The 286420-nt window shown below is 50.2% G+C and overlaps 3 protein-coding genes across 14 annotated transcripts; 1 reads left to right on the forward strand and 2 right to left on the reverse strand.

The window, feature by feature from the left end:
- Window positions 1-536: 536 nt before the first annotated feature.
- ZHX3 (zinc fingers and homeoboxes 3) lies at window positions 537-43350 on the forward strand. 5 transcript variants are annotated; one of them, XM_061441436.1, is made up of 4 exons: window positions 537-651; window positions 16927-17032; window positions 37301-40206; window positions 41580-43350. In XM_061441436.1, exons 3-4 carry the CDS (start codon window positions 37461-37463, stop codon window positions 41588-41590), a joined length of 2757 nt encoding a protein of 918 aa, XP_061297420.1. In that variant the 5' UTR covers window positions 537-651; window positions 16927-17032; window positions 37301-37460; the 3' UTR covers window positions 41591-43350. The 5 variants fall into 5 exon arrangements, with proteins under 5 accessions (XP_061297420.1, XP_061297424.1, XP_061297421.1 ...); XM_061441440.1 differs by having other exon boundaries at window positions 37301-39844; XM_061441437.1 differs by lacking the exon at window positions 537-651 and adding an exon at window positions 15968-16636.
- A 3143-nt stretch (window positions 43351-46493) lies between these two features.
- Window positions 46494-88853, reverse strand: PLCG1 (phospholipase C gamma 1). Of its 7 annotated transcripts, none has more exons than XM_061441435.1 (32): window positions 88516-88853; window positions 70935-71087; window positions 69786-69879; window positions 69585-69632; window positions 65848-65932; window positions 65014-65097; window positions 64750-64772; window positions 63603-63675; window positions 62510-62611; window positions 61981-62099; window positions 61186-61271; window positions 60781-60901; window positions 60304-60472; window positions 59765-59887; window positions 58780-58881; window positions 57895-58082; window positions 57424-57624; window positions 56878-56997; window positions 56407-56587; window positions 56034-56111; window positions 55521-55624; window positions 55187-55283; window positions 55012-55081; window positions 54146-54303; window positions 53559-53655; window positions 52928-53152; window positions 52094-52242; window positions 50207-50321; window positions 49913-50074; window positions 49558-49646; window positions 48474-48658; window positions 46494-48126 (listed from the first exon to the last, which is right to left on the reverse strand). In XM_061441435.1, exons 1-32 carry the CDS (start codon window positions 88715-88717, stop codon window positions 48084-48086), a joined length of 3846 nt encoding a protein of 1281 aa, XP_061297419.1. In that variant the 5' UTR covers window positions 88718-88853; the 3' UTR covers window positions 46494-48083. The 7 variants fall into 7 exon arrangements, with proteins under 7 accessions (XP_061297419.1, XP_061297417.1, XP_061297416.1 ...); XM_061441433.1 differs by having other exon boundaries at window positions 46494-48129; XM_061441432.1 differs by having other exon boundaries at window positions 48474-48661.
- Window positions 88854-92055: 3202 nt separating this feature from the next.
- On the reverse strand, window positions 92056-159119 carry TOP1 (DNA topoisomerase I). 2 transcript variants are annotated; one of them, XM_061441774.1, is made up of 21 exons: window positions 158846-159119; window positions 158316-158340; window positions 132050-132152; window positions 118757-118883; window positions 118119-118177; window positions 115419-115514; window positions 114327-114402; window positions 113237-113334; window positions 108905-109020; window positions 104772-104893; window positions 103999-104121; window positions 102435-102622; window positions 101668-101812; window positions 100515-100658; window positions 98989-99174; window positions 97380-97448; window positions 96674-96788; window positions 95843-95970; window positions 94685-94779; window positions 93802-93951; window positions 92056-93466 (listed from the first exon to the last, which is right to left on the reverse strand). In XM_061441774.1, exons 1-21 carry the CDS (start codon window positions 158876-158878, stop codon window positions 93364-93366), a joined length of 2301 nt encoding a protein of 766 aa, XP_061297758.1. In that variant the 5' UTR covers window positions 158879-159119; the 3' UTR covers window positions 92056-93363. The 2 variants fall into 2 exon arrangements, with proteins under 2 accessions (XP_061297758.1, XP_061297759.1); XM_061441775.1 differs by lacking the exons at window positions 118119-118177; window positions 118757-118883 and having other exon boundaries at window positions 158846-159022.
- Window positions 159120-286420: the final 127301 nt, after the last annotated feature.

Consider the following 286420-nt stretch of genomic DNA (forward strand, 5'->3'; position numbering starts at 1 on the left):
CACTGCCAGGGATGGGGCAGCCACAGCTGCTCTGGGCACCCTGTGCCAGCGCCTCAGCACCTGCACCCTGCCAGATCTGCTCCTCGCGTCCCGCTCGAGGCCCCGACGGACCTGGCAGGCCCCGCGCTCCCCGCGCCCGCCCGCCCCCGCCTCGCCCTCCCCGCGCTAACTGCGCGCTCCCGAAGCCCGCGCTCCCGAAGCCCGCGCTCCCGAAGCCCGCGCTCCCGAAGCCCGCGCTCCCGAAGCCCGCGCTCCCGAAGCCCGCGCTCCCGAAGCCCGCGCTCCCGAAGCCCGCGCTCCCGAAGCCCGCGCTCCCGAAGCCCGCGCTCCCGAAGCCCGCGCTCCCGAAGCCCGCGCTCCCGAAGCCCGCGCTCCCGAAGCCCGCGCTCCCGAAGCCCGCCCCGGCTGACTGGCGCGCAAGCGCGCGGCCCGCCCCGCCTCAGTGAGGTGACGTCAGGCCCCGCCTTTCCCCGCCCGGCGATGGGTCCCGGCTGATGCCGGTGTGTGTCGCGCCCGCCCGCCCCCCTCCCGATGCCTGTGCTCGGCGGCGCCCGCCCGCCGGCCCCACAGCGCCGCCCGCCCCGCCCGCCCCGAGCTCGCCGCCGGGGCCGGGGCCTCCGCCGCACCGAGCCAGCCGGGGACCTGTCGCGGGTGAGTGCGCCGAGCCGCCGCGGTCCCTATCCCGCCGGACCTGCCCCGGCACCGCGGACCCGGGCGGGTGCGAGGCGATCCCGCACCCCGCAGCTCCGGGCGCCCGCCGGGGGTCGGGACACGCGTGTCGCCCTGCGCCGCGCCGCGATCGGGTCCGCCGCTATTCACCAGTTTACACTGAAAGAGAATGAGCAGAGCCCGGGCGGCCCCTCCGCTGGGCGAGCTGTGCCCGAGCGCCGGCACCCGCCGGCCGCTCCCTCGGCGCCGTCTGCGCTGGGTTCTCCTTTAGTCTGGGTCTTCAGAGGGAGAAAATTCCCTTTCCCAGCCCTGCGTGCTGCGGGGACCCGGCTCGGTGGCGGTCGGGGCTGTCACGGGTGTGGGTCTGTGGGTGCTGCCGTCGGGTTTAACGCGCCCGGCCTCAGGACGCACCGGGACGGGCGCGGGCGGCATCGTCCCCTTCGCTCAGCCGGTGGGGGAGCGGCGCTGCTGCCGGGTGCCGCGGCCGGGGCTGCCCTGGGGACGGGGGTCGGAGCTGGGGCTCGACGCCAGATCCGGGAAGGAGCCTGGGATCGATCTGTCCCGGCTTCCCTCCGGTGCCCCCCTCGCCTGGCCGGGGCCGGTGGTTTCATCTCGCACCTCTCTGGCCTGATAAAGTCCTGCCCTGGCCGTGCCAGCCGCTGCGGTAGCAGCCGGGCCTGTGCCGGGCGCCGGGGAGCCGGGACCTGCTGGTAACGGGGGCATGGGTCCGGTGTGGGGAGCGGGGACGCGCCTGGGGCACAGCCTGGGTTAGACGGACAGCGGCTCCGAGGAGGGGGGACTTCAGCTCATGGCCAGGGCTCTGAACTCCATCCCCGCGTTCGGGACGTGCTTCGTCTGTGTCCTCAGAACTGGAGCCGTGAGGGGTTTTCCCAAGAGACCTCCTCCATGCTGGTTACGAGATGGGAAACTTCTGGGGAGAAGCAGGTGATGGGTGATGTGGTGATGGGGCTCCTTGTGTACCTGGGACAAACCTGCACGCAAGCCCTGCCTGAGCTGTTTTCCCATTTCTGCTCCCTGAGGAGCAGCTCTGCCTGGCCACTGTTGGCTTTCACCTCTCCTGGCATGGGAAGGTGGCTCTGGCCTGCGCAGGGGTTCTCGCTGCTCTTCTCCCTGACCACCACCCAGCTGCAGTCCCCAGCCCAGTCACAGAGTCCTGAGGAACGATCCTCCACGGATAGGGAGCCAGAAGTCTACTCCGTTACGTGCAACAGCTTATTCTAAACTGATTTCTCTTTAAAAGATGAGTAGGGAAAAAAAAAACCCACCCAGAAGATGAGAAGCATTTTATTTGCCGTAGAAGAAAACAGCAATTTAATGATCACTTCTATTAACTAGGTTGGGGCCGTGACCTTGATGTATTTTACAGCTCGGGTGGTGTAACTGTGAAGAGGGAGCAGACTGTTCCAGTCTGTTCATTGTTTCCTCTTGGCTAATCCCAGTAACTCGCAGCACAGGGATGCCCACACACTTCTGGAGTCCTGACCCACCTGTGGGGGTGGGAAGGAGGAGGCTGTTGGTTGCGTTTTGCTTCAGATGCAGCCGAATCTGTAGCTTGTGTTCATTGTGTTGTAGCTGGGTTGGGGCATGGCACTGGGCTCTGAGGCGGCTCAGCCCCCACAGTTCCTGCCATGGTGAGAAAGTCATAGTAGGTGTGTTTGAGGCCCTAGAGCACATCTCCATCAATAAGACCCCCATAGGGCTGCTGGCTTTCACTGGGGACATGCAGGGATGAATGTGGCAGCCCAGAGTAGGGAAGCCTGCAGAAGGCAAGCCAGGTGGGAATTGCTGTCCGAGATTTAAATGAGAGCATGGCTCTTGTTCTCCTGTGTGTCCCCTCTCCCCACAGGAAGGTTTTCCTTCTATTTAGACCACCTCTTCTCCCCTTCCAAAACTGTGGTGCCCTTGTGTATGCAACTTTACCATCCCCCTTGGTTACTATGGTGTTACTGTGTAAAAGCAGCTTGTCTCGTAGCTCCTGGAATCATCCACAGTTTGGGATTATGGTCCAACCCGGGATGTGGGTCTGTGTCTATCCCTTGTCAAGCCTTTCCCTGTTTGTGTGGTGGGATGGATATGGAGGCAGCATCATTGGCAGGGCACGGCCCTGGCTCGCTCCCATGGGAGCCTTCTCTGGGATGCCAGGTGTGAGGGAGCTGCTGCTCCATGTGAGGCCATCTTATCCATGTGTCACTTGCTAGTTCCAGACGTGGGGCAGCATCTTGAGCACTGATGAACCCTGCAGGAGATTCAGTGGCCTTTGGTTTGCTCATGGTTCGTGTACGTTATTGCCACCCTTGTTCCTGTAGGGAGCTGGCATGGCCCAGAATGGAGGCATTGGCTTGGGAGAGCAGGAGCCCAGAGCCGAGTCCAGATCCCCCCACCCTGCTCATCCATCTGGAGCGTGATTTGTCCCATGCAGACTCTCAGTCACTCTGAGGTGCCTCTCTCTTTGCATTAACTAAACAGGAGCCCAGGATGACGATGCTTGTCACTTGGGCACGTGTTCCCAGTGGCATGAGTGTAGTCCTTCCACGGAGGCTACTTTGGAGAAGATCTTGCTTGATGGTGTTTGTGCTGAAGGCTTGCAGCATCTCTCCCTCTTGCTGCTGTGATGGCTTTTCTGCTTTGTTGAGTAGGAGAGGGGTGATGGTTCCAATTAAAAAGCAAACAAAAAAGTGTCTTGTACTTCCCCCCTTCTTTGTTTGTTTGTTTTCTCTCTTTTTTTCCTGACAAATGTGCTAAATAACAGTGTTTGAAATGGGAAAGGAGCGAGTTTGTGTGAAGGGCAGTGGCTGGAGGAGCCGTGGTGGGCTGCAGTGGGGCTGGAGAGGCTGGTGATGACACATGGCACAGGAGTAGGGCAGGAGAGGTTGGGTTGTCCCCAGGCCATGGCTCATCTCCGTGTGCAGGATGTTCTTAGGCCTTCAGAGACTTGGTGGTTTCTCCTTCCCCTTCCTGAGGGACACTGTGAGGATGCCCTCTCCTTTTCCTATGCAGACATTTAACTGAGGTCCCTGCTTATCTGTGTGCTCTCCACTCCTTATTCCTGTTGTTTCCTTTTTAGTTTTATATTGGAGCAGAAAGCTTCTAAACTGGGCATCCAGTTGCAGTGATGGCTTTCATAATGTTCCTCCTACTGAAGGCGAGCCTGCTCTCCCTGCTCCAGCCAGTCCCCACCATATGTTTTAGCACTTGCTTGGGGAAAATAAACCCAAATCAAATACATGATGTTAAGGTTGCAAAAGTTTCCATTCTCGCTCCACCCAAGCGCTCCTGCCCAGTAATGCTCAGCCAATCCAGTCTGGGTGATGGGACTCCCCTGCTTGTTGCTCAGGGCAAGGGGAAGAGCTCTGGGGGTTTTTCTCTTTCAATAGAGATGCTTGAGAGGGCCATGCCAGCAGCAGGGTGGGGAATGAGCTCTGGCATTTGGCTGGCAGAGCATCCGTGCTGAAGAGCTGGGTGGGACAGGTTTGAACAGCAAGCAAGAGGCAGATGAATCAGCTGAAAGGGGCTTCCAGCAAGGCAAGGGGCTCTCTGCTCTCTGTGTCGGTCCCTTTAACTCTTCCTCTCCTGAACAGGTCTCTTGATGGTGGTTTTGGGCTGACTTTTTGTGTCCCAGAGGTATAAAGGGGATGGGTTTGTTCCCATGAGAAGGGAGCTGGCTGTTCCTGGAGTCCTGCTCAGTGTGGGATGCTTGCGCATGCTCTGCTCCTGCTTCGATAAATAAAGAGGGTTTCATGGAACTTAGAGCAACTTCTCCTTTGGAAACAGGTCAGGCAAATATTTATTCCCCTAAGGTGTCAGGCCAGTATTGCACAAATACTTGAGCGGGTCATCATTTCGTTTTTCCCTCCTTTGTTTCTTTTTAAGCATATTTGTATGTTTGTCCTCAAAGGGGGATTGAAGCTTCTTGTCTACTCTTAAAATGGTAAAAATCAGGAGTTTCATTTTAGAGGTCCAAAATTAGACTTGAGGGCTTGGATCCTTGATCCTGAGACTCTTCATCTCCAGATCTCCTCTGTGTAGGAGTAGCAAGGGTTGTAGCTGTAGCACATTGGGGTACTTGGAATGTACTTTAAGAGGATGTTTGAAATGAAGTTGTCTTTCATGCTTAGTGATGTGTAGCATGTTTAATGAACTGGGGTCTTGGACTTCTGCATTAAGGATCCAACCACATGGCTGGTACCTCGTGCTTGTGCTCAGGGCAGGCTTCAAAGGCTGGACACCTTCTTGACGGTGCCCCCAGGTCCTGTCTTGGGGTACCAGCAGCACAAAGGACCATTTCATCCTCCTGTGTTAGTGGGTTTTCTCTTGCAGCCTCTGTTGTGCCTTCTGGCTCTGGTTCAGAAGATCCTCTCCTGAAACGTATGCCGCTTGCTCTTTCTTTGCTGGGAATCATTTCCATGTCAGAAGAGATTTAAGACAAGTGTCTCTGTTTTATAGAGGCAGAGCTCATTTAACACCCCAAATGTGAGCACAAACCCCATCAGCCATACTAGCAGAGGGGAAGCAGGCCTGTGGTCTGGACTTGGAGCAATGGGATGAGTGTGGATATTTCATTAAGACCATAACCTGCCTGTTGGGCTCCAGTCCTGTGTGCACTGGGAAGTGCAGCAGATGTTTAAACAGCAGCTTGAGCTCCCTGCTCCAGTGTCTAGCATTGCCATGCTGCTTTGCAGGCAGGAGGATGGAGACCGAGAGTGATGTAGCAACCACTGCAGGTCTGTGGTCCTTTGCTTTCTGCTTGGTGCCCCTCCATCGTCGATACTTGTCGTGGTGGTGTGCTGCTCCCCCAGCACTGACTCGTGGTGCTGAGCAGTGTTTTCCAAAATGGAGATTTGGGAATCTGGTGCTGGCCATCGTGGGAGTGCTTATAAAAGCTCTAGAAATGAAGGTGCTTTGGAAGAGATCCTTTGTGTGCTGGGGATTAATTGTGCAAAACCTGTCAATAGTCCCTGCTGTGCCCACCTGGACCTACCCTTCCCAAGCTCCATCCATGCCACTGCTTCATCAGGCATGTCCTTTAGATGGGGTTTTAAATCCTATTCCCTGCTCTGGGGATACCCGCATGTTTTCTGGGTGGTTTTGGCTCTCTTTGGTGCTGCAGGAGGTTCCCTTTTCTTGTCACCTGGGGAGGCCTCGGGGCGGCTGTGGGTGCCCAGCAGCGGGTGGGGAGCGGGACACTGGGCTGTTCAAAGGGACTTTAAAGCTTTCATGCTTCTCCTTTGATCCTCTCTGGCAGCCAGGAGCGGGTTTGGTTGGGATTTTTGTTTGTTTGCTTGGTTTTAATTGTAGTTTTCAAGGGGATGATTGGAGCTGAGCGGGTGGGGGAGAAGGAGCCTTTGCATTCAGGGTAACCACAAAATAAATCATGCTGCAAGGTGAGCACCGTGTCCCTTGTGTGCTCAAAGCCCTGCTCTTGGCAGTACTGGCCCATGGGCTCACCCGGGTGACGTGAGGTGGTGATAGTGTTTGAGTTCCATGGAGGAGCCTCTCTGATGGGGACCTTCAGAAGAGGGGGTCCATGGGGGGACCTGTGCTCAGCGGGTAGACCTGATAGCCGGAGAGAGTGGTCCCTTGTGAGGCGTTGTGAGCTGGTGTTGCTGTCCCTCTCGCTCTTATGGGGCAAGGATGAAGCCACCCAAGTCCATCAGAGCTGCATCTGCCGTTGCCACCTCTGCTCACTGCTCGGGCAAACCCCAGTTCCTGTCCCAGCATAGGTGTTCTGGCATTGCTGGAGTGCTGGGCTTGGGAATGGGGGCTTGTTTCCCCCACGTGGGGAGGTTTTCCTTCTTGATTACAGATGCCAGTGAATGGAAAAGGGAGTGAGGTGGTTGGTGAGAGGCAGCGAAGGATGGGATAAACAGCAGAGGTACTGCTGAACATGGACGGGTTGCACTGTGTGCCCAAAATGTCTGCTCTAGAGATGCCATCACTGCTCTGCCCATAAGCACTCAGGAATGCTTCCATATCTGTGCTGCTGGGGTCAAGTTTGTCACGTCTTTGTAGAAGTGAGACTCAGAAAAGGAAGCAAAAGATGTTGAATTAAAAATGTCACTGGTTGATTTCTTTATGGTTTTGGTCTGTTTTCTTCTAATTTAATCAATTCCCGACTGCATTGTGAATTCCAAATGTGAATGGGAAATAATCCCACCAGTACAATAATTAGCATGTAACCAGCAAATGAAGAAACCCCGAACTGCTGAGCTGATTGGTGAATGCTGCCTGCTTCCCGAATTCATTTCAATAATCACAGCTCCCATTAAACAGAGGACGGGGTGGGGAGGAACTCTTCAATTTCCCTCCAGCTCAGTGTAGTGAGAAATGGTGTGTGCAGGGAAGCTGTTCTCCATGGATTAGAAAACAGAGAGGAGGGATGTGCTTGAAACTGAACTGCACACACAAAGTATTGCTAATTTTGCAACTGAGAAGCTCCATTTCACTTGTTTGGGTTTTTTTTTGGGGGGGGGGGGGGATAGAAATGGTAAGTCAGATATCCATAATTTTCTGTAGGTGTGTGACAGTAAATAGTGTGCTGGGAGAATAAAACATTCCCCTGCAGTGGTGCTTTGCTGCAGGATGCAAAAATAAGTCCACTGGAAGCCGTTAATAGTGAAATTAGTTTCTGTGTTTATTGTGCATCCATCCAGCTCCCAAATGCTGTGCTGTGCTTTGAAGGGATGGGTGGAAAGCAGCATGGGGGAAGGGGTGATTTAGGAACATCCAGGAGCTGGGTACTGTTTTGCCACAGGGATCCGGGGCCGTTTCTGCCCTGCCTTCGTCTGCTGCTGTTTTGTGGCTCCGAGGTGGGTGGTCAGAGAAATCCTCTCTCTGCCTTGGTACCTCCTTGGGGTCCTGTCCAACAGCACCAGGAGGGTCCCCCTGCAGAGCTCCACCTGGCAGTGGTGTCATTACACACCCGTGTTCACATTCAGCATTAGCAGAGGTGATTTACCTCCCAGTGGTGGTCTTCCCCTCCTAGAGCAGCCCTGGGTCATCTCCTGGCTGTGGCCACCTCACCCTCAGGACTCCCTTTCCAGCAGCGGGGCAGAGCTGATGCTGCTGCCGGGTGTTGAACCACTTCAGAGATGCTTTTTCATTCCAGTTTAAACTTAATTCCAGCAGCATTTGCTAAGGTGTGCTACGGCTCAGTGCTTGGAGGCCTAAAACTGCTGCCTTTACAAAAACAGGGAATGGGCTGCTCAAACCTTGGCCCTACAAGCGTTCCTATGAGCATATCATGCTGTGTTGTAAAGGTGAGAGATCCCGGTGTGTTTGATGGAGCAGTGTTTCAGTTGAGGTATTGGCAAGACTCGGGCAATCAGAGGTGCCTGTGATGGGCTCTGGCATGAAGCTGGTGATCCCCATTTCAGCACCCCATGGTGTGGGAGCCAGGAGGGAGCCAGGTCCCAGGAGCATCATCCCTGGTGGGGGCTCCTGGGTCCTCCCCTCCCAAAGGCTCAGCACACAGTGATGTTTTCAGAGGTTATGATGAATACAAGAAGTCAGGCCAGCCCTGGGGCTTCAGTGATCACTGGCAGGGTTTATGATGTGTTCTCTTTGAATATTTCTCCATGTTAGAGATGGGCTCAAAGACGCATGGTATTGTTTTGTTTCCCCTCCACACTTCATGTTCAGCTAAAAATGAAAGCTAATGTCAACAGTGCTGCAATAACCAGGCGGTGGATGCGCACGTCCTGCGCCCAATCCAGTTTTGTTGCCATTTGGGAAAAGCAAGATTCGGCTGGTAATCGCATCACGAGCTTTGGATCAGGATCTCAGTGAAACCATCTCACTGGGGGCCTTGTCTCCTTTGCTTTCTTCCAATGCCATTAAAATGGATTCTCTTGCAAAGAAGCAGAGACGGAGGAAAGTCACTCGAGGTGAGTAAACAAGGTGGCTGGCTTTTGATGAAAGCCAAGAAACAGCCTGTGGCTGCTACGTGTGCTGAGGGCACCTTAAATACAGAGTGTCCTTCTGTGCTGACAGGCGTCCCAAACACCCTTTATAATGAACCTCTAATTATAGCTCAGTGGCTCCATAGGTTCTGGGGATCAGCTTGGGAATAGCGCACTGAAAACCAGAGAATAGTTCTATTTTCTGTGGCTGATGAGTGAACCAGACTTAGAGCTGGGCCTGGTGCGCGTGGTGCATAGTGATGTATTTATAGAGTACTGTAGAGCTGTGCTTGCTGCTGCTGCTTCATACAGCTGTGCGGATGAGCTCTGCCTTTTGGGAAACCCCTCCCAGATGCATTGGTGAGAATTCCCAAATCCAGAGCCCAGATGAGCTGGTTGCAAAGGGTTTGGCTGGTGGCAGCTCATCACCTCCTGGTGTCTGACCAGGGCCCAGCGCTCAGAACCGGGGACTTCAGTGAAAATCTTGGCTTGTTAAAGTGAAACAGACCTCCAGAGCTTTGTGGTTACAGGGAGAGCCTGGAAAACAGGAATTCTTGGGCACAGAGGGGTATGTGGGCACCCTCCCCCTACCACCCTGTGTTAGGTTATCTCCCGGTATCCAGACCGGGAGCCGCTGCAGTGTGTTCGAGGCTGATACCAGCAACTTGATCCTTTTCTCCTCCGTTTATTTATTTCTCCCCCCTTCATTTTAATCCTGTCTCCTGGGAGATTCCAGCTGAAATCTATTCATTGCTGAGATGCTTCTTTTCCCTTGTGCCGTGGCTGCTGGATCCAGTTTGGCTGCGGTTTGTTCCTGGCACAGAGGAAAGCAGAAGGAGAGAAGAGCTGTGTTCAGTGTTGGGGCGGGTAGAGGTACCCTATAGGTGTTACGCACTTGTGGGCTCAGCCCTTCTTCCAGAGACTTAGCTGATGCTGTGGGATAACAGGGACAGCTTTCTGCTGTTGCAGAGGCTCTTCCGGAGCTCTGGCACGTGCTAAGGGGTGAGGAGAGACCTCAGGGGCAAGGGCAGGGGTATGCTTATTCCTCTTCCAAGGAACAAGGGATGGGACAAGAGGAAACGGCCTCAAGCTGCACCAGGGCAGGTTTAGATGGAGCTGAGGAACAATTCCTTCCCCAAGGGTGCTCAGGCATTGGAACAGGCTGCCCAGGGCATGGCTGCAGTCACCGTCCCTGCAAGTGTTCACGCACTGTGGAGATGAGGTCTCAGTGCCATGGGTTAGTGGTGGCCTTGGCAGTGCTGGGAATGGTTGGACTGGATGAGCTTAAAGGGCTTTTCCAGCCTGGTTGATTCTATGTGGGGATGAGGGGGAGCAGAGTGAGACCTCCTGCTTCCTTCTGGTCCGAGTTACGTGGCTGGATCACGGACACAACCCCTGTCCGTGGGGGGACAGGTTCCCTGCTCAGCCCAGCTCCAGAGCCCTGCTTCCAGCCCCACAGGACGCCCATGGCCCTGCTCCCACACGTGTCCGTGAGGACTGGCTCAACCCTGGTGCTTCTGAAGCTGGACCAGATCAAGTGATAACCCATGGGAGGGTTCTCCTGCTGGGCCACTGATCCTTGACAGCCTGGATCACGCTGCACTGGGCTGCAGAGATTTACTCCAGAATTGTGTCTTTTTCCCCCCTTTTCCCCGTGATGAGAAGTGAGGGTCTCACACCCCAGGAGCTGACACTTCTCCTACCTGATGGCCCCAGCAAGAGCATCTTTTGCTTTCTCCAGACAATCAAAGCTGATGATGAAGTGGTGAGGTTTTGGCAGTACTGGTTTGGGTGCTGTTTGTGTGCCAAACCCTGCTTGAATACAGCTTTTATCACCATTTGTAACAGTAGCTGGTGGGGGGAGCAGGGCTTTCAGAAGAATGCTGTATAAAGGAGCACTGTCCTGCAGTAAAAGTGGCTTGGAGGTGGACTAGAAAAACCCAAACCCAGTGTTTTTCTTGTGCTCATGCTGTAAAACTTGCCGTTAATTTGGGCGAGTAAGTTTTTACTTTCATTTGTAGGCAGGTTTGTTGTTGTGTCTGTGCGAAAGGGCAGTGCTGTGCTCCGGGCAGGGGTTCTGGGGGGGGAAGGCATTGACGTCCTGACTAAGAAATGCTAAGATCCTTGTTCTGTGCCACTGTCCCCAGCCAGGCCCTGCAGGTGCCGCCGTGGGACCCAGCTGGCAGCTTGTGCAGACACGGCTCATCTGCGGTGGGATGAGCAGAGACGGGTCCGTGTGTCTGATCCACCTCATGTAGGAGGGCTTGGGAGGAGACCAGGCTGCTGCAGGTCTGTGAGCAGCAGAGGAGAGGGACCGGATGCTGGGGAGGGACTCTGCATCAGGGACTGGAGCGATAGGACAAGGGGTGATGGGTTCAAACTGAAACAGGGGAGACTGAGGGGCTTGGAGCAAGCTGCTCTAGTGGAAGGTGTCCCTGCCCGTGGCAGGGGGTGGAGCTGGATGAGCTTTAAGGTCCTTTCCAACACAAACCAATCTGTGACTCTATGAATCTATGTTGCTTGACACCAAGAAGCTCTTGCTGAGCATCCCCTCACCAAGGAGGGCAGGTGCAGCACTTTGCTCTATTTTCAGGTTTGGTTTGGTTCATTACACACTGTTCTTAAATACCCATTTACTCTGTCTCCCATCTCTTTGGCCCAGACGCAAGAGAATGAAACATTAAAAGAGGAGTGTGATTATAATCCTGTAAAAACTGACAGGGGAATTTGGCAGCCGGTGAATGTCACACATAATATTTTATTCATTTTTTATGATGATTAGATTTCAAGCTGACAGTTTAAATGGCAAAGCACCTTAAAGAGATCTTGCGGACAGTGTGAGAAACCTGTCAGTGTGGGTTTTCTTTGCTAAGTGTGGAGTTTGCAAGGTCCTGGCCCTGACAAAACCCAGGATCCTTTGACTTTAGCTGAGCTGTGTAAGTGCAGGAGGTGTAAGCGATGAGTCCCTCCTATTAATAACTTGTATTACAGCATTGTCACTGGTGGCTCACAGGCTCCTTTATACGTGAGTGAAGAGCAGTGCTGCCTGTTCCAGGGGCACTTCTTGGCCAAAAGGGGATATTCTTGGAACAAAACCACTGTATTTTTGCTTTTGTTGTCCCCTTGCTCCCATAACTGGGAGCAGTAATGGAATGAGGCTGGAGATCTTGGCAGAGAACCTGCTCAGATCTGTTACTGAACGTATTGACTGTTCACATAGGTTACTCGGCATGGAGAGCAGATCCAGGGGCTGACAGAGTTCCCCATCCCAGAATATCCCCGCTCACAGCAGGAGCTGCAGCCAGCGATGCAGAACCCTCCCGGCAGTGCAGGAGCTTCCCACGTCCTGCTGTCGGGTTGGGGTTCTGGGGTGCAAGGGAAGTGGTGCTCCGGGTAATCACCCGCATGGTCAACGCGCCCCAGCATGCACCAAGGGATGGTTCCTGCTCTCAAGGAGCAGTGAAATGTAGATGTCTGTGTTCCCATGGTCCTCAGAGCATCCTTGTGGGCAGCGGAATAAAAATGAGAGGAGTGGGAGTCTGCTCCCATGTTCCCGTTTCCTGGAGCGAGAAGCTGGCTGTGGTTTGCCTGTGGGAGCTGTAATGCTGGGTGCTGTGTGTGCCTCGTTCAACGTGCAGCTGAATACGATTGAAAGTGCATAAAACTGCAATGGGAATTTGCAGCTTCATGAAAATATTCCAGAATTCCTTTTCATTTGGATGGGAAAAAAATGACTGAAGGTAGATGTGACTTGGACCATGGCTCCATCTGCTTGCAAGTTCTTGGAGACTGGGCATAAACTTCATCTCTCCTTAGCTGAAAATAAGGATCCTGGAGTAGGATAGGGGTGTAGTGCAGCAGGCTGGGAAGGTGTCCTCTTCTGGAGGAGGTCCAAGGAGTTGTAACGAGTTTGCTGAAGGTCCAGAAACCACTCAGCAAACCTGAGTTGTTGGCTCTCGATGAGAGGAGAGAAAATTATCTATCTGTCTATCTATCTATCTGTCTATCTATCTATCTGTCTATCTATCTGTCTGTCTATCTATCTGTCTATCTATCTGTCTATCTATCTATCTATCTATCTATGTCTGTCTTGGGGTGCATAAAAGGGTGGGGGGTGGTTGCTTTCTGCATTCTCAGGGGATAGGGCAGGAGGTGTGGTTCCTAAAATTGTAGGGAAAAAAGTTCAGATTCAATATTGGGCAATAGTTTCCTTCAAAGTAACAATGGGATGTGATAGTCTGAGGAGCTTGTGGAGCTGCTGGAAGGTGAAAATGGCTTGGAAATGTCTTTAGAATATTTCTTGGTGGTGATTTTCGCATGATGAAGGTGCAGTTTATCCTCCTGCAAGTGGGAATTGTCTCGGTGCTTTCCTGTGCTCCCTTCCTACAGCACTGGCATGGAGTGGTGAGGCTCGGAAGGGTTGTTTCAGTCTGGAATAAGCAAGAGATGACAAATGATGTTCTAGGGCTTCAATTTTCAGTCACTTAAAAAGACTGTAGGGATTAAAGATGCTATGAGCTTGCTTGCCCCTCTGCAAAGGCAGATGTTGGCTAGAACTGTTTTAGGCTCTTTAATTCTAAAATGGAATGCTGTGGATGTTAAATTGCATGACTTGCCTCTTGATGGTACAGCCTTTCCAGAACACTGGAGCTTGAGTTGGAAGAGATAGAGAAAGGGGAGTGAGCGTTGCCTTTAGTCCAGCCACTGCTCTTTAAAGAAGTATCAGTAAAGGCAAGTTCCTGGCTCTTTGTAAGCACTGGAGAAACAGAAACAGCCATTTTAGAGATCCTAAATGGCCACTTGTCCATCCTTTAATTGTACCTTGGGAATGGGAACTATTTTAACTCGCTTCCCACACCCAGCGGAGCCGCGGGGCAGGACGGTCTCTGCTGTGCTCTCGGGAGATCCCATGGGGCTCCACACACACCCTTGGTGCACCACCTAAGGCCAGATAAAGGGGTGAGTTCTTCGTTCTGCACATCAGTGTTCACTGCATGTCACCTCTTCTGTTAAGTCCACAGAAATCAACTCGGGTCTCAAGGTTTAAATCAGCTTTTAGTTCCTTGCTTGATATAATAAACCTCTTTAATCATAGAATCCCAGCCTGGTTTGTGTTAGAAGGGACCTCAAAGCTCATCCAGCTCCAACCCCTGCCAGAGGCAGGGACCCCTTCCACTAGAGCAGCTTGCTCCAAGCCCCTGTGTCCAACCTGGCCTTGAACACTGCCAGGGATGGGGCAGCCACAGCTTCTCTGGGCACCCTGTGCCAGCGCCTCAGCACCCTCACAATAAAGAACTTGTACCTTATCTCCGGCCTGAACTTCCCCTGCTTCAGTTTGAACCCATCACTCCTTGTCCTATCACTACAGTCCCTGATGAAGAGTCCCTCTCCAGCATCCTTGTAGCCTCCTTCAGACACTGGAAGCTGCTCTGAGGTCTCCACGCAGCTTCTCTTCTCCCGGCTGAGCAGCCCCAGTGTTCTCAGCCTGTCTCCAGAGCATGCTGCTCTAGCCCCTGATCATGCTTGTGGCCTCCTCTGGACCTGCTCCAACTTCAAGCCCATCCATGAGAGCTGCTGGATCAGAGCTGTTGTAAACTGGACTGATTCTGACTGAAGGGAAGGACCAGACTTGTTCTGTTGTGGGTGTTGAGACACAGAGCACGGTGAGGAACCCTTGCCGTGTTCTTGGCTTTTGGTGCAGAAGGTCCCATGGATGACAGGAAGGTCCAGGTGGGCTCCACAGGAAGGTGCTCATCACTGCCAAAGCTGGTGTCTGGCAGAGCACCTCCATGGCTGAGCTATTTCCCAGTCCTGGGAACAGCAAGAAAAGGTGAAGCAGCTCCAAGAGCATCCCCTTTGGGGACCAGCGGGCAGGGCAGTGCTTTTTGTCTTTTCCGTATCACTTGGCTCTCCCTCAGCCCAGCCTCCACAGGGCAGGGTGCCGAGAGCCAGGATGGGGCTGCCTTGTCTGCTTCTGGGAGTATCAGGTTGAACCAGGCTTTGCTCTGCGAGGAGGCTTTGTTCTGGGGCAGCCTTGTTCCCTTTCCAGACATGTCATAAAAACAAACCCAAAAGAGCGCAAGAAGAGAACAAACAGCCATGAAAACAGAAATCAATCTGAGCTGGGGCTGCCAGGTGAAAGGGAAACAGAATAATCTCTGTTCTTGAGGCCTTGCAGTGGTTTTGACTTTCAAATGCCCAGGCCCTCAGTGTGTCCCTGCACAGGGATGCTGCTGGCAGGACGGCATTCCTCCTGCCGAGCCTGCTGTCCCAGCTGGATCAGGCATCAAGGCTTTAACCTGAGGATGCCTTTTCTCTGCGTCAAGTCTGATACTTGGGGAATGTATTCTCTGGTCTGGAACTGTTTGCAGGCTCGAGCCTGAGGAAACCCTAAGATGTGGGGAGGATGGCAGAGGGATGGTAAAGACGATGGGTGGCCTGGCAGGCAGTGGGAATGGGGAGACGGGACCTGAGTGTATCGTGGCTCTCAGATGCTGGGATTTTAATACCTGAAGGAAGTTTAGGTACTCCAAGAATCACAGTCTTGTTTGGTAAAGCCTCCTTAAAAGATGATCTTAAGGTCCTTTCCAACCCTAACTATTCTATGATTCGACCTTTAAGGTCTAAGGTTGAACCTTAAAGGATTCAATCCTTAAAGGATTCAACCATATCAATGATGTTAAACCTACCATAGCAGAGAGAGCTCATACAATGCAGGGAGAGGTGGTGGAGGGAGAATGGCAGACAAGCAGCTGGGGCCGTGCTGTTAGCACTGCTTGGTGCTGGTGTTGTGTAAGTCATTGCAGGACATTTACACAAACTGCTGGAATAAAAACCCACTCCATCAGCAGTCTGATATTTGTTTCTTATTATATGTTAAACTTTTTTTGGCACAGGAAGCGTTGTCACCTGTTATGTCAAGGTCCAGGCATTCATCACTGGGATCTTTCCAAGTGTGTTGAAACCCCATTGGTTCAGAATAAGCCTTTCCTTCAGTTCAGGGGAGGAAAAAAAGCAAAGCAAGGAAAACGGACAAGCTGTGGCATCGAGCAGGCATTGGAAGCTTTTCTTCTTGGGATTTGCCACACTCGGGTCTGAGTTCTCCCCAGCTTTGTGCTCGCTGTGTTTCCCGTCAGTTAAACTGGGAAGATACCGTGCAGCAGTCAGGATGCAGCACACGCCATGCAGCAGCCGGTGCTGTGGGTCTGGGGGAGCTTTGCCCAAGTGGCTCTGCAGCAGGGAGCGTGGGGGCACCTGAGTGAGGGAAAACCTTTGCACATCCTTCAACGCTCCCCCGGTTCCTTTGCCTTTTCTCCCCCCTCTATTCTTTCTCATCCCCTGGGGTTTGGTCTGTGTGGGTACAGGCAGAGTGGGAGCCTCGTGCCTGCAGGGGTTTGGAGGGGCTGAGCGGTGCTGGTGATTCTGTGAGCTCTCCCATCTCTTAAGTTACTTACTTGAACCGAATGGACTCGCTGGTTGTGTGCAGGGTATGGCGAGCAGGATCCAGCCTCAGCAGCACAGCAGCAGGAGGGAACCTTAGGGGACAAGAGCACTTGTGCTGGCTGCAGCACAGACACTTGGGACGTGCTGCTGGGGGAGCAGAACCTGTCGCTGCCCATGCTTGCAGCAAACAAGTGCAAGTTTTCCTTTCCTGAGGAATCACGACCCTGTTTTCCTGTTTTTCACTCTCTGGCTCACCTTTTCCCAGGGTGACTTTGTTTTCCAGTGGGCTGTTTTCTCCCCTGCTCTGAACTTCATCCCAGAAATCCACTTGGCTGGTTATTCATTTCGGTGGTTAAGGTTAGCATTATGAAATGCCTCGGGGCTGGCTCTGCTGCTTCTCCGGGATGAGGGAATGGGGACTGGATGGCAGCAGAGGAAAATGAAGGGCAGAGAAGCAGCCCCCAGCTCCAAGCAGAGCTGCAGGTTATGTATAGCTCCCGGCTGCAGCGGTGTCGCTCAGGGGCTGTGATTGCTGCTCTGAATACTTCCTTGGCCAGTGGAGGTTTCCATTCGTGGGACCAGGAGCTGGGAGGTGTATCCAGGAGGTTTGTCCTTTTATACCAGGTGGGGAGCAATTCAGTGGGTAATTCGGCCAGCTTGGTTAGCTTCTGATAAATGATGTCTTTGCTTAATGAGTGGGCAAAAAGAATATTCAAGGTGTGTGGTTTGGGATGCTCCAGGGAGGATGCACTGTGGGAGCATGGCGGGGTGAATAGTATGAGCTGAGAGACACGTAGAGCTGATCAGTGGTTTGGGTTTACTTCTGTCCTTTCCTAAGCAAGGGTCTCGTCCTTTGGAGGCACAGCAGTGATTTGTGGTGTGTCCTTTCTTCCAGCCCTGAATCCCGGCGCAGCTGCGGTAACTGACGCACTTTAAAGATGCCTGGGAGTGTGGAAGAGGAGCTGGAGAAGGACAGGCCGAGGATGTGGTCCCTAGTGCAGGTAGGTCACTGCCGCCACCGCAGGCTCCGGGTGCTCCATGGACCATGTTCCTTCCTTCCTTGTGCACCCTGGGCAGAGATTGCAGGATTAAGGCTGTTCTAGCCCCATGCCTGAAATCAGTGCTAATACAGTGGTTTGCTGCATTAACCTTTGAGCCCTGCTCTGCCCCATGGTGAGTACAGGTCTGGGGTTCTACTCTAGGTGTCCCTAAGAAGGAAGCAATTTATGCAACATCCCTGGAGACATTCCAGGCCAGGCTGGATGTGACAGGGGGTTGGAACTGGATGAGTTTTAAGGTCCCTTCCAGCCCAAACCATGCTATGATTGTATGTTTGCTCTAGGCTTCCTGACACATTTCCAGTTGTGCAGGCTACATCCAGGCTGTTAAATTGGTAGGAATAAACTGATGGACCCTAGTGTAGCACATGATGTGCTGGGATCCATGTGCACCCTCGGCCTCCTGAGAGCTGGCCTCAATTAATGGCATAGTAGGTGGGTCCTCAAACCCCTCATGGCAGTGATCTTGCAAAGGCAGTGAGTGTTGCTGCTCCTGGGTTGTGTTACCATGGCAGGGAATTCAGTAGGAAGAAGAGGGTAAAGCTGTTGTAGCTTCACTCTGCCTTGGTGAACAGGGTCAGGCTCTGTTGGGAGGGAGAGAAGGGAGAAGGAAATTCAGTTTCATATCCTTTGGTATTTGCCATGGAAAGATGGTGATGATGCATTAGGATGCTCTGTGTGGAGGGTCACTGGGTGAGTGGGAAGGATTCCTGTGAATTGCATCTGCAGAAATCATGTCCTTTATTACTCAAGGGCTTGCACCAGAGACCACTCATGGCTCTGTAGCAGCGTGTGTCATAGTCCTGTGTGGCACATGGAGGCTTTCCAGTGTCTTCTTAGGACCTCGGCCGCTTTCTCTCCCCATCACCCTCCTCTGATGCCCTCTCCCTCCCGGTTCATTTGCTTTAAACTGATGGTGCTGTTGTGTGCATCAGCAGGCACATCTCCTGCCTTGCTCTCCTCTTGGGCTGAAAATGCAAAGCAAACCTGTTCATGGTCTTGGTGAGCTAATTCTTCCCCACCTTAGATTTTTAAAAGACTCTTTCCTGCTTGCTGAAATAAAGAATAAATAAGGAATAATATGTAAGAAATAGTAAACAATTCATTAACAATAAATAGTAAATCATAAATAAATAATAATAAATTCTGTGTTTAAATAGACTTCCTGCTTGCCAAGCTTGCAGGATGTATTGAAGCAATGGGGAAAATATGCTGTGTGTTAACCTTCCTTGTTGTAAAACTGTTTACAGCACCCCATTCCTGCAGTGCATTTGGGAAGCGCAGTTTTGGATGCTGAAGCATGTAGAAAGCTTTGAAATAGGAAAATAGGAATTTAGTGCATTTGGGGAGGAAATGTTTTCAGTTTTCAACTTTCAGCGCTTGAATTTTGGACCAAAACCCAGTGAGCTGGGCTCAGTTTTCTCTTCAGAGATTTAACTTCTCCTCCTGCAGTCCCAGTTCTTGGGCTCGGCTGCTCCTTGGGCTGCTGTTGCCTTCAGACAGGCTCCTCCAAAGCACCCACTGACTCAGATGAAGGTAAGAGCAGTGAGGAATGCTCCTGGCCTGTAAATAGAGTGTTGTATTGAGGGCTCGGGGTGTCACTGGTGTGTTAGAGGTGTTATTTTTACCTCTTGATTTCATCCTTCCTATGAATCAATCTCAGACCTGAATTCTGTTCAGGTTAACAGCTGTTCCTGCAGGGGTTTAGAGGTCCTGCTCCATGCACAGCACTGTGACCAGGGTGTTTGGGCTGCTGGGAGGCCGAGCTCAGCACCCAGGGACAGCAGTGTCTGTGGTGCCTGGCTGGTGGCTTGGCTCCAGCCCTGGTGCAGGAGCTCCCCGTAGCCCTCCCGCCCCACTGCTGCGCCTCCTCTCCACAAACCTGACCATTACTTATTCCTAAACTAAATATATTATAATATGAATTAATAAAAATAATATAATGTAAATAATGTAATAAATATACTATAAATAATTATTCATTTTGTAAAGGCGTGAGCTGCTGGTGACAGGCTCTACAGAGAGATGGCCGCGCATGTGCAAATGCACTTCTCCAGCCTGAGCTTTACAGGGCAGATGCTGGCTTGGCTGAGGCCCCTGGGCACTCCCACAACGTGAGGAAGCAGGAATAAGATGTCAAGGCAAGCAAATTTTTGCTATAGTTGATATCACGCCCCTGCAGCCCCCGTGTGTAGGGCTCTTGTTATCAGCTGTGGTTGCTGGTAACCTGCTGGAGGTGGTTCTGCAGAGGCTGAGGGGTACATCCCCATCAGTGGTGTGTTGTTAGTGAAGGCAGGAGCCGGGCTGTGGAAAGCACGTGAGGCTTTCACAACACTGGGTGCTTTGCATGTAACCTTGGGTCCCAGCTGCAGCACTGAGCCTTCTCCTCACCAGGGTTTATGTGCATTGGGTGTTCAGGAGTGGCAGAAAGGTCTTCTAGTGAGCAGCTTTAGAACCAGCTGGGCTGGGGCAGGGTTGTCATCCTCACTGCTGCCACCAACCATTCCACCAAATAGCTGCGCAGCCAGTAGGGAAGAGATGGGGACAAGGTGTATTTCATTTCCCCACCTGAAGAAAAATGTTTCTTGGGAGCAAATGTTTACCTGCAAATCTGCAGCAGAGCACAAAGTACAGCGTTCCCTGCTCAGAGGCTTTGACAGCAGAACTGTGCTTATCCATGTAATTCAGAGGTGCTTGGGCTTTCTTAGGGTTTGGGTTTTTTTGGTGGTAGTGGGTTTTTTTCCTCTTATTGGAGGTGAAGTTCTCCCTTTTGGTTGTTTTTATTGTTTGCTTGTTGATGCCCTCTTTTCTGTCCTTTTTTCTCTGCCCCTATGGAGCCAGTGGCTTCTGATGCTCCCTCGGAAGGTGATGGTTGGGCTGAGCACTGAGCAGTGCTCACCATGCCCCAGGCAGGCAGCCACAGTCCTGAGCATGGAGCAGTGGAGCTGTTCTGGGGTCTCACCACAGGGCTCTACCCCCATTTTCATTCTCCTATCTTCCCAATCAGTATGTGTAACTCTCCCCAGCTTTCACCTCAGACACTGTTCTGTTGATGCCCTTCCATCCCTTCCCCTCATCCCTCCCTTTGCACTCTTCTGACTGACCTGGCTGCCTGGGGCACTCATGCAATATCATGTGTGTGACAAATTAAATTGCTTGTACTCAGGAAGATGAGGCCCCCAGATGCTTAAACACTGCATAAACTTCTTGGCTAGACCTACACTGACTGCACTGACTCCCCCCCAGTTCAGCCCACACTACACTGTATTGCGTGAAAGGCAAATTCTATCCTGCATGGCCCTTTCCACACCTATTGCCCAACACTTTCACTGTTTGTCATCAGCTGGAAGTGATCTGAGTGCTGTCGATAGCCATGCATGTGGTCTGATTGACTCTGCATGAAGAATTGCATCTGTCTATAGAAGGGTTTGGGTTTGCTGTTCCTGTTTGCCAGTTGCAAGAGCTTCTCCCCTTTCTGGAGTCACTCTGGGGCATGGGGGGATGCTGCAGCCTGGGCTCTGCTGTTCCTCTGTGAGTGAGGTGAGGCCCCCCAGGGAGGCACTGGGGTACATGGGGGATGTCACTGCTGACAGTGTCCCCACACTGCAGGCACACAGGAGCACCCAGCCAGGATGCTACTGAGATGCCTTCAGCCTGCTGTGCGTGGTGAGGGTACCCTGAGGTATGGAAGGCTCCAGTGCTGAGGGATGCTGCAGGCAGGTTTTCATTAGGAAGGAAAGGAACTGTGCCTATGGCCCATGAAAGCTGGATAAAGGCCATTTGGTTGTTTTTGTAGCAACACAAACTGATGAACACCATGCTCAAGGAGAGGCCTTATGCGAAGGGAAAGGCTTTTTGGTGCATGGCCCAGTGCTAAGGCTGCAGTATTCTGTTCCATGCAGAGGTATTTATGAATGAAGATGCAAATGGAACGTGAAACTTGGGAACTGGTGAACTTTGATTCACTGCAGGCCACCCTTCAACTCAAAGCCATTAACTGCAGAGGAGAAACAACTTCTTATGTCCCTGCTTGACCTGGAGCCTTACAAGCCCTTGGCAGTTGAGCTCTGTGCATCACTGGGGAGGTGTCTGCTCAGCAACACCAACCGTGGAGCAAGCCTCATGTCATTTTATTTCCAAAATAACCCTTTGAGTTTGGGCAGGAAACTTGTAATAATTCTGTGCCAATGTAGTTCAGCAGAACCTCTTGGCAGTGCTTTAGAATGCAAACTGGGCGGGTTTCTGGCTAACGGTGACCCATTAAAAGGATGTTCTCTGATAAAGATGCTGCGAGGGCTGGAGCAGCTCTGCTCTGGAGCCAGGCTGAGAGAGCTGGGCTGGGGCAGCCTGGACAAGAGAGGGCTCCTGAAGGGGAGACCTGAGAGCAGCTCCAGTGCCTGAAGGGGCTGCAGGAAACCTGGAGAGGGGCTTGGGACAAGGGATGTAGGGACAGGCCAAGGGGAATGGCTTTAACCTGCCAGAGGGAGACTGAGCTGAGCTCTTAGGCAGAAGCTCTTCCCTGTGAGGGTGCTGAGGCGCTGGCACAGGGTGCCCAGAGAAGCTGTGGCTGCCCCATCCCTGGCAGTGTTCAAGGGCAGGTTGGACACAGGGGCCTGGAGCAAGCTGCTCTAGTGGAAGGGGTCCCTGCCCGTGGCAGGGGTTGGAGCTGGATGAGCCTTAGGGTCCCTCCAGCCCAAACCATTCTATGAAGTACCGTGACTGGGGCTCAGTCTGGGTTCAGTTACTTGCTTTGCTGTGAGCTTCCTGTAACCTTGGGCAAGTTATTTAAAATTGCTCTGTGCCTCATTTCCCTTTCTGGAGCACACCAGAGAGCATTTCCCTTCCAACCAGGAGTCTGGCAGTGGGAAGGCAGTCCGTGCCCTTTTCCATAGCGGGGGTGTGATGCACTTTGGGCAGATGGTTTCACTTCTCACCCTTTTGGTTCTTCCTTCCCAGTGAGGGTAGCAGTGCTGACCACCCCTTTGACCACTTCCTAGATGTCAAGAGACGCTTCCCAGCATCCCTGAAACATGCTGAAACCTCCCAGTTGTAAAGGCAGACAGCTGGGGGTCATGAGGCTTTCTGGCTTCCACAGTGTGCTGTGGAGACTCCTTGCTATTCCCATGGGATAAGCCTTTGGATCAGGGAGAACCTGAGACCCCTGCCCCATGTCAGTGACAGAGCTCCAGTCAGTGTGGAGTGCTGTGGTTGAGCAGGTGGAAATGAGCATCTTTGAGATGGGGCAGAAGATGGGGCTGTGATGTGTTTGTGCGTTGGTGAAAGTGCTCCTGGGGAATGTCTGGCTTCCCAGGACTAATGAGAATACAGATGCCTGTGTCTGCCCCTGATCCTGCAGCTGGGTTCAGTGACTTGTGCAGCCTGTTGAGGAGGAGCTCACCAACGCAGCAGAGTGTAACCTGGGGGCAGCGCTGTCAGCTTTGCTCTGAATATCTCTTGTATGATGTTTGTATCCCCTGTGCAAGGGGCATGGCCCAGCAGCTGAGGAATGCATCCCTCTTGGACAGCAGCTTTGCTTTCATCCCTGTCCTGCCCTTCCCAAGCACCAAAGCCCCAGTCTCTAAGCTGTGGGGCTTTTAATCATTCAAGGCACTCTGTATGCTGGGGCAGGCATGTATATGGTCACATCCTATGTATGATCACGCATGTGTATCACACAGCGTGCAGCTTCCAAGCGCCTTCTGAGTTGTCTCTTGCAGGATCACAGAGCTCTGGGGGGAGGCTCAGCAAGTGTCTCCCAGGGATAATCTAGAATAACATGGGAATAACTGCTGGCAGGGGAGGGAGGGATGAGGAGAAGATGCCAGGCAGCGAGGAGGAGGCTGGCAGCCATCTCCTAACACAGATATCCCTGGTGAGCGGTTTCAGAACACGTGGATGCTCTCCGGGGCGGCGAGTGGTGCATTGCTCGCTGTAACCTGAATATCCTCCTACGAGCAGCACTTGGCTGGTGGGGAGCTGCAGTGCCAGGGGACCTTGCCCAGGGTGGCAGCATGAGTAATCCCATGGGTGAGGGTGTCTTCTTCACTAGCAGCTTTTCACCACTCACCAGCACTTGCCAGTGATGAGGCTTGTGCCCTGTTTTAGGATAGAGCATGAAGGGTACGGATGGGAGCAGCTGCCCATGAATTTTGGGTGTTGCCCACAGCGACTGCTGAGTCCTTTCCGTGTGGAAGCAGATGATTGAGGAGAACCCCAAAAGCAGCAGCACGGAGCTCTGCGGTGCTTTGGGCAGTGCTGGAAACCACCTCCCCAGCTCACACTGCAAGGTACAGAGCATTTTATGTTAACCCATGGAGAGCTCCCTTAATCATAGAGTCAGCCAGGTTGGAGAATAGCTTTAAGCTCATCCAGTCCAACCGCTCCCCAGCACTGCCGAGGCCGCCACTAACCCATGGCACTGAGAGCCTCGTCTGTGCGGTGTGTGAACACTTCAGGGACCTTTAATGAACCCTCTTGCTCGGCTGCTCTGCCTGGTGCCAGCCCCCTGGGGAGCAGCTTCACCCAAGGACTGGTGGGATTGATCTGCAGAGCATTGCCCTTGTTTGTGTCACTGTGAAGCTGCCTTGTCTGCAAGTGGCTTGATCAGGGATGAGTCTGCAGACTGAGAACACATCTCCCCCGTGCTGCAGACATCGCTTCACCTCATCCTCTGCTGCAGGTGATGATGAGCTTGTGTTTGGAGGGAGTTCTGCTGCCCTGAGCCTTATCCACTGTGACACGCTGTCGTTTCAGTGCAGTAGTGTTAAAATGCTTCCAAGCCTGCTCTCTCCCAGCCCCAGGAAGGAAGCAGGTGCCTGGAGGACCACATTCTGCTACTGTGACTGTGGTCTGGCCTGCTGCTCTAGGAATGAAAGGCTCATCGTGCCATTCCCAAGCCCCCGAGCCAGCCGGTCCTCCCACTCCTGTGTTTGCAGCCTGCCTGCTGACACAGGATAAATGTTAGTTTTGCATTATCATCCTCTTGCAGTTGAGTTTATCCTGCTGTTTTCTGAGTTATCTCAGAGTTGATGATACGGACTCGTCCTGATGATGAGGAGGAATGATTTAGGCTGGTGTCATGAGACCACCCTTCACTTCTGTCTGAAAAAGGAGGAGGAGCTCTTGCTTCTGTTTCTCTGAGGTTATAACATAGGCTCTGCTGCTTTTGGTGGTGGAAGTCAGGAATATTTGTTATCCATGGTACACTCTGCAATGACAAATTTTCCATGTTCAGTTAAAGGGATGGGAAATTCTAGATTCCTGAGGACAGCTTTTCTCCAAAGGCTCCAAGTGAAGTCAGCTCCAGTGAAATGAGCCTTCAAATGGGCAAACTGATATTTTAGTATTTTTTTTATTGATTCTTAGTTCATTCCTGGATTGTTCCCTTATTCCCATGGGAAAATGGTGTTCCCACCCAGCTCATCCTGCACCCTGCCTTGTCTGTCTCTCACAGAGGTTTGTGAAAGGTGGGGTGATTTCAAGAGGGTGAAATGCAGCACTGGGCTCTCCAGATGACAGCAAACCTGGCACAGATCCTTTTCCCCGTTCCTCCCCTTTATGCCACCTGCTGCATGTCTGATTTGGGCAAAGCAAGCAGCTGTCAGTGAGCTCTATTTACTGTTAGGGGGGACAGAAAGCCCTGGGACCTGTCTGCAGTCATGGATTGGGTTCTTCTTCTGGAGCTGCTCTCCTCTGCGGGACTGTCCTTCACAGGCAAGGAGCTGGGGTGGTGAGGTGCTGACAGCCCTCTTTGCACTTGTGTGAATATATGAGGTATTTAGAAACCAGCTGATGGAGCTGTTGGGGATGTGTGGGTAACTTCACACCTGGTTGCACATGCAGAAAGTGGAGCTTTCCTTGGGTTGTAGTTGCTATGGGTGTGTGTTTGAAGCCTATGGCCAAGACCTGGAGATAGGCTCAGTATGGCTTGGCAGTAATTGGGCATTAGTTGCGTAATGATAGTAATTTCCTAGTTCTTATTTCCTAAATTTGGTTTACCAGACTGTGCTGCAATGTGACTTAAAGCTGTAAGTATTTGTCTCTGTTGGCAATTGGAAATGTGGCATTAGCTGTGACTCTTTACAGAAATAAGTGTTCAGTGTTGGAGTTAAATTGAATAATATGGTGGTGTTTGTATCTTAATCTTCCAAATAGCTCTCTTAAGTTCACTACATTGATGTCTGAAAGGCTTAAAAATAATAAACTCCATTGTATAGAGCTTTGAATACAGAGTGGAGGCTTAGTAATTGCTGGCAGTGCATGGGTTGAGTAACACATGGCAAGGGAGCCATTCCCCAGCACTCTTGGAGTCTTTAAAAGAATCTCCTCGTATCAGGGCCTTGTGATCCACAAATTCCTGAGTCCATCAGTATTGTCCTGTACCCAGCTCTGGGGCAGCAACGTGAGAGGGACATGGAGCTGCTGGAGCGAGTCCAGAGGAGGCCATGGAGATGCTGCGAGGGCTGGAGCAGCTCTGCTCTGGAGCCAGGCTGAGAGAGCTGGGCTGGGTCAGCCTGGACAAGAGAAGGCTCCTGAAGGGGAGACCTGAGAGCAGCTCCAGTGCCTAAAGGGGCTGCAGGAAAGCTGGAGAGGGGCTTGGGACAAGGGATGTAGGGACAGGCCAAGGGGAATGGCTTGAACCTGCCAGAGGGGAGACTGAGATGAGCTCTTAGGCAGAAGCTCTTCCCTGGGAGGGTGCTGAGGCGCTGGCACAGGGTGCCCAGAGAAGCTGTGGCTGCCCCATCCCTGGCAGTGTTCAAGGGCAGGTTGGACACAGGGGCTTGGAGCAAGCTGCTCTAGTGGAAGGGGTCCCTGCCCGTGGCAGGGGTTGGAACTGGATGAGCTTTAAGGTCCCTTCCCACCCCAAACCAGGCTGGGATTCTGTGATTTTGCACAAAGACTTGCTGGAGACCTCAGTCCAAAACCCCAAACCCTGTATGTGGGCCATCAGACAGCCTCTTGCATTCTTCATCAGTCTGCTGGAAGCTGTTTTGGTCCCAGCTGTTGATGAGGGCTGGTGGACTGGGCTGGTGAGCTCGTCTTCCTGCCACCAAGGACTGTGCTGGGTGGCTGTTGGCAGGGGGCTGAAGTCCTGCTCCCCTGTCCCTTGTAGGAAGCGGACAGCCCAACTCCCAGCCTTCTGCCCTGCACAGGAAGGGGGGAAAAGCCAAATACTTGGTGGTCTGGGGGGGGTTAAATGGTGTTCAAAGAATCAGGTCCCTGGGGATTGAGTGTCAAAGGGGGAGAGCTCTGGAGGCAGGGATCTGGCTTTGCTGGGTTTCCTCAGTTCCCCTTGTGAATGAATTCAGCTGAGGGATAGGCTGGTTGGACCAGCAGGCATGGTTTCCCAACCACCCAGAAAACCAGGAGAGGAAAGGAGAACATGATTTGTTTATCACAACTGTGCTTGAAACTGATTTTAAATGTCTGACTTGTGAGAGTAAGGAAATTCCTTTAGCTTCCAGCAGAAAATAACTGGGATTCTTTCAGCTCACAGCTGACCCACGGAGCTTGGTGAGTTTTCCACTGAAAACATCATGACTCTGCAGCAAGGACAGCCCATTCCAAGTGTCACTGAGCAGCTGGGGGAAGAGCCGAGTCCTGACGAGCACAGTGCATGTCACAAATAACCCTTGATCTTTGCTCTGTATCCCTGCACTCTGCTGGGCAGGGTGCCTTGACAAACGGCTCTGAACAAATACAGTTTTCAAAGCAAAGAGCAAATGGCAAGGGCTGTGCGTGGCTGGCAGGTGCCGGATTTGGATGCCTGGATCTTGCCCATGGAGAATGAAATCCCAAATCTGTTCTTCTCTCCCTATCAGTCCTAAAAGAAATGGTGAGTATTTTGGAGAAAGGAAGGAGGAGCGATGTAGTTCTCCATGCTCACTCTTCTTGGCAGCTCTCAAATATCATCCTACTGCTGGTGTGGTGAGGAGGACTTCTGAGGCTCGGCTTCTCAGCAGGCATATCTCAGCAAAGGGTTAGCTGTTGGGATTCTGAGCTCTCTTAATGGTCTGCCCTACTCTATGCCAGCAGGACCTGTCGGGAAGTGGGGACTTCTGGAAGTCTATCACTTATGTAGGTTCTGCAAAGGAGCTGGACTGCGTTGGAAGGTGGTGCTCCAGCCAAAGGAGCTGAGCGCTTGCCAGTCTGACCTTATGCTTCTGAAGTTCTTGTGGTTTCAATGCTTTAGGCCATGGTATTGCCTATTTAAGGCAATGGAAGAAAACCCTGTGCCACTCTTGCAGTGTAGGTATGTGAACTGTAAGCATCAGGACCAAATGGTAGTTCTAGAATTAGGTGGTGTCCCTAATTTCCCTCTTCAGTTTTAAGTGGATGCAGCATTCGTTGCTCACAGTCTCAAGTGTTGTGCTGCATTGTTGTAAGGGGTTGAACATCTGCCCCTTCCAGCCACAAAAGTGGCTCTGTTCCAGTGGTGGGTGGTTTCTTTCTATTCAGGGATCTTCAGAGGCCTGGAAAAGCTTGAGTATTGGGCATGACTGTCAGCTGGTGCAGATCCCCTTGACTCCCCTCCTTCCAACATCTGCAAGGCCAGAGCTGGACATCTTGGTTTGCCTGTGCACCGTGCATAGCGCAGAAAGACCCTGACCCTACCTGGTGCTGAACAGGGAGTGTGGCCTCACCAGGAACCTGTCCATCCAATGCTGAAAGCATCTGTGGTCCCAGCCTCTAGAAGGGGAGAGGGAAGATCTCTCCTCAGGTCCTGGGGAGGGCTGGGACCCTGGCTGGTGGATGCTCATCCTCCATTTGCAGCTCAGCTCCAGCAGTACTGTCCCGCTGCATGGATGGGAAAGGCGCAGATGTGGCACCCAGCAGCCCCCTTCCCAAGCACCCTACAGTGGCTGGGATGCTGGATGCTGGAGCAGAGCAGGGGCACGAGGTGCCAGTCCCACACAGGGGGTCTCAGCACAGTGTTTCTTTCCCCCAGCATTGTGTGGGTGATTGACTGGCAAAAGCCTTTTGAATATTCATTTGGCTGAGGGGAGAGGAGAGTGTGGCAGCTCCTTGAAATCAGCTTGGGGAGGGGAAGCAAATAAGACAGCCTTTATCTTGCTACTAGTGCTACTTGAACGCTCTCAAATGCATACTTCACATGGGTAAATGATTGCAGAGACCTCAGCCTACCTAACAAGCCTACTCTTGTAAAGCAGAAATTACAGTGCCTGCATACTCGCTGTCCTCATTCAAAAGCCCGTTCCTCATTAATATCACTTTATACATATTCTTGCAGCTCGAAATGCCATTCCTCTTCTCCCCACCCATTTCCTTGACTGGCTGTGACATACAGGAACTACACCCAGTGCTTGACTCGCCTCTCCTGACCTTTTGTAACTTGGCTCCAAACTCCTTTTTTTGGGTCTTTTGCAAAACACTGTCAGAAGGGAAAAATCCTTTGTTAAAACACAGCCAACTCCTGCCTCAACGTGGAACAGTTTGTTCTGCTCAAAGAATGAGCCAGTTCAGTGAGCAGAAAAACATTGCCATAAACCAGCCGACCCGGTAAGCTGCAAAAGCCATCGCCTGCGCTCGGGCTCTGAAAGGACGACGCTGAAGCAGGATCCGCAGGGATGGAAAAAAAATCATCCACGGTCCCGACCTGCCAAACCCCGTTTCCTTGCTTCCAGCCCAAGTATTTTGCAGTTGTCTTTTTGGTTATACCAACTGCGGTGGGGGAATGGGAGCTGCTGCTAAGCCCCAATGTAATGCAGCTCCTGAAGCCAGCATATTGCAAAGGGCACGGTGGATGAAGTAATCCAGCAGGGCTCAGCCGGGAAGGGGCTGCAGCTCTCCTAGCCTCAGTCTGTGCTGCAGATGATAAGCTCCAGTGCCCTGCGCTTGCTGTCTGCTACTATTTAGTAGCTGGGCTTAGTCTTTCCCACCCACATCTTGTTTTAAAGCTCTGGACACTATTTCTCTGGAATTGCTGCGGGTCTGCCCCTTCCCTGGCCGCTTGGTAGCTGGGGATCCGCCTGAATTTAGCAAGCACAGGGGACTTGGATGCTCGGTGAGAAGCTGTCTGACCCTCTGTCAGGCTTTGGGTTTGTGGTTCTGCAGCGGGATCGTTTCGGTGCTAGTATCAAAGCTGGTTTTCCTTTAACGCTAAATGTGGTGGCAGCTAGAGCTGTGGCGCCTGAATTTGGGGTGATGGTCTCCAGACAGGGTCTCCCATACAGAGGTGGGTGTGCAGGCCTGGAAGGGGGGCTGTGAGCAGAAGTGCTTCAGAAACACAAGCTCAGACCCCCAGAATGACTCCCTGGGACCAGGCAGGCTGCAGCCATCGGGAACTCCGTGGGCTCTGGTGCTTGGGTGCTCTGTGCCATCAGGTGCTCATACCTGTGGACCCATCACCACTGGGCCAGGCATTTCCTGATGGTTTAAAAGGCTCGAATTCCCTTGCCAGAGGTGTAATGTGGGCCAAGATCTACTTCTGGTTCTCATTCTGTGTTGGGAACTGCTAGTTTCACTCTGATCTCCCCAATAGCTTTATGGCTTGGAGCCATTTCAGCAATTTCAGCGTATAAATATACAAAAAAGTACACTTTAGGTTGAACCCATCCCTTTTCATGTGCATTCCAAAATGTGCTCCATCTGCTAAAGCTGCAGATGCAGCCCTTTGCTCTTGCCTACCTAAACGGTGACGTGGATAATAAGCTGTAAGCGTGGGATCAGAAGGCATGCAGCGAGTCGGAACGTGGTGTGGCAGATACCCCTGACCTGTGCGGGGCTGTTGGAGGTGCTTCTGGTGGAGCTGCAGTCACAAACAGATCCCTGGCAATGCAAGCAAGAAGGAAACCTCCCAGAGAAGGCACAGAAGGCCTTCATACTGTCCTGTTCAGGTAGAAACCACCCGGCTGGTGTTCACCATCTGAGTGCGAGGTGATGGGGGGACCCAGATACCGCTGAGCTGAGGGACTTCTTGTAGCTCCATTAATGCTATATGGTGTGCTCTGCTGGTAGCATTAACCTCGGAGCTGGCTCCGTCAAGAGATGATTATCTGTCTGCTGGACCTTTTCCTTTGGTGGAATGCCAGGAATGTTTTGCAACACGGACAGAATGTGAGGCTTGAAGCTATGGAGGTGGGTCCCTGGGATGCTGGGACTATGAACCTGGCTAAAGTAGTGTAACTCGGAGCGAATCTGTAATGAAGCCTCTATGCCAAGAGAGATTATTTTGGATTTTTTTGGAAGATGTTAATGGTATGATTGCATAACGTTTATTTTGTGCTCAATCAAATGGATGAGAGCAGAGGAAAAGGAGTGAATTAATGTCAGTGATGTTCAAACAGAAGCACGCGAAGCTCCGAGGGATGAGCAGTGGTTTTGTTTTGATGTGTGTTGTGTGGAGGTTTTTTCTTCCTGCCATTCTCCTGAAATACAGCACGCAGGCTTGTCTCGAAGGGGGGCACTTTGCCAATAGTCTAAAGGTTATATTATCCTAGTGACCTATTTTTATACTCTAATCGTGTTCTGTTTCAGCTGCCCCTTTCTGGCCTTCCATCGTGCTCTGCTCTGTGCTCCACTGGAAATAAAAAGGAGGTAATTACCATCGGTCCCCGGTGCTGAGGCAGAGCACCAGCCCTGCCCAGGTAACACTGCAAGGGCCAGTTGCTGCTGTTATGGAAGCACCAGAGCAATCTGAACACCCAGCTCCACAATGGGCGATGGCTTGAAGCAGGGCGATGAGGAGCATTGTGCTGCAGTGCAGAGGAGAGGGGTCTTCTCTTCAAGGCAGATTTTAAATGGAGAACTACAGCAGTTTGTAGAAGGGTGAGATTTTAATGAATAGCTCTGTTTAACTGGCCTAAATGGAAAAGACACTTTTCTACTGTGGGTTTGCCAAGGACTGGAGAATGAATACGATTGTTCGGTCAACCGCTTCCCCTGCCTGTATACTGTGCCCGGGTTTTCAAAGCCAGGCTTAAGCTACAAAGCACCCTGACCAGTGGACATAGAGAGAAATTGTTCCTTAGTACAAACGTTGGCTGTGATGCTGCTTGAAGCTCGAAACTGCTGAAACTTGTGTGTGTGTTTGTACATTTGTGCAGTGTGAAATAGTGAGATGTGACAAGGCTTTTCTTGCCTGCGCGGCTCCTCTTGTGTGGTGGTTATTGTGTTGCTGGTGGCTTTCCTTGTTCTTGTGAGAGCACCTGAGTTTTGAGTGCCTGCAGAGTTAGTGCCACAGCAATCTGCTTTCGGGGGGAAGGGGTGGATCTTACTGACTTGCAGCCCTGTATGGGTTAAACTCCAGCGGAATTAAGTGTGTTGCTGCCTTGGTGTTGGGTTATGGACCAGGCTCTGGTGCCAGCCCTAGGACATGGAGCAGAGATGTGCCCTTGGAGCTGAGGTGATGTTCTGCTGCTGGAGATGGGCCCATCCCGTGACTTCCCTGCCAGCTGCAGGCTCTGCAGGGTTATTCAGGGAGGATGCTGGACTCCAGCACACTGGGATGCGCAGCCACAGGCCAAGAACAGAGGAGCTCAGCCCTGCCAGATCTTGCCTTTCCTTCTCTGTTACAGAGCTGTGCTAGTACAGCTACAAGAGAAGTCCTGTCCACACCCTGGTAGCTGGGATTTGCTCTGAAGAGGTGGGCTGTTCCCTCTAACTGTGTCTGTCCATATTGAATCACAGGGATGTAGCCTGGAGAGGTCTTTGCTGAGTTACTGCAGTGTTTCCATCTACATAGCATGTCCCTGGGATGGATTAGCTATAGCCGCACTGTTCCTGTCAGGGGATTGCATCCTCAAAGCCTATCGGTGATGCTGCTGTGTGCCTTCTCCCCTTGTGCCTTTGTTGTAACCAAAGTCTGTGACTCCAGTTCCATGGTGATGAAACCCAGATGACAACTGGTTGGGTTTCCTGGCTGGGAAACAAGCCCTTGCCTGTTCTCACCTCAGCCTGGAAGGTGCAAGAATCTCCAGCCTTCCTCTCTCCTGCCAGCCCACACCAGCCACATTTTGGCAATAAATGAGTAAAACTGATGAAACTCCTCCATGACTTCTCATGAACAGACTCCAAATGCAGAACAGATGCTAATGCAGTGCAAGAGGAAGAGCCCCAGGATTCCCATGGCTGGCACAGGGGCAGTTGTGGGGCTGTGCCCCACGTGTGCCTGCACTCGCTGCTGCGTGGACCTGCTCTTCCTCCTCTCGCCAGCACCCAGGTGAATGCTCCCAGCCCCAGGCTGAGCTGGCACCAGCTTGGCATTGGGAAAGGGGAAGGTGGCTCAGCCCTTGGGTCAGGTGCTCCAAGGGCACCGCTCCTTCCTGCTGGCCCTAGGGATCTCCCAGTTACCGGCCTTTACTTGCTGATTACTCGTGGGGAGTTGGGAAGGGATCTGTGGACTTCCCAAAACTGCATCTCCAGGCCTAGCTGGAGGTAGAGCCTAAAGAGGAGAGGCAAAAACTCTCAAACATCAACTTCTTATCCCCAGTTTTGATTGTTTTTCTTTTTTTCCCTTTCTCCCCTATACTTTGCTATCAGCCGGGGCCTGCCGAGCTTCAGCTTAAAACCTAAACTTCTGTTCTTTGAAGTGTCAATATTGTGCTTGGCTTTGTATAAGACAGAAACATTAACTGTCTCTGAACTAGGGAGTGTGTCTGCCTGCCTTGCAGGCACCCAAAGTGCTGCGAAAACTGTTATTTTACTTCTATTTTGGTGCTGATTGCTGATGTTTTCCTGTTTGAGCATTCACTCCTCAGCAGAGCCGCATCGAACACCAGAGCCATGGTGGAGCACGCAGCCCTGGGTGAGCGCTGAGCACCCAGCGCTGGCTGGGCTGGGGCAGAGCAGGGCTGCCTGGTCCATGGTGCTGCCCGGTGGCTGTTTCTAGGCGAGGTTTGCAGAAGGTCACAGGAATTAATGTTGTAAGCGGGGCCCTTGGCACGGCACTGGTGAATGTTTTGCATTAACAACCTCACTGGTTAATTCACTGAAACATTTAAACACAAACCAGTCGCATCCAGCCAAGCTGGAAAAAGCTGAAAGTTCAGACTCGGCAGCGCAGATTTCGAAACCTCCCTTTGTTAATCTCTGCAGAAGGGAATTTTCTGCCATTGCTGAGCTCTCTCTGAGCGCTTTGGGCATTGTTCCCCTCAGTGGAAGCGAAGCGGCTCTGCATGGGGTTGGTGCTGTGTACCTGGACCATGGGAACAGGAAGGAGGGTTGGTACAGGAGCATGGCAGGAGGGGAATGCTCGTGGAAGTGTTGGAGGCTTTGGGCTGTCTCCAGCAGAAATGCTGGCCCTGTGTTAGGGCCACAGGGATGCTCAGGGGTCAGGGGCATCTCTCTGATGAGGAGGGATTGCAGGAGCTGGGCCTGGCTAGTCCAGGGAAAAGCAGACTGAGATGGGATCTCATCAGTGCAGATCAGTATCTCAAACACAAGTGACAGAAGGATGGTGCCAGACTCTTTTCCGTGGTGCCCAGCGACAGGACAAGGAGCAATGGCCATAAACTGAAACACAACAAGTGTCATCTCAACATGAGAAAGAATTTCTTTATGCTGAGGGCGTCAGAGCCCTGGCACAGGCTGCCCAGAGGGGTGTGGAATTTTCCTCTCTGGAGACATTCAAAACCCACCATGGACATGTTCCGTTTTCCAGTTCCATCTTCCTCCTCTATTATCACTATTATAACAGGGGTAGCACATCTTGTGGTGCTCCTTGTGCTTGTTTGTAAGCTGGAGCTGGGTCTCTGGCCTCCTACATGGAGAAGAGGCATGCAGACCTGGGCAGTGCAGGAGCGAGCTCAGCTGGGGCTCTGCCTCTTCTGAGCCACAACCCTCGAGAAGCTGATGTGTCCGCACCAACCTGGCTGTCCCTGCAGCCACAGCGTGGTAAAGCTGCACCTACCCGGGGAGCAGATCTGTATCAGCATGCTTGGTTTAACTGCTTTGAGTCAGGAGCCGTGCAGACAGGTGATCAGGGCTGCGTACCAAGGACAGGGAACCACCACCCAACCCAAGCCATTACCTGGGCTGCTCATCCCTGCCTCAGGGTGTGCACAGTTGTGTCGCTGTTGTATGAGCAAACACACATCAGCCCCAGGGGCGGTTCTGGTGCTTTAGGTATGAGACCTGTTTACTCTCTTTCCTCACTATCAAATTAACAGTGTAAATCAAACAGGAACCATGAATTTAAGTCCAATACTTTTGTCTTTCTGGCTGCCAGGTCTCCAGTTAATTGTAAAATATTAGGGAATAAGGTTCTTCACACAGGTCTGAGGCGTTTGCAGTGGTTTACACTGAGCTCTGGTGTAAGGCTGCTTGCTAATGGATTTATTTTTCTGCTATTAATTTACCGTGTCCATTAAACCAGACTCACTTCAATGCTGGAGGAATCAGTGAATGATCCATTCTGTTATATATTAGTGGTGTATTAAAGTATTAGTGCATTCCAGAAGGTAAGCAGTGAATAAAACATGCTCCAAACATGGGGTTATGCAACTGTTCTATGGAAATGAAATGGACAAGCAGTATACTTGATTAATTCTCCTTTTTTTCCCCACTAAATTGGCACTGTGATTCACTTCCAGCTAAATCTGCAATCTGTGCTCTCAGGTGGCATTAATATTGGAGCCCCAGCAGGAGAGCTGGGGCAGCTTTGATTGCATTTTTAAGGCAAGATGTTGGAGAGAGCTCAGAGCTTGATGCAAATGTGCTGGTAAATGAAATGCAGCTTTTAGGTTCTCTGGAGGTGGGTCAGGCCCTTCACATTTACCCACAATAATGGTGCTGGCGTGCCCCGGAGAGGCACTCTCTCCATGTGGCACAATGGGGGTCTGTGTGTGTCTCTGCTCTGTATCAAATTCACTCTGTTGACAGATAAAAATCATCTTTGTGATATCAGGCAACTCCAAAAACCCTCAGTAAGATCCGTCTGGGACTCGAGCATTCTCAGGAATGGAGGATCTGGAGCTGGATCTCTAGCAGGAGCTTGGTGGAAACAAAAAAGCTTGCAGAGAGCCCAGTGTTAGAGCTGCACAATCAAATTCAATGTGAATTCTCTTTTACCGTTGCTTCCCTGACACGAAATTCCTTTCAGCCTTTCAGGCTGGATTTTGTAGCCTTCAGGCTGGTCTTACTGGCTTTTTCCCCTAATTGACTTGAGTTGGAAAGGTCATTGTACCCCGCTAGATTTTGTAATATTTAACGTAGCATCAAAAATGAGGAGCTTGGGATTGGTGTCAAATGCACGCTGGTCCTCTCTGAATATCAAAGCCCATTCAGAGCCATCCAACTATTTGACTCGTTAATGCTAATGAATAACTTTCTGGCTCTCTGCAGAGGGAAAGACTAGTCATGGAAAGGTGGCATAAAGCAGGTCTTGAGATTCGCACTAAATCCAGCTCCCAGCCTTAATACCTTTTTAACTTAGCATTTTTTATTAAAGTTGTAATTTGTAGCCTTTCCTGACGCTGTAGCATAGCAAACAGGCTGCTCTGGTGCCAAGTTCAGGGATGACTAACACTATTCACAGCACTGGGATTAACGGGAAGTGCACGTTTTCCCATCAGTCTTTTAAATGGTGCCTGAGAGCTGCTGAGGCCGGAGTTGACCATCCAGGCTCTGCCCGCTGGAAAAAGTGATGTCAGCTTCCAGAACAATTAAAAACCAAATTCTAATGAAATTAGGGAGGTCCAATTGTACTTCCTGCATGTGATGTTTTTGCATCAGGACCTTACATTCCCCTGCCGTTAAAGCTATGGGCACAGATAAGCAGAGGAGGTATTGCATAAGCACCAAGTCATTTGCCCCATCTGCATTTCTGGGAGCATGAGATCAGCTCAGGATATCTGAGATGAGAAAGCTGCTGGTGCACAAGTGCTGTAACTGATAGGAGTTACCCCTGAGTCAGCTGGGAGGAGGGGAGTTGGCCTTGGGGGTTTTTGTAAGTTCAAGTTTTTATGAGTGCTTTCATGAAGCTCCATTGCTATTACTGTAAATCCCAGGAAAGTCTGGCACAGAGGCTTTGGAATATGAATCACTGTGTCCATATGCTTCCAAGTGACACTGCAACCTGGGAAAATACCATTTTACCCCTGTGTTTAAAAGAGAGAAGAGCAGAGTTGGTGCACAGAAGGTTGCGTTGACAGAGAGGTTAAGGAGGAGATGTTGCTGCCTGCCCTGTCACCAGAGCAGTGACTCCAGCGTCACTGCCCTTGTGTTGTGATCTGGGGCACGGAGCCCTCTGTGCACATGGCGAAGCTGCATCAGGCTGCAGATAAAGTTGTGGCTAATGCCCCAGCCAGGCCTGGCTTTCTGAAGGCTGGAGCAGTTTGAGAACCATGTTAGCTTCAGGAAAAAGAAGGAAAAGAATTATTCCTTTCTTCCTCCTTGTTTTCCTCTGTTTTTCTAATGTGAGGTCTCTGGTCACCCCCAGAGCAGCAGCATGGGCTTGTGTCACAGAGAAATGGAACTTCCTTAGGAGGTACCCCCAGTGTGCTGGGTTGTGTGAATGCCAAGAGCTACAGAGGAGGTGGCAGGGGAAGGCCGGAAGGCTGGCACACACGTGTGATGCTGCCATGGAGTGCTGGGACCGTTCCTCTTGCAGCTCCAGGTGAAGACTCAGCAGCTGCTCTTGAAACAGTGGTGAAGTGGCAGGGGATGGGCAGGGAAGCTCCCAGATGCTCTGCAGGCTTTGTCTGAGTGGGGAGGGCAGAAGTAGATGGCCCTGGCGCCCTGCAGCATGGCTCCCAGTGTCTCTGCAGGCAGAGGCCCTTGGTGTGGGCACGGTGCTTTGAGCTGGGGAGAAGCTTCCTGACGGGATGTTTGGAAAAGTACAGTTGTGAAGAAATGGAGATGTTCTGCAGGGAATGTGTTGAGTTTTCACCAGGTTTTCCTGGTGGAAAGCAGGCAGCATTCCCAGGGTGACCCTGCCTGGCACTGCTGTGCCCCAGGGAACACCGGGGATGGATCTGGGCTGGGCAGGGTGTGGGGAGATTGTGGTGGGTTTCCTCCTCAGATGGGAATTTGGTGCAGGCTGTAGAAGAGATGTGTTTGTGTGTTGGTTTCTAAAGAGCTAATTCACAGGTTGCACGTGTGAAAATACAGTAAATCCAAGGTCAAGTTAAATTTTCCTATCAAAAGAGACTGAAAATGATTTTTTTTTGAGTGAAACAGTTAAATACCAGGACAGTTGTGCTTTGTCTAATGGCAAGGAACTAACCCCGTCCTTCCTCTCCTTGTCCTCAGGTTCAGCGGCAGATATGAGCATTTGTCAACATCTGGCATCGGCTCCTTGGGACATCATGAGTTTGCTGAAATCTAGACCACAGAGCACTTGCAGTAGCACTTTTTCAATCTGAATTTCGTGTGCATGAAAGGAAACTAATTATCTGGATCGACTGTAGTGATGGCTAGCAAAAGAAAATCCACAACTCCCTGCATGATACCAGTGAAAACACTGGTGCTTCAGGAGACTGAACTGGATGCTGTAGAAGATGATAGGGAAGGAAAGCAACAGGATGCTCCTGCGGAAGGGCCAGCAGCTGGTGATGCTGGTGCCAGCAGCACTAATAACGGAGCTCTGTCTAACGGGCACCGTGGCATTGCTGATAGCGACACTTACATCTGCAAGTCTTGTGACTTTGGATCTCAAGATGTTCAGCACTTCTTTGGGCACTTGGACTCTGAGCACTCAGAATTCAGCAAAGACCCTGCGTTTGCCTGTGTCACGTGCAACTTCCTTGCAAACAGCTATGAGGGGCTCTCCCACCACAACATGGAGTCTCATGCCGGCGAAACGAGCTTTGTCTGGAGGGTGGCTAAGCAGGACAACCGGACAACCGTGGAGCAAAGTCTCGGTGAGACCACCAGCAGCCACGAGGTTCCAGGAGAGGTCCCTGAGGAAGGGGTGGATGGCCAGGCGGAAATTATCATTACCAAAACCCCCATCATGAAAATAATGAAGGGTAAACCCGAGGCCAAAAAAATCCACACCTTGAAGGAGAGTATGTCAAGTCAGTTGGGCAGTGAGGCAGAGGTGAAAGACGGGGAGCATTCGTTCCCCAACGGGTCCGTGCCGGTCAGCCAGCCCACGGCAAGCTCAACAAAATCATCTCATGTAGTGAATGGCTCCATCATAGGAAATGTGCCTGTTCTGCAGGCAGGTGTTGCACAACTTGTGTCCCTGCAGCAGCAGCCCCCATTGCATCAGCAGCTACCTACATCCAAGTCCCTTCCCAAGGTGATGATTCCCCTGAGCAGCATTCCAACATACAACGCCGCCATGGACTCCAACAGCTTCCTGAAGAACTCTTTCCACAAGTTCCCCTACCCCACCAAAGCCGAGCTCTGCTACCTGACCGTGGTGACCAAGTACCCGGAAGAGCAGCTGAAGATCTGGTTCACTGCCCAGCGGTTGAAGCAGGGCATCAGCTGGTCCCCGGAGGAGATCGAAGATGCCAGGAAGAAGATGTTCAACACCGTTATTCAGTCCGTGCCACAACCCACCATCACCGTTCTGAACACGCCGCTGGTTGCGAACCCCGGCAGCGTCCCCCATCTCATTCAGGCGACTCTACCGGGCCACGTGGTGGGGCAGCCGGAGGGGACGGGGGGGCTGCTGGTCACGCAGCCCATCATGGCAAACGGCTTGAAGGGCACCAGCTCCTCCTTCACCTTGGCGGTGAGTTCGGTGCCCAAGCCGCAGCCGGCGGCGCAGCACAGCACCGTGAGCTCCAGCAGCGCGTCGGGGGTGAAGGTGGTCAACAGCGCGCAGTCGCTGCTCACCGCCTGCCCGGCCATCTCCTCGCAGAGCTTCCTGGACCCTAACGTGTTCAAAAACAAGAAGTCCCACGAGCAGCTCTCGGCCCTGAAGGGCAGCTTCTGCCGGAACCAGTTCCCGGGGCAGGCTGAAGTGGAGCGGCTGGCGAAGCTCACGGGGCTGTCCACCAAGGAGATTCGGAAGTGGTTCAGCGACAGGAGGTACCACTACAGGAACGTGAGAGGCGGGCGCGCCGGCTGCCCTGGGGACAGCGCGCTAGATGCCCTGCCCGAGGCGCCCTTCGACGTGCCCAGGGGGGCTGAGCTGGGCCCCACAGCTGCCCCGCAGCACCCGCCGCGGCGGCAGGCCTGGCACCAGGCGCCTGACTTCACACCAACCAAGTACAAGGAGCGGGCGCCGGAGCAGCTGAAGGCCCTGGAGAGCAGCTTTGCCCAGAACCCCCTTCCCGCCGAGGAGGAGGTGAACCGGCTCCGGGGGGAAACAAAGATGACGCGGAGGGAGATCGACAGCTGGTTCTCGGAGAGGAGGAAGAAGAAGGTGGCGGAGGAGAACAAGAAGGTGGAGGAGACGGTGCAGCAGGAGGAGGAGGAGGCGGAAAACGGTGGCGGGGAAGGGGAAGACTCCTCGGATGAGCTGCAGGCTGCGGGGGAGAACGGCTCCGTCGATGCCTCCGGCAACAACTCCGTGGAGCGGAAGGTGAGTCCCATCAAAATCAACCTGAAGAACCTGCGGGTGACCGAGTCCAACGACAAAGCTGAGCCAGTGGGGGCTGGCAGCACCGAGAAGGGAGATGTTGGGGGCAGCCTGGCACCCAGCCCTCCCAAACCCAAGCTCAACTTCAAGAAGACAGCGCAGCAGCGGCACCTCCTGAAGCAGATGTTCGTGCAGACCCAGCGGCCCACCAACCAGGAGTACGACGCCATCGTGTCGCAGACGGGCCTGCCGCGCGCAGAGGTCATTCGCTGGTTCGGGGACAGCCGCTACGGCTACAAGAACGGGCAGCTCAAGTGGTACGAGAACTACAGGCGTGGGGTGTTCCCGCCGGGCATGGCGGAGCTCAGCCCCGCCGCCCGCGACGTGCTGCAGGAGTACTACGAGCAGCACAAGGCGCTGCGGGAGGAGGACGTGCCCGGCCTGGCCGAGCGCGCCCAGCTCGGCGTGCAGCAGCTCCGGCTGTGGTTCGCGGTGAAGGCAGAAGAGGAGGGCAGGGCGGCTGGCGCCGAGGAGCCCGCGGCCGGCAAGGGCAGCCGGAAGCCACCGAGCGAAGCCGGCCCCGAGGTGCCCGAGAGCAGCGAGTGCTGGGAGCCGGGCGGCCGCGAAGGCAGCGCCGGGACCCCCGATGCCCCGGGCCCACCGCCCGCCGCACGGCTCGGTGAGAGGTTGGGTGGGCGCAGATGGGGCTCTGGGTGTTCTCCGGTGGGGAACTGAGGCTTTAGGGCAGGGTTCAGTGTCTGTCGTTTGGGGTTTAACTGGGGAAACGGGGAGGAATTCCCTCTGGGAAAGAGGGGGTGAGGGAAGGAGTGTGAGGAGGGTGCAGTGAGGTGCTCCAAGTGCTGTTGCCTGCCTTGGCTGCTGGATGCTGGCTCCACTCAGAAGCCAAGTCCTGCTTTATTGTAAGCCAAAGTAAAACCAGCAGGAGTGCCTGGTCTCTACCTGCCCCGGGGGCAGGTGGCTCTTGGGTCTATTTATGGAGGGGATTGGTGTTTGGGAAGGAAGGGGCCTGGCTGCTGTGTCCATTGCCACCCTCCCCTTGGCCTCAGGCAGCAGCCGTGACCCCTGCCTGTGCCGCAAGAGCCTCTTCCCTTCCCTTTCCCACTGCCAGCTCTCCAGATGTGAGCATCCTTGTTTGCCGCGGGGCATCGCTCAGTGGTGGAGATGGAGGCTGCAAGGAGGGAGAGATGGAGGCTGGTGTGTACTGCTGCTGGCCCTACCCCTCCTCCAGGGCTCACTTCTGAAAGCATGTGTGTGTGTGTGTGTATGAGGAGAGGTGAATTCCAAGCCCTCCATGGGCTCTGCAGACTGCCGCTGGGGGCTGTTTCCTCCCTGGCCGGGCTCCCACCATATGAGGATGGCTGAGTGCTCACCCTGTCCTGCTGCGGGCTCTGCAGCCTCTCGCCTGCTCCATGCATGCAGCCCCTTGCTGTCCTGCTGGGCAGCTGGGACCTCCTCCAGTCCCTCTGCCTTGCTTTGGAGCTTCCCACACACCTCTGCCATGGCTGCAGGCCTTAAAAAACAATGATAATCATTACAAACATCAACTAAAATTCATTACTTCCCTCCCCCGTCTCATTTGAAGGAGATGGTGCGTGGGTTTGAATGGGGCCCTGCCCTTCTTGCAGCTGAGAGGCCTGGATGTGTGTTGCCCCATGTGCTTTGCAGCAGGACTGGCTTTGGTCAGTTTTTGTGCCCATGGCAGAGAGATGCCCCTGCTAGCACCCTTCAGCATGGCTTTATGCCACCCAGTGTGAGGTGATCCCCACCACCCCCCTGTGGCACAGAAGCAGGAGGTGCTCAGCGAGGGTGCACGGCTTCAGACTGCTGCAGGCTGCATCCCTCAGCCCAGCCCTGCTCCCTTGAGCATTTTGGGTTTCCTGGTCCCTCTGACTGGGGCTAGCCTTTCTCTGCAGCTGACTCCATCAAGCCTCCTAGTTTTGCTCATCCCGAGGCACTCTTGCACCCCTTCCTGCCCACCCAGCAGGCTCCTCTGCATCTTGCAGCATCTCTGACCCCTCTGTTCTTTTTCAGAGGCAGACTGAACTCAAACCACCAGCCCCGGAGGATCCGCTATTACCCTTGAGAAGAAACTTTTGGTCTTGAAGAAACCCATGGGCCAGGCTGATGCAGACCTCAGGAGCAGGATGTGGTGGTAAAGCACTGCCATAAATGAGACCTTTGAGCACAGCACACGAGAGAGCACGCGTGCAAAAACTTGGTGCAGAGCTCTTGTGGCCCAGCCCAGGAGATGGCTGAGAGCTGGCAGGGGCTCAGCCTGCACCCAGGAAATAGGATGATGCTCTTGTTGCTTTCCAGTGGACAGACTTTCAGATTTCATACTCATATACCGATGCCTACAGCTGCCTATACAAGCGTAACAAATCTCAGACGTTGTGTAAACAAGGTCATTGCTTAGATATGGACTATCATGGCACAGTATTTCTTTCTTTTTTCTTGGGTTTTTTCATCTGTCTGTTAAGGTGTTTGTTCTCTAAAGGTTGGCATGGCTGCATATATCCTCTCCACCCTTTCTGGTCCTTAAGCCCTGGCAATGAAGCACTTTGTGGGCACACAGGGGTGTGGGTGTGTGTGTGTGTGTGTGTGGAAAGGGGTCTAAAAAGAAAACTGCCAGTTGTGTATTAAAGCCCAGTGGGAGCTGAGTGAGATTTTCATCCCTAAGGCATAGGTTAGATTTAGCATTGCATACTCTCCAGTAAGTACCAGGTTCCCAGACAGAAGCATCCTAGGAGATGGAGTTTGGTGTCATTTCTCCCTTGCCAGCTAGAATACTTTCCCCTGTGCTCCTGGAGACTGTCTGTAGCAGGCTGTTCAATCTCCAAGTCTCCCTTTAATCACTGAGAACTAGCACATCATAATTTTTCCATCCTGACCTGGAATCTTTTCATTGTTCAGAGAGAACAAGCTGTTCTTCAGCGAGCAAATGCAGAGAATACTCAGCGTTGCTGTGAGAGGTTTAAGGATTGTTGTCTCCAAGGGATCAGCAGCAGCTCTGCTGCAATCAGGAAGCTTCCCTTTTGCAGCCCTACATGATAGATCCTCCTGCAGCAGCACTGGGAACTTCAGGTGTTTGCTCCAGGCTTCCCTATCCTTCCCCATTTTATTTCCCCCATTCCTTCTGCAGTAGTTCTGGTGAAACAGCAAAGGAAATTGCGCAGTTAACCCTTCTGCTCCCCTCTACCTGCACAGTTTTAATGTGCCCATCTTGTCTTGGGTGGTTGCTGTGTGATGCAACTCCTTGAAGATCTTCTCAATATTCTTTTCTAACAAAAAACAAGGTCTAGAAGGGAAACTCTTGAGCTGGATACTCCAGCCAAATGCTGTGTCAGACCGTTCTGTCACAAACTAATCAAATCCCAGCTGAAAATTGGTTCCATGTCTTGCCTTCACTTTTGCTCTTGGAAAGGCTATTCCAGAAATTCATTGCCTTTGAGTGGTTAGAATCTTTATTTAAATTTCTAGTTTGAATTAATTCGTGGCTGGTTCGTTCCTGGTTTGTTTTGGAGCCAACATTGTCCTTTAACTTAAATAGGTTTTGGTGTCTGTCCGCTGATGTATTTATGGAGAGGAGTCAGAGCTCCTTATTTTTGTCAAGCTAACTCAGCCAAACTTTTTCAGTAGAAGGTTTTTAGTTAGTGAAAGCTTTTTCATGTGGGAGACTTTATTGTTGGTGGTAAATGATATTTATTAGAAGGGTGGGTAGCAAGCCCCAAAGGATTGGATCCAGAGATTTACAAAACGTCTGGTTTAAACCCAAAAAAAGCTCTTTCAGAGCCCCTTCCAACACTGGTGTCTGATTTCTACCTTTAATTGCTTTGCTTTTCCAGTCCTTTCCCCATCCCCTCTTTAAGAGGCTGCCTTGTTCAACTGCTAGGAGAGGTTCTGTCTGTTCAGTGCCTTGTAAGAGACAGGACTTCCTCTGGCCCTGTGGTGCGTGCTTCCATGGTAGGTGCATGCTCCTGAGCTCACGTAGCTCCCCTGGCACACAGTGTCACCCCGGTGGCCAGGTGTGAGCATCTGCTGTGGATGGAATTGCCCTGCACCCTAACGGGACCTGGGGAGATGCTGCACCCTGCAGTGACACCGTGCTCCCTGCACCTCTCCAGAAGCACTGCTGCTGTCGTGCTGTGGTTGGAGGCAGAACCAGCAGCAGTCCCACCTCGGCCTCTGTTGGCTCAGGTGGGCAGCATCTTCGGGGAGAGCAGAGACAGCCAGAGCCCCAAGGGCTTAACCCTCATGGGTGCAACCATGCATACCCCAAAATGTCAGTGGTGGCAGGAGAATCTGGGTGCTCCTGGAGCCAGAGGCAGCATATCTGGGAGCTGTGTGTGCCGAGAGTATGTGTGTGTATGGTGCTACCTTCAGAGAACAAATACAGGTAGGTCAATTTACTCTCTAGTGTCTATGTACATGCAGGTTTATTTAAGTACACATATATACAGTTCAGATACGCCATTGATTCTTTATTGCATTAAAATGTACATTAAAAATGTACACTTTTACTAACTACTCGCTATATAAATATGTTGGAAGTGTAGTTTGCCCATTCAAGGTGATTTTCTGTGGGATTTTGGGTGTACACTTGAAGGCCTATGGCTAATTGGAAGAGTGATCCCCGCTCCATCTACAGAAATGCTTAAGGACTATGGTATGAACTGATCCCTTCAAACCATTTTTCCATGCACTTAGCTGAAAGTTTTTTGCACTTGGATTGTATTTGGCCAGTTTTCCAGACAAATTGAAGAGAAGTCTTGTGAGCTGGAGGGAGAGTTTCCCGGTGTACACAGCAAAACCAGCCTTGAGGGCTGGAAGCAGTTGAGGGTTTTGGGCTTTGTCTCCGTGCATTCATACAAGCACAGCAGGAGTTTTCTTTCTTTTGGGTTGGAGGAATTGTAAAAAGTGGTTCCATGCAGACTCCCCTTGGCTGCAGTGGGGCTGGCAGGGCCCAGCGCGAGGGGAGGGTGGGTGTTTAGAGACAGGAAAATCAGAAAGCAGTCGAGTTCCCTTTCTAACCCCTGCATTCCTCCTTATGTGCATTTGCTGAGTTGACTTGAAACCTCTGTGAAAGCAGAACCTGAGGGGTTAGTTCTGTGGCCTCATTTCCCTGTCTGAATCTGAGGAGAAGCAGGTGTCATCGCCAAAACCAGGCTCAGGTTTTGGTGCAGGACGTTAGAAATGTGTTCGCATCTGAAACTGAAAGGAAGAAATGAGAGGTGGCTTGAGAGCCCCAGCAGCAGCTCTTCTGGTGGTAAGAGGAAGCATCACCAGGATTCTACACAGTGTGTGAATATTTATCATCATCTAATCAAAGATGACTCTCTTGATTTGAAAGGAAGGGTGTAAGATAGAGATTGTAGCCAGCATCAGTAAGAGAGGGAAATGAAATTCTTTAGCTCCATTCTCTGTGTGGCAGCAACAGGAGTAACCATCACTTTTAATCCGTGTCAATCTTGTTACTTGTGTCTCTGAGGCTGCTTAAATTAAGGGCACAATCTAATTGCTTAATGACCCGACCCCTGATCTGTGCCATACCTGGCCTACTCATGTAAAGAGCTGCTGGTTCTCCTGATGGAAGCAACATCTACTGTATTTGTTCATGTCAGCAGGCCCTGCTGTGGGATTCTAGACGTGGCTGGTTCATTGGGTACCTTGTTTTTCACCATCCTGGAAATCACTTTTTTCTTACTTTCTTTAGGAGAACACTAAACAACCCATATTTTACAGGCTCTTCTTCCCACTTGTCCAAGGAACATCGGGCCTGCAGCACAAGGGCTGCTTCCATGGGTGACCCACAGAGCTCCAGCTGCAGGTACTGGTGTGGCTGCCTGTCCCTTCCCTGGTCACCACCAGAAGCCACCAGCAGAAGCAGTTGCTGCTGGCAGCTCTGATGAGAGTCACAGAGCCTTAACCTGCCTGGGCGATGCTGGTGCAGAAGCTGGAGCTGCTTGGTTAGTGTTTGCTAGGTGTCCCCTGTCTGTTCAGGAGGAAGAGGAGGATGGAGAAGGCTGGGTTTCCACTTACGTTATTTTGAGGTTTAGAAAAAAGAACAGGTTTTGGTCACAGGTAGAAGTGTTGTATTCTGACTTCCCTGCAGCCCCTCTCTTAGAGACACTACAGAGGCAACCTGGTGGGAAGGTGATGTGTGGAGCTGGGTCACTGGGAATCAGAAGAGAAAGATGGTTTTCAGCACTTAGGCACCAGTTACCAAGTTAATGTGATGCTGTACCTTCCTGTCAAGTTGATAGCATTTGAAATGCTTGTAAACTCTCTCCTGTTGCTCAGATAATTTTGGCTTTGCTGTTTTCCAATCAGTCGATGGCCTGGTGTGCTTCAGCTCACAGCAGGAGCCTCTCTTGTCATTCCTCAGTTGATCACAAACCAGCAGGGTAAGATGAGGCAGCGCTACAAACGGAGGTGTAGGGATGAGACACTTGCAAGCTGTACCTTTTCTCTTGGCAAGTTTACTTTCTGCTGTATATTTTCCTGGCAGTGGTCCCTGCCAGGAATGCTGGGTTGGCATCACACAGCTTTAAGCAGAGCAAGGGAGCTCTGTAGCGAAGCCGTGATTTGTGTTGTGGTTTTGTTTCCTTGTTCCTGCCTGTTCCAGTGAGGAGTGCTCTGTTGGCTGATGTTGGCCATATTGTGATGGCACAATTCAAGCCACTTTTCCCCTGTACTGATGGAGGGTGGTGTTAGGAGTCTTGCTTACTGGTGGTAGTGAAGATTGGGCTAGGAATCCACGGCATAGAAAACTTCTTGCTAAAATTGCACTTTCTCTCTGCCCCATCTGGCTCGTGGTGGTGTTATGGGTACGTGGCTGTGATTCCCCTTGCACATACTAACATTGCACTAAAAGAGAGCCTTTGGGAACAGCGTGTTGATCACTTTGTTTCTCAGCAGACCACAAAGTCAGCCGAATGGGGTCTCTTTGTTTTGTTTTTTTATTTTTAATTATTGTTATTTAGAAATCATGCTGGTGCTGAATGACCTGGAATTTTTGCTTGGATTTATCCAAAGGAAAATGTAATTGTAGCTGCAACGGGACCTTTCATAAGGGTGGCCGTGCAGCTAGGGAGCAGAGCAAGGGCTCTGCTGGGTCTTTGTACCGGGGAGGTGTGGGGGGTTCCAGTGGGGTTATTATTGTGTTTTTCTTAAGACCACAGTTTTAGATGGTCACCTTGGCAATCGTGTGAGACAGGAACTAGTTTTTACTTTTGGTAAAGGTTTTAAAGAGGAAAAACAAAAAGTGAAGCTGCCTGTGATTGTGGGCTGTAGCTATTACTAGGGCTAGGGTAGCTTGTACCTGCTATGGAACTTTACCTGCTCTTATTCTGAGGGCAAGAACTCCCTGTAGCAACAATGCCACTTCTGAGAAGTGAACGGCAAGTTTCCCTTCCTTTTGTATATGTGGATGTGAGGGTGGGTGAGGGGAAGAGCTTGCTTGTACAGTTTGTTGAAATGAAACCAGACATTTTTGGTTGTTCCTAAATAAAGAGCGGAAAAGACGACCGTGACTCGACTGGTGATTGCGCTCACTTCAGGGAAGCCCTGGTGATCCCCTGGTGCCAACAGCAGGAGCTGCCCCAGGCATGGGCATGGCTGAGCTGTGCCCCCAGTGGGGAATGCTCCATCACAACCTTCCTTTTGGTTTAAAAGCACAACTTACCCACAGGGTGAGGCCAGCAGTGGGTGACCCGGCTATGTGCCAGAGCCTGGATACCTCTGTCCTAGTCATCCTTCTGCAGCCTGGAGTAGCTGCTTGTCCCCATTCCCATTCAGCAAAGCAGGGTCAGCTGTAGCACATAACCACATTAAATCTAGGGCTGCTCCTGGTTATTTCCCCCTACCAGTAGCTGCAACCTCCCTAAAGCCCGGAGGAAGGATGGAGCAGTGCAGCCCCCTGGCATGGCTCCACACCCAGGCAGGGCTGCAGTGGGGCCATGCACCAGACACCACACACATAATACTGACACTTTTATTGTCATTCAAAGCTAGAGAGGCCTTGTAAATGTGAGTTTCACTACTGGCCCGTCGGCAGTGGCTATACAGGTAGGTAGATGCGATGCCCCCAGGACAGAGGTGCTGCCTTGGTCGCTCATGTCCCCCCTTGCCCGGCGCGTTGGGAATGGCACAGCAAAGGATGAGTGCCAGAGGGCCCCGGGAGCTGCACAGGAGTGGGATCGCTGGGAATCCGGGCAGAGCAGCGGTGGCAGGGGCTGGCTGGGGGAGTTCAGGTCTTGTTCTTTGCCGTCAGACAGCTGTCTCCCCTCAGCAGCTGGCAGGCAGTGCGCACCCGTGTGCTTTGTTAAGGGCTTGGTGGTGACGGGAGGGATTCGGGGTTGGTGTGGGGTTTTTTCCCAATATATGTTTTTTTTAGTTCTCCACTCGAACACTTCAGCGGAGAAACCGGAGAAGCTGCCTGAAAGGAGGCCATAGCAGTGCCGTTTCCATAGAAACCAGTTCACAGTGTGCCGGGAGATCCACCGGCACTGGAGGTGCTCCCACCGCCGCGATGGGCTACAGCCGGTTGTCCCCGTTGATCCGGGTCCTCCGCAGCGCCCTGCTGGGGTCACAGAGAGGGGACACGGCTCAGGCTGCCCATGGCACGATCCAGGGCAATGTTCCAGTGGCCAAAGCTGTGCCCTACGGATGGCTCAGCACATCCCCATGCTGGTGCAAAGTGCCACCGGCTGGGGGGTGGCAGCTCCTAGTCCCACCCTATGCCCACAGACCCCAAAGCAGCAGCTCCCCAAAGGACCGGCACAACTTCCATGCCGGAATGTAGGGTTTCCATGCAGCAAAAAGGCTGCAGCTCCGCTCTGGGTTACTGGGAGGAGGCTGCCTTTCTCCGCCTCCACCACGGAGACCATGCTGGGGTGGGATATGTCATGGTGGGCACTGCCCTACCTGCGCTCCCGGCTCTCGAAGTGGTCAGCCAGCTGCTCCGGCGACATGCGGAACTCCTCAAAGGGCTGCTGGTACCGTGCCTCGAAGGAGCCCTCTCTGCCTCTGCCCAGCAGCAGCTGAGTGGCAGCATCCACGGTGCGGTCCCGCAGGGCTGCCCCACTGAAGAGGTTTATCTCACCGTTCTCCTGCTTGGATCGGGAAAACAACGGCAGGAGTAAAGGGCCTGAGAGCTCAAAGTGTGTGTCTGCTCATGAGGACAGTGCTGGGCTCATGGGGTCTCGGGGGTTGCAATGGCTTTAACAGCCAGCAATGAAAAACATCCCGCTCTGAAGGAGCTGTGACTATGCCAACACAGACAGCCCCGGGCCAGCCGCGCTCATGGTCCTGAGCTGTAACCTCCCCGGAGCACAGCAGGGACTGGGAACGAGCACATCTGCCCCTTCCCTTCTGCTGAAGGGCTCTCCAGGTAAGTCAATCGCAGCCCAGGCAGGACCCTGCCTGAAACACCCCAACTCGCTGCAGGGGGCAAGTCCAGAGCTTGCCATCCCACCAGCGCTCCATGCATCGCTCCAGAGCAGCCCTGGCAGCTCAGTGCTGCATCCGACAGCCCTGCTGAGCCCTGCAGCACCATCACCTTCTCCTGCATAGAATCAGGGAGTTATGGAATGGTTTGTGTTGGAAGAGATCTTAAAGCTCATCCAGTTACAACCCCTGCCATGGGCAGGACACCTTCCACTAGAGCATGCTGCTCCAAGCCCCATCCAACCTGCCCTTTTTCTTCTAATCAAGTGGTCCCTTGCACTGAGGAGGTCAATCAAGCCCTTCCTTGAGCTGCGGTTTGCTAAAGTGGGTAAGCTGTACCAAAGGACTGGAAATCCAGGGCTCAGTCCAAAGCATTTCGCACCAAGAGAGGCACCAGGAAGATGGCTGAGCTCCAGGCTGCTGCACAAAGTGCACGGCACCCACGCAGGAACGGTCAGAGGTGCAAGCTGTCATTTCGCTTTCAGCTAATACTTGAAGATCCCCAACAGAACATAAGCTCCTACAGTTCCCTTTGGAATGGGCCAGCATGCCCCAGCCTTACCTTGCTAGGGAAGATGTCTATCTTAACAAGCAGGGACGCCAGCTCCAGGTTCTCGCTGTAGTTGTTCTTCAGGGGTACCGCTCGGAAGCCTACAGCAGACACAGCCCCAGCATCACTGGCAGGGACACATCTGTCCCCAGCACCCCTTCTCCCACCCACCTCCCCTCAAGTGGCAGGCAGCCCCAGTGGCCATTAACAAATGGCTTCTGCCTTCCTTGGGGCTCTGAGCTGCCATGGGGATGGGAAGGACTGAGCCTGACAGCATCCTCCCACAGCACTCAGCATCTCCCTGGCTAAGGCTGCAAACAGCATGGGGCCACCAGGCCAGCCCTCCCCACCTCACCGAGGGCTGTACCTGTCTTCAAGCCTTTCACCAGGAAGGTGGCCTGAGCCAGGAAGTTCTCATCGCTGAACATGTCCTCCTCATACACCACGAAGCGCAGGAAGGCAAAGTCGGGGTTGCTGACCTGGAAGTGGAACTGCTTCGGGGTCCAGAGCGGGTTCAGGCCATTGTCCGCTACCACAGGACACCAGAGTCAGTGGGAGCCCAGCCCAGCCCCACGTCCCTGTGCCACCAGCGCTGGCACCAAGCGACATGCCCGCACCAGTCAGGAGGGGCAGTGGGTCACTCTCCCAGCCCTTCACTCACCCACGATCTCCGTTTTCTGCTTGGCATTGTCGTACTCGGCCCCAGACACCTCCACCTCCACAAAGGGACAAACGATTCCCCTCCCATTTTTGGGAAGGTGCCGGGCCCCCAGAACCTGGGCACAGACCAGAAGACACTTGGTAAGGGATGGGAGCAAAGGGAAAACTATGTGTTTGCATCCCACACCAGTTTCCTTCCAACTAAATCACCCTGGCTCTGCAAATTGGAGAGAGAAGAGATGCTGCAAGCCAGCCCAGCCAAGCCCAGCCTGCCTTGGGGAAAAACAACTCCCACCCCTGGAAATGCTACGGTGTCACCCTGGAGGCTGCTTTGGTGCCACTGAGCACCACTTCGATCTATAAGCCGTCAAGAGGCAAGTGAAGTGTTCCAGGTTCCTGTCTGGTGCCTGCAGAGCCAGACCTGGGACCGCAGCATCCCACCCCATCCCATCCCAGCCTGCAGAGCCATGCTGGACATCCCCTTCCTTGCTGAAACTTGTCCCTCCTGCCTTGGCCTGAGGACAAAAAGGAGCTGTTCCGCTGCTGCTCTGCCTCCTGTTCATAGCACAGCCTGTGCTCCACTCAAATGACAACCTGCTTCCTTGCAGGGACACGAATCCCAGCTCGCTCTTGCAGAGGCCATCTGTCAGCCCGGCGTGCTGCCGGCACGCTGCTGTAGCAGGGGAAGGACGTGCTGCCAACGCTGGATCATGTGCTGTGAGTCACGCTGAGCTCGAGGCGGCTCCTCCATCCCTGAGCTGGCTGCGGTGGGGACACTTTTGCCAGGGGACAAAGGCTGAGCCCTTCTCTTAAAGGAGACAGTGATGGGCTGCGTCGCGCTGACTCGGCGCCGGGTGGTTGCGGCTGCATCCCGAGATGCGGAAGAAGTTTGGAAAGCAGACGGTGCAGGGAAATGGTGCCAGGGATTTTTAGGGAGACAGCGGGTAGAGGGTCAGTGGTGCAGATGGGACACAAAGGGGCGTCCCCATTGGGAAGGGCTGTGGCTCTCTTAGGTGGGATCACTCTGGAACAGAGGTGGCTTCAGAGGAGCTGCACTTTGTGTGTGGTCAGAAACGGGTGAGCAGCTAAAAGCAGGATGTGCCTCCTCCCCAGGAGCTGCCTGAGCTGACAGGACTTGCAAAAGAGACTGGTGACCCAGAGCTCGGCTCTGGGACCACTGGGGATGCCTGCACTGGTACAGGGACAGCCACTGGTCCAAACATGAGAGCCATGGTGCAGCTGCAGCCTCCCCATCCCTCCAGGAGCTCTGCTGGTGAGCGGTCCCCTACCCTGCAGAGCCTCGGCTGTGCTGTGAGCTGACACAGGGACAGGCCAGTCCCAATCCCACCATCCGGGAAGGAAAAGATGCAACAAGCACCTCCAGCCCATCCTCCGGTACCCCCAGCAGCAGCCCCTCCTCTTATCAACACCAGCAACACAGAAACGGGCTGAGAAGCACGCTGTGATCATGAGCATCTTCCCAAGAGAGACCATGACCAAAGGGATATGGGAACACGGAGCCCGGAGCAACCACGCGACAAGGAGGGACCACGGCGCAGCTCTGCGTTATCCCGATGGGAGCCGCCATGCTCTGTTATCCCGATGGGAGCTGTCACACTCCAAGTGAAGGGGACTGGGATGTCACCTCCACAGCTCGTGGATGCCACCTGGCGGCCCCAGGCCCTGGCGGGAGAGGTCCCATGGGAACACTGGGGGATGCTCCTGCTGGTCCTCTCCCGGCACCCGGGAGCAGCACCCATGGATCCCCCCCGCAGTGGGGCTCAGGGGCTGGGTGAGGAGCAGCTGCAGAGGCCAGGAGCCAGGAACACCGTCAGATCACCCCCAGCTTGGCACAACCCCTGGATCCACGCCGGGAGGAGGAACTGACCTCAATGGAGATGGAGAGCGGCTCGACGCCCCGCAGCGTGCTCTTGTCGAAGGGGTCGAAGATGTCATCCCGCATGTTGGTCGGCTGCAAGACGTACCCACACTGGCCACTGGACATGAACAAGGCCTGGTTCATCTGCATGGGCTTGTCTGGAATGCACAGGCAGGAGATGGAGGGAGGAGACCCCATGCTCGTGTCACCAGCCACATCACCAGGAGGATTGGTGCTTTGCACAAGCCCTTTGAAGGGGTCACAGCCCATCCCCTGGCAGTGCCTGGTGCACCAAAGTCTCACTGCAGACTGGGCACATGCTGGGCCCAAGGGGGGCCTGCACAACCTGCCCAACTGCCCACTGCTCCATGGGTCACCTCTTTTCCCTCCCTCTCCTTTCAGCTTTCCGTGTGCAGGCTCTTGTGTTTGCCAAACCACCCTGCGAGATGCTTGAATTCCCCACTGGAATGGCAAAGCCAGCAGGATAAGAGGCACATAGCTCTCTGGTGGGCTGGTGAGCTCCCAGCAGGGGCTGGCAAGGGCCAGGGGAAGGCTGGACAGGGCAGCATGAGCAGGAGTGGAAGCTGGGGCCGCGCTGGACCCTGCCTGTCACCAGGGACCTCAGGGGACTCCCTGCTCCCTCTCCACTTCATCCTGTCCTTGTGGCACGACAACCCCCTGGCTCAGCACGGCTCCTGGTCAACCCAGCCCTCTGGAGCACGTCTGCCCTGCGGCAACCATGGACGTGACCACTGAGCTTGGCTCCTGCAGAGCCCCTCCTGGGCCCCAGTCTGGGCAGGACGAGGGCAGGGTGCAGGCAGCTCCCCATCCCGCTGCCCTCACCTGGGGTCTGGAAGTTGAGGGCCACGAGCTGGCTGCCACAGATCCACATGGGCAGCGGGTCGTAGTTGGAGGAGTCGAGGCGCTGGCCCTTGGGGTAGATGCGGGAGAGCTGCAGGCGGTTGTACTGCAGGAACTTCTTGCCCTTGATCCTGTTGACGTACTTCTCTGCCTTGGTCTCGGGGAAGGAGGACATATCCCGGTAACAGGCCCTCTCTGTGCCAATCTCTGCAAGGAGACAGCGCAGGGTCGGCCAGGAGCACGTTCCCTTTCCAAACACTTCAACCATCCCAGGCCCCTCCCTAACACCGTCCTCTCCCCCTGTGGCTCAGCACCATCGGGCTGTACAGACCCCGCTCTGACCCGGTGCCCAATGCGATGGCTGAGGCATCAAAGCCACCCCTGGTGATGGGGCACGATGCTCTCCAGCCTCAGCCTCAGCAGCTGCTCTGGATGGTGACAGATCCCAGCATCCCAGCAACACAGGGATGGGGATGGGAACTTCCACCCTCTGGAGAAGTACATTTCTAGAGCTTCAGTGTAAACTGGCTCTGGCTTGCTCCTGACACCACACTGTGGGTCTGTAATGCCTCACTGCCTGCCTGCAGTGGCCACCAGGCCAGCAGATGCTCACTCTCTTCATCAAAGGGCACAGGCCGGCAATAGACCACCAGCTCTGAAAGCTCCAGGGCAATCTTCTTCCTCCTCTCCATCATCTTCCCTTCGGAGAGCTGCCAAGAGAGGGAGAGGGAGGTGTCAGGGCCAGGGGGAGCAGTGGCATTGGGTAACTCAGCTCACCAATTCAGTCAATGGCAGCACTGGCTGCTCCTGCCCATGCTCTGGGAACCATGAGTGGGTCTGCTGGGGGTACACCACAAAAGCACCCTGATGGGTCCCACCTTCCCCCTGAAGCAGGACTGGCAGCGGTACCAATGCAGGGCAGCAGAGCCTTGCCACCCTCCATGGATGGAGATCCCAACCTCCCAAGGCTCCAACACCCTCCCAATGGACCGATCTTCCAGAGATGTCCAGCCTGAACCTCTCAACCCACCACGTGTGGCCTCCACCCCTTGCTCCATCGTCTAAGGTTGTTCTGGCTTTATCGCCTTTGTAACTGCTCTGTCCATCATCACGTGCTGCCATCGCACCAACCCTCCCCTGCTCCTCGTGGGAAGCCCAGGGTTGGGAAGGAGATGTCCCCTGGGCAGGGCTCTCGCTCACCCGTGCATCAGCTGTCTGCGCTGCCTCCCGGATCTTCTTCACCCAGTCCAGCAGGTCCTCGTGCGTATCAGCCGCCACGTCCAGGGACACGCGCGACACCGAGGCCATGCTGATGGAGAAGACGAAGAGGCGGCTGTTCTTCCCCTCGGGGCGGATGGCTGTGGGCAGGGAGCAGAGGGCAACGTCACCGCAGATGCTGAGCCATGTCCTTCACAGCACAGAGGGAGGAAGGGAGAGCACGAGGGGCTCTCGTGGCTGCCCCAGGACTTCTCAGCTAAGAGAAGCTTCCATTTCTGGTTGTTGGAGGCAGCAGATGAAGCCCAGGATAGGTGAGGATGCAGTGTTCCCTGAGGGGGCTGAGAAGCCTTTGTAATGCCCTCTTTCTCCCATACCTACATCAGCTTCACTCTGTGCCCTGAAGTGCTCCGGTGAGAACAGCCACCCAGACCAAAAGGGCTCAGGGGAGGCAAGGGGCAGGCAAGAGCTGCAGACCAGACCCAGCATCCCGAGCCCCTGGCAGGGAGATGGACCACACGTATGTGAGGGAGGACCAACCCTTATGGGAAAGGAGGAGCCCACAACATTGGTCTGAGCTCCCTTGCTGTGGGGCAGCTGCCCCACAGGTTTTCAAGGCTCCTTGGCAGGACCCAGATGCTCCTCAGCTGTACTGGGGCTGCAAGGAAGTGCCTGAGCCCCAAAGCCCAAAGCAGCTCCTGTGCCAGGAACAGCAGTGGAGGAGTCTCTGCCTGACCAGCATACACCATAGACTGTGCACTTCCAGCAGGCACAGGGGTGCCCGGAGGCAGTTGGAGACTGAAGCCCTGCATCCATCACAGGACAGGACCATGACCCTTGCTGGCACTCACCGATCTGGCAGGAGGGCACATCCAGGACACCCCCCAGCAGGTCTCCCAGGGGGCTGTTCTCATCCAGCTGCTGCTGGGAAGGAAGCAGAGGCAGGATGGTGCTGGGCAAGGTGCTGGGATGTGCGCACACTGCTCCTCCCGCCATCCCTCCCTGCTCCGCTCCGCACGAGCTCACCTCCCGCTCTGGCTCCAGGCTGCTGGGACCAGTGATTTCCTCCACGTAGTTGGAGGGGAACCACAGCTGCTTCTTGCCACCATAATCTCCTCTCCACCTGGAAGAGAGGGATGGGGCAGCCTCAGCACCCGCATGGGGTCCCAGAGCATCCTGACTGGGGTGACAGGGGACAGGCAGCTCCTCCATCATCTGCTTTTAGGGTTCGTGAGGCTCTGGGGCTGTGCAGCTTGTCAGCAACCCCCAGATGGAGCCACCCCTGGAGGGGACACACCTCTGCATGGCACCAAGGTTTGCACGTGTCCCGAGGGACAAGGGAGGCTCAGGACACACTCACCAGCCTCCTTCCTGCTTCTCCACATTCTGGATGATGGCATTTTTGGTGAAGGTGAGTTCATCCTCCCGCTGCGCCTTGTAGTCGAACAGGGCTTTGACTGCACACTGCAATGAGGAGGGTTCCCATGAGGCCGGGCAGCGGGTGGATACATGGACAAGGATGTGCTTGCTGGGGGGACCATGAGGCACGCTGTGTGCAGGCAGTGCCCAGCCCTGCTGCCAGGCCCTAATGACCTTGCAGAATAAATCAAGGCCCCCATTTATGCCAAACCAGAGGTCACAGGTCTGGCATGGCTCCACATTGGCACTTTCCTTTGAGCTGGAGCCACTGATGGGTTTAGTTTGGAGGGCTCAGGACAAGAAGCAGCCCAGCCCGGGAACCTGCAGCCTCAATCTAGAACATGTCTCTCCTTCGTGGTATAGAAATGAGTGTGCAAAAAATACAGCTCTTGGGCAACAGAGCTAAACCCTGCGGCCCTGCAGGCTGTGCCATGGCAGGCAGTTGAGAACATACCTTGAAGGTGGGCATGGGGTTGGCTTCCACGTAGAACCCGGGGTGGCGTCCCTCGTAAAGGGCTCCATAATCCGGCTCCTGCGGGAGCAAAGGGCAGCAGTTACAGCAGGAGAACAGGTCCCCACCTCGGGGCAGGCAGGGAGAACACCCCAGGGAGGGCACAGACCAAAGGTGATGCTGCACACAGCAAGCAGAAGCCCACACTTGGGTACCGGGTCAAAGGAACAGCAATAAACCTCACTGAAGCCCAAAAGTGCTTCCAGCCCGAGAGGTGCAGACTGTGAAGCACAGAGATGGCTCATACAGCACTGCTTCAGGGCACCAGCTCGGAACAGACCTGTCCAGCATCCTTCCAACAGCCGCCCACACTCACCGCTGTCCCAATCTTCTCCAGTGTCTCCTCGTTGATGGGGTACCTCAGCTTCATCTTGCGGTACAGCGGGTGCTTCTCGTAGTAGCTGATCAAGTCCACCAGGCTCTCAAACTCGGAGTTGCCGAGCAGCACGGTCTGGCCCTCCTGCTGCACCCGGCAGTGCTTGATCTTCCCCTCCGCCCTGGCAGGAGCAAAGGCAGAGAGGAGGAACTTGGCACCTGGCAGGAGAAGGTCTCTGCCAAGGTAAAGCCACGCGAGCAAAAGGAGCACAGCCATCCCTCAGCAAGGTCCTGAAGGCTCTCAAGGGGCTGTGGGTCTTATCCAGGGCCAACAGGAGTGAGAAGAGCTCTGGGAAGGTTCATGCCAGGATCACAGCCACTCTCCTGCTGTCTCACACACTGCAGCATCCCAGCTCCAGCTCCCACAGCCACACCAGGAACCCAGGATCTGCACCCACCACCACGGACACACCTGAAGGAGATGGCGTAGGAGCTGGGCTCGCTCCTCTTGCGCACCAGGAAGGCTCCATCCCGCGGCACCCGCATCAGCATGTGCTCAGCTTGGGCCCGCGTGAGGTTGGCGTGGTACCACCTTTCAGGAGAGACACGTCACTGTGCACGGGTCCCCACACCTCCAGCTCACCCCACACCTCTGCGTGCCACAGGGCTTCCCCTCCAGCCCCTAGAAATCTGCTTGAATCCTCAAAAGGAGGACAGGGAGATCATCATGTACATGACACTGGACAGGGCCCTCTTCTTTCAGAGACCTTTGGTGATGCATGGGTGAGGGCATCCCAGCCAAGCCCAGTACCCCTTGCTTTGCACTGAGCTTCCACCACAATCAATCAGCAACACGAACAGCAGAGCTGGCCAGCATGGCTGCTGTGACATAGAGAGCTCCACAGGGAGCAAGTGGGGACCATAGAGCCCCAGCAAGGAAGGAATGGCTGATGTGGGAGGGTGTCCCAAAAGGTCCTGGCTGCTCAGTGGACACGACCCACCCCAGACCCACACTCACTCTTTGCTCTCATGGGCATTGGTCTGTGGCACCGGCTCCGTCAGCCTCATCTCAAACTCGTTGCACCTCAGAGGCACCTCCTGGTAGTGGGTGATGAGGTCGTAGAGGCTGTCGAACACTAGGTTGTCCGTCAGGAAGAACTTGGGGCTGCCGGCATCCTGCCGCGAGTGGATGCGGCAGTGCTGCACCTTCCCGTTGCGCCTGCGCGAGAGGGAGAACCGGGGTCCTCTGTGGGGATCCTGCACCAGCCTCAGGCACAGCCCCAGCCCGGACACAGCATTCCTGCCCCACCAGAGAGCTGACATGGAAGGGTCCCAAAGGACTTGGCCCTTCTGCATGGACGATGAGCTGGCGGGATGCTGGGGCACAGAAAAAGGGGAGGGATGTGCACTGGAGCACTGGGAGCACACCGCTGCACAGGGACGGGATGAACCCAGGCCCGCAGCGCAGGGAGCAGCGCTGCAGCCTCACCAGAAGGACAGGGTGTAGTCTCCAACGAAGGTCTCGCTCTCCCTGACGAGGAAGGAGCCGTCGGGGGCGCCAGTCTCGATGCAGTACTCGGTCAGAAGCCGCTCCGCGATGTGCCGCCCGTCCCGGCCCGCTCCCAGCTTCCCGTGGAACCACTTCTCGGTGGAGTGAAGCTCCGTGCTGTTGCTCACCTGCAGGGAACCCAGCGCCCTGAGGGCAGGCTCCGGTGCCACAGCGCGCAGGGGTCTTCCCACCAGGAGCAGGGAGCTTCCCTGCAGCAGCTCCCACCCTTCCCACCCCAGGATCTATCTCCCCCTGCAGGCAGCTGGCAGTGCTCAGCCCCTTGGACACGCAAGTCATGGAATCACAGACTCAGACTGGTTTGGGCTGAAGGGACCTCAAAGCTCATCCAGCTCCAACCCCTGCCACGGGCAGGGACCCCTTCCACTAGAGCAGCTTGCTCCAAGCCCCTGTGTCCAACCTGGCCTTGAGCACTGCCAGGGATGGGGCAGCCACAGCTTCTCTGGACACCCTGTGCCAGCGCCTCAGCACCCTCACAGGGAAAAGCTTCTGCCCTAGATCTAACCTAAACTTCCCGTTTCAGTTTGAACCCATCACCCCTTGTCCTATCACCACAGTCCCTGATGAAGAGTCCATCCCCAGCATCCCTATAGCCCCGCTTCAGACAGTGGAAGCTGCTCTGAGGTCTCCACACAGCTTCTCTTCTCCAGGCTGAACAGTGCCAGCTTTCTCATTCCTGTAGTCTCCTCTGGACCTGCTCCAACAGCTCCATGTCCTTATCTTGAGGACACCAGAACTGCACACAGTGCTGCAAGTGGGGTCCCTTCTCTATGTGAATGACTGACTGTCACACAAGGCATCCCTCACCTCCTTTTGCTCTTCTTCATCCTCATTTCCTTGGTCACTGGTTGTCTCCCCAGAGTAATAGATCTTGCTGCTGGTCAGGACAAAGTAATGCGGGTTCCACTCCTGCAAGGAAACAAACTCTGGGCAAAGAGACCCCCGAGGCAGCAGCAAGCTGGCCCCCACCACCCATCCATGGGACCAGCTCTTCCAGGTCAGCACGACCAGTGACGGGTGATGGGGTTTGCAGAGGAGTCACCGACGGCAGTGAATCAGCAACACTGATTTCAGTGGAGTCACAGGAGCTCCTAAGACATTGCCCAAATCCAAAGGATGTGGTAGCTCTTACATCTAAAGTGACTGCAGCTCACACTGCCAACACCCCGGCATGTAGCAAAAGGGGATGACCAAATGGAAAGCAAATCAATGCAAAAAGAAAGCACTCTGCCAGGGTCAGCACGGGGCTATCCCCAGTGAGGCTACAGGAGATGGCTATGTGCTTCACTTCCCTGTTCTCCAAAGCTGTGCTTCATTCACACGTGACTTTGCCTGACCGATCCCCAGCGAAGCAAAGCCGCTGAGGGAGCGGGCTGTGTGGAAGCAGATGCGCACAGCAGAGGGGAGGGTTGGTGCTTTACAGAGCAGAATGCTTGCCGAGGTGTGGGAGCTCCGCGGGCACTCGGTAGGAGGCAGGAAATGCCACGGCTAGAGCTGACTGCAGCAACAGATAAAGAGGCTTTACACAGCGCAGCTGCAGTGCCTCAGCCCAGAGCTCCCTCTAGCTCAGCTTCTGCCTCTAACAAGGGCCAAGAGGTGCCTAGGGGAGAGCACAGGAGAGAGCCAGCACAGAAACCCCCAGCCCTCAGGGACCCTGAGGAACAGGACAGAGCAGCGCCTCTTAGCTCCTGTGCACCACAATCTTTCCTATCAGCACCACGCAGCGCCCTGCGGAGCTACCATGGCACCTATGGGGCCCACAGCGCGGGGTTCAGGGCACGGAGACACGTACGTGGTTGATGGGGTCCTCCAGGTAGAGGATCCCGTTCTTGATGGAGTTGCTGATGTCGTTCTCGGAGTACATCACGGACGTGGGTAGCTCCTCGTAAGCGCTGCCCTCTGCCAGCTTCTTGTGCTGTGAGACAAGAGGTGGGTCAGGTACCTTGAGGGAAGCAGGCACCCAGAAAGCAGCATGGGCTGCCTAGTGAACAGCCAGGTCTGCTGCAGTGGGTTCCCCTAGACTGAAAGGACCAGGGTGGCACCCATGCCACAGAGATCATCAAAGGGCACTGAAGTCCCACCCTTCTCCCCAGAGGTGATTCCTGCAGCAGGAATACCAGCATCCCCCAAGCTCTCCAGAAGGGCAGCACCCAGCTGCTGAGCTTATTCCATAGCAGCTCCTCTGAAGCATGAGAGCTTTTTGTCTCCCATTGGGTTGAGCATCACGTCTCCCCTTTCAGCAAACCCCTTCCAGAGGTTAGGAGCTGCCTTTTTTTCCACACCGGCACCATTTTGCCCCCATTGTCTCCACTAGCTGGGGATGGAGTTCACCTTGATGAGGATCTTCCTCCTGAGCTGGTTTGGAGAGGGAAGGCCATCAGCAGAGATATCCACAGGTTTGGTCAAGAGCATGTCCCCAAAGACCTTCTTGAAATTCTGAGCCATGTTCCGCTGCTGAGCAATGCTGCAGTGGTCCTCAATGGACAGAATGACTGGGAAACTGGGAGAAGGAAAAGAGCTGTCAGGACCAGCACGGTGTCCAGGTGGAACCATCACCTGATGGTCACAGGTCACAGCCTCTGTGCCCTCAAGGAGCACTTTGCATCCGCAGTGATCTGTGCTGCCTTGAACACTCAGTGTAACCACCCTACAGCACAGTGTCCCCCCCACTGCCGGCGATGCACATGGTGGAGAAGGACTGACACTACTGGGGTTTACCCAAAGCTGCTTTGCTCCAGCCTTGGCTCTACCCACTCCTTGCCTTCTTGGCAGCTCTGCTAGCTGCAGGCCAGGTCCTGCTGTACTCACTCGGAGGTGACAAAGGCATGCTCCTTGATGGTGACCAGGACATCAGAGAACTTGATCTTGGTGGTTAAGGTGTGCCCATGGTAAATGACTGGCATGCCATCGGGACCGTCCCAGCAATCCACTGCAAGAGACCCATGGAAGCATCTTGGTTGGAATACAGGCAGGATGAGATGGACTGAAACAAGCACTGCTGGGATCCGCATTGGAAGGTAACAAAGCAGTGAGGCGAACGTCCAGATCTTCCTGGGGAACCAAAAGCTCAGGCACCTACCACCAGTCCCACCAAGCCAACACCCTCAGCCCCTCCAGCACATCAGGGTGGCAGCAGCATATGGACCAGCAACCCGAGCCTCCCCTGACCCCCACCGGCCACCGCTGGGCACAAAGCACAGCTCCAGCACTCACGTTCAATGCAGCGGCAGCCCATGCGCAGGCAGCGCGCGTACGCCTCCAGCGAGGACTCGCTCGAGAACTGGTCCCCGGTCAGGTACCTTCCACGGGAGAGAACACGTGAGCAGAGCCACGCACTCACAGGGGCAGGGGTGCCTGCTGGGCAGAGCCACCCCAGGGGAGGTTCGGTTCTGCCCCGGCTGCAGAGGGCTGCAAGCACCGTGCTGAGGTCCCGGGTGCCAGCTCTGGAGATGAGACTCAAAGAGCGGTATCAGCATCAGTGACACAAAAAATGCCCCTGCAGCAGCCAGAGAGCAGGGTCAGGCCAGCTCCTGCAGGCACACAGCAGCTCTCTGCCTGCCCTCTGCGCCTTTAAATTCGGGCTGCGGTGTTGTCACCGCATTCCATGAATGGGGAGTAGAGCCAGAGCTCATCTGCAGTAAAGCAGTTCCTGCAAGGTGCTTCTAGCAGCAGGGAAGGAAAAAGGCCAGTTTCAGCCTGCCAGGATTTTGTCACATCTGTCCTAAGAGCCTCTGGAAGGTGATGACGTTGTTAATGGTAAGGAATGGCCAGAGTGACAGCCATTCACTGACCTGAATGCACAGTCTGTGAAGACATGAGGTGCGGACAATGCGCAAAACACAGACGGTTAAATGATAAAGGGAGGACCGGGGCACCAAGAGGAAGGTCTCTGCTGTACTGACCCTGGTTTGGACCCACCACTGGGATTGGGCAAGACGAGGGGAATCCCACCCTGGGGAAGGGGAGGCTGGGAGCAGACACGTGGAGGGAGCATCCCCTGGTCCTTACGTGTTGTGTGAGGAGGAGATCCAGTAATGGGAGAGGGGGTTGTTCATGTTCTCCAGACACACCATGTCCAGCTGCGAGTTCCAGATGCTGTTCTCTTTGGAAAACAGGAAGGTGAGAAACTGCTCAGGAAGAAACAGAAGCATGTTAATGATGTGGAGGAGCCGTTTACCTGCACACACATCCAACCCTCCCTGCCAGCAGCTACCCAGCAGCTACCCAAGTACCCTAAGGGGCATCAAACCAAGTGCAGCCCCTTTCCTCCTGCAAATGAATGCCTGGTGAGCACTCCCAGCTGCACACCCCCAGCACATGAAAAGAGCCCACAAGCCATTGCTTGGCCAACCAGCTCTTGCGCAACAGGGTGACCCACCACGTTCACCTCACAGCAACACAGCTTACAGGAGCTGTGATCCTTCAAGCATCACCCTGACATGTGAAGAGACAGACAGCAGAGCTGTCACCCAGCACACTGGGGATGTCACACATACTCCACCCCGCTCCATACATGCCAGTGTTCAAGATGTCTTACTTCATCCAGGGAGAAATAAGGCTCATCAATCTCCCTCAGAGGGTCTCTCAGAAAGTTGAACATGAATTCCTGTACCTGAAGGGTGTCTGCAGCCCAGAGCTCCTGCAAAACCCCAAGAGAAAGAAAGCATTGCTCAAACCCATGTGTGGCTCATCCAACCCGCATCTTTAACCACGAAGGAGGCAGCTTTTAATGCAAGACCAGCTCTGCCATGAACTGCACTGTCAGCACAAACAGCGGCTCGCACACAACTGCAGGATCTGCCCTGTTCCCAAGTGCTCTTCACTTTCTCAGTACATGCATTTTCCTCTCCAACAGCTCCTCCACATACATCTGCCACCCCTCCTCGCTCAGCAGCAAAAGCCAACCCAGCTTCCTTTGGCTTCTCCCCTCCAGTGTCTTTCATTAGGCCATCACCATGCTGTGTCTCTTTGCTGGTTCTTGCTGCGCTGAAAGACCTCAGATCGCTTCTAAATGGAAGGGGCAGATCCATGGGCTGCTCCTCAGGAGCTGCTGAGACCTCCGGAGCAGAGAGGATGGACCATGATGCTTTGACTGCTCCACACCTTCAGTAACCAGCTGAGGCCATTGGGACTGGGTACACTGCCTTGACCAGTTCCTCCCTCCACTCCTCTCAGACCTTCTGCTCTTCGTCCCTTCGCTGACCAGGGTTCCTGGCTGAGGTTTACCCTCAAGAGTGCCCTCCCTGCACCACCTCCTGCTCTAGGAATCACAGAATCCCAGCCTGGTTTGGGCTGAAGGGACCTTAAAGCTCATCCAGTTCCAACCGCTGCCACAGGCAGGGACCCCTTCCACTAGAGCAGCTTGCTCCAAGCCCCTGTGTCCAACCTGGCCTTGAACACTGCCAGGGATGGGGCAGCCACAGCTTCTCTGGGCACCCTGTGCCAGCGCCTCAGCACCCTCACAGGGAAGAGCTTCTGCCTAAAGTGTACTTAAGGGAGGATGTGCTCAGGCCGTGGCTGTGCCAGGCAGAGCACCCACAACCATCACCTCAGCCCCACTGCAGGGCTGCCCTCAGGTCCCTGCCACTGCCCATCCCATCATCCCTCCCCTGGGCCAGTGCTGCGCTCACCCTCTGGTACTCCAGCAGGAACTTCTGCAGCTCCAGCAGTGACACCCTGAAGTGCTCAGACCTTTCTCCAGCCCTGGCAAGCAGAAAGAGAAGGAGAAGCTTTGGTCACTCAGGCAGCACATCACAACCGACTGCTCCCAGCGCCCTGTGAGAGTGCAAGCGACCACCATGGTGCGTGCGAACGAGATGTGCTCCGAGCAAGCCGTGCTGCAGGGGCAGAGGGGACGAGCAGAGAGCGACAGGGAGGGCACGGCAGCAAACACACAGCAGGTGAGAGCATACATCCACATCCCAGTGCCAGGGACTGCGCCAGGAGCAGCCCAGGATTCACAGTGCCAAGGGGATGGCAACGTGGAGCTCTAGTGACAGGCAGCAAAAATCATCAGAGGAACCGACTTGTACAAGGGTGACAATAACTAAATGGGTGCAGGGCAGTGAAGAGGTGATTGTGACAGGACAGACCTACAGGGATCCAGAGGACATGGACTCAAGGAGGCAAGGCAAGGAACTAAGGTGGGAACTGATTATAGCTGATGATCTCAAAGGACTTGTCCATGAACATACCAAGCCGCAATGGACAGCCAAGGGCAATGCTGGGGACTGACACCAAAGAAATCAGAAATGAACTGTCAGTGCTGGTCTGCTGAGGTTCCTGCCAGCTCTTTCCTATGGCTATAGGGGAAAAAGCATGGGGAAATCTGTGGACAAGGTCACAGGTCTCCCCCTTCAGCTCCCGTGTCCAGATTCAAGCCCTTTAATCCGGACACCAGCCAAGGTGCGCACAGGGAAGGGCAGAGCAGGCACCACAGACGCTGCCTGGAGGGGAGCACCGCTGCAGCCTGCGCAGCCCCTGCTGTCATCGGCAGCCTCTGGGAGGTGGCTCAAGGTCTGGGTGCTCCACATAAAGCAAGGGACTGGTTTGGAGGAGGCTGAGCTGGGCTGGGTCCCAGTCTGGAGGAGGAGAGCCCCCCCTGCCCCGAGCTGGAGCGCCTGCAGCAGAGATGCTTCTTCAGGGTGCAAAGTCACAAACAGAGCGATAGGAAGAGGGACACAGCATGCCTCATCCCCAGCATGCTGCTGCAGGCACCGGAGCATGTCATGGAGCAGAAAACAGCCCCTTCCCCAGCAAACACAGAGATTCACCCACCTGTCCAGGAACGGGACATCCATCTGCAGAAGAAGAAGCAGAAGCATTAGGTTTGCCCTCAATCCAATGTATTGAAAGCACAAACTGATGTGGAAGGCAATGGGGACAGCAGAGCAGCATCTAACCTTTCCTTACAGCTGCTGCTCATCCCCCTGCTAACAGCCTAGAGCAAGGACTTCTTTACTCCCTGCCCTCCCTGGCCCAGGGCAGTGACAGCCATGGTCTGTCCCTCCCCTTCCCAGCCCTGCAGAATCCAGCTCTTACCATTTTCTGGGCGCTGAACATGAGGCTGCGGTAGAGCTGCGCGAACTGCCCGTACGTGATATCCCCGCTCCTCTGCTCCACGTCCTGCAGCAGGAAACCAGAGGTTTGACAGGGCCACGGGCAGCTCTGTGTGGCCTCAGGAGTGTCTCCTCCCACCAGGATCCCTGGGGGAAGAAGGAGGAGGAAAAGGCCAAAACCTGGCCAGACTTTGCCTCCTACCTCTGCACATCTCGGTGGGACCCACAGTGCCCAGGACACAGGCACATCCTAAATGGAGTCACACGATTCCCCCTGCTCCCCAGCCCACATGAAGGTATCAGTGCTGACAGAAGCGTTGCTGCTTACTTGAACAGCTACTAAAGGATCATTTAAACTCATGCTTGCAGAGAGCACCTGGAAACCACAGGACCTGAAGCGTGTGCTCTCCTTTGGCCTCGAGTTCAGTGCTGGTGGACACGGTCACCAGGAGCTGAGCCTTCACTCTTGGCTCTGCGGTGATGCAGTGGAGCTGCAGGACCCAGGATGCAGGAGGCAGCCACCAGCCCCGCTGCCCATCCTCCTACACTTGACCCCACCAGCACAAAGCCCTTGGCTGGGGCCGGGAGCGTGCGGGATGGGGTGAAGGGAAGGTGCTGGCCACCATGGGACCGGGGTGCAGCACGCAGCAGGACCTGGCACCTCTTCAGACCCCTCCCAGGAAGAGCCCCTGATGTTCAAACACTCCGTGGGACCCAACCACCACCGGGCTCTGCTCAAAGGCAGGACACGGGCTGCAGCGAACAGGGAACATGGTCCTCCATGCCAGCAAGGAGAGCAGAGATGTCACACACTTACCATGAGTCTCTCCCGCAGGAACCTCATGTTGGGCACCCGGTAGTTGACCTGAGACAGCATGTTCTTCAGGTCCTTGGCGGAGATCCTGCAGGGGAAAGAGGCAAAACACATTCAGGAGGGCTGGGACAGAGGCATCTCACCCTGGGACTGGGACACCCAAAGGGACATCAGCTGTGACACACAAGGACGGATGCATGATCCAGAAGGATGCCGGGGCTGGGACCGAAGGCAGAGCAGGAGAACATTTTCCACCCCAATGAACATCCATGCTGCATGTGGGGAGCAGAGAGGTGCTTGCATGCCAAGGGAACTGCAAACACAGCTCCTGCAAGCTCCTACAGGGCAAGTCCCAGCACCCTCAGCCCACTCAAGCTGATGCCACCACGGGCACACAGTGCCCCCTGCTTTACAGAAACGGCCGGGGAGGGGCATTCTTAAACTGGCTGTGCCCCAGCGTGGATGCTGGGTCACCAAACCTGTTCCAACCCCACTCCCTGGCCTGCAGGAGGAGGCGGACATAGAGCAGGCTTTGAGGTGGTTTGGACCCAGCTAATTCTATCAGCAAGAGAGTCTACTCACAGCCACAGCGATGCCCCATCGTGCCCCAGCCGTGCTCCCCCAGTGACTGTCTCACACACCAATGTCTTCCCCAGGGCCCTTCACACCAAACGTGCCAGTTCCCAGACCAGGAAGGGCCCCCTGACCAACCCCAAGCAGGATCCTGAGCTCCAGCAGGCAGAGATGGGCAGCAAGGAGCCCTGTTCCTTGTTCCCCTCTGGGCAACGGCCCTGCAGCGAAGGAAAACAGGAATGTCTCCCATCTGCAGGACCCAAGAAGCGAGAGGTCTGTGTGCCACCATCTTCCGTCAGCTCCTGCCCTAAAAGCAAGTCCTTGGAGCCTGCCCCAGCAAACACAGATGCTGCCTTTGCTCCCACGGAGCATGTGGGGGCTCAGAAACGTGCAGGATGCTCCCTCATCCCAAGCACTGGGCAAGTCTAACCCTGGAAACCCAAACACAAATATGGCCGGGAAGGGGAGGATGTGCTGGGTAGGGGTTTAGCCCAGGCACACGCAGTCATCGGCAGCGATGCGGAGGCGCAGCATGAACCGCATCTCTTCCACTCTTCCCTGGCAAGAGGATGATCTCAAAGGACACAAAGGAGGAGGGACCCCCAAGGAGCAGGCTGGTGTCAGGCGCTGCAGCGACCAGGGCCCCGCAGCCGGCAGCACACAGAGAGCCCTTGTTTGTGGGCTCTGAGCGCGGGGCCCCGGGACGCAGCACGGCCAGAGCCGGACCTGGCCCTGCTCCCGTGCTGTGCCACGGCCAGCACCGTGCAGGCAGTGTCCTGGGTGAGGGTCCTGCCCCTTCCCTTCCACAGCACACCCGGTACCCACAGCCATGAGCAACCCAGGATGAGTGTCCCACCTATGGGGTCCTGGGTGACAGGAGAGGACAGTGGGGCGGTGCTGGGGGGAGTGAACCAGGAGCGCAGTGAGAGATGCCACCACTGATGGGTGTCAAGGAGTGACAGCTCGGGTGGGACCCCTGATGGGACCCACTGTCCCCAGGGCCACCCACAGCAATGTCCCCTTGGTGAGAGGCTGACACTGCAATAAAGCTCCTGGAAAAGGAGCTCCAGATGCACCGAAGACAGTGCCCAGCTCAGGGGATGCTGGGCTGGACCCAGGAAGGGGGTGGACTGAGGCACTGCTCATCACGGTGTGGTGGCACCAGGAGGGGTGAGAGCAAACCCTGTACAAGCTGTGACCAGCATTTCCCTCTCTGCCCCCACAGGAGGATGGCGGATGGAAGGATTTTATTGATGGGGTGATATTAATGACGTGCAAGCGCTGCAGACCTTGGATAAACAGCTTGGTGGTATTTTGAGACTAAAAAGTGAAAAACAAATGAATAAGCTCGTTTTTCCTACGGAAGTTTTTGAGGGTTTCATGACAAACAGGCCAAAGGACTGACCCAGCCCTCACATAGGGATGGAAACAGCCTGCGGTGCCGTAACGCTGCTCCCAGCACGGGCAGCTCTCCTAGCCAGAGGTGAACAGGCTCCTCCGCACCAGTGAGGAAAACCCCAGCATCCTGTTATCCTGCTCTTTCCACCTCACGTCCCTTGGAAAAACAAACACCCAAAGGCCCAGCAGCCAGTGAAAACAGCCTACATCTGCTGGCGTGCGGGAGGCACCCAGCCGGGAGGAAAGGGCTCCAGCACCAGGAATGATCCCTGCAGCTCCCAAATCCTGCCCGTCCTGGGAAGGACCACGGGCGGTTTGGGAAAGAAGCAGTGTCCTAAAAGAACCACGACTCACTCGTCTCTTTTCAACCCCATTTCCAGGCTGAGAGGCAGCAGCAGAGCCCAGTGACACCAAAGTTAATGCTGCAGAGATTCCACCCAGGAGATGTACATACCCCTAACTGCTGCCATGCTCTGCAGACAGCACAGGGATGGCTGTAAAACGGGCAGCCGCCGCCTTGACCTGCATTCCCCCTCTGTCCTGCTCCCTTTGCTGCCTGGGCTGGAGCAGCAGCTCTTCTAATGAAACGGTTTGCATTGAAGCTCCTCCCCTTGGTGGACAGGTAGCAGTGTATTGTGTTTTGTTGCCTTAATTCTGGATGCAAAGAGATGCTAGTAATTAAAACAAGAGAGATGCAGCAGGCTGGCTTTCAGCTCTGCTGAACCAGCCTCGATGATCAGAGGGATGGAGCAGCTCTCCTATGAGGAAAGGCTGAGAGAGCTGGGGTTGTTCAGCCTGGAGAAGAGAAGGCTCCTTAAGGGGAGACTTATGTGGCCTTTCACTACTTAAAAGGGGCCTGCAAGAGAGATGGGGAGAGACTTTTCCGCAGGGCCTGTTGCCATAGGATGGGGGGTGATGGGTTTAAACTAAAAGAGGGAGATTCAGGCTGATGTGAGGAAGGAAATCTTTATAATGAAGGTGGTAAAACACCAGCACAGGCTGCCCAGTGATGTGTGAGCCATGTGTCCAGCACCACCCCTCGGAGCAGGACTGGAGGAATCCCCTTGCCCCAGGAGATCGCATTAACATGGAAATCAATCTGAGAGGTCAAGGGGCTCACTTAACATTGCAGGGGAAAAGCATGTCCCAGGGATGGATGGAGGCAAATAACAGCACCTCAGGATGAGGAGGATGGAGGGGGAATGCAGCTGGGAAAAGCAGCCAATGCAGCAGCAGCGAACAGCGTGGTGGAACTTAACTCCTTGACAGGGAAAACACAATAATAGAACAGCTTGGGTTGAAAGGGACCTTTCAAAGCTCATCTAGTCCAACCCTCTACAATGAGCAAGGACACCTTGTCCCTTCTCTTAACTCCTCATGATGGATCTTGACCCAAATCCCTTCCCTTACTTCCGTGATGGTTCAAGCATGACATTTTACACTTAGGGCATCACTAAGAAAACCCCACAAGTAGCGGCCCTGCTGCAGCCCATCAGCCTAGAAGCCAAGCAGGGGGATGGACCCATGGTCTCATGGACCTCAGAGAAGAAGAACAAAACAAATGGGGTGGAGAGTAACAAACAGAACCCAGCTGAGCCCTGACAGGGTGGCCAGAGCTGCCGGTTGGCTCCTCAGTGTCTGCCCCCTTGGGTGATGCCAGCTGGGGGTGAGGTGTTTCACAGTGTTCCAAAGCAAAGGCTGGGGTCTCATGGCAAAGAGGAACCCTTCCAGCTCAAACCCTCTGCAGAGGGTGTTCTCTCTCCTCTTACCTGTCCTCTCGGTTGCGATCCAGCGAGTAGAACTGCTTCCGGAGCCACCTGAAGGGAAAGGCACAGACACACACACTGAGCCCCGGCTCCTCCGCCTCCTCTGCTTCACTGCTGTCTCTGGAAGCTTTCAATGCCACTCAACCCACTCCCAGAGCCCTCCTCACCACCAGAGAACGTGGAGGATGAGGACAAGTTCCTCACCTTTCAATCTGCAGAGGGGTGGCAGCCCTTAGCGTGTCAGCCACCAGCCAGTTCAGCCCCTTGATCCACATATTGACCTCATCCTCGGAAGTGGCTGTGGGAAGTGCACAGGAGAATTGGGAAGAAGGGACATAGAAGTCGATCACCAACCAAACCTCTTGGGACTATCCCCAGCATCTTATGTCCCCTATTCCTTCCTTCATCCCCTTCTGACAACAGCTCCCTCCCACACAGATGCTCTGGCTGACTCCTCTCCCGAGTTCCTGCTCTGCTCCCCTGTGATGCCTATGGCTGCTGGACCCCATCCCCTGCACATCAGGCTCTCTCTTCCCTGCAGATCCCCCGAGCTGGGGGTTTTCTTTGTCCCCAGGCCTGGTGACAAGCCAGCTACAGCTTGGGAATGTGCCAGCTCCTCCGTAACCTCCCTGTCAGCAGCTCCTTCCCTTTGAGGGCAGAAGTGATGCCCCTGTCCCCCTGCCCCGCAGCACCAGCCACAAGGCAGATTTGCCATGGACCATGGATGTTAAGGAGTCGGCATCACTGCCTCCATCAGTGCTGGTCTGCCTGTTCACAAGGCTGTGTGCTCATAGCAGAGAAAGGGGTTGTCTGTCAGCTGAACCACCCCCAGCCTGTCCTGTCTGAACAGGAGGAGCCTCAAGGGCACAAACCTCCCCCCTTTCAGGAGCAAAACACAAGGCTGGTGCCCCAAGTCCAGGTTAAGTCAACAGACGGGGCACTGAGGAGAGCTGGGACCAACACCTCGCAGGTATCGAGGCTTCGTGAGTCCCCAGCGTTGTTTGGCTGCTCAAAGCAGAGGTGAGATTTTAACACTTCCTGCGTGGGGCTGACGGACACCAACACGCCCAGCTGAGACAGAACACTCCGTCTCAAGCACACCTTTGAACGAGGAGCTTCAGTTCACCCGACTCCTGGGTTTACCTGCCAAATTAACTGATTAAACTGAGGGGTGTACCCTTCAGAGAGCCGGTGTCACCTGCCTCCAAAGACACCTCCTCAGCTGGTGAAGACAGCACCAGCCCAGGGATACGCTCCTGCACTCGTGGAAGGATGCATCCAAGGCTGGGTGCTGTAGTGCTGAGGTGCCTGCCCACCCCTTCCCTGCACAGCCCCAGGCCACAAGTGCTTTACCTTGCAAGCTGAGGGTCTTCAGCCGGAACTCTGTGCCATAGAGGACAACAAAGCAGTGAGAGTGGTCTGGTCGGACACACGGATCCTCCTGGTACCGGTCAAAGTCACGCGAGTTCCTTCCTGGACGGATCTCTTTGATTTCACGAATATCCACTAAGAGAAAGGGAGAACAAAAAGGAGTTCAGCGAATGGCTTGAAATTCCTGTGAGGGCAGACGAGGAAGAGCACGGACAAAGTGGCTTTGGTCATCTGAGGAGCTGGATGACCACCCCTTACATGACAGCGGATGCTATGGTGCTGGGTACCAGGCCCTGGTGCGTTTCCTGTCTGTGCTGGAAGCAGGGATGGGGCAGCTGCCCGGCCCAGGCAGAGCTCCCAGGTGGCTGGGGACAGTGGTGCTGGGGCTGGTGCCTTGTAGAGGGACTCACCGCATGAAGGCAGTGCTGGGGAACGGTTGGACTTGGTGATCTTAAAGGTCTTTTCCAACCTTCTATGATCCCATGACTCCGTACTGTGAGCTTTTGCCCTTTAGCTTCACACCTCACGTTTTCCTCTTCCTCCACCCAATGCACATCTGCAAACTGCACATTTTTTGCCCTTCAAGACAGCAGCTCTTCTTTTTCCTTCTTACAGAAAGCTTTTTTAGCAAGATGAACCCTGTGAGGCACAGCTCCTGCCCCACTGGATGAGATCCTCTTTGCAGCTACTGCCTTACAAACACCAGAGATTCAAGATCCACTCCTTTCCAAATCCAAGTTACACACTGAAACTTGAGTTGATTCTTGGTTTAAGCAACCTCATTGTGTCCCTGCCTCCACCATCCCCACTTTTATCCTGAATTATGTCTCCGTTATCTGGCATTCCTCCATCTCCCCTGAGCACCACCCAGGGCAGTCCCCGCCTTCAGACACAAGCCACCTTCACCAAGGAAACTCCATCCTCCCCAGGCAAAGCAGGGTGAAGCTGCCTCTGTGCCTATCACCTCTGGCTGGCGTTCATAACAAAGGCACCAAACAATGCTCAGTGCAAGGATCAACCAAGCCCAAGAGATCCGGTTGTGGTGGATCTGCCACAGCTCTGGAGCAGATTCAAGTGCAACAACACCCCCTCCCACGCTTCCAGGCAGGATCCTGCTGCCCACCCCACTGCCAAACACCTCCCGGAGAGAAAACGTGCGGAAAAGCATGGAAACAGCTCTGGAGCTCATCTGAACTACAGACACCACCAGGGAGGGTGGTATCAAACAGCCTCAGCATGGGCACGGTGCTGGTCAGAACAAGGGCTGAGGGAGGTGGGACAACCGCTCAGGGCTCCCACCTCTGTTTTGTACCACACACGAATCCCGTGGACTTTGTCTTTAAATGGCTTCGTTCTGAAGCTGTGGCAGCAGCAGAGGGGCTGTTGTCGGGGGGCAAGCCCGGACTGCAGAGGAAAGCTCAGAAAGTTGCCTCTCTTACTAGATGGCAAGGATCAGGTCATGAAGGGGGTCATTTGGCTGGCCAGGGCTGTGGCTGGTGATTCCAGGGAGCCGTGCTCATTATCCTCATGCACATCCATAGCGTCAGCGTGCTTCCTCCATGGAATGGCTGAAGAGGGCAAGATGAACTGCAAGCAACCAAGCCATGGACAAACAAAACCCACACACACAGTGCCACCAGGGAGAATCAGAGAATCGGCACCACAGATCATAGAACCATAGATGATCAAGTCCAACCGTTCCCCAGCACTGCCAAGGCCACCACTAACCCATGTCTCTGAAGGCCTATTCTACACGAGGGGTGAACAATTCCAGGGTCGGGATGATGCTAGGGCAGGGCAGGCAGCACCACTGCACCGGGCTGTGGGACACAGGGACAGCATCACTCTGAGGACATTCCCTCAGCTTTAGGGCTATGGTCCCATCCCAGCAGCAGCTCCCAATGGGCTAGCCAAGGGTGACCAAGCATAAGGCAGCACTTTGACCATCAGGGACAGCCCAGGGTGGTGAGAGCAGGCAGGAGGAAACCAGGCTGGGGTTGGTGAGGAGCAGACCTGCCGGGCTCCAAGTGTGGGTGCTGAGCCCAGTGGTGCAGCTACAGCATCACCATGGCTTCTGCTGGGGCTCATGGAGAGGAGGAGCAGGGAACTCTAACCAGCAACCTTGGAGCTGTGTTCCTCTGCAAAGGGCAGTGGTGAGCATGATGGAGCTTTGAACGTCAAGCAAGGAGAAGAGACACTGGTAAGGGAGAATGTCCCCAGAGGAAATTCTGGGAAAGGACTCTCGTTGCCCTCAAACAAAGAGAAACCAACCACAGCTACAAGAAAAAAAAAACAACAAACCCCAAATCTTTGCTTCCTGGAAAAACAGTTCCTTAAACGCTCAGGGGAATCAAATAACAATATCTCTGAGTCACGTTTCCAAAGCAGATGATGCTTCTGAGCAACGCAGGAGGGAGATTACTGCAAACCTGGCGTGTAATTCATCCCAATTAAACTCCACTTACCGCGCTCGCCTTTCACTCCAATGTGCTGCTGTTTAACACGAGGCAGAAATAGGACCTGCTCATCACCTGCAGCAGCACTGAGCTGCAGCACAGGATGCTGCTTGCTCCAGACAAGCACCACAGCAGCCACACACAGGGCCTGACTCTGGGGACACTTGGAGACCCTACACGAGGAATGTGGGATCCTCTCCTGATGGGATGCACCATGCAGCACCATGGGTGTGCATCTGGAGATGATGGCAGCCTGGCACAGAACTTATCCAGACTGATCACTGCAGTAACCCGATCTAGTCGAAGATGTCCCTGCTGACTGCAGGGAGTTGGACGGGATGAGCTTTGAAGGTCCCTTCTAACCCAAACTGTTCTATGGTTCTATGACACCCCTCCAAAGCTCATCAACCCGGGGCAAGAACACAGCAGGACCCAGTTCCTTGGGGCTGCAAAGGGAGGACAGACAAGCTTTCAGGAAGCAAGGGTGTGACTCCTTAAGGCTTCACCTACCCTTCAGGAATGAGCTGGCTGGAAGTTCAAACGTTAGCATGCCCTGCTGTAACCTGCCCATCGCCTCCATCCCCAGGGACACAGCGTGCTAGCTCATATCTCAGCTAAGGTCTCAGCATCCAGAGCAGGCAGGGCAGGGCTGAAGTCAAACCCCGTCTTTGAAGGATGCAGGGCTCCACCAACGCAGTGGGGAAGAACCGGCCTCAGGATCTTCATGGCCGCAGCCGCTGCAGGAAGGTGCCAACGCTGCACACCGAAGATCCAGGCGGCGGCGATGCCCGGGGCAAGCGAGGCGCTCACCAAGGGCAGGGGCAGGGGCAGGGGCACCGACCCAAGGCAGTGGGCGAGAACCCACGCGCCCGCTGGGTCCGGCTCCTCTCATCCTCCCGAGGTGCCCGCGCAGGAGCCTCCCAGAGCCGCGGCTCAAGGGCCTCAAACCCCTTCTGGTGGCGGGGAAGGAGCTCGCTCTGGGCAGGAAGCGCAGCGAGCACAAATGCCCCCGCTCGCACCAAGCGAGTGCCGAGACGCAGAGCCTGCCTCCAGCGCCCGTCTGCCAGGCACCACGGGCAGGGCAAGGGGCGATGAAGCCGCCTTCCATAGCCATGGGGGGTCAGCCCCGGGGTGACCCCCAGCTCTGCACAGCACCAGCCAGGTCCCGCTGCCGCCGTGGGGCAAAACCTGCTCCAGTGGGTTCAGCAGCTTGGGTTGAGCCCTGCTCAACCTCAGCATTGCTGCCAGCACAAAGACTGCAGGCAACGGAGGCAGAGCCCACAGCCCATCCGCCCTGCCCTCCCCGGGCCCAAACCAACCCCCCTCCATCAATCCAGTGCTGCTCTCCCCATGCTCCCACCGCTGTGGCCAGATGCATTATTCCAGGCAATAAACCACACTCCAACCCATAACTACCTCCACTGCAGCGTGTAAGAGCCCCACACCAAGCTCAGCCACCTCCTGATGGCAAACAGCAAACCTGGTGCCCAGCAGCCTCCTGCCCTCCCACCTGGGACACCTTTGTCTTTAAGCCTCCCCTTGCCTGTACCCACCACAGGACCAAACGTTAGGGGCTGCTGATCCCACACACTCAAAACTGCTCATAGTGTCTACAGAGCCCCATAGCTACGCAAAACTGCAGGGAGGAGTGTGGGGGGAACCCAGACCCGCTCTTAAGCAGGGGGTAGCAATTCCAAAGGAGAAGGCAGACAAGTTGGGAGCTGGGAGCACAGCAGAGAATCTCCACAAGTGCAGTGGAAGGAGAGCTGCAGAGTCCGACCATGGCTCCATCACTGCTCCACCATCACGCTCCCCAGGTGAGCAGTGTCGTGGTGACAGCGGCTCACGTGTCCCACCATAGGTCTGCACCTTGGGTCCGTGCTGGCAAAGACCTACCAAGGATGCAGCCCAGCTCTCTCAGCCTGGCTCCAGAGCAGAGCTGCTCCAGCCCTTGCAACATCTCCGTGGCCTCCTCTGGCCTTGCTCCAGCAGCTCCACGTCCCAGAGCTGGACCAGGGCTGCAGGGGGGGGGTCTCCCAAGAGCACAGCAGAGGGGCAGGATCCCCTCCTTCTGCTGCATGTGGTAAAAATGCTTTCGATGTGCATGTGTGTAAAAATAAATCTATTATACCACAGCGTGCAGAATGAAGCAGCACTGCCTCCCTGTCAGTATTTCAGTGGATATTCAGGCCAGCACAAGGGAATAGGAGAGGCAGAGCCTGGAGGAGGATCACAGCCCTCCTCCTCCTGCCAGCATCATCCCAGCACCCTGCCCGGCCTGGGGCTGCTCCACACTCATCAGCACTTGGGACCTGCCGAGTGCAACCCAGCACTGCCCACCACAGAACCCAGCACTCAGAAGCCCTGTGGTCCCAGGGGAATCCCGAGCGTGCGCTAAGTGCTCCACTGGATGGGGGCCAGGCTGCGGCCCTGATCCTGCCCTGGGCTCTTCACCAAGCCCCTTCCACGCACCAAGCTCAGCCCCATCCCCATGGGCACCGGCGTTGCTGGGGAGCGGGCTGACAGTCACCACCTGAGCTGCAGCGTGGCTGCACTGCAGAAGTGAAGGTGGCTCTTACCCAGCATTATGTTGTGCTCAGCTCATAATGAACACAAGAAGCAGGGTCCTGCACTTTACAGCCCCTCTGCAGGAAGCAAATCAGGAACCCAAACCCACCCAAACCTTTCAGAGGGAAGAGCTGTGTGTGTCTCATAAGTGCAGGTTTTCACAGTGACCATAGCTCGGCCTCACAACCTCCCCATCTTCCCTTAATCGACAAGGCTAAAGCAGACAGTGCGATGGTGAATTAAATGTCTGTGCACAGACACAGCGATGAGGTTACCGCATCCTCCTCCCGGCCGTGCCATCAGCGCTGCTGTGCATCAGTTATCATGTTTCTGAAGGACAATCCCGTGCCATTAGCAGATGGATTACACAGACAGGACAAGAAACCAGCTGAGGACTCTCATTTGACCTTACTCTTTTTCAGAGGACAGGAAGCTGTGCTGAGGCACCCATGGGGGCCAACATCAACAGCAAACCAGCAGCTCCCTGTGCCCCAGTGAATCCCCCATCCCCTATGAACTGAAAGTGGCCATGCTGCCCTGCCAGTGAGGCACCAAAACCCCTGTAAGAGGCTCTGTCACTCCCACTGCTGCCCCAGGGAGGGACACAGCCACCCTGGTGTTCAGGACCCCCTTGTGTCCCACCGCTCTTGCTGCTGCAACACGCAGGTACTGCTCTTGCCTCAGGAGAAGATGCAAGTAAAGCTATTTCCCCATCCAGACTCAGCTCAATCGTGCCTCGGGTTGCTCCAGCAAGTTGCTTCATCTCAGCTGCCACCAGCATCAGCAAGCAGCAAGTTTCACTCTGAACCACTGCGTTTTGCCAGGAAGCAACTGCTGGATTTAGCTCTACCCCAGAAGCAGCGACATCCATGCAGAGAGCACCCTGGGAGAGAAGGTGCTGGGAAACAAACAGCTCAGCGGGCTGGAGGTGGGATGGGGGCAGTTAGCCAGGGAGCCTGGGACAAGCCTGGCTCCCAGCTCAGACCCTGGCTCGCTTCTCAAGGATCTCAGTCACTGAGCATGGAGCAGAAGGACCTGGAAGAGGTGAAACTGCCCTGGGAGCGCAGCAAGCAGCGGGGCACACTGGGACACAGCGGCTGCTCTGCGGGCACCCCCGCTTCCTGCCCGTGTCCCCGCTGCCGCTGCACCCTGCACCACGTGTGCTGTGGCTTCTGCGCTCCAGCTCCTCCCTCCTGTCCCCCCCGAATCCTTATCAGCTGCAGAGAAAGACAGAGGAGATGCACAGGGAGATTAGAGATGCTCGGCTGCTGCTGCATCGCTCTGTGGGTCATAGTCACAGCCTGGTTTGGACAGGAAGGGACCTTAAAGATCATCTGGCTCCAACCCCTGCCACGGGCAGGGGCACCTTCCACTAGAGCAGCTTGCTCCAAGCCCCTGTGTCCAACCTGCCCTGGACCACTGCCAGGGATGGGGCAGCCACTCATGGTTACTTAGAGGGTGGTGGAGAGGATGGATGGAGGAGAAGATACAAGGAACTGCCCTTCCTCCTCCATCCCATGCATCCACGTTACAGGCTGGAGCAGGGAGACAGAGGTCTTGCCCAGACATCACACTGCTCCCACAGGGCACTGAGGACCTCTGCCCAGGCCGACCCAGGCCTTTCTGCTGCACCAGCTTTAGCCTCATGCAGGTGGCCTTCAAGAGCTCACGAACATCCTCCAGATGCTAGAGGCAGAGGTAGCTGTGGGCTGGGAGCTGCCTGCCCCGTGTCATCAGCACATCTCTCCTGCTCGCTCAGCTGCAAGAAAAGGCGAGTGAAAACCCCAGAGCTGATCCCCCACATGAGCGGAGCAGGATGTGCTATCTGAGAGCTCTCCACAGCCCCACGCCGGCGGGATGGCAGGGCTGGCAGCTCCCACTCTGCTGGTCCCACCACAGCACCCATCACCACCACAGTGCAGCTGAGGAGGTGGTGCTGGACCCGTGTCTGCCTCTGCTGGGCTGCACGGCCTTAGGCAAAGCACTCCAACTCTTCTCCAGCCCCCTTGGTTGTAGCCCTGGAACTGTGGGGATGAGGAGAGCGTGTCACCGGGTGAGCGCATAGCCCAGAGCACTCTCTACCCAGTGCCAGCGGATGGCCAGCAGCTGAGCAGCAGGGAACGATTGCACCCACCCCAGAGGGACTCTCTCTCCACTCTCCCCCTCTGCACCCCGAGGTTGCAGGATGCAAAAAGCAAATGTTGCCCCAGCCCCACATCCAGGCTCTCCTGCCCCAGCAGATGATCTTCTCCCATGGAACGCTACGCTCACACCGGCTCACCCAGTTTCTCGCATGGCACTGGAAAGGTAACATCCCATGCAAGCTGGTCACAGGGCTCCCTTCACAGTGCGCGCTTCAGTCCAGCTCCACTCAAGCGCACAAGGGAGGTGGGAAGAAACCTCTCTCCCTCACCTGAGCCATAGCTCGTCACTGGGGTGGCCAGCAGGGAACACGGTGAAAGGAGCAAGAGCAGGGCGAGCCTATTTGGTTACCTCCCACTGCCCAGACCTCTGCAGCTGGGGTCTCTCTTAGAGGTTAGCATATCTGACTACAGCAGGGTGCAGGCACCCAGTTTTGGGACAGCCACTGAGAGCAAGGGTGAACCCCAAGCAACACAAATAGGCTGTGAAAGATGAAAGCAGAGTCACAGCTCATGGTGCAGAACTCGCCCAGTGCAGTGCTGGGCCTGGGAGCACAAACTTCCCACTGGCTGGACACCAGCAGCCCTGTCCCACCAGCAGAGCCCTGCGAGGGCAGCTCCATGGCAAACACCCCTGAGGGCCCAGCAATCCCCCTCCCGGGATGCCTCAGGGGTCCCTCTTGTCCTCCATGGAAATCCCATCTCTGTGAAGCTGGGGGGTTTTGTACCAGGATTTCGGGATTCTACTAAACCCCAAGCTGGGCATCCAGGGTTGCTCAGCGCATCCAATCCCATGCTCAATCCTGGCAGCCACAAGAGCACCTTCACCACACAGAACACAGGAGCATGTTTCCACCCCAAACACGTGCAGAGCTGCTCCACGCAGGGTAAAGCCCTGGACTTTGCTTGCACAGATGCTGCTCTGAAGAAGTCTGTGTCCTTCCCCTGATGAAACCAGGCCATGGCAGCCACCCTGCAGTCACCAGCCTCCTCATTTTGAGAGGCACAAGCTTCCACTGACTCAACTGGAAAGGGGAAGCTCAGCACTGGTGCCTCTGGACAGACAGTCTGTCCAGGGATGGCTCCACGAGCCACCCCAAGGTGACCTTCTTCCTGCATGGCATCAAGGGCTCCATCCCCCTCAGCCCTGCCTGGTGGATGGAGTGACCTTACAGCAGTGAACCAGGAGGATGGGGAAGATGAAGGTCTGCGAGCTCAGCTCCTGCAGCCCACCTCTCCCTCTGGGGTGGACACACAGCACTCAGGAGATCCAAGAGGAACCGCAGAGGGCAGGGATGGATCGAGGGACACCTGCACAGAGCCGTGACTCGGCACAGAGCGGGATGAGGAAGCTGCTCCACAGGGAGAACGTCTGTGCCGCATCTCTGCGTCCCTCTCCTTGAGCTCTTCCTCCTGTCCCCAGTCCTCAGCACGCGTAAGGACCCCCACCCACTGCCAGCGCTGCCGGGAGGGGACGGGACCGAGCACACCAGCATGGAACAGGCAGGAAAAGGGGCAGACACGGCCACGCAGCAGTCCTGAGTGCACAGGCAAGGGCACAGCTCACAGCTCTCAGCCTGACAGCAGGGCTTGGCTGGGCCAGAAGGGAGGCTCTGGGAAGCCCTGGCAGAGGTGGATGTGGGGACCTGGGTGTCCAACAGCAGCAGGAGCTCCTGGGAGCTCCTCGGGGACTTTCACACTCAAGAAAGGCACCTTCCCGACTCCTCCATGCCCGGGCACCGTGCCCCATCACAAAGCAAGTGCAGACGAGGGTGACCACGCACTGCCCTCAGGAGAGGGCACAAAGGCAAGGGGTGAAAACTGAAGGACACAAAAGCAAATGGCAGTGCTGCTGCGATGGCTCAGTTCTCAGCCGTGCCACCAGACCATGCAGTCAAGCTCCTGTGACAGCAATTTAAGAGCAGAGATCACTGCTCGGCCAGGACATTCACCGGGCAGCAGGGAATGGCCCAACCGTGTCCCTGCCAGCGCTTGAGCTCTTCAGTGTCACAGAACAGCTGTGAAGAGGACAGGGTGAAGATCCCACGTGCTGCTGAGCCATTCGAGGTCACCACAGCAGCCTGACCTCTTCCCCCACCACGCTCAACGCGAAAGCTGTTTTGAGCCAGCAAGGACTGAGAACTCCCGACAGCACAGATGTGATTTCCAGATGTGTGCCATTATCTGCAGGAGAGGCCCCAGAGGGCTGCACCGGCTCCACTGATAACACAGGGAAAGGCAGAGGCACCTCCTCCTGGAACTCTCCATGCCATGAAGGAGGAAGATGCCATTACCAAAGCGGCTGAGGGTGGAATCAAACCTGCTCTGTCCCAGAGTGCTGAACAACGGAAACACTGAAGGGAAAAGGAAAACTCCTCTTCCCTTTTCACCAGTTTTGCTCTATGTGCACTAACCATGATGGGACCACTGGTGGTGCTGGCTTCACCTCCCATCGCCCAGGCAAGATGGAAGATAACCGTGGCATCGTCTTAACAGCACCATCCAACTGAAGGCACTGAGCAGACATTGCCTGAGCCACACACCACCATAGCAGGAGGCATTATCTTCAGTTTACGTGGCAGAAGCAGGAGCTCCTGGTGATGGTCTTCACACGAGGCTCCTCTACCACTTGGGGTTGGTGTTTCCTTAATGACCTCACCTGGGCTTTATTTGGTGCCCAGAACCAGAGACCTGCTCCTGGTGCCGCACACCAACCTGCTCCGGGGCCTATGGCAAACCACGCTTCAAAGTTCCATGCTCTCATCTCCAGGCCTTTGCACAGCATGCCCCAGAGCCCGAGCTGCTGGGGACCACAGGGGTGGAACTCCAACAGCAGCAAGTCCTTGAGAACAGGCTGGCACAAGGCATTAATATGGTGTGATTCAAGGCACTACTCTGTGATTCTACAATTAAAAGATAAACCAATTCCTGCTGCTTTGCTGGGATGGAGAGGCCAAGCTGTGTCCCCAGGGCCCAGGCAGCCTGCAGAGCACGGCACTGCTCAGAGCCTGCTCTGACCCGGGACAGCTTTTTGGTCTGGAGGGCTGCAACCTGGCAAGGATGAGCAGGACAAGGATGCAGCTCAAAGAGAGGGGGGTACCCAGAGCACCTGGCCAGCGGGACCAGGGCTGGATGAGTGATGCCTGCAGCACTGGCAGAGGTACCGGGACGAGGTCGCAGGCTCCCTGCTTCTGCTCCTCTGCAGCCCAGGAGCCGCGTCCTTCGCTCACAGGGAGCAGGACCACGTCAGGCAGCACCTGAGCGCTCAGCAAACAGCAGCTCCCACCCTGCACCAGCTGGGAGGCAGCTTCACAGGGCAGGGTGCCAGCGGGTGAAAGTCCTCTTGGACATCCCATGCCCCAGCATCGCAGCCACCCCCATTCTCTGACCCGGCTTAGGGCTGGGGACCGCATGTGCAGGGACAGCCCCTGGAGAGGGCGAGGAGGGATGAAGGGTATCCCAGCACACGCAGGAGGGTGTCCTTCAGTCACAGCAGCGGCACTTCTGGAAGCGAGTAAACAGGAAAGAGCTGCTCAAGCAGCTGCTCTACCCTGCAGGGTACAGCTGTGACAGCCATCCCCGATGTCCCCGCTCAGCGACAGCCATTCCCAACCCCGGCTGCTCCGATCGATGCTCAAATGGAGCAGGACGGGGCCCTGTGCAGCACAAACCTGGGAGGAGAGGCACAGAGTGAACTGGGGGAGCTCCAGCAGAGGTGCAGAGCAGGACAGCGCTGTGCTGGGGCAGCTCACGGTGTCAGGAGGCATCAGAGCAGCCTCTCCCGCTCCCATCCCTGCACCACAGTCCTGGATGGACCGCAGCACGCTGCCGCTGCGTCCAGCTCCTGCCCGGTGGGTTTGAAGGTAGAGGGAAAAGGCAACCCCAGTTCTCACGGACGATTTACCCTGCAGGTCACCACCCCACGTGGGAAGGCGCACAGCCCTCATGCACCTCATGCAGGTAAAGGCAGGGGTGAGCAGAGGGGCTGAGCTGCACACACGGGGCAGCACAGCTCCGGGTGTGATGGTTCCGGGTGCGAGGGCAGGAAAACAAAAGGTCCCATTCCAAGAAAAAGAAAACAAATACGTTTGTAAAGAGCTGGGGAGAAAAATCACCCCGGAAGGAGCAGTGCTGCCCTGTGCCAAAGCCAGCTCACCCAGCAGCCCCTCGGGGCACCGTCACCAGGACACGTTCAAACACGAGGTGGGTTTGCCACCCGCGGGCACTGCATGGGCAGCACGAGGCTCCTGCAAGCACGAGGCAGGAGCTGCAGAGGGAAGCACGGGAGAGCCTGTCCCATCCCCTGGAGCTTCCCCACGTCTCCAGCCAGCCCAGCTGAGGAGCCCCAGCTCCCAGCCGAGCTCAGAAGCCACAAGACCACACAGGCAGCAGAGACGAGGAGCAGTCGGAGCAGCCAGAGACGTTCAGAGCTATGGGAAAGCTCTGCTGACTTCCCCAGCTGCAGAGCTGCGAGCTCCTGCTGCAGACGCCAGCCCTCGGCCTTTGGGGGGCTCATGGTGCTCCACAACCATGTGCGAGGTGTTTGATACGGGATGGGCATCTGTCAAGAGTGCCCAGAGAGCTGAGGCAGGAGGGGTGAGCCCGGCACAGCTGGTGGCAGAAGCAGACAGCCCTGCCTGCAGCTCCGAGCGCTGGCCCATCTTTAGAAAGGCAGGAAACCTCAGAAATCAGGCTATTTCTAATTTAAATCAATGTCCAAAAGCTTTTTCCATGTAAAAGAGCTCTTTGTGCCACACAAAAATCCTCAAACCTTAAAGATTAAACCCATGTCAAAGGAAGGCCACCTCCAGCACTGCAGAGTCCCTTTGCAATGGCCATTGTCACTGTGTCCCCTCCTGATGTGCCACCTCCAGCAGGGAAGCCGCATCCACCATAGGGATGAGCAGCGGGATGCTGCCCCACCTGGCAGGATGCAGCCGCTGTGCAGAGGATGTGCTACAGACCAACCCCATCGCAGAGGTGATAGCACAGGAGAGCCCAGCACACACCAGGGGCTGTGTTTGCTGGGGCAGTCACAGGTTCCTGTGAGCTTGCACACACTGAATCATGTTCTCCATATGGCTGCAGGTACCTGGGGAACAGAAACCTTTCTTCTTCCATCCTTCTCTGCAGAGGCATCCTTCTGAGAAAACCCATTTCATCTGTTCTCAGAATCAACCAGGTTGGAAAAGATCTCTAAGATCACCAAATCCAACCATTCCCCAGCACTGTCAAGGCCACCACTAACCCACGGCACCAGCAATGGGCATCGCTACCAGCCGGCACATCCTCAGGATGCTCACAGGGCGCACATTGATGAGATAACTGCTGCGATGAGAGCAGCAGCCCCTGGGCTACAACAAAGAGCAGGAGGAAGGCCACAGGTTGGGCTGGGCTCAGCCAGGGATGGAGCACATTAGCAGTCCTGTACACAACAAAACTGCTCGGTGCTCCTCTGCAAAGCCAGATGTTCAGGCCCAGCTTACGGAGATGCTCCTCTCACCACACATGGTATGCAGCCAACTTGGCTGCCTGCAGGCAGGGGGAAAGCCAAGGCACATCACTTCCACCCTGACAAACCTGGAATCCTCAGGCCCTCGGCAGAGGTGAGACAGAACCAGGCCAATGCTACACAAAACCTCTCCAGTTTTAATTAGTGGGTTAAACCCATAAGCCAATACCTTCCACGTGGCTGACTGGTAAAGGAAGGAATGAGATGGATGGGCAACGTGGGCGCAGGCACCACAGCGGAGCATGGCTTTCCCAGCCTTTGCTGCTCTCTGGGTTGCAGAGAAGCTTTTGAGATGCAAAGGGAGGAAGTAATTCGTGATGTGTCTTATGCTGCATGAGCAGGGGACTTGTGACCCGTTCCTCCTGGAGGGTGCTACCAAGGTGAGAAAGGAGATGACAAAGGGACCTAAAGAAGGGGGAGAGGCGGTCCCGGTTTGGAGGTAAAGGCAGGGCAGAGCACGCTTGCTTTCCCAGCTCAACACAAACACCCTGTAAGCAGGAAGGGGAGCGGTAACGACACAAAGCCCCTAACCTCGAGAAACTGCCTCAGCAGGGGAGGCTTTAACCCCGGGGATGCTCACAGCCATGCCCTCACCCTCCCACTGCAGCAGTTCCCTGCCCGAGGCACCTCAGTGGGAGCAGGAGGGACCCGCGGTGCAGGAGCTCCTGCATCCCAGAAGACCCAATGCTGAGGTTGGTTCAGTCTCCAAATCCATCCCCAGCTTGCTCCTCATTGAAAAGGCCTCAAAATAATCAAATTCAACCCCAAAAGCAGGACTAACAGAGGGCTTGGGGGGGAAGGGGAGCACGAGCCACCCTTCAGAGCCACTCGGTATCAACATCTTACAGCCCCTGCCTTTCCTTGCACACAACCAGCAGCTTTCCTCCACCTCCACAGGCCGACCTCACTTCACTGAACGCAAGACCACAAGCAGGGCTCTGCAGAGGGGGATTTTCCTCCCCTCTCTATAAAACCAACATCTGCTCCAAATTTCCAGCTCGCTCTCGAAGCAAGCTCTGGGCTTTCTGACGTGTTTCAAGGCAAACGGCTCAGTGAGGCGCTGGCCCATGCCCCCTGCACGGGGCTCCGAGTGCTCACGGTGAAAGGAGTAAAAACACATAGCACAGCACAGGAAGTTAAGAAAAAGAGGCCCAAAAGACGCGAGGGATCGGTGCTGCTTTGCTCTGGGTGAGCAACAGAAAGAATGGAAAACTATGAGAGCTCTTGCCATGGTAAGAGCTGGGCCCTGTGCAGAGGGATCAGCAAGAAGCCATCACTGGTGACTGGAGGTGGCTGAAACCCTTTGGATGAAAACGATGTTAACTGGGGAAAAAGGTCATTTTTTTTGCACAAAGCAGGATTGCATTTGGCACAGTGTCAGTTCAGCAGGAGGCGGTGAGGAGGTGACCACCTCCCAAAGCAAAAAGCTTCTTTGCCCCTTCCTCTCCACTGGTTCTGAGCCACGGCTGCTGGAAAGAGCTGAAGAGGTTAACAAAGAGCAGGAGATGGGTCCTCTCCAAGGGAGAGGGTCTTCACTGGGAGCCCACTGCACCACGGGCACAGAGGATGCAGGTTTGCATGGACCCTCCTCCTGCCTCCTCCTCTCCACTGGTGGGGTGCCCTGATGCCTGCTTCTGCTCTGCCCCCCCGTAAGCTCCAGGTCAGCAGCCACCAGAAAGCCAAGCACCACCAAAACACAGCTTTTCATGAAGGTGAAGGCAGACAACGGCCATTGCAACCAACAGGCTGCCCAGAGAGGTGGGGGATGCCCCATCCCTGCAGCCATTCCAGGCCAGGCTGGATGTGGTTCTGGGCTCTCTGATCTAGTTGAAGGTGTCCCTGTGCTCACTGCAGGGGGTTGGAGCTGGATGAACTTTGAAGGTCCCTTCCAACCCAAACCAGTCTGGGATTCTATGAACCACCCAGAGTTCAGGAGAGATCACAAGTACTGCAGACAAGCACTCACAGACCTATGGAGGCAGCAGCTCCTCCCAGCAGGGTCAATAACAGAGCCAGGTCCCACAGCACTGCCCCTGGGACAAACACATATCTCCATCTGCAAACCCACCAGGTGCAGAGAAAGGAGCACAGACCCCCCCATGCTGTGGTGTTCGTGGAGAGAGGCACCTCTCTAAGACATGGCCATCAACACAGGCTTGCCCGAGTCAGAGACCTCCACATGTGATGTATTGTGGATACACGCCCCTTCCGAAGTGCCTAAAACCCCAGGATCATTCCTACCTGGACAATTAACTTGTGTCCAGGGCGGGCTGAAGCTCCTTGCTGGCCCGCATGTCTCAAGAAATATTATGCCTTATCCCTTGCAGTGTTCAAGGGCAGGTTGGACACAGGGGCTTGGAGCAAGCTGCTCTAGTGGAAGGGGTCCCTGCCCATGGCAGGGGTTGGAGCTGGATGAGCTTTAAGGTCCCTTCAACCCAAACCAGGCTGGATTCTGTGAAACACAAGAACATTCATTACTGACCATGAGCACAGCAATCTTTGCTCTGTAGGACACTGCCTGGTGGGGATGCCACTGCAGGTGAGGGAACATCTCCCCTCCTGGCTGCTCTCCCCTGCTCGTGCCCTCACTCACATTGCCAGTCAGGGCCTGACCAGAACCACATCCACAAGCAAACCGCACTCTGCCCCAGCCTCCTGCTCCCCACACCAGTGGGGTTTGTCTGCATGGGGAGACCTGCATCGGTCGCTGCTCGTGGCTAAAACTACCACTAGTCAACTCCAGATGACTTCTGCCTGGTTCCCCCCCATCCACGTGAAGCCTGGTCTTGCAGGAGGACGTGAGCAGGAGGGGGTACATCAGTGTATCTGCCACGGGAGCTGGAGCCGTCGCACACCTGCGCTTTCCCAGGCATCCTTTTTCCGCACATCCCGACAAAACTCGGGCAGTTGGCCAAGAACCCGGATCCTGCTGGCCATTGACGGCGTGGCTTTGCCTTGCCTGCCCAGACACAGTCACCATCTGTGTGCATAAGCCAGCATTCCCACCTGGAGCTCCCATCCTGCTGCCCAGGAAGCACTAAAGCAAAGCCCTACCTCTCAGCCCTGTGAAGGAAATGGGTAAGAGGACGGGTGCTGCTCAGGGTGACAGCAGAGGAGGGGACCGAGGACAGGGCGAGATGCTCAGGAGCAGAGAGGAGGCCATAGGGAAAGCACCCAGCCCCACAGAGGTGGGGCTGAAGATGCAGCAGGCCTGCAGGCTCCTGCCCTGTTTCCACCTCGGCTCTCAGGGGGCTGTGGAACACCACGTGTGGCAGGAACGTGCTGGGAGCCCAGACCCACGGCCACCAGCCCGAGGCCTCACTGCAGCACCGCAGGGGAGCCCCAAGTCATTTTCACTGTCACATCTAAAGGAACACGAGGGAGGCAGCTGCCCCGCGTTGCCCAGCTCCTGGTTTCCCTTTGCTAGAAACCTGTGGATCCTATTCCCGGTCCTGGGACCTCTCTGTTGTTACAGATCTACAGAGCACGAGTCCTGGCGGCCACGTTATCATCGCTGTTACCACCGTGGTTTGGTGCAGAAGTTAAAGTTCTCTCATCGTCCCCGAAGTTACGGTCCCAGCTTCACAAGGACAGCAGCACAAAGCTTAGGTCTGTCCATGGGAGCAGTCACCCATGAGGACATCAGTGGGGACCTCTGTCCTACTACGGGCCCATGTGGTCTCTGCAGACGCTGCCAGAAACCAGCGCCTGTCCAGCAGAACAAACGGGTGCTCTGCCTTAGTTTGAGAACATCTTAAACCCAGGGACCACGAGCACAGCATCTCCTTCCTCTCCCACTGACTCAATGCTCAGGAAAGCCATGGGGCAGCTCCACATCCTGGGGATGCTGAAGGAGCCCAAGGCTGCAAGATCTGCCTGGAGACTCCAAGGGTCTCAAGGCAAGCCGAAGCCCCAAACCAGAAGCACCAGCACTTTGCGGTCCTGCCATGGACACAAACATCTTCTCCATCTCCTTTCTTCTCCTGAGCACCCCTACCACCATCCAACCTTTCCACTCTGAGCCAGCAGCACAACAGCTCCTCCATGGCCCCAGCCACATCCCTCAACGTGGGGAAGGGCAGTGCCAAGGCCAGCACCAGGACTTGCATCACCTCTCATCACCTTTGTTTGTGCCCTCCTCCTCGCCTCCAGCATCGAGCAGGGCCCCTGTCCCGTGCACGCTGATGAGGAGCAGCAGTGACCTGGAAGCCAGCGCAAGGTTTGGAGTTTCCCGGCCGGGGCCTCCCGCGCTCTCCCCCTTCCCACCCATCTTCCTGGTTCTACACCCACATCTCTTACGCATCTTCTCCTGTCCCTGCCCCTGGTTCAGGTCCACGCACAGGGCAGAGGGAGCCAGGAACGCTGCTGTGCCCGTGGCCGGCCGAGCCGCTTCCCAAGAAGCCGCCAGCCCCGGGCACACTCACGGAGGAGACGAGGGAAGGACATCCCCGGGTTCGAGTTCTCTGCTTTTCTCCCTTTCCGCTTCACCCCATCTGTTGCTCCAGCCCCGAAACGGCTCAAACGGATCCCGCCTCCTTCTGAGCCTCCTGACGGCTCTTAGCCGAGGTGCCGCCCGGGAAACGGCACCTCGCTGATCCCAGGGGAAGTCCGATGCCGAAAGGGATGCGGAAAGTTGGGAGGCGGCGCCGGCCATGGCGGTACCCGGCAGAGCATCCCCCCGCTGCCGGGTACCGAGCGGCGGGAGCCGGCCCCGGGCAGGGAAACCGGGCACTTCCCGCGGGCACACTCACCCCGAGCCCGGGATTTACCCGTCCAGTTCCCCCCTCCCTCTCCGCACCTCTCGCGGGCCGGGGCCGCCCCGCACCCATCGCCCCGGGGGACCCGCAGCCCTTTTCCTGCCCTCCCCCGGCCGCTCCCGCACTCACCCGCGCCCTCGGTCTTGTCGGAGCCGCGGCTCCAGGTGAGCTGCCGGGTCTCCAGCTTCACCTGGAAAGTTTTCCGCTCGGGTCGCTGCGACTTCTTGGAGTAGAAGAGGGTCATGACCGTGCCCACCTCCAGGCTGCGGCAGAGCTGCACCGCCTCCGCCTCGCTCGGGGCCCCGGCGCCGCTGCCCGGCCCCGCCGCCATCGGCGCCGCGAACAAAGGGAACGGGAAAGGGAATGGGAATGGGGAGCGGGAGCGCCCGGAGCGGCGCCGGCTCCGCGCTCAGCACCGCCCGCCGCGCCCCACGGCCGGGGGGGAGCGGGAGGAGGGGACGGGGGAGGAAGGAGGAGGAGGAGGAGGAGGAGGAGCGAGGAAGAGGAGGGCAGGGAAGCGCCGGGAAAGGGGCGGAGCGCGGCCCCGCGGGGCGGGCGGGAGCGGGAGGAGGCAGCGGCGGGTGCTTGGGGCTAAGTGAGGGGTCCCAGGGCGGCATCAGCCCCGGCCCGTCCCGGGCAGGGTACCCACTGCCCCACAGCACTGGCACCCTCACCCTGCAGCACACCCGCAGCGTCGGGGCGTCCCGTACCCCACAGCACACCCAGGACACCGGGACACCCCGTGCCCCACAGTACGCCCCAGGCACTGGGGTACCCCCGCACCCCACACAAAGGTCCCCAATGTTCCACCTCGCACCCCCCAGCACAGGGCACTGTGGGGCCCTGGCCCCCCGCAGCAGTTTGTGGGGGGTCCTGCATGTGTGGCTCACACAGTTGAAGCCCGTGATTTCCCATCTACATGTGTGTATGTATGTGTGCATACGTATGTGTATGTGTCTGTGCATGTGTACATGTACACACACACGTGTGCATCCGCAGGCCCGTGACTGAGCTGCCCTTATCTCCCCCTCCGGCCTGCAGGCAGGTAGGGAAGGGGCGTCATTTGCTATGTCACCAAGTGCACCCCACACTGGGAGCTCCCTCTCCCCCACTGCTCCCAGGACACATGTGCACACACAAACACACACATGCACACACATGTACAGACATGTACACACACACATGTATATACATATGTGTACACACGTGCACAGACGTGCACAAACATGTACACACCTGTGCACAAACATGTACACACATGTACACACACATGTATGCACACACATACACCCATGTGCACAAACATGTGCACACACGTGTGCACACGTGCACAAACATGCACACACGTGCACAAACATGTACACACACGTATGCACACACATACACACATGTGCACAAACATGCACACACAACACATGTACACACACGTATGCACACACACACATGTGCACAAACATGTACACACACATGTACATACACATGTATGCACACACATACACACATGCACACAAACGCACACACACGTGTACACACCCACGTGCACACAACACACGAGGGCCCTACGAGGCCGTTTAGGATCCTCCCCGGTGTCTGGAAATGGACGAGACGAGGCCGAACACAACGGAGCTGCTGGTGCCCGGTGGTGGCCCAGGACCCTCGGCTCCGTTCCCGCCGGGCTGGCTCCCCGCTGGGCACCGGCCTCGCTCGGGACCGGCAGGAAGCAGCCGGCTCCCAATGGGCTGAGAACAGCCGAGCGCGATGGGCACCCCCTTGTTTTGGAGGGCGAAACCTGCGGAGGGAGCGTGGCATCGGCCCCGGTAACCGCTGCTCCCCAGCGCCTGATGGAGGGCACCCGTCCCAGCCCAGCCCAGCCGCGCCGCGCCGCGCCGGAGCCGCACATGGACAGGATGGGGTCCGCGCTGGAGGTTTCCTCTTCCCGGAGTTTGCCTTCTGAGCCCCGCATTGCCCCTGAGCGCCAAGAACCGCTTCTGCCGGCCCGGCCGGTGGCCCCGGCACCCACCAGGCTGCAGCGATCGCCCCCGGCCCCGCCGGGCACTGGAAACCTCCATCACCTTCCTGTCATCCCGCTCGGCGCTTCCCGGGATTTGCTCCGCAGCGGGGCAGACCCGTTCCGCTTCCGAACACGTTCCCCGGACCCACCGCACGGCGGGGTCGCTTGGGAGCCCCTTTGGGATCAGCTCCGGGAACAGGGGCTTCCCCCTCCGAGCGGCTCCAGCGCCTTCCTCTGCGCAGCGAGGGGCTCCCGGGCGGGCGGGCAGCGAACGGGACCGCGGGCCGGAACAGCCCCGGGTGAGCGAAGGGTCCCCACAGAGCAGCGCCCCCGGCTGGGAACGGCGGCTCCAGGGGGCCCTGTGCAGGGAGGAGGAGCCCGGGCCCCATCCCAGCATCGCGAACCCCCAGGAGCCGGGCAGCGCCCGGGTTCGGGTCCGCTGCTGCTCTGCGCTGCGCGCTGGGGACAAACGGGAAACCAGCCCCGGCGCTGGGGAGAGCTTCCCCTGGTCCTGCGCGGGGCTGGAGCTGCGGAACGCGGTGCCGGTGCTGTGTGACCGACACCGAGCAGCGCCCATCCACTCCTCCTCCCGGCCGGAGCCCGGCTGGTCCGTGCCCCTTGCTTCTGCTGCCTCTGGTCACTTCCTATTTCACTAAAGCAATGGTCTCCACTTCCTAGCACCTCAAAGGGCCCCAAATGCAGATGTTAAACCATGTTCCTGATGTTCCCACTAACCCACAGCAGCACAGCCAATGTGTCCCAGGCAGGATCTTTCCCCAGTGCCCGCAGCCGTGCTGCAGAGCGAGGGCAGGCAGCAGGCTGCTGCGCAAAGACAGGCTCCAGTTACGGACCAAGGAGATTTTTAGGAGGGAGTGAAATCCCTCAGGCAATTCCTGCTGGGGTGGGAACAGGAGCTGGGCATGCTCGGGGAGCCTGGAGGGTCAGGCTGCAGGTTTAGGGTGCATTATTCAACCACGCATCCCCTGGGGCTGCACAAACCAACCCAGAGCAGCGGGAGGGATCTGGGAGCCAGAGCTGAGGAACCACCCCCAGCCCCAGGTTACCGTGAGCTCAGGAGCAGCAGCAGGACCACGGGTTGATGCGATGCTCCATCAGCTCCTGGTGCCATGCCAGGGCTCCAGAACACCCCTCGTGTGATGCAGGACCAGCTTCTGCCCCCACCAAGGGTCTGGCTGCAAGAGCACAGAGCCACCAGGCCTGTCATCAGTTACCAAACCATGAAGGCAACATTGGGCAATGCTGCCCAGAGGAGCTGTGGCTGCCCCATCCCTGGCAGTGTTCAAGGCCAGGTTGGACACAGGGGCTTGGAGCAAGCTGCTCTAGTGGAAGGTGTCCCTGCCCGTGGCAGGTGGTGGAACTGGGCGAGCTTTAAGGTCCCTCCCAACCCAAATCAGTCTGTGGTTCTGTGATCAGCAGCCATAGAAGCATTTTCCCTCCCAGAAGCCTGGTGTTGTTTCGGATCAGGGGCATCCCTGCGAACCCGCGTGTCCCAACTCAACCTGCTGAAGCCCCCAGTGGGTCAATCCTACCCCCTGTTCCCTGCCATGGCCTCGACCTCCTTCCTGCAGCCCCGTGTGAAGGGCTCGGGGCTGCAGGGAGCCGAGGGGCTCGTGGCACAGACCAGCCAGACACCAGAGCACAGGTCAGTTGTAGGAATTTATTTTAAATAACCTACAGTTGATTAAAAGGGAATTCATGATAAAAATAGAAGATACTTGTTGAGGAAAGGCTGCGGGAGATGGGCTTCGCACACACACTACGCTAACAATGCCTCTAAGACTAATGATTATAGCAAAAAAAGGTTTCACATTAAAATTCTGCTTTTTAATTTTTTAAAATTTTTTTACACAATTACAAAAGAAAAAAATAAAAGCCCTAAAATCTCGATTTATTTCCTTTTTTTTTCTTTTTTTTTGTGGTTTTTTTTTTTTTTTGGACCAATGCTCATTTCCCTCGAAATTTATTGACCTGTGAAACATCTTTTTTACATGATAAAATCTTTCAAGTAAAAGAGGGGAGCGGGGCTTAGAAAAAAAGGGGGAAATAAAGGACACACAGTCTGACCGAGCTAAGTAGAGTCATGAAGCGTTCAGAGCGTGTTCAGAACAAAGGGTGACGGGAATGTCCTTTGCTGCCAATGTCACTTCTCCTCAGCCCCACACACGGCCCTTCCCCCCGTTCCCCAAAGCTACAACTGCTTGAAGAAAACAAAAACAACCCCCCCAAACCTGTTTAAATATTTTTAATAGACTTAAAAGAAATAAAAATTCACATTTGAGAAAGGAACACTCGAGTTGAGAGGCCGCCTTCCCGTCGCGCTTTGCTCTGAACACGGGAACACGGGGGGAGGTTTGGTATTCACGTGCCAATGGCACGACTGCTCCAAGTGACAAATTGGGAAGGATTTGGGAATTCCCATGACCATGGTGGCAGCTCTAAGAGGTGCGTTGGGTTCCTTACATTTTGTTTCTTTGTTAAATCCTGGAATGGGGCGGGGGGGGGGGGGGGGTCAGGAGTCCATTTTCTATTAAAATATAGAAGTTATTGCAAAACCCTAACTGTAAAAACGCACCAATATAACTGGAGTTTGTATACAGTAGCTAAAGAGTCCCACGCGCTCAGTGTGATGGTGAATTTGCCTGGCGGAAGGTTGACAAATCCCCCATCCACTTGCCCTGCCTCCAGAGAAAACCCACCCAAACCAGACAGATAGAATTTGGATCTCTGAAACATGTTAAATAAGTTGTCCATAGGACAACTGGCTCAGCAACTTTATTTCCAGGTTATGCTTTCTGCAAGATGTTGGCTGTCGTATCTGATGCTCACTTGCCCCTTTCCTCCCCCTTCCCCAGCATCCAAGGACAAGTAAGGCTCACAGTTTTATCAATCTCCCTAAAAACCAGGCTACTCCCTTTTCCCATAAAATTCAGCTCATTAAAAACAGGTTAAAACTCATAGTCCTCCTCTGCCATGTCGATAGCCCACGCAAACTTCTCCCGCTGGGTTTTGTTATAAATCTTCTCTATAGGAATTCCCCACTTCTTACACCTGCAGGAGAGGAGATGCTGTTAGAGTCACATCACACAGGCACATCCCAGTGCCCCAGCAACTTCCTAAGCTCTGCTCATCACAAACACCACCCAGCAGAGCACAACCAGACAGCTCTCCCACCCATCACCTCCCAGCATGGTGCTGGTGGTGGCTGCCATGTCACACTTGCATTAAGAGACTTGTAGCCTCCTAGAACCATCTGAAGATACAAGTGAAGGCCACAGAGGCAGAGGTGGCTGACAGCTCTGCCACAGCCCTTGCCTCCTAACTGGGGGGGACAACACAGAAGTGAAGGGATGGTTCCTTCCAGCACACCCCAGGCAGATTCTTACCAAGCAACAGAGATCCTGGGATCCAGATAGTTGAGTTTGGAGGTGCCCAAAGCAATCTGCTTGTTCTCTTCCCTATCTGTAGCCTGAACCTCCAGCTTCATCAGTTGCTCCTCAATCCTCTGCACTGCTTTCTTCTTGCTCTCCAACGTCCTAGGGTGGGAAAGAAGCAAATCACTTAATTCCTCTGGGCCCTGCTAGGCCAGAGCTGGCAGCACTGTGGGAACCCCAAGGGACTCTGCTCAAGGTAAGCAAAGCCACCAGCCACAAAGGGCAGCTGTGTAAGCACAGATGGTGACACAAACCACTCAGCACATGCAATGAAGAACTGACATGTTCCAAGAGGCACAGCAGAAATCCTCAGCAGCAGTTTTGTTTTAAAGGGTTGGAAGCAACAGCCTGAAGTGTACTGGTGCTATATCCACTTCAAACCCCTCCTGCAGCAACAGCCATGCTCTCAGAGTTCCGTTCACTCAGCACCCCTGTAGCTACCCTGCAGAGCCCCATGCAGAGTCCATCATCTGCACAGAAATGTGCATGTGCAATCGTGTACTCATGGCTCTCCATTACAACAGCAATGCTGTACACTGGAGACAGTTCTCTGGCTGCTCCTCAGCAGCAGGCTGCTTGAGCACTGGCTGGTGCTCAGCTCAAAGGGCTGAGACACAGAGGAGATGTCCTGGGGGAGACCAATGCCAGTGACCATATCAGGAACTGCAGCATCAGCATGAAGGCCATTTCTTCACAAACAGAGCGAGGAGGGAACAAGAAAGCCTGAGGAAGCCTTCCCAGATCACAGGCTGGGCAAACAGAATACAGGGTTAAGGACCCATTTGGAGCTGAGAGTACTGGGAGCAGTGCACAGCCTAGTTAACAACAGCCTTACTTTTTAGACTTCTCATCCCTCCGGACCTTGGCATCAGCTTTGGCGCTTTTCAGTTCTCTCCTGGCATCAGCTAACTGCTCCTTCTTGGCATCGATCTAGGAGAGGCAAAACCAGACAGCAGCAGTGTGAATAAGCTGCTGACAACTGTGGCAGCATCACCCAAGGAGCGAGTCTGTGACCACGTTCAGCATGTAGCAGTGGTCAGACACACTCCTGCGGGACAGTGAGGCCATTTGCCTTCACAGCAAAGCCTGGTGTGGTGAAAGATTCCCCTCACAAAATAGGGCCCCACTCGTTTCTGAAGACAAGGTGGTGCTGGGAGCTTCCTCACACCACTATAACTAAGCAGGTGAAGGAATTGGCTTGGCCTGGGACTGGCCAACAGCCCTTCCTTGTCTCCCTCCACTGCATCCTGCCAGTACCAGCTCTCTGACGGTAGCACAGGAGGATGACCCCTGTGCCCTCAGCAGGAATAAGTGATTGCCCCAGACCCTACAGGCTGAAAACTGTTCAGGCTTCAGGCAGTTCTTCTCCAGTAAGTTTAGGATTCAGGGAGATTTAGCATTTTGCATCCCCTTAAACATCCCCAAGCTCTATGGTCTATGGTGAAGGCAGCCATGTTAGGTGTTACAGAAGCAGGGGACACTGCAGTGCCAAACCAAAGTCCTTATTGTGAAGGTTATTCTAAAGCCAGACCAGGAACAGACCTAACCCCTTTGGACCTCATGGCCTTCACCAGAAACAATCTGCAAAGGAAGAGGTCAAGTCAGAGTGGCATCATGTACCATGTACACAGCCTGCCCTGATACCGGCCTGGGAGCCACGCAACAGGAGTGGGTGCCCACTCTGGGTTCTTGAGGGGACACAAGTCAGAGCTAGAGGCTGCTGCTCTGAAGCTTCAGTGGCAGCAGAACACAGCTATGGCATGAAGGGCACAGACAGAGGGCCTGGTCTTAGTCTTTGTAAGTAAAAGACAACTTCAGACTGGAAGGTGCCCCTTTCAGCTCACTGCTCCTCTCAAAGTAGGCCCAGCTGTGGCGTAGCACTGACAAACTGCCGACAGGAAAAAGCTTCACCGCAAGTGGAAGGAAATGTGACCCCCAAAATGCAGCCCTCGGAGCCCTGCTCCAAGCCAACAGCTGGGCAGGAGGGGGGTACCTTGCTCTGCAGGTTCATCATGGACTTCTCGAAGGTCTTCGGTGGAGCCCTCTGATGGTTACACAAGATGGCAACCGCTCTGTTGGCACGGTTGTAGGAGAGGATCTTGGCTGGGATGTTGTCGTCCGCTGCAAAGCACAAGGAAGTGGTGAGCAAGTCGGTCCTGCAGAGCTGTGCAGCCCCAGCCAGGGTCCCACTGACTGCAAGCTCACAGTCACTGCAGAACTGACCTTCCTCTGATGGGCCAGTCTCAACTCTGCACTCTAATCACAGTCAATGAACCTGAACACTTCCATACGGGGCCCTGACTCCTTCTGCTATGGTTTATTCACTAGTAACAAAAACACCATTTGCCAGTCGAGAGAGGGGAAACACTTCCATGCTCAGCAGAGGACAGCAGAACCATACTGCTCAAGACACTGCTGGGCCTCACAGATACAAGATGCCCACACTGTAAAGCTGTGAAAGTGCTCAACAGAGAGGTTGTGAATGAGCAGACAAGAAACACGCAGCTGTTGCAGATCCAGCTGCCCTGCCTGCCACCTACATCCCAGAAAGCAAGAGACAGGGTAAAGAACAGGGACAAAGCAGCAGGCACACCAGGCCAGCTCTGCCCTGCCCAGTGCTGGGTTGTTCCATTACCCCACAAGACTGTGTGGCAGCAGATTTTGGCAGATTTGAGCTGACCTCAGCTGTCTGACATTTGCACTGGAACGTATGATGCGCATGAGGAAGTGGTGTAGATATAAGACTTGTGGCTAAATCAAGGAAGCCAGGTCTGTGTGGCAGGGTAAGATCTGTTCCCCTCACAGTTTCAAGGGCAAGACTTACGATTGGTGAGCTCCTTGAGCTGCTGCTGTAGCGTGATGGAGGCATTGTAAGTACGGAATACCTTGGCTGTCAGTCCCTCCATAAGGTCTTGAAGGTGTTTATTTAAGATACTGGTCTAAGGAAGCAGAAAGGAGATGACAGTTAGCAGTACACTTGGCCACATTTGTGAAATGGCACACGGCTGACAAAGACATGTAGCTCGCAGCTGAGGCCTGGTGCACACAGAGCTGACCAAAACAGAATGGCCACAACATTACTGAAACCACAGGAAAAGTGAACAAAAAGCCATCAAGTATTAGATTAGGTATCAAGTAACCACAAATAGCCAGAAAAATCTTCTTCAGTATGGAGGTTTTGCTTCCCAGTAGGTAGAAATGTGCCCATCCCATCCCAGGAAAGGTGCCTGAGCCACCACCATGCTCCCATAGAGGGAAATGTGCAGATGGGGATGGCATCTGAAAGCATCACCTCACACAATCATCACGTTCCAAGTCAGAGCCAGCCATGATCAGCAGGACCAAAGCCATGGATCTGTGGGCACAGCACAAAACAGGCACCACACTGAGACACTCCCTGCTCTGAGGTCAGCTCTGGAAGAAAACTGCCACTGAAACCACTGCTGGAATAGATCAACTCCTACTGCCTTGAGCAGATTGAGCCTGTTCTGGTGCTCTACCCCATCCCTCACTGTTAACCACATGCTTACATTGAGGCGGTCAAACAGATCATCCTCAGGCTGCTTGTTCTCCATGAAGAGCTGAAGATTCTTAAACACCTGCAGAAAAAGCAAACCAGACACATGGAACAGACAGCTCTGGGGACCAGGAATACATCAGGAACAACACTGCTGGGAGCCACTTCCACTGCTTTCAGGAGAAGTGACGATGCTGGATGTTACTTCCCAGCAGGCAAAGACCCATTTTCTCAGTACAACGCTTGCGTTGAAGGTTGCTCACCAGCAACAGGAGTCCTGAGCATTCAGTGCCCTTTATACTCATCCTTTAGATCAAGACTGCAGGAGACCCAATTCTGCTTCAGCTTAGCTGCCTAACAGAGAGAGAGACCCTGAAGCTACCACCCTTCCCCATCATTATTCCAGCCAGAGACCCCGGAGCCATACCCCATGGAGTGAAGCTACCAAATCCCAACCCTTCTCTCTGCTGCATTTTTCACAGTTTCATTCTGAACAAGTCTCTCTGAGGTAGGGACAATAATCAAACCAGCTTTGATTATAACAGAGACCACAAACCCCAGCTCTGCGTGCTCCAAATCCCCAGACCCAGCTTCTCAACAACACTCATTTTTCTACTGCAGACACCTAATATACAAAGATTTGTAGTTCTACAATAATCAATTCCCCATTGTAAGCACTGAAGACACCAAGAGATACCAACACCAACAAATTTAAACAGGAAAAAAGTTTTCTTCTTTAATCAAGGAAGTACAAATTCCACTCTATGGCAGCCACGGTTTGGGTCTGCTCCCCAAAGGCTGACATTTACTGCCAACTGTCCTTACAGCTACCCCAGCATCGTACCTGCGGTATTTAACACACTGTGCTGCCCGCAGAGCTGCGGGCCACATGCAAAGCTCTTACACCCATACAAAGTCTTTCTGGATGGTGCCCTCCAGGTTCACACTGCTGGATGGGCATTTATCCTGGGAGGAGGTCAAGATCACAGCAAATGTGACACTGGTGAATGACCAAGAAATAAAGGAACACTGCCTCAGAATGATGTCCTGGTTGGCAGATACCCAAGTTCATAGGCCAAAAGTATCAGTGCATCTATTCTGTATGCTCTGGAGCACCTGAGATCAGGATCTCAGTGAGGGCTCAGCTCCAACATAAACAGAACTGTGACAGAGGAGAGAGTACCATGAAAGCCCAAGTCAAAAAGCTGCTCCAACAGTGACACCCAGCACTCTGCTTCAGAACCTCTTATGCTGTTACTTGTCATATGGGCCTGGAACTCTCCCACCTACAGGTGACAAAGGCAACTCTGCTGATCAGAACAAGACCCAAGAAACTCATCTAACAGAGCTGTAAGAGTTATGTTATGCCAACTCTTGACACTGAGATCACAGGAAAGAGGAGTAAGATCTGTATCTCATCTGCGGAGTAATGTCACACCGCCTCGGTGTGTGTGCAGGTTCATCTTCTATGGCACTGCCAATAGACAGAGAAGGACATTAACTGACTTATTTTCTGGCTAGGAATCTGACCAGTGATGAAGCACCTTGCTATTGCCATCAAAACTGTGCTGACCGCATTACTGCACCATTCAGGCTGTGTGTATGTTGGTGAGGTGCCTTACCCTCTTCTCAACAGGGACTTTATTGTAGTATCGGATGGAGTCTTTTCCGAGGAAGTCAAACTCAACCACGTATTCCTGGCCATCCAGTTCAGGATGCAGCTTGATGTGTTCTACTCTCAGGGAGCAGCAGCCCACGGTGTCAGCTGTCTCTCCTTCTTCTTTTTCATTACCAGCTCTCAGGGCAAGCTACATTTATATTAAGGCAAGAAAAGTCAGAAGCATTCCAAACCATTCCTGCAAATGTATAGATGCTATAAACTTTCTGGGATCAGCAGTGTCCATAGGAGAAGGGAAAGGGAGAAAATGCATTTGAGTGGATTAAATTGACACTTGTAAAAATTCTAATAAAAACAACCTCAGGTTATCTTTAAATCTGTTTTAAATAATCCCAAGGCCACAAATCTACCAATCTACCAGAACAGAACAAAGGGAGATTCAGGTCAGGTGTAAGGAAGCAGCTTTTCCCTGTGAGGGTGCTGAGGCGCTGGCACAGGGTGCCCAGAGAAGCTGTGGCTGCCCCATCCCTGGCAGTGTTCAAGGCCAGGTTGGACACAGGGGCTTGGAGCAAGCTGCTCTAGTGGAAGGGGTCCCTGCCCGTGGCAGGGATTGGAGCTGGATGAACTTTAAGGTCCCTTCCAATACCAACCAGGCTGGGGTTCTGTGATTCTACACCTCATTTTTAATTTCAGTTTAAAGCAAGATCTTTACTAACTTCTGCTCGTGAGGTAACTCAAGCTGTGGGACAGCTCTTTCAATTTCTAATGGAAATCCATTTCAAAGCACTTGGTGTGTTAAAATCCAAACTCACTTCCATGCGAACTGAACCTGATGCAAAATCGCACAGTTCAGGTGTTCATCTTCTTGATCCTACCTCTGCACTGCATGCTAAATATACACACTTTAACTAGCATACAGAGCACTTGGAGTTAAGATACGTCACTTAAAGGCTACATTTGGCTGCATTAACATTGTTTAACAGCAGTGGACAAGCCAATTTCTCATTTATTTTTTTTTTTAGGAATAACCTTCAGTGTTCCTATGAAACCACAATTATTCAAATCCAATCCCCTGGTTTCCAGCAATTTAAAACAAAACTGGTTAACTCAGGTGGTCATCACACCACCAGGGCAACAGCTTTAAGCAGCTTTAAAGCATCAAGACAACTGCATTATTATGAAACCTCACAAGTGTGACCTCAAACTGAAGAGGTGACAAAGCAGCAGAAATTCCCAGCCGGAAAACTGAAACAGCTGGAGACAAAAGGTCCACACAAACCTCCCAGTAATCCAACCGGGCGGCTCTGGAACCAGGCTGTGAATTTTGCCTGAACTAAAACAATGCTGCCTGAAATAACCACGCTCAGTACAATAGTTTAGTGCTCTGGATTCCAGGTAATGGGAAGGAAAAGGAGACGGGAGCCTGCCCACCAGGAAGTCTCAGGATACCTCGGTAACTGGCTCAATTGTGCCTTAGGAGCTGCCCGGCAGCGTTCCAGCAAGCCAGGAAGGTAAGAGGGGTGCGCTCACTTTGTCGATGAAGTAGAGGGCCACGGCCCGCTGCCGCACTTTCATCTCTTTGGATTTCCAGTCTTCTCGATACTGGTTTCGGATTTTATCTACGCACTTCTTCAATCTCCGAGCTGTCTCATACTTCTGCCAGTCCTTCTCACCCTGCACAAGACATTAGAACACGGTGTTAGCAGGAAAAGGCCCAATTCTGCTCTGAAGCTCAAGCCTCTGCAAGTCTGCGTGTGGCAAAGGGGCTCAGAGGACAAAGCACAGCTCAGCTTCAGACTGTGCTGCCACGCAGCTGTGGGGAATGCTGATTTCCATGATATTAAATGCTTCCATGGAAGCCACTATAAAGACACAAAAGATATTATGTCTTTCCTGCTTCTCAGCATATAAATGGTTTCCTCTGCTTTATTCAGATGATACTTATGCTCTTTCAGCTGTGTAATTAACATCCATAAAACGTAAAAGCAACTTCAACAGTTCATCATCATTATTATATATTCGGGCCATGGCAAAAAGAGGTCATGAACCCCCAGGGAACAGAGACTTTCCTTATATTTGCAGGAGAAACCCCTTGCTTCCATCCAGGAAAAATTCTCTTCTAAAAAGACTTAATGAGAGGAATTTCAATCCCAGCCCTGATACTGAAGCCTCATCATCTTCCAGCAGGTTTTCAATGCTTGTAAGGAATTGATCCATTGACTGGTTACCTGCTCCCACAGCAGGCTTTGCTTTCCTTCAGTCCTTACAGCCTTCTCAGCCAGCAGCCTGGCCACATCTTTCATTTTACAACTGACAAATGAGCAGCCCATAGTCAGAACTTCACCACCTGAGCAGGCAGAGGCGGTCAGGGCCAGAAGTAGGTGAAATATCCACCAGAGCAAGTCTGTCCTTGGGTAAATTGCTTCCTTTTACATTTACACAGGGCAGAGATTTCTACATGGAATGACACAATGCTGCCTTTCAGCTGCCATCCTCCAGATTCCATCTGCTCTCCTGTGCAGGAACTCTTTTCTTTCTTTTCAGAAGAACAGAAACTTTCTATGTTTTTTAATCAGAGGAGGACGAAACAAGCCAGCTTTACATCCTGTCCCTGTCCCAGCCAACAGCTACATTTGCTTCTTGGAGACATGACCTGTAACACTGAACTTAAGTAGATCCTTACCTTGATTCTTGAGCTAGGGTTCAACATGATGTACTTGATAGAGCCTTGGATGTTCTCAGTCCACGACACCAGCCAGGTAACCTTGTTGTCATGCCGGACCTCCTTCCATTTGTGTCCTGGTGGAGGGGGAGGGATCTTGGAATCCCTGCAAAACAGTAAATAACTATTTAAAGAGACTTCCATAGCATCAGAATGAAGAAAGTAACAAATACCACCACACAAAGAAAGCACAGGGGAAGAAGCCTGAGGCAACTTCACTCCTTGTTCCGCAAGCAGGAAATCAATGAATCAAAGTGAACAGTCAAATCTCAGGTATGTAACTGCTATCAGTGTGTGCCTGATGTGTGTAACATAAGTGGGAGCACACCCTGCAGGGACCAGCTTTGGTCTGTGCACACTGTGAGAGAGTGGACACTTATCAGGGCAAGACTGAAGAAAAGCCCAGCAGAACTCAGCCTTCAGCATCAAGGAAGACAAAGTATGGCAACCTACCTAGGTGAAAACTCCTTTCTGGAAATACCAGCAGGAGAGGCTGGGTTAGCAGATTAAGCTGTAGGCATGAGGAAGAAAATATGTTGACAGAGTTCTACATGAAACCCCTGATAGCCTTGTTCAGTCTTTGCTTGTGTGACTCAGGTTTTTATCCATGTAAGAGTTAAGATAAGCAGCATGTGTGCTGTACACGCTTATCAACCCATGCAGGGGTTTAAAACAGAAGCTATTCTATCTAGAAAGCAAAGGCAAGGTGAGAAGCACCCAGTGCTCACTTGCTGCAGTTAATGATGATGTCTTCTGGCATGATGCGTCTCTTCAACATGCCCATTTTGGGATGGTTCCCACGACCTCGGAAGAGACCTGGGGGTTCAATCTTGAAGTTGGCAATCCTCTCCTTGTGGTTGTCCATCACACAGTAACCATATTCCTTCAGTAGCCGCTCATTCTCCTCTTTGATTTTCTGGAAGAAGCCAAAAGCAAAGATGACCTGGTATACCCAGCACTACACACATCTCTACATGCCAACACTAATGCTGAAGACCCAACTCAAAAGCAGATCCTCATCATGCCAAGTGCTGCATCAACACCCAGAGCAGCAGACTGCCCAGAAAAGCATTCATAAAATGCAAGCAGCACAAACAAACTGGGAAAAGGGAAAGAATGTGGAAAAACTCTCTGAACACTTGTATTTGAGAGAAACAGATCAGTGCTGGTGCAGACAGCTACAATTTTGCCCCAGCAGAGACAAGTACCTCTGTCCACGTATCACAGCTACAAGGGCAGCCCCAGCACAGTACTGCTGCTTTATGGTCTCTATTCAGCATTTGACACTGGACTTTACATCTTGTTGTTTATGTGTAAAACCTCAGACTTGAGTGTCTTAACTCAGCATTGGAACGCAGGCAGAGGAATGTCTCCGGTCTGCCGCATGCCCAGCCTGTGTCAGCAACTGGGCTCGTAAGCAGAAAACAGGCTCCCAAGTAAAAAATGCGCTGAGATTTCAGTGCATACCTCTGTGCTTGAACTCTGATTATACAGAAACAGAAACACCGCAGCTCAAATGAAACATCTGACCCACAGACAGCACTGGGGCGCCAGCTAAGAATCTGAGATAGAAAACCACTGCTGCTTCCTCACAGCAACTACCACAGACAGCAACTGAGAAGGGCTCACCCCATGTTTATCAAATGCAAGCAGCAGTAAGACATGGGTTCTCTATTTTGGTGGGACTCCTCTGACCCCAAAGGCCATGATTCCAAGCTACCAGGCCCCTTGTTCAAAGGACAATGACTGAAGCATTGCAAAAGAGAACTTGGGGCGAGTTTCTAACTTCCATTGCAGGAATCTCAGTCATTTCATTCTCTCCCCACAAGCCACTGTAGCTTTCCAACTGAAAAACAGAGTTTATTCTTATTCAGAAAACTGCACTACCTGGTATTTACGATTTGTTCTCTCATTTTAATCACTAATATCATTGCTGCATCCCCTCCACCATCCCAAATTCCGTCCTCCAGACCCAAGAAGCTTCTAAAATTATAATCTGTCCTTAACTGAGTGTCTGCTGTTCACTGCAGGCCAGGGACTAAGGCTCCAGTGGAGGCAGTACCTCTCATTCTCTTGATCAGGAGCCTTAGCCCTAGCAGTATCATTTTAAGTCAGGATGAAGATTCAGCTGTGCTTTGCCATACCTGGGCTGCACAGTAATGACTCTGACAGTTCACATGAAAGCTAGTGAACACTGACCTACAGGCAGCAATGCAGGCAGAGGAATGATTACATAAAGATGTTTACAAGCCAGCTAAGAAGCAAGATGTCTCCTAGAATTCCCTCCCATACCTGTTTCTCCTCCTTGGACATCTGTTTCCTAGCTTCCGCCTGAGCTTTGAAATACTGGCTCATGTGGGTGAAGTCACACTTGCTGAGGCTGGTGATAGTGCTCTTCTCTTCAGGGGTCATTTCCTTGCAGAAAGAAAGGAGCACATTCAGTTTGCATACACACTAAGTTTTTACACATGGTAGAACTTACCCCACAGACAGGTTCTCACAATAAACCCCCAAACTCCTGCACATGCTGCTTCTAGCTGAGGCCAAAGCAAGAAGCTCAAGAACCCAAGCACGTGGTGTGCTGGTCCTCCTGCAGTCTGATCTCTGCAAGCACGGGGCAATGCCACTCCACCTCCCAGAGTGCTCTCACTGAATAGTGGCTGGGACTATTGAGGCATAGGGAGACAAATCCAGTAATCCACCTAGGAAAACTGCATCACCTGATCCCAGGGTTTGATCTCACAGCTGATGACTGAGGTGAAGTTCTGAGATCTAGGTCTTTGGAAGGGGTTTCCTTCGAATATAAAGCTGGCTCTTCAACAAGGGAAGTAACATAAGAGTTATACCCCATGTCGTACAGAACAAGCAAATTGGGTTGGGAGAAGTATGACTTGGCTGGTTTAGAAAGTATTTATGACACGGTCCTTGTGGTGAAGCTCCAGATGAACTGAAAACTCACAGCTACAGTGAACCTTCCCGTGCATGGAGCAGTTGTCCCTTTTCCCTGCCTGGTGCCGAGGGGACCCTGGCCATGCAGAGCCACTGCACCAGGACTATGTGCATACCTTCCTCCAGTCTTTGAAGAAGTTTTTCCTGAAGATTTCCTTTGTAGTGTACTCGTGATCAAGCATTTTTGCAAAGAATGTGGCAACTTCTTCTGCTTTGGTACTCAGCTTCATGACTTTACCTACGAAGAAAGAAAAGATTTCCATTTTTAAAGCAAACACAAACCAGGAATTGAAGCCAGCAAGAGGCCACAATAACTACTTTAAAGGACTCTCTATTTTTACCACAGGGAGGTTTTGCTTAAAAACGTTGCATAATAGAGCAAATGGGATGGCCAAAGGAAACAGAGGAGCACAATTGCTTGACTTTCATCATAAACATTTGGAGAAAGGTTTCCTCTGGAATCCAAACATCACAAAAAAGCAACAGCAATCTGCAGTGAGAGCGGGCTGAGAGACGCAGGGCAGGAAAGGGAAAAGGCCTCCTGCAGAAAAGCCCATGTGGGACACCCCAGTGGTGTGGATCTGCTGTTTGAAGTGAAAGAGGCACAAGGTTCTATCACATTTCACATTCCAGCACTCAGACCTAAAGGAAATACAGTCTCTGTGTTCCTCTTTACCCACAGAGGGGCTCCGCTCTGGAACACCCCTTCTAGCCTTCAGTTGTTTCTAGCCAGGAAGAGCCCTTCCTATGGATATACCGCGAATAGGCTGTAAAGTGATGCCAAATATTTAACCCTCCTTCACTGCAGGGCAATGGTTCCCTCTGCTGCAGGAATGCCCTCCTGTGCCTCCAGACCAGACTCAGCAGCCTCTGTCACTCTAAAGACAGAGGGAGCTTTCAGTGAATGGAGAGGTCACATTTCAGCTTATCTGCAAGAGTGCAGTGCACAGTGGAAATGCTGGGAGGGAAGATCACAGAACACAAGGAAAAGAGACTGCAGTGACATAGAAGCCATGGATCCCCATCAAGCACCTTTTTGGTACCCAGACCACATTCCTGCCGACACGGGAAGTGGCAGTGATCCCCGGGAACGACTCTGCATGCAGCTCACATCTCCAGCTAGCTGCAAGAAGTGTCTGAAGTGCCACTGTGCAGGCAGGCAGCACCTGGGGACTTTGTAACGCTCACTGCACTGCACAAAGGGGAACACAGGAACAGCACTGCTGCCTCTGTGCTCCTGGGAAACAATACCCCACTTCTGATTTACTACGTGTTTGAAAGGTTGCATCATGGCCCATATGAAAGCATGGGAGTCAGCCAGAAAGCCTTAAGATCTGCAAGTCCTCATAAAACAGGACTTAGCAAAGGGTCCTCCCAACAATCTGAGCGCATTCCACATTAAAGCAACAGTAACTCTGCCAATTTTTAAGCTGCAACCTAAAATACAGCATTTATTTGCTTGTAACAGGAAATGGGGGAAGGCAAACACTTTTCCAGGCTGTGAGTCCAGCTCAAGAGAGGCCATCAAGTCGGTAACATGTTATGGGGCTAAAATGACCGGTATTGTACCCAAGCAGCTGAAGGCTCAGTCCCCTTTTTCTAATCACTTTAGAATTTATTGCACTAGATTCAGTTTCCTCCTTTTTAGAAAGCTTTCAAAAGGCTCTTGGTGACTGGGGTGTAAAAAAAATGAGGTTTATTCCAGTCATGAATATCAGTAACCTGCCTCAACAACTGAAAATCAGAGAGGGACATCAGGAGCAGGAGAGACACCACATGGGCCAGGACTGAAATGCAGCACCACCATCTACACTCTCACCTTGCCCCTGGTACAGATAAACAGGCAAGTTCAAGCCACTTCCAGGGTATGAGCAGTGCTTGTTAGCCAACCATCACTCAATCATCAAACCTTAAGATACAGCTTTGGCTGCTTCTTCACTGCCTCTGCTATTGCACCAGCAGCAGCTGCTGCAGTCATTATGTTCAAGTCATGGAATCCCAGCCTGGTTTGGGTTGGAAGGGACCTTAAAGCTCATCCAGTTCCAACCCCCTGCCATGGGCAGGGACACCTTCCACTGGAGCAGCTTGCTCCAAGCCCCTGTGTCCAACCTGCCCTTGAACACTGCCAGGGATGGGGCAGCCACAGCTTCTCTGGGCACCCTGTGCCAGCGCCTCAGCACCCTCCCAAGGAAGAGCTTCTGCCTAAGAGCTCAGCTCAGTCTCCCCTCTGGCAGGTTCAAGCCATTCCCCTTGGCCTGTCCCTACATCCCTTGTCCCAAGCCCCTCTCCAGCTTTCCTGCAGCCTCTTCAGGCACTGGAGCTGCTCTCAGGTCTCCCCTTCAGGAGTCTTCTCTTCTCCAGGCTGACCCAGCCCAGCTCTCTCAGCCTGGCTCCAGAGCAGAGCTGCTCCAGCCCTCGCAGCGTCTCTGTGGCCTCCTCTGCACTCACTCCAACAGCTCCACATCCCTCTTGTGCTGCTGCCCCAGAGCTGGATCAGGGTTACAGGGGGGGTCTCCCCAGAGCGCAGCAGAGGGGCAGGATCCCCTCTCTGAGGGGGTGCAGCCCAGCACACGAGGGGGTTCTGGGCTCAAGCGGACACTGAAGCTGAGTTATGGGGAGCTTCTCACCCAACACCCCAAGTCCTTCTTCTCAGGCTGCTCCATCCAGTCTCCCCCAGCCTGTGTTTGTGCTGGGACTGCCCCGACTCAGGGGCAGGACCCTACACTTGGCCTTGCTGAGCTCCATGAGGTTCACACGGTTCCACCTCTCCGGCCTGCCCAGGTTCCTTTGGATCCCAACCCTTCCCTCCAGCACGTCAACCACACCACACAGCTCAGTGTCATCACCAAACCCGCTGAGGGTGCATGGAAGCAGGGATCTCACCACAGTGCAGTCACTAGGAAAGGGACAGACCCCTCCAGTGAGAGCTGGCAGCTGGCTGGGCAGCCACAGTGTGACCTGGGCTCCACAAGTTAGCCTGGGGTAAATCCTGACACCAGACAATGCCTGGGGAGCAGAGAGCAGCTCTCAGCAGCTGCAGGGTAAACCTAGTTTCTCAAGGAAGACAGCCTTGCCCCCATTCCATCCCATAATTGTTGAGCCAATTGATTAATTTCTGCCATGACAGAGACAGAAGCTGCAGAAATCCATGCATTTCCTAGAGGCTTTGTGAAATACACAGCCAGATAGGAGGTTCTTGCTGCCTGCACTCAAGCAATAGCTACAGTGCAATCTCCTCCTCTTCTCCAGATATCACACATTCTTCAGTGGAGGAGGGGAAATCCAACTTCGTATCAAATTCTTATCAAACCCTAAGAAAGAACCTGGTAGACACTCTTGCCCACTGTGCTGCTTGCTTGGAGATAGCCCATAATAGGATGCAATACACTTGCTTCACTAGATTGTTGTTGAAAATGAACGCCGCCTCTTTCTCAGCACTGAAAAGCACTGTGTCATGTCACATGAAAGCAGCACATTGCTCCGGGAAGAGTTCCAGATGTCCCCTTCACCAAAAATGAGGTTTTCATCCATTCAAATGCCTCCCACTTAATTCAGTCCTGGGTTAATGTGCTCCTTCATTTAACATGATCACAGCACGAGAAGGAAGCACACGGGTCATCACACCTGGTCTCCAGCAGGCATCACATTGTGTAATCCCTTCCACAGGAGCCTCTAACAACCATCCAGACCAGTGGGTTAGAAACCCACGTCAATTAGTTCTATCACACAACATGCTCAGTGAGTGGGACCATAATTGACACCAGAGGACTGTGTCCTTGATGCCAGGCTCATCCCATGCATTCCTACAAGATTCTGCTCATCTGTATCCCAATTCAATTGTCTCACGCCCCCAAATGACCACGAATTTCATCACAGATGACGGAAGCTCCAATTAATAAAGTTAAACAAGCTTAAAGGTGACCAGTGATGAAGTAGCTACAATTACGTACTCTACCGTTAGACACTGCTACTTGCAGGTGTAAGACACGCTCACAGTGTTAAGTAACCTGAGAGATTTACCACTGTAAGGGAGTGAGAATAAGTCCATCTCCATGTCAGCTTGGTTAGCAGAATCCAGCAGGCTGCTCCTTTGCTTCCAGACATTGTTCCTTCACTGCTGGGGGAACTTCTTTTAAGGTAACCACTGAAGTAAAACCACCTCCTCATCTCTCAGTCCCCGGAAGACCACCACAATACCCTGGGAAAGTTTACTTCTCTTCACAGCAAGTGGAAACATGGAGTAACTCACCATCGTAATAAAACTTGACATTTTCAGGCAGAGGTTCATATGGTGGAGCAAATACAGGACCTTTGTGCTCTAGGAACTTCCATTTAATGCCTTCAGGGTAGCGCTCTTCTTCCCACCTTCAAAAGAGAAATAGAAACCAATACAGTTTTAAGCTCCTGGTCTTCATTTGATTACTATGTGGGTATAAGAGTATGATAATCAGCAAGCAGTCACAGCCTTGCCAGGCACAGACCAGGTACAAGTGTGCAATGCACTCTCTACCATGACTTTGTTTTTCCCCTCTCTCCTTCTTGTAAAAGAACACAGCCACGTCCACGCACAGGACACTTGGGTCACAGGTTATCTGATGACACCATGCTCCTCACCTCCCACTGCTGCTCTTGTCACTGAATCCCTCAGCTGAAAAAGCTTAGAACTTAAGAAAATGAGGAAGTCAATCATAAAAGAGCTGGGATCATGCCCAGTGAGAACCAGCTGTGATCTCCCAGCAGGGCCAGCATGCCTGCTCAGCAAAGGCAAGCAGTTGTAGTGTTACGCAGCTGCTTTCAGATGGGGCCAAGTCTGCCATTAAGGGCAGAGATAAAGAACCAGATGTTCATTTACAACTTAACTGAGAACAAACCTGCTTGGACAAGAAAGCCTAAAACCTGCTCTGTCATGTGAAATTCATTCCAGTTCTTGGGTAAGAAAAGCATACTTGAAGAAAAGCAGAGCAGCACTGGAAAACTGTAAACCTGCCTTAAAGCACCTCTCTAAAGATGTTGTGCACATGCTGCACTCGTGTCACACACCGGGCATCTCCACTCCTGTGCTGCAAGGGAACAACCTCCCAGGATCACCCTTGGCACCCTCCGCCCAAGCCACTGGTTCCACACTCCTTTCATGATCACCAGAACATCACTGCTCCATGCTGCTGGCACAGGATCCCATGCAGAAAAAAGCTGTTCTACCTTAGTGATCAACCAACTTGCATTCAGCCTCTGAATTGCCCATGCAACTCTGTTGAGCAGCCAAGACAATAAAAACAGGGTTTCAGCTTCCCTCTAGTGCCAGCCCTATGGAGCAGCCCCACTCTGGGTACAACAGCAGCTGGGAAAAGATGTACATATCCTACATGTGTCCCAGGAATAGGGACACACCAATGCAACACTTCATCCCTGCCAGGATAACAGGAAAAAGAGCTCCTGCTACAAGACACTCAAAATGCTTCACTGGTGCCTGCACAAAGCCAACTGCCTGGGACGCAGCACTTGGCTGCAGTTAGAAAGGCACATTCCTGACCGCAGCAGCAGACCTGCCTTTTTGTATGGGAAGCACAGGAACAACTTCCCCAGCAGAGCTCACAAATCCCAACTCTCAGCACAAAAGCTGCCCGGCAGATCGCAGTCCCCACCTGAGAGGAAGGCTTGAGTAAACTATGCTGATACAAGGACCTAATAGTGACATTTGAACTTTAGATCCCTAATATTTACATTCATATGGACTGTTTCTGAAATCCATTAGAGCTACAAATGGAAATGTTTTGTCAAACACAGGCCTGACTTCTTCCACCCAGAAGCTGCTCTCAGCAAAATGAACTGAAACCGTTCTCCTCTCCTCCCAGCCAGAACACAGTGATCCTCTCTGACACTGAATGGTTTTACTCCAGTAAGAAAGAACGAGGGGATGATTCGAAGTAGCTACTACTCTTACAGGACAGGTCTGCGGCTTTGGAAGATTCATCACTCTTGTATTCACTTGATGAGAAATCCTGTTTCTCTACCCTGTCCTTGTACAAAGGACACATGTAAAAGGAGTACTAGAAAGGTAATAGTCTAAACAGAGAGCTGAAGCACACTGTGCCTTTTGGGAGGGCTATGAGGACACATGGGATCCGTGGGATGGTTTCTAAGCCCAAAGCCACCAGAAAGCAAGAACCACAGAATGATTCGGGTGGGAAAGGACCTTAAGATCATCCAGTTCCAACTCCCTGCCATAGGCAGGAACACCTTCCACTAGAGCAGGTTGACACACAAAGATCATAAACCATCCCAATCCCACTTCCACCTTCCTAAGCTTTGTACAGCAGCATTTAGACAAAAGGTTCAAGTGAGCCTCCTGAGATTGGTCAATTTTTCATACTCCTTTGGTTTTAAACAAAGCATTTACAGCAGCACTGCCCAGGGCAGCTCCTCCTCCTAAAGCAACGTTCTACACATGCTTTTGTGGGAGTGAGGAGAATGCTGCCTGTCAGGAATACTGCATTACTGACATCAGCACACACTGTGCTAACAGCTTCCTCGATTAAATCCCATATCAAACCTTTCCAAGGATGCCAGGGTGCTCAGGAAGACAGGCTTGGGGAGGGTTTTCAAGTGAAATGAAAATAGAGAAGATTCTTAAGGAAAAAAAAAACCAAAGCAGAATATACCTCAGGGATATGTTATTCCAAAGAAATGAACTTGCTGTAACACAAGGTGGGAGAAGTGCTCGGAAGGTATCCTTCTGGATCACATATTCTTCACACACCAACAGGGTGTGAAAATGACCTCTAAAAGAGCTCCACATGGTGATGAATGAGGCCAATGCCTTGGGAATGTGTAGCATCAAGTATTCACAGAAGTGAGGAGGGAAATGCTCAAGGCAAGCATGTGAGGTACCAGACACCCAGCAAATTGACTCAGATGAACACCAAATGCCCTTAAGAGACGGAAGTGAAGTGCAGATGAAACCCTGTCCAGCAAAGACCCACTGTACAAAGCTGCAGATGGATGACAGGACATCAGCAGAAGGATGCAGGTACCTACTGCGAGGTTTTGAAGCACATGCTTTCAAAGGCAGCTCTCCTCAGCAGGAAGCGATCACAGAGCTCGACAGAGCTACCTGGGGCTCTGCTGCCAAGGCAGCTGAGGGGGAGCAGGACAACTTCCAAGTACAGCTTTGCTGCTGAAGGATACAGACTACAATACAAGAGAGCTGGGAAAACAGAGTATTAAGTTAGACAGAACCAGCAAGAGCAGCTGAGCCAAAGCCCGAAAGACAACAGATTAAGGCTTATAGAGACCTTCTGTAGCTTCCACTTGCTTCGTGTCCCTGTGGTTTGCTAATGGCAAAGCACATGAAAAATACTGTGTCAAAGGGCTGAGAACAAAGCGGAGCGCTCAGTAAAAAAACCCAGGATAGTTTTGGGGTAGTGCCTGAAACCCACATTTCTAACAGAACACAAGCATGAAAAGCCATGCAAGTGCTGATGTTCTGAAGAAGCTGTGACAATCAGAGAAATAAGCAAAGACTATAAACACAACAGAAGAATTTTTCTTCTTAAAGGCGGATCAGTAAGAGTGATGATAAAAGGGTAAAACAGTGACTCTGAAAGGACTAAGATTGCAAAGGCAACACAACAAGTCTATTAAAAATACAAGAAACACTCCTGTAAACATCATCCCCAAAAGGTCCTAAAATACATCACAGGAGATTACAGGAGTGCAGAAAACACACGTGCTCCTGAAAACTAAAGATGCATTAAACTGAGGGAAGCGCCAACATCCAAACTTCCAAACACACCAGTAACAGCTCCTCAATGTAACAGTAGCTTAAGTCACTGTGGATATCTAAGACCAACCCAGCACATTTCTTACACAGAGCACTAGTGACGCAGCTCAGGCCTGGTTTCCAAAGGAACCAGAAAGCACACATGTATTTAAACAAGGTTCTAAAAACACGTAAGAGTGAGTGAAAGCACAACTTCAGCTGCTCTGCGGTGTCGCTGTGGGACCCTGGGCAGGACAAAGTGTGCTTTCCAGTTCAAATTTGTTTGCAAAAGTCATTTCCAAACAGCCCAAGTTTAACCGGTCGCTTGACCCAACCGTCATTTTGACCTCAGAGGCAGGAGCAGCTCTGGGAGGCACAGAGCTGACACGCAGCTAGAATAAAAAGATGGACACTCACTCATGTTATACCCTCTACAGAACACTATCAAACACTAGTTAACACATCTGCACTTCTTTATATATTCCTGCTGATATCCCCAAGCCTACAAGTTTTCATATAGGTCTGAAAAGTGTCAGCAAGGAGCAGGCTATGGGTACAATACTAATGGTGCTAATTACAGGTAGCCTCTACATACAGTAGATGGAGGGAGGGCAAAGAACAACCCCACAAAAAGCTTCTTTCTTGTTTCAGAGGATGAACACAGTGACTGAGATGTCCGTTTAGAGCTTACCAGAAGGTAAGCCAATTATTCTGAACAAATCCTCATGAATCGAGGGAAGAGGAAGCCAGAAGTGCTTCCTCAGCACGGGAAGTGAGGAGAGCCCAGGTGCAGAGCAGCCTCCATCACTGATATATAATTACCATTTCCACTTCTGCTCCTCCTCTTTCTTCGGCTTCTTTCTCTTGTCCGCTTCAGGGACTTTTTTATCTTTGCTCTTGTCTTTCTTTGCTTTGCTGTCCTGCAAAACAAGGAAGAATCTGTTAGAACCAGGGACTGTATTTCCCCTCTCCCTGAAAACATGCTTTAAACCTAAAAGACTGTTTCTTGGGGTATATAAGTTTTTGATCACAGATAACTGAATTCCTGTGGCCTCACCATGTAAATAAGCTCTTTGATCATCTTGTCAAGCTGAACTGCTGATGTCCCACTTCTGGGTTAAGTCACATTCTTTTTATTTTATACCTGGGACATGCTAAGTGCACACAGTCAGTTATTCTGCCTCACCTGATAGGTGGCAAGTCTGGGCCATAGTAATGTGATTGCTTGGTTACAGAAACACCCTCCTTGGCCTGCATCAGTGTACCCAGTCTGGCAGCTGCTACAGAGCTCACCTGCACCACTGTGAGGAGGCTTCTGGAAACCTGCTGGTGTAAGATCACTGTATAGACACTTTCACTGAAGGGAAAATTAGCCTTGTGGCCAGGAGGTGCTTGCAACATGTGCCTCACAAAGGCAGCTTTGCTAGATGTGGAGTGTAGTTTGTTGGTCTCAAATGATGGATAACCTCTGGGCCAAGTCCCTCTCCAAAGACATTTCCAACCCAGGCTCTGTCTAAAAGCTTTAAGCATCTTTTTAGCAGTTCATCTCAGTTTCATCTCCTCTGCTTCTGCACTGTGCTACATCATCTGTGCAACTACCAGATGTCATCAGTGAGGCTCCTCTATCTTCTGTGAGCTACTCAACAGGAGGACTGTGAATTGCCTGGAACGTGCTGACAACCTGGAGGCACCTTCTCCATCGTGTTTTAAGAGTGGGAGAGGAAAAGTTCTCCTGGCTACTTATACAAAACAGCTCAGACAAGTTAATCCGCACTACAGGTGGGGACCTGCCACATGCACCTTTGTCCCAGGCTGGCCCCTGCCTCTTCACTCATGAATCAGATTACCCCTGCTCTACATAATCCAACACCAACTTGCTTTTTTTTGACCACAAACTCATCTTTCGTGTTACCTCTTCTTCCTCTTGTTTCCTTTTCTTTGCTTTTTTGATGTCTTCTGTTTTGATTTTCTTGGGTTTGTAGTCAGCACTGCAAGAACACACAGACTAGCTGATGAAAATGATCAAATAAAGAGAAGTCATACACAGACTCATACATCTTCATTGATGAGGAATTGCTTCAGAAGCATGAGTAGCCACCAGTGATGGGTGGCCACCAGGGATGCGATAAATGGGCAAAAGCTTAGTGGCATGTTCCACCCTCAACTCCTTTCCCAGTCATTGGTCTGGGATCTGCCCACGAGGCTCACTTTTCTCATCCCCCACCAGTTTAAACAATAGCAAAATTAACTACTGGCGAATTCTTAATCTTTCCATTGCAGACATGAGATGGGAGGTCACCAAAACTCAGCAGAAGGCAGCAATGATTACACAAAAGAAGAGGTGTCACACCCATCCCTCCTGGAAACAGAAATACCACCCAGGGACAGAATGTCACCATGGTTAAACCCTTCCCACCTCTTACCTCCAGACTGCTAATGGGGTCACACTATCTTAAGGAGCTGGATGCACACAGGTGGTGACAGATGAGTGGGATGGAGCTGGGCTTTTATTCTTTAGGGTGGGTCATTGTACCAGCAAACATTATGTGTGCTCCTCAGTATAACCCATGACACGTTTCAGGTGTAGGTGAATCACACCAAGCAGTGCAGGCAAACCTCCCACCAACAACAGGCTGACGCTTTATTCCCTTGTGCAGTCATCTCCTCACTCGACAGAGACCACTGAAGCCACTTAACCAGCACTAATACCTCAGGTTTCACAATCTTCACTGATCTCTTTACCTACCTTCTGGAGTTTGGGGGTTTTATTTATCATTATCCTATGATTCTATTTACCACCTCTGCAACATTTCACAGCACCACCTGCAGAAGGTGTGTTAGTAACGCTATGCCACCTTGGACACCACAAATACCATTCCTGCCCTGCTCAGAAACCCTGTAACAGGATCAGAATCCTGGTCTCAGACCTCCAACCACCCCCCTCAATATTATCTTCCTGAAACTAAAGGCAAGCACCCAAGTCACCAGCGCCCATGGCACTTACTCATCGTCTTCTCGAGGTCTCTTCAGGGGTTTGGAGTCCTCTTTAGGAGATGTATAAAACCCATCATCATCTGGCTCATCTTTAATACGTGGTGGACTACAAAAGAAGCAAAGAGAGGTGGTTCTAGCTTTGAAGAAGAAGTCTCTTGGAAACCAGCGACAACTCAGTTTTGAGAAATTCCCATCTGCAACATCTTCCAGTCCTGGAAGAGCCCGAAGACCTGAGGTGTGTCATTCTCTGAGCATCCACAGACAACAGAAAGAGTCACTCCCTGTTCTCCATATTTGCCATTTCTCAAGCAACACCAAGATCAACTCCAACTGCTCAGACTTCACTGCAGTTCTTTGAGGTTTTGAGTAAAAACAACTGCAGCTTCCAGCCCTTTCAACTATCCTTAAGCCAAAACTGAAATGCACGCGTACATCATTTAGTTTCAACTCAATACCGTCATCAAGCCTGGTAAGAGAGAAGATTATCAACTAAGCAAAGATTTGAAAGCCATTCCTCTGAATCTTTTGCCAACTCAATAATGAGGCTTGTGAAACCCAGAAAAGGAAACAAAGGTCTGGCAAGGTTCAACTGATCCATCTCTTCTCACTGGCCAACTGTGGGAAGATACAATCCCATCCCTCTCAACACACCATAGACATCAGGTTATTTTTTTAGCTGTAATGTCCCAAGACATCAGGAATAAGAATCTGCAAGCAAGAGACACTATCCCTTTAAACAGACTCATTGTTTTGAGACCTCACAGACATATTTCACTTATCTTCATCAAGAGAAACATGTCTCAGAGTCCAAAATTACACTGTGAAGCACTTAGTGCTGCTCCACGCAGGTAGAAAAAGTAACAGTGCCATCTTGGGCTTTCCTATTCATATTCAAGCAGCTCCAATTGACTCACTTTCCAAGTCAACATGTGGACTCGGCCATTGGATGAAGTGGGATTAAAAAAAAGCAGCAGCATTCTGCTTTGTAGACTGCAGTCAGCAAGAGACATTCTGGAGCCTGATTTTAGCTGGTGATGTGTCCATGAAGCAGAACAAGCAGTCTGCTTCTTCACAGCTGTAAAGCTCTGCAGTGCTGGCAGATGCAGCTCAGGGGAAGTGGCTACGTGCTGCTCTAAGAAGCCATTTCTGTGGCACTGCCTCTGATTAACTCAGACACGAGTCTGCAGCACAGAGACAGTTGCAAAACACTGATGGAAAAAGAGGTATTTATCCCATTTCATTTGGTCTCCCTTCCAGGCAGGAATCCAGAGCTACTGTTGCTGAAGCTGCTGCAGGAATTTTATCTCATCTATTTTAACACTGAAACATTTCACAACGTTTTGTAATAGAGGGAAATAGTGTGGTTATTAAAAGAAAGGAGCTGTGTGACCAAGCTGAACCCTGACTTGCCTTGTTTCCGAGACTGTAGCATTGCTCATCCGACCAAGTCTTAAGGAAGAAAATAAAAACCATCTGAGTGAGAACATCTTGTAAAAGGATATTTCAGCAGGGAAAAAGAAGAAGATCATTACTTTGCTCTTAGGCAGCTTTTAGCCCCGAGGGAGGCACAACTGTGATGGCTCCTCCAGGCTTTCCTCAAACACAGCAGACAATGCTCTTGCACGTAAAGAGGACCCAGTTATGACAGCACCCAATGGCCCCGGTAAGATTAGCTCACATGTGAAATGCTGCTCAGCAGCAGAGGCTACAAAGAATTATTATTAGCTGGCTCCCACACCATGGAACAATGGGATGTCATCGCTTTGTGCTTCCAGAGCATCCCCAGCAAGGCCTGGAGAGGGCGCCTCGTCCCTGCGCCTCAGACAGCCACAGACTGCGGGTTAGAATTAGCTCGATGGAAGAACTGGCGTCAAGAGGAGAACTCATGTCAACAGGGCACATTCAAAACACAGAGAATAACTACAGGCATGGATCAGACTGGGGGCTTCTCCCAGCCTCTCTGCAGCCACAGAAAGTGGGTATGTACAACTGGACACGACTGAAAGCACATGCAGCCACCACTGCACAGACCTCCAGTAAGTCAGTGCACCTGATTTACCGCCTTAAAAATAACTGATGGCTGGATTTAAAACAAGTCACAAGAGATCTTAGTGGTTAACTATTAAAAATGTACTCTTGTATTAAGTGCTCACTTCAGGTTTTTAATAGGACTACTTGGTGACGCCTGGTACCACACTGAAGTCCAGGAGGCTCTGTCAGGAGCAGGAATTCAGCAGACTAGGCACCTAGGCATTTTCTGCAGGTACTTCTGATTTTACACAAGCACCCTCCTTACTCATCACTCCTCTGCAAAGGCTTTAGGCTGTACGGGCTTAGAGAAGAGACTTGGAGGCAGTCTGGGCTGTCTTCACAATGCCCTGTCTCCAGAAGACTGCCTGCAGGCTTCAAGTACTAATGTTGCAACAAAGGTTCTTTCTACTCCAGCTACCAGTGTTCCCACAGTTCAGTGTGTCCTCAGTGGAATCCTATTTAATACTTGGACAAACCCAGCATGTGCAGGCAGACACCAGCAGCTCCCACCTGCAGCTATCAGGTAGGCAGATTGATTACCAAGACCGTAACTGAGATGAATGCATCGTCTGGAAGGGCTGAAAGTGTTCCAGTATCTACCCAGAGACCAAGTCCAACACTGAGCACCTAAGAAAAGCCAAACTGCCACCTTTTACAGATCATAGACCTGATTTCTTACCTGGAGAAACCATTTTCCTTTTCCTTCTTTATTTTTATATCACCAGAAGATGATTTCATCTGAAAAACATAAGAAGTAGTTGCTAAACAGCACTGCCCAGAGCACCTTGTTTTCCAACATGCAACACAGGCAGGAGATTTAACTTGGAAAGGAACCAAAGGGCACTGTGACTATATCTTCATCCCCTGCAGCCTTCAGTGTCCTACATGACACACAAAAATGGTAATATTTTATGAAAATCTTGGTCAATTCAGTATTTTCTGATCCTCAAATTTCTTCAGTAGATTTGAGCTGAGTGTATAGTTTGTCCCTGCACGGAATGAACATCATCTAACAGATTTATCTCCCTTGTCTCTGAATCTAAGCTTGGTGCAGTGAAAAGTAACAGAGGAAGAAATGTGGAGTCAGCGGACACAGCTTCACTGTGGAGGTGTTTCCACTCCCAATACCTGCAGATAAAGCCCTGACAAGTTCATACCCAGCACTCCACAGACCAAGTCTTGGGGTTAGCCCTGGGCTAATTCACTGCAGTTTGATAAAATCTTGGAAGTATAAACTACATTTAACCCAGGAGTTTGCCCCATTCCGTGGTAAGAGACCAGAACCATCCTCTTGTCCCTCCTACAGGATTCACCTACCTTCTCTTCCTTTCTCTTCTCCTTGTCTTTATCTTTGTGTTTGTCTTTGTGTTTCTCTGAGCTGCCATCTTTGTGTTTGGTTTTCTCCTTGTCTTTGTGTTTCTTTTCCGAGGAATCTTTGTGCTCACTGCAAGACAAGAGAGTGTGGTTGAGAGGGGAGCAGGGGGAGGCAGGACTAACCCAGACAGCTTCCAGCGGGGAGAGTCACAGGTTCTGATGCTTACAACCCCTACAGAATAAAGGACCACTGTGATAGGGAGATCCACCAGTCTCCGGTCACATGTTCCCCATCCTCCTTGGGAGGAAGAGCTACCACAAAACCACAGCTGCCAAGTGCTCTGCTCGAGGAAAGCCCCGTCAGCCTGGATTGCTGTGGGAGCCAACAGCTCCTGCATTTAAAGCTCAACATTCCAGGTTCAATTCCCACTCTCTTTGCTTCTCCTCTTTTTCCTATTCCACATTAAAGGTCACTGGAACAGAGCTGCCAGTCCCGTCAATGTCAGCTTTTGCTCAGACAACAACAGTCTGTCTCTGTAGCAGCTCTCACCTCAGGAACTGGAAGAGAAAACCGCTGATCTCTATTATTCCCAAACAGATGGGAAAAAGCAGAGCAAACAGGAGATGTGGTGTCCTTGTGCTCATGCAAAGTCAAACAGAAAGGGCAGGGATGCCGCAGTCCTCAGCTAAGCCTCACTGCATGGCCAGCCCCAGCTGAGCCACCCTGCGCATGGTGCTGCCAAATGAGACCCTGCTCTGCTGCCTCCCAGAGCCTGGGGCTGTGGGTTAAGTGCTCAGAGCTCAAATACTCACATCCTTTGGTCAGAAAAGGAAAAAATGCCCCCAAGGAAAACAAAATGAACCTTTTTTTATTCTGTTTTGACCCCCTTCTGGTCTCTGAGGCATTTGGGTAAGTCTGGATCAACAATGTCAAGTTTTTCTTATCAACCAGAAAGACACATGCAGCTGCTTCAAAATGCAAATGGTCTTCTCATGGAATGATTGACCCTTGGAGCCAGAAAGTGAGGAAACGCTCTCAGGAGTCTCACAGTAGGAACTGCATGAACTGTCCCTGAGGATCAGCAGCACTGCTGTGGAAGCCAAGCACAAGCCTGTCAACATCCACAAGGTTGTGTGGACTCTGAGGTCACCCTGAGCTAAAGCAAGACAAAGGCGTGGTGGAATTGGGCTCTCTTCTACTGGTCATGGTCAGGCACCGAGCAAACTGCCCTCCTCATGCTGGCAGTTCACACTTCTCCCTCCTCAGCACTGGCCTCCCATCACTACTGCTCTCTGGGACACTGCTTCTCCTTAGAAAACGCAATGCAATGCAAAGCTTTACTAGAAAAAGGCAGCTTCCATATTTCAGCTATTTCAACACTCAAGTACAAGCCCAAGCCAACCTGGGGAAACACAGCCCTGAAAACAGGCAAGCCTGGAATGCCAGGTAATAGAATCATCTAAGCTTCTAGCCTTCTTTCTGTCATGAAAGGGTTGGGTGTTAAAGGGTGAGCAGCTGTCTACCTTGCCTGGTCTCTCAGAGGATCCTTCTGTTCTGGGGCTGCTGATGGTCAAAGAAAAACAAGTGCCAATCGCGACGATAACAGTGCACCAGCAGCAATATCGCACCAACCAAGACTCCTGCATTCCAATCCTTAAGCTGATCCGTAGACTCCAAAGTCAAGGAGTGATCAGTAGGACCCGCTCACCCTTTAACAGCCCCACGCTGGGCGGCAAGAAGAACTGTCGTGGTTTAAGTCCAGTCAGTAATTCAGAACCACTTAGTTGCTCGCTCACTCCCCCCCTTCCTCCCCCCCACTCCTGGAGGGATGGGGGGGAGAATCAAAAGAATGTTAACTCCCACAGGTTGAGGTAAGAACAGTCCAGTAACTAAGGTATAAGACAAATCACTACTGCTACCACCAATAATAATAATGATATGGGAAACAACAAGGGGAGAGAATACAACCGCTCACCACCCGCTGACCGATACCCAGCCCTACCCAAGCAGTGATCTCGCCCTTCCGGGTAACTGCCCCCAGTTTATATAGTGGGCATGACGTGCTGTGGTATGGAACACCCTTTGGCTAGTTTGGGTCAGGTGTCCTGTCTCTGCTTCCTCACAGCTTCCCCTCCTCCCTGGCAGAGCATGAGACTCAGAAAGTCCTTGGTCAGACTAAACATTACGGAGCAGCAACTAAAACCATTGGTGGTATCAGCACTGTTCCCAGGCTGAAAGTCAAAAACACAGCACTGCACCAGCTACTAAGAAGGAGGAAAATGACTGCTACTGCTGAACCCAGGACAGTAGGCTACAGAAAGCAGCAGCACACTAAGCAGCTCCCATACAGCTTGTGCTAAAGAGTAAGCAACCACAGTCACAAACACACCAATCCACACCCAGCTGTACAACTGCAGAGTAAAGTCCAATGTGGAGCATTCCACAGCCTCATGAACACTGCCGCAACTGGACCTGAACCTACAAGAGATCTACGTTATTCCAGCTCAGAACAGCACGCACTCTACCAGATACATAGCTGCCTTCTAACCCCAGGCAGCTAAAGCATGAATCCATCTCTGAAGGAAATGGGTTCGTGCACATACTGCATCACATTAACAGAGATCAGTAGGAAGATAAACCAGTTTCATTTTATCTCTCTAGCAACCTTTTTATACTCCATATAAAACTGTAAAGGAGCATCAAAACCTTAACAGGGAACTGACATTCCAGCAATTCTTGTAGATAAGACTCACAGCACCACAGGTTGTCTCAGAGTAAAGATTCAACAACTGCAGGCTATTCTTGTCATGTCCTGTGTGATCAGGACATGCAGTACATGCACAGCACAGCCTGGCACTGGGTCTTGGGAACCCAGGAGGTGCCTCTTGCTCAGCTTTGGCACCCCACTTCTGTACCCTGCTTATTCACCAGCAGCTCACGCTTAAGTCACCAATTTCATTTTCCTGTGCTCCAATGAGATTCACCGACTGAAAGCACAAAGCCCACACGTGTTACTAATCCTCTTTGAACTCAGGAAGGTCTGGAAATCCTGACTTCATATCTTGTGCTGTTACCTGGATGCTAGGAACCTCATCTGCCACAGACTGCAGCTATACATACAGTCATACAGGAAACCCCTTTCCAAACACGCGCACAAAGCTCAGACCCATTTTGATCTCTGCAGTTCTGCTTGTTTCTGGTTTCTGACTCCTTCTTGCTCTTATTTTGTATTTAAATCCTACCTGAAATAACATATTTTACTCAGACAAGAATTTGGATCCTCAAAGCAGGACACACACTGCAATGGTTCTCTAAGGGAAAGTTCATGGCAGTGCCTGTGGCTTGGGAGCACAGAATAAGAAGAAAGGAAAAAGGCTTTCAGAATCCCCACACTCAATCTTGCTACCATCCATAAGCACCGGCTGTCAGATGTGACTGACAGAGCCCTGGGATGTACCCAAAGTGTGACTAAAGGCAGATTAAGAGATGACGATCTACATCTGCAAAGTAAGTAGTGAAACAGGGAGAAAGTCCCACTGACCTAGAGAAGCAGAGACAGATTTACACAGCAGGGCTGGGATAAAAGAGTGCTACACCTCAGGTTTAAGTGGAAGCTCAAATGACACTGCTCTCAAAAGAGAGTGAGTGGCCACCACCAACAAGCTGTCATTAGCAACCTAAAGCCAAGTTTGTCATCACTGGAGTCAGAACCAAGAGCCTGGATTCCTGACTCAGTGTTAGATGTTTGGGGTTTTTTGTTTTATTATTGTCTCATCACAAGACTCTCCTTCCCCTTCACTCCGCAGACAGCAGTAACTTCTCACCAACCCAAAGTGGAACCTCTGCCTTCAGTTTGAACCTGCAGCTTCACTGCCAAACCAGCACAACTGGTTGTGAGGCCCCACGTCCTGCCTCCTCCTGCTGCTTGGGAGGGGGGCCTGCAAGAAACCCCCCCATGAAAATCTGCTTCCACGTGCTGCTGCTCCAGTACTAACAAAGGAAAAAGAGCAGAGATTTCTTCTATCCATTTGTAAGCAGATTACAGCTTGTCAGCTGCGTGTTTCTGGCCACAGACCACAGCTCTTGACTTCCACATCTCAGTCCAAGATGTTCCAAGAGGCACAGTAAAGACAGCCTAGAACCTGCTCCTCCCAAAGCAGCTCATGTGGAAACAGGAGTCTGCAGGAACAAAGGCTTCAAGCAGCAATCCTGAGAGGAGTAACTGTTTTCCTCCAAGTTGCTCTGATATTAACTTCAGTCCAGCTGAGCTGCTTTGGTCTTTCATTTGGCCAAGATACTGGTGTGAGTCTCCAGGGGAGCACAATTTAACCACCGCACTAATCTCAAACGAAAAGAGAAAGCACCAGGATGCCATCCTCACCCTGAACAAAGAGTTTCAGCCTTCTACCAAGAAGATATTTCAGACAATTCCAATTCTGCACATACCCTCTGCCAGCAAGCCAGCTTGAACTCACTGAGGTAAGGCAGGAGGAAACTTCAATGCACCTTAGCCTGAGGAAAGCTGGATCATCAGCCAGCTGCTCACAATCTGTTCTGGGAATGCCCAGCCTTGCTGACAAACATGACCTTCCTTTTCACCCAGAGCATTCCGCTGAACCACTGCAACAGCAGAAGGGGCTTCATGCTGCCGACCTGCCCAGACTGTGGGCTTGTGAAAGGTAACTCACAGCAGCCTTCCAGTGCCTAAAAGGGCTACAAGAAACCTGGAGAGGGGCTTTGGCCAAGGGCCTGTAGGGACAGGCCAAGGGGAATGGCTTTAACCTGCCAGAGGGGAGACTGAGATGAGCTCTTAGGCAGAAGCTCTTCCCTGGGAGGGTGCTGAGGCGCTGGCACAGGGTGCCCAGAGAAGCTGTGGCTGCCCCATCTCTGGCAGTGTTCAAGGCCAGGTTGGACACAGGGGCTTGGAGCAAGCTGCTCCAGTGGAAGGTGTCCCTGCCCGTGGCAGGGGTTGGAACTGAAGGAAATTTAAGGTCCCTTCTGACACAAACCAGTCTGGGATTCTATGATTCTAACAAGGGACAACAGGACACCATATTAATACAGTCAGGACCAGGGACTGCATCATCCAGAGATGCATCGTGATATTACTGGCTTAGTTCAGACAAAGGCCAAGTGAGTACAAAGACATCTCCTGAAGCACTACAACCACTTTGCTAACTGTTCACTGTCTATCAGCAGTTCTGCTCTGAACAAGGACACATGAAGGCCTACGGAGAGCTGCGGCTGGAGTGCAAGAAGCAGTGCATGCACAGAGGAGCCATTTCCCTGGCAAGGACGGCTGCTTCCCAGCGAGGATGCCTGCAGCAAGGGAGGCAGAGCAGGCACGTGGGAGCAGCACAGCCTGTCATCACACAGGAAGGTCACAGGTGGAAAGCGTTCCTGAGGAATGGCAGATGTGCAGAGCACAGCTTCCTTCTTCAAGCTGCACCAGCCTGGCAGCAACCTAACACCGCATTCTTCAGGTGCCTTTTCTGCACATTAATAAACCCTTCCCAGCCCTTTCCACTCCAGCTTCACAGCTCAGAAGCTGGGAAGGATGCACTATCTGAAGTGTCTTTTATTTCATCTCTCTCATGTTCTCGGCTGTAATTAGCTCATGCCTGGGAATCTGTTACTAGCGAGCAGCAGAGCCTTCTGCCAGCCCAGCCGTGCTCGGGGCTGCTGCAATGCAACCGAGCGTAGAGCAACAACAGGGAGCTGTGATTTTAGCGCAACCTATAAACCCAGCAGGGGCAGAGCCCAGGTTACACAGCCCACATCCTGGTTGATGCAACTCGGTATTAATGGAGAGCTGTAATCACATTCAGCCTAGCCCAGGCAAGGAAGAGCTGACTGCGCAGGGAGCAGACAGGAGGCACAGTGGCGAAGGGCGAGTTTTCAGCTGGCTTGCAGGATTTTATGCTCACTGTTAGAGAGCTCTCATCTGCTATTACAGGGAATGAACACGTGAGCTGCAACGGTTCTGCTGGGATTTCAGCAGTACAATAAAACCCCTGCAACCACTTATCCCAGAGCTGAACGGTGTCTTTGCACCAGTTTGCAGATAACAGATGAAGCCTTCAGCACGATGAGCAAGATAAAACTGGACTAATCCACAGCTACAGGAAGTGGACCAATATTCACACAATGAACCAAGGATAAGGTGTTGCAAACATCTTCTATGGCTGCGTGAGAATCAGGTGTGCTACTAAATGAAGAGCAGTAAGTTGTGTTACTGGGAGGCAGTATCACGTTATGAATCTGATTGAGGTAAACTGCGCACTCAAATGGGGAACAAAACTAACACCACCACCACCCATCTGGGCCAGGGAGCAGGGGGTACAGAAGTGTTTATTTAAAGCTGCTTTTCCCCATGTCAGCTGTCCTGCCTCTTCCCGCCTGCAACCCATGCAATGCTTAGTTTGGGATAACGTAATAAATCAGAGCAAGAAGTCTAAGCTGATGCTTAATGCCTGAAATCTGTGTTTTTCCTAGCAAAACCGTAAAACTCAGAAGATGCCAGTGAAGGTCAGGTCTATAAATCTCTTATGTGTCCCACACTTCAGGTCATCTCAAGCTGTGATCACAGGAAATACGCAATGTGCAGAGGAGTGTTCTTCCTGCGGCTGGATGCAGTGCTGCTCAGCACTGTCACTATGACAAGCAGCCTCATTGCTCCCGTTCCTCTGAACACTACTGGCACCCACACTCCACACGCAGCTCGAGACGACTCCAGGATAACACCGTTACTGCCAACACTGTTGAACCAAGCTCTCAGGTCTTGGCTTCAGAGGACCCATTACTTCACTATTGTACATGGTCTGCTTATTTGAAATGGTCGTCTCCCACAGACAAGACTACTGCAGCAATTGTTTCATTCCAATTTTTTAATCACTGACATTTATACTTAATAGGTATGGATTAGCTTTTCCTTTTCACAGAATCCCAGCCTGGTTTGTGTTGGAAGGGACCTTAGAGATCATCCAGCTCCAACCCCTGCCACAGGCAGGGACACCTTCCACTAGAGCAGCTTGCTCCAAGCCCCTGTGTCCAACCTGCCCTTGAACACTGCCAGGGATGGGGCAGCCACAGCTCCTCTGGGCACCCTGGGCCAGCGCCTCAGCACCCTCCCAGGGAAGAGCTTCTGCCTAAGAGCTCATCTCAGTCTCCCCTCTGGCAGCTTTGGGGATTGGGAAGTACAGGGCTGAAAGGAGCAGAAGAAAACACTTCGCTTGACAGCGATGTGGACTTATTCTTTGATATGTATTTTTCTTAAGTGGGCTTTAAATTTTCCTTCCTTGAGGGCGACAGAGATCTGAGGCATTCCAATGTTCTCTCCCAGTTTACTACGGCTGTAAACAATCGGTTAAGACACGCAAGTGTCATCTTGTGAGTGGGAGAGCAAGAAAGCAAGAAGCAAGTTTCAGCAGTTGCATATACCCCTCCACACACTTCTGCCATATGAAACCCAAATTATTTTAGGTATTTCTGAGACTTCTCTTGGCAGTTTAGATCCTTCAAAGTCTGGATACAGGAAACATTTATTCTCCTGCACTGGAGTTCTTTTTCTTTTCAAAGCCTTTTTTAAAGTCCAGGGCAGGAAATGAAGCTGTCAAAGTGCTACACACAGACATAAAAAGGATGCGCCTCAAACCCCAGCAGACAATGCTGTGCCCGTGGGCCCTGCCCAGCGCAGCGCTGTCGTGCTCAGAACACAGTTAGGGGACCCCATACTCTGTGTAAAACCCCATCGAGGTGCAAACCAAGTCCCAGTGACACCAGCAGCTGGGTTTCTGCTGCAGCACCCTTCAGCCTCTCTGGAATTAGCCAAGATCCAGCACATCTGCTGCAATAACACAGCAGCTTTTGTAAAGGCAGAATGGATTTTCTGAAGATTTCCAAGCAGTTCTATTGATCTCAGATAAACTTTTCTAAAGGCTTTATCTTCAATTTCAGCAACAGGGGACAGAGCTTTTATCAAGTGTTTTGTACATTCCCCATACAGGTAAAAACCACTGGAAAATCCCACATTCCTGTTACCTTGGAAAGTTTTTACTTAATTTGCAGCAGAGTCATAGCTACTTTTCACTCAATTTTCACTGTCAAAGGAGAAACTTCAGTACAACCAGGCAGGTTTTCCCTTCAACCTCCCACATGGAAACAGCTGCCACAGCCCCCAGTGGAGCACAGCCTCTCAGGGGCTACGGGGGGCTGCTGGGTTCTGCTGCAGAGGGAGGCACTGGACGGTCACAGTGGAGAGACAGTGACATGGTGGCACTGCTGCGGGCCTGGGGTTTGGAAAGGGCCTTAGCACAGGAAAGACATGGACCTGCTGGAGAGGGTCCAGAGGAAGGACACAGAAATGAGCAGAGGGATGGAGCACCTCTATTGTGAGGAAAGGCTGAGAGAGTCGAGGTTGTTCAGCCTGGAGAAGACTTCATGGAGACTTTACTGTTGCCTTTCAGTAATTAAGAAGGGGCCTATAAGAAAGATGGGGAGAGACTTCTCAGCAGGGCCTGCTGTAACAGGACGAGGGGTGATGGGTTTAAACTAAAAGAGGGAGATTCAGGCTGGATGTGAGGAAGAGATTTTGTACAATGAGGGTGGTAAAACACTGGCACAGGTTGCCCAGAGAGGTGGTGGATGCCCCATCCCTGCAGCCAGTCCAGGCTGGATGTGGTTCTGGGCACTCTGATCTAGTTGAAGATGTCCCTGTGCTCACTGCAGGGGGTTGGACTTGATGAGCTTTGGAACAGTCCATGATTTTAGGATGGATGATTCTACGATTTTGTCACATTTGGTACAAAAACAAGACCTTCAAGCCAGTGGAGTCTTTACAACAAGTTGTAATGAGATGGGCAGCGACCATGGAAATCTCTTGTATCACAGTCTCACCACTCATCTCGCTGCAAAGGGCTCACAAGAGCTGCTGAACCTAGAGTTTTATTTTACAGAAAGCCAAGTGCTGCAAACCTGCTGTCAGGAGTGTGCCACCAAGCAGATATTCCTCAATAAAACACACGCACTAGAGGTGCCATCTGAACAAGGGGTGAGAAAGGAAGTGATTTTCCAACTTAATTGGTGCTATGAAGAGAACATCATGGAAATGGGTCTCTCAGTATGTGATTGTGCTGCCAAACCCAATTCAAGTGTCTCTGAGGAAACCCCTCCTGGCTGCACACCTGAAGAACTTGGAATTTCTATCCTGTCTGGAAACCTTCCAAGTGAAGAGTTCCCCTGGGTTTTGAAGCCATTTGCTCAGAAACTGCAACCCCTGTGAGGAAGCAAACCCAAGTGCCTGACACTGGGGAAGGCGGACATCTGCCAGCTCAGTGTCAAGAAAACCCTTCGCCTAAGGAGTGGCTGGGTTGAGACATGAGTATCCCTGCTCAGTAACACAGCCAGTGCTGCACATCTTACATCTGCAGACACACTTCTGTGAGAGGAACTTTTTCTCCCTTTCTGAAAGAGAATTCCCCAGTATTTCCCCGCAAAGCAATTCCCTCCCTTCCCACTGCTGGCAAATGAAAAGCTATGAACAAAGTGATCCAATACCCCTCACCAGTGCAACCCCTGCTCAGCAGTGTGATGGGATGGACATTGGCACTCACACAGCCCATCCTACAATCCAGACTTCTCTGTTCATCTTGGCTCTGTCCAGGGAAGTATTTTGGTGCAGTGACTGTAGTAACTGAGCCCAAAGGGAAGCTTAGCTTGCTTCAATGCCTCCTGTCCACAGCTCACCAGTGTGGCCTCTGCCAGCCCTGGATTCACACCAGCAGTCACTGTCGCCTTAAGCATGTGCTCCAGTCAGGTCCCCTCAGGCTCAGCACAGGTCTCCCTTCACCCCTATGCTTCGAGCTACCAGCCTATCTCCTTCCCAAGACAATGGTCACCTCAAGTGCAATCCTCACACAGACAACTTCCATTCATGGAATCACATGGATGACATCAGAGTCAAGGATTTAGGGAAAAAAAAATGCTCAAATGCCAATTATGAGGTCAACTATTTCTAGGTTTCAGCTGCCTTTGCACAGCAAATATCCACATGCTCTGGGCACCACTGAGCACCAGGCAGGGCAGGGCACCAGGCACTAGAATCCAGTCCGCGTAAGGTGGCAGCTTTGAGAGGCAGGAAGCACACAGCAGCAAAGCTCTGCAGGCTGCACATGGCCTGGGGAGGTGAAGTCCCACCTTGTGCAGGGGTCTGAGGGGCAAAGCAGCGTTAGGGCATCTCTCCTCAAAACCACACTATGAACAAACCCCATGCACATGCACACAGTCGTGCCATCCACATTGGTGCACCCCACTCTGGGACTCGTAAATGCACTACATTGTACCTATAAGAGAGATAAATGAGGGCGACTGGGCAGTCGCCCACAGGGATTTAAGGACAACACTGTAGGGATGAAGGCAATATTCAATGTAAAGCATGATTATGTATCATTTCATGAGCTATCCTCACAAAACACACTAGCCACTCTTATCTCCTGGCCACTGTTAGGCATGTATTATATACAGAAGCAGCACCATGCAGCTCTGCCTTATAAGCCATAATTAGTTCTTCTATTCAAAACCACACTGACCATTCCCAACCCCTACAGAAGTGAATCCAATCATTAATGAATCCTAGAAATTCATCCAACCTGGCCTTGAACCCTGCCAGGGATGGGGCAGCCACAGCTCCTCTGGGCACCCTGTGCCAGCGCCTCAGCACCCTTGTAAGTAAAAAAGGTTCTGAGGCACTGGCCCAGGGTGCCCAGAGAAGCTGTGGCTGCCCCATCCCTGGCAGGGTTCAAGGGCAGGTTGGACACAGGGGCTTGGAGCAAGCTGCTCTAGTGGAAGGTGTCCCTGCCTATGGCAGGGGTGGGAACTGGATGAGCTTTAAGGTCTCTTCCAACCCAAACCAGCCTGGGATTCTATGACTGTATGAAATCTAAAGATGGTGCTTACAGTGCTCCTTATGAAAGGATGTACTTGGCCAAGGCTGCAGGAGAATGGTTTTTCATGGGAAACAATGAACATCTGGAAACAGTAAATTTGGGGGTATATACCCGAAATATCAGAAAAATGAAAAGCTGGCATCAAAGCAATACAGAAATGAGAGCAAGAAGAGTGCAAACCATGTGCCCAAAGCATTCCAGCTTTGCTGATGAAGCCAGTAAAGGCTGAAGTGACCTGGTCTAGATCTTCTTACCCTATCAACCATTTGCTTTCAAAACAGAAGAAACAACATACTGTGGAGCAGGAAGGTTGTGTAACTTCTCGAAAGGTCACAGAAAACTCAAATCCAGAGTGACCCCAAATAGCACAAGCCCACTGCTCAGCACAGCCTCTCTCCTTTAAACATTCGTTAATAGAAACCATTGATACACAATGGTTTTATTCAGTTTAAGACAGTATTATCACAGTTGCACAGCAATTAGCACTTGCGTGGTCAAAGCATAAACTCTTATCTGCATTCACCAAGAGTCACAACAGAAACTTACCCTCCAGTGTCTGGTTTGTTGTCCATGCAGGCTCTGTGGCACTTGCCTGTCAGGAGTTACAACAACTGGAAAGCATTTCCTGTGTGTGATATACCTGCCCTGTGCTCCATCACACCAAATGACCACAGCCAGACCTGCACACCCTGCTTCTTGCAGTTCACAGCCTAGACCAGGGGATCAACTGGACCATGGCACTCAACACCTCAGCAGCTCCAGATCATCACAGAGTAAATGTGTGTTTATGTTCAGTGCAGATGATCTGGCAAGTGACTGATATGAAGCACCTTCCCCATACAGTGGCAGAGTGTATCAATCACATCAGACAAAGCAGAATGCAATCCATTCACACTCATCAGCTAACCCAGCAGAAGTTCCTAACTGCCTCACAGCACTGAGACATCCAGCCCTTGTCTTGTTTTATATCTAGTTTAGTATCTTCATTGCTGATCTGGATGAGGGGACTAAGTGCACCTTCAGTGGATGTGCACATGACACCAAATCGGGTGGGAGCATTGATCTGCTGGATGGTAGGAAGCTCTGCAGGAGGGCTCTGGATAGGCTAGATATATGGGCTGGAGCCCATGGGATGAGGTTCAACAAGGCAAAGTGCCGGGTCCTGCACTTGGGCCACAACAACCCCCTGCAATGCTCCAGGCTTGGGGAAGAGGGGCTGAAAACTGCTCATGGCAAAGGAGCTGGGGGTGCTGACTGATGGAGCTGAACATCATCAGCTTGTGCCCAGGCAGCCAGGAAACCACCAGCATCCTGGCCTGTACCAGCACCAGTGCAGCAGCAGGGCCAGGGCAGTGGTTGTGCCCCTGCACTGGGCACTCACTGGTGAGGCCACACCTCAAATCCCATGTTCAGCTCTGAGCCCCTCACTACAAGAGAGACATTGAGGTGCGAGCGGGGCCAGAGAAGGGCAGTGGAGCTGGAGCACAAGTGCTATGGGGAATGGCTGAGGGACCAGGGGGGGGTTCAGTCTGGAGAAGAGAAGGCTCAGGGGGACCTGATCGCTCCCTGCAACTGCCTGATGGAGCCAGGAGGGGCTGGGCTCTGCTCCCAAGGAACAAGGGATGGGACAAGAGGAAACGGCCTCAAGCTGCACCAGGGCAGGTTTAGATGGAGCTGAGGAACAATTCCTTCTCCAGAGGGTGCTCAGGCATTGGAACAGGCTGCCCAGGGCAGTGCTGGAGCTGCAACTGTCCCTGGAAGCGTTCACACACCATGCAGACAAGGCCTCAGTGCCATGGGTTAGTGGAGGCCTTGGCAGTGCTGGGGAATGGTGAGACTCGATTTTAAACGTCTTTTCCAACCTGGCTGATTCTATGTCTGTGGTAGGAAGCCAAAGACATCACCATCATTCTGGGGCACCATCTTTCAAGACTCTTCTGATTTTTCACAGGCTGAGGAGTCACATCAGGTTCACCTGTGCTGAACCAGTGGGGTTTACACAACACACAACAATTCCACATTTTTGACAAACTGGAACCACACAAAGATTATGAACAAACCTGATCAATCTTCATGCAGGTGGGGTTAAACTAGTTCTTAACACTTTTAATAACACACTAAGCTACAGTCACTTCTTACACACTAGCATTGGCTCACATCTGCAAGAAACACTACTGCAGCTTCACGTATGGAGATGTATGCAATGAACCAAGGTAGGCTTAAAGCACCTACACTTGCATAAGCCACACTTAAAATGTAGCAATTCTGCCCTCATGTATTATCAGAGTAATTCCTGTAGGACTGCTTGTGCAGAGCTGTTTTAGCCTAGGAGGACTTCAAGTTTTTCCTCACCTATTACTGTGCTTGAACTTTTCCCGGTCTTTTTCCTTGTCCTTCTTGTGCTCTTTGTGCCGGTGTTCTCGGTCTTTGTGTTTGTCTTTGTGTTTGTGAGAATCTGCAAGCAGAGAGGCAAAAAACATTAAGAAACGAAGCTGGTGAAAGCTCCACCCCCCTCCTGACCCTCTGCTTTCCCCCCACCCCACACTGGTCTGTTCTGGGATCCAGCAGTTGTAACAAACTCCTCCGTGTCAGGGCTCCTCAGTGCTGTTCCTGCAGCACAAATGAACTCATCTTTGCAACATGCACATTTATATGGTCTTTAGCTCAATGACCCTGAAATGCTTTACGGACTCTGAAGAAATGCTGCCCTACTTACAAAATAGGTAAGAAGTGGCTACAGCAAGTAGCAAACCTGCCTTCATATGCCTGAGTATTTCATGTCATATAGATTATAAGGATACAGGAACAGAGCACAAAGCTCTGAAGTTAAGCCTGTTGAATCCTAGAATTTAGACTGACACCTCCAGAGGTATCTAGTCCAAACAAAGCAGCCCCTTCTCCTCGGTTAAAATCATCTTACCCCCTATCCTCAACACCACCTGGCATGAGAGGCACACAACAAGGGAAAAGGGGAGTAATGAGGGAAGAGGAAAAGAAAAAAACAAAGGATAGGAATTCCCTCCTCATGCTCCTCTTGTGCAGCAGACACTCACCTTCTTTCAGCCCCCCCGCTAATCCCCATGGCACTGCAGTGAGTGTGCTGGTGGGCACTCACCTATGGGACCAGGGCTGGTCCCAACTGACTGAGAGGTCACACATGGGAGGTGGCACTCGAGTAAAGCCACATGAACACAGTGTTACTGGTATCAGTATCCACTGAGTGACGTTTCCCACCCTCAGTGACACCTGTACTGTACAATAAAGCCCTTTAAAGCACAAAGGAAATAGATCCAGCACAGAAAAAGAGCAACAGACTTGAATTGTAAATGAACTCATTTATAAGCATTCTCAGGTCTTTAAATGTTCTTTGTAAGTAGAGCAAACAGGAGCTGAGGCTGAACTAGCACCTCAAAGGCACCTATCATTTATGGGAAGGTCACTGCAGCACTGGGAAGAACCTGTGCATACTCAAAGACTCCCCCCAGGTTTTGTTCTGAACATGCCTCTCAAAGCCACTAAAATCAAGCTCTCTCCTCAGGATACCCCAAAGCCTGTGCTGACTTTGGCAACTGTTTCCAGCTAATAGTGCCAGAATTCCCACCAGAGACCTTAGATGTAAGCTATTAATGCTTCACTAACTGTAAGGATAGTACTATGCCTTTAAAAAGGCCACTATCCCCCCACTAAGAACAGGAAACAGCAACCAAAGGATGTTTTGATGTATATGGGACAGGCACTGCGAGGCCAGGCCAGGCCTCACCCTCCTGGCTCCAAGTCTTTGGCCACCAATTCATTCTTCTCCTTAACTCACACCAGCTCTTTCTGTAACCTCAAAACGTTGAGCTGGTTTTAGCAAACACCCACAGAGTATGATTTTCATCCACTGCTTTCTCCCAGTTCAGGTACTGTTTTCAGACACCAGCAGTGAGACAACCTAAAGCAACCTCTGAATCTGACACTTGAGCCTCCAACTTGCCTTGTGCACCTTTCCTCCATCCTCCCGAGCCTGCCGACCCTTCCTAGTGCTTTGGTGTACACAGGATAGAGATGGAAAGCACAGGATTTAGATGTCTGTATTTGGAGATGCAGACACGTGGCAGGTCGTGTGCAACATTTGGTGTTACAGAACAAAACAAGTAACAAGAGCTTTCAAGCAGCTCAAAGTAAAAGCTGTTCTGCAGGAGGCAGAGCTGTGTGGGAATGCACACCTCCACCCCGAGCTGCCGAGCAGCAGCTCCTCAGAACCCTTCTGCCCACCAGGACACACACACTCCCCTGGCAAAAGGGTCTCTGCAGCACATTTCACACACAGCAGTGCTGAGCTGAGGCAGGAGCTCGAGCCCAGCCTGTTTGCAAACCGCCTGGGCTTTATTCCACAGGGAGTTTACTCACTGCTTCCAAAGCACCGGCTCAAGTGAACAACCATCTATTTACTCTCCATGAATAGGTAGATTGCTAGGAAAGCATCCTGCTGCTATTCATAGAACCATGTACACTCACTTTGTAATGTTCTTTAAGGAGGCACGTACCAACATGGAGTAGATTTATTCTACCCAGTGTTGGGAAGCGATTGCAGCTGAGCTCAGTGCTCTCCTCTGCAGAGCTCAGAGCCACAGCATTATTTCACAAAAGAAAAGAAAGCAGAAAACTGCGCAGTGTTTTACCTTCAGCACCAAATCCCCTTCCAGCTGACTCGTGCTTTCCAGCTGACATTAGTATTTGCTCTTGAAAAGGAGTTCCAGGGCTGTACCCTGCAAACACTGGACTCACACATCCACCTCCCCAGTCCTCTGCGCTGTTTCCCATTAGCTGTGATTTCCAGACAACTAAAGCCCAGTACAGAAGCAGTAAGTGCCTGAGCAGTTAAAGCAGCTCTGCTTGCCCACGTGTGGCACAGCTCAGCTTCCTCTGCCATGCAACCAAAGCACTTCCAGCAGGAAGGTCTGTCCCCGAGGTGTTCTGGCTATGGATGAAGCACCCGGGGAGCTGGCAGGAGGGTGTTTGAGTGCTGTCAGGGCTGGATGGGTTTGTCCTCCCACACCAGACAGCACTTTAAATCCAGGACTTCCATGGAGGTCTCCCAGGCAGGTCTCTCAAGGGTTAAATTATTGTGGAATATTGGCCTGGTATTCCAACTCAGTGCTGCTGCTTCCTGCCACAATGCTAAGGTTAACAATAAAGACATCAAACGAGTTTATCGAATACTCTTAGAGTCAGAGTACTTTGGGTTGGAAGGGACCTTCAAAGCTCATAAAGTCCAACCCCCTGCAGTGAGCACAGGGACATCTTCAACTAGATCAGAGTGCCCAGAACCACATCCAGCCTGGACTGGCTGCAGGGATGGGGCATCCACCACCTCTCTGGGCAACCTGTGCCAGTGTTTTACCACTCTCATAGCACAAAATCTCTTCCTCACATCCAGCCTGAATCTCCCTCTTTTAGTTTAAACCCATCACCCCTCGTCCTGTTACAACAGGCCCTGCTGAGAAGTCTCTCCCCATCTTCCTTGATATGACATTTTCTGGGTTCAGAAGGCACTAAAGCTCTTGGTGTCTCTTTTGAGGATGGGGCTGGATGAAGCTCAGGAGATGGGCTCACTGGGTCAGTAAGAAGGACAGAATTCGCTGTTCATGGCATCACACAAATGCTCTGTGCCAGACTGGCTCTGAGAGTCCAAGCTGATGGTTACCTGGCAGCTGACATGACACAAGTTTAGGCATTTCACTCCAATGTGTACCCACTGCACAGAGACCTGTACAGCATCGCCTCCAACTGAATTACACAGGCACAGATGACCCAGCTAGGAACTGGGCCACCTCACACCAAACCTCATCAGCACAGAAGCAATCCAAGAAGTGTTCCTGTCTGCAATCTCTCTTCCCTGACGTATTTAGTATATTGATTCCTAGATGAACCTTCCAGCTTCCAGTAACTCTCTCCCAGTTGCAGCTGAAGGCCCAGCCTCTCAAGAGCCAGAGTGAGCTCTGACATTGTCACACATTCAAATTTATTTCCTGCCTCTTATGTCTTCTATCAAGTACGTCTGCTCCCTGAACAAGGAGATAAACCACTATTCCTTCTCCAAGAGCATTAGCAAAATCCACTGTGAGCAAAGTTCAAACCCCCCAAAGCTTGTGCAACATTTAAAAAGCTCAGAAACTGCAAAGTTGCTCTCCAGCATGAAGGTTACAGTGGGGATGGGGTTATGCTCACTGGGCACGGATCCATTACCCCTAAAGGCTCTCCCTTCACTATGCTCTAACTCAAATACAGCTTTTGGCACCTCTTCTGTTCTAGAAAGCTTGCTGTCCCTGGCACTGGATCCTTGTTAATGCCTGGTATGCCTCCATCAGCTTACTGCAGCCCCAGTGCTATTCCTGCCATCCCCTGTACCTCCAGCAATCACGAGCAGCTCAGCATTTTTTTACGTTGATTCATCTTTCAACTCTGCTTAATTCCAAAGACGCCTGACCCAATGATGGGAAATTCTAAGCACTTCTGGTCTGTGGCTGCTTGATCTGTCCCAGCTGCCAAGTCCCTGGGGAAAGGCTGAGTCATGCCCTGCCTGCGATGCCTGTGTTACACACATCACTGCAATGGGGCAGCTCTACTACCAGGAGCAGAGCTGTAAAGGTTGGGCAACTCGACAAACAGCATGACAAGAGCAGGGATGCAGTAAAATCAAACCTTCCTCCACAGGCAGCTGCAGCCTAGAGAAGAAAAGGAAGAGCACCATGGGACAGCAAAGGTGAGAGCTGCCTTTTGGAACGAGAACAGCCCCTGGCGTGAGAGCACAGCCTGGTGCCAGAACTATTATGTGGGATCAGAGAATCCCAGACTGGTCTGTGTTGGGATTCTCTGCTAATTCTCTGAAACTGAAGCTCATCCAGTTCCAACCCCTGCCATGGGCAGGGACCCCTTCCACTAGAGCAGCTTGCTCCAAGCCCCTGTGTCCAACCTGCCCTTGAACACTGCCAGGGATGGGGCAGCCACAGCTTCTCTGGGCACCCTGTGCCAGCGCCTCAGCACCCTCCCAAGGAAGAGCTTCTGCCTAAGAGCTCATCTCAGTCTCCCCTCTGGCAGGTTCAAGCCATTCCCCTTGGCCTGTCCCTACATCCCTTGTCCCAAGCCCCTCTCCAGCTTTCCTGCAGCCCCTTTAGGCACTGGAGCTGCTCTCAGGTCTCCCCTTCAGGAGCCTTCTCTTCTCCAGGCTGACCCAGCCCAGCTCTCTCAGCCTGGCTCCAGAGCAGAGCAGCTTTAGTTCACAAGATGTTCATTTGCTTCTAAAATACTTTTAATCACCTTTCTCCTCCCCTCAACCCCACCCCAAATGCCTTCCCTATCACACTCAAGGAGATCAGGCCTACTTCCTACTTTAGTAGCTCAGTTTTGACAGCAACTTTTCTAATAAACTACTACAATCACACACAGAGGTCCCTTCTAAACTGAAGCACCACCTCCAAGTCAGACGTTCACAAACTGCAGCCTCCTTCCACCTCGGGCTGATGTCCTTCTCGCCTGCTGTGATGCAGAAGCAAAGCAACAGACTCTGTACCACCCAAAGGAAACAGTTTTACTCCTGCCCCACAGGCTCTCCCAAAAGCAGTCACCTGAAAACCACACATTAGCAGAAAAAGGCCTCTTAATTTCAAGTTACTAAAGTTTTATCATTTGTTACCATTTATTTTACAAATCATATCACTTTAGGTCTTTATTTCATGCATGCAGGGTATAAAAGACTTATTAAAATGATCAATGTTCAGATGCTGAAATGATGCCAAGAAGGGCTATGAACGTTCAAACATGTGAACGTAGTTCAAGGTGACAATACTCTTCATATTCCTGACAAAGAACATGCCCCTTTGACTTAGGCAGCTGATCACAGTGGGTTTAGTGTGGCACCACCTTTTACAACACATAGATCGTATCAGCAAATAGAAAGAGTGTAACCTTTAGTGACTGTCCAAGAGCTTTCTCATGAGCAGTGATAGGCTAGCAGATTACCTCACAGGCCACAGTAAAGGCTGTGAGGTACACTGTTCACCGGAGAAAGCAGCACCTGGAGGAGATGAAAAAGCCAATCTGCAGAACACTTATGGACCAGAACAGCCATATGGAGAAGGTGGCACAGCCTGAGGCACAGGGGGTCAGGATTCACTGTTCTGTTCACAGGTTATGGTTTTGGACTTCTCATCTGACTTCTCATGTTCTGATTTATCAGTTTTAAAGGCATGTGCAATACTTCCACATAACCAGTCTGGAAGAGGTTTAAACTTCACTGAAACATCTGTATTCCAGTTGGAGGAAGTCACAGCAGGATCCTGGTGTTCCACCACTTGAGCGCACTGTTTGTGGAGTTTGTTGGAATTGCCATTGCTGTAGCCCAAACACGGAGGGAGGAAAAGCCAATGAACAGAAACCAGAGCTGCACCTTTCCCAAGCAAGCAGGGCAGGCTGAAAGGAAACAGCAGTGGGTATGAAAGATACAGACCTTGAAGACATCTAGATGCAGCTTGAAGTGTCAAGAGCAGAAAACCATACCCAGAAGGCACTGTTCAGAAAGGAGGGTATCGTGGGTGAAACACTGGAACAGACAACCATCACCTAAAATAAACTTCCCATCAAACTGGCTGTGTCACTTACTGGCCTAATGGCCCTGTTTACACAGCTACAGAACACACACAACACCTCCCCTGGCAAGGCACCATGGCTCTGTTTGCTGAGCTGCTTTAGTCCAACTGCTGACTGCAAAACGTGGAATCCTGAGCTGGGAGTGACTGAAACACCCGAGACCACAATGTGAGCTCCCCACAACTTACACATGGAATTCCATGAGAAGCAGGACCTGGGGTTTAGGAGGTGTCAGGGACCAGACTACAAGGATACTGAAACAAGCCTTGGTCAGAGTCTTCACGGCACAGACAGACCTTTCGAAAGCAAACTGACGCCCAACCCTTCACCAGTGTTGAAGGACATCTCCACAATCAATACTGCTACAGGAAACGGTTGCCAAATCCTTAAAATCCTTCTTGCAGTCAGATACAAATGAAACAATTACTGGGGTGTCACAGGCTTGTTTCCCTACAGGTGCACCAGGTCAGGTGCTGATACTCCAGCAGCATCACTGCTTCCCTCCATGAGCCAGGAGGGAACCTGAGTTGTAAGGTTTACTGCAGAACAACTATATTAATTTTGACTAAGCAAAAGGAGAACACACACACCAGCTCTTGGCTGGGAAGCTCAGATCCTTGCTCATTTGTTTTTCCAATCATACAAAGGAAGAAATAGGAGAAACAAATGTGTGAAAGCTTCATAGAATCCCAGGCTGGTTTGGGTTGAAGGGACCTTAAAGCTCCTCCAGCTCCAGCCCCTGCCACAGACAGAGACACCTTCCACTAGAGCAGCTTGCTCCAAGCCCCTGTGTCCAGCCTGGCCTTGAACACTGCCAGGGATGGGGCAGCCACAACTCTTCATGAGGAAGGAACCTGGCAAAGTGCAGCAGAACACCCAAACAGCTCAACCTGGCTAAGGCAGGGACTTTAGTACTAAAAGGAAGACTCCAGAGTGCGTCCTTCCTTTGTAAGGGTTCAGATGAAGAACACGTCATTGCTGAGATCTCAGTCAACCTATTTTCCAGGCTACGGCTACTCCGAGACCAAACTCCCCCTGGGCTGAAGCCAGAGCTGACCACACCACATGTGCCAATGCTGCCAAAGCTTGACAACAGTGAGGCTTTGATAGAACACTAAAACCAATGACCTTACAACCCCTCTCCACACTTGAGCAGTTACTTGAGGCAAATGCTACTCCAGGGACAGACAGATAACTGTGTCTTTTTCCTTAAAAGGGCTGTTCTGAGAAACTTGGCTTCAGAACAAGACAGACCCCTCAGTTACTGCATTCTCCATTAATCCTATCATTTGAAGGCCCTGTATTCCTTGCTGTTGAATGGAAGGAAAGTAAGAAACCTGTAGGATAACTTGGTGATGAGTAAGGGAAATAGATAGATAGATAGACAGACAGATCACCTCCAGCCATTCTCTGTCCTTTAGAAGAGCAGAACAGCTCCTAACAACCTCAAACTATGAAAGCTTATCATGGATAGGTTAAGGAGGCCAGAAGCCCAGACCAATCACTCCAATCTTCTGTGACTGAAGCCTCTAGGACATGAAGTTAACCTGAAGCAAATGTCATGACTGGCATTTCATCAATCTAAACCAATGAGCAGGAGGTGAGTAGGTAGCAAGAGCCTATTCAGACAGAGATCTTCCTTAGTGCATGTTTGGAGCCACACTGGATGAACGGCTCATTTGCTGAGGACCTCAGTTTGTCACCTGCTGGTGAAGGATCCAACACTGCGGGTGTTTAATGCTGTTTAAAGTCATTAAGATAGCAGCTCTGTGGCATCAAGGGGTGCTGGCCTTAAACTGCAACGCTGTGAAACTAGCACATGGTGTAGACAGCAGCAATGAGTGTGATGACCTGCCAGTGCCTTTCCCATGGCCTCTTCTGAGAGATGGCACAGCACATACGTGGCCACAGCAGATCCAGGATGCTGTGCAGAAATACATAAACCCACCGCAAGCACAACTGCAGGAGATGCTATTACAAAAGGACAAGACTGAAGAAGTCTTATAAAGCATGAAAACGTTTGATCAGTACAGACAGGCGAAGTTAAGAGCTGCTTCTTACACATGCCAAAGGGCTCCCAACCGAGAAGCAACAATGAAATTTCAATCCATTATTTGCATTCAAAAACAAAAGTTCACTGTGAACAGAAACATGTGTTTCCAGGGATCCCCCAGATGTAAAACATTCTCCTGTAATTGTAGAAATCAGAGTCAGACTGAAGCCCATTAGTATGTTTCCATTAACAAAGCAGAAGAGCATGTTAAACTTCAGCGACATGACCAGCATCAGTGTGCAGCTCAAATATTGCTGTGCTGGCCTGGGGAAGAGGGAGACAGAGGCCATCTCTCGAGGAAACAAGGCAAGAGAAACCCAGTTCATCACTAGTGATACTGATTCTTACAAGGCTACACTCTTGCAAATAGAAGCACTTGTTTTCCGTGGCCTCCTCCATTCCACATTTGAGTACCTTGTGTGCCAACTCTTCCCTTCCCTTAGGGTTTCAGCAGGCTTTTCTGCTGCTTTATGAGTGTACACCCACAGAAACACACCAAGTCATGCGCTGCTCTTCACAGAAGCTGCAACACTGAAGACACACTTCTCCAGCCTCAGTAGCCACGGCCGACCACCTCTCTGCACATCAGAGGCCAGGATGAGGCGGAGAGCAGGATCTAGGGAAAATCCACCCAGTGAGCACTGTGGGACTTGGGAGAGCTCCAGAACTCTAGGAACAAAGCTGTGCTGGAAGCAGGTGAGTTTCTATGGTGTATGCCTGCTTTCCTCCTAGCTGCTGTCAGGGCAACAACTGCCTTGCTTTCAGTGAGCATTTAATCCTCCTCCTCCCACTTCAAACTAGTCCAGAAAGGGTCTGAACAGGTAGAAAAGTGGGAAGTTGGGCAGCTGCAGTAGACAGTGACCCTTTCCAAAGCCAACTGTGCCTGCATCCGAGTATCACCTTTTGCATTTTGGATCTGGATGCAAGAGCAAGCAAAGGACAGCCCCAGCTGTAGCTCTGGGTTTCAAAAGCCGTCTGTCCACTGCAACTGAATCTGGCTTCCAAATTTGCCACTATATGCACAGACAGGGCTGAGCCCCTGGAGGACTTGTAAGGAACAGTCTACATAAAGCCAAGCAGGCAAGGACGTTCCCCAGGGATTTCTTTTACATCCGCTAACACCAAACAGTTTTTACTAGAGCATCTGATCTCCAGCTCTCCCAGATCTGCCCATTTCCTCCCCATCATGTGAAAGGCAACTCGCATACAGCACAGGAGGCAGGACAGGCTGGATGCTTAGTCACAAACCAGTCCAGCACCCAGGAGTGTAAAACTGGTTTAAAGTTATGAAAGGAGGCAAAATCTATGGGCATTCAAATAGCTAATGTAAGGGGGACTAATCCTATTTGCAGAGTTAGAAAGCAGCCAACCTTCAGCACAGATCCAAGGCTCAGCACAGAAACCATCACACACCATACTGGGAATAGGCACAAGAGACCTGCCCAAGGTCACCCTGGCCTCTGCCCTGCTTCTCCAAAGCATTTCCTATAGAGGGACTCATCATTTCTATCATGCTTAGACTGGAGCTGTCAGGGACTGCACAAGCTAACCTATCCCTCACTTCAACACAATCCAAAGCAAAATGGTTCACTTCACCCTCATTTTCCTGGTTTGCAGAAACCCTTTTCCATAAGGGGTTCTTGGGCTGCACGATGTTTGGACCAACATAAGCCTCTTCATCGATCCCCTCTCATGAAGGATGAGCAAGTCTCACTTCTGCTTGGCCACTACCCATCCCACAGAGATGCTTTTGCTCTTTGGTTGCTCCACAGCTCAGAGAGCCCCAGCTCACGCTCAGCCGCAGGGTCCAAGTCAAACCTAGGCCCTCAGCGAGGGGTAAGGAGCCTGCCACAGGTAGCTGGGCTGTATCAGCTCCTGGAGCTGTCTGACAAAGCACTGCCCAGGGAGCAGCTCCAAGGGTTCCTTCAGCAGCCTGGGTCAGTAGCAAAGAACATGTTCTGGTGCAGCCTTTGACAGAGCCCCACTGCAGACAGGAACTTCACGTTCTGTGCTTCATACACAGGCTGAGTCAGTGGCCCCAGCAGAAGGCTCTGCCGCCTCCAAATGCTCTTTGTGCCATCACCAGAAAGGTGCAAACACGATTTCCAATGCAAAGTCACCATCTGCTTACTGCACACAAGCTTCCAGACAGGTCACCAGGAGAACACAGGGGCACGCTCCTTCTTGGAGAGATTAATAGAAACTTAGGCTATTTCAAGAAAATTGAGATTGATATGATTTTGAGGCATAAGTAGTTTCAGTTTAAAAACTGCAGTGGCCAAGAGAACTGCTGTGTTATCAGGAATCATGCACTGCAGTGGTGTCACCCGTTCACTTGCTCTGCTGTGCACATCACCAGCATTCCTGGATTCACTACAAATTAGTTTGTAAAGACCACGTGAAATCCTGACACTTCCTCAGTGTAGGAGTGATGCCGCAGAGCAGCTCCCAGCTCCTGCTCTCACACCAGGACACGGGGCTGGCGTGTCTGACTGGCCTGGGTCTGACCCAGAACAAGGGCTGCTCCCGAGCACAGCTCTTGGAGCAGCTCAAAGCCCAGCAGGCGCACTGCAACGCTGCTGTGGCAGTGAGCAGCTCCTGTCAGCAGCCTGGATCACACACACAGCTCTACACATGGAAGTGGTACAGGCTGTGCTCAGCGGCCTCAAGAGAAGCTCCGATGGCACTGCTTCAAAGCCTCTTACTAACCATCCCCTGACTACATGATGCGGCTTTGGCCAGTGCTTCTCTCCTGCCTGCTGCAGGGAGGGAAGACTTGAGGAGGCAGCACCCTTGGGAACAGCGCATGGCTTCCACAAGCCCCACTATTAAGAGTATAAATTGAGTCTGCAAGACAGAAGTGCTTGGTACAAGCTTTACATCACCTCTGACAAACAGCCCCACTGTTTCACAACCTGGAGTCAGAGGGTTCTCCTACTGCTTGTTCAGTGCCATGCCTAGAACCTGAACTGATAGGGAAGCATGGTCAAAGCCTTACAGGTTTGTCTCAGCACACCAGGCACTTATACTTTTATCCCACTTAAGCTGGTTCTTCACTGCAGGTGCAACTCCCAGAGACTCCAGCTACTCTGTTGTTGTTTTTCCTACCTACAATGGTTTCTTTCAAGTGTAGGGCTGCTCTGGATGGAAACAGCCAAATCTCACCTCTGCACCCATTATGGGTGAATTCAGTGATTTCTCACCCACTCCAGGCTGTCTGCAAGCATCTTATCACCAGTCTGCTTTGTCCCTAGCCCACTCTCAACACAAGGGAGGGAATGCAGTTCCCCTGCCCTAAGGGGACATTAACACCATTAGCATAGAAGAAGATTACAGCTAGAACACATCCAAAAGTGAGTAAAAGATAAATATTTAAAGACAGTTGAGATTCCTGCACTTTCAACTGGACTCCTGAGGCTTCTGGAAGGAAGGGACAGAGGATGGAGAAAGCAGCAGTACCACAGCAGTGCAGGTCACAGTAGCTTTAATAGTGAGTTTTACAATAAGGCTGTTACTGCAATACTCAAATGCACCAAGTTCCTCTGCAAGGCTGCAGTTCACATCAGCAAAAACTGGTACTTGAAGTCACCTATTTTAATCTGGTTGTGCACCTGTAATCTGTTTCCACTGGCAAATCCAGGTCAAGTCTTACTAGTGGCAGTTGCTGCATCACACCCAGACACACACCTCAATGTAAAATGCCACTGGTAATGCAGGATATAACACATCATGGCTACTTTGCTGAGTAGAACTAACTCCTCCCTTTGCAGTTAAAAGGCTCATGCAATGTGTTATCAGTCTGGGGAGGTCTGTTGCTTGGGTTTGACTTTGGGTGGAATTCACTGCCAACACCTCCAGGCACAACTCACACCTGCCTTGAGAATGAGACTTGTGAAGGAGAGAAAAACAGTTGCTTCATTTGGTTTGCATCTGAAGTTTATTCAAAGAAAGCCCTTGGAAACTGAACTGAAAAAAGTGCCCTGGTGATCTGGTTCCTCAGTTTCAAGAGGAATCCTTTCTTACCCATGCCCAAATAGCCAGGTGTGGAAAGCAAGCTTGCTCCCTTCAGCTTTCAAACAGCTTCCCCCATCCCAGTCACTGCGGGAGCTGCTGGAGCTGAAGGGAAGTCTCTGCAGATGCAGTCACGCAGAGCTCACTATCACTGCACTCCATTCGCCAAGTGCTTCACTAGTGACATCCCCCCACACACGAGGCTCTGCTCCAGAGCGGCTGCAGCCCCACCACACTGCCTCTGCCCTGTGAGCTTCCTCAACGCAAGCCTAACAGTATCTAAGTACGAGGTTGGTTGGTGGGTTAGAAACAGGCCCCAAACTATGAGCACTACAGAAGTAACACAGGGATTTGAGACTTCAGTTTTCCTCTTCAATATAACCCCAAATGAGAAAAACAACTTCTCTTGCTTGTTTCCAGGAGTATTCCAAAGGAAGAATTAAGAAACGTCTTTCCACTTATTATTTGACAGCAAAGGGCAAAGGAAACCAGAGGAACATTGAAGAATATCTACAATCTCATGATTTGTTCCTGACTGACCCACCTCCAAGGCCAGGGAAAAGCTATTTATAAAAGTTCCTTGGCTGCCAGTTTTGTGCATCTCAAGACCATTTTTTAAAAGTTATTATGATTCTCATTAGAGTTAAAATTATATCAACGCATCTGTTAAAATTTATGATGAATTCTACATGAAGGACTAACTGCAGCCTGACGTCTGCAGCCTCTCTCTCCAGCTGATGTAGCTTGCTCCTATGCAAAGAGCCCCATGCAGCAGCTCTGCAGCTCCCTCCTGCCCTCCTCTTCCCGATATTCCCAGCCTGGAAGGGGCAGCACATCCAGGTACCTGGGAGCAAAATGCACTCACCTCCCCAGAGCAAGTTCTGCCCAGACACAAGCACAGCAGCCCTCAGCTCCTGAACACACTGGCCCGGGTCTGCCTGCACTCAGGGACAGCATTCCACAGGTTTGGAAGTGCACCAGTTGATTTCTGAACTTGGATCTGGTTTACAACAGCCAGGATCTCACTTCCTGCACTCCAGTCCCCAGCAGAGCACAAAAAACATACACCCCCCCCCATCCTGTGATCACCTTTTACTGTCAACTGTTAAAGGCACTGATACTGAAACACCGGAGCCTCAAGCTCTCATTAATGACTGTGGTAGTACTAAGGGAAGTGGGAAAACTATGTAAGTAGCCCTAATAGCATCAGAAAGAATTAATATGCATAGATACTCTGAAAACAGAAGCACAAGTTAGCATCAAATAGCACAAGATGCTTCACATGTCATTCCAAAACTAAGAAGCCGTGGGGACACAGCAAGATCCTCCTGGAGAAAGAGGTATAATACAATTGAAAGTTAAGTAACAGCTTATAACAGTAACATTTCTTGTCTAGTGGTGGTGCACCAAATACCCCAAACTTGCTGGGGGCAATCTAAGTTCAAGCTGATTTCCCAAAGACAGATGTTTGCATCCAAGAGGTGAAACAGTTCAACAGTCCCTGTTCAAGAAAGGACCTACCACCAGGAAACCAGTTCAAGGGTTCCACAAGAGACTTAAAGTACGAGTTACCTTGAGATTAAAATATAAACCAAGATACTTTCTGCCACTACAATCTGTGACAAGGACTGAAGACTCTGCTGCTGGCACTTCATAGTAGTACAACAGCCACCCTGATGCAGGAACAGATTTAAGTGAGAGCAATAACTACAGACAGTAACACACAGACAATGCTAATGCCAAGTGTCACATTCCCAGAGAATCCAGCTTTGCTGCAGTGAAAAGTGTGCAGTTAAATGCCAAGCAGCATTTGTTCCATCAAGGAGAGCATTATAACTTGCTTGTGCTGACATACAAGAGTAACTCTGGTGCGATCAAGTGCAAGGGAAAATTGGAGCAAGCACAGGGAAGAATCCTCACGGGGCTCCCAGTATACAAAGATACCCAATGACTTGCTCCTATACCAGTGCCTTTCTGGAGTTCCAATCTCTTCACACCATTTGATCTGTATTTAATTCCGCAGAGAAACAAACACATTCAGATCACAGGACTTGGGAAATCACATCCCTGCCCCTTAGCAGTAACCACACTGCCTAACAGGACACCACTGGGATACCTGCCAGAGCTGGGGAGACTGTTCAGATCTGAGGTTTTATGGGACCAAGAACTGACACTGCTGTCACTGACACTTGCTAACCAAATGACACCAGCTTCAGAGCCTGGAATGAGACCTGTGAGAAACCCAGAAATGACACAAATTTGCATTCAGCTTTAAGACTCCATATACCTCATGGATGCTCACACGAAAACCCTTCCGAGTACCAAATCTGGGCCGAAAAGTAGTGGAGAACTTTCCAGTCTGAAGCAACAGTGGTAACAATCACCATTACAGTTGTCTGTAGTCCATGTACTACAAACAGGGGAAAACCAACCAAAGTGAGAGCTTTGACTGTTCTTCTACAGAGCTCCTTGCCACAGACTCATTCCAGAGCTCTGCTGAGATTAAACTGTTAATACACTCAAAAACACACTATAAACTCAGCTTAGGAAAAAGAAAAAATCATCCGCTAAGGAGTTCCCTTTGGCATTTAAGGTTTCTTAGTCTGGACTGGAGTCCAAGCTTGAGGCTCCTGTGCCTGGGTGGGATATTTACAAAAAAGGGAGAAAAAACACAACGACTGAAATTAAAAACAAACTAATTCTGCCATTAATAAATAAGGCTCACATCTGTTTTGAACCCTGTTTCATGTTCTTGTGAAATACAGCTACAGGGGACTTGTTTCACAGAACAATGCTCCACAGCTTCATTCTCTCTAAAGGAATTTGTTTAAAAACACACACTTTAACTTCAGCACACAAAGACTTTGTGAAGCTCCTTCAGGAACATGGCCAGGGCGTCCGCATTGCCTCCAGCCCAGCCAAGGACTGAGGAGCTATGGGCACAGGCCAAGCACGCGCTAGCTCCTAGGAGCTCCAATCCCCTTGCTGCCAGCATCAGGTGTGACCTGCCTGCTGACTGCACACACCAGGTTCCAAATGACTGCGAGAGGCAGCTTATCCCCAGTCACAGCCTCCATCCACTGCAAGAGCAGCTACAGGCTGGGGCAAACCAAACTACACAGTGCTGGGAGAGCCCAAGACCGCCCACTGACAGCTGAGGCAGCCAAGATAGAGCACCAAGTGCCAAGCTGTGCTTTCCTCTTTCCAACATACAATCAGAACAGTCTAAAACCTAGAAAGAAGCTTCCTTTAGAGACAAGTGATGCTGAATAAGCCTACTTGATGATAAAAGAAAAATGCACTTTATGACAGCTACCAAACTCCAGAGCAGCAGGTTTTAACCCATAAAAACAGGTATTTCGAGGACAGCTTGCTTAAGAGGTGACATACACAGCTACGATATTATGACTCAGACAAGATGCCAGCTTCTCTGAGAGGCTTCCTGGGATTGGAGGAGGAAGAACATACGAGGAAATGAGAAGGCAAAAGTGGCAAAGGCTCTTGAAAAATGCATGTTATCCACACTCATGTCCAAAGGTATCCTGGGCAGCTGGAGATGTTCCAATCCACTAGAGCAAAACAAAGCAACCCAAACATCAACACAGCCCCACTGAGACAACTTGCCAACAGCAGAGTAAACAGCATGGACAGCCTGGCTCTGATCTGTGCCAGTGTCTGCTTCCTGAAGAGACGGAGCAAGATGACACCTACAACAGGACCAAGCCACACTGCACAAGTTAATCAAGGTCACAGTTGTTAAGAGTTCATCTCATGCACTGTATTTGTGCTTACATGAACCTACTGCCTCTGGATCTGACAATCTGCACTTGTGCACTGAACAACACACACTTTATTCTTTCTGCTGCCAGGAAGCACTCAAGACTCTTTGTCTTTACCACCAAGGTGCACGGTTACCGAGCTGAATGAACCTCATCTTCAGTCAAAACCAATGCCAAAACCTAAGTGTCGAGCGTCACTGCACTAGCACAGAAAGCTTCCTCTGACCCACACAAGCGGCTTGCTGTGCACATGCAGCACTACCACAGCCCCAGTGACATTCTCAGTCCTCAGAAGAAGAGCAGCAGCCTTTTATTGCCCATCTGGTGGCCATTAACTCTAGACTCCAAACCTCAGAGTACGTCACTAGAGCTGCTCCATCCCTCCATTTTACACAGGCAGCTTGTGTTGCAATGAATCATTCCCTCACACACAACCCAAAAGAGCTCCTGCTTCCCGCTTCCCAAAAGGCTCCATTAAAATGGAGTGTGCTTGTCTAACTGGTAAGTGTACCTCTGCAGGCAAGTTAAAACTAGAACCTGACCATCCCAGCTGTTTTATCTCTCCAGTAACTGATCTTACTCTCACACTTGCTAGCATTTACAAACTGGCAGAAGACATACTATGCTCTTCCTACTGCTCAAGGCACAGTTAGGAGACAGTCACACCAAGGCTAACAACTAAAACCTGGATACCAGAACCCCACATGCAGATCAGGGACCCTACTGCAAAGGCAATGACCTCACCCCTGCAAAACGCAGCAGACAGCAGCTTAGTCTGTGAAATAATGTAGTACCAGAGAAAAAGCAGCACTCTTTAAGTTCCAGAGATAAGTTCTGCATTTACAGCACACATCACACCTGCAGAGCCCCTCTGTCCTTTCCTTCTTGCCCTGCTTTGCTGACCTCAACCTTCAATGCACAGAGAATTAAAAATCAAACTGAATTCCAAGCTGAAACTGAATCCCAGCCCAGCCAGAGTTGTACATCCACTACCGTACTGGCAAACATCACTCCCCCTCTCTTCTTGCTTCTCCACCTCTGAGAAGAGCACAGTACTCCTTGTTCTCCCACTGTGTTCCCTTTTTAAACAACACAGCCTTAGGACAGGATAACAACATGTAGCACAAAGGACCTTAATCCCAGGCACAGCATCCACGTGTTACTGTCCCTCCCCAGTGCTTCCTCTTGGGTTTCAGCGGAGCCTCTCTCCACGTGGCCTGCCCAAAGCCGGAGCATTACAGGCAATGCTGACAGCTGGCAGCACAGCACTGCACAAACCAGAAACAGGAATTGCCAGCTTAGCTACTGATGTCCCTAAGGACAGAAAGAACTCCATGCACTCACATCCGCTGCAGAGGATGGAGGCAGACAGCCCTCCTCGGGTCACACAAGTGCAGCAGGGTGTCCCGCTCCAAAGGAAGAAAACAACGACACAGAAGCCAAGAGCCTACTTGTCCCTCACCCTCATCCCCAAAAGGTCTTTCCAGGCCACCTTTCAAAACAAGAAGCTGCCACCTCAGAGGAAGAGGAACAGCTGTTTTGACAGACCTGGCCCTTGTTCAAACACTGGAATATACGCCTGGATCCACTGCCATCACTAAAAAGTTCAACTCAAGTATATTGTCCTGGCCCTAAACCACGGGTCACTTATTCCATGTTACATACGACATCACTGCTCGAACTGGAAAGGTGTGCAGCAGAACAGAAGATAAAAAAAAAGATCTCTGCAAGTTCCTGTTCTCATGTGAAGCAGCATTAGGCAATAGGTCAGAGTAAGCGACAAATGCCAGAGGAATTTAACAGCCACCTCTACTTGGGGATTGCTCCATTCCTGGTCATTATTTTCGTGACTTTTTACCATTAAAAAAGTCCCTGGTCTGTGTCTGAAAATCACCTTAAAAAGTCTTAAAACGATCCCATTCAGACACTGCCACACAGCTGTAGCTGCAACAACCTGATAAGACATCTGGATGGGAACAAGATAACTTTTAATGGCATGCAGCGTGCCCTGAGCAGTGGAGTGAGCCCAGGGCTTCAGGAATGACAGAGCACTGGTAATGCTCATTCCAGGCAGGCAGGCAGTGCTCATGCAGTGGGCTCTAGCCCGGACAAGCTGCATGGAGTCTTACCCATGCTCAACACGAGACTTCACGTTTCATTTGCTCCCATCATTTATTCCCTGACACAGCAAAACGCTCTATTACTGCATCCCAGGGGCTTGCTGCAACTACTAACACTGTGCAAATCAGCGACTGAGATTTCAAACTGAGGAGCAATAGGAAAAGTCACCAGGGTTTATTTTTAGAAGTCTCTGGAAATTGGCATTATGGGAGGAAAAGGACATTTGGAAGCATCAGAACTGTCTCTTCATTAAGGATGTTTCTCCCCCAGATAAAGCTGTACTATCTGCTAAATGCAGTGTGTAAGAGACCATTTCAGCTGCACACTGCAGCTGATGAGACATAGTAGGCACTTGGATAGCTGTCTGAGCAACTGAAACATCAAGTGTGTTATCAACACGATTCTCACACTAAATCCAAACCCACAGCACCAGCTACTATGAAGAAAATTTCTCCTATGCTAGCCAAAGCCAGAACACTGGTACAGACCCACCACGGAGCATGTCTCACATGGACACAGCTGACCAAGCTAAAGATGAGCTACAGAGACTGAGTGCAGGGAAGCTACAAGTACACCCCAAGCTTTCCTGAGGCAGAAATCAATCTCTCTCCAGTCATGGAAAGATACAGCCAGCTGCAGCACCGCTCTGCTCTGAACTGAATTCCATGGAAGTCCAGCTGCCTGTAACACACATCCGTCTATGCTGGGTAGAATGAGGAGAAAATCTTCACCATTGGTGGGCACTGTGAAGCTCAGCTCTCTGCTGGAGAAGGAAGCCAGTCTTTATAACACTCCCTGAAAGCCCCTTCTTTAAGGAGGGTGTAAGATAAAAATACATACACGCACACTGCTGCACCTCACACCTGCACAAAGCATGTGGTGAACTTGTGAACATGAAAAAATAAATACTCATGTCAAAAACACCGATAAGGAATTCAAAAAGATGTGCCCATTAGAAACTTCCTGGGAAGTCTGAGCTCTAAGCCTGACAGGAGACTTACGATAAACCAGCTTCCCACAGGTCTGATGCTGCCCCTCTTTACCCAGCAATCACCACAACTTCCAAAGTTACGACCTTCAGACTTACAAAGGGATTCACTTACTTCAGGTGGAGACACAGGTTTCCGTCAATGAGGTACTTACTGTCTGCTGAGCCTGCATGACAAGCACCTCTCTCCCCTTCCTGCTGTACTCCAGGAGCTGAGCCTGCACTGCCCCCAGCCCACCAAGAGCTGCATCTCAGACATTCCCCAAGCCATGAGCAAAGCTCAGTGCTGTCCATCCCCAAGGCTCTGTGCTGGGGACCAGCAGTTTCAAAGCACAGCAGCATCAGTGCAAGTTAATTGTCTAAACTGAACTACTGCCACAACCATCTTCAAGTGAAGCTATTGAGATTAAAGCAAAAGCTATGAACAAAGGCAACTTCCCCCAGGCAAAGCAAATGGAGTATTTCTGAGCTGTCTGGTCAAGTTGTCTTTTTTGCCCAGAATACGTTATTCTGGTGGACAAACAGGGCTTGAGTTGATGGAAAACATCACTAGAACTTTGTGATAACACTCCAGCAAACCCATGATGCAATTCTTATTTGAACACTGTTCCTCTTCTGCTCATCCTTCCTTACTGCAGGACTCCATCTCTAACATCAGATATTAAAAGGGTACTAACTGCAAAGGTCTCCCACTTCCCCAAAAGCACCAAGCCTTATCTCCACCAGTTGCACTGGAGGATCTCCTCCCAGAATATCATTTCTTGCAAAGTCTGCCTCAAAGCTGTGTACTTCACATCACGACTCCTGCTGACACAGGCTGAGCTTTAACAAAACATGCTTTTAGCTCAAAGAAGCCCAACTGAATCAACTGACATTACGTAGGTCTAAGAAAAGATCATGTCTCAGGAAGCCTGACAGCCGCTCTGCACTCTCCGCTCCCATTCTCAAGTCTGGAGCTCTCACTTGTTCATCAGCTGAGGAGCTAGAGAGGTCAAATGTAGAAACCAAATTTCAACCTGAAAATATGCATGCATGCTCGTGTTCCTATGGCCAACAGCAGCTCTCCACTGCTCTTCACACCTTACAGGTCACAAAACACAAAGGAATACAAAATTAACTTCATCCTTTCTTTTCACATCACCTTCCAGATGTCACACCTCTCACTGTGAAGCCAGAAGGCACCACTGCACTGTTGAAGAACAGCAAGCCTGTACCTTCCCGCTTTCTTAACAGGAGGAAGTGTTTTGAGACCTAATGATACACATTTAACCCCCGACAGTGCTGAACAGCTCAGAACCAATAGTTACGCAGGGCCAAGGTCCATCAAGGCAGAGCTGTCATATGAAAAAGCTCCAGAGAAGCAAGGAGAGAAACACTGACTGCTACAACTATCCTCCCTCAGGTCTGGAAACCCAAGACACTGGAATACATGATGCTCAATTGCATTTTGCTCCCACATTTTAAAGAGTGAGGTTTCCTATAAAACTTGGGGCAGTCTCTATAAAGGCATCCAATTTAATAAGCCAACAACTATTTCTGAATGACTGCATGTCTTACAAGGAGCTGAGACATTATGTTAGCACAACCAGGAAAAGCAGACTCGAAACTATCCCATCGTGAAAAGGCACATAAATCTTCAGTCATTTCTTACGTTTAATTGTCCTTAAATAGTCACTGTGTCATTAAAGCCCATCCCTGCAGCCCAATAACGAACAGCAGATTTGAGCAGAACTGCAGCAATTCAAAGCACCAGGAAGACTGAGCTGGAGCCTCTACCAGGGCAGTGGCTCTGCCATTTCAGCAGGTCTGACTTGAACAGGAACCCAGTGAAATCATTAACAGAGGAATCTGAGTCAATGAGATGTTAAGTACTTGCTATAATTACATATTATTGCAGTTTCTGCTGACATCGCAACTCAGGAGCCTGGAATTCAATGAACTATCTAGCAAATATCTCAAGTCCCAGCTGTAAATGAAATTACACCTGAATTTGTATCTGCTCATGTTCACGAGCTGGGTCCCTCATTTAGTGAAGCCGTGTAACAGACACTTGGACACTGGTCCCTGGTTAAGAGTTGTTCATGTTTTACCAAGTAAACAAGGCAGCCCTGGCAGCACATTAATAACAGATCCTGCTTAACACTGCAAGAAAAGGAAAAACAAGTGCAAGAAGGGAGCACATAGGCCATTAACCCCCCCAAACACAGCTTCCAGCACATTAGGTAATTGTGCTGAGTTCTAACAAACCCAGAAGTTGGCTGCAGCAAGCAGAAACACTCTGATCTCCCACTCGACACCCATTAAGCTTTAACCCAGCTGCTGAAGGTGTCACAACAATTAACACACAGACCTCAAGGTCTTTAGTAAAACCCTTCTAAGGCTACTGCTGGGAACATAGCTGCAAACAACTGCCACAGCACATGATGGTGAAGAGCAGCATACCAACAGTACATGTATTTCCATTTGAGAAGTGTCAAGCAAGCCACTTACTCCAGAGCAGCCTCACCTGGCACAATCTGACAATACCCATGGCAAAGCTGCACTGACATGCTCCATAAGCCCTGCAACAGATAGCTGTTAACACATTGAAAACCAACACGAAAACGAGAGTAAGGAATTCTGCAGAGGTTGGTGTGTGACGTTCAGTATTTCCACAATAAAAAAGCTAAATGGTTTCAGCCTTAAAACTACCCCAAGTATTGTTCTGAGACTGCGGGCAGCACTTCTCACAATGCAGGCTCCTCACCAGCACCGCAGCCTGGAAGAGAAGTCAGGGAGCAATGCAAGGCTTCTCTGGGAAGGAACAAACCACATTCTTCAGGATCCACATCTCCACATCACAAAGGAAAGGAAACTTTCAGTGAAGATATCAGTCTGCATCTAAATACCACTAACTACCTTTTGTATTTTGGAGCCCCTGCCAAACATTTGACATTTAAACGCACTGGTGATGACAAGTTCCCAGGGAACTTAAAAGCCGGTCTCACCCTGACATGCACAAGAGCCAGACAGAGCAGCGTCTACCTTCAAGCTTCTCAACCTCCTGAGGCTTGCTTAGTGCAGTGGCTCTGCCACAGCGTTAAGGTACACAGGCCCAGCAGCACAAGTGGCCCGGCTCCCCTTCAAAGGGTTCTCACCACCAAGAGGGTACCAACAAAGGAGCAGCAAGGGGGAACCACACAGGCCCCCAACAGGGAGGGGTGTGAAAGACTCCAGCCCCCAAAAGATTGCTCACAACCACTGACAAATCTTAAGGCTCTCCATTATGTTGCTTTTCAGACTGTCTCCATTTAATTCCTCCCCACCTTTTACATGTGCAGCTCTATCACACTGACACATCAATTTACTGTAAAACACAAAATGTGCATGAATTCCTTCGTTTGTGAGGTGCTCCTGCATTGCTCTTGCTATTGAAGTTTCCCTCTTGCTCATTCCCCTTCATATCTCCACCTGATACAGAGGTGCCACAGGAGCCAACATAACCTGCCAGTCTGTGATAAGATGCTGCAGCAATAAGGGCTGCTTCTTGTTCAGAAACATTCCCTACTGAAGTAAAGCCACTCCATCAAGGGGGATCAGCTTCCAGAAGCCAGCCTCTGATGCTGGACAAGCAAATTCACACTTGACCCCTGGTAATACACTATAATGATTGCCACAGCAATACAAGACTTCAAACTGCATCTTAATGTTACTGGTCAAGTCAACCAGAGTTAAAAAACTCACTGCTTGGGATGATGCCTGCACCTTCTACACACAAGAAGTTCTGATCTGAGGCTGATGAGCAGCCAAGACAGCACCAACACTCTGTGGAACTTAGTAGCTCTGGATACCAACTGGATTATTTTGCAAACAAAAGCAACTTTTATCTACTGCACTCTGCAAACACAGTGGGAGAACTGAAAGTCAAGATAAATTGCTTTTAGTCTCAACATTGTCCTCAATAATAAGAGGTTGTGAAGTTCAACCTTAATTAAAGCTCTTAAAGGCGAAACTCAACAGAATCCAAACAGATATTGCTTCCCATGTGCAATTTTACCAAGTGAGGGAAAAAAACTTAAGAATTATTTTCTCCCCAGGTCCATAGCTGTGTGTGAAGGGGTCATTTGCAGTGACCAAGCTTTACTGGAAATAAGAGTTTCAGAGTGCCATTTCCCTTCTCCAACACTGAAGATAGGGAGGGTGCTGCCTGCAGAAAGGGCTCAGTGTTTCAGCACCACTCTGCTCTCAGGATGGTTTGCAAACACGCACTGCTGGGACTGAACATGGAAAATTCTTTGCAGTGCGTTCTGATACTAAAATACAGTTAAGGTGAAAAAAATACCCACTATGGCCAAATTAAACAGAAGGGAGAAACTGGATATTGAGACGGAATGCAATTACCCAAGTTGGAATTTGCCCAGGACACTCTTGCTTAGAATGATCTGGCTATTTAATGACAAGAAATAGCCAGGAACACATACCTTCTGCTGGTATCCTCTCCCATCCCTAACACTACCCTGCTATCAATCGAACAGGGGTGTAATCAGATCCAAGTCCTCAGCTACAACCAGGGTGCTCCTGGTGACCTGCAACGGGTGAGCAGATCCACCGCCACCCACCTTACTCCAGCTGCAACAACTTGTGTGATCACAACCTGCTCCATCGACCCAGATAGGAACATGAGTAACAACAGGAAGCTTCAAAGTGCTTCAGCTGCTCTATTACTGGTAAACTATCCAGAAGTCACCCAAAACAGCCTTTATTAACAAAAATGTTTACTGCTGGTACATTCAACATTTAGAATGAGTCAGTACCAGCCCCCAGAAAACCTCCCTTCCCCCAAATGTAAAAGTAAAGGCAGCCTAAAAGGAGACTCTGGCTGCACTGGTAAGGACTGCCTAACAATAATCAAAGTACAGACCAATTCCAAACATCTGGGGAAAGAAAGTACATGAAATTCCTACCACCCACTCCTAATCTTTGCCACTAAATAGGATCAAAACAAGAATATAAGAGCTAGAGCCTCACTGCTACACCTAAATGAGAACTGCTGTTCTCAGATCCATGCCTGACACAGACATGCAAAGAACCCCTGTGTGGAGGCAAGCAAAGCTCGGAGCAAGCAGAGGGGATGAGGCCACGGGAGATCAGCCACGGTCCAAGGTCGGAGAGGACAGTGTCTACTCAGCACTATTCCCTTCACAAGACTTACAACTTTCTGAAAAGCATTTTGGATTTTAGGGGCCTCTCATCAGCCCCACTGATGTTACACGACTGCCACATAGTAACTCCTAGAGGCAGCAAAGCCTGCTGGCTTGGGTTTGGGGGACATAGGCTTGATTTACCAGGAATTCTTTTTTTCCATCAAGGTGCCTTACTTTGAATTTCTGTATTAAATTCCTCCAACACATGGTAGAAATAAAAACTGGAGGAGTCTTAAGGACTGTGCACCTAATACTCCTTACAGAATGAAACAGCACATGGTCACAACAGAGGAGAAAAACCCCTTCTCAGAGGTGCACTGGAAGCTGAAAGATCAAATATGCATCATTTCCCCTATGGAAAGCAGGACATAACAAAAGCTTACCAGAGAGCACATTTCCCTGAAGATGATCCTTAAGCAAATACTTCCCAGCATAAGACGACTACAAATATTCAAATACATGCTCCTATTTAAGTTGCTTCAAGAGCAACTCCTGAACTTGGGAAAATCCACTGTGCCCTTCTACTAATTCAAAGATTAATTCATTAATTCTATCTAATTCACAGAGCCTTACTATAGATTCAGAATAGAAATACAAGTTCAAAACCTTCATATTCATTACTGTCTGCTTCTACTGAACACATACAATCACATTCCAATGAAATGACAGGAAGAAAAGTGCACCCATAGACTTGTCAATATTTACATACAGTAGTCTACAAAGCACATGGACATCATTCAGAAAAGCATGCTAAAAATCACTCCAAGTCATGGTATCTCCAACCATTTCTTGCCTTCTACTACCTCCCCAGCCAGAGGCCAGCTCAGAGTCCCTTACACACCCCAACAGCGACAACTGCACATACACACAAAGGTGGATTGTACATCCTCACCTCCCCTCCACCCTAAGCCTTTCAATTTGACACCTTCCAACTTGAGGGGGGAGTAGAAATGCAATTAGGAAATGAATAAACAAGCAGAAGTTAAGAGTCTGATTAGAAAATACAGCATTATATGGGTATATAAAAAGAGCCACAGAGAAGTGTATATATTAATAGATATATATAAAATGACAGAGCAGCTGTGTTTCTGAACAAAATGAACAGTTAGCTTGCAAACTTTTAGAAGTGATGCTGTCTGCCCTTCTGGAATTGTCTACGCTGCTTTTTGGTTGGGTTTGGGTTTTTTTGTGTGGGTCTTTTTTTAATGAGGGGTTTTATTTTAATTAACCCCCCCAACAAGGTGAAATAACATCAATTAAACCGCAAGGGAAGAACCAGACTGATCTTAAAATGGATGCAGCAGATTGTTTTAAAGAGCAACATGTTGCAATCACCTTTCATTTTAGGGGAAGGGAGGGATTCCCTGAAAGGAACAGAAACGGGGAGGGGGGGAGGCTGCGACTGAAAAAACACGGCTTAGGGGTTTATTTTAACCAAAACCTTCGCTTTCCCCTCCGTTGGCAGGGGCTGGGGCCGGGGATCGAAGCCCGGTGCCCCTGTGGAAGGCTCGCTGCCGGCAGCTCGCGAGGAGGCGAGGAGAGAAAGGCTCACAGGGGAGAGAGAAAAAGAAAATGGCGCAGAGACTAAGTCCCGACCGTCGACAAGGCGACTTTCCAGGGAGGAATCTGGGCCCAAAGGAGACCCCGGCAGAGGCGATAGGGTCGGATCGGGGGCCTCCGGAGCCCCGTCTAGGGGAGGAGGGGGCCGCGGTGGGGCGAGGCCGCCGGGAAGGGGCCGCTTTTGGCGGCTCGATGGGAACAATGGGGCCGGTGAGCGAGGAGCCGGGACTTAGTCTCTGGGACGCCATGTCTGTGCGCGGCGAGGCGAGGGGCGCGCCGCGGCCACACTCACCGTTCGCTCGGAAATCCGCCTCGATCTGCGGGGAGAGCAGACAAGGAGACACGGTCAGCACCGACGTCCCGGGGGAAGGGGGGGGGGCAGTATTTTTGGGGAGAGGGCCCTGGACTTCCCCCACTTCTCTCATTCTCATTTGTAACAAATTAAATACCAAACGAGAAAGGACCAGCGCGGTGCCCTCCATAATGGGGGCACAGAAGGAACCGTCCCTCGCCACCCGCACAGCTCCGGGGTGACCCTCCCCAGCCACCCGCTCCCAGACAGGGGTCACACACGGGTCCTCTCAGCCCCACCGCCGAGAAGGAGCGGGCCCAGGGGCCGGTGGATGGGGCGCCGCGGCTCGCTGCGGGGCACAGGCCGGGCTGACAGGGCTCCCCCCGGGGGCAGGGGGCAGCAGCAAGGAACTGCTCCCCTCAACGAGGCTACAGGAGATGGGGGGGGGCGGCCAGGCGGGCCGGCCCTGAGGGGAAGGAAGCACCGCGATGGGCCGGGGTCCCGCGGGAGCGGCGGCGGAACGAGCTCACCTGAGAGTCGTTGTGCAGCTGGTCCCCGCTCATGCCGGAGGCCTGCGGGCGAGGAGCGGCGGGAGCAGCGGCGCGGGGAGCAGAGCTACAGCCGCGGGAACGCGGGAACGGGGAGGGCGCAGCGCAGACGGCACGGCGGTTGTGTAACTGACTAAGTCCGCGTCCCTCCGCACTGCGCAGGCGCGAGCACCGCCTACTGAAGGGGCGGGGCCAGTCCGTGAGCTGGCCAACGGCAGCGCGCTTATTTGCATACGGGCCACGCCCTCCCCCCTCGTGTTCTTTCCGAACCCCTCCGAGCTCCTCCCACGCTCCCTGCGCCGGGTCGCATTTTACATATCCGGTCCCGCCTCTTCCTGCCTCTCCTCCAATCGGATAACGCACACCGCACCTTATTTGCATGCCGTGCCCTGCCCCGCCGTGGGAGGGGTCTACGGCATTTCGCCAAGAGCCGCGCGAACTGCGCATGCGCCCCGTCTCACCCTTGCAGGCTGCCGGCTGATTTGCATAGGAGGCTCCTCCCACCGGCTGGGCAGCATGGCGGCGCTGCGGGGCCGTGTGCTGTGTGACACCGGAACGGGCTGTGCGGGTCGGGGCACGGCGGCTGCACCTTGGTGTGACCAACGTGAGAGGGACGTGGAGCTGATGGAGCGAGGCCAGAGGAGGCCATGGAGATGCTGCGAGGGCTGGAGCAGCTCTGCTCTGGAGCCAGGCTGAGAGAGCTGGGCTGGGTCAGCCTGGAGAAGAGAAGGCTCCTGAAGGGGAGACCTGAGAGCAGCTCCAGTGCCTGAAGGGGCTGCAGGAAAGCTGGAGAGGGGCTTGGGACAAGGGATGTAGGGGCAGGCCAAGGGGAATGGCTTGAACCTGCCAGAGGGGAGACTGAGATGAGCTCTTAGGCAGAAGCTCTTCCCTGGGAGGGTGCTGAGGCGCTGGCACAGGGTGCCCAGAGAAGCTGTGGCTGCCCCATCCCTGGCAGTGTTCAAGGGCAGGTTGGACACAGGGGCTTGGAGCAAGCTGCTCTAGTGGAAGGGGTCCCTGCCCATGGCAGGGGGTGGAACTGGATGAGCTTTGAGGTCCCTTCCAACCCAAACCAGGCTGGGATTCTGTGGTTCTGTCTTCCTTCCCCCACGGGGCTTGGGCCTGCCAGGCCTTTCCTAACACCCGCTCTCTGCAGGAGGAACTGTGTGAGCTCCTACAGGACCTGTGTCAGCACAAGTGCCCTGATGTGGGGCTTGACTTGCAGCATCTCAGAATGGTTCATGTGTCCCTTGAATAGTTCCCTTTGACAGGAGCCCTGGTGTGTGACCTGCCTCTCATTTGTGAGTATGGGCAGGAGGCAAGAGGCTGCAGTAACCACACAGAGGTTCCATTGCACTGGGTGTTGTGGCCCTGTATCCAGGTATGAGTAATGCTGAGAGGGACGTGGACGGGGCAGGTTTGGGCTGTCAGAGTGAAGGACAGTGCATTACAAATAAGAACTTTCAGCTTTAGAAAGGGATCAACCAGCAAGAGCTTTCTTCCAGCATAAGCAGGCTCTTTAAATTCTTTTAAAGGGAAATGGAGGGTAAAAAGGAAACAAAAGCTTTATTTTCTTTTAGCTAATGTAAGAATGAATCATGTACCTGCCTGGAAATCCACCTCCTGTCGCAGCTCTGATCTGAAGGCATTTATTTCTGTTCTGCAGCAGCTCTGCTAAAGGGTTTTTCTTTTCAGTGTACTGAGCGGCAGGTTTAGTATGCATGGCTGGTACATGTCTCACAGGACTGCCTCCAGTCTTCCTGGAGCTTCCATCCTGTGCTGCGACACAGAATGTACCTTTCCTCAGCTTCTTTACACAACCAGGGCTTTGATTTGACACTAAAATAACCTGGTGCTGCCAGGCTATCTGAAGCTACACATCAAATGTAAGCAGCGACAGCAGCCACCTATTTGCACTGCGTATTTATACCCTCTAAAGGGAAAATTGTCACTTTCTTACGGTCGTCAGAAGAGGATCTGAGGACTTCCTTTTTTTACCAAGAGCAGGCAAATATTTCTGGCTCTGGAGCTGTTTATTATGCAAACTGCTGTAGTCACTGTTGGGTTTTTAAAGATAAACAGAATGAAAAGGCTGTTTCAGCCACCTCTGCTGTTGAAAGGTGTCTGCCCCTCGCTCTCAAGGACGAGATGAAAGGGGGCTCAGGTCGTGAGCCCCTCCTCACTGCTGTTGAGGGTGCAGAGGCTGGGTCTCTTCATGCAGGACAGCCTGGCAGTGGTAGGTCCTCTCATCTCCCATAGGGATAGACTGGGGTCTGAGCAGAGCCTGCACGGAGCCTCTGCTCTGCTGTTAGATCCCAAGAGCAAGGACATCACAATGTGTCTGAAAGCACATTAAATGGGACCACCAGTGCCACCACATGTGTTGCAGCAAGCCCCATGATTACTAACCTGTCTGATCTCACAGGACCCCTCATGCCTACACCCTGCACCATCATGAATCAGGAGCCTACTCCTCCCTCAGCCCTTCCAAGCTCTCATCCTTGCTGCCAAGGAAGGGAAAGACGCACACAGGACACTACTGTACAGCCAGAGGCTGGCAGTGCAGTGGTTAACGTGCTTCCCAGGCAAGGCTGTGCAAACCCCATCAGGATAAATGGAGGAAGATCACACCTCTGAGCACTGTTGTTTCTCTCTGTCTCTCCAGGGCTCCCTGGGCCTGCAGTACATCACCATCAGGTTAATGTAGCCTAGGTGATTGCTTGCAAAAAAGAAATGGCTGGAAACTATGTCTTTAAATTAAATCATAAATCGTCCTGGATATAAAACCTGGAGGAAACCCTCCACTTGCTAATACTGGTGAATGGGAGGTTTGATTTATTTGCTGTACTTGGGGCTTCTTGCTGTGCTCAGGTTGCCTGTGTTGGGAGAGGAAGGTGGGTGCCTTTATCCTGACCAGCTTTGCTGTCCTTTGTGGGGATGGGATCCTACACCTTGCTCCAGCCTGGTCCCCACTCCTGTGCATGGATGACAGCTGTAAATGTAGGAAGCCCCCTTGCCAGGCCAGGCTTTTGCTGCACTGTAGTGGCTTCAGCCTCCACTTGTGCACTGCTGCTTTCTGAATGCTGGAGCAGGGAGTTGAGGAGGGCAGCAGCTTTCCCAGGCTCTCATGTCTCTGCACAGGCTTTGTCAAAGGTGACCCCAAAGGTTGGGCAGTGGTCCATGCAGCAGAACCAGGACTCCTGCCTTCCTCGAGCATCCGAGCCAGCACGGACCCTGTGGGGTCATGGTGGTGCCCAGGCCAAAACCAGGCTGTGCTGTGCCAGGCCTAAGCTGAAGGTAGACACAAAAGTGAGAATCTAGGACCAACCCACAGCATGAATCCCATACATCCAAACCCCTAAACCCTCCCTAGCCCTCTTTCCAAGCCATTGCCTGGCTTTTAGCATCAGGTGAAGCCATTTACATTGTATTCCTACAGTTAATTCTCTTTTCTGTTCAACTTTGTTATATGATGCATTTTAAGTTTGAAAGCAAAACAGATTTGGTAGTTAAATACATCCACAGCTTGGGAATTTTATTACAGTATTAAAATTTGAGGTCTGTGACCCTTTTTCAGAGGGCAGGGGGTGGAACACAGCATTGCCAACGTGTGCAGTTTATTTAGCAGTCCTACATAGCCAAGTTCACTTGTTTTCCTTGATTTTCTTTTGTAAGAGACTCTACTTTTGTTAGAGGCAGAGGCAAGTTTCTGATACTGACGTTTTAAGGGAAATAAATCCCAAACTTCTGCATATGAAACGAGCATTCTGCTGTGAAGAGGTAATTAAAGACCAGTTACAAACCAGATTTAACCCCCCCAAAATCTCATTTGTCAAAGCTGTGCTTTGGGTACGCCTATTGCTGGTCTGTAGTTTTCCACAGCCAGAGAGACCTGCCTGATGTGCAGGATTCTCTGTAAGCCTACTGTCACTAGAGCAAAGTGACACTGGTACAAAGTAGGAACACGCAGATTCACAACCCCCCCTCTCATTTTCCACCAGGGTAACCTGTTCAAAATGCTCACACCTTCTACCTACAGTCCAATGTATTGAAACTCAGTCACCTCAGGGCTTTGAAAGCTCTTTGTTTTCCACTTTAATAACCTGCAGCAATTACTCACAGCTGTGTACGTAAGACGGGAGCAAATTAAGCAGAAGCAGCAGATACTATTGTAAGTGGGAGCTTTCAAAGGTCAGTCTGGATTGCGGAGCATCCCATGGAACAGCAGGAGCTTGCAGAATTCCTGGGAAATTATTAGAAAACAGTAGCTGGGATCACTTGAGCTTTTCTATGTCCTCATTTGCCATGACTAAGGGAGCCCGGAGTGGTAGAAGGGTTGCTATAGCGGAAAGAACATTTGGATCATCATCTAAAGAGCATGTAAGTGTGTTTTCTCCAGGAGCCAGCTAACATGCACAAACCCATACACATCTGCATGGTGGTTTGTGGCTGCAGGAGGACCATTACCTGGTGCTGAATGCAGTCAGGCATGTATATTCCCCTATGCCACATTGCCTCCCTCCTTCTAGCAAATGAGGGTGACTCTCCTGCTTCAGCAAGCAACAGAAACCCGTACGCAGCATCTTGCTTCAGCCCATCTTCCTGGTTTCACTGTGCCAAGCAGTGCTTGGAGGTGAGCCCATCACCCAGCTCCAGCAGAAGTGTGGGTGCCGCGGGAGCCCCGAGCACAGAAGAGCCATCTTTACATAACATAGCAAGTGTAGGAGGCAAGAGGATGGCTCTTTTTGAGTGTTAATGTGTTGCACATACAGCCGTGGTAAGGAGCCATTTCATATAACCTGTGCCCTGCAGTGCATTTCCCATGGATTTAGGCTAGATGCTCTCACTTCTTTTTCTCTCCCATAGCCAAGCTCTGTTGCTGTTTCACACATAGTGTCATAATTCTGTGATGCAGATTCCTGACATTGCAAGGAAAGGGTCCAAACACTTCTAGTCATATCAGAACTGTTATTAAAAAATACCCAGAGTTATATTTGGTAACCACAGTTAATAAATGGTTCTCCTTCATAGTACAATGAGATAATGTTCCTCCCGTCTGTAGTGTTTCCCATCCAAAGGAAAGAAGAATCCCCATTTTGGGAATGAAACTGCTCAATTGGACTGCTTCCATGCATGCAGTTGCGCCACGTGAAGAATGCTGGGCCCAGCTCCAGAAGATGTGAGCAGCCTGAACCCATCCAAAATCCACAGGAGCTCTGATGCTCATCACCCAAGCGCCAGACGTATCCTAGAGACAACCCAACTCAATGTGGGAGCACTTCTGAACCCAGCTCGAATCCATGGCAAGAGCTGGAAATCCAGCAGAGACTCTCGGTACGTCTTCGCATCTGACACACAAAACGCCATTCATTGCCCTCCCACCCCACGGCTAGTGCCAAAGACCCGCTTTAGTTGAGAGCTTTGAGGTAGCCCAAGTTAAGTTCTAGCCCCAAAAACTCCATGGGAGAGAGCACTCAAACCACGGGGAGCTTCCCCTTTGCCTTCCAGGCTGCAGGGGAGTACATTCAGACTTTAAAGCCTGAATGAGGTGTGAATTGCTCAGACCTTGAGGGATGACGTGATTCTATTAATGGGCTTTACCGGCTTCGATGGTCCCATGCAGCTGGGCAGTGCTTCCCAGAGAGGGAGGAACCCCCTGTGCTCCCAGGGCTTCGGGAGCTGCTTGGTTCCTGCTCTGGAAGTGCTGCACCCTGCTCGGTGCACCAGGCTGTTTGGGGGCTCCATCCTGCATCCCTTCAGCAGGAGCTGCTGCCCTTAGGTAGCCAGGCCAGCACTGGCAGCTCTTACCGGCTGTCCCAGCTCTCAGCAGCAGCTCCAAGGGTTTCTGCCATGCGGGACCTTAGCAGGCAGATGCAGCATCTAGCATCTTGTCTTTCCAGGCCCTCCCCTCTCAGCACAAAAGGAAAATAAACCAGAAAGCCTTTTGCATCTTGACACTTGGCAAAACTGAGGTGGAAACAGACACCCCCCACCCCTTCTGGCATTGCAAACCCCCTATACCAAGAGCAGCTTGCTATAGGGTACTCTGCTTTTAACGTCTACTGTGCTTCAACTCATCAGCTGGCAAATGGGGCTCATGGCTGCTCCCTAGCAGCAGAGGTGGTGGGATGAGACATGCAGCTGTGGGTTCCTCTGCGATGAGGTGAGAATGATTTAAAGGATTCAGGGTGTTCTCAGGTCTAAACTCATCACCCTGATTAACAAGGCCATTACTGAGCAAAGGGAGCTCACAGCTGGGTCTGCTGAAGGCACCCTTAGGTGGGTTAGACCTTTAGCACCCCTCACAGTCCAGGAGCAGTCCATCAGACCGTGTCCAGGCTCATCCTGGGTGCAAATCCTTGGTTTAGTATCAAGACACAGCCTCACATGGGCAGAAGCAGGTGCTGAGCGCACTGGGATTGCTCCCCTAGGGCAGGACCACCATGGTTCATCCCACAGAGCAAAGCCAGGAGCCAGCAGCACTTGCATCGATGGGTGCTGGTCACAAAGGCGATGTGCTGGTGGGGTGCCGTGTGCCCAGGCAGCATCACATCAGGATGGAGAGGTGTTTGGGTGATGTTTGCGTCCAAACATGGTCCTGTCCTGCTGTCAGGCTAAGACTGCAAATCCAATGAGCTGCTATTGCAGCTTATTAATAGACTCTGCTGGAGTGAATCTGGCCAAGTTTGTACCTTTTATCAAATTAGATATAAAAATGTCCATACATTTGGGTTTAAATTTATTATTCAGACGATTAGCTGGCACATTAAACCTCTCCTAAAGTAACTTGCAATGTTAGTATTGTAACAGATCTATGGAAGCCTAAGCATGAACCCCTGATGAGGAAATCCACTGAAACCTCAAGTGGAAATAACTACTTCAAAGTAATTTGGTCAGGGAGGAAGTAATGAAGATCCTTCATAAGGAAACAATGATCAATCTCAAATACAGAATAAAAAGAAATATGAAACTGATTTTAGAAATAACGAGGGGGTTTTTGCTTCCTTTTCCCCTTTATTTTTAACAGAGAATTGTCGCCTTCAATAGGCTTTAGATTTGTAACCCACTTAGACCCTTCTGGAACATTAATAAATACTTGCGTGTCCTACAGAGGCCTTCACAAAATGTGAGATGAATTTTGCCAATGCCAAGTATTTTATAGCCCCTTCCTAAAGAATCCACATCCCAGAAATAATGAGACTGGATTTCAAACAAGAAATGTAACTTTCTGTTGGAATTCTTAGCACTGACGTCTTGAAGGTGCTTTTTATTACCATTTTTTATGATGAGGTGGAATAGGAACTTAGGCCTGATCTGCTCAATATAGCTGCACTGATTTAAAAAATCAATTTGATTAGAGCAGTGATTAGACCTTAATGTCAGCACACCTCTGTGCTGAGGGAGGCTGAAACCACACCTGGGGAATTACACCTTTAGGTCAGAGAAACAAACTGCTGACTTCACCATCATCATCATCATCATCATCTTTTTTTTCCTTTAATACAGCTCTTTCTCACAAGTAGCAAAAGGATTGTCCAGCAGGTCTCTCTGGTCCTGGGGCAGGGTGGGGGTGGTGCTGAGCAAGTCCAGGTGGTGCTGCACCCGGCTGGTGTGGTCACTGGGGCAGAGATGTGCAGCCCTGAGCTTAGCACAGGGCTGGTGGCTGCCTATGGGAGCAGGGCAGGCAGCAGGGCAGGCTGTGAGCCTCAGTGATCCATTTGAGCATCCCACAATGGTGCTGTGATACCCACAACATGTGCATGGGGCAACCGGGGCAGGTACCACTGTGGGGAGCAGCACCTGGCCCAGGTGCTTCAGCATCATCCCTTCCCACTGAGATGGGACCTGCAAGACTGCACCAAGATGGGCTCCATCACCTCCCCAAAAACCACTACATCACCAGCACTCACTGCTCTGCTTGAACCACATCAGCAGCTCTGCAGTTGCACCTAATTCACACCTCAGCTGGCCTCCTTTCTCTCTGAACCACATTACCAGTGCGTGTCTGAGATCCAATTATGTTTGTGGCCATTATAAAAGCTAATAAACTTCAGCAAAGCCTCTACAATGCCCAGCTGCTCTGACTGTGTATCAGCAGAGTCACCAGGGCAAGAAGCATTAGTGCTGTCAGCACATGCAGGCCGATACAGGCATCCCCAGGGCAGGCAGATGTGGTCACAGCGCTTCACACTGTGCTGCAATTGCTGGGCAGGTAATTTAAATACAACACAGCTGAACAGCACCAAACCAGATTGCTGTGAGCAAGGGAACAGAGGGGCAGGGCTCTGAGAAGAGTTTTCTGCTTCAGCCAGAAAAGGATGTGTGCTGGCCCCTGAGGCACCGTCCCAGAGAGCTGGAGTCTCGAGGTGTTATTACACTGGTGAGGTTCTGATTGCCCCTCACCCCAATCATCTCTCCCTGCTTCACGTGGAGGTAAATGAAGCCAAAGTCACAAAGACCAGATGGGTCCCTGTGAGGGTGCTGAGGCGCTGGCAGAGGGTGCCCAGAGAAGCCCATCCCTGGCAGTGTTCAAGACCAGGTTGGACACAGGGGCTTGGAGCAAGCTGCTCTGGTGGAAGGGGTCCCTGCCCGTGGCAGGGGTTGGGACTGGATGAGCTTTAAGGTCCCTTTCAGCACAAACCACTCTGGGATTCTATGTTTTGCCAGCAGGAAAGCTGCTTGGTCAGTGCTTGGAGCTGGCAGCACATGCTTGGATTTTCGTGCTTTCAAACTGATCGTTTTCAGAATTCAAAACTTGCAACCTGTTGTATTTCTTTACGTTTCATTCATCTTGGTGGCTGAAAATAGCCCCAACAGTTTCAGTTCTCTTTTTTTCCCTCTTTGTTTTTTAAGTCATCAGTTTCATTCTCAGACAATGTCCATAGCGCATAAAATAGAACATGTCGTCTGTCTTGGTTTAAAAGCTACTGGGAGCATGGCCCAGATAAGTGCTGCCTCCATGGGACCTGCGACCATAAATCCTGGCTGTCTCCCTGGCTGCCGGTCTCTCCCACTGCAGCCAAATGCTGATCCTGAGTGATAAATACCAAAGGGCTTCTTTTTGCAGTGAATAAACTGATTTACAGACGTGCCTCTGAACTGCCAGACAAGCCAGCGTGGGACCGAGGAGTGGGGCTGTGTGGGGATGGTTTGCAGGAGGAAGGCAGCCCCATGCTCTGAGCTTGAACCAGCCCCTGTCCCACTCTCTTCTGAGGACACACAAGCCATGTGCTTGGGTTTCTAACTAAAACCCTAACACTGAGTGATGCTGTGATTGCAGCTGAAATGATGCCCTCAGCAGTGCGATACAGCTATGTGCATTTGTGCAAAGGCAACAGAACACCCCAGCAGACACCTGCCACCGCTGCAGCTTGGGTGCCATGGTGAGGAAGCTGTGTCTGCAACACGGCAAGAGGGAGGGGATGCAGCCGGGCGCTGGAGGTGAACCGCGGCTGTTCAGACTGACTGAAATGGGAACAGCAGAGATCTTCACTGCTGGGCCCGTGCCTCAAGAGCTGGTGGCAGGAGCAGGGGATGGAGCCCTAGTGCCTACAGAGCCCTAAGAGCCAGAACGGGGCAGGTCCATGGGCTCACTATGGGGCTGTCCTGAGCTCTCTGATGGTGGGTTAATCATCAGTCACACCACACACAGCTGCTCTGCATCCCTGACACCAGGTTAACATGTGGTAAGTGCCACCATGAGGTCCCATCCTGCCTCGGTTCTCAGGTCGTGGCCAAGTCCTTGTCTGCTTGGGCTGGGAGTGAAACTAAGCAGAGAAGTGCGGCTTCAGGGGGCAGGGGGGCAGCTTCAGGAGTCACTTGCATTTGGTTACAGCAGCACCAAACTAATAACAGGAACCGGTACTTTTATTCTTTTCATTTACATTTGAAATGTCACCCTGGGGACATTATTATTATTATTATTGTTATTGCAAATGTGTGCCTTGATCTTTTTCAATCGTGACCGTGCTGCATGCACAGATACAGATTGACCCTGCAGGGGCTGGCATCCAAATCTCATTGCCCAGCAGAAATGAATAGCAGGGGAGGGAAGCAGACACCCTCCACCACAGGAGTGTGTTACAGATCCACTCCGGCACTCGGGTCCTCTTAGACAAGCTCTTCAAACCAGCTTTGTAATGTTAAAGCTCCTCCTGAGGATTGTGATTTATTAATGATTAATTCCTACATTGCCCAGAGCAGAGGTTTCCATGTTAAAATATTCTTGTTGCTAGTAATTTTGGAGTATTGCCTATGGTAGCATGGTCACGGATGGGATGCTCATGTTGAGTGCTCTGCAAACATGGGACAGGAGCATAATTGCAGCTGGAGTGCCCTGGAGGAGTTGGATGCTGAGCTAAAGCCTGGTTTTCCAGGAGACATCACTGCTCCCCCTGCACTCGGAAGCCTTACTGCAGCAGCAACAGGGCCTCCTGTAAGCAATGCGTGTGGCCAGAGTAGGTGCAGTTGTTATTCCACATGAAAAGAGCCTGGGTCCTGGAAATTAACCCTTGGATTCTTCCCAGGGCAATGTGCTTGTAGGAGAATAACAAACTGAAGATCAGAGGGGGCTTCATCAGGTCATGCACCATCTGGTCTCTCATTCTCAGCTCCAGCAGGACTGAAGGGCTTGTCTGCAGCCCACCATCACTCCTGAAAATGGTCAGCATATGTGAGGTCCCCAGTGCTGGCCAGGGAGAACAGGCCTTGGGAAGGAAACTGAGGCATGCAGGGATGAGCTGGCCTCCTCTGACCCTCTGCTGTAGCAGAAAGATTTGGGTGCTCAGATCTCACCAAGCTGACCTGGAGCCCATCTGGGATGATGGTGTGGTGTGGAAGGACGGGGACTGGTTGGGTGGCATCAAGTGGTCATCACCAGCCTTGCCAAGCACCGTCGCATCTGGCTGGTGATGCTGGTGCCATCTCACCAAGCAACAGGGCTGTCCTCTCCTGGGCAAACCAACCGGCTCCCTGTGGGTTTGGTGGCTGACAGAGCTCTCAGCTGTGCCATGGCAAACACTTGCCAGTGGCAGGTAATGGAGACCCACTGCTGGAAAGGGCTGGGATCTGTGGCGGTGCTTCTATTCCAGATGTTCACATTCTTTCCTCCTTGGAAACACTCTGTTTCTTCCTCTGCAGGAAAGGATCTGGAACATGCTGACAACTGCACCCGCCTCTCGGGGCACGAATCAATCTTCCCACGACGTTCCCATGGAGATGACCCAATCCGCCAGTTCTCCCCTCCTTCCCCTTCAGAGCTCTTTAACCTGCTGCACAGGCAGGAAAGGTTCATGAGAACAAATCCCTGCAATTCCAGCTTCAAAAGTTCCTTTTGGGAACGGAGATGTGGAGCCGTGTCTTGGACTGCAGCAGAGCTGCCCTCTGCTCTGCTGGGGAGAGGCAAAGCAGCCTCAGGAGGGGAGGTTCATTCCCTTGGGAGGAAGGGAAAGGCCAAAGGAGAGGGGGACATCCATCTGCTGCCTGGGGTGTCATAGGGAAGCCGCAGGGTGACCTGCACCCACGCTTACCCCAGTGCTGTATCCCTGCCTATCCCTGCTGCTTCCCTGCAGACTTGGCAGGGAAAGGCAGTGATCCCGGGGAGCTCCTTACCCTGGCCTTGACAGGAAACATTACACACAAGTCATGGCTGCGTCTGCTGAGGGACTGGTAACCAGGAACCAACCCCCTCAGGGTTAAATAGGCCACGAGCTGTTCATCAGGACAAAATCCGAGTGGAATGGGACTTGCGTGTGAGGTTTCATCCCAAGGCCAGCACAAGGAGCTCCCTGGGATCATTACAATGAGGGTGTTGAGGCGCTGGCACAGGGTGCCCAGAGAAGCTGTGGCTGCCCCATCCCTGGCAGTGTTCAAGGGCAGGTTGGACACAGGGGCTTGGAGCAAGCTGCTCTAGTGGAAGGGGTCCCTGCCCGTGGCAGGGGTTGGGACTGGATGAGCTTTAAGGTCTCTTTCAACACAAACCAGTCTGGGGTTCTATGATTCTATGAATCCATCTTTGCTCTGTGAATTCCTCACTTTGTAAAATCATCTTGGAATCTTGGGGAAGAAAAAGCCTCAGATCACACTGGTACCGATTCCAGTGGCTGCACTGTGAAGCCAGCATTGCAGCTTGGGAGCACTCTTGTTTTCAAACATGCCTGGCCTAATGCTTCACAAGTTATGAGCCACTGATGCACCGTCACTGACAACAGTGTAAGGAGAACCAAAACCTACAGATGTTGATGTTCTTGCACAACCCTGTGACTCAAAGAACCAGCACAGAGATGGCCCTGGGTCCTGGATGACACAAGGTCAGCTCTGAGCACTTCACCATGGCAGATTCAGTGACCACATCCCTCGCTGAGGCAGAACCTGTCAGTGCCAGTGTGACGATCCTGTGGGGATACGGTCACGGGTACACAAACACGGTGGGAACCCCGGAGCTCTTTCCAAGTGTAACCAAGTGAGGGATGGGGAGGGAGTGCAGGGAGGTGCAGACACTGGAAAGGGCTCCTCTGATCTACATGTGGGACCTGCCAGGGGCCGGACCTGCCCTGGCTTTCCCATGGGAGCCTCTTCCCACACACTCTGTGCACCATGTCCCTTCTTTTGATCCCTGCATCCTCCCCTGCATCTGTCAGCAGTGGCTCTGCTGAGCTCCCCTCAGCTGCTGCATGCTCTGGAACTCCTCTGCTCCCCTGTGGCACCACTCAGGTCATGGTCCCACCGAGGGCACTGCCTGCTCCCAGCACCCTTTGCCTGAGCCGGATTTGGGATGCAAATGAGTTGAATTCAGAAGATGCTGTCTCCCCTTTCCTCCAGGCTCTGGTTTCAGCCAGACCCACCTGAAGTTCAGCTTTTGTTTGGACCCAAGGTTAGCATTTGGTAAAATTTCTTTTCACATGATTCTTCCCCTGCCCCACAAAGAGGAAGACACTGAGTGCTGGGGGAGGGATTTAGCTTTAAAAACAATGGGTTTTCATCACATAGGAGGCTGTTTGCACAGTTTAATGAAACACTTCCAGATCCTTTCAATACCAGAGCTCAACACTGACTCTGAAAAAGGAAACTCAACTTTCTACTTGAGATAAAAATAAATCAAAGCCGGGCTACAGCTCCCCCATTTTCCTTTGCTCTGTGATCATAGAACCACAGAATCCCAGCCTGGTTTGTGTTGGAAGGGGCCTTAAAGCTCATCCAGTTCCAACCCCTGTCATCCACCTTCCACTAGAGCAGCTTGCTCCAAGCACCTGTGTCCACCCTGGCCTTGAGCACTGCCAGGGATGGGGCAGCCACAGCTTCTCTGGGCACCCTGTGCCAGTGCCTCAGCACCCTCACAGGGAAGAAGTTCCTAATACCCAACTTAAACCTCCCCTGTTCAAATTTGGTGAGTGATGGTGAATAGACACCCTTAGTGTGGGGCAACACCACTCCCCATCTCCACCTTTCACTGTTCAGCTCCTGCCCTTTTACTCCAATGCTGAGACCTGATGAATGCACAGGGTCCAAAGATACATCCTACTGATAATGGCAGTGAAGTGACAGAACCACTGCCGAGGGGGGCTCTGCTCATGCGGGCTTCGTTATCAGACCAAGAGCTCACCCTGCTGCAGGGGAGGATGGGTGACACAACCTCCAGAGAACATCCCCAGCCTTGCCTGCACTCGGGGTCCTTCCGACCCGCTGGGTTCCAGCCCCAGAATGAAGAGACTGAACTGCTGCAGGAAGGTGCGGAGACACCCCCAGCACCTTCCGCGGGCCACGGCTGGAACCGCGCACGGCAGAACCGGGCCTGCCGCGGCGGAGCCTACGGGGAGCAAGCCCTGAGGTGGGGAAACCGGCAGCGCCGGCCGGGGAGAGCAGCAGAGAGAGCTCCGAGCTCCATCGTGCGGCCCCGGCCGGGATGTGCGCAGGGAGCGTGCTACACGCGGTACACACGGTGCACGTGGTACACGCAGCACACGGTACACGCGGATACACACGGTGCGTACGGTACTCACGGTATACATAGAACACACAGTACACATGGTACACACGGTACACGCGGATACACACGGTGCGTACGGTACTCACGGTATACATAGAGCACACAGTACACACGGTACACACGGTACACACCGATACACACGGTGCGTACGGTACTCACAGTATACATAGAACACACAGTACACATGGTACACACTGTACACACGGATACACACGGTGCGTACGGTACTCACAGTATACATAGAACACACAGTACACACGGTACACACGGTACACACCGATACACACGGTGCGTACGGTACTCACGGTATACATAGAACACACAGTACACACGGTACACACGGTACACACCGATACACACGGTGCGTACGGTACTCACAGTATACATAGAACACACAGTACACATGGTACACACGGTACACGCGGATACACACGGTGCGTACGGTACTCACGGTATACATAGAACACACAGTACACACGGTACACACGGTACACACGGATACACACGGTGCGTATGGTACTCACGGTATACATAGAACACACAGTACACACGGTACACACGGTACACACGGATACACACGGTACACAGGGTACACACGGTGCATACGGTACTCACGGTATACATAGAACACACAGTACACATGGTACACACGGTACACGCGGATACACACGGTGCGTACGGTACTCACGGTATACATAGAACACACAGTACACATGGTACACACGGTACACAGGGTACACACGGTGCGTACGGTACTCACGGTATACATAGAACACACAGTACACACGGTACACACGGTACACAGGGTACACACGGTGCGTACGGTACTCACGGTATACATAGAACACACAGTACACATGGTACACACGGTACACACGGTACACATGGTACACACGGTGCGTACGGTACTCACGGTATACATAGAACACACAGTACACATGGTACACACGGTACACACGGATACACACAGTGCGTACGGTACTCACGTTATACATAGAACACACAGTACACATGGTACACACGGTACACACGGATACACACGGTGCGTACGGTATTCACGGTATACATAGAACACACAGTACACACGGTACACACGGTACACGCAGATACACACGGTGCGTACGGTACGCACGGTATACATAGAACACACAGTGCACACGGTACACACAGTACACGCGGATACACACGGTGCGTACGGTACTCACGGTATACATAGAACACACAGTACACACGGTACACACGGTACACACCGATACACACGGTGCGTACGGTACTCACGGTATACATAGAACACGCAGTACACACGGTACACACGGTACACGCGGATACCCACGGTGCATACGGTACTCACGGTATACATAGAACACACAGTACACATGGTACACACGGTACACGCGGATACACACGGTGCGTACGGTACTCACGGTATACATAGAACACACAGTACACATGGTACACACGGTACACGCGGATACACACGGTGCGTACGGTACTCACGGTATACATAGAACACACAGTACACATGGTACACACGGTACACGCGGATACACACGGTGCGTACGGTACTCACGGTATACATAGAACACACAGTACACACGGTGCACACAGTACACGCGGATACACACGGTGCGTACGGTACTCACGGTATACATAGAACACACAGTACACACAGTACACACGGTACACATGGTGCACACGGTGCATACGGTACTCACGGTATACATAGAACACAGTATACACGGTACACACGGTACACACCGATACACACGGTGCGTACGGTACTCACGGTATACATAGAACACAGTATACACGGTACACACGGTACACACGGATACACACGGTGCGTACGGTACTCACGGTATACATAGAACACAGTATACACGGTACACACGGTACACACCGATACACACGGTGCGTACGGTACTCATGGTATACATAGAACACACAGTATACACGGTACACACGGTACACATGGTACACACGGTGCGCACGGTACCCACGGTATACATAGAACACACAGTATACACGGTACACACGGTACACGCGGATACACACGGTGCGTTCGGTACTCTTGGTATACATAGAACACACAGTATACATAGTACACACGGTACACACGGATACACACGGTGCGTACGGTACTCACGGTATACATAGAACACACGGTACACACGGTACACATGGTACAGACAGCATATGGTACACACAGCAACACAGCACACACGGTGCATACATTACACATGGGTGCACATGGGTACTCAGCGGTATACATAGTACACACAGTATGCACTGTACACACGGTACACAAGGTACACATGTATACATGGTACACACAGCACACGGTACACACAGCAACACAGCACACACAGTACACATGGTACACATGGTACACACGGTACACATGGTACACAGGGTACACATGGTACACACGGTAGACACAGTACACACAGCACACAGTAAACAAGGTACACATGGTACACACTACACATGGAACACCCAGTACACACGGTACACAAGGTACACGCAGTACACGTGGTACTCACTGTATACATGGTACACATGATACTCATGGTATAGATGGTACACACAGTAAACATGGTACACATGGTACACACGGTACACACGGTACACAGTACACACGGTACACACAGTACACACGGTGCTGCACACAGTACAGATGCTGTGCACAAGCACAGTGTCACACAGACATCACCTCTGGTCACTGCTGTTCGTGCTGCTGCACCCGTTGTGGCCTGCTCTGAGGACAGCACAAGCTGCACAAACTCTCTCTGTATCTGTCACTGCTGTGAGAACACCGGGTGCTGTACGGGCTGCACACAGCGTGATGTGCACTTACCCCGCACTTCTGTACCTACCCTGTGCTGCTGCTGTGTGTACCTGGCGCTGCTGTACCTACCCTGTGCTGCTGTGTGTACCTGGTGCTGCTGTACATACCCTGCGCTGCTGTGTGTACCTGGTGCTGCTGGACGTACCCTGTGCTGCTGTGTGTACCTGGTGTTGCTGTACATACCCTGTGCTGCTGTGTGTACCTGGTGCTGCTGGACGTACCCTGCGCTGCTGTGTGTACCTGGTGCTGCTGGACGTACCCTGTGCTGCTGTGTGTACCTGGTGCTGCTGTACCTACCCTGTGCTGCTGTACGTACCTGGTGCTGCTGGACGTACCCTGTGCTGCTGTGTGTACCTGGTGCTGCTGGACGTACCCTGTGCTGCTGTGTGTACCTGGTGCTGCTGGACGTACCCTGTGCTGCTGTGTGTACCTGGTGCTGCTGTACCTACCCTGTGCTGCTGTGTGTACCTGGTGCTGCTGGACGTACCCTGTGTTGCTGTGTGTACCTGGTGCTGCTGGACGTACCCTGTGTTGCTGTGTGTACCTGGTGCTGCTGGACGTACCCTGTGCTGCTGTGTGTACCTGGTGCTGCTGGACATACCCTGTGCTGCTGTGTGTACCTGGTGCTGCTGTACATACCCTGTGCTGCTGTATGTACCTCGTGCTGCTGAATGTACCCCATACTGTTGAACCCACCCATGCTGCTGTACATACCCCTGCTGTATCCTGTGCTGCTGCACGTACTCCATACTGTGTCACTGCTGCAGGGGATGCAGTAACAAGGGGCAGTTTGGGTTTTTGACATCCCTGTACCCACATACAGCTGCTGTTCCCACACAGGCTTTGTAGCACCAGGGGAGCGTGCACCCACCTCTAACCATGGAAGTCACTGCACAACGTTCTCCATCCCTGGCAATGATTAAGGCCAGCTTGGACGGGGCTTGGGGCAAGCTGCTGTAGTGGAAGGTGTCCCTGCCCGTGGCAGGGGTTGGAACTGGATGAGGTTTAAGCTCCCTTCCAACCATAACTATTCTATGGTTTTGTGATTCAAACAAATTCATATTCATGGAAACAGCCGGTTCTTTGGCTTCTCCCAAGCACAGTTGCTCCAGCAGCACCCTCCTGGAGCTCCAGCAGGGCTGGTGCCTGCATCTGCTCCCTCCTCTTACCAGGAATCACACCTCAGCAAAGAGCTTGGTGAGTTTTACAGGAAAAGGAACTGAAGCCCTCGTACAGCTCTGCCAGAGGGGCTCCAAGTTACTGCCTCTACCTCCTTTCCTGGGATGCTTTGGCCACCCTCTGCAGCCTCACAGCCTGGACTCCAGCGCAGGGAATTCCTTCCCTTTAAGGAAACAGTTTAGTCCCACTGTTATCCTCCACTGGGGTTTGCCAGGAGCTGGCGGCGCTCCGGGTCATAGAATGGAATCATAGGGTAGTTTGGGTTGGAAGGGACCTTCATCTCGGCCAGCCCGCTGCAGTGAGCAGGGACACGCTGCCCCACGGCTGGGGGCAAACCGGAGGGTGAGGCTCAGGGTCCTGAAACTTTTCCCTCTGGAATCGAGATTTATGGCACGACCACGGGAAGCTGTGGGCTCCCAGAAGATGGCACTCGTGGTCTTCAGATGGAGGCCGGCTCTGCGAGGATGGCTCCCGCGAGGGGCCCAATAAATAGCGCGGACAGGCTGCCAGGCTGCCTGATTTAAGCACCAGAAAGAGTGAAACTGTGGAGGTTTCTCAAAAATTAATTCCTCTAAAATGGGAGAAAGATGAAGAGAAGACATTTTTTGCCTGCCGCCGTTGCAAGATCCCTGCGAGGAAACCAGGCTTAACCCCTTCGCTGTTGCTGCCCCAGCGGCGTCAAGGTGGCCTTTGGTGGGGATGGATCCTGCCTGTCCAGGCGCTGGGCAGAGGGACACCAGTGCTCAGCACAGCCAGCCATAGCACTGGGCTGCTGAGACCTGGCAGCAGCGCTGCTCCATGGGACGGGGCAGGCAGCAAAGCTCTCATCCAGGATCATCCCCATGTAGGATGCTAATTCAGGAGGGGAAAGGTGACTCCTGGAGTTACATTTTGGCTGAGGTCCTGAGCATCCCCCTCTCTCAGTTTTAGACCTGCAGGACCTCTAAGCCTTGTTTACACACCAGCTCTAGAGACACTCTTCAGCTTTAAGTTTAAACGTCAGGCAAAGGAGCTGCGCAAACCCTGGCCTCCTGCTCTTCCTCACCGTGACAGCTCAGGCACAAACCTACTCAAGGGTCTCCAGGGAGGCACCTGCCCTGAGCCTCTCAGGATTTCTTTAGCTCCTCTTGTGTTGCATTAAGACCTTTTCTCCTTGAATCTCCCTTGTGTCCTACAGAGCCTGACAAGCTGGGCCCTGTGAGGAAACGGGCTTAGCTTGGCCCTGCACCACAGCACAGCAATGTCCTGCCCGGGGAAGGGGGCCCTGGGGGCCAGATGTGCCTGTCAGTAGGAAAAGCAGAGGTGGCTTATGCTAAACCTTGTAAGCACAGGCAGGGCAGGGGCGAGGGCAGCCACCAGGGCAGGAGACCTGCAGCCTGGTCACAAGGCAGCTTCGGGCTAAAAGGCAGAACAAGCACTGTGTGATTCTTACCACGGCCACAGACCCTGAACACGATGAGGGGTAGGAGGTGCCAAGCCCCTTGCAGGGCACAGATGTGCTCAAGCCACTGAGACAGGCTGTTAGGAATTGCGAGCTGAGCTGTGGTACAGGCTGGTGAGGATGCTCAGAGCCACTGACGCAGGAGAGATGATGGGAATTAATCATCCAAAGGGGAAGACGTGTGCCAAGGATCGGAGCAGAAAGATCTGACCTCTCCATCTGAAAAACCTGCAAAATAGTCATTATGGGCTCGTGGCCTTGAGGGAGAGATGGGAGGGGATGTACCAGCCCTGCATGCTGGATCTGCCTGCAGGAGCATCCTCTGCCCTCCTTGCTCCAGGACAGACGTTCAGGGCAGGAGCAAGAGAACAAACAGAGCTGCCTCTCTCCTCCCAGCACCAAAACCCGCTCGGTGTAAATTATGCCCCAATTATGGAGCACCGACTGCCCCCTATAAATTATGGATCTGTCCCCGCTGTTCCCCCAGGAGGTGCCGGGTGATCTCTGCTGTGTCTCTGCGGCTGCTCTCCTTGCATCAGGCCTGTGAAAGCCCCTGCAGAAAGGGATTGGTTTTGCATCATTCCTGCTTTGCTTTTAAACAACTATTAATTGTGTAATCATTTAACAACTATGTGCTGCTGGTTTGAGTGTTCCCTCTTGGTCATGGATCCTGTTAATGTGCTAATCACACCTACATCCCCTTGTAATCCTGGATGGTGATGCTGTGTTATTGTTCGGCCTCCGGTAGTACAGCCGTGTATTGCTCGGCCCCTGCTGCTCCGTGCCAGCAGCAGCTGTGTTCCAGTGGGCAAGCAGAGCTGGAATCATAAAGCAGATAGATGTTACTGGGGTGGGGAAAGAGGCTTAGTCTGAGACCTCAAACCTTGCCCAAGCACAGGAAAAGAGTCTGTCCCAAAGAACACTTGTGCTACACCTGGTATTTGCAGAGAAGCAGAGCAATGGGAGGCTTGGAGAAGTCAGCGGAGTAAGTCAATGGCAGGGCTGTGAGCAGGGTGCCAGGGTGTGGGAAAATAGCCATTATATGCTGCATTTACGTCAGGTTCTTAATGACAGATCAATCAGTACCAAAAAGAATCTCATCTGATTTATACCTGTGTAAAACTGCAAGACAAGAGGGTCCAGACCCAGGGTATTCTCCATACACTTAGTCCAGTGATGGGTAAAGAAGAGAAAAGTTTCTTTAAAGTAATGGAATATTGTTCTTATCAGAAATCATATTTTATTAAAAGGGGACACCAAGAGGTCCTGCTGCACCACTATGATCGAGGACAGGAGGCATCAGGCTTTGGAGAGCCTTGGAGCCACACAGTCACCTACCACCCATTCTATAGCTGCTTTCCAAGCAGAACCACGAGGTTAAGGTTGGGATTTGCAAAGGATACTCTCCAACTGGTTTTAGGAGGAGCAAATTGGTCTGCAATGCCACCACCTCAGTGGTGGCTTCATAGCATCTCTTGTGGGAGGCAGAGGGGATGCTCCAGACCTCTTCTGGGCTGCACAGTCTGGAGAGACAGCGGTGCTGTCTGAGGTGTCATTCCAGAAGCCGCGCTCTCCTCGAGGCTACACGATTACCACCTATAATTGTATGATAGAAGCCACATCCTCATCCTGCACGGGGCGAGGGACCTGACCACCCCTCCTTGTCGAGGCAGAAATCCTCAGAGTCTGAATTAGCCAGTTACTGTGACCTGCAAGTGTTGTAAAAGGGAAAATACCTTTGATGGATGAAACTGATTCAGGGGCTTGGGAACTTGTCTCTTCAAAGGAAAAAGAAGCATTTTTGGTTGTTTTTGCTCTGGCTGGAGGAGCTCTGATCTTTCTCAGCTCTCCACCTGCTTTAATCCACCGTGAAGTCCCTTGCTCTTGCATTTGTGGCTGCTTCTTGCACTGCAGACCCTGACTCTAAAAGCCACGCTGCTCCTCAGCCTCAGGGTGCAGTGAGGTCTGGTGAACCTCTGAAAAATGGGCAAGCTGTGAGTGTTTTACCTGATCTGAATTACATGGGTGAGGCATTTGTGCAATGTCCAGTGCTGGAAACATGAGAAATGAACTTGCTTCCTCGATGTGCAATTCCAGGACCATTCCTGACAAACGAAGCCGTCTGCTTACCCTAATCAAGGCACCTTGTTATGGGCTGGTCCTGGGAGTAAGTATTAAACATACTGTACTGTGGCATTATTTATGACTTGCACTGACACTGCATCACTGTGTTATCCATGCTTACAGAAAAAGACCCACTGTAAGTATAATTAGTTAATAAATCACTGTGAGTGATAAACAGAATGATGGATGCAGGTTTCAGTTGATCACTTTTTTATTAAGGAGAGATAAATCAGCATCATATTGTTGCTGTAAACCCTTCAGATTGGTCAAAACCCTTGTGCTGCCGCCATGCAGCAGGAGGTGATTAACGTGTCAATGGCGCAGCAACAAATTGTACCTGATAATTGATATCAATCAATCCTTCTAATTTCTCTCTGGTGTAATGGGTGTTATACATCATCCTGCTCTCCTACCGCTCCAGCGTGGCTTCTGCAACCTTCCCTCCACACCCAGGCACCTCTCGGAGGCCTCAGCTCCCTGCCTCTGCCTCCGACATCCTGCCAACCTTCCAGCCTTCTCCAGCTAACCCTGCATTGCTCCTGGTGAGTGGTGCTCTGGTCCCACCTGATGGCAAGGAAGGAGAGCACGGCCACCACACAGCCCTGTGGGTTGGTTTCTGCTGGTTACAAGGCACAAGCCTCACTGGTACTGGTTGGCTGATGTCTTTGAAAAGGCAGCGATAAGGGGGGTCCTGCCATCCATCCAGGTATGCACCCCACGCTGACTCAAAGGCAAGAACTTTTGACCTGTGTCATCTAATACAGTGAGAACACGGCTTTAAGGGAGCAACAACCCTTCCTCCCAAGGGACAGATGGGTCAGACACAGGGGAGAGGAAGCACTGCAATTCTCTTAGAGGAAGGAGCTGAATCAGAGATGCAGAGACACCCTTGGCTTTGCACAGCAAGCACTTTGATCTCTTGGTGATGAGCCACTACTCCAAAGTCAACTGTTTTTCTCACAGCTTTGCTTGGTGTTTTCCTGATACACAGGGAAGAGAAACAGAATTTACCCCCCTCCTCCCATATAATGCCCAGGGATGGGAATCTGCGGAGACCAAGACCCCACTGCAACAGTGGTTTTACACAAAGGATGTACTGGAGGGGAGCCCATCAACTCTGTCTGGACAGAGCTGTGCAAGGAAGAAAGAGCCAGAGCTAACCCAGTGCTGCTGGGTGGGCAGGAGCAGGCACATACAGCCACGTGCCCTGGTGCCAGGAGAAGAGCCCTTCTTGCATCCCTTGCTGTAGTACTTGGCTGCACCAGTGACTTGTGTGCCTGCGCTCACAATGCAGTGTGGGGGGACCAGGCTGCAGCCCCAAGGCTCTCCGTGGTGCATGCACCAAGGGCACCACTTCCATTCCCAGCTCCAGTTTCTGTTCAAGCTGTTCCCAAATCAAACGGTTTCTAGTGCAAAATTTTGCCTGCAGCTAAATGCAGGGAGGGAGGAAAGCTCAGGAATGACTTCTAGCGCCAGTTGTGCCAGGCTGGACCAGGGATGCTCCCTTGGAGCAGCCCCAGAGCTTGGCCTGTGAGCACATTCAGATGTGCAGCAAACAGGAGTGGAGAGGAGCTGCTGGTTTGCCAGCTGGAGCAAGCTCTGGGTACCCAGCTATATTTAGCTAACAGTGATACACCCGCCTTTCTGCTCTGTTCCTCAGGGAGTCTTTTCCTTCCTCCAGAAGACCACACAACCTTTCTCAGCCTATGTGCTTGCATGGCAAAGTCCACCCACCTGGTGGAATGTTACTGGAAGCAATTATTTGCCTTTATAGCATGCCCATATATTCACAACTCATTCACAGTGGTCCAAGTCCCTGTTGTTACCTGTACAACTCACCAGCATTAGCAGGCACATTACATGCCCTGGATCACTGAACCATAACCCAAAGGTGAGCAGCACTTACAAGGAATGGGTGGTGAGTGGCCCTTGACCCCGAGTCATGAGTGGATCTCCAGGGCTGTGACCACTGGATCACATCCTCGGCTTGTGCGCGTCCCCATAGCTCCATGGAAGTGGTGGAGCAACTTCAGCTTCCACAGGTGGAGGCCATGCATGGCCTCTCCCATTCCACAGCAGCCAATTCCCCTGCCCCATCCGCATCCAGCCTGTGGCTCTGGCTCTTCCTGCCTTTTCCTGTCTCACCATGGTCTCTGCTCTGTGTACATCGTATCTGTCAGGTCTCATATTCCCGTGACATAGCATCCTCTCATATTATACTTGCCATAATACAGAGAAGATGAATATTGCCCCATAAATGCCTCTTAAGTTAATGTAAAACTACATCTCGCTACATCATGGATTCAACAAGCCGTCATTCCCCTCATAAATTTTGAGGAGCGTTTTAGCTTCTGGAAGCAATTGGCTTGTGCGTCCGGCTGAGGAATGATCACAGCCCATGGCCCCGGCTGGATGCAGGGGCTGTAAATCACCCCCGGGCTGAGCCGCCGTCCTGCCCTCCCAGCCCAGGCACCCGCGATTGCTGCTGACTGGTTTTATGGCATCAGCTCAGCATCAACGGCCCCATTCAAGAGCCAGCTCCCTAAATCAGCCCCGGACGGGTGTCACTCTGCGGGGAAACAGCCTCCACCTTTTCTCGGGATGGACAACGAGGATGCCGCAGTGCTCAGGCACACATTCGACACCAACGGGCTGTTTTCATTTCACTGGCATATTTCTGCCATTCCCACTCCTGCTCTGGTGGCAGCGCAGCACTGGAACCATCCAGCTCCTGACTGTTGGGAATGTATATTCAGATATTGCATTCTGGCATGGGGGCATCAAGCCCAGAACCTTTCCTGCAGCCACGAGTCACACCCTGAGCCACAAACTGTGCTACTCCTTTTCAGTGGGCATGGACCAAAAGGAGGACATCTTGGGATGCTCAGCTTGAAGGAGCCTGTCAGGATTCAGTTACAGAGCATGAACCACTGAGCACTTTGCACTGGCTCCAAAGCGCTGTGGTGGAAAGCACCACAAGCTATAGGGATGCCCAGCCATAGGGATGGACCCACCTTATGAGAAGCCAGATGCAGCTGCTCACTCCCGTATTCTCTGGGGGTGAATGGAGACCAGGGAAGCAGAAGCAGCCAAGCCCTCCCCCCAGCACACACCAGACCCTCTCTGTGGTAACCACCACAACCTCTAAACCGCAGCAGGAGCCTGAACTCACAGCACAGGAGCTTCCAGGGCTCCCTTGGCAGCCGTTCCTCTTGACAAAATCCATCTCGCACTTTGGCACAAGGAGCCAGTTTCAGCAGCTCTGGTTTTGGGGAGGTTTGTCAGGAATGACACAGGATAATGTACGCTGTATGTGCCTGAAGTACACTTAGATATGCCTTAGGATTAGTTCCTTGGTTTTCATACACAGGTTTTGCTGCCAGAGGGAGAGAAAACCCAGCTAGAGCCCAGTGACAGCAGTCTAAATGCTCTTATCCTATTTTCCCCACTGGACAAAAAAAACCCTGTCCCCAGGCAGGGTCAGGCTTGCTGTGGGGCTGGACGTGCCCATGGTCCTGGGGCAGTGAAGCCCATCCAGCCCTGGCCACTGCGTTCATGCTGTTTTCCCTGGCAATGAACTGCCTGGAGCCTCCCTTGGAAAAGGAAATGAATTTCCTCCTGCCGCCACTCCTCTGCAGAATTGCCTTTTGGGAAGCTTCAATAACACCAATTCCCTCCTGCATTCAAGTACCCCTGAACGAATGACCCTGCAAGTAGTGCAGTTTTTCCCTTCGCCCGCCTCCCCCCTTCCCTCGCTCCCCAACTTTGATTTGATCAGGCCAAATCTGAAATGATGTGTGAAAGTAATGATATTTTGTAATTAAATCTCTGGTGATGGCGCCTCTAATTTGTGGTACATGCATTGTTCATAAGGAAAAAGGCATCAATTCATTTTCTGACTGGCTACTCCAGGGACTCATAATTAGACCCAGTTCATCTCTTGCTGCCTTGCATATTAAAGAGCTACTGAAACGCAAAGGGAATTTGGGAAAAGGGATTTTTTTTTAACCTTCTAATAATGTTAGCTCAATTAGAAACACTCAGGAAGTAAAAAACCCAGAAAGTTCTGCATCATCCAGAAAATAAAGGCAGAATTTGGAGAGCCAGGGCACCAGGCACCAACTTCACCTATTCCCTTAGAAGTGGTGATGTTTTCAGTGTTATTTGTAAAAGAAAGATGTGTTCTGGTACAGGAGACATCCCAGTCTGGAGATGCTGCCCTTCTGCTCTGCTTCCAAAATAAAAGGGAGAGAAAACTTTGATTTACTACAATTTGAAGGGGAACATCAATGAAACACATGGAACAGCCCAGTGCTGGGGAAAGGGAAAGGAACCAGCAGACACACAGGTTATTCCATAGGGTCAACGCTGTAAAGGTGTATTTACATACCACACGACTGCGCATTCACAGCATCTGCTGGGAATGTTTTCCAGCAAAGCCTTGCATGGCTCAGCTCTGTCAGAGTTACCAAATCACATCAGAAAAGCAAATTCAGTAGGTACTGGAATTAATAAGCACCAGCCCCCGAAGATTCCCCAGGCTTCCCACTTGCAGCAGCATGAGAAACCACATTCCCATCCCACAGGGATTTTAAGAGAACAAATTCTCTCCCTCAACCATTATAAAGTTGGATTCTCAAAAGCACTTGTGTGTCCTGGTCATAGAGAAAAAATGAAGTCTCTTGGATCACAAGTGTTTGGGTTTGGTCCTTTTAACACTTAAAGGAATCAGCTTTGTCAGGGTTTGCTTCCCAATTGCTTCAATACGAGAGTCAAACGCTTTAACGCAAAGATGCTGAAACCAAATGCCGACATTTCCAGAACTTTTCTGTCTGCCTTCACAGTCACTGTTCAAGGGAAAAGGATCCCGGAGGAAGATTCAGACCTGGGGAACCTGCATTTCCTGACAAAACCATCCAGCAGCAGCTTTTGATACCCCTGAGCATCCCCCTGTGCCCTGTAGCTCTGTTGGCAATTCCTCACCCACTCTGGATCACCTCTAGTTTTGCAGCACCAGCTGTAGCAGGTCCCTTGTGCTGGTGGTACCCAGCCACTGGATCTTTGCTAATGGAGCACTGTGACCACTGGTTTAGGCACCAGACATCATTATCACCAACAGCCACCCCTTTGGGTCTCCTGGTGCAGCCAGATCACAGAATCCCTGCCTGGTTTGTGCTGGAAGGGACCTTAAAGCTCATCCAGTTCCAACCCCTGCCACGGGCAGGGACACCTTCCACTAGAGCAGCTTGCTCCAAGCCCCTGTGTCCAACCTGGCCTGGAGCACTGCCAGGGATGGGGCAGGATGCTGTTAATCAGAGCAACACCCATGGCTCAGCACAGGGAACTGAGCTCCTACTCAGTGTGCGGGATGTGGGCTCGTCCTCCCATGTCACAGCATGTGCTCAGCTTGCTCTGACACCTACAAGTGAATCCTGGGGTGGAGGGAAGGGAAGAGGATCTCCCAGGCACGCCTGCCCTGGGGGAAGCGGGGCATGTGCCAGTGGGAATTTCTCTGCACACCGGCTTTGGGATGCTCCCTGCCAAAACGAGCACAGGTGAAGGGAGAGGAGCAAGAGGTGGAGAAGCAGATGAGGGGCCTGAAAGAACTTGGATGCTCTCTGTCCAGAGCAGCCGGGCTGGCAAACACCCGCAGCACCAGGCAGGGCAGTTACTGTGGGACCTTCATGGGGGGCAGGTCAAAGTGCTGAGCTTCTTCCTTGTGGAAAAAGTGACAGGAAAGCAGTGAACAGGCTTCAGCAGGGAACATCCTGGACACCTCAGCTAACAGAGGTACTGCAGGGATGAGCAAAGACTATAGCAAAGCCTATATGCTTTTAACCAGAGAGCTATCATCAGTTAATCCCTCTGCTTTGATGGGAAGCCCCAGCAGAGCCTCCCAGGCCCTGCCGTGCTGAGCTCAGCTCCCGGGCTGGAAGTCCTGCAGCTGAAGATGCTGCTTCAGGATGGAACAGCACCAGGGTGGGACCCCCCAAAGCCCCACACCTATGGGCAGCCAGGGCCGCAGCAAGGCTTTGTGGACGTGCTGGGCCATGGTTATCCCTTCTAATAGGGAAGGTATCAACATTTCAAAACAGTTTAATTATTCTGAGAATGCTTAGCTATTAGCAAAGACAAGAGAGCTCAGGGCTATTTTTCAGCATTAATTTTCCATTTGAAATGAATTCCTTTTGGTTACACTTTTTAAATGTTTCTTTTAATTAGACACAATTACTTCAGAAGAATTGCTTTTATTTCTAAGCCTGAGATCTCAATGATAAAGCTGTTAACTGGCTGAGTTGAATGCTGTGTATGGCTCATTTAGCTGGTACACTAAAGTATATTGAACTAGGAAATTATACAGTGAATCAGCTATTAATTCATTTTATGATCCTTTCACTCTAACATCATGAATGAGATCTTCAGGGGGAAATTTAGTCACAATACATATAATTGTTCAACTATATATATGCCACTGGTTTACTGCTCTAAGGTTACAGGCGCTGCAGAGCTAATCAGAGTGCAAGTGTGCAAACAGCGTTGACCCCTGACTCCCAGTGCCACAGGGAGCATCACTGCAGCCAGCCAGTGCTGGGATCAGCTTCCAGCTCCACATCCACACACCAGTGCTGTCGAAGGAAAATCTGTGCTGTCCTTCCAGGGCTGAAAGGAAGAGGCATCGATGAAGGGTGGTTCATATGGTGCTCCGAGTATCACACTGCTGCAAACCAGCTGAGAACTGTGAATGAGACTTTCTCCAAGGGGTCTGTCTAAATCAATACATTTCCTCAGAGCAAGCAGTACCAAGAATCACAGCTTGTACCCTTCTTACTAGCGGGTAATTCAGCAGCTTCTACAGCAGTGATTGATCCTGGGTGGGTACGACCAGCCCCGATGTGAAGAAATATTAATGTAGCCAATGGCAGACCCTGCAGCACAGGATCCCCCTCCTCTGTTCATCTCTATCCCCACTGCAGCTTTCCCCCTCATTTAGGTGTCTGCACGGCTGATCCTGCTGCAGGGGTGTTGGAGTAAAAGAGATGTCGCGGTGGGAGCATGCGTGTCCCAGCAGGGAGTGGGAGATGGGCTCTGACCCTTCACCAGCTCCTTGGAGCCTACCTGGGAAATCTGTGCCTGGGCTTTTGGCTTCGTCCGAACCCCCTGCCCATCACGCTGCTGGTTTCTCAGGCTCCTGATGGGCTGTGGTGCTGGTTGAAACTCATCCTCACAGCTCAAGAGCTTTTTAATAAAGCGGTGACCCAAAAGGGCACAAGGATTTGTGCTTCAACTCCCAACACTCTTCCTGCAGGGAACACCAAATGGTCATCCCCATCTCCAGCAGTGTGAGAACCCAGCGAGACCCCCACATCCAGAATGGACTTGCCAGCACACTGTGAGCCCTGCTAGCATTGCAGCAGGGCCTGGAGCACATCAAGCACTTGTACATACTGCAGAGTCACCATAAGGATATCTTTGTAATTGAAAATGTAATGTAAACCTTGGCATCCAGGGCCTTATTCTGGAGAAATCATTGTGGAAATGTCATATAATTAATGAATTGCATCAACTAGCAGGGAAAAAGACATTTTAACCATGGGATCATGGGACTTTATTACTGTAGATGGACTAAATCTATATCTTCCAGCATAGATCAGTCCTGACAAAAGCCTGAGGCTGCCAACTGGCCAGGTTTGTTTTTACTAACTTAGCTCTCTTATTATTTTAATGAAGTCCAACTGATGCTGCAGAGAAGCCAATTTTCCTAAATGCTGCCAATAAATTACAATGAAGATGTTGTGTGTGAAGATTGGCAGGTGTCTCCCTGCAGATTTTATCAAGCGTCCAAGAACAGCCCCCCCACTTCAGCAAGAGCCGTGGCCAAGCGCTGCCTACAGGAAGCAGCAAGGCAGTGGAGCTTAGAGCAATTAGCTCTAATTAGTGCCAGCTCAGCTCCCAGCAGTGGGGTGTGCACAGAGAGGAGCCTGTTAAACCATGGAGATGTTGGTCTGGGGCTTGCAGCAAGGGTTTGAGGCTGGTGCTACAGCTTCTGTGTGAACCTTTCCAGCCCTAACCCAACCCTTCTATGCTCCTATGAATGGGGGACCAGTCCTCGTGCCCTGAGTCACTTCAGTCTGATTTTGACCATATTCATATTTGCAATATGACCGTGGCCAGAATTCAGCACACCCCACTCCATGTGGGACTGATCCTGTTCTGAATAGCCGTGCCACGGGGGAGCAGGGCTCTGGAGCTGGGGCAGAGCCTGGGAATTCAATGGCGAATGGCCACTGCACAGCCCATGTGGGAGGAAGCTGTTGGGCGAGAGCTTGCTCATTGCTGCAGTCTGGGCTTTCCCAAGAACAAAGCTCTTGTTCTTCAAAGCATCACAAGAGGCAGGAGCACCCACACACCCTGCCCTGGAGGAGGCTGCTGTCCTTAGGGCAGAACAGACATCCATCCTCCCCGCAGCATGGGCCAGCCCAGCTGCTCTGGGTGTAAGCCCTGTGCTGGCGTCCTCCCCATACAGCTGTGACATCCAGATGTGCCCACATTGTCTTCACTGATGTCTCTCGGGAATCTGTCACCTCCATCCTCTGCTGCCCAGATCAAGGGAGGAGGAAGCATTGCAAAATGCTCATCCATCTGCATGCTGTAACCAGTGGCACTTGGTGGTCTGAAAACATCCATGTCTGCTTCTAACATTAGTGCAGAGGTACTTGCGCACTCAGGCGGGTGAGTGGCTACAGGATGAAAACTGCCCTGTGTGCAGGGTAGGATGATGACCCTGGATCCAAGCACTCACACATGCTCATAAATTCAATATCTGACCTCGGGTTTAACCTAGATCTACTTCATCTGAATCTCTCCTCCAGGTATTTCCAACATGCACCAGAGGTGTTAACCCCAGTGTTACAAAGGCTGGTTAGGGAAAATGAGAAGGGAATGTAGTTATGAGAGCCTTGTCCATCACCAATGGTTGTGCATCTGTTCTGTTCCAAGAGGTTCAAAACTTTGTTGTTCAAAAGTGTTTGCTTAATCCACAAACGTGATAGTGTACAAAATGCACTGCTCATGAAGCACAGCTACTGAGGGTTACAGCAAGACTTTGCATTAGTATAAATTAATGACTTGAGTTAATTAGCCATGTAAATTAATACTAATGTGGTACCCTTAATTATATTTATCAATTAATGAAGCTCTCTACTATTGCCATTGTACATTTACATACATGTAGCTGGTGACAAGTGTCAGTAAAGCTCTTTGAAAATTCAGAAAGACAACTGTGCTCAAGCACTGCTGCCTCCAGAAACCCATCCATCCATCCATCCATCCATCCATCCATGCATCCATCCACTCATGTATCTTTCCATCCATCCATCCATCCATCCATCCATCCATCCATCCATCCATCCATCCATCCATCCATCCATCCACCCACCCATCCATCCACCCATCTGACCACTCATCCATCCATCCATCTGACCACCCCTCCATCCATGAATCCATCCATGAATCCACCCCCCCCCCCCACTCATCCATCCCAGGTTGGGTAGCTGTCCCTGAGCTTTTTGCTTTACACTTTCGTGTCTCTTGCATTTCTTATTCATGCTGGTTTTGGCAACTGAAGCCACCTGAAAGTATTTTCCTGTTTACAAACCATGAAGCTGCCTGAACTGTGCACATCTTTGGAGCTGACTGAGCAGGCCCTGTCTGCCTCTGGTGTGACAGAGTCTTTGGCTATTGAATCCAATACCTGTTGTCTCAGGCAGCTCCTTCTTACCACCCTTTTCATAAGACAGGAGGATGGATATCTTTTTATACAGAGAAATTCAACATGTGTCTTTCTGAAGGGGAAGGTGAACAGCCTATTGAAACATACAGACCTGTTCTCCTTTCTTGTACTCCTGCTATCCAGAAACACACAGCAACAAAAGATATGATTTGGTGAAGTTATTGAGTGCCAGGCCTTCACATTTGTCTTCCAGTGACTCCTAAGTCTTCCATTTCTCTATTGAGTTCCATCTCATTGACTTCCTATAAACACTAATAGAGCCACAGACCCAAAGACATGCCTGGAATACAACCCACACACCTTACAGACACTGCCAGGGGCTGGGCTGGGCTCCGAAAGCCCAGGCATTAAACCAGTGCATCATAACAGTGGAGTATTCAAACCCACGAGCCTCCCCTGTACCCTTCTAAAGCACCAAGCTTATTTTCTGTTTCTCTCCTGCCCGTACTTTAAACTCCTGAACTTGTTCCACCTGTGGAGATTTTCCCTTTCCCTTATTTTTTGCCTCAAGCAGCAGCTGAGATTTGCAGGTATCCACTCAATTCCTTAACCCCTCCCTTGCTGCTCCGTGTAAGCCTAGACAATGAAACCACCGAGCAAGAGGATTCACCACCCGACATGGAAACACTGTTAATGCTAAACCAGGCACGGAATTCAAAGCGTGCCTCTAATTAATCACCAGTTAGCCAGCGTCGTCGGGTGGCATCTTCCATCTTGTTTCAGACACAATGGGCTTCCTTCCCTTTTGTAGTCACACACGTTCCTCTTCCTCTTGGGCTTGACAACTGCCAACCTCCTCACCCACTCTCCTGCCATCCCAGCCTCCCGTCCATCCACCCTGTTGGAATATTAACCTGGGTGGTGAATGGCTTTGCTGACTGCTACATAAACAAGTGCCATGTAGCTACCGGCCTGCCACAGCGTCCGCTCCGTTAGCATCTGAATGTGACCACCGCTAAGGGATTCCGGGACAGCGGGAGAGTGAATGGACACAACTGCTGAGGAAGAGGAGCAAAATGAAGAGCCGGAGCTGAAATACAGCTGGGAAGAGAGTGTTGCCGTGGGGAGCCTGTCCTCAGCAGCACACCCTGCTGCTACGCTCACTGCTCTCTAACTGCTGCTGTGTGAAACAGCACTGATGGCTCATCTTCCCGTGTGCGTCCTGCAAATCACTGCCCCGCTGCCAGCTGAGCACACAGGTCTGGGGATGTGGTCTTTTAATATTCATTCAGATCTGTATTGCTGCTGATTGACTCTGGTACAGGTCTTTTGCAGAAAGGACATTAAAAACCTGCCCTATTGGACTTGATGGCTTGTGTAGTGCACGTGCCAGGAGTATAAACCCTCTTCCTCCTTTGGACATAAGGTCTATCGTTGTTCAGCTCACAAAAACCACATCAAGTACTAGCCCAGAATCATCAGAAGCCACTCGATGGGTTCACAGAACTGTCCCACAGTGAGATCAGACCCTTTAGCAATTTTAATCCCCGGTCTCTAAACCTTCTTTGGGATTGGGAAGTTGTGTCCAGGCTGGTCATGACAGAGGTGGTTTGCTCGTGATCCAGACAGCTCAGCTTCACCTGCCTGAAGGTTCACCGTGAATCGTGGCCCCTGGCCACCAGCGGGTACAGCCAGCCGGCTCTGAAGCTTCCCAAGTGCAGCACTGCAGTCTCAAGCACAGGTGGGCACAGACCTTCTCATAAGCACAAGCACTTTCTTACCCCAGCGCTGAGTGAAAGAGGAGCCTGGCAGGGAAGCAGTGCTGCTACCTGTGAGTTTTCACACCTTCACAACCTACAGCTCCCACGCTCTCCTCTACTTTCCAGCTGCGCTTTGTGGGATAAACCAGGGAATGTGATAAAACATCTGATGATGCAGGTGGCACCATCTGCTCCCTCACCAGCTGCTGCCACCACTTAACCAGCTTTCACTGTGAATTATTAGAGGAACAAGGTCACCACATATGAAGCAGCTTTCAGGATGGTCCCAGCACAGGAGAGAGCCATTCTCTTGTTAGAAAGTCCTGAACCTACAACCACCAATTGTCATCCCCTTCCTATAAACCAAGTCAAGTCCTGAGCATACAACCACCAACTGTCACCCCTTTCCTATAAACCAAGTCAAGTCCTGAACCTACAACCACCAATTGTTACCCCTTTCCTATAAGCCAAGCCAAGCTCTGGACATAGTACAAAACCTGACAGCAATGAAATTTAACCACTTCCCAGAGCCTCCAATGAGTCTCTACCCACACACTGATTTCAGAAGCTGAACGCCAGGCCTCCAATGGAAAGCATAGAACCATGCAACCCAGGGGCTGGTGTGACCACAGAGAGGAGCTCTTCAGTCTGTCTTCCATGAGTACCTTGAGGATAGAGAAGTAGACCTATTCTACATGCAAGATCTGTCAGGCTGGGGCATGGTCTCGGGGCATGCAGCCTCTGCTCCCTCCACAGCTACCAGCTGAGCTCTGCTGTGAGCCTGCATACAAGAGATGTGCCTGCACTGCTTTTCTTTTGCTGTGGCTAGGAAGGATCCAGCCACATTCTCTAAACTGTGCTCTTTTCCCATACTTGTCATGTGCACCCAAGGAAAAGCTCAGACTTATCCCTGTAGCAGTTAATGGGAAGTGCCAGATTGGCCTTGGGTCTCCTTCAGGAGTGTTGGGACACCCTAAAGGTCAAATCCAGCTAAGGTATATCTTTTGCTCTGGTATGAGAAATAGCTAAAGCCAACCCACTTCAAAGCATCCTTGCCTGCTACAGTTTGTTCTACACAGAGCTCTTGGTGGCATTTTCCTTCTGCAGAAGGATGTGTGAAGCAAGTCAGTCATACTTCACCCATCACCTGGATTTGCCATTGCCGGGATTCCAGTTTCAGTGCCAGATTCTACTATGAAAAATTAAGGAATTGAAAACTGAAAGTAGCAAAAAACTGCTAAGATGAACTCTAAACCAGAGTCTAAGATTTAGGGGTCCAGTGACAGCACTGCAGAGTTTCTAAGCATAAAAAGGATGGTGATGCTGTGCAGAAACTGAAGCGGGTTTTGGGCTTTGCCTGCTGCCTGTGTATCAAGGGTGTTTTATATCAGGACAGGAAGGGTTGGGCTGGTGTTCAATCATTTTTCAGATAAGATATGGATGGTGTCACACATCATTTGGTGGCTATTTCAAATCAATCTAGTCTTAAGGGCAAATACAGTGACTTCTCAATAGTGGCTGGACCCTGACAGCCCATCAGGGCACAGCAGCAGGACAGCACATGCTTTCCTCTGTTCAGCAAAGGAAAGAAAGGTGGTGTGCTCCCCTCCTCACTGGCAACTTCCCTTCCCTCTAAACCAGCACGGCCCTCATCTCACCTCTGCCAGCATCTGTTTGCTGCCTCCTCTCCAGGTGTGCTGCACAGGGAGGCTTAACTGCAGAGAGCCCTTGCAATGAATGCTGAACAAGCTTGTCAGTCAGATTCCAACCACACAAACATCCACCAAACCCAAGCTATGCTCTGTTAATACAGCTCACTCAAAACCAGAATGAAACTCTTCCTTTGAGTCTCTTAGAGTAAGGCTGGGTGCTGTTTATGATAGTTTTTCACCGTTTGGTTGGTTCCAAACACCAGTGCTTGGAAGCCTGCCGTAAGAAAACAGGAAAACACCTTAAACCATTTCGTGAGTACCCCATTTCCAGCAGTGGCAAACAGAAAATGCTTAGAGAAGAATATAACATTAGCAACCCTTCCAGGCTCCAGCCCTGCAGCTCAGGGATCCTGCCTCAGCCAGAAAAGATCATTTTGTTTAATGGACATGGCTGGATTTTTCTCCCATGCATTTGTATAATTGCATTTGGAGCCCTCTTAACTTGCCACTGTGCTTAAGGAGCTGAGCTGGGACGAGCTCAGCCAGGCTCAGCTCGGTCCCTGTAGGAAGGCAGCATCCCACATGCCATCCCCGCAATGTGCAGTGCCTGGGGACACTACTAGCTCTTTCCATGTAGGAGCTGGGGTTCAAGGAATGCCAGAACTGCCTGGTCTAGCTGAAATTTCAGATCAGCTGTTTTGCAAGAGCAGCGCTGTGTTTGCTGGGATGGGAAGTGCTGCTCCCCAGCAGTTAATCCTGCCCTCCTCACGAGCAGCGAAACTTAGGGTGAAGGCAGAGCACTGGACAGCATGTTTTAACAAACAACCCAACCAAAGGCAAAAGCTCAGTTACATCCCTGGGCTGGGAAAAACTGCCTTTGTTTTAAAACAAAGCCACAGAAGGGGAAGTCACTGCTGAGCTTTATGTCCAAAGGCTTTTCCTTGGGAGGTGAAGTGTAAGCAGATAAAAGTGAGTAACCAGACAAGAGCCTTTCCCTGCCTTCGCTGCCAGGCTGTCCCCTGCACACCGACTTCAGCTCAGCCTCTCTGGGTACCACTGTCCCAGCCTCCTCCCCTCCTCAGGCACAGCCTTATTGCCCCCAAGCATCCAGCTGAGCCTTCCCAGAGCAGGACTGATGAGGAGGCACCAAACATCCCACGTGCAGAGCCATTTGAGACTAGGTAAGAAAACCTTTACCTCCTGTTTCAAGATTGTTGTGCATCTATCTGCATGAGATCGAGGCTCAATCACTTCTGAAGATGTGCTTTTGGTGTTAAAGTACCTTTAGGGTCTACCCAAAAACCATTTTCCAAAAGGAAGGAGACTTGTTCCACAGGGATGTTAATCACTGCCTCAGGAGCAGAGCAGAGGAAGGATTGTACCTGGCTTCATCACCTCTTGCAAACAGCTGCCAAATTCATCACTCAGGAGTTTGCTTGTGATGTATTATTTAATAATATCTAGAAAATACATTATAGATGCAAGGTCTTTTCTTTGCCAGTTGATTTTAATGTTATTGAATATTCTCTAAATCACTTATTGTGATTTTGCTCTGAAGCATTTACTCTTTGGGCAAAGGCACCAAAAGCAACTTCTCAATTTCTATCCAGCAGTTCACAGCCTGGACAAACCCTGCCTTCTGTCTACACCAGGAAAAACAAGTTTTACATGCAAAAAAATGCCAGGAAATCGGAAATTCTTGTAGAAATTGGCCCTTACATGGATGTGGGTATGTACATAGACACTCCATTAACCCACCCCTTTTGCTGGTGACCTGGAGATGGATTGTGAATTCATCTTAGCTAAGTGGGAAGATGATGGAGGAACCTTGTCAACACTGGGATTTCCTTCCCTTTTGAAACATTAGAAAGTTATTTAATGGCTTGATGCATTTTCCCTTTTATTCACTAGAACACTATTGAATGTTCTAATGCTAGCACCCCACTGAAAGGGCTGCACACAGAAAGAGCCCGTCCTAACCACAGCTCATTTCTTCTCCTGGAAGACGGTTTTGGCAGGTTACCTTGAAGTATCAAGCTGCTTTCACCAAAGGGCCTAGTGACAAAGCAAATCAGTGTCTCTGAAGGGCTGAGCAAAAGAAATACTTCCTAAAGCCAACGTGAAAACTGGATATGGAATGCACCCAGGTCGTGGAGTTGCCCATTACAAGACTGAGGAAGTGACTAGTTTTGAAGGAGCAATTCGTCTCTTCACATCTGCCTGGCTTTCTCAATCTTCATGATACAGCCTTTTTCTGAGGCTTTTATGGAGGGTTTTTGCTCCACAAGAGCTGAAGCAAAAGGAGCTTTAAGCTTAAAAACACTTCTAGATCATATTCCAAGTATGAGATCTGTGTTCTGAGTGCTTCTACATCTGCTTCTCAGGCTGGAGAAGGCAGATACCCTCATGCTGTGATGCTGCAAGCATAACCCAGAACATCTTCACTCTGTTCTGAAGTTTCTCTGAAACCATTTGGTGACCTGCACCCCAAACCCACCACGTCAGCCAGACCTGGTTCGGGGATCAGCCTGTTTAAAGGCTGTGGTTCTGCTCTGGGCAGCCCCTCAGCTGCTGCTTTGGGCAGCTCTTGGCAGCAGGAGGTATCAATGACTCCAGTGATGACTCCACAGCACCCAACCGCTGCTCAGGTGCCTTCCTTGGAGCCTTGTTCCCCCCATCTCATGAACGGAGAGCCCCAGGGTGAGCCGCCTGAGCAGCTTGAAGCTTCGTGCTGCTGCTTGCCATGGGCACACCGAGGCAAGCTGCATGTCCCTGTGGCACTCAAGCTCCCTCCTGCACAGAGATGCCCAGAATGAGCTGGCACCAGCACCGGTGGTTCTGCAGCCATGGCGAGGGAAGGGAACAGGCTGCAGGGCTCTAAGCAGAGGGAGGTGAATCCTACCTGACCTCTCCTGCTGTAGCTCTTTCTTACGCATCAGGCTAATGTGCAATTACAGGAATTTTTCCTTGATGCAATGCACATAGTCCTTGTTCTCTGCATTAGGAAGTGCTGATATCACAGGGAAATGCGCTTCATTCCTGACCCACAGCTGGGAAAGCCTTTCCCCTACAGATTTTGCTGTGTTGGGCTGAGCTGGCAGAACTTAACCCAGGCAGGTAACACCACTGTACCCCGTGCACCATGACACATGCCTCAGGATGGTCTTTGCTAGACTGAGCCTCGATGACCTCAGCTGTGATATGCCCTCCTGACTGAGCATAAAGCTCCATGGCTCATCTGTTTTGACTGGGGAGCAAAACTGCAAGGCCAGCATTGATGCAACAGTCCCGCCTCCGTCCAGACACATGCACTTTCTCCCCCTTCTCCCCAGCTAGCACCTGCTTCCCCTCTGCTGCCCACACAGGGCCTCTGGCCCTGCTGTTCTTTACATATGCACCCCAAGCTTCTCCATCCTGCCTGTTCAATGGTTAACTTCTGGAGCTGCGGTTGTTAAAGCTGGGAGTTACCACTGTCCTGGAGCAAGGGAAATGCTTTTACCCATCAGCTTCAGAAGGGAAATGCTCATACCTTAAGACTGAACAAAACGTTGTGGATTTAAAAACAAAAGCCCAAATTTGGCAAATTTGCCAGTGCCAAGTATATTGCAGCGTCAGCACGACTTATCCATAGTGATGGGGCTGATGCAGGGCTTGAGAACAGGTCTGCATGGAACTCTCCAGCTCCCCCCCCCCCAGCCATAACCTGAGCTTCCTGCTCAGGACTCGGCCACCTTCCCTCAGGTACAAGCTGTCCCCTGACACCTCATCCCCTCTCCCGAACCCCCAGGACTTTGTTGCAGGCCTGGGAAGCTGCAAAAATCAAACACAACCATTTTGGAGTCAGAAAAGGTGTCTGAGGGGGATGTGAATCTACAGCATCGCTGGAGCCCTCTTGCTCCATCAGAGCCAGCTCACCCAGCTTGAGCTGATTCACTCTCCCACTCCTGGACAATCTCTGATCTGTACTGATCTGGCAGCTTTTGCCTCTCACAAGCCTCCAGAGAAGACTTAGACAAGACTCCAGATTTGTCCTGAAAGATAATCTACAGGAACGGATTTTAATCCCTTGAGCACTTTGCAAAACAGCGTGAGTGTTATTATACTGTTACTGCATGCGGAGGCACAGGAATGAAAGGGTAGGGAGGTTTGGGTACTTGGGAAGGTCTGAGCCTTGGTTCAGCCTCATGCATGGGGTACTGAGCCAGCCCTGGTGAAGCCAGTGCGTTCATGGGGCATGGAGCAGTGCCACAACACGGTGATGCTTTCAGTCCCAGGGCTCTTCAGCAGGGCACTCTGCCCTGGTATATTCAGCATCTCTTCTGTCGGGGGGAGGAGGACTGGGTGCGTACCACAGGCTGTTTCTGGAGATACCAGTGGCCCCTTTCCACAGCTCCACACCGCAAGGATGCAGCCTCCCTGGCTTCTGTGCAAGAGGCCAAACCCACAGCCCCGAGTGATGGGAAAGAAAACCCCACCCCTCTCTGCCAGCTGAACTGTGCTCTTTTCCTTTGTATCATGGTGCCTGTGCTCTGCAAGCAGCAGCTGCCCTGGGAAGCCACCCAAAATCAGGGCAATGCCGCTTATCCCATTTGCATGCCCGTCTACAGTCCAGGGCACTGCTGAAGCTGCAGGGCAGTGAGAGCTGCAGGGATCCTCTGCTTCCAGGAGGAGAGATAGTCAGGCTAAAAGCGACTTCAAAAAACACATGTTTAACCTGAACTCTTATCTTTTATCCCTTTAAATATCCAAGCGGCCACTTTTGCAAGCCTGAAGTCTGGACTCCAGCTACATTTATTTCCCTCTTTCATCCCAGCTGCAGCTCCTCAGAATTTATCTCTATGGTTAACTTCCCCTTTCATAATATTAGCACAGTTGAAGCACTTGCTTTCCTGTTGCAGGCAGTGATTACATAGCAAATTAACCACAAGCTGTTCAGTCCAAGTCCAGCAGTTGGAAAGATGCTCCTCTGAGTAATGGTTTGTGTAGTTGATGCTTTCATCTGTAATTTGCATTTGTAATAAATGCAGAAATAAAAACTGGGGTCTATATTTCATAAGAGCCTGGTCTGGCAGGGCAGGCAGGAGAGCTGATGGGGAGGCAGAGGCCTCAGGGGTTTTGAGGGCTGCATCCAGGGCACCACACTATGTCTTATGCATGGAGAGGGAGTCCACATAATACCTCTCCAACACAGATCATGGGCTTCCTGCCCAGCCTGATTTTACAGAGGGAGAAGGGGCAGGAAATGACAGCATGGCCTGTACTAGCAACGCCAACACCAGCAATTCCCTCCATCAGGAAGATGCTCTGGGTGCACATACCAGTGTTGCAGGGACACGCAGCCTGGCTGAAGCTTTGCACATCCTGTTGCCTCCCTGCTAGTGATGGGGGAACCACGTTATCTCTGCAAGACCTGTGCAGGCTGTGTCCATGCCGCTGAGCAGCAGGGGAATACCTGAGCCCGCTTTGCCACGCTCCAGCCTGTGAGAAGCAGGTCATGGCAGGGATGTGGAGCTCAGCTGCGGCAAGCTGGCCCCATTGAGGAGCAAAACACCCAAGCTACAAGTCAAGCTCTGTGTTGCCTTGACAAGGCTGCCCCAGCACTGCTGCTAGCTCACCACACACCCAGGGATGTGCAAGCAGGGTGACATTAAACCAGAGGCCAATGAGTTGGGCATATCACTAAAACACTGGGGACAAACGGTGATGCCTGGAAACAGGGGAGCTCTGCCAGTGTTCTGGCAAACTGGAACAAGGAGAGACAACCTCCAGTGTGTCTTGTTGAGCCGTGTAGGTGCCACATGGCTTGCGGGGCCCTGAAAAGACACCTGGAGGAGGAAGGCTCTTCTATGACAGCACTGGTCCTGTCTTTGCCTCCTGCGTAAGAATCACTCCTCAGTACCTATGTTCATCACTTCTTTGCAGTTTCCTCAAGTGTAAAACAGTTGATGGCTCTCAGCCAGAACACCAGGACACAAGTAAGTACCATGCTAGCGATTGCTGCCATCACAGCAGCCGCACAGCATGTCAAAGCCTAAGGCAGCACCAGCTCCCTGCATCCCTCCCTCCTTTGCAAGTCTTTAGCGATCCCAGGTCTGACTGCTCAGCCTACACTCACTGCCTTGCTGTTCCCTGCCCTCTGTTCACCACCTGGTGCCAGGCAGAGCCAGTGCATATTTATCTGCCCTATCTCTACCAGTTAGGGAGGGTGGTCCCTGTTAAGTGAAGATGGTTACAGCATCTCAGGGATGCCTCTTGCTAGATGCTCACTCTTACCCCCAGCCATACAAATCCCAAGTTCTGGGACACAAACCCACAATCTCTTAACTAAGCAAAGGGAGAAAAGCAGACGCCACGTTACATCCTCCTCCCCATGGAGAGGAGCAGCCAGCCAGCCTCAAACACCTCTCCATTCCCACACCACAGATGATGCGCTCAGCCCACATAAGGGTACGTACAGAGCCCTGGGGTTCTTTACTGGGATGTTTCCACTGCTCAGGACATGCAGCTCCTGCTCATTTGCTGAGGTAGCACAAGGGAAGTAGCTCCACTTCCTAGAGAAAACACCACAGTGAAAACAGGGTGGCTGCCTGTGACTTCTGTTCCACAAGAGCCCAGCTCTCTGTTTAATTAAATAAGAAGGGAAGATCAGGAGAGCCAGTTTCTTAATGATATTTGGTATGACAATCGTTTCTACAGTTAAGAACCAACTGAAAAGGCTCCTTTCTAACACTTCCAGAAGCTGAGCATTTTAAGCTTGATTTAGCTGGTGTCAGGGACCAATTTTCTCTCTGCTTCTGTGCAGCCATGAGCACGTTTTTCATCACTATACCAAAGTTATTGCTTCTGAATCATCACATATTTACACATTTTATGAAGCTACTGAAAAAGTATTGGCTTTCCTGGATGGACAACCCCAGACCATGTTGTCCCCTTTAGCCCACCCATAAATCTCAAGTTTTGGGATACAGACTCACAACCTCTCAATGAAGGAGAGAAGAAAGAAAAATAAGATGACAGGTTGCATCCTCTAGACATGGCTACACAGGACTTGTGAAACAAAGTCCTCGTCCCACAGGTCCCATTCACCTGGTGCCAAACACACAAGAATCTCCACGCAAGTTGGCCAAAACACTGGTAGGAACAAAACCTGTGTCATTACACTTTGATACCTTAATGCTCATTTGTAAGCATGAGGGGCTTTTAAGGACTTGCATCTGAGCAAGGCACTCCCAGTGCAGGGAATCCAGGCAGGGCAAAGCAGGTACACGTGGGCAGGCAGGAGCCACAGCCTCTTGCACTGGACAATGGTGGGTCTTCACCCATCACCACCTTGGTGGTCCCATGTTTCAGTTCCCCACCAAGCTATCACAGATAACACTTCTTCCTCCTGTTCTGCATCTTCTAGAGGCCACATATGGGCAGGAAGCATCTAGCATCAGGGAAATCCCACTTTGTCCATGGCACCTGCAAACCAGAGGGCAACAACCAGCGAGGAGGTACCTTTGTTGGGAAGAGAAAAGGGACACAGGAAGGGAACTGTCCAAAGAGACCTCTGGGGGCACCCCTAAAAGGATAAAGGTAAGAGATGGATGAACAGCATATGCACAGGAGGGAAGTTACACACATTGCACAGAGGGGAGAGGGGGAAAGAGAAGATTGAATCTTCCTGGAGACCAGTGAGATTCTATAAACATAATCAAAATGTAATAGAAACTTTTTGGAAATGCTGTTAGAAGGAGAAAGCATCAATCTTCATGGAACTCCACTCAACAGGCTTTCTCCAGCTAATCAATCATGGTCAAGACATGGGCCGTCCCATCTGTCTGTGCAAGGGACCAGGAGGAGATTGCTAAGTGCCTGGGCTGGAGCAACCATCTCAGTACCAGGCAATTCATCATGCAGGGAAGAGAAGGGGGGAGAAGGGAGAGAAGGAAAATAATGTATAACACTAATGAAGTTTCTCCCCCCTCCCTTTATTCCAACCAATTCTTAGTGAAGGAGCCCAATCCAGAGGGCTGTTGGTAGGGAGGGTGAGAAGGGGGATATGCACTGGGGAGGAATCTGGTTGCAAGATGCACTCCAGGAAACAGAGACAAAGCCATCATCTGCATACGAGTCCCATGCTCATCACTCGGAGCCTGGCAGCTGCACAGCAGTGAGCCTGTGCCCAGCAGGACTGGCGTCCCCACTCCCGGAGCCATGGAGAAGGGACATGCGGAGGAGAGCACGAGGGAGCATCACCAGTGTGCGCTGGGTGGAGAGGCCAGGCCCCTGCACGCAAACAGCAGGTTTTGTTCCCTAGATGCTGCCATAACCATTTGGGAAGGCCCCAAAAATGGGATAAAGTGGAGTTTAAGGACCAGCAGCACACATCTTACTGTGTCTGCAGCAGAGTGTTCCTCACATCACATTATGCCAACATGTGCATGAGTGGGGACTAACACTGGAAAGAGGGGTTTTTGCTGGCTTTGAGCTGTTGTCTCATTCCTCACTGGGCAGCGGCCCCTCCATGAGAGGGCATCAGCACATGCCTTAGAGCCAAAGGCTCAAATCCACATTTGCCCCTGCTAAATGCATCCAGAAGTGATGTGACAGAGCATGACCCCCTTTCTATCCACCTTCCTTCTTTTAAACTGTGAGGGTTTCTCCCTTCCACTGGAGTTTTGACATGGAAAACAGCAAGCATCTGAGAGCATCTTTTGCCAGACCCAGTGCTGGTGATTTTAGGTACCACTTGTCCATATACAAGGCCAACTTGTGGAGACTCTTGTGCATTCAGCACAGGGTGAATGGGAAATCAGAACCAATATGCTCACATCAGCTGCTTAAAGGACCATTTGAAATGGAAAACCAAAAGAAATGTATATCCTAAACATTTCCTGTTGCCCTGAATTTAATCTATTGGATTGCCCGGACTCTACAGGTGAAATTACAAATGTGACAATAGTAGGTGAGAGATTGATTCCACCAGAGCTAGGACAACCCCATAATTTCCAGTAAATGTCAAAATTCTTTCCTTGCTCCATAGATAAAAATAGACTCCACTTAAAAATGCAACACATGATTTCAGCCTCTACTGTAAGTGTAAATATAGCAACAAGTTAAGTAGAAACATCCAGTAAATAATGTTGACATCCCTGAAGGTGAAGTTGCTTCATGTTTAACTCTGTCGGGCTGGTCTGTGACCAGGTGCAGGAGGACTTAGTTTAACCATTAAACCGGATTTCCTTCAGGGTGTTAGTCCCATCCTGTGACACTGTTCGTCCTCTTCTGCTTCTCCATCCCTTCCAGGCTCCCTGCACTCAGTGCCGGACTGCAGCTTTCCTGGGGTTCATTGTTATAAGCAGCCAGGAAGTTGCTTAAAACTACTCAATCCATCAGTTATCAGGAATTTAAAACATTAACACATGGCTCATAATCACATTCCCTGCTCCTAGATGTGCACATAACAGTCAGCCCCTTATGTCCCAATGTGCTCATAACCACAGGGTGTCATTTATTAACCCTTTACTAACAGAGTTTGACTATGAGGCACAGCTCAGCAAAAACCAAGGTGGAGAAGTCACCAGCCCATGCAAGGGGTCTGCTGCTCTTCACTGAGCTCAGTTGCTCTACTCGCCCTCAGCTCCCCCAGGGAAGTTTTAGAGGAGCCATCTCTGAGTCCCACACAAACACAAGACAGGGATCATTGCTTGAGCCAGAACTCCCAGCTCTCCCCCAGGGCTCCAGCTCAGAGGGCACACGAGCCTGGATGCTTCCTTCTTGAGCCTCAAGAGCCTAGCAAAAGGCTTTCTGAAAGAAACACCTGATGTGACTGTAGCTCTTACCCCTCTTCTCTTTTCTTCTTCCAGGCAACAAGGAGAAGCCAGGTCACCACAGACAGAAACCAGACAGGACACTATAACTCATGCACAAGTGTAACCCTTCAGAGCACAGCATACTCCAACCACAACACCTCCCCTTCCACCAGCTCCTCTCCAAAACAACCCAACTCCTGCACTCCATTAACTCATTACAAGTGATCCCACCCCTTCCTCCACCTGGCAGGGGCAGGGGCTGGCCCAGACCCCAGGCTCCTGCTGCCCTGGGGGAATGGGAATTGGCTGCTGAGGGATTGGTGCCTGCAGGAGCTCCCTGCATCCCAGGTGACCGTAATTCCCAGCCTGGCACCACCCATTTAGGCAGCAGTGTTAGGGACAAGTTCCCTGCAGTAAACCTCTTCTGTAGTCAATATACAGCTATTCTGAGACCAAAACCTTCCTCCTTAATTACCATGAATGTAAATGACCTCTGGTGTGAGGTTTACCGTAAGGGTAACTGAGCTTTGGGGTTTTAATAAGAACCTCCTGGATTTTCCACTTGATTTCCTGATGTACTTTACATTTTCAGGAACACACATAAGGGTCTGAGACTTCATCAGGATGCTCATATAAGGTCTGGTCATGGGCTTCACCACTTCTCCAGGCCAGTCTCTTAAATCATCAGATGCATTCAGGATTTTGGGTTTTCAAAGGGTCTCAGGGATTTAGGCAGAGTGATGTGACTCCCGCTGACTTGCTGTGGGTTGGGATAGCTGAGTTCCATCAGCAAACTCGGGTATATCACTTTTTATCTCAACAAGAGCAGGCAAAGCTCAGACCCCGTCCTGGTGGAAGTAGGAGGTCATCCAAACAGTCACATAGCTCTATATTGAAATTGAGACAACTTTTCACCTCACAGAAAACTGGGGAAGAAAATACATGGTACAGACTGCTGGAGGAATTTCTACACTCAAAATATGCTCTCTGGAGTTGCTCAGAGCATTGCAGAGTGGATCTGCAGGCAGTGTTGGACTTAAATCCACAAGAAGACTTCCAAGATGAGAGAGAGAGAGATGCACCCTGACTCCCCAGTCCAGTCCGAACCAGCCCTACGCACAGGGAGATGTCAGGTGAAGGCTTGTCCTGGCTTTTCAGGAAGCGAAGCAGCCAACAAAATCCCAGTTTATTCTGTTAAAATGGAACACTGTTTTTACATTATTGCTAATAGAGAAAAGTACACAAATAATTAATAAATGTTAACTTGTCTCTTGGGCTTTTGCTTTTCTGTGTGTTAATTTTTGTGCTGTAAATGACATCCATTTCCCACAACTCACTCAACTGGCGGATGAGGAAAAGAGTCCAAAAAAACCATAATCCTCAAGGGTAGAGCAAGCTGCTGTTCCAATCGAGATGCATCCTGACAAGTCAAGTTGGTGAAACCCATTAATTAGCACTTTTGGAAGCAGTTGCAAAGTTAATTATTCTTCTTTCAGACGAAAGGAAGTTGATTTCTGGCATTTGCTGTGACAGTGACATGCACTAACATTTGTAGGGTTGACGTCCCTCAAGATAAATGATGCTCCGAGGTGTGTGTGCAAACGTGTTGACTGGGAGCTCCTGTGGTACTGGCACCGGCACCTCTTACTGCAAATGTTTTGTATCTGCTGGGACTGTGATCAAAGTTGGGAGCCTACAAGGAGGGTGGGGAACCTTCATCTTGTACCTCAGGGAGGGTGTGGGTGACTCTGCCTTTGGACGGGAGGCATAGGCAATGCAATCGAGTTCATCTCCGTAACATCAGTAGGGGATGTAAAGTGCCTGGTCAACTGTGCTGGCAAAATGAAATCCATTTTTACACTATCTGTATTGCTTTGCTCAAGAGCCATTTTTTGTTCAGGGGGTGAGAGCAGCTGGTGAAATAGATGATCTCCAAAAGGAAGTTCTCTCTCGGTACGATTAGGTGCCAGTTAGTATCAGTTTATGTGAGTTTGAAAAGGCAAGATTTGGGATGTGGAAACTCAACAAAACTCTTATGCCAAACCCCAACATCCTAACTGTGAAGAACATCAGTGTGATTTGGGACTTACTCCCAAAAACCTCTTTACAACTTTGGAAGCTGCCTTGATCATGTCTTGCATGTACAAGGGTAGTGAGGGGAAGAGTTTATCTGTAAATGTAAGTTATTTAGGCCTCCTTTTAAGAATGCATTTTGATCTGGGGTTGCACCAGAACACTCTTCAAATCCCACTCTGATAAAATTCAAGTAGATGCCTGTAACCTGGGCTTCTCCTTGCAATTTTTAGGGAGCTACAGATCCTCTTTTTTTTACGCCAGCTCTCTACATCACTGGCATGACTCCACGACTCCATGCTCCAGGTGGAATTCTAGGACCCTGTTTTTTCATTTCTTGTCCTATCTCTTGCACTCTAAATGGTTGGTGTGAGGAAAGCATGCTTAATCCCTGGAGGAGTTTAAAAGACATGTAGATGTGGTTTAGTGGTGAACTTGGCAGTAGTGGATTAATGGTTGGAATTGATGATCTTAAAGGTGTTTTCCAACCTAAATGATTCTATTCTAAAATGATGAAGATGCTTTGCATAGGAGTTGAATTGCCAGGAGACCACACTATGTGAGAGCTGCTACTTGGGAATAGCAGGGTGGCAAGTGAGAACTAAATAACTAGTCTAAGGAGGTCAAAATCTTCCTGATGAATTACAGAAGATCCTGTGCTTTTAGTTGTCTCCTCCTTGCAATGCCTGGTTTGGGCCCTCAGTGACATGGTTTAGTGGTGGCCTGGGCAGTCATGGGGTAGAGGTTGGACATTACGATCTTAAAGTTCTCTTCCAACCTCATTGATCCTATGATTCTGTGATTCTATGGGGCTGGCCTGGCAGGAGGATGCTCTCTGCTGCATCCCCTCCAGCATGCTCAGCTTGAATCACCTCAGAGCAAACTTCCTCTGACAGCCCAGCCCTTAATGAGCTTTCAGCCTATTTTATCACTCGGGGGCCCAACCACCACTTGGGGAACCCACTGCTTGTTTAAGAAGATTCTTCAGAAATAAGAAGTGCAGGCAGGTGGATGAAGAAAGGAAACTGGTGGTAGAGAATGTATTTCATTTGCTGTTCAATCAGCATGTGGGGGGAAGAAATTGAGCTAGGAAGGTGCTCTAAAGGACTACTTGGTTGGTGTGCTGTTCACACACAGCAGGGCAATCAAGGGTGCAGAAACACCGGGTTCAGAAGGCTCAATCCAGCGTGGGAGGCAAACACTGCCTGTTCCTTCATGGGAGCCAAAGCGTGCAAGCCCTCACAGGCTGGAGCTGTGCAGCAAGGGCGAGATGCAATAAAACAGAAACCAACTCACAAAGTGGCTTCAAGCAGTTCTCTGCGAGCGGGGACAGGGAGGTGGCAGTCCTGAGCCGAGAGCCTCCTCCCGCAGCTCTGCCGAGCTCCTCCGTGCGTATTCCCATCGTACATAACACTTACTGCCGCACAGATTGCAGGGGTGATTTTCTCTTAAGTGCTAATGGGTTTAGAGGCTGTAGTTGGGGTTGTGCTTCGTAATTCAGTGTCAGAGGGGAAGGTACCTGTACAGAAGGCTAACTTTTTTCTGTGGGGATGCGCAGTTATGGCAGGAACACTGGCAAAGACAGAGAGCATTCACCAGTTCCCCTCTTTTCTGTCTGTACTGGGAGGTTTTAGAGGTTTGGAGCATTTTTCAGTCACTGTAATCAAGAGAAGATGTTTTAATTTAACACAATTTATCACACCCTTTTGCAGTGTTTGTAATAATACTACAGGTCACTTAACAACTGACATAGGAAAGATTTCATTCTGTTTAGTAAAGAAAAATCAAAGATCAAACCAATTTACATATTATGACAAGTGCTGCGTTGAGTTATGCCCTGAAATTATTACTTTTAAACCCACTGTCTGATAGTTTGCCCCATTTGTTTAAGCATGATTTTAATCAGGGTACTCATCGGCCTCGGCTTGGTGTCTTAGTGTTTGATTTATTTAGCAATGCATATATTTATTTACATTTCAGGTTCTGAGTGAGTCATTCTTCTGCCTCTGCAGACAAAGGTTAAACAGTTTGATCCATCCTGGGGTGAACACAAATGTGGAATAAACAAGTACAGGGAAACTGCAGGCCATGAAAAGCAGGATTAACCCTACACTTACACCCCAACAGGCGACACTCATTCTGTGTTGTAAAACCAGTCTGTACAGTGACACAGTTTTTGTACCCCCAGATAGCAAAACTACTCATTGTAATTCTTGTGGTGTAGCGTGAAAAGAAAATATGTGTGAAACTTGAGGGGGAAACTAAAGGTAGGGGAAGGAAATAGATGCTGCTGTGGTTGAAACCCCTTGAAGATGTAAAGTTGGGTGCAGAATCTGTAAAGAAGAAAAACCCACCCCCAAATATATTTATTTTCTCATGCCTCTGAAGTCCATGTCCCCTCATGGGGACAGCGTTCACATGTTGTGTGCTGTGAGGGTGGCAGCAGCAAGTGCTGAGAGGCAGCACGTGTTCTGCTGCCTGCATACCCACACCGTGCCATCAGCACCTACAAATACACTGGCACAGAGATGCCTCCCGCTCACACGAGTGCCTCTCAACCTGCTGCACAGCCTCATGCTGTCCTGTCCCTCTGCTCTCCAGGGCAGGATGCAGCAGGGATTTGTTTGACACATCCCATTTCACATTCCTGGTTACACCGTGGCAGCAGGAAGGGGTTGATGCCTGGGTGTGATGCAGGAAAGCGGCTTGATGCTGGGGTGCAGAATCCTCTGTACCCACAGGAACATGAGATCTTTGCTGGTTAAAATGCATGTCAAACAATAGAGCATGGAGACGTCAATGGGCACCCAAGGACATATTCCCATCATTTTCTCCTCCATTTGGTGCCTTCCTGGGGAGCCTGCTGTGCCCTGGAGCTTGGCACTGGGGACATTGGCAGGGCAAAAGCGTGGATCAAGATGCTAAGGGTCAGCTCTTCTGAAAAGCTTGAAGCCAGCCCAGATGATAGCCCTGCTGTCCCCAAATCTGAGCTTGGTGACAACTTGGCTCTACAGCCTTTGGCTGCAAACTAGCAGTTTGGGAAAGTGGTTGGGTGCTTTCCAGAAGACCGGAGAACAAAGTGGAGCTGTGTGGGCAGGAATGGGGACTGGGACTCCTGGGATCCTGCCTGGCACTGCTGAACGATGATGATAATGATTCCCTTTGGGAATGCATCAAGGTCTATTTATCAATGTTTGCTGAGCACTTTGGGATCCTTGAATGAGGTGCTGTGAGCCTTATGATAAATGGCCTTCTTTGCACTTGGCTGTGGTGGCAAACAAATGCCTGTTCTGCAGTTCTGGAAACAAACCCCAGTATTTTGTTAATCTGAAGCAGTTTTTATACTTCATATATACATCTATTTCTCAGTATGGTTCCAGTAATTAACTATTAGCTAATTTATATATCTTTTCTTTCTCTAATTCACCTCTAATTAACACAGATAAAAGATTGGATTTTTTATTAATGCAGGTGATTATTTCTGCTTGCATAATTGGAGTCAGATCCTGCTCTGTTGGATAACAGGTGAAGCACAGTGAGACACAGGTCCCACTCACCGATCTGGGAATGGAAGTCAATGCTACGGAGTTACAGTTTTTCTTTCAGGTACAAGGGTCAAGGCTGGTCCAGAAGGGATTGCAGATTCTTTTCCTAGGAAGTCTGTTTCAATTCCTTTAGGAGCCCTGTCACGAGCCCCCCGTCATGCACTGGATGCTAATGGGGCAGCCCTGTGTCCTGCTCTCCACATTCAGCCCCGAGGCTGGAAGCAGATGTGGTTGGCAGTGGGTGAAAAAAAACCCCGAATGAGCAAAATGATCCCAAGGAATCCAGAGGGGAGGACGTGGCCCTATGCACGGTGCTGGGCTGGGAACCCGATAGCTGCGTCAGCGGGGATGGATTTCGACAGACACAATGGATGCACCGAGGTGTAAATTGGGAATAAGCCCACCAGTGTGGAGGAAAATCAGTATTGGGCAACCTCAGAATTGGCCTGATGAGTGACAGACATCCCTCAGCCCAAAGATCATTTTGCATTATATTGCAAAGGGAAAAGAAGAAAGGCCTCCCTGATTTTCTTGAAGGGACTCAGAGATAAAGACTGATCACATTTCGTGGTAATTGGACCTTCATATCTATAATTGCATTGATTTCTCCTAAGTTTCAGGCATTGACTCTAGTGAGGGAGAGAGCATTGCAGCAGGATACAGCTGCCAAGAATCCCTCTGCATTTGGGAGGTGTCAGGCTGGGAGGCTTGCTGTAGTTTGGTAACTGGCATTGCAAATTGCTTTATGAACAGCTTAATGCATTTAAGAGCGTAATAATTTCAGAGCCCACCGTACAATTCGTTGCAGTGGTGCAGAAGCGTATCTAAAAACTTCCAGGGTGAAGGGAGCCAGGGGAAGGAGGGAGGGGAAGGAGGGAAAGTGAAGGGAGGGAGGCACTGCAAGGAGGGGGGAAACCTAATTGTTTTAATCATGGTTGGTATTACACTGTGAAATTACAGTTAACTTCAGAAGTCTGTCCAAACCAGTTAATAGCTGTGGAGCAACTCTGCTGATCTGAAGTGATTCGTGGAGGGGAGAGGAGACGACGGCAGCAAAGCCGCTGGGCTTGGACCTTGCAATGTGCAGCAGTGCAAAGGCTCTCCAGGAGGTTTTAAGGCTCTGCACCAGCAGGGACCGGCACACACCATCAGCTAAGCCCATGTCAGGAGTACTTAGTCCCTGCAATACTTCTGAGTGTGGATGGAGAAGCTCTTTCCAAAGGAGGATCACCAGCAATCTTCCCAGTAGATGGAGAGGGGAAACTGAGGCTCAGAGAGAGAAAGGCTGAGGAAGGGGTGGCAGCCAGCTGAAAAAAGTATCAGGCCTGACTTTCAGCCTGTGAGCATGTGTTTCTTGAGTGGGAGCCCCTGGAGATTACTCAGTTTGTTCTTCAAACATCACTTCTTTTGCTCTTTGGAGGCAAATCTTTTCTAGTGTTGCCGTTACAAGAAGTGCAGCCCTTAAAGTGAATGTGGGTAAATCCCAGCCTTCTTCACCCTGTAGCCTTATTAAAATATCTGGGATTATATACGTAAGTAGGAACAGAGTTAGAGCTGTGCTGTCTTCATTGCATGTATACTGTGTACATATGGGAATAGCAAGGGTTAATGAGCAAGCAAGCTGGGATAGCAAGAGTCTCTTGATGGTATTAATATCCCAGAATAGATATATAGATGTGGATAGTGCTGAACCCAATGGGAGGCTGATAGTGACAAGGGTAGTGACCCTGTAACCAGCTACGAGGACTGTACAGAAGTATTTGTCACACAGAAGATGCACCTACGAAAGCTCTGTGTGTGCCAGATATTGCTGTCAGTGATTGCTGTGGCGGGGCAGTAGGATATATATTGCAGTCTGGAGGATATACTGGGAATGCTGGGCAATGGCTAGATATCAGCATGGACAGAAAAACACGAGAGGAAGGAATTAAAGCAGAGCGTGTGACTAGGTCTGAAATCTCTTCTTAGGAGATGTGTGTTGAATGTCAGGCTCTGAATTTATGGGTAGCTTTTCCCACACAGGCGCTGTGGAGGAGGGAGAGGTGTTCTGAATGGGAGCTGCACTCCAGGGTTTGGGTGTTTCCCGCGGCTGGGTGTACTGTGAGTGTCACATCCCATCGGGCATGGGCTGGGATCAGGGATGGACATGGGAGCAGCACAGCTGGGAACAGCTGGGAACAGCTGTGCTTGTCCTGTTGTCCCTGTTCCTTACGGTGAGCTTATAGGGAGCAGAAGAGAAGCTTGTGGCTATAACATGTGCAAATAAGTGCATGGTAGTCATGGGTCAAGTCAACTTTCCTTATGTTGGACTTTCATAGAGGAGTGACCCTCAGGTAGCTGAGTGGTGGCCAGCCCAGGCTGAGCTTTCTGGGTGCTTGCCAAGCGCCCCAAACCCATTCTTTCCATTAGTCTCAAACACAAGAACAGACAACTGGTTCACAGAGCCTTCACTGTGACAAGCAGGCCATCCTCCTATCCATTCCTCTGTGACCAATGTAACTGTTTCAGGGGCTCCATCATGTTGCTATCATTGTGCCAGCCCCATCAGAGCAGCACTGCAGCAGGGCCAGGAGGTTGACAACAGAGGCAATTTTGGATGAAGCAGCAGGAATTCCTCTGCCAAAGCATCCACCCCAGATGACATCTGCTGTGGCTCCTGCTCCAGGGCACATGGAGCGAAGGCACCCACTGACAGAAGAGGAAGAGTCTGTCTGTATTAAGAGCTGGGCAGGCTCTGTCTCCCTGGGACACCTCCAGCATGCTTTGGCTGTGCTGCTCAACCGATGGAGTGGATGTGTATTGGATTGTTTTGTGTTACAATGGTTTTAAACTAAAAGAGGGAGATTCAGGCTGGATGTGAGGAAAGGATTTTGTCCAACGAGGGCGGTAAAACACTGGCACAGGTTGCCCAGAGAGGTGGTGGATGCCCCATCCCTGGAGACATTCCATCAGCCTGGATGCTGTCCTGGGCACTCTGATGTAGTTGAAGATGTCCCAGCTCACTGCAGGGGGTTGGACTAAATGAGCTTTGAAGGTCCCTTCTGATCCGAGCTATTCTATGGTTTAATGTGTTCATTATCACCTTTGGAAAATATAAAAAGCAACTGATCTATTAGCTTAGAACATACCCACAACCGGAAATCCTCCTTCAAGGATACCTGTTCACCCATCATCCTACAATTGCTTTGGTTAAGGATTACTGCTAGAAGGACCCAAATGAAATTAAAAACTGTAAAAACATTAAAGGTTTTTTTCCGCACCATTTTTTGATTCCCCATCAGTATCTCTGTGACAACTCAGCCCCAGCAGCCCCAGGGGACAGGACAGGCAGACGAGGAGTGGAAGTGCCCTTTGACTAAGTGGGCATTAAATGTTGGCTAACAACCGGGAGACGCCGTGTGACTGGAGAGAGGGGGGAAGTTAAAAAGAAAGAAGGAAGAGCTTTTCAATATGAGCATTCATGTAGTTTTGACAGGAGCAATTTATCATGGCTATGCAAGGCGGCTCAGCCCCCTCTGCTGAAAGACAGCCTGGTTAAACTTTTACCTGCCCCTCTGAAAAGGGTGCTGTGCCGCAGCCGGGAGGGGACTGCTCCCTGCTCCGGTGATGCATCTTTCCGCAGGCTCTGGGGGGAGAAAGGAGGTGGTTCCCAAACAGCTTGTGCCCATCTGTTTTGCACAGAAAGAAACCTTGACAGGGAAGGGGGAGGGAGCGTGTGGGCCAGCGAGCTGTGGGGTTCTGGATGCCAGCACCACGTTGGGGATGCGACGATGCGATGGGAGCAGTGCTGGGAACTGCCCCCAAGGAAATGCTGCAAGTCAGTGCTGAGGATTTCACCATCCCCTTTAGCTGCCCTAGGAGTAGGGAAGGCTGTGGCGCAATGCTCCTGAGCTGGACAGCGGGGTGACCCAGCATTTTAGGGTGTGCATCACTGATGGCATGGTGGGTAGGCAGTGGTAGAGGCCTGAGATGCAGGAGGCAGTGCACTCTGATATGCAAGAGGTCCTGTTGGCATGCCTAGAAATCCTTAGGAAGGAGCAGGAGGGATTATGTTGAGGGAAACCATAAAAAACACACCCCAATGGTGTTCAGCTGAGAGATTCCTTTGCCCCAGGGTTTGTCATGGGGAACAGTGTTGGTTCTGGACCAGCCCATGGCAGCTGGAGCCCAGCGGCCCCATGCACAGGCTGCTGTTTGCTATCCTCTTGTGTGGATTGAAAATTTCCTGAAAAAAATAATTTTCCACTGAGAGTAATGATCCATCAAAATGAAAGCATTCCACTGCAGGGAGTGGATTTCACTGCCATTTTCAATGGAATGGTTAACAACTTCCATAGCCATGTTTTTTTTCCAGGAACCAGTTGGTATTAGGCTACATCTTACTGCATTTTCAGTATTCAATGTACTAAAACTGCACCATTCTAAGGGAGTGTATTTTACATCGTGTGAAAGAAGCCAGCCAATAGCATACTGAAACTTTTCATCCTCATCGAAATTGCACTTTTCTTACCCTTCAGAACCTGCAGGATCTTCCATTCTACCCCCTCCCTCACTGAAGATAGAATGACATTTTGAAATCTCAGACGAGTAGCCACATCTGACTGTGCATCCATCAGCACCTGCCCCTGGTCAAGCATGAGCAGGACAATTTATACTATTAAAGACAGGAATGTGCTGAAGTATTTCCCACGTTGCAGGGTGAAATCCAGCAGTGCTGTTGCACCAGAAGACCCAGCCAAATCCCATTGGTTAGCTGAACAATTCCCTGACTGTGATTTAGCACATGAGTCATAGGGGATGTGGAGTCAAACACCAAAGAGCTGAACTCACCTCGCTTTAACCATCTCAAATTTAAGCTTCTTTTTTAAGCCAGTAACCCTTCTTCTCTCTAGACAAAGCAGACAGAAAGAGGGCGATACAGCTTCAAAAGGCAGTTTCTTCCCCTCTTAATTGTAATGCCTAAGACCTGGCTGAAGCTCGACGAGGGTGAAATTCATCTTATTTCATCCTTTCCATACATTTAAATCCTGTTCAAAAGCTGTGGGATGCTTGATCACATTGAGACAGCCTCACATGAGCACAAGTTCTGAGAGCCCTCACGCCAGAGACGATGACCGCATTATATCCCAAGCAGAAGGGGCATTAAGTGTACAGATATTCCCACTAGGATTTTCATGTCCTTAATTGGTGATCTTCTGACTCTGAAATAACATTTTTCCCTCTCACATTTCTTATTTCATTATCCCCAGTTCAATACACATCACTGCAGTATGAGGCAAACTAGTTAGATACATTAGGAATTATTTAAATTAGAGAGAGATGTATGGGTAGTTAAATACTCAGTCTTGTATTCTGCCCTAATTACATATCAAATTACACTCAAATTACCCCCAAATGTAGAAGCAGGGAAGTAGTCCTGAAACCTCCTGGAGGTATCAGTGGGAGAAAGGTGAAATGAAGCAGGAGGTGCAAGTGGATCTGAACTAATGCTTTATGAAAACTGTACAGGACCATCATTTTCCATTGTGTCCTGTTATTACCAACACTTGCTTAAAATTCCTTCGCAAACAAGGCTCAGTAACAAACGAGCGTTCATGAGCCTGGAGGAGGAAGTGTATTTTTCAGTTGCAAGAGAATGTTGCTCTTGATTTTGACATCGTTCTGATTTGCATTCGTCTTAGTGGTTGCAGTAATGCTGGTTTGACACTGTCCAGCAGTAAGGCAGGTGGTAGAACACACTGATGCCTCTTGAGCTGGAAAGCATGTCTCTGGGAGCTCTGAAAAGCACTGCACTGCATGGAATTGCTTCTTTGAAATCATAGAATCACAGAAGGTTTGGTTTGGAAAGAACCTTAATATCATCCAGTTCCAATCCCTTACCTTGGGCAGAGCATTTTCCACTGGACCAGGTTGCTCCAAGACCCATACAACCTGGCTTTTTCTTTACCCCACAGAGAAGCCAAAATCCTGTTTATGAAGCTGTGCAAGCAGCAAGGCTCAGGTCCTCCAGGGCATCAGGCTGCCAGTGAGACCCATATTCCATAATGCTTAGGTCTCAGAGGTATTCAGGAAGCAAAGCTGATGTTAACATTGCTGAGGCTGATTCAGAGCTGGAAGCTCATCTGGGTGCTCTGGATCACCCTGATCCGTTTTTCTGTGAGGAAGAACCCAGAGATCAGCCCATTTGGTGAGGGACCCTGACCTCCCTGGGGACTCCACAGTGAAGCCAGAGAGGAGCCCGCAGTGGCTGGAGAAGAAGTCCTCCACCCCACATTGCCTCTGAAAAGAGAGCAGCAGAGAATACTGACACTTAAAGCAATCTAAAAAACCCATGCTCTATTTTCAGCATCTCTTTCATAGGATAATTGCTACTAATCAGAAGTAAATATGCATACATATATTTATATATTCCTGTGCAAATTATATATTTACATGGATCTGACAGTCTCAGACTTCACTATTTTTCATGTTGTTATGGAGCAACTCGGTTAGCAAATACTAATAAATATTTGGCTTCTGCAAATGAAATATTCCTTCTGTGCTGCACTGACAGGCAGGGTAACAAACGCCTACCGGCAAGAAGCATGCCTTGCCTTGGCTTCTTCAGCTGGCTCCCTTGTGCCATACTGCCAGTGGGGACGTGCTGTGTGCGTGTAGGACAAGCAGTCATGGTGTTGTGTAGATATTCTGATCAAAGCCAGGTTTATTGGGGTTCTAGTTTGCACCACTAAGCAGGAGTTTATTGATGGATAAAGCCTTGAATGCTGTAGTCTATGTCAACAGAATGAGGGATGTAGAAATACAACACCGAAAGCGCATTGGATTGATCAGGCAGAGTCCCTCTTCTCTTGATGAGAAGGTCCATCACAGAATCATAGAATCACAGAATGGTTTGGTTTGGAAGGGACCTTAAAGCTCCTCCAGTTCCAACCCCTGCCACAGGCAGGGACCCCTTCCACTAGAGCAGCTTGCTCCAAGCCCCTGTGTCCAGCCTGGCCTTGAACACTGCCAGGGATGGGGCAGCCACAGCTTCCTTGAGGTCATGTTTAGCCCTGTGTTTCAGAGTCTTTTTTTATTTTGCACATATTTCCTGGTGAGTCTACAGCAGCTTATGGCTACACATCTAAAATCCAACCATCTAAGTGGCAATGGCTGCCTTGATTTGACACTTGGGTCACATATTGCAGCTTTATTTTCTTGCTGGACACACTTGGTTTTCTAGAACTAGAGATTTGTTGGGTCCACAGAGTTCCATTTTTTATTTTTAGCATTTCCCGCTACAATTTTAGTGCAGGCACTGCAGCATTCATGATATTTGTACAGCATCTGGCAGAGAGTCCTAGTACAGCTGGGGCTAATGTCTTGTGCTGTAATAATAAAGGAAACAATATATTGGCTCCTTGTATATTATTTAAAAATACTTGATTAAGAAGCAAAGAGATCTGATTTCAAGTCAAAGCAAATCTGTTTAAAATACAAATTTTAAATAAAACCCTCTTTTCATTCCTAGCCCCTGCTATTTGTCTTTGTTCCATGCCTGTCTCTCACATGAAGCAGTAGCAGGATCTGAATGTGTACACAATGTCTAACATGCCAGGCCTGGCTTTTCACACCGATGTCCCTTTGCACACCACAGAGACACTGTTCCAGAGGGGAAGAAAAAAATCTATTTGCATCCAATCGACTGAGCACTTTAAGTGCTGAAACTAGTAGACCAAATGAGTTTATTAGATTATCATTGCGGAAGTTAATAAAGAATTAATTTCTCTTCATGTGACATCCAAAGGCAGTTATTTCAGTGGCCTGTCCATTTACACAAAGCCAAGTATTTGTCAAGTGTCAAACTCAATTCCCAGGACCCAGGCCTCCTCAATAATTCTGGATTAGGAATACCCTTAAATGACATTACAAAAATTTTATTCCAAGATGCATTGAGCTCCTGGGACTACTCAGGAATTTCAGGTTAGTGAAGGTTATGTAGTCAGCAAAAGCTTGCTGGATATAAGATCTGGAATGGAAGGATGCGGTGTGCAATGTTTTTGTGACAGTGGAAGGCAGCATGTGAGAAAGAAGCAGCTGATTTCTGAAAGGGGATCTTCTGCTCTGTATCTCACCCCTGGAAATGATGCAAAGAGGGTATCTGCAATGCAAAATAACTAGCCCGTGTGATCTCCAGCAAAGGAAAAGCTGCAGTGCCGCTGTAGGAAGAACAGCATGGGTGTGTGAGGAGGAGGAGGAGGAGGCAGAATAAAGCCATCAATTGCTGCTGTGGGAATCAAGTGCTGTAAAATATCTTCATTCAGAGCAGGAGTTGAGAGTTTTGTGCATTCCCAACTACTGAGTCAGATCTAAAATGAAAGAGGAATCTCTTTTTTGTTTTCCTGTACTCAGTAGATTTAGACTAAATGTATACAGACCAGATACAGGGTAGACCTGATGTAAGGATAATCAAATGATGGGGTGGAAGATATCTAGATAGATAGATTAGACATAAGAAAGAATTTCTGTACAGTGAGGGTGGTAAAACACTGGCACAGATTACCCAGAGAGGTGGGGATGCCCCATCCCTGAAGACATTCCAGGCCAGGCTCGCTATGGGTGATCTGAGGTAGTTGAAGATGTCCCTGCTCATTGCAGGGGGCTGGACTTGATGAGCTTTGAAGGTCCCTTGCAACTCAAACCATTCTGTGATTCTATGATTTACCTCTGACCATCAGAAACACAAACTGTACTGGGTGGATACAGAGCCTCCTCTCATTCCTCCAAAAGGGAAACGGTGCTGGATGGGGCTTAGGCATAGATTCTGGGTAAAGGAGGATAGACAAAGAAAGAAATAATAAATTTACATCACTCAATCCATCAGAGAAGAGAATCCTTTGCATACATTGACTTTATTGTATTTCAAGGTTATGTGAAAACAGAAGGCTAGAGGATAATAAGTTGGAAGAGGTGCTGAGTGCTGGTCCCTTTTCCTTGGGATAATACACCTTTAAAATGTAGACAGTCTCAGACATTGTTTTAATCATTATTAACACCATGATCATCACGTGATTACCTCCATCATCTTAACAAATGGATTTCTCTTCCTCCCCTCCATCTCCTCCACTTCTCATCCTCATCCTTAGTGCCAGGATGAAGCACCATCTTCCATCCCGTCTTCTGATTAATGCTGGAATAAATATGCCTGAGGGTTGGGGGGCAGAATCTTCAGCTGGGAATCTGGCCCTGAAGGTTCTGCATGTGGGGAAAACAAGGACATGACTGTCATCTTCTCTTCTAACTCCATACCTGTGTCTTCCCTAATGATGTGGGAGATGGCTGTGAGCACAGCTTGGGAATAAGAGTGGGCATTTCACACCCTTGTTCTCAGGAAATAATTCACCAATAACTCACTGCCCAACACAGCTTGTGTGGTTCTGAGAGTGAGACCTGGGTTCAGCTCACCTAACCTTATAGCCTGAAAAATGTCTAGGCTGAAATGTTTTTGCTGTTGAGAAGTTGACTAATCCAGGCTTACAGTCTAGACTTCCTTGGCGGTCCTGGGAAAAAAGTAGGGATCTCCACAAACTGATTCATCTGCCCTAAAATGCTTGCCCCAGACAGAAAGGATGAATCCTTCTTCAGAGGTGCCTATCTCCTCTTGTGATTACTCGGGCTACAAACTTAAGACAAGGTGCCCAGCCTGGACCAGCTATGTTGGGTGGGTTGCATCCTGCCCAAAGGAGCTTGAACTGAACAATTTTTTTTTGTCAAACACTTGTGGGTAATGTCACACAACAAAAAGTGTCACTTCAGTAAAAGAAAAAGTAAAAAGCAGGCATGACGTCCATAAGCATTTGAAATAAAAATCTAAGTTGCCATTCAAACCTCACGTTCCATTAGTGCTTAGCTTTAAGCAGGTGTAAGTTTGTGATTAAAACTAAGCATGTGCTTGATTGCTTTGGTGAACTGGGATGCACAGGAACACCCCTTACCACCTTTAAAGTTACGCATAGCTACATGAGTACCTGGGATCAGGGAGCTGGCTTTCCCACAGTGGAGAGGACACATGCCAAATGCTATGGGTTGTTTAAACCCACTTGAAAAAGTCAATGTTAGGAGGTTTAATGCAGCCATGATTTAAAACATGTCAAAATCCTGATGGATTGTCAGTCTCAATATTTCCTGTACTAAAAGTATCTACTTAATTTCTGCTCACAGGAATTATGACAGCCACAGTTTCTCCAAAAATGAATCTGGCAAAGGTTGTTCAGCTGGTAATTTCTATGGGGAACTCTTGTACCTGTGCTTGCAGTGGGCACGGCTACCCACAGAGGCTGAGGTGTAAGGCCCTGACTGCAGTTTGGTCCTACCTGCCACAGTTCACCAACAGGACTAAAGGAATAGCAAACTAGAGGTAACCTCAGCATTTGAGCTCTACTGAGGATCTTCACCACCTCTTCCTCCCTCTTCTGCCCAGATTAGCCTGAGTGGGCACCATGGCTGCATGCGCAAGTGCCTCTGGCAGTGAGAGGCATGGTGTAGCTAATTTCTTTCCACATATTTCCCATTCAAGTATCTTGGAGGTGAGAAAGTGGATGACAAAAATGGGGCAGGGTAACACAGACTGCTGTGACACTCTATAAATCCCTTTATGAGAGCTGCTGCACCTTCAAAGCCAAACCTGTTTATGCGATGCTGTACACCTTGAGCTTCCCCCTGCCCCAGGTGAAATCCCAGGCCACAAGTCCTTTGGAAATCCCAGGCCACAAGTGCATTGGCAGCCTCCACCTCAGCCTCGGTGCTTGTAACCTGTGCACGGAAGGTGACTGATGGAGAGGGAGGAAGATGAGCGTCTGAAGAGCATTTGTGCTGTGACCATTGTCCTTGGCAGCAGCCCTGGCTGGGCAATGGAAGGTTTGCACATTGGACTTTGGTCAGGTTCTAACAGCCCAGCTCCTTCTGCACAGCACTGACCTCACGGTGGAGGACAGGGTGAGGACACACACGATGGGTGTGCATGAGGAGAAAGGTTTTACTTTCTATGGACGATTGTCACTGGAAATTCAACTGTTCTGGAGCCACGTATTTCTAAGATGGAAATAGGGATCTGAGGGATAACCTTTTCCTTTCTCCCAGGAGAGTCTCAAGAGGTGACTTTGATTTAGAGCTTGGCCAGCCTCCTTGTATTGAAACTCTTTAAATAATCTATGTTTCCTTCTTTTCTTAGCAGAACACCTTCTTGTCTTTCAATGTCTGACAGAGGTGTGCTGGCAGCACAGATTCTGAAATCCCTCCCATCCAGGAGCACTCAGGATGAAAACATGGGTTGGAGCCTTGGGGCTGGAAATCAGCCTCAGGGTTTGCTTTGTTGCCTGGGGATACTAAATCCTGACACCTGGACAATAATGATGGAAAGCATTTGTGAGGGAATTTGCACTGCCTGCTAATGGTGAAGAGTGAGGTTCAGGAGCAGGATTCTGTTGGGCTGGTAGCATCTAAAACCCGTATCTGGATAGCCACAGACAAAACTGTTTCCATGGGAGTTCATTTTTTGATCCATTTTTCCTTTTTCATGATGCTTCCAGCTGGATTTGAGCACTGTGTCCCTTATCTCGCATCTCCCATCTCCATCTGCCTGGCAGGAGAGCAGGGACAGGGCTGCTTGTCCCCTGCCAGGCCATAAGAGAAGCACATGATGCTGCTGGGAAGGTGCTGAGAGCCGGGAGCTGACAGGAGGGTGATGCATGAGGAGAAGGAGGGGCAGCTCATGTCCCCAGGTCGCTGTGGTGGCTGACAGGGCCCTCTGGGGAAGGGTTAAACTTTAACCAGCCAGGCTCAAACCCTCCCCTGGTCCATCAAGTGCCTGCAGTGCCAAAGCGGAGCCTGAGCAAGGACGCTGCTGAGCTGCTGGGTGAGAACAAGGAGATGCTTTTCCTATCTCCCCTCCAGCCTGCCGGGGTGTTGCCTGCTAGGATGGCAGGAGCCTCCGGGAGGGTTTCTTCCCCATCCTGCCTGCTTGGGTGCACCTTGGTGTAGAGCATCCTTGGAGAACAGCTTTGACCCTGGGTTGTTTCTCTCCTTCCTGTCTCTGGAAGCTGCAGGGCCCTGATGAATGACTCCCATATCCTGATCAAAAAGTCTCCCTAGCAGTTTTAGTGTGTTTGTGTCCCCCTAGTTAAGATAAATTAGACAGGCTAATGAGACTGATTAGTCTTTAGCTGTGACCCTTGGCCTTTAGGATGTACTTTGAGCTAATAGAGAGAATAGGGATTATAGGCTGTGATAATGTGCTTGTGTTGGCCTTTTAAAGGAAAACACATTTATTGCTACTTAAAGGAAATTGATCTAATTGCGCTGGAAGAGTTTCTATGGACTGAGCATGGATTTTTTTATGAAGTAGGTGGCTCAGGTTCAGCCAAGATTGCCAGATTTGAAATGGGCAGGAGATATTTGGGGAAGATTCCACCTGGAAAGGCCACTGGCCGCCTCTCCAGCTGATAACAAGCTTCACTCATCCTGACTTTGATCTGCTGCTCTGCTGTCAGACGTCGGAGCTCTAGGAACTTGGACTGCACTCCCCAGGTCTCGTGGCTCGGGTCCAGGCTAACAAATCATCAAAGACAACCAGTTGTGTTTGCGTGCTTACTCAGGGTTCAACTATTTGATCCCTTTCTCAATCTGCAAAACAAAATGGTTCCCTTGGTTACAGGGATCCCCGGAGGCAAATGAGGAAACAACATCATGGGGCCAGGCTGGAGAGCAGCAGGGTGCTCCGGGGCCCGATCCTGCCGTAAAGATAAGGGTTGATTTCGTAGCTCAAAGCTTCACATTTGCTGTTCCACGCACAGATGAGGCGGTTGTGCTCCTGAAAGTTGTCTCCAATAATATCAGTTGGGCTTATAAAAGATTCTGCTTCCTCCTGTAAGCCTTACCCCTATGGGCTCATGCTCCAGGTGGGGCTGTTCCTCCCTTACCATCAGCTTGTTTCCAGCAAGCTTTGATGAAGCTGTGCTCTCCCATCCCCACTGATGGGGTTTGTAAAGACAAGCTGTTCTATCGAGGAGAGAAAGCAATGCTGCAGCGGGGGAAAGGAAAGCTCTGCTCACCGGAGCTCTCCCACCTGAGGCGCTTGTAAGAGCTCTTAGAAATGCGTCAGGCTTGAGGAAATTCTTAGCTGGAGATCCCAGCAAGCAGAATCCAGAGGAAACAATGTCTTCCAAGGGCAACACCTACTCCTATCAGAGCTTCCCGTGCCCCCTGGCACATTGGGGTGCAGATGCACAACTGTCATAGAAGCACAGAATAGTTTGGCTTTGAAGGGACCTTTAAAGGTCATCTTTTCCAACCCCCTGCAATGGGCAGGGGCACCTTCATCTAGATCAGGTTGTCCAGAACCACATCCAGCCTGGCCTGGAATGGTTGCAGGAATGGGGCATCCGCCACCTCTCTGGGCAACCCGTGCCAGTGTTTTACTGTCCTCACCTTCCTTGTATTTAATCTCCTGACCCTTTGCTGGCACAAAGCACAAGAACCTCATGCTCTTTGGTACAATTCTGCAGCTCCAAACACCCTGTGAACACTGAGGGAAGGGCTGAGCTGAGGAGGTTCCACTTGAACATAATATTCTACCACAGGATCTGCAAACGCTGAAGAATCTCTCTTCTCATTCCTGCCCTGCACTGCAGCAGAGGCCCACCAGTACTCACTGGCTCAAGGCAGGACACAGAGAGGACCCCAAGTGTGCTTTCAGAGGCCTCTCCTTTAGCAGAATGTAATTAATACAGACTGCAATTGACTGGGTTAACAGCATTGACACATTGAATCTGTGGTGAAAAACGGCACCTCTACCGTGTATTGCTGGAGGGATCAAGAGCCCAGTCCTGGATGAAGGCTGTGCCAGCACAGAGGAGAAGTGAGGCCCTTATCATCAGGGCAGCTGGGTTTGTGATCTCTCCAGCAGTTAGATGACCATCAGCTCCTTTTCCACTACTTCACGCTTTTGGGGAGCAGGTCCCCTGGATCTGCTTCCTGCACAGAAACACATCCTGGTCTTTTCTGAAAACTGGTTTCTACAGAGTCCCCCGATGTTTTGGCTGCAGAAGTGGCAGCCAAACAGAAACCCACCCCCCAAAGCCATACACCATGGTGAGAAACAAAGCAGATGAAAGTGAACCATAACATACGCAAACAAGAGAAATGTGAAATGGGAAATAATGGACTATGTTAATAAATACAGTAAGGATGATTTGCTGGCTGTCCATAGTCAGAGAATCATGGAATCGCCAGAATCTTTCCCTCTTTTTCACTGCTGAGAGCAGCAATGCCTGGGCTTCTCCTGCTGAGCTTTGGACAGGGTATTTTCCAGTCTGGAGAAGCCCTGGTTCTGGTGCCCAGCACAGTCAGTACTGAGCTACCCTGCCCTCCCTGGCCACTGCCTGCTTTGTTAGAACATGGAACCCCATGGAGGATGACAGGTTATTGGGATGCCTGGAGTGGATGGCAGAAAAAGGGCTGTTTGGCCCCCTCTCTGCTCTGCCTGATGGTGGTGTGAAGGCACTGAGATTAATGATACATCATTGATATTACACCAGGAAAGCTAAGATCAGAAAGCAGCAACTTCTTCTTCTTACGTGAATTTGATATCACAGTTCTCTGTAAGGATGAGGGTCTTATTTTCTGGTGCTGTAACACGCAGTTTTACATGTCAGTGACAAGAGCCCCGCTTCTCCTCTAATATCCAGTCCAGTTTTGGGTTTGGGGGGGTGAAATTGCAAAAGACTTGGTGCATCCCCACTGGAGAGGATGCAAAGTGCTGCTGCACCACTGCAGTGGTGTTCTCCCTCCCTTGGCACGGGTGCAAACAACAGAACAAGCAGTGGGGAAACCAAGCCAAGGTCAACACAAGCATCACATCTGAAAGCACCCAACTGAGCTGCACTGTGGCCAGCACCAGCCTGAGCTCCCCGCAGCAATGACCCAACTGCTTTGCATCTGGACCACAGTGGATTCCTGTAAGTGCTGTTTGACTTCACTCACATCCCCAGCCCACCCTCCGTCTGCTGGGCCAGGCTGGCTGCCTGCGTTCCCCAGGCTCCATCTCCAGGTCCCTGGAAGATGCTCTCGTTCCGTCTGACTCTAGGGGGAACCAAAGAGAGCCAGGAGCTCAAATCCCGCTGGGCAGCCTGCCTCCCATGTGTCTCGTCCCAATAATTGTGTCTCCATTTCACCAAGGGAATGGCTGAGCACCTGCTCTATCAACCCAGCAGTTCATCGTGCTCTGTCACTCACATAGAATCACAAGAAGGGTAAGTTGCAAGTTTCAAGTGAACCCACATGAAAAGAGTCAGGTTTATTGTATGCAACTCCTTCCCCTCTGACATCACCTCATCATTAATCAGGATGATCCTTGACACTTGCCGTGTTCAAGCACCTTGCAGTAAATAGTCTTATCATGCTTTTACAGCCATGGCAACTGGGGCCTGACTCAGGAGAGGTCAAAGTGGACCCGTGGGGCTGAGAGCACAGGAGCTGCCTGTTCCCCACCCATGCACCAGGCCTCCTTTGCTGAGAGGTGATACAGCTGATCAAAGGTTTGAGCCACAGCCCTCAAGTCCGTGGAAGGACTCCTCAGCAGCCACAAATCGCTTTATAATGCTCTATCACATGTGATAAGTCCTGTACTTTGCCACCTTTCCATGCAGTGCTTTAAGATGCTGAGAAACCAGAGAGCAGACGTAGGATCAGATCCTCAGCCAGCATAACGCCAGCTGACATATGGAGTGGAGCTGAGACCTTTTACACCAGCTGTCCTGGTGCTGTCCAAATTAAATAGGAAGAGCAGCCAACTTCCAACTGCAACTGCTGCAGTGGAGATAATAGTGAGATTCCTCAATGAGGGCTGAAAACGGCAACAGCGCAGCCCCCGTCTGATAAATGTCTCTGCTGCAGACACCCAGGAAAATGGAAGTCCTGCGCAGTGTTTTGAGGGTTTACATAGAAAAAAAGCAGGAACAGCATTTAGTAACAAATCCATATTACTCCAGCCCTGATCCTGCCAAAACACACTGGAATATGGCCATATGAGCTCTGAACTGAGATGATCATGGATAAGGTTCCCTGTGACACTGAGTTTCAAGGAGCAAGCCTGTTAGCAGATGAGCCAGATTATTTTAAGTTGGAACCTTCTTCTCTTTACTTAAGGATGTTCCTTGTCACCTTTAAGTGCAACCATTTGTATTTGGGTCAGAATTTATGCAAGTTTCAGGAACTTTTGATGAATAAATTTCCAGTTTGGGCAAACTCTCTGGACCAAAAATAATAATTTTAACCATTCAGTTTCTTTTCATTCTTTGCGAAATGAACATTTAGACTTTCCAGCTCAAATTGATTTGACATTTCCAAACATCCTTTCACTGTAACTAAAACACCCCAAACTGAACAGAAATACTTTGACTGGCCCAGAAGAGGCTGATGTTGGGTTTTCAGTAATCAGAAACAAACATTTCAGGGGACCAAGTCTCCAGACTCTTCCTTCATCCTCAAGGAATTGCGGGTGAGTGGAGAACCCAGCATAGCTCTGCAGCTGCAGCTCATGGAACTATGGCAGATCTGCCTGGTCATAACAGCCACGGTCATACTGTTGTGGACCTGCTACAGGTCTCCATTGGTGGGACACAACCTAACTGGATACTCAATCTGGCTCCCTACATTACTGTCTCCCTACAGCATTACTGTTACCATCCTGATGTAGCACAGTTTCCTCAGCTCCAAAGAGCTGTTATTTACTGTAATCCAGACCATAGTAAATGTGCCTGGTACCCCCACTGTTTATATTCAAGGGGAGCTTTCCATATTCTTCCTCCCCTGTGGCTTGCTCTTTGTGTCTGAAGGTCTCTACTACCTTTGTTTTAACCTGAATTTGTTGGGGCAAGAGCAGGACCTTCATAGCATCTGCCATTCAGCATGACGGCAGGCAAAGAATAGCCTCCAGCTGGCAGTAAATCAAACAGAGTTACATCAGGGTTGATGTTGCTTGAAATCCTTGCATCAGTGCTCAAGAGCCAGGGAGGAAAGTAAAGGCAAAACAGGAGCTAGGGAAAGAGAGGTGGAAAGATCTGCTGCTGCTGCTGATGTAAATGAGAACTGGTTGCTTCTTTGCCCCTCCTTGGCAGGACTGATTTGGAGGCAGGAGCCACACATGAAGCTCTCCAGCACCCTTTGATTACCAGTGGGATTTGGGTGTCCAGGTTCTCTTTGCTCTCACGGTCTAACATTGTCACCATCAGATGGCTGGTCACTGTCCTGTCTGTGCGTGCTGAACTGACATAAGTCTCAGTCCATGAGAGGCTTTTCCTTCTAACAATGATACATGGAGTCACCATGTCTATATCCAAGCTTAATCACAATAAGCACAGACCGGTCTTAGCGTGTTGGGTTTTGTAGCATAGGATACCCCTACCTCCAGACATTAGTCCTTCCGTCCCTGTCCCTGAGCCCTCTCTCACATAGAGAGAAATATCACTGTAATGACACACCTGATGTGGTCCCACAGCATTCACATGTCTGGTCCTGGGAAATGCACTTTATTTCAAACCCAAATGCCACTCTGATCTTGGTGTTATTTGGCTGTTCCTACTGTCACCTGCTTTGTTAAATATCCCCTGAGTCTTAAACTATTCCAGATCAGGTCTTGAGCACAAAATGGGGACAGATCCAAGAGCTGCGGGTCTGTTGTTATTTTCTGAAGTACTCTTGTACAGTGAAACAGTGAACATTACCTTTGACTTCAGGAAAATAAAAGTATCAGCATAGAGACACTGCAAGCATGTCAAGCTTTGGGACCAAAGTCAGAACATTTCCTACTGTTTCCAGGAATCCTTTAAGTTGGAATTTCTTGGGGTACAAGCAAGGCTTCCAGAGACAACAAAGATTGCTTCAAAATGGATCAGGAAGTTCTGTCCCTGAAACAGCCGATTACTGGCAGAGAACACAGAAAGGATCTGGTGTTGCAAAGCACAGGGTATCTGTAACACCTGGAAAGGACATTTGGATATTAGGATTCCAAAATGGGATTGAAGAGTGATCAAGGTCTCCAAAACTGGAATGTGGGGGTTAGAAGAAAGGGGTCAACTGAAATGTTTGTATGCAACAGTGTGCTCTGGGCAGAAGTGTCTCTGGAAGTGTGCCATACGGAATACTGCCTCACTTATACAGCACTTACTGAAATAAAGTGTTTCAGGATCATTATTAGGTCCCTGGTTGGAGACCCCATTTTGCTAAGTCCTTTTTGAAAACAGAATTAAACACTTACTTACACTTCAAGCTCTTCAGGGTACTCACCTTGCTGGCAGTTCCTGTAGGACGAGCCGATGTCCTAGACAATTGAAGCTTTGCTCCATTGCACTGGGAAAAGGCTCGCACCTTCTTATAACCCAGCTGAGGACCAATGCTGGCCTCTGCACTGAATTTTGGCCCTGGTTTTGGCTGTCAGTGCCCAGTGACAAAGGAATAGTTTTACCTTAACACTGGAAGATATTTCCTTTGCTCCCCAGCTGCCTGTATTTGATCTCTTAGCAATAATAGCTTATTTCGGGGTGAAATGGAGAAAAGAAAAGAATAGTTATTTTTCACTCCCAGCAGTGAGTGAAAGGCACTGGAAGCCCATCAGCTGCTCCAGGAGCAGAAGGCTCTTTTTAGGAGCCATTTTCAGTTGGATACATTCAAATCTACTGTGCTTTATTAAAACTGGGGAAAGAAATGGTCAAATCCAGGCAAATAAATAAGCTGAAAGGAAGCCATAGCAAACACTGATTTGGGAGGTTCTGTGTAGCTGTTTCTCTGTTTACAGTCACTGGATTGAAAAGGAGATATTTAAGTAAAAAACTGAACACCTAAGGCAGCAATTTGTGTACAGGAGAAATCAAAGCTTTCTGCTAAGGGACTGGGGAGAAAATGCCATTCCTTGAAAAGATGACTATTTGAGAACATCAAGAGCTGCAGCTGCTGTGGGTGTATTCACCAGCACTGCACCCGGCTGGAATTGAGCTGTGGGGACAGATTCATTGGAAGGAAGCAAAAACAAATGGGGCTTCTGCTTCTGGGATCACCCTGCACAGATCAAGCAACTGACTGTGTCCTCTCCTTGTCCAGGGGCAGCAGGAGATGCTGTTAGGCACTGACCCAGACCCTGTGTCTGTAAGAGGAAAAAAGCTTGTGTGCCATAGGGGCTCATGGGAAAATGTGTGGCGTTACACTGGGGCTCCTGGTGCAGGCATTAGAAGAATTGCTGTGATTTATTGAGCATAAAGCCACATGAGGGATCGGAGGACTTGGGGGGCTGACAGTAGAAAGCATTTACAAGAAAGTTTAGAAATAAACTTTCTAAATTCACTCTGCTCCCCAAGGAACCTGTCATTTGTGACTCCAAGGGCCAAGTTACACTTTCCCCTCATCACTGTTCCCATTTAATAGATGGGGAAAATGCACAGGAAGGAGCAATGTCTTTGCAGAAGTACTTTGCACTCGTGCAAGCTCTCATGCACATCTGCCCTCTTGCATGCAGAGCAAGGGCAGCCTAGGAGTGGTTTTAGTGATATACCTGTTCCTGCCCAGGTTTGTTTTACAAATTTAAGCAGCCCTAGTTTTGAGGTAGAACAGTCAGAAAACAGGCGTAAGGCACCTCTAAAATTTGTAGTTTGTTAACAGTCTGGTACCAATATGCAATGCAGCCTTTCTGATGAGGTTAATCCCTAGTGTAAGGGCTATGTGGGGTTATGATACAAGTGTATCAGTGTAATCCTACATATATAAGAGTATATAAGAACAATAAGAAAAAGAAAAGACTTAAAAAACAGACTTCTAAAAGCTCATCAGCAAAGAGCTCCAGCCTGAGCCCAGGGTCTGAGCCTTACATTCAGGCTGGGAGGGACACTGTAGGATTACTGCAGCAAGCAGAGCTCTGCTTTGGCCCCGTTCTCAGCAAGGATGGAGCTTTGAGTACTTTTGGCATCCCAAGGCCTCAACTAATTCCCACTTGTGTTTGTCTTTTTGCTGGCTGTCTCTTCCACTTCTGCCTCTCAGATTACTAGGGCTGGTGACAAGGAAATATGGGAATAGCCACCCAATCAAATTACAAAACATTAAACAGGTCAAGCGCTTACAGGTTGCTTTCGCACCATGAGTGGGAATCGGATTTCCTGGTATCTCAGTAGAAGTGACAGATAGTGTTAACCAGATAAGCAAATGGGAGCGTGTAAGTCTAAAAGCTGGAGTAATTTTCCAGTGGATCTTTTTCAAGTGCATGATGTTGGATTTCCTTGAAATTCTGCCTTGTGGGTGAAAACAGCCTGACTGTCTTTTTGTGTCTTTCTCTGCCCAGTGTGGTCCTGGGGCCAAATGCATGATAGTTTCTGTAGCTCTGCTGATGCAATAGGAAGATGGAAAAGGAGCAAAGTAAATACAAAGAGTGTTGCCCTGGGAAAATCCTACTTGTAAATGCCTTCGTCTGGCAGGGAATGGAGATGGGCAGCCGACGAATGGCACCCTCACAGATGCCACATTGATGGTCTCTGCCACACACTAACCACACCTCCAGCGGCCCATAGACATCACATCCATATAGTTTTGTACACAGAGTCTCCCTTTTTGGGCAAACAGATGGTGAGAAGGAGTTCAAGGTATTGTAACCACCAGAACTATGTAGTGAAAGCTTCACAGAGCAGCATGCCCTTTGTATACATGCCTTCTCCTCTTGAAGCACCATTTAACTAAACAATTTGACAGGGATTTTCAAAGGCACAGATGGAAGTTTAGACATCCAGCTTGGCATTTGAACAGTACAGACACCCTGGGAGAACTCAGCTACCAGGCAGGACCAACTTTGTCTTTGCTTGACCAGATGGGCAGGAAGTGCCACAGCATGGGAGACATCCAGATCTGCTTTTGGTGATCTGGTTTAGATTTGTAATGACCAGGCCTGTGAGCTGTTTCTCAAAGGTCTTGCTTCCACTTTGCACAAGGACCAGTGGTTCAGCCTGGATGTGACACCCAGGATTTTGAAGACTGTTTTGTAATGCTCACTTTTTAAGATAGCAGCTCCAGAAATGATGAGTAAATAACCCACCATCACCTTGCCAGGCTAACATTGCCATCTCCCCTCATTACTTATTTATATATGGTTCCCAAACCCTATTTCCCAAATTCTCCACCCTCTCTCTCCTCCCCCTACTTTCTTTTAATGAACTGAGGATTGAATTCTGGAGCACGTGTGAGGCAGGGATGATAAAGCACTCAGTCTTTTGGCAGTCCTGTAAATGCTACGGTGGCTTCCAAAGAGTTAATTCATTATGGTCCATTGTCCAGTCGACTTTATAGCTAGCAGCAGATTGGAGCCAACTTGAAATGCTGAAGTGGAGATGAAAAATGAGCAGAGCCTTGGTGTGCATTAAATATTTAATATTCTCTCAGTGGGAGGTGTCAGGAAAAGCACCATATAATAAATACTACAAGAGACAATTCCATCACTGAACTCGTCTGTTAATGACCTCATTTGCTTTGACAGAAACATTACAGATGCAGCCTCTTTGCTCTGTGGCCCTACTAAACAGCCACATTCCAGTTGGAGACCAAATTCCTGCTTCTGCAATGTGGAGGAGTGGGTCGGAGCTGTGATTGTCTCCTTCTCCCTCTCTCTGTCTCCCCCCGCTGTCCAGATCGGGGGCATTTAGAAAGAATTTTGCGTGGCATGAGAGGTATTTGTGGTGGCTGCCTGACTCCGGCCAGGAAAACAACAATCCCATCAAACTACCTGGAATACACGAACTCAGGATCCTCTCTTCTCCCACCTCCTGCCTTAGCGTCATCTGGTTGTGAGCTGTGGGAGCTTGAAAAGTGTGTGTGCAGACGTGGTGGAGAGCACCTCCAGCTTAATTCCCTGAAGACCTCTTGTGCCAGGGAGCAACAGGATCCTCACGAGGATCCACTCAGATGCCTCCTGCTGAATGCTTCCCACTTCGGCGGGGGTGGAGACCTTGAATCCCATGGCATTCCTGGCAGAGCACAGGGTTCTCTCCCAGTGCTGTGCCCTGCAGCTCTGCTGGGCCCATCGAGGCTGATGGTCTGCCTGAGCAACACTATTACAAGAGCTTTGGCTTCAAACTAAGTGCAAGCGGCTTGTTTTCTCTCTTCCACTATTTATGTTTGAAAGGTCCTCAAATCATTCCTGCTCCGATGGCTACAAGCCAGCTCCACATGTCACACCTAAATGTATTAAAGTCCAGTTCCTCTGCAGCTGATCTTTGCCAGGTTTCCCCTTTGACTTCACTAATTCTTTTCCTCCCTGGCCAGATAGGCTCTGGGATGATCCTATCACTTCTCAGTCTCTTTTTTGTCTGGTTAAGCAAACCAGACTCTTCATGTTTGCTTGGAAAAGTTGCTCAGGCCCTCAGCATCCCAGTAAACTTCTCTTCTTGTGTCCCAGCTACAGTTGCTCTTGTTGAAGAGCAATGACTGATGAGGTTTGAAATGCTTGGTAAAATGGCATTCATCAGTGCTAATCGCTAATGGCAATTCCTCTCAGTCAATCCATGGCCAGTGGAGAGCCCGGGTCTCTACCCCACGGACAACTGCTGGGTTAAGCATGAAACTGTCACTAGTAGTAGTCCTGCAATCCATGACCATGATGTTTTGCATTTTAGTCCATTCCTTCTCCTTCTTACTGCAGCATAAATCCACACTGAACTTCTCTGAACTTCTCACTTACCTCTAGTATTAATTTATTCTTTCTTCCAGAATTTCTCCAAAGGCCTTGCACATGACTGCAAGACTTTGGCAATATTCCTGTATCTGTCTGGTCTCCTTTTCCCTCCTTCTTTACACAAGTGCTGCATTTTCTCAGAGAATTATGGTTCTCTGTGGTTTTTGTAGGACATTGTAGGAGTAGACAAAAATGCAGTTGGAAAACACTGAAGAGGAGAACCATCTGTTTGTATTCTCTTCAGGTGAAATACATACTCAGAGGCTCTGCTTGGAACATTTGGGGCTGACAATTCTGCTCCCCTCTGTTTTACACCAGTGGTTTCCTGCCTCAAAGGGAAACTTGAATATAAGCATATTAAAAGTTGTAAAGATGATGATATTATGACAGGGGCCTAAGAGGCACCTTACAGTACTAGAGGCCTGGACATTTGAGCTGCTAGCATAGGGCTCCAGAGTCTGAGCTGAAATGTCAGCATCTCTGATTAGCATCTGCTTTTGGGATGGATTATAACCTTGTTGTGTTCTGCCTTCCCTAACACTGCCTGAACTGTGGGGCCCGTGATGGGGGAATAGATGTCTGTCCTGCTCATGCTTGCTGTGACCAGAGGTGGAAGAGGCTGTTTGCACGCACAGCATGGGATAAGGGGAGGTTTGGGAGAGAAAGATGAGGCACTCACCACTGCTGCTGCCTACATGGGCCGTGGGGATGCAGGTCAACGGGGTGCAGGGGGAGGATGCTGAAAACAAGCCAGCTGCAGGCTCCAGGAGGAAGAGAGAGGAGGGACGAAAAATGGCTGGTCAGACACTGGAAGGGAATGTGCCTCCCGCTCACATCTCAGCTCTGTGTAGGCTGCCCTCAGATGCCACACATTCTGTGCATTACAACAAGGCAGTTGTTTGTAGGCTGGATCCGTGCAACAGGGAGATAAGGTTCTGCCTTTGTATCAGAAGCAGCTGCAAAGGGGCAAAAAGGTCTTAGAACAAGAAATTAGTTCATCTGAATTCTCTCTCTCTCTTTTCCTTCTTTGAGCCAGACAACAACAGCTCACTCCCTCCTCGGACCACGCAGGCGTTTTTACACCAGGTTGTGGTACCATCAGGAATCTGCATCCCTGCTTCTGCAGACCATGCATGGTGCATGTGAGGGTGGTGGGGTCCCTCTCCCAGTGCCTTTGCTTGCAGGGCAATTGGTGGTGTTTGCCCAACAGCTATGTGCTCTACAGCGGAGAACTGGCTGTGGAGGAGTAGAGGCAGCACAATCCATGCACATCAGCTGGGGTTGTAGCTGTTGCTGACAAGCTGGCATTGAACAAGCACATGGCTACAGCAATAAGACAGTAACAGGCTGGAAAATGCTCTGTGAGATGGCACAAGCCATCCATCCCATGTCCAGCATGGGGAGCAGGAGAGAATACCTGAACACATACTGTTAGTCTGTGTCAAGACACAATGATAGACATGAGGGGCTCAAATGAACCCGGGCAGGCAGCTTTGGGCATGACATAGCTACCATCTGAGTGCTTGGCTCTGCAACCTTAATGGTGCTCTTTTAATGTAGCTTTTAAAAATGTATAATATAATACACATGGTGTGTCTTGTCTGCCTTTTATAGCTTTAAAAAATGGATCCGATATATGCTTTGACATATGGAACCATTCTACCCCAACATAAGATAGACACTTCACCTTCCAGCACTTGCCGAAACATGCTTTAGGGTTTAGGTTTGCTCTTAAATAATTATCACCTGCTTAGTAAAGAAATAACCTTTTTGCCCTCAAAGTGTCTGCTGATATCTTTATAGTCTTTGTTTATCAGGATTTGCAGTTCCCTTGCAATCAGCAGTTTCTCTGGTGCTCATTGCTAGCCATGTGAGCTGGAAACCTGTGTGTAAATGGACAGGGCTGCAGAGATTACTCAGTGCTGCTCCTGTCTGTGTGTGAGGGGGTAGGAAGATGAAACCCACTGTTTTGATGAAAGGAGGAGGATACACGGCAGAGAAGCAGATGAAAGAGCCTCAGAGCCAGCCAGAGGTGTCCCCTGCTCCCCAGCCTGATCTGCACATAAGCCACAACCCTGGAGCTGGCAATGCCGCTGCCGCAGGGCCCATGGGGGCTCCAGCCCTCCTGGCAATGTCAGGTCTCCCCGGGGCTGATTTAGAGAGGTCGCCTGTCACTTGTGTAAAGGTCGCCGGGGGTCCGTGCTGTGCCCGGTCCCCACGCTCCCGGGTGCCACATCAGCACAGGGTTTTACACAGCCTCGGTCCTGCCAGGGGAGGGGAGGAGGAGGGATGAGACTGCGAGGTCAGCAGCATCTTTATGGATGGTGGAGTGAATGTGAGGTGAAAGGGATCGTTGCTTTTGCCTCCCCAATAAACCCCTTTTCTCTGCCTGAACGGAAGCGGCGAGGAGCTGTTCAGCTAATTTATATTAATTCAACTCCATTAATGATGAGATATCATCTCTTCTCTCAGCAGGAGAACCATCAAAAGGATTTAATACTGAGCTGCTCTACTGACAACCCCACATTAGAGCCTGCAGCCACTCCATGGCTGGACTGAACCTCTCCTCAGCTATCAGCTATTCCTGAGGCCTCATCACAAAGGGCAACCTCCTGCTATTGTGGTTATTCCTGTGTGAGTCCTGTGTGAGTCCTCCTTAGCATTGCTCAGGCCTGGAGGACCAGGAAAGCTCTCTGCAGGGAGGAAGGGACACGGCACATGTGCCACATCTCCCCCAGGCTGGTGATGAGCAGGGGACATTTCAAGTGGGAGGAAGCCCCAAACAGCCATTACCATCCATGCTCCCAGGTAGCTGTGGAGTGAAAAAATGCCTCTTTTGGGGGCCAGGAGATGCTGGGGGCTGTGGGGGTCTCCTGCCCAGCTGCCTGGGCAGCAGTAGCAGCAGTGCACTGTGATGCAGAGCAGTCCTGCCAGTTCCCCTGGGACACAGCGAGTGCATTGCCCTCACCGGGGATATGCCAGAGGGACAAACATCCGGACCAGCAGCAAATTTGGCTTCATGGAACACTGAGTCAATGTCACGTGGGTTCCTTGCTTGCCCACCATGGGGATCCTGAAGGACCGGCAGTTGGCTTTAGGCTGGTGTGAATTGGCTGATGTGTGAAGAGGAAGCACAGAATCCCAGCCTGGTTTGTGTTGGAAAGGACCTTAAAGCTCCTCCAGCTCCAACCCCTGCCATGGGCAGGGACACCTTCCACTGGAGCAGCTTGCTCCAAGCCCCTGTGTCCAACCTGCCCTTGAACACTGCCAGGGATGGGGCAGCCACAGCTTCTCTGGGCACCCTGTGCCAGCGCCTCAGCACCCTCACAGGGAAGAGCTTCTGCCTAAGAGCTCATCTCAGTCTCCCCTCTGGCAGGTTAAAGCCATTCCCCTTGGCCTGTCCCTACATCCCTTGTCCCAAGCCCCTCTCCAGCTTTCCTGCAGCCCCTTCAGGCACTGGAGCTGCTCTCAGGTCTCCCCTTCAGGAGCCTTCTCTTGTCCAGGCTGACCCAGCCCAGCTCTCTCAGCCTGGCTCCAGAGCAGAGCTCCTTGTATGCAGACAGACTGAGAGCTTCCTGCTGGGATCAGTCACAGAGAACAGCAGAGAGAGGGAAACTGAGGCAGGGTGGGGGGAGGCTCATGACCGCTTGGTGTGGGGCAGCTCTGCAGCAGGACCCTGACACCACCCTGGGGCTGCCTGGGAGCAAAGCCCAAGCCAGAGCAAGGACACGTCATTTTACTCCACGGAGGACCCAGTGATTCCCCAGCCGTGACCCTGGCAGGCTGCAGCAGCTTTCCCATGGCCACGGCTCCCGGGTCTGCTGGACGAGCCTTGTTTCCTCATCCATGTCATGGCAGTAGGAGACAAGACTTCGTGCTAGTCATGTAATTTAATTTCTCTCTTTGCTTCTCGCTGATAGTATTAAACTCCTGCCTCTGGAACACACGCACAAATCTGGGCTTATTTTCCTTTTTTTCCACATTTTTATATTAACATATTTCCTTTTGAAACTGTGTGAGGCTTTTCTCAAAACTAATGGATTTTTTTTCTCCCCTTGTCTGGGCCAAATATATTCAAATCTTAACTCAGTTAAGTCAGAAGATTCCTATCGTCTCAGCAGGGAATCCCACCCTTTATTCCACAAATCAGCATCCTTTTTATTTGACTTTCTGATCTCCAAAGGAAAAGGGATGCTTTTTTTTTTTTTTTTATAGAGTTTTTTTTCAGTCTCACTCTGACGTTGATGCTGCAATGCTCTTTGATAGCCAAGAACACAAGGACTGACTTCAGGAGCAGCCGAAACTTCATCGGGAACTAAGATGTAAAACGAAGGGATACAGAGTGGGGAATGGTAGAAAGTGATACTGTTGAAACAGCCCTTTGAAATTTCCCAAATGGTGTTTGATCTGAGAGTTCCTTAAAGCAGCTGCAATACCTTTACTATCAAAATGGTCTTTCTTTATTTTTGAGGTGTGTAGGGGGCAGGGGGGAGAGGGATTTTAATGCTTTCTGGGTGACACTCAGAAGAAATCAGTGTCCTTTTCACCTGTAATGATTCCATCTGGATTTCTTCTTTTTTTTTACACACATTTATTTGGGATTTAGTGGGAATCTTTAATAACTATTTTTTTTTCCTTCTCATCTGCTTGAATATTCTTTTATTTCAAAGGGGCAGCAAAAGAGACACAAGGGACTGAATGCCAAGGAATAGATTACTTCTGAAACATGCTTTAGTCCTCCCTTACCCACCCCCAAAATACCAAGCCATTGGAAATGAAAGCATGAAATTGAAACCCTTAAAAGTGAAGGAAGGAAGAGCCCAACCTTTCTCTGGGGAAAGATCAGTGCAGAGGCATCAAGTTGCCCGCAGGATGCCGGTGAGCCCGGAGGCAGCTCCAGCCCAGGCACAGCTCCCCACTGCTGCTGCAACAGCATCCATTGGAGCCCAGACCAGGCTGGATGCCTCAGTGATGGCCATGGGGAGATAAAAGATGAACTGATGAAAATCCTCACAGGGAAATGTGACTTGAGGGGAGGACGTGGGGCATGTCCAGGCTGCAGAAAAAATGAGCCTGGGGAGCAAAGTGGCTGCTGTAGTTGGTGGGATAAACCTGGGAGGCATTCATCTGGTAGTTTTTGTTCCATGAAGGGCCTTGCAATAACTTTGAGTGGTCAGAAATCACAGAATCCCAGCCTGGTTTGTGTTGGAAGGGACCTTAAAGCTCATCCAGTTCCACCCCCTGCCATGGGCAGGGACCCCTTCCACCAGAGCAGCTTGCTCCAAGCCCCTGTGTCCAACCTGCCCTTGAACACTGCCAGGGATGGGGCAGCCACAGCTTCTCTGGGCACCCTGTGCCAGCGCCTCAGCACCCTCCCAGGGAAGAGCTTCTGCCTAAGAGCTCATCTCAGTCTCCCTTCTGGCAGGTTAAAGCCATTCCCCTTGGCCTGTCCCTACATCCCTTGTCCCAAGCCCCTCTCCAGCTTTCCTGCAGCCCCTTTAGGCACTGGAACTGCTCTAAGGTCTCCCCTTCAGGAGCCTTCTCTTGTCCAGGCTGACCCAGCCCAGCTCTCTCAGCCTGGCTCCAGAGCAGAGCTGCTCCAGCCCTCGCAGCATCTCCCTGGCCTCCTGTGCACTTGGTCCAACATCTCCACGTCCCTCTTGTGTTGTCCCTTGAGCTGTATTCTACACTCATAAATAATATAACTCATTAATGCCAATCCTGTGCACAGCAAGGGCATAGCTGGGTTTTTTTCAGATCCATCCAGGTCAACAGGCCATGTGTCTACCCCATGATCTTGCCTGGTTTTATGATTTCCCCACATTAATTTTGGGCATGTACTTGGGAACTGCTCTGGAAAGTATCTGTGTGACTCTAGGTCATGCTGAGGAAAAGGCACCCGTTTCTCTGATGCTGCCATCTAAAGTGAGTCAAAAAGCAGGGCACTGAATGCAATTAGCATCATATCATTTCAGAAAGCAACCCTTTGAACAGGTCACCTCCTTTGCAGATTGCTGAGGGAGGGGAGGGTGCTGCATTCATACTATTTATCCCGGCTCCCTTCCCCTCGCAGGAAAACATCACAGGCAAGACCGTGCGGATTAGATGGCTAGGAGCATGCCTGTTTCTTCTCAATTAATATCATATGCAAATGAAATGTTTCCCGTGGAAGTTTGCAAAAGGGAAAGCTGCCACTTTCCACCATCTCTACTGAGCTAAAAGGGTTTTTGCAGATAACATTTTTCATGCGGTGCTGCTGTGCTTTGCATTTATTGAGCCCTGGCAAAATGTCTGTAAATCAGCGCTGCGTAGATTCGATGTACATCCAGTTTTCAGGTACTAGGAAGTCACAAGGATTAAGATAATAGTATGAAACCTCTTTGGCTGGCGGCATCAGGGAGATGGATGTGGGCTTTGCTCTCCCTGCAGCTCCCACTCAGTTTTTTTTTGGTTTTTCTCCCTGCAGTTGGTGTCTGCTGTGCTCCACTGCAGACTCAGGCACCTTTTTGTGGAGCTGGAGAATTGCCTTTGCAGTGCAAAGAGGGTGGGCACAGCATCCCTGGAAACCAGACCAGCTGCTCTTAGATACATGCATTTAAGGCTTTTCACACACAAAAGGTTTGGTGAGGATCTGGGGACCTGGGGCCCTCTGTAGCTCACAGTGCTTGCAACTCCAGAGGGACACTGAACCCCGAGATGGTGAAAGCATCGCTGCAGCAGAAGCTCTGCAACATATGGGTTCCCTTCCAGAAGCTGGCACCTTGCCTGGTGGATTAGTGATGTGCTGAAAGAGCCTGAGGAGGAAAGGGAAAAGCTGCTCGCTGTCTGTGTGCTGTGAGCTGCCACCCTCCACCACCACATGCACACACCACGAGCAACTCCTCATGGCATGTGAAAAGAATAAAACCTTTATCTGAAACCACCTTCCCATCTCCAGCAGTGGGGTCTTGCACACAAATTGCTCTCTATCAGACTTTACCATGAGGAGTTTTTAGCTGGAGCACTTTAAACTTCACATTAAAATGGAAATCTGCATTTCTGAACCAGCGGATCATGACCTCCTTTGGAGCAGAAGCACCTTCCCTGCTCCTGTCTTGGTCACTAATGTACCCACTCAGGTTCCCGTTTCTAAGCTGGGTCTTTGCTAAGTCTGATTCTTTAGTGAGGACCAGGCATTTTAGAAAATCTCCTTGTTGTGCAAAGCAACAGGAGAGTGCAACAGGGGAGATGGGTAACTTCTGATCATGGTTATGTGTGAGAAGCAGAACACTATTCCAGAACCAGCTCTAGCTGACAATAGAAATGCACGGTACCCACAGATGTTCTAAAGTAGGATGGGAGTTGCTTGTGGTCAGCCTGAAGCCGTGATGATATTAGGAAGATGATTTAATATCTTAAATCAGTAACAGGGAAGACAAACATTTAAACTGGGCATTTCCTAAAGAAGTGCCACAATTGAGAGCCATTGCACAGCCCCGGCAGTGTCGGAATGGGGCATGTTTCTCAATCCACAACAGCTGTGAGAGGACTTTCATACATTTATGATAGTCCTAAGGCAGTCTGATGGGGAGAGTTCAGTGGGTGGGAATCAGCCTTGCTGGAACTTTGAACAGAGAGCGCTTTGTTCAAGATCTCAAATCAGTGCCACAACAAGTTTAGTTACAGCCACTTTGTTTTAGCTCATGGTGGCCATGGGAATTGCCTGTAATGCCAATATCCAGGCCAGGATATGATATCTTCAGTTCGTATACATACATTCCTCTCTTAGCAAGGAACTCACCCCAGAAGCCCAGGTTCTTCTTGTCTACCAAACTCTTGGGCAATGGTATCAGAGAGATTATGATGAGGAAATAAATAAAGAAGTCTAATCTATGAAGCAGCCCTTTCAAAGTGTTAAAGCATTCATAGCTTTATGACTACATATTAATCTGCTCTCATTTATTGCTTTGTAAGGCTATTTTGACAAAAGTTCATTATCAGGACTGCTAAATGCTTTTAAAGCATTGATTGGGGGAATTATTACATCATGGTGATAGACACAGTGTGTTAAGATGGATTGTGAGGCTCGGACCATCTGAAAATTTCCCCCCTTTTAATTGGATCGATCCTCAGAATAAACGAAGTTTAATTGAATTTTCAGGAAAATTGAGCAGTTGTTTTCAAGTCTCTGTCAATACACATTATTTCAATTACATGATGATAAGCACAGAGAGAGTTTGCAAACAGCCTGGTCGGAGGCGGAGGCTGCACACCACAGAGCCTCTCACCACACACGCTTGGCTTTTACTTTCTTTTTCCATTTCCCAGAAGCACATCAGCAGGGGTAGGGCCCTGCTCCTGAATCCAGACTTCAGAGGAAAATTACCCCATGACCCTCCATTTTCCCAGCTGCCTTTGTCTTTGCCTGTGCTCCTTCCTCAGGGCTCCCATAGCCTTTTCCTTACCAAGCCAGACAACTTTTCACACAAAACCCCAGCTTTTTGTTCCAAGTCCTCTACATGGCTTGGAGACATTGACCAAGAAGTGCTGGCTCAGAAAGCTTTGCTGCAGGAAAGCTAAGAAGCAATTGCCCCTTGGTGTCTATCCTGCTTCATTTCAAAGCAAGCACTTTACTCCCAGTCTCTGCAGCTTCATTGCAAATCCTGGTGTCTCCATGGGAAGTGCTGGTGAAGGGATGTTGAAGGTAGCATCAGAAACATGGTCCCTTTTGAGACAGTAACTGTTATTGAGGGAGTGGGGCAGAAAGCTGGAGGCAAGAACAAGAGCTCACCTGCCAGGTTTCATTACCTACCCCTGTAAAGCTGCCCCAGCCACAAAGGAGCAGTGAAGCTGAGGGACCCTCCTGCCACATGCTGGGACAGGATCCCCATGCAGTTGGGCATCTCTTTGAAAAGAGACAAATGCCATTAGCTTCAGGCCTTGTGCAAGTTCCTGGGCTCCTTGGAAATCTTTTCCCAAGTCAGTAATATTCCCTCCTCCTTCTAAGCAAAAAAATATAGGAGCGTTGATCAGAGGAGTAAGTATTTGGCATCACTTGCGAGCGAAGGGTGTTGATGTAGTGATACTGAATGGAACATTCCCCCGGTTATCTCTGTGTTTCTTTGAACATTCAATTATCAGAAACACTTTGCTACAGAGTTTTTCTCCTCCCTGTTGGTAGAAACCTGGTGATGGTTTGGTATCAGCTGCAGTGTCCCGAGATGCTCTCTGGCAGGGTGGTCTTGATGCCTTCCTGCCCTGAGGCTCGACACAGCTGCAGTGCTTTCAGAGGCAGCTGAGCTGAGTCATTGTCTTTTGTATTTGCTTTCACTCAATATCCACCCCAAAAATTTAAGATCCTCCACTAAAGAGGACACTACATAAACCCTCTCCATAGTCATAAAATCCCCTTCTCCCCCTTCTCTTGCAGTCCCAACTCACTGAAACTTCTATGAGTCACAGTGACTCCCACCAGATGAATACAAGGTGCAAACTCCACGCACTTAAAGCTGTTCATCTTCTTTTTTTCCCTCCTTTAACAACACCTTCCTATGTTCACCACAGAGTCCCTGTCCCGCAGCACAGACAGAAGACCAAACCCATCCAAAACATTATGGGACACTTGCAGTCTCTGGGAAGGCTCAAGGTGCCTGTACTGAGCTGGATGCACGAGTTATGGGTGATACTGGTTGCTTTTAGCCCACCTCAGGCCTGGCAATGCCAGCAGGAAGGCAGGACTCAAAGGCAGCAATGCTGGGAACCATGACTGAGCAGTGGGAGTTGGCCCAAGCTGCATCTCTGGTCCCATGGAGTCCTTGGAAGGCAGCACCTACCAAAGCTCAGCAGCTTGTGGTTGTGCCCTTCTTCTGCACTGCACTTCCTTCCCTTCCACCTGCACTGTTCACATAACCCGGAGCAACCCAGGTGACACCCAGCTTCAGTGAGAGCTGCATGCAGGGGAGGCACGGGGCTCAGCGAGCCTAGGGGCAGGATGGCTCCCTCCAGGGTTCCCTGCTGCAGCCAACAGCAAAGGCATGAAGGATATAGGCATTGTTATGGATTCGTTAGTTATCCATTGTAACAGCGCTGATCCTAATGAATTCATTTGGTATTCGTTGGCTGTCACACACAGTTTTGTAAGTCTTCAGCTCTAATTTAGGACAATTAAAATGAAGTGTTAGCAAGCAATGTTTCCCCTGCATTGCACAATCTATAATATTTTCTTTTCAGGGGCGGGATGCAGACTAACCCGGCTCACGCTGCTGATGCTATCAGGGAGTGGGATCTTACAGCTTGATCCTACACTGCTTAATGAATTAATACAGCAGATATAATTTTCATGGGTCAGTGTGTTGTGCTGGCCTGCAGATCTGTCTAGATTAAGCCTGGGAAAGACTAATTGAAAAATACATGTCTTGGTTTGCTTAAGAACAATAAGCAGATATCTACCAGGGAGAGACGTACGAACAAGACGTATAAAAGCAAGCCAGCGATTTGTCACACGCTTCATAGTTCATGTTGTAAATTAGACAATCTTTCATAATCGCAGGGCTGGGGGAGGGGGGGAACCCAATCAATTTGTCTGTGAAATTCTAAGTCCTTTTGAAAACACAATTGAAATATAATTCCTCTGTGTTCCCCAGTTAATTATCATTTACAATATTTCTGGCATCAAAGCGTTACTAGCATGGAGGGATCATTTCTTCATCACAATACACTTTCAGGATTCATTTATCTTGTCTTTTAGACTAATTATCCCCAAATTCACCAATAGACTGTCACACTTACATGCTCCAATAAATGTAGTTTTAAATCAGCAGCTTACTTTGCTGCAGTGGTACAAGCTTTCCTGAATTGTGTCTAACTAGAGTCATTCATCTGTGATCACAACACTAAAGGGAGAACAACAACATTAAGGTTTGTATGAGTGATCATGCTTATTTATATGCAAATATGTCTGACAAATCAATAATGTATGATTTAGCTGCTCACTGTGCATTAGTGGAAGTGCCGCCAGTCCCAGGTGGTGGTCTCAAAAGGATCCTCAGCGCTTCCCCCTCCCCGCCTCGGTCCCACTTCAACCAGCATCTCCGGTCAAGTGGCTGCAAAATCAGCTGCTGCCTCATCCCTGCGCACTGCTGGGACCAGCCACCGTGGAGGGGATGGGGCTGGGAGAGGCTGATGCCGAGCTGGGGTGACTGTGAAGGGGGAGAGCCACTGCTGTGGGGGTCCTGGAGCACCCCAGGGAGGACAGCCAGGATGGAGGGGTTGCATATGGAGAAGCTCTTGGGTGGCAGCACCTGCCTTTCTGCAGGCTGGGGCTCTCATAGCCTCATTCCTTCAGATTTCAAACATGAGGCATAATAACAGCCCAAGCAGTCAGTCCGTCGGCCTCACAGCACTCCTCCATCCTACTCCTTTTACCTATGCAGAAAGCACCTGCCTACATGATCTGCTTCCATCCACTGCAGGGGTCTGTCAGCCCCCTCCAGCTGCACCATCAACACAGTCCAGCCTTTCCTGCACAACCCTGCATGGGTCTGCCCCACAGTGAGAGCTCGTTTCTCACCTTGACCTCATCCCCTCTGCTGCCCATGGCTTCTCCTTTCTGCCCTGCCATCCCCATGGTGTTTGATCTGTCATCACCAAGCCCTGTGCTTTTCTGCACCATCCTTCCGCCCAGAGAGGTGCTTTTCCTCCTTTTACAAGGTCTCCAAAACGCCAGATCTTTTTTCTCAGAAGGAAAAGGGGCAGGAATATAGCAGGTATGTGGCATCGTGGTGTCCTTGTCCTACACCACCCATGCACTGCATGATCACACCATGGTGTATCTTCACCTGCCCTGGGGACCAGCACTTCCCAAGGATCCCATGCGCTCCTAGCAAGCAAGTTGAAAGGGCCTAAGAGATAACTCAAATAAACAGATATTAGATGTCTCTATCTTGTACCTGATTAAATGTGGATGCTGGGCTATGCGTTAATGTGGTGTAAATACCTGCTTTTCTTCTCATATGTGCTTATAGTGAACTGGGCTGTCAGCTAAGGCCAGAAGCAGATTATGAGCCAAGAATAAAACCTCAAGCTCAGCTATTGTTATACTTGCTGTACCCTTCAAGCTGAGAAGCAATCATGTCCTACTGACCAAGGCAGACCGAAATGCCTCTAACATGGTTATGAAGTTGGCCACAAACAGCTGAGTGCTGTGGAGCAACCCAAATAGTTCTTGGGACCAGAACCCCCAAGCCACCTCCAGGGAAGGACAGCAGTGGGTGGTGAAGGCTGTGAGGATTCCTGTGCAAAGGAAATGATCCGTACATCCCGTACCTGGCAGTCGGCAGGGATGGGGTCTGAATTACATCCACCTTACAGGAATTCTTGTCTCACCCTGGCATCACCCAATGTTTATCTCCATTTCCCCTCTGCTCTGGGTGAAGATACCCACAGTCAGTCTGCCCTGGAGCTCTAATTTGCCATGACTGGTGAGAAGAGCAGCTTGAGCAAGTGCTGTGCCACACACTCTGTCCCAGGGATAGATTGCTTGGCTACTGCCAGCTTCGGAAGAACTAGTTGGGAAGCTGTGAAAGCAAGCAAGAAATCCCAGCGTACACACCGCTTGGGAGATGAGGGGAGGGGTAAGTTTAATGGCCTGCATGAATTGTCAAGCAAACCCTCTGCAGACTTCAGCATCTTCAGTGGCGCATTCTCATTCTGACACAGAAGCGACATTTATAGGTCGTAACTCTTAGGAGCAGTTGGTCTCTCTGGCACTATTACACTTAAATGTGAAGGGCTTCATCTGCTGACTATCACAGTGGAAAAGGCAAGTTGAGCAGTTAAAGTAACAGTTCAGGAAGATCCCCCAGGGATAGAGTGAGCAAAAGAGAATAATCAGGCATTTCCACAAGTTGCCCCTGTAGTGTATTAGTTTCTGGCGACTAAGCTGCTTTTAGCTTTCCCAGTGTATTTTTAATCATGTCTATAGAATATACTGCTCGTATTTCTCTTGCATTTATAATTATAATTGGCTATCCAGCTAAATAGCCTGCAGACCTGTGTGCTGGCGAACATGCTGTGAACCTGTGTTTGTCTGTGTGCATGCACACACAGACCTGCACACCCCTGAAACAGCCTTAAAACAACTAGTCAGAGATTGAATTAGCTTAGAAATGGAGCATCTGCACAATCAATAATTTCATTACTGGGGAAAGCAGGAAACTGTGTTTCTCAATGAAGCTCAGATTATGAAGGCAGTCATTTGCATTGGAATTTTAATAGGTTTGTACAAAAAAGGACTGGTGCACATCAGCTCTTCTTTGAATGAGGCATAATGCGAGGGAAATGCTGCACAGGCGCTGGGCAAAGCAGGAGGTTGAGGGATGCTGCTGGCAAGCACGTCCCCAGCATCCTGCAGAAAAGCAGGTGAAGAATCAGTGCCTGTGGCTTTCTTTCTGTGGGGTGAGCAGGTCATAGATTCAAACAATTTAATATCCAAAACAATTTAATATCCACGCCATGTCCCGTGACTGGAACTGTTTGCAATGGGGGGACAATAACAACAGCCAGCACTCCCAGGCTTGGAGCAGTGCATGGCCACAGCGGGCTGGGATCTGAGGGGCTTTCATGAATGAGGAAGGAGAATTTTAAGAGCTGGTTGAGTCTGAATGCTTGGATCACCTGATCCAGGCAGAAGATCCACACCCTGGGATCCAGTCCCATATAGATGGTGGTATGCAAGCCTCATTTTACATAAGAAACAACTATCTCTTGCTTTTATATACTGTTCTCTCCTTTCATCAACCCAGATTGGTTCACACAGGAGGAATTACCAGATCTTGCAATAGTTCTGCAATTTGGGTGATGCTTTTTCTCTGGGTCTGGGCCTCCTTGCAGCCCTACAGGCTAATGAGGCTTTGCAGGTGACCTCCCTGCAAGCAGAAATCCTCTGCAGCTCCCTTTGGAGCAATGGAGAGCAAGCCTACATCTCCCAGCAGCCCCAGGAAGGAACAGGATGAAATTTTAAAGGTGGGTTTGATTCTCTTCCCAAACAAATGGCACTTGGAAAGTCAATCTCCCATTGGCAGATTGTGCCTTTTGTTTTCAATAGTGCTGAAGTTCACAAGAATGGAAAAAACATGAATTTCCTCTGTTTTGCAAGAGATTTTGTCAGAGAGACCCATGCACACACAGAAACCAGGAAGTTTAGCTCACATCTCAGTCTGCCCAGGCTGTTCCTGCAGGGTGCTTGCTAGTATGAAATATTAAAAGTGCCATGTCCTTTCCTTCACATATTTCTTCATATTCAGCCTGGCCACTCACTTGATATGTAAATAAAGTGTACCACCACTGTATAAAACACAGCTACCCTGCATTATTTAAGCCTGTGAAGGTGATGCATCATCCGTTATGTGGCTCATTGGGGGAGCCCTGCTGTGTATTTGGCAATAAAGCCTCAGAGCGCCTCATCAGAAACAGCAGTTGGTCCAGGGGAAGTTCATTTATGCATGAAATATTCACAGAGCAACAATGCAAACCTTAAACATCAGTAATTGTTAGATTTCTATTGCCTCTAACTAGTGGCTCTAAATTATTGCAAAAGACCAGCCAATTTGCAAATTACATATATTTGTCATGCTCTTGTACCTTTAGTGAACAGACCATAATGGTGATAGCATTTTTAATGTACACAGTCACTGAGCCTCCTTTGGAGAGCTAGCCAAAGACTAGCTCTTTAAAGGGAAGAGCTGGCCAGGCTCCTGGAGGAAGTCCCTGCTATATTAGCTGACTCACTGCCTGTGATTTGTTTTCCAAATCTTTGTCTCCAGCTTTTAGATTAAGAAGAAACTTCACCCAAGGTGGTCCTTGAGCCTCTGCGTGCCTGGGACAGCTCCCATCTAATCATGATCCGAGGAATACGTAGGGCCATGTCATGGACAAGCCTGGCTTAGACCTTTGCATGGGTTTGGTAACTCAGCCCTTGGCACCAGGCAATGACCTGCCCATGGCCCAGTCATCACAATTTGGAGAAGGGCCTCTGGGGGTCCGTGTTGAAGACAAGGCAAAGGGAACACTGAGCGTAACCCTCTTGAGGGCTGCAGAGCTGTGCCAAGGATGAGAACACCTGGGAGATGTGGCTTAGTCTGTTTGTGTCACCCTCCTGAAAGGAGAAAGGTGATGAACAGATCCACTCTCTTTGAGCTGTGCTGGGATTAGCAGTGGTGCCGATCCAGGAGTCTGTGAAATGCTCTATGCTTCAGGCTGGGTATTTTTCAGCTCCCTTTAGCCATGTAGAGCATGCAGACTTCCCAGTACCTACAGCCAGGTAAAGCCTGCCCTGTGCCTTTGCCCCTTTGAGAGGACCAGCCAGAGCATGGCCAGCCCAAAGGGATGCTCTCTGCTGGGAGCCAAATGCTGCCACAGCAAGTGAGCAATTCATTTAATACCTTCAGATTCATTAATATCCCTCTCTGCAAGACCCAAAATAACAACTGGGAGATCAAAGGGTCAATTAACACTCACAGTCTCTAATCTATCAGCAGATTAATTTCTGAGTTGCTTTATGACTGAGTGTTCCCTTCAAAAGGTGTAGAAGGAAAATGCTATCCCCGTCTTTCGTCTTCCTGGTTAATATTTAGCAGAAGCCTTTTAATGTGCTCCTCCATTTAATACAGTAATAAAATACAGCATCACCTTTGACAAATCTCTTCCTTTTCACAGAGGAAAGGGTGTATTTCCCCAGTCGACACTGTGCTGCTTTATCTTTTACACCATGTGTCTCTTTGGGAACAGAGGATCCTCTGTCAGGTTGATGAAACACAACCTCCTTTCCCCAGGCATATTGGTCTCTCAGGAGGAGTCATTAGCTTTGCAGAGGATGGGGGCCAAGAGCATCATTTCCGACTGTGAGGGGTGGGCAGTGCTGGCTTTCTGTGTGTCTTATTATGCCAGAATCCATTAATGGCTGTGGTGGTATCCCCTCCTCCCCATGGATTTCAGAGGAATCCCCATGTGGGATTTGATCCCTTCTACATACAAGTTGCTGCTTGCTGACAGCTCCTGCACATGACAAGAGGAGCTTTTTCCACTTTAACCACCTAGTCATCCCAGTCAAGCAGAGCAGAGTGTTGGGATGAACCTGGCTATGTGCTTTCGAGGGCAGGGCAGGTCCCTGCTGTGAAGTTCGCTTTTGCTTCAGAGACACAAGCTCTATGCCAATTTTGCAAGTGATAACTTTAAGTTCACCTCTTCCCTATGGCCTTGTATATGCGAGGGGACAAAGACGAGCACTGCAAGCACATGTGAGCACAGAGACCAGCACTTGCAGCAAGGCTGGCTCCATCTCAGCCTCAAGCCCTTAATGCTGCACTTAGAAGCACAGAGCTTGGGCTATCAGCCGTGTGACAGGCTGGTATCTTTTGACTTCGTCTGCCCCAGCTTGCTGGAGTGAGACCTTTACCAGGGTCCTCAGCATCCCCATTTCTCCTGCTCCAGAACTTGGGCTGAGGGATGTGCACAACTGGATTTCAGAAGTGGAATTAGCTAAAACGTGTATGCTGAACATATAAAACAATCTCAGTCCCCTACCTATAAGCGGGGGTAGCAGCATGTCTGCACGTCCTGGAGGGTAAGCACAGATACTCCTGAAATTCTGCAGTGCACAAATAGCATAGGAAGAGGGGCTGGGAGTGTGTGAGAAGACTGGCTTCATCTTGGCTCTCTCTGTAGGAAGGAATTACATCCTCATCAATCTGGGCAAGGAGGCAGCTCAGGACTAGAACCTGAGCAGCAAAATGACCCCTTTTGGCCACCCAGCAGGAGATGACAATAAAAGCTAATGTAAAAGGAAAAAAAAACACTGGAGTTTTTAGTCACTTAACAAAATGAATTCCTCGTACCAGTTCTGAAGCTAAACTCTTTCAAAGGCGATCACTCCTGACTCCAGGTTTCTCTTTGACTTGTTTTATGATGTTTGCTGAAAGTTCAGAAAATTAAATCTTTTGCAGTTTCAGAAATGCACATGATGGATGCCTTTTGGGATTCAAATCAAGGGAGGGAGAAGGCTTCTTTAAATGATTTGTTTGGCTTCTCTCCACCGTGCTGCTGCTCCGTTAATTAAACAGCGGACATATGTTAAGGCTGTTTTACAAGCATCTGGAAAGAAAAATTAACATTTTTTATCACTGTCACTGTAATTTCTTAACTGTATGTATATGTGGACAATATGAAAATGAGTCTCATTTAAAAGTTAGAGTGGTTTGATTAGAAGACAAGCAGGATGACAAAAGGGAAGTCTGATAGGTGAAAAAGAATCTGGCCTGGAGAACAGGACGCAAAATGTGATGCTTGATGAGGCTGGTCGGTCAGAGTGGAAAACTAATAGCGTATGGTTGTATTAAAGCATCTATGCTATGCATTTCTGTAGCCTCTTCATGGCTCTGGGGCAATTCGTAACCAAAACCAGCAACACTCTGTGGAGCAGATTTTGGACTCCATGCTCTTGTGCAGGCTGGTTGGCTGGGTACACCAGCACGGGGTCTTGAGTGTTGAATCTGGCACTGAAGTACAATCATCTGGGCCATGCTGCTCCCTCTTGCAATGCTTCTCGCAAAAAGTCTTCCCTCTGGAAAATGGGGAACCTCAGGGCTTAGCTGTGAAAAGCAACTTGGTCATGGTTGCATGGGAACTGCTCGTGGCCTCTTTCAGCCACGCATGTTCACTTTCAACCTAGACGTGGAGGCCAAGAGGAAAGAGGAGAGTGTCAGAATTATTGCCTGAACCTGAGAGCTGTTTTCATCAACTGGATGGAGCAGAAAGCCCTGCTCTGGCAGGGCTGGGGACCCTTCTCAGGTTGCACAATGCGCTGCACTGTGTAAATTAAACAATATGTTCCTAAACTGACAGATTGGACAGACTCCATTTCCAGGATTCCCAGTCCACACCAGCTAATTATGGCAATATGTTGTTTATCAGTGAAGAATTGTCCAAATCCAAATTTCCCTGAGTAATGAGGTACACTTAACTCCAGCTGGATAGGATAGACCGTACAGCAGCACATGACAGGGATTTCTGCCTTTTCCCAGGGCTGGAAAAGTCACAGACATGGGGCCAAATTGGGGCCAATCTACTCACATAAACAGGCCTTATGAAATTAATGGGGCTATACCTAAGGATCTGATCCAATAGCCATTAAAATCAATGGCCCTTCCACAGGTTTCAGGGGGCCTTAGATGGAGCTTGGGCTTTGGTCATAAGCCTGTAAGAAAAATGAGCAGTGAGATATCTGTACAGAAAATGGAGAGTGCACAAGACTATCTGGGGTTTGCAGCACCTGATAGACTTACAGTAATTCCTTTTCTTTTTCTTGCAACCCCAAAAGTTTCTCTTCTAGAAACTTTTATTTTCAGCCAGATAAAATTCAAAGGCAGACACCATCCAAAAAGCAGGCTGGGGCAGTGTTGGTCATTTATCCATGCTGCCACAGTTCACATTTCCCTTGAAATCCTAATGAAATCATTAACACATCTTCACGAGAGAAGCACTGAGCCTTCTAACAGTGGCAGAACCAGGTCCCTGACTGGTGTTTGACCGGCGGTGTAGCTAACTCAGATCTATCACCTATGTTTCCACCTCTCCATAATCCCCACTTTCTCCTAGTTTTCTTGCAACAATAAAAAGGATAATGTAGTCACATATCCTACAAACAGGACAGCTGGGATTTTTGCTTTAAACTGGGTGCTTGCAGGGGCTCTGTCTGGTTAATGTGTGTCTCTTGGTCCTGTGTGCATGTTGTTAAAATAATGAATGCAGGAGACTGGACGGTCAAATGAATTAATCTTGGGCTCCTGATGATATCACAAACCACTAGGGCTTCACTCTCACAGGTTGCAGTTTCATCAACCCCCCTCGCCTATTGATTTATATCTACAGAATCCATCCTTCTCCCTATCCATTATCCTAAATGCAACGCTAACGTACCAGGGAAAATCTATTTGAGTTCATTTGAATTTTTTGTTAAGCTCCTGAATTAATGTTTTCTAAAAGGGTATTTTAATCAGGCACTTTTTTATTAAAAGAAATATTACAAGAATAAAACAGCAGCTCCCAAGGTTCAGTCAGTTATGGCAAAATAGGGCATTTGGCTCCTGCTATCCCAGTGTGCTTTTCTTCCCCTTTGTGAAATTAGCAATGTGAATTAGATCCAAGAATTTTAACCCTATTTGACCACTGAGAGTTAACTGATGAACACAGTTAATTTATTTGATGAATCAGTGTCAGGGGGATTGGTAAGGGGTTTTTTTTTTCATTTCTTCTAGTAATATAAAACTGCAAAGCTGCAGTTTATGTTATTAGTTTGAATTATCCTGTTACAGTGACCAGGGAGATTTGCCTTTTTCTGCTCTTATTGACAGGGTGTTTCCGACAATAAACCTTTATATTTCTGCATGAGATAAAACATGCTATTTTTTGCAGATAGGACATGGCATCATTGTCAAAGTAAGTGGACTAAAATCAGACCAAGACATTGTTATGAGTTTGTTTGCTCATTGCTCTATATAAACTTTAATCCTGCCTGGTTTGCAAGATTGTTGCTTCCATCTAAATCACATTGTCAAATTTCCCATAGACAGAAATGTTATAAACATCTTTTTCTCCTTTTTCATATTGGAAGCTGAGATTTCTAGACAGTCACTTGTTTGCAGAAATTAGGGCTTAAAGGAAATCACTATATATCCATCTCTCACAGCCTGCAGTGGTGTCATGGGACTTAACAACATGGATTCCCCTGAAATGTTTGCAATATTTGTAACAAGCCAAAATGTACAAATCTAAAGCTTCAAATTCAGCTTTTCCCAAATGGTGAAGACAAACGCTGAGCACAATCACTCCCCTTTATAAATAAAACAAACAACTGATTTCACCTTATTCATCTTTCTAGTGCTCTTAGAAAGATAACATTTACCAGCATCACAGTATGTGTCTCTGTATATCTGTATATATGTGTCTCTGTATATATGTATATGTCCCTGCATACATAGGTAATACATGCATGTATACTGGCATGTTTGCAGGGGCCCAGCTCAACTGCAGGCTTAGAGGGAGGGGTGGGGGCTAACAAAACTTTGTCTAAAAGCAGGTGGACAGCAAGGAGAGGGAAAAATGGGAATACCTGGACCTCAACCGCCAGCCCTATAGCTCTGTGAATGCAACTAACTCAGATCGTGTGGCTAGCAAAACCAGCAGTGAAGTCACCGAGGCTAAAAAAGCACCTGGGTCCTTCAGAGGGCTCAGGTCAGAAGATCCCCTTTGGGTCACCAAGGAAGTCTGGTGGAAAAGATGCAAGTTAAACTATATTTAGTCCTAATTCTGTGCTAACCATGCAAGCACCACCTCCTCATCTGTATGAGAGATAATATGATGTTATGATATGAGACATGATGACAATAGCATGATAAGCATGCTGCAGGGGCTTCAGGACAGGCTGCTCAGGTCCCTCTGCCTGACTCCATGCAGGATCTCATCCACAATCTGTGTTCTCTGCATTTTTCTGTTTGTGACTACAGGAGCCACATTCCATCCCAGTTGTAAGCCACTGGCTGTTGTAGTAACAGGCTCTTTGCAAAAGAAGTAGTAGGAATGTGTTTCCTTATCCATATCTGGTCTTAATTTGCTGAGTGACACAGCACAAAAATCCTAGAATCACAGGAGATGGGAAAGCAGTGAGGATTAATTGCATTTGGCTATTCTTTCTGGAAAGTTGTGAGACAGAAAGAATTGTCCCTGCTCAGGTTGAAATCACGTATGGATGCAAAGCAATTCTACACATCCCAAAATTCCAGTCTGGTTCCAGATGTTGCCTGAAGCATTACTTGGTGCAAAGTCCTGCCTGCAGGTGACTGCTACACGGACACTGGGAGGAGAAATGATTAAAGCAAACAACCCAAAACCACAGCTGTGGGACTCGGTGAGTTCGTGTTTGCTTCCTGAACAATTCAAATGAAATCCGTGCGATGATTTTCATGAAAACAGATTTCCGTTTTCCTTAAATGTCTTCATAAAGCACTTTTCTAGCTACAGCTTGCTACAAAGACTCCTCCTTGCAGGAGCTGGTGTTACTGGAGATCAGTTCACCAGTTCTGCTCTTGGGCATACCATCTCATCTACATTACTTGCTTTGGTCAGAGTTAGCGGAGGGTTATGTCCAGCTTGAGCCCCTGTGTAACACATCTTTCCCTTCCAAGTGCTCACTCCCTGCTGTGACCAGTGGGCTGGTGAAAGCATCGAGCATAGTTGTAAGGCTTGCAGAATACTTTCTCCCTGCATACGAGCCCTTCCTTGTCACAGCCTTTGCCTTTGCGGGTTAATAAAACCATCGATCACACTTCCTGATGACAGATGTCTAAATGTCCGAATAATGCCCAGCACAGAGAGCTATGCGTTTTGACAGCCAGAATCAGGTTTCAGAAGATTGAGATGACTCCAGAAGTGAATGGAATGCACAGATGTTAGCAAGCCTGTCCTTCTGATTAAGTTTGCTGCAATGCAGAAGGTATAAATATGTTCAAATGCTCAGAAGGCCATGGGAAATGAGAGACTGCATTTTAGCACCCAGCACTTCTGAGTCCCAGGGTAATCCTGATTTTAAGTACACCTTTTATAGACCAATCTGGCTGAATTGTTCTACAAGTTAAATGAAGCAAATACTTTGTAGAAGTATTCTGGCAAACAATATAATGTATCACTTAAAGAGCTATAATCAAGCAAGTGGAAAATGCAGCTCTTGTTGCAATTTAAAGTAGAATAACTGTAGTTCATATTTAACATTTTATTATGGAAAATGAAAATAAATACCAGTAAGCAAATAGGCATAATGCCCTGCTGGACTTTGCTACCTAGAGATCAGCGCATGTTGTTGGGTAACCGTCATCCAGGCAGCTCATAGCTCTAAGAAGGGTGTCACTGGATGTTTTCTGCGTGGTAGCGAGCAGGGTCTGTGCAATCCCAGCTCTTTCTTCCATGGGGAGAGATCTTATTCCTGTACTCGGGTGCTTCAGTTTTTGGGACAAAACCATCACACTGCTGTGAAGTCTCCTCCAGCCCAGAGAGAATGCTGAGGCTTGAGAAAGGTTTGACCTGACAAGCACAGGGATGCGTTTCAGATTCACAACGCACCCTGTACCCTGGCTATGAGACTTCTCAAACTGAGGGTTGTAGACTGAGGATCTCACACCTTTCACGTCCCAGTGACTTCACCAAGCACGTCCTTCCACCAGCCTTTCTGCAGGGAAAAGTGACTTGGGAGAAGTTTGTTGTGCTGAACTTTGATGAACCATGGTGCAATTTGTGCTTAATGGGACAATAAGTCCCTTGGAGCAGATGCCCATGAAACACAAGCAGGTCACGGTCCTGCACTGCCATAATCCCACTGTGGAATAAAATCAGACCTGAGGAAGCTTTTCCCTAGCAAAGAAATCCCAGCAGAGGAAGAGCAGGTGATAAATCAGGGGTAAGGGAATATCCTTTCTTTAGTACTTGTGGCTTCTCCCCTGTTCCAGGGCTGCACCAGTACATCCTAATAGGTCGCTTCCTGGAGTCTCAAAGAATACATGGGGGGCTGGTTCCAGCTGCTGGGTGTCTCTCAGCGGCTGGCTCTTGGGCAGGAAAAGCTGACATTCCAAAGACATAACGTGCTAAGCACCACAGGGTCCCCACACACCACAGTGATTGCTGAAGCCAACGCTTCAGCAAGTGCCTCTCCTGAGTGACTCTTAGCAGGGGAAGTAGTGCATTGATTCCTTGTGGATCTATAGCGAATTACATTATTTTATTCAAAATTATACCAGTAAGGCATAATGTTTATGGGACTGGAAATGTCTCTGAGTGACTGTTCCGGATGTTGGAAGCACTCACTGCCCTGGGTGTCTCAGGGGTCTCTGCCAGGCTGGTAAATCTGAACTCCCTAATTCATTCAGGACTGAAAAATGCTTTTGTCTTGAATGAAGCATCGGAAGAGATTTTTACACCTGTTTTTTTATAGCCTGATCTCAGCAGAAAAAAAGGAATAACTCTGGATTTTCATATGAAACGAGCTCAGGAATAGCTCCTCACAACTAAGCTGTTTGATTTAAAGCTGTTCTTTTGAGCACTCGCTTTGGGTTTGCTTGCTTTAAAAAATCCCAGCCCGTGGTAGGCACCATCCCTTCTTTCTCTGTGTCCGTGGAGAGATGTTACCCTGAACTCTGCTCTCTCTTCACTTCCTTCCCCTTTCTCACCAGTGCTCTGCCTCTCCTCTTTCCCTCCAGCCCTGCCTGGCCCTGTCATCAGGCAGAGACCAGCGCTGCATTGCACTCCAACATTGCACAGGGCACGCAGCATCCTTCCCACAGGGTGCACAGGAACAGGCACAGGGAGGGTTAATAGCTCTATATCTAAAGTACTCCTCTGCAATCTCAATTTGCTCAGAGTCCAGCAGCTGCATTAGTTGAGATAATTCTGTCAGTGAGTGCTGTTTGTACCCAGAACATGCCTGCTAAATTTGTTAAAGAATACCCCAGACTAACGCATCATTACACTCACAAAGTCATCTATCTTTTACTTCAGATTAATTCTTTTTTTTCCCTCTCTCTTCACCTCCTCCATAAATCCTGGTGCACTTAATTAATTTCAGTTCCAGTGTAAGGTCCATAATACAGAATTGTTCAAGCAAACACAAAATTAATTATTCTATTTACAGCCTTCTCATTGAAAGGAGCATTTCATCTTTCATAATTACATTTTGGGACGTCCAATTATGAATTCAGACTTCTGCTGCTTTGCATACCGTGATTGTGCGCAAGTGTCTCCATGCCAATGAGAACCAAGATTCTGGTCTTGCATTTCCTCCCAATTAGACTAAATTCAAGTACAGCTCTAGTCTGAAAAACCTCTTCAGGCGGTGACAGAGGGAGAGGGTGGAAGAAGGGGGTGCTTCAAGAATCAGGTTAAAAAAAATCCTTATGTGAATGCAAGTTAATGCATTTATAACACAGAACAAGGCTTGCTGTAGCTGGTTCAGTAACCCTACCAGCTGCTACAGGCTTAATTCTACAAGCAAAAAACTTTATCTAGCTCTTTTAGAGATGATGGAAAAATTCCTTGGCTCCTACACCTTTCAAAAGAGCTTTTGAACTCAAGCACGGGTTGATCTATACTATACCCTTGATTTGTGTTAGTTATATCATAGAATCACAGAATCATGGAATAGTTAGGGTTGGAAAGGACCTTAAGATCATCCAGTTCCAACCCCCCTGCCATGGGCAGGGACACCTCACACTAAACCATATCACCCAAGGCCTCGTCCAACCTGTTCTTGAACACTGCCAGGGATGGAGCATTCACAACCTCCCCAGGCAACCTATTCCAGTGCCTCACCACCATATCAATTTCGAATGCCTTTGGTCACACGAGCTGTTTTCCTCCGTGCTGATCTGTGAGTGAAATCTGAAGCTGTAAAGGTTTTCTGCTTGCTGCAAACGTGGGGCAGATTCATGTGTTTCCTGAGGGGTCTGGCTCCCAGCCATGAAGCAGGGAAGGAAGACCCTGGCTCAGCAGCTCTGGCTTCTTCCTGCCCATGAGCACAGTTCCTCTGTGCGGGGTCTGTGCTGCATGCTTGGTTCTCCACGAAGCTGCGATGCCCTGGGATCACCATGATCCCAGGTGATCCATGCTTTCTCCAGGGAGAGGGTTTTCCATGTGCAGGTACAGCAGGGTTTGGCTCAGATTTGGAGACTGGGGGATCCGTGCCATGCCCAAACCATTTGTAAGGACATGTTTAATCCTGCTGAAGGATGTTGGAAGGGAGATAGCCATGAGGTGAGCCTTGTGTGTGTATTGTGGGGTTGCAGGAAAGTCCTGCCCTGAGTCCTTACCTTCAGTAGGAGTTAGCTGGGAAGAAAGAGCACAGGGATGGGATCCAGGAGACTGGGCTCGAGTCCCAGCTTTGTCACTGATGCTGTGGGTGACCCTGAGCAGGTAATTTCAGGCCTGACCCATATGCTGTGGGTAAGGGCTGTGAGCTGGACGAGGGCATCAGTGGTTCCCAGATGGACAAAGGGAGCACAGCTCCCTCCTGTCATCTTGGCACAAAACCTTCCCTGTGACACTCAGCTTGGCTGCCTGGGGATGCAGCTCTTCCTTCCCTAACACCTCCGAGCAGCCCTGCCTCCTCCAGGAGCACTGGAGGGATCTGCCTTTTGCATTCAGGACAGAGCAGGAGCTGAAACTACATCTGGCTGAAGAGGTCACCCAGGCAATCCAATGCTTTTTACTCTCTCCCTCTTTGCATACTTGAGCAATGGCCACAGTCAATCTGACCTTTTGAGATGTCTGGTTTAAATATCCCTGGCCAGTACAGGTTGAAACCAGCTGTTACAGGAGCTACAAGTAGCTCTAGAGTCTGCCTGTCAAGTTTGATCATGCTCTGGAAAGCCGAAATGTGCCCATCTCCTTCAGAAACAGAAATAAATTGCTTTAGCCTTATCTGTAGTTTTACAGTGACTGCTATTCTAATAGGATGAAGCATGGTAATCAACTTTATAGAGCGCATTTCCATGGCACACCCGTTATGTCATGCCTTGTTTACACAATTGGAATTAGGGATTAAGAGGTACACATACTGGGCAGGGAGCCAGAAATACTTTTACAGGCCTGATGTACTGGAGGGCTTGTTGGGGACCTGGGAACGGCACGTGCATCGGCTGCAGTGGGACTGTGACTGGGTCTGGAACATAGGATTTGCCCCGTCCCTGGCAGTGTTCAAGGCCAGGTTGGACACAGGGGCTTGGAGCAAGCTGTTCTAGTGGAAGGGGTCCCTGCCCGTGGCAGGGGTTGGAAATGGGTGATCTTAAGGCCCCTTTCAACCCAAACCATTCTGTGATTCTATGATTCTGTGATGAAGAGTCCCACTCCAGCACCCTTGCAGGTGCCCTTCAGATGTTGGAGGGGGCTGTTATTAGTATAGGTGATGTTCCTTGCCTGAGAACCACGTGGCTCTAGACACAGAAAGAGTCCTTTACCTTAAATATAACTCATGTGTCTTTTGTGGTGGAAGAGCAGGAGAGGTTGGCCATGCTCTTTGCTCACTTGCAGCACCCTCATCAGAAAGGATCCATCCCTGCTGTCCCTAAGTATGAAACAGAACAATCCTCTTTCACCCTTACACATGCAAACCTGGGGCCCTAGGGGGTTGGGATGAGAGGAGAAGCAGGCTGAAGTTTCTGAGGCCAGGTGTATCAGGTATGAAAAACGTTTCAGATTCAGAGAAAATGGGACAAGAAGAGGCAGTGAGATGGGTGTGGATCGACATTTCTCCACTGCTCACCCCACAGAGGATACAGAGCGAGCAGGAGGGCACACGCAGTAATGCTGCAGAGCCAGGTGCCCCAGCCACCTTCTCTGGTCATGGATGATGGGGACAGGCACTGATTTACCCTGTGGGAACACAGACGTGCATACGGCTCACAGCTCCAGCAGCCAAAACTTGCTAGGTAACCTCAGCCAGAGCTCAAGCACATCTTCACTCAAGCTGGGAGCAGTAAACATACCCCCCCCCGCAGATGCTGTTAATTTGTTAGCCATGTATAACTGTTCAGTTTGCTGGAGGAAACCAATTTGTGCAGTTTTTAGCTTGTTCAGTGGTGAAGTCTGCCTTATCTCTTGTGGGAGCGACTTCATGGCTTACATGAAAAGACATAAATAATCTGTTTTAAAAGCTGCTGGAACAGGGGATTGATAGGCCTTGTTGGCAGAAGGGGGTTATAAAGACCCTCTGCTCCAGCCTCTGGCTTGCCACAGCAGTTCCTGAATCAAAGCCCACATCTCGCAGTTGAGCTGGAGCATGGTTTATGTTTTTAAACACGTCCGATCTTGGCAACACTTATTCCTTCTAGAACTAAATATTTTCTTACTGTCCTTAGCTGGCAGGAGTTAATTGCTCCCTTTTGTGAGCTGTGCCTGGGTTTGTGCAGTTCCACCTGGCATCTCTGCTGCTGTTTGTTAATGAGGTATTAATTGCAGGCGCTGTTGGGTATTTGTAGGTGAAAAGAGCATGTGTGAATTGGTCCTGCAGCAAAAGGGCTGAAATGGACTGAGTTTGTTAACAACAGGCCTCACGACATCACTAATGTATATTTTCCAATGGGTGTCATGGCCTGATGAGCTGCGGACAGAGGTGAGAAGTTTTTGGTCATTGATTTTCTGACTGTTGCAGCTCAGAAGGTGCGCTGCTGGTTAATGAAACACAGCGTGAAGGGAAAGAGGGAGGCAGAGGGCTGGGCTTTGAAATAACAAAGATAACGCAAAGAGAAACTGTGCAAATGGGTTAGCAATGAGCCAGTGCCTCATTTTACTTGTTTAACTAGGAAAAACCATGTAGAAAGGGAGAAGTTGGTATTGCTGTGGGCTGCAGGGCAGCTGAGAGGGACAGTCTGAGGTTTTATACCTTTGGGAATAAAAAATACAGAGTAAAGTTGTTTATGGGGAAAAGAGAAAGAGGAGATGGGAACTCTGATGCAAGGACACTGCCATGGGGAACTTTTAAGGTATATAAAGGAATTTTTTAAAGTTGAGGTGTTTATTCCCTAAAAACCTTCATGAAATTCAGATATTGAGGTATAATGATTTCTATCATTTCCAGCTGAAGAATATGTTAAAAACATAAAAAGAGAAAGCTGTAGTTTGGTAAATGGGTATGACTGAGCTAACTGCTTGACCTACAGGCCACAAGGCAGAGGCTGTTACTTAGAAACACCTTGGGGGAAACATAAAACTAAAAATACCCCCGTTCTAGCAGCAAGTCTTGTCACAGGGCTTATGTCCAGGGTGTCAGCTATGGCAGGAATGGATAGTATGGGGCTACAGACTCTTGATCTGCCTTTTGCCTCAAGTGGATTTGCCACTATTTGCTGTGGCTGTTTTGAGAAATTCTTAAAAATTCAATTTCCAAAATGATGAAGAGGACAGAATAATGTGGAAAATGAGGTGGAGAATAGATTTTCAGCAGAGAGCTGAGCAGTTTCCTATTTAATAGAGTATTTTAGTGCTCCTGTGCTTTGTTGTGCTGCCAGTGATGTCTCGGAGTCCAAAAACCTTGGATATATTTTAGAACTGATTTTAAGTCAGCTAAATAAATAAATACAGAGCTATGACTCCTGCTAAGCCAGCTCGTGCAGAACCATGCCTTCCTTCTCCAGCAAACTTGTTGAACCAAGGGTTTTCTCTACAAAACTCAGGTTCTTACCTCTCTTGCAAGCCCTACTCTAAATGCTCTCCCTTGTGCTTACTTGTGCCCTCATATCAGCCTCCTGTATCAGGACAACGTGCTTTTCCTACCCTCAGCACCTCTATTTACCCCTCTCTTCAAGGTTATCAGGGGAACACACGGTATCTACGATCTATACAAACATCACAAAGTCATCAGGATGAGCTAGGCAGACGGATTCTCTTTGAAAGGGGAAGTATTCTGTGACTTGTATGGAGGTTGTGGATTTTCCACCCTTTGCCAAGCACCCCAAAGTGTAAATCCTGAGCAACAGGCATGTGAGTCTGTGATGAGGAAAGCAAAATCGGGGATTGCAGGCCATCACTTGCTCACTCTCTGAAGTTAATCCTGTGCAATAATTCTTGTCGTTCTTGCACTTCGCAGCACAGGGCCTGGTAGAATATGCTGATAAAACCTCTGAGCAAAGGGATGCATCCATGTGCTCTGCTTGATCCTTCCCATCCTTCTCTTCGTCCTTTATCTGCATCTTCAATGGAAGGTTTTACTGTCTGTGTGAGCTTGCTTGTGCTGCACCCTTCCTCCACATGCCCTACAGATTTCTCTCATTGCATACATGGAAAGGGGACGTTCCAATGCTTGTATGAGCAATGGCACATCCCCTGGAACCCGTCAGTGGATCAGGGACAATCACAGCTTTAGAAATGCGCATTTTTGTTTAATGAAAACACTGTTATCCTGTAGCAGTTCTTTAGAATTTGATGATGTTGAAATGTCAGTAGTCAGCCTAGGAGACTCTGCTCCCTTACCTCATGTAACCACATGTAAGACAGCACCAAGGAGTGGTTTAACCATCATCTGAGGATGTGTGGAGTGCCCAGGGTTGTGTATTTGCCTAGGTGATGGTGTTGAGGGCTTCAGATGAGGCTGGATCCCAGCAAGCAAGTATTCACAAGGCTTTTTTCAAAGTCCTTCATGCTGCCATGTTGCTAAGGGATGTTTTTTAACCCATAACAAAGGGCTATGGCACTGCTCAGTGCCCAGAACCCACAAACGAGGGTTCTCATTTGTGTACTTAGCCTTCATAGAGAGTTTAATTATCTGCATATGACTGTTGCATCTTGTCTGGGAAAGGTGCTGCATTGGACTGTGACATTTCTGTTGGGTTAGATCCACCAATTATTTTCAGCTGTTTTATTGCACTGGTGATAAACCACAGACATTCTTCTTATAAACAAGAAGAAACTTTGAACCTTTTGAGCACTTGGTGAACTGTGGAGAACTTGTTAAGCTGTATAAAACCCAGTGAGAAAGCAAAGTGCAAAGTACTGCCTGCCTTGCATTACTCACAAGTGGCCTCAGATCAATGTTCCTGGTTCACCAGTAAGCCAGCAGTGTGGAGTGCTGAGCAGGCAGGGGCACCTTCTTCTTTGGTCATGGTAGGAATCTGTTAGCCCCAGAAGAGGTCCTCTGGGGCTTTGACAAATGATTCTTGCTGATTGTGTGTGATACTGCTTCACTTTTTGACTCGCCTCTCCTTCACCCTCCTTTCCTCCAGGGCTGTGAGGTTTCCCCAGCATGATGTCCATCCAACCCCTACTCTTCTGTGCAGAGGTTTTGAGGTCTGCAAGAGCTCTGAGAACATTTCATCCCCTCTCTGTTCTTTCTTGTGCTGATTCAGATTTGTCTTTTGGTGGGGATGGGATGACAAGGAATCTCTCAAGTAGAAAGTGAAAAAGCAAGCTGTGGTTAGACTTATAACACTAGCAAGAAAGAAAAGCTTGCTGCTCTCCCTTGCTTTTTCTCCTCCCAAGATGGTTTTAAAAACAGGAAGAATCTCAAACTACCTTCAGGCCAACTTGTTTTTGAACTGTTCTGCAGCTCACAACATCCAAGCATCATATTCCACACCCAAAAGGGGAGAAGGCACACTGAGGCCACACGTTTTGGTTTTGTTACTTGGGTACCACCACACTGTGTAACTTGGGGCATTGGTGAAAGATGGTAGCTTTGGTATAGCTATAGAGTGCTGGGCTGTGGGTACAGGAATGGTGCAGGAGGTAGTGCTAAGAAGATCATGGACACGTGGTAGCTGTGTGGTGTCTGCCTGCCCCAAACACCCCAGAGTTAATTCAGACTGACTCTGGTCAGTATGACAGTGACCAAAGGAATTTACTGCAGAAATACGGGAAGGTCTCAAATTCCTAAAACCATAAGCAAGGCTGTTTTCCCAAGGAAAATAATCATATATATATATATATATATAAAAGGGACATTAATAGAAAATGTTAATGGTGTATTTATTCCCTAAGATGTTTTGCTCTGGAAAACAGAAAGGACCCTTGAAAGTGTTTCACTACCTCCAAAAGCCAAGGAAAAGAAGACCTCCATCAAAACCACTTTCTCCTACATCTCCCCTGTCTAAGCTTTGGACTTGGGAAGTTCACTTGAAAGACAATGCACTGCTTTTTCTGCAGAGCTTGCTTACAAGTTTGTTCCTTAAAACCTGACAAATTCAGGGGTTATTCAATGCTTTGCTTGAACATTCTAAATTCCTGTGCATGGAGTAGTTTATGCTCTGGTGCTGGTCTCAGTGTATTTCTGTTTATGATAGTAACAAACTGATTTGTATTTTTACTAGATTTGTATTTTTACCACCATTTTTTTTTATTTGTATTTTTTACTATGCTCACATTTGAAGAGACCCAAAGCTCTCCCTTGCTGCCAAAACCTCATGGTTACTGAATGATTCTAATATTCTCTCCTTTTATTGTCAGACATGCTTTTAGAACAAACTGGGTATGTGAAAAGTAACTCCTTTATGCTGTTAGTCTACACTAGCGCTTCAGAAAGTGGGAGAGGGAGGAAATGGGAAAGCTTTGGGCCCCCTGGAGAAAGGAAAATTGTTCATTAACACAATCCCATTCTGAAGGAAAGCTCTTGTCTTATGCAAGTGTAGGTTCAGGCTTTTGGGATGCCAAAGAGGACCTGGTTCCTTGCATAGTCTGCATCCACTCCTAGTACATTTGCTGGGTATAAATAAGGGGTTTTTCCCTGGTTCTTGAAAAATATTCTCTTTTGCAATCAAATTGATGGAGAAACCACTGCCATAAGTAGCAAAGAGCTTGCCATCTCAGAGGCAAGTCTCGTCTTTGAGTTGCAATGGAAGGGAGGATGCACTCCTTGGTCCTGTCTTCAGGACTCAGGGTGGGATTCTTCTGACCACACCTTGGTGGCACGGCTCCATGGTGGACAGCCATGTGGTCCATTTGCATTCAGTGAAGGTCTTGGCAACACAGGCAGGGAAACCTTGAGTTGGAGTAATATTGTCCTAAAATAAATGTAAAAACCACAGTGGGTAGATGCTGCTGGGACACTGAGGGAGCAGGGAGCAGGTCAGGTATGTGTCTGCAATCTGGGCTTCTGGCGTGAATCTCACCCCCCAGGAATAATGATAGAGCTTGAGCTTGGAAGAGCCCCACTGAAACACTGAACAGAGCTGGTAGGTGCGAGCATGGGGTTTCTGTGTGTTGGTTTTGCTGTTGCTTTCCTTCTCACGTGCAAGATTTTAACTATAAACTGGACTTTTCTTTCAGCAATAAAACCAAAACCACCTGCCTCAGGAGGTCACAGTGAGTCAGTCTCTTAGCCAGCGTAGAGTTTCGTGCATAAAACAATGTGTGTTGGATAGAGTAGAGCCATGTCACTCTTAGGATCTGGAGCTTGGTTTTGAAAGAGCAGCAGGCCAGTATTTTGTCACCTCTAAATTCTTCCCACCCCGGGGGGGGAGGGGGGGGGGGAGTCAGAAGCAAAGGTACAGCATTCACAGCTCGTGTGCTTTTCCCATGGTGACTTTTTCTACCATCAGAGCTTGAGTTTTCTCAGCTCTGCAACAGCCAGAGCAAGAAGTGCCAAGCAGAGCAAACAGGAGTGAAAGTGCAGCAAGGTATAACCATAATTTCTGGGGCCAGATGCATTGCAGGGAGCGGGGCAAGAAGGTTTAGCTTGATTTAGGTGGTCAAGAGCAGCCTGGCTTAGCTTTGCAAGGTACGGGGATGCATTTCCCAGCATCAGGTTAGGCAAACTCCTGAGATAGAGGTGGAAGGGGCTGGCTGACTGCAAGTCATTTTGTATCTGCATGAAAATGGAGTTCAAAACATTCCCTTTAGAGTGGTATCCAATACCCAAATTGGATTTGGGAACTCAGAGTACATGAATATTTGTGCTGTCAATAAGAGTTATCTGTATACGGAACCCTTTCCTTGTCTGCTTTCTCTACCATGCTTCCTTCTTAATTCATTTTCAGTCTTTAATGTACTGTTGTGTAGCATCCTCTCCCATTAGGCCCTGTAATGTGCTCCGATTGCCTTCAGCTTGACTGCACTTAATAGCCAGCGTAAATAGAACTTAGTGTAGCATGCACTAACATCTCTATCCATTGTCCAGAGATTAAATACATGCCACAAATGGTTTACGCATCATCAGCCTCGAGCCCTCGTTTCATAGCTCCCAACCAAAAGAGGATATTAAATTAATTTGCAGGTTGCTTTAGCAAAGCCTAACAAAAAGAGGGGAAAAAAATCCTGAGGGTCACTCTGAATATAATATCCATCCATCAAAAAGGAGGGGTGGAAAATGATAATAGCAGGTCATTATAAGAGGACAGGTGCACACATATTTAGTTCAATCTCTAGTTCAGGTCAAAGCTTAATGGTGTTAACTGAAGAGGAATTTGGGCTATGTGAATGGTGTATATGTGTGAGGAAGAGGGAAAAGGGCAGCACTGTGTCAGGACAGCACAGTCTTTTCCAGATCTCCATGCTTAACCCTTTATTCTGCCTGGGCATGAACTGTTGAGTAACACTGAGCTTGTGAGAGAGGAAAAAAAGGAACTGTTGAGTAACACTGAGCTTGTGAGAGAGCAGAGATCTCCATCTCTCATCCTGCAGCAGCTTGTACCACTCAAGGTAAAAGGATTGTTCTAGGGCAGTGCAAAATGAAATTGCACAGTGCAGGGTTCAGATTAGTAGCACCGGGACACAGCAGTTAGTGAGGGCATGGGTTTTGTTAAGCAGAAAGAAGTGCAAACAATTTTCATTGAAAGGCAGAAAGGAGACTTATGTTCAGCAGAGGACATTTGCTGGACTCAGAGGTGAGCAGTGAATTCATGCAGGACATGGACAAGGACTGAGAAAACTGGAAAAATAATGGCAAGACCGCTTCTCATCTACTAAAATAAGAACCGTGACTAAAGTAGTGACATGTCTGTGGTTCTGTGTGTTTAAAGTGAATAGAGGCTGACCAGGCTGACAGCATAGGACTGTATCCTTGATTTATTTTTATGAAAGGAAGGTACTGTGTGAATGTGGCTGCATAATCAGACGTGTGCCATCCTTACTTGGCAGTCTGTATTTGTAGCTTGATGAGTGGAACAGGTACTGAAAATGAGCAATCTACAGACATAGTTAGGGGTTCCACACAACAACTGGGAAGAAACTTTTGAGTTGAAGCACCAAGCTAAAAATCAGGTTACCTCAGTTTGGATTGTGGCTTTGGCATGAAACGCCACCCAGATACGCAAATCATTTCTCTTTCTTTTGAGTTTGATACCAATCTATAGAGGTGAAGGAAAATGCTCTTGATTCTCACATTGTTTTAGACACCAGCATCAGGTTTTGTAAGGTCTTGCGGACAAATAATAAGTCACTGCATCACTTCTAGACTGATATGGCTCAGTGCCCCATTGCTTTAAGGGGCAGTCTTCAGGTGCTGCGTTCTGTAGTCTTCATGAGGAAATGACCTGAATTCTTCCCCAGGCCACACTTACACACTTTGATTGACATGTATTATATTTCTGAGCCTCATAGTAAGTACCATCAATACACTGAGAAATGATATGCTGGGAACTAGAATAGTTAATCAAGGGAATAACATTAACGACAAGAGTTTAAATGCCCAAGGACTGCTGTCATAGGAATTATGAACATACAGTTTGTCAGCTACAATTTGACATGCTGTTGCCCGGTGCCAATTTTCACAACGTAGAGCTATGCACCATGAAGTGCAGGAAGGCAAAGCAAGAGTTTGGTCTCACTGCCAGTTATCAAGGGCTCAGCAGAAGCTGTAAGAAACAAATTCACTGGGTAAGATATAAATAGGGAGCCAATTTCAAGCTGTGTCTAAGGGCAGAAGACAGGCTTGAGTACATTTTGGGGGAATTAAAAAACCCAACCAAACCCTAACCAAAAAATTATAAATGCCATGATTAATTTTGGGAGAGGAGGATCCCTTCTGGAGGTGTTTGTTCACGCTGGAATGACCCACACCGCCACACAATAACCCATAGGTGCCATTTGTCTGAAGTTTTGGTGAACTCTGGTTGCCCCATGGTTGGGCCCAAAACTTGATGTGATGAGCTGTAACCTCTCATGCGCTCTTCCTTTTCTCACTTTTTTTTCATTTCTTGCTAGTAAATAGCAGAAGCTGCTTGTCCTGTGTATGAGTGTCTGGGGATAGGTATGGATTTCATCCTGACCTGCTACAGAGCATCTTCACACAGCTGCGGTTCCCACTGTCACTCCAGGCAGATGCTGAATCCATGTGTTTGTGCTGCTGCCATGGGGGAATGAGGGCTTGGAAGGGAAAGGAAAGAGCCTGATGGGCCTGGGCTGTGTCGTGTGCTCCACAACAATAGATGATCACTCTTAATTATGGCAGCCTGAATGAGCATTGCTCTGCCTGTCCCTTTCCTCCTGGTATCTGATCAATACAGCCTTAATTGCTGAAGCAAGGGAGTGTCGTGCACAATCACAGCACAATGCTTTAATCACTTGGATGCTTAAAGTTAATTTCAGGCAGTTCATTTCTCATTGCCGCTCTCACTCCACCAGAGATGGCTTCTCTTCTTGCACACACAGGTGCACATGTGCTCGCAGCTAAAGGTGGGTTATTAATAGCTTATTCGAGCTAGTTGAAAATGTGGGAAATGTTATTATCATGGATAATTCAGAAGGGATTTTTTGGGGGGGTTGTGTGTGCTGAAAGCATTTATTGAGTCACTTCTTGAGGGAAGAAATAGAATGGTCTTTTCTGGGCCATCTTCTCTACTGCCTCTGTGCTGATATCTCCAGTCACTGGGGATCTTCAGGGTTAGTGAGCAGCTGGTGTGCCAGGATTGGAAACCTCATGAGCAGCTGGTGTGAGAATTCACCTGTCCTTTCAGCAGCACCAAGCCCTCTCCAGCCTTTGTGGCTCTGCAGGTCTGTGTGCTCTGTAGGATTCTTCTTGGGATTGGCAGAGCCTACTTGAGGAGGTGGTGTCAGGATCCAATGTGATCCTCAGCTAAAAATAAGGGCACATCTGGCCCACCATCTGCAGTGTTTCTGCTGTTTCAGACGTGCATGTTCCACTTGGATCACATTTTATAGATGAGGGGCTGCTGCAGCACTTTAATCCAGTTTTGAACATTGTCCAATAGGTCCAGCTGGAAACCTGGAGGCTGAAAGCCACAGAGGGGAGCCTGGGTGTGCCCTCCTCCTGCGTAGAGCTGAGCATCACCACAGCAAAAGTAGAGGCTTTTCAAAGCCCTGTACCTGTGATGCTGACTGCAGTTTCGGAGCATCACTTTGAGACTCCCAGGTCAGTCCCTCTCCTTTTCTCTCCGCCTTCCCACCCAGAGAGTGAGGCACAAAACTGGCTGCTGTTCTCATAATGTCTTTGAATGCTGCTGACTTGTAGCTGCCTGAGAAAACCTAGTTCAAGAAAAGTGTGGATAGAAATGAGTCCTGGCACAGAGATACCTGGTCAGGAGGAGGCCTCAGCCATCACCTTGGCTCTTTGGCTCCAGCTTTTATCTTGGTTTATAGTGTTTATGTCACAGTGAGGTGTTTGTTGCCCCTTCGTGAGTGCCAACACTGTGTTAAAGGGAACTCTGAGGTTCTCATCCTTACCTGGGTGCTGAGCACTGGGAAATCTGGTCTCACAGGAACCCGGACACCAGGGAGCATCTGGGAAAACGTGGTTGCGCTGCTGGTACGATAGAGCAGTGTGGGAGCAAGCGTCATACAACTGAAAGGGCTGGTGGAAGATGAATGGAGCTTTTCAAAGCTGCACGAATGTCATCTGCAGGCAAGAGAAATATGAAACATGGCCCCAAGGATGGGATTGAAAAGCAAAGTTGCTTGAAAATGTATCTCGCAGCCATATTCGTCACATCTTTGTTCTGTGTTGGACTGTTTCCTACTAGGGCAAAGCTTGGAGGCAGCTAGAAGGTTCTGACGAGTATTGGATGGTCAGATAAGGAGGGAGGTCACAGGGTACGGGGACATTTCTTTTCTCCCAGAAAATAATTTCCAGGATAAAAATGAAATCCCGAGTTTTTGTTGTTATTTTCTGGCTCCTGCATATCTGAAATGCCACACTCAGCTGCAGCTCTCTATGTCCTGGAGATCATTTCCCATGAAGAATAGCCGGCAATGTTAGAAATTTGATCAGAGTGTCTTTCTCCTTTGATGAGTTCCTGCCCAAAATCTGAGGCAGAAGATGAGGAATTCAGTGAGAAGGGTACAGACTGAGAGAAAGGACCTGACAGAAGCACAGTCACTCCCTTTGTTGCAATGCTTTAGGCTAACCATTATTCACAACCCTTTCCTCATATTGCATCTTTCATGATTTGCTTAAGCGATTTTAAATTGCTTTTGTGATTTCATTTAGCAGAGACCACAATAAAAGTGACCCTTGAGTCTATGAAATGAAACAGCCAGCACAAAGGGATTGAAGGCCTCAGCAGTGTGTGGGGTGATGGTTTCTGTGCTGCACGCACTGTGTTTGCGTGGGACAAAGGAAGGATAAAGGGCTCTTGCTAAAATGGTGCAAGCGAGGAACGTTGCTACCGGTGGCTGCTCAGAACTGCTAGTGTAAAATCTATGCTAGCCGCTTGTGCTTGCACAAATGAAGGGAAGAGCTTTGCAGACAGTTCAGCATGTGCTCATCAGCCAGATGTGTTGTTAAAAATAAGGGTTTATTTTGTTTAGTTGTTTTTTTTTCCCTCTGTTCTCAGTGCAAGAGGCAGCAGGCAAATGGCACTGGAGCACCAAGAGCATCCACTGAAGAGTTGCTTCAGAAGACTTATTTTAGCCAAATGTCCCAGCCTGTGGGCTTATGCCCAGGAGGAGAGCTGGATCTCGCTCTCCAGATGCTGTTCAAAGCATAGCTCTTGTGCCTTGTCCTGCTCCAAGATTATTCAGAGAGGCCATGTGCTGGGGTTCAGATAGGTGTTTGATGGGATATTGCAACTCAGCAGAAATCTTTGGGAAGGAGAGGAGGCAAAAGAGGTTTTATTGCTGCAACAAAACTTCCACTTTGTCCCTGCAAAAGCTTCCCAGAGAAAGACCAAAATAGTCTTTGGGGCTCGTTTTCCAGACTATGTCTTGTTTGCATCCAGTGCCCAGCTCTTTGGAAAGAGGGTGACAGCCACTTTACCCTGATACCTTCCCTGTGCCTCCCCTGTTAGCCTGCTACAGTGATGGCTCTTGAAAACACTGATGGTTTTAACTGCACAGAAATACAGCCGAGCCTCTCCAGAGCTGAGTAAGGCACAAATGAAACAAGCCTCAGCAAAGTCGATGCATTTTTATGCAGCTGCTTTCAACTGCACCAGAGAGCAAATAGGCTGTTGGTAACTCTGTAGTTGAGGAATCCCAAATCTGACCTCTGCTTTCTTCCCAAGGGCTCCAAAACCAACCCCCCCCCCCCCCCTTCCCGGGACTGCCTTGGACAAAAAGTTGCTGTTTGGCTGCTCCTCACTGTTGATGACAAGTGGTCTGGTGATGTTAGACACCTCCCAGGGGATGAAGAGCAGGATTTGAAGCACTTTATTGGTGACACCTCATTTAAGGTATTACTCCCACTTCCCTCCACTTTGCAGAGGAGCGGTGTCTGGAAAGCCCTGGGGAAGAGGCTGCCTGCAATCCTCCCTGCTGCCCCCCTACAGAAAACGCTGTAGCTGGGGATAGGCAGGATGAATCTTAGTCCAGCCGTGCAGCACCTTTTCCTTGTGCTTCAGCAGTGGTCATGCAGTCACACTGCAGCCCTGAGCTTTCCAGGGAAAGAACACCCCCCTTCCTCTCTGCCCTCTAACATACACCAGTGAAAAACCCAACAACCCCACAAGAATCTTGCATAGAGGAAGAAAGGAGAAGGCCACGGGCAGCAGAGGCACTGGGGGAAATCTGATTTTGAGATGTTTGTCGCTGTGGTGGCACAATTTCCTGTGATGCAGCTGTGTAATGAGTTCACATCTGTTAATGCCACATGTTGCTCTGCCTTGCACAGATGCAAAGTCTCAATTTTTCTAATTAGCAACAACATGAAGTATATCTTAATTTTCTGTCCCTCTTCCCTCTAATACACGTGATATTAACAAGGTTACATGCCTGCTTTCGCGGGGTTTAATTGAATGAGAGGCAAGATTGGGTTAGCTCACACTGTTCTTTTTAGGTGGGGTTTGCACAGATGCAGAGGCATCGATTCATTCTAATAAGCAGAAAGCACAGGTCAGGAGGTGGGGCACACACCACCACCCCCCCTTTTGCAGCAGCCATAGCAATCATAGCGACTGTTATCTGTGATTCTTCAAGCCTCTCTGGACCAAGCTGCATGGATGTGTGTTGTACATGTATCTTCATTTTTTACAGCATATATGTACAGGGAGCCCTATATATGACTATTTCTGGCCTGTGGAGATGGAGTACACAGCCCAGGTTCGTGCAGGCCAGGAGCAGATGATGCTAGAGACTACCAAAGCCATGGGAGGAAATCCAGCTGAATCTTGAGACACCAAAAAGGCACAGCCCTGTATCTCTTCATCCCTTTATATAGTGATGCCACTGAGCAACTTTGCCCACTTCTTCCTGTAAAAACATGCTGCTAGGGCTACTGGGGAGGCTGTGAGCACAAGATGAGGAGCTTTGTCCTAGCATCCTCACCATAATGATCACAGGGAGACAGGGACTAGTGCAGGCTGGGGGCAGCATGGTGCTCCCTGCTGCAGGATGCAGCCCTCCCTGGCCAGCCTGCATTCATTCATATTCCACCTGATTCTGCTGGGGGAAATCCGTGGGGACCCAACAGCAATTACTTGTGTGATTTAATTGGCATTATCATTTTACTGGCTTGACAGAGATAAATCGCCCTATTGGGTAAGGCTGCTCCTGTGACAGCAAAAGCAGAAGGAAAGACTTTCTCCTTCCCTTGAAATAGGAGATGACTACCAGTGTATCTTAATAATTAGTGCTGTTATAATTAATCGGGCTATTTGAGAGCCAATCTAACAAACAAATGGAGGGCTTGATTGTTCTGTAATTGACAATTTATTTCCAATATGGAATCACTTGCTCCCGCATGTGCAAGGAAATAAAACAACATAAAACTGAGATTACTGGAGAGCTGGGCTTTGGCCGCAGCGAGGACAAGTGACTGTGTGAGAGAGCAAGGAGGAAAGGAGCATTCCCAGACACTAAATGTCCCAGGGACCCATTTGTCTTGAACACACACACACACACATGCACACACACGGAATCAGTTGTGCTTCCTTCTGTTTCCCGGCTTTTCAAGCAGTTGCAGCCAGCTGTCATTGCCTGTATGGGGAGTTCTACAGCAAAGCAGATTTCAGCCCTTGGCCTTTCCATATCATCTGCAGCCTGGTTGTTTTCCTGGATCTCTTCTCCCCATGGCTGTATTTCTTTGCTCACCTTGCATCTCTCTCCCCTTTCTCTCATACTTACCCTCTGCTCTTGTACTGGGCACTGCAGCGTCCAGATGATGCTCTCTGGGTACAGACTAGACTGTGTGTGATACTGCGCATAGCCCCGGTATACCCATTCCTGCCTCCACAGAAAGAACAGAAAAAGCAACCAGAGTGTGGAGAAAACCTGGGGTTTTGTTATTGTTGTTTGTTTTCTTTTAACTTCTGTTATTTAAATGAGGAAGGTGAGATCATTTGCTGGTGAAATCTATATTTGATGATATTGGGTTTTGAAGAACAGTTAAGAGTCTGCTGTTCTACAGGAGATTCCCTTTTGTTATCTTGGTGAGAGCATTTCTCTTTTTTTTTCACACAAAACCAAAAGCCTCCAAGTCCTCAGCTCCTCAGTGCTCCCATGGTATTTAACTCCTAGGGGCTTCTGAACTGCCTGTGCTGATGTGGCAGGGGCTTTGTGTCACATCAGAGGTACGAATCAGCACGGCCAAGGTGACCCTGCAGGGAACTCCAAACTGTCACAGCTCTCTAGAATTGGCCTTGGCCATCAAATGTGCATGGATTGTTGCTCACGAGGCCTGGGGAGAATCATTCTGGGGACGGGTTTTGCTCCCAGCACGGTTCCTCACTGTTTCTGTATCCAGAGAGGCTGTGAACAGCTCTGCCAAGTGGCAACACTTCTCCCCCCTACCCAGTTTAAACGAGATATGAATAATTGATTTGCCTCCTGAATAATTAATTGGATATTCAATAATGAAAGTAATTGTTTGGCTCATTCCCCCATTGATAATCAAGCTAATCTTCTCCTTCAATATGTGGGCCATACAGATATGTAAAGCAGTAAGACAGTTTACAGGCTGATAATACAGCTAATGTGCTCAGTGCGAGGTCACCTTGTCTAAATACCCCAGCAGCTCTCAGGGCTGCTCTCTGCTGGGTTATCTACTGCTGTGTGCAGCGAGGTTTTGGGGGTATTTTCCTCCTCATTTTGATGCTGAACATTCCCCTCCAGGGAGGAGTCTTCTTTTACAGTTCAAACCAAACTCATCAGAGCCTCTTGCTCCAATTAGGGCTTGCAGGGGGAGGTTTGTTCTTCCTCCAGTCAATAGGAGGCAGATTAAGGACAGCCGGCGACTCTCTGGATTCATGGGGCTGCTCTCTTCTAGAGGGGTTTGAGCTCAGCTCCACAGACAGGCTCCAGAGTCAGAGCCTTCCTTTGCCGCTAGCCCTTTAGAAATCAAAATCGAACCTCACCATGTTAATAATCGGTCTTGCAGCTGCTGCAGTTGGCTTTTTGAGCTTCTAGTGCTGCAAGTCTGGTGAAGTGTGAAAGACTGAGCTGACATCTTCGTGGCACAAAGCAGATATGCTCGGTGGAGCACTGACAGTGGAGTCTGAGTGGATGACACAGTCCCAGGTTATCTCGGAGGCACTGTGGGTATGTCCACCCCTTGCAGTGGGTTTTCCAAAGTGGGCAGAATTATGGTACCAGATCTGCTGACGAGATCTGGGGTTGAGCCACAACACAGCATCAGAAAATTGGGTAACATGAGCAGAGGTCCACGTTGGTGGGGCCTGAGGCAGATTTTGGAGGGGTTTAATACTTACAGTTGCGAACTGTAACACTGGATAACCGTGCCTGCATCAGCCATGTCCCAACAAGCCTGTGGTTCCTTCCCATTCTTCCTGGGTCTGGGCAGGGCTTAGGGTCCATGCAAATAATGCAAGATACAAAATGTGGAAGACACTTGCCGATGATGCATGGCCTGTCCTAGAGCCAAGGAATGCTGATGCTAATGGGTATTAATCCTCTGCCCCTGTCGCAAGAGGTTGCCTGGCATAAAGGGCATTCAGAAAGCTCTGCTGTGAGCTACATGGGTATCACCTTGGGTTTATGTTGAAAGTAAGGGCTGAGAGAAGCTTGTCCTCACCATAGCATATGTTTAAAGAGCAGTTGCACCAATGACAGAGCTTATCAACATCACTCTGGGCAGATAAGCAGAAAAAGCATCTTGAGATGCTGAATGCATCTCAAGGTGACAGCTGGGACAGTCCAGAGTGAGGAGGAGTGGTAGTTGTGCTGCTTTTGCTCCTGAGATACCTCCTGAGCAACCAGCCTCACGCTGTCCTTGGGCTCTGCTAACCGGTCCAGGCCCTGCAGAGATACGGCTCTCAAATGATCTCAAACTCTGCCCCGAGCTTCTGCTGAATCTCTCTATCTGCTCTGAATGGAAGTTTCCTATGAAAGGTGTTTGAAATAGCTTTACTGGGTGATTTTTAGGACATGGTTAGGAGCTTTGAAGAGTCTTTGATTCTGTCCTGAGTCCATGCACCTACCTGGATATTAATGCATTATTATAAACACGCACATGAGAACCATTTAAAACAAGAAAGTAAAGCAGCAGAGTGTTCCTGGAGAAGGATCTGTTTGAGATGACAGTGCAGCCTGGGAAACTGTCCACTGCAAACAGCTACTTGAGTTTAGGTGCCTTTCCTTCTAACCAGTTTAATTTCTTTATGAAGGTTTTCGTTTGAAAAAGTGGCAGCACCAGCAGGACTTGGAAAGATTCGTGTTCAGGCAATTTACTCTGCAACAGATTTATCATTTCATCGGTAATTTAAGCAGAGGCACTTGATCATGCATTCATTTATATTGCTCAGAGCTGCTTGGTTGTGTGTTGCTTGTGGAAAGTGTGAGGAGAGATCACCAGGGAAAGGGCAATGCCAGGAGTTTTCCTAACGTTTGCAAAGATTCCTTTGCCCATGGAGAAGGGAAAATGTCAGGAGCCCATCAGCTGGGTAAGGACACTAAACCCCGACTTCATTTAAAGCTTTTTCCCGTCATGGGCTAATTTGGTGTGAAGATGGCAGCATCACCCTTCCCTCTCCTCTTCAAGCTATTAAGGGGTTTGTGATGGGTTCCCAAGATCAAAGCTCCCTTGGTGATTTAATTGATGTGTGGCTGCTGCCTGAGAGGGGAGGGAGGGAGAGATGCAGGGGCTTGGGGAGGGAAGGGGGGCCCATGTAGATGCACTGCAGCCCCGCAGGAAGAAATACTGCAGAGAGCCACCAGCCTCCTCCTGGCAATCGCTGTTATTTATGCACACACATAAATGGTTTCATGCATCCCACTGAAATCTCTGTTATTTGTCAATGAGAGCCCCCCTCCTGCTCTGCCTTCGCTAACATTTACAGTAAATCTGTTACACTGACCATTAAATCTGGGGCTGCCCTGAGCGATAGTTTCAATGGGTGTGTTGACAGCCCGAGTGTTAATAATGATGCAAACACTAACCTGTTTATTGATTTGCTTTTTGTACCCTTCATCCCAGCTCACTCCTTCTCACTCTCGGAGGAGAAATCCTAGAATTAGTAATCAGGTGACAGCTCAGAGCCCCTGTCTGTTCCCAGCAGTGTCATCCAGCCCAAACTCCCAGAGATAAATTACAGGTGCCGTATTCTGCCTCTGCCAGCCATTCAATATACTGTTACTCAATGCAAGATGTAGTATTTGTCATAGGTGCCAGCAGACAGGAGACGGGGGAAAAAAAGAAAAGAAACATTAACAGAGACATGAAAAGCTTTTAACTTTGACAAGAGAAGCATAGGAAAGTTTTAGATTTAGCCCCTCTACTGAAGGCCACTGCCCATCTATTACATCAGCTTGTCAGGCAGCGGGTGTGATGGAACAGACCTGGGACCAGGATGCTGAGAAGAAACCTGATGTTATCATGCTAATTCCTCCTCCTCCTGCCAGGTCGTGCCTGCCTACAGCAATGCTCAGGAGCACAGAACTGGTAAAGCTCTTGCTGGGTTCGTGGCTGCCCCATCCGTGGCAGTGCTCAAGGCCAGGTTGGACACAGGGGCTTGGAGCAAGCTGCTCTAGTGGAAGGTGTCCCTGCCCGTGGCAGGGGCTGGAGCTGGATGAGCTTTAAGGTCCCTTCAACTCAAACCAGCCTGGGATACTATCAAACAAATTGGTCTATTCATGAGCCCAAATTCCTCGAGGTTGAGATGGAGATGGGCTTGTGGAGGGGAAGCAAGTGGATGTTTTTTGACTCACACCTTGGAGGGCCAGGAGCCAGCCCAGGCAGTGGGGACACAAACGGAGCAGGGACACAGTCCTGAGGGCTGGTCCTACTTGTCCCCTGCTGAGAAGCTGCTCAACTGACTGATGTACTTCTAAAAGATTGACCCCAAAGCAGTCTCATCCGAGCTAACTGGCTCCTTCTTCAAGTTGTAAAATGTGAAGAGAGATGCAAACAGACCCTGAACAGGAGCCAGAAGCTGACTTCTCCAGGGGATCAGTCTTTCTTCAAGTCAGGATCTGAAGATACCTTCCCTGTGATGGACTCCATGTGGCATTCAGCACTATACACCACAGGTTTACTGATGAGTGACACAGGCTTGTGGAAGAAGAAATTGGAGTTAAATGAAAGCTAGGCTTCATGTTCCACATCTAGTAATGTTTTTTGACTTGTGGCTTTTATGGTCAGGAGAGAAACCTGCCAGTAAATAAGCAGAATTTATAAACCCTGCAAGGGGTCTGAAATACTCCCCAGGAGCCAGGGCCCCGAAGGCTTTCAGTGGTGTTTATAAGCTTCACTTAGTTGTCAGACTCCTTAGTTCCTTTTATTTCTGCTAAGTTTATAAGCTCTGAAAAAGCAGTCTGTAGTGTTTATGAACTGCACCGCAGAGCTCCAGCAAAGCACCTGATCCAAGAGAAACACAAATCTACCTGTGTCTCTTAAACGTGGCTCAAATCAAAGCTCCACTTTCTGTTTGTTTTATTCTGTCTTCTAATACGTCCATGCCACCAAACTGATAGACAGGTTATTTCAGAAAGTAAAATCACACCCATGGTAAAAATCCCTGTAGAAGCCTCAGTTAATTAGGAAGAAACTGAATTAAAGCTTCAACAAACCTCTAAAAGTGGAGAGATTGTCAAGCCCTGAATACTGGGCGCTCTGTGAGTATGTAATTGTGTCTGTAAGGAGAACATAAAATCCAATAGGGTCAGTGAAAATAGAATATGATTTTAAAAACTCCATCATATGTGTTTCAATACAAACAATACGTTTTAAATAGGGTCCTGTGAAACACAAAGTATTGGATCCCAGGGGCAAGGGATTAATTGTGGCAGCTGGAGGTTTGGTGAAGAAGTGTTTAGCAGTTTAGTTGTCACATGGAAGTAGCCTCAGGACAGCAAGATCAGCCACTGGTTTTGACATATATAAAATAACTGTGCTCAAATTATAAATCCCAGGGTATTTCAGACTACCTGGTGTGTCTGCAGTGATGCTGAGGAAAACAGAGCAGTTTCCACAGTGGAATGGACATGCAGATTTGCTCCAGTTATTGGTTTAAAACAAAGCAGTGACAGATTCCTCCCCCTCACCCCCATTTCAATAAATAGAAAGGGTGAAATTCTGCCTACAAGTTTAAGCCAAGTTTTAGCACTAAGGATTCCCATACGAGATTTCAGGAAATTCAGCGTCTTTTTTAGCTCTCCTTTTTACTTGTTTTCCTAATAGGACAATCTCCTAAATTGTGTGTCTTTCATCACATGTCCAGAACTGTAGAGTTGTCCATACTGGTAAGGGCTGGGCAGCTGTGAAGGATGATTCAACATTTCGAGCTTCATTAAACATGCAGATGTGGTTGGACCCCAACTTTTCAATGGGGATGAGAGCTAAAGCCCATGACTGACCTGCTCTTCATTGTAGGAGCAGTTCAGAGTTCTCAGGTTGGTACTGAGAAGTATGTGGACTTAGCAAAACAGAGGCAAAAGAAGAAGAAATCATCCAAGACCTGTGGACTGTGTGGGCTGGGAGGGGTGATGAAATAACGAGGGTGTTTGTAGACAGAATTACTAGAAGTGGAAAAAGCACAGAAATAAAAGCAAAGCCGAGGAGGAAGAGAAAGCACATGAAACTAGCGGAAAGGAGAACAAAGCCTCATCCTGTGAGGCACAGGAGAAGGCCAGTCTTAAATAATTATAGTAACAGTTTAACTTGAGAGTCAGGCTGCATATTTGTCGGGGTTCCCCCAACAGTCCCTCCTCCTCCCTTTCTTTGCACAGATTTCCCCCGAGAAGTCACAGTCCTTGCTTTATTTATGTGGGTTCATATTTCATCGCTTTTGTTTACTGTATTCCCATTGTGATTTATGACCAGAGAGAAGCATTGCATCCAGGTGATGATCCACTCCATTATCTCTACAGAGATGGTGACCACCGTAAAGGATCACAGAGACCTGTTGTACCGTATGGTGGAGACCAAGCAGAAAAAAGGAGCTTCAAGGTTACAAGAGAAAGCACAATTTTTTGTGATTTGGACAGTTGGATGCAAAGGAAAAAATACCCTTTCTCCTATTATTCCTCTCCCCGAATGGGATTTGATATTAAAAAAATGTCTCAGGACACCAAATGTATTCAATGTGCTATCACACAGCTGTGTTAGCTAAACTGATCCATTTTAAATGCATGCTCTAACAGGGTAAATCTCCGTCTCCCAATACCACCCTTGGCTGGTCTGAAAAACTCCACTTTTTCTTTCTAGTTTTCTGCTTTGCCATTAATAAATCAAGATTTCTTTGACCTGCTCTGTACCTTTGCAGCTTTTGCAGACCATTAATACCACAACAGGGCTGTTAATCTCTTGGTCTCAAGGTGCATCCCCCCACTTGCAGGCAGAGAGGCTGGGACAAGATGGGACCATGCCTGTGGTCACAAAGCAGGGGATGCACCTTTAACAGCATCCATCGTATTTAGGATGAGCCTTGGAATAAATCTCAGTGAGAAGTGTCTGCTACAAGCCCCGGGCTCAGCTCTGTATCACTTTTGCTGCCTGTGCCCTATTTTAGCTTTGCGGAGGAGTATCCCCTTCCCTGATATTATTGAGGTCTTATTCCCATTACTTGGATTTCTTATCCAATTCAGCCCTTCTATCCCTAGTGATACATAGAAGAGGCTAACACCCTTCCTTTATTTTTCAGGCCTCTTCCCATCAGAAAAAGGCAGGAGCAAAGCTTGGCAGCAAAAGGCAATTTCTCCTGACCAGGTGGGCGAGCGTGCTAAAAGTGCTTTTAAACAACAACAACAAAAAAATCCAATAACTTCCGTATATATTGTCCAGGAGAGAAAACTTTGTGCTTTTGACATTTGTAGCTGTTTCAGCATTTTTCTGTGGAAGATGAAAAACTTTTGCATTGAGCAAAACACAGATTTATGATCAATAAAGTGGAGTTTAACAGTTTATAGGGGCATATGTTCTTTTTTTAAAAAAAAAACCCTGATATTAAAAACTGTTTGTCCCTCCAAACCATGTGAGAAATCCTCTTGAGTGTCAGTCAGAGGTTCAGCATAGGAAAGCAGTGAGCAGAAGATAATAGCTGGATGTGGTTTCCTGCAGGACCAGTTGTCAGGCCATCTCTTGCTTACTTTCCTGGAGTCATGTGTCATAAAATTCCCAGGTGCTCATTAGGACCTGGGTATAGACCTTGAGGTCTGAGGCTGGGCTTGCCCAGTGCTTTGGAGAGTTTGGAAGCAGGAGATTGCTGCAGATCTTTTCCTGGAGTGTGAAATAAAGCCATTCCTAATAACTGCCCAGCAAGGCTCTGCAGGTCTTACTGCAGCACAGGATACAGGCAGAGAGCAGGCGGCTGCCTGACAAGTAACCGAGTCACACAAGTGGTTTGGACACTACCTGTGACTATTTGGTATGTGTGAGGTTTTATTGGCATTGCCTCGTGTCGGGCTGCAAGTGGTCAGGGCGTGCTGGGGGTGACTTCTTCCCACCTCAGCTCTGATCTGCAGGAGCACTGAGCTGTCAAATCTTGTTGTTCCTGTATTTCCCCCTACCTTCACCTCTCACCAGAGGATGCCCATGTCTGAAAACATTGTGTTTTCCATATTGACAAAGGTGCCAGGAGCTGTTTCAGGGATCCTTAACACACCAGAAACAGAGAAGACTTATTCTCCAAAGAACAGACCACTGCAATTGGCTGGTTTAGATCTCCTTCCAGAAAATCAACTCCACAGGCTGTCTGATAAAAGTTATTTGAACTTAGTTTTTGCATTAGACCTAAGATGTAATTCTGAGTATAAAATTATGACTATAGGGCCAATCCTGCTGCTATTAAAACCAATAGGAACTCTCCCTTAATTAGATTTATTGGAGAGCCAGAGTGGTGAGATAGCTCTTGTTTTATGCCCCTTTATTCCTGTTTATGCAGGCTTTGGGCTTCCTACACATGATGGAATGTGGAAGCGCAAGTATTGCCCTTATCTCTTCAACGTATTCCTCTTTGTTTAAGGACTATCTCAACACAAGATCTACAGCAAAACCTAGGAAAGTGTCCATTACCTGAACAGGGCAGGGATTTTGTGTTCCCCCCCCCCTTTTTCTATAGACCATCTGACAAAGCCAATAAATTTGTCAAGGAGATAAGTTGGACTAAATAATCCCTGAGGTCTGCACAAAAGACAACATCGCAGCCAATTCACACCCGTCTGGTCCCCTCCAGATTTATCACCCGGTTGTGAGCATTAACTGCATAAATCCCCAGTGAACTGATGGGAGAAGAGAACCTTGCTGAGGTTTATACGGTGGGTCTTAAACCCTTAAACGCTGGCGGCAGTGCATGCTCTCCATGAAGCCATGCCTTTGTAATTTACACACAGAGAGCTCGGACATGTTTACTCTGTGGAAGTTTGGGTTGAAGTGAGCGGGAGCTCGGAGCTGAAGGAGCTGGAAGATCTGAAAAGTGGCTTTTAGAGAGTTCTGTCTAAAAGCTTGCAAGTTTTTCCATTTCTTCTGAAGAGAAATTTACACTCAGAAAATTAAAGGATCTACAAAACGATATTTTCTGAAGCAAATACTGACATTATGAGTGTCTTAAGCACTTACCCAGCATATCTGTGCTAAACTGCATCTCCTGACTGACAAAGCCATCTCCTGCTAAAAGCAACTGTTAGAAAATGATGACTAGCGCATCTATAATGTTTGTGTTTAACAAGACGACAGAAATGCCACCTTAGTAAAAACTGATTATGGTTACAGCTGAACAATTCACATCATGCAAGATTTATAATATTAAGGTTATGCAATCATCTAATCGGAGAGACAAGCCTTGAGTAATAATATGAAATGCATGTACTTCAATCTGCAACAGTAGATTCATTGCTGTTTTCTTATTAGCTCATGCCAGCATTAGGGCTGCATTATCCATTTTACCATAGTCTAATTCAGCATTTCCATCTGAAAACATATGCACGATAAGTGATCTATGCCAAACAACAAAATGGAGACAAAGCCATTTGAGTGACTTCATGGCTATAAAAATATACATAATCTGTATGTCTTTCAGCAATTCTCAATACTTTTTACTACTTTTTTTTTTTTTTTTCCCATGAAAAGTTCTCCCAAAATCAAGAAAAAGACAGAAATTGCCCCTTTTATTCCCTGGAAAACAACACTTTGGGGCTGAACCAGATCAGGAATCCAGCCCATGGGTTTCTTACACTGCAGGTGGGAGATCAGATCATCTTATTAGCGCTATAGCAACAGTCTGAGAAGTGGCAGGTGTGACTTTTAGGAGAGAAAAGAATGACTTGAAACTTGCTTCATCCAGCCCATATAAACCAGCTAATATTCCTATGTAAGGGAATTTCTGCTGTCTCTTAGAAGTGAACCACCTCAGGTATCTTATAAACATCAGGTACTTTCACCCAACAAAGAATAGCAGCTTGTATATGTATAGCAATAGATATATGGAAACTCTAAATGGTTTATCATTGGTCAGAGAAGTCATAGTTAATAATATGGTATTTTGGGGGCTGAGGGGTTCAGGCATTGTATTTAAAAAGCAGATATTATAAAACCTGACAAGTGTTTAACGCAATGATCAAACTAATTGACTGAGATCTCTGATTAAAATGAGACTTTTCATGCAAACCTCAGACTGAGATTACCTCTTCACTACATGCAGTGGGCTGAGTTCCCTTTCATAGCCTGTGCAGGCTGTGATCCAGGCAGGCACTGGGATCTCGGGGTGTCAGGCAGTTCTGGGACCTCACTGAGCCAAAACCTTCAGGTAATTCGTTTTCGTATCCCTGTATGTGTAGGTGGATACATCAGACTTGTGCAACAACCGCAGTTCTCAGTATTTCAAAGGTAAACAGAAGGCATTTGTGTCCTGGAGTCTGATTTATTATACTCACTGTATATAGCTATCATTAAATGAACAGGCTAACATGCAACTATTAATCATGGGGGGGGGGGAACGAACAAGCTATTTTCTGCTTGCCTGGAATTGTTCCTCTTTCTGAAAACTAAAAGCAGTGTCTAGAAAGGAAAGAATGCTTAAAATGCACTAGGAGATTTGATTTATTCTTTTCAGGCATTACCTTTCTACGTTTTCTGTGCCTAAGAGTATTATTCAAGACAATCAATCTTAGAAAGTGTTTCTAGCAATCCCCCCCCAAACTCCCTGCTAAAGACCTTTATCTGCACCTTTTTTGTTGTTATTGTCATTAAAATAGACCCAAATAGGTCTATAAGTTTTGTTTTGCTTTGAAGGTGCATCTTGATCCAAAGATAGCTGTTCATCTTCCCGTTTGTATTACCAGCATTTCATGTATGAGCCTGCATACAGTAAACTGCAACATCCTTTTGATTCCAGCTAAAGCAATTCTCAGCTTGCTGTTCAGTTACAAGAGAAACTGAAAGTAAATGATGCTGCCTGACTGAAAAGAGCTTTCTGAGTGCTGATTCAGGGAGATGATTAGAAATATTCAGATTTTTCTTAGCAACAATTAATTGCCAAAGAAAACCAGGGGTAATTTTAATCAATGAATAAATAGAATTACAAATTATTTGGGAATACAAAAAGACATATGATTAAATGAACTAGAAGAAATGACCTACAAATTGCAATCAAAATTGTTGTTTGACAGAAAACTGGATTTTAGTTAAACTCTACTTTTCACAACAAGGCTCTTTTGCCACAGATACGTGGTTTTTCTCACCAAAATGTGGCATGCTTTTGACTGAAATAAAACAAAAACTTTTGTTTTCAGGAGAAGAAATATTCACTGCTTTAGGCTGCAAATTTTGCTGTGAAAACTCGACATTTTCCAGGGAACAGTTGAGTGGGACAGGGGGAATCCTGACCACGCAGCAGCTGGGAAGGACTGCGTGCCAGCACATCCCTCTGTGGATGTTGCTCTATCCCAGCTCCTCCAGGAGATCCCTGGAGCAGCACAGCCCAGCACAACTTAAGGAGCCAAACTGATGGGGAAACTGCCCATTCTAGGCAAGTTTCTCCCCAAAAATGTGAATTTTCTGTACCACCCAGACCTGGTGCCTTTGGCTCCAAGCACTGCTCAGCCCCACTAATGATTAACTCTGATTTTTCCTGCCAGCTCTTTTCTACACCCACCCTCTGCTGTTGAGGCTTTGGGGTTTTTTTGTCTTTTCCAGCCTGGGGAAGCCAAGGGGGAGGGAAAGGGGACAAGGAAACCCTCTGAAGAAAGACAAAGCAGACAGAGGGAGCGCCATCCCTCTGGGAGGAGATGAAAGGGTGTTGTTATGTGACAATACGGGTGTGTGGGTGTCTCTCATCAAACCCAATGACACCTGGTGCTGAGCCACACAAAATACCAGGGGGGCTCAGCAGAGTTAAAAGCAGCTGTGGCCCCGAGGGCCTTGCTTTCTGCTCTGCTGCCATGTCCAATGAATTAAGGGTAGGTGAGGCACAGGCAGAAATACCTTCCTGCACTGCTATGGAGTCTTGCTCCTCTTCTGTGCTTCACCCTGGAGTCACCAGGTGAGAAAAGAAGGGTCTCGGGCATCACTTGGCATCAGCTCTGGCCACTCAACCCAAACCTTTCCAACATCCTTGAACGTGTCCTTCAGAGAGAAATCACTGCTGTGCCTTCTTTAAAATAGAGACATTTTAAATTGCTGGTTCTTGGCAGTGCAGCTCCTTTGTTTTGCTATGGTTTCACTGGATGACTGAAAACACAGACCTCAACACCTTGGCCTACACAGGCAATAATACCTGTATGTAGAGGGAAGTGAGGCACCTGGATTTAATTGCCATTAGGGCCTTCCTTGCAGCTTCACAAATACCTCCTGGTTGCACACGTGCACACACACACACAAACACATCCCAGAAATGACACCAGAGGATGAGACCACACTGGAATTGCTCTGTGCACAACAAAAATCCCCAAACAAAATACCAAGGTGTTATGTTCAGGTTTCATTTTGAAGAGAAGGTTGGGATGCTGACTAACAGACTGGTTTAGGACCAAACTGGTGCTATTATGAATTTCACCTTCCCCTATTCTATTCCCTTTTTTCACCCACCCCCACCTAAACACGGAATAACTTGCAATCCAATTAGTGTTGAGCGTGTAAGAAGCAATTCCACTTAATAAACAGAGCTGGTATGTTTTACAAGCTTGTCCATGACCTTTTCTTAATTCTGTTAGATGCCATCTGAAATTCTCCTCTTGTATTTACACTTGCAGCTTAACTCGAAGCAGTTGTTTTGCTGTAGCCAACCTGCACGGAGGCATGGGGGGGATGCACATGCGGTGCTTCTGCACCGTTTCTCTGCTATCGCCAGGAGCTGCTGCTCTGAACTTCTTTCACGCCCGCCCTCTGCAGATTAATGATGACAGCGTCGGTGTGTGCGTGTGTGAATAACATGCTCTGATAACAAATCAGGAACACAGAGAGGGATTTGTGTCTTTTAAATGGATTTGGGACAGTAGCATGTAGCTCGTGGGGTTTTTTCCGTTTAAGTTTGGATTTGCCCTGCTTCCACAGCCATCAATTCATTCCATTGGAGGAGGTGCCACAGAAAGCTCTCTACTCACTGTACAAAGAGGAGTGATCCCCTCTGAGCCCTCTTTTTAATTCTTTGATAACAGACAATGCAGAAAAGACCTGACAGAAGCAGCATGAACAATAAGCTGCCTTTTCCAGAATCAATGGTGAAAAACAGGAAGTTGTTTTTGCTGGGGTGAGGGGTAAAGGAAGAGAGAAGGGGGCTTTGGAGAGGGGCCAGACAGAGGATTTTGTCTGGAGTCTTTAAGAGATAGAAAACAGAAATAAACATCAGCTCCTGGCATGCAGGGTCAGTGGTGAAATCCACCATGTGTGGGGAATCCTTGCTTCTGCTGTTTCTAGGAGGCACAAACACAAACCAAGCGCTAGCTATGAGGGCAGGCAGGCCTTGAAGAGCCCAGCTGAAAGCCCAAGTGCTTTGGTTGCTCCATACCACCATCACACCAGTGCTGTGTGAGACTCAACATCCCCTGAGCACACCTTACAGGTCGGAAAAGGAGGGCAGAGCGAGAAAGGCCATTGACAGGGACAAACTGAGTGGCAGCCCACTAGACTTGCATCCATGTTTTCCATATCTGGGGAAAGCACTTGTCATTCAAGCAACCTTCCAGGTGAAAATTCTGGATACCTCTGATCCAACGAATTCTTTGTGGAGCAGCAAGACCAATGCCCTAAACGAAGTGCTTGCCTTCCTGCTTTCTTCAGTAACTGCGTATTCCAGGGTATGATGATGTTTGTGTCAAAAGTAAGATGAGAAATCCTCACCTTCTGCTCATTGCCCCCCTCTCAGATCGGCTACGTTAACAGTAACTCCCTCCCAACCCCCAAAAACACCAGGCAGAGGTTGGCAAGACTTACTGAAACAGGCTCCTCTACCGGAGGCAGCACAGCACAGACCTGTGGGCTCCTCACCCCACATCACCCTTGTGCCCCACTTCCCAAATCACCCCAAATGCACCGGAGCTGGCTTTAAAGTTCACGTGCTGCTGTCTGCCTGCAGCACTTTGGGTGTGCAAGAGAGGGAAGCTTGTGGAACCAGGTTCAAGAATTGGCAGTTTCATTTGCATACGGGAGGCCAAAACAAGACAATAAAAGCTGCCACACAAAACGAACTAGAATTGGAATTGGCTGAACACTTCCCTGTGAAATGGATTGTAGAAGTGACTCTTGAACTCTTCAGGGGAAAGACAGATTCATTTTCAATGGAGTTTGATCTTGCTCTTCAGCTTCATTTGTAAGACCAATTACAGAGCATTTTGTACAACAATTACAGGCATTAAAACCACTCTGTTCCATTTGATGAATTTTAATAGTAATTGAACAGAAGAACCCATCAACTGAAAGATTGTCCAATCAAGTATGCCCACACACTGAACTGAAATTTCCACTCCACAAATGTGTAATGCCATTTGAAACTACCAAAATGTCCTCTCCCCACCAACATCCAAGCAGATTCTTGAGGATTTGTTCCAATACAACCTTATCCTTTTAGGCTTTAAGTGCACAGAAGACACATTGACCATGGTCCTGAGGTAATTCCTGTGTACAACTTTGTCCTGCAAAGTCCCGGTACTCGTTCTTGGATGGGCATTTACATAGTCCTGGTGACCACAGCTGTTTGCTGGAGAGCATCCTACAAATCACCCCACAAATGCTTCTCTTTGTAAAGAAAGGCATTTTTGGAGGATCCCCTCCAAGGGACTTTGTAAGAGATTGTAAGATCTGAGTGGCTGCTTCATGTCATTGTAGGAAATAGAGTCCATCACCAGCACTCTGGAGCTAGAATTTACTTTTGAGCTCATTTCAGCTTCCTCCCTTGCAGAACAAGAATTGTGGGTTGAAGCAA

This window comes from Pezoporus flaviventris, unplaced genomic scaffold (assembly GCF_033815535.1).
Source record: "Pezoporus flaviventris isolate CSIRO_AGI_PZ_B2104156 unplaced genomic scaffold, CSIRO_AGI_Pfla_v1 ptg000213l, whole genome shotgun sequence".
NCBI classification, from domain to species: Eukaryota; Metazoa; Chordata; class Aves; order Psittaciformes; family Psittacidae; genus Pezoporus; species Pezoporus flaviventris.

Coding starts and splice junctions, on each gene's coding strand:
- ZHX3 (XM_061441436.1), top strand. CDS start 37,461: ATGGCTAGCAAAAGAAAATCCACAACTCCCTGCATGATACCAGTGAAA.
- PLCG1 (XM_061441428.1), bottom strand. CDS start 88,717: ATGGCGGCGGGGCCGGGCAGCGGCGCCGGGGCCCCGAGCGAGGCGGAG. Junction 55,284..55,520: donor GAGAAGCAGGAAGGAGGCTG/GTGAGTGTGTCC, acceptor CCTCTCTTCCAG/GTGGAGAGGAGATTATGGTG. Junction 48,662..49,557: donor TAGACATCTTCCCTAGCAAG/GTAAGGCTGGGG, acceptor TCCCGATCCAAG/CAGGAGAACGGTGAGATAAA.
- TOP1 (XM_061441774.1), bottom strand. CDS start 158,878: ATGAGCGGGGACCAGCTGCACAACGACTCTCAG. Junction 99,175..100,514: donor CCCTCTACTTCATCGACAAA/GTGAGCGCACCC, acceptor ATATAAATGTAG/CTTGCCCTGAGAGCTGGTAA. Junction 93,467..93,801: donor CCCAGGATCTCTGTTGCTTG/GTAAGAATCTGC, acceptor CCTCTCCTGCAG/GTGTAAGAAGTGGGGAATTC.